The 286,834-nt window shown below is 42.4% G+C and overlaps 7 protein-coding genes, 2 long non-coding RNA genes and 31 other non-coding genes across 46 annotated transcripts in view; 34 read left to right on the top strand and 6 right to left on the bottom strand.

Moving 5' to 3' along the window:
- Window positions 1-17,600: 17,600 nt before the first annotated feature.
- On the bottom strand, window positions 17,601-18,556 carry LOC139068897 (uncharacterized). The gene is made up of 3 exons (XR_011520144.1): window positions 18,392-18,556; window positions 18,040-18,262; window positions 17,601-17,973 (listed from the first exon to the last, which is right to left on the bottom strand). It is a non-coding gene; the product is annotated as an uncharacterized lncRNA (long non-coding RNA).
- A 2,330-nt stretch (window positions 18,557-20,886) lies between these two features.
- fbxo18 (F-box DNA helicase 1) lies at window positions 20,887-53,874 on the bottom strand. 2 transcript variants are annotated; one of them, XM_015954808.3, is made up of 21 exons: window positions 53,713-53,874; window positions 53,007-53,165; window positions 50,893-51,479; window positions 45,934-46,070; window positions 45,695-45,842; window positions 45,007-45,188; window positions 44,848-44,922; window positions 44,157-44,248; window positions 40,332-40,500; window positions 39,999-40,212; window positions 39,824-39,911; window positions 39,652-39,747; window positions 39,440-39,576; window positions 36,805-36,901; window positions 35,961-36,127; window positions 35,729-35,810; window positions 34,542-34,736; window positions 33,551-33,676; window positions 33,183-33,289; window positions 21,955-22,083; window positions 20,887-21,866 (listed from the first exon to the last, which is right to left on the bottom strand). In XM_015954808.3, the coding sequence occupies exons 1-21, from the start codon at window positions 53,732-53,734 to the stop codon at window positions 21,702-21,704; spliced, it is 3,174 nt and encodes a 1,057-aa protein (XP_015810294.3). In that variant the 5' UTR covers window positions 53,735-53,874; the 3' UTR covers window positions 20,887-21,701. The 2 variants fall into 2 exon arrangements, with proteins under 2 accessions (XP_015810294.3, XP_054595464.2); XM_054739489.2 differs by having other exon boundaries at window positions 44,848-45,188.
- A 1,626-nt stretch (window positions 53,875-55,500) lies between these two features.
- On the bottom strand, window positions 55,501-58,927 carry nudt5 (nudix (nucleoside diphosphate linked moiety X)-type motif 5). The gene is made up of 10 exons (XM_015954800.3): window positions 58,856-58,927; window positions 58,489-58,562; window positions 58,293-58,360; window positions 58,153-58,205; window positions 57,976-58,083; window positions 57,794-57,889; window positions 57,530-57,631; window positions 56,447-56,455; window positions 56,306-56,359; window positions 55,501-56,229 (listed from the first exon to the last, which is right to left on the bottom strand). Exons 2-10 carry the CDS (start codon window positions 58,537-58,539, stop codon window positions 56,120-56,122), a joined length of 651 nt encoding a protein of 216 aa, XP_015810286.1. The 5' UTR covers window positions 58,540-58,562; window positions 58,856-58,927; the 3' UTR covers window positions 55,501-56,119.
- A 581-nt stretch (window positions 58,928-59,508) lies between these two features.
- cdc123 (cell division cycle 123 homolog (S. cerevisiae)) lies at window positions 59,509-70,186 on the top strand. Its single transcript, XM_054739486.2, has 13 exons — window positions 59,509-59,641; window positions 59,793-59,864; window positions 60,079-60,142; window positions 60,831-60,863; window positions 62,884-62,979; window positions 63,149-63,255; window positions 63,730-63,781; window positions 64,788-64,863; window positions 65,139-65,261; window positions 65,489-65,517; window positions 67,220-67,330; window positions 67,404-67,541; window positions 70,096-70,186. The coding sequence occupies exons 1-13, from the start codon at window positions 59,514-59,516 to the stop codon at window positions 70,150-70,152; spliced, it is 1,086 nt and encodes a 361-aa protein (XP_054595461.1). The 5' UTR covers window positions 59,509-59,513; the 3' UTR covers window positions 70,153-70,186.
- A 4,352-nt stretch (window positions 70,187-74,538) lies between these two features.
- Window positions 74,539-190,016, top strand: camk1da (calcium/calmodulin-dependent protein kinase 1Da). Its single transcript, XM_015954761.3, has 11 exons — window positions 74,539-74,886; window positions 138,898-139,029; window positions 154,695-154,769; window positions 163,293-163,431; window positions 163,520-163,646; window positions 165,164-165,239; window positions 173,193-173,305; window positions 177,473-177,551; window positions 177,643-177,730; window positions 178,068-178,305; window positions 179,010-190,016. The coding sequence occupies exons 1-11, from the start codon at window positions 74,789-74,791 to the stop codon at window positions 179,132-179,134; spliced, it is 1,290 nt and encodes a 429-aa protein (XP_015810247.1). The 5' UTR covers window positions 74,539-74,788; the 3' UTR covers window positions 179,135-190,016.
- On the bottom strand, window positions 143,243-157,594 carry LOC129162958 (uncharacterized). Of its 3 annotated transcripts, XR_011520146.1 has the most exons (5): window positions 155,821-157,594; window positions 154,756-154,875; window positions 150,010-150,065; window positions 143,909-146,491; window positions 143,243-143,287 (listed from the first exon to the last, which is right to left on the bottom strand). It is a non-coding gene; the product is annotated as an uncharacterized lncRNA (long non-coding RNA). The 3 variants fall into 3 exon arrangements; XR_008562969.2 differs by having other exon boundaries at window positions 143,243-146,491; XR_011520148.1 differs by lacking the exon at window positions 150,010-150,065 and having other exon boundaries at window positions 143,243-146,491.
- Window positions 190,017-192,496: 2,480 nt separating the features above from the next.
- Window positions 192,497-207,319, bottom strand: ccdc3a (coiled-coil domain containing 3a). 2 transcript variants are annotated; one of them, XM_015954782.3, is made up of 3 exons: window positions 206,313-207,319; window positions 205,999-206,176; window positions 192,497-193,035 (listed from the first exon to the last, which is right to left on the bottom strand). In XM_015954782.3, the coding sequence occupies exons 1-3, from the start codon at window positions 206,726-206,728 to the stop codon at window positions 192,751-192,753; spliced, it is 879 nt and encodes a 292-aa protein (XP_015810268.1). In that variant the 5' UTR covers window positions 206,729-207,319; the 3' UTR covers window positions 192,497-192,750. The 2 variants fall into 2 exon arrangements, with proteins under 2 accessions (XP_015810268.1, XP_015810261.1); XM_015954775.3 differs by having other exon boundaries at window positions 192,497-193,056; window positions 206,313-207,316.
- Window positions 207,320-209,065: 1,746 nt separating this feature from the next.
- Window positions 209,066-219,359, top strand: optn (optineurin). Its single transcript, XM_015954746.3, has 13 exons — window positions 209,066-209,193; window positions 212,268-212,392; window positions 212,532-212,740; window positions 212,814-212,957; window positions 213,044-213,228; window positions 213,329-213,413; window positions 213,513-213,628; window positions 213,730-213,879; window positions 216,471-216,555; window positions 216,660-216,818; window positions 216,921-217,063; window positions 217,200-217,282; window positions 218,557-219,359. Exons 2-13 carry the CDS (start codon window positions 212,272-212,274, stop codon window positions 218,667-218,669), a joined length of 1,593 nt encoding a protein of 530 aa, XP_015810232.1. The 5' UTR covers window positions 209,066-209,193; window positions 212,268-212,271; the 3' UTR covers window positions 218,670-219,359.
- Window positions 219,360-221,646: 2,287 nt separating this feature from the next.
- The window catches only part of atp7b (ATPase copper transporting beta), a 272,095-nt gene continuing 206,907 nt past the window's right edge, over window positions 221,647-286,834 (bottom strand). The window contains exons 6-20 of one of the 3 annotated variants that reach the window (XM_054739484.2): window positions 243,517-243,700; window positions 243,213-243,446; window positions 243,039-243,130; window positions 242,839-242,966; window positions 235,098-235,252; window positions 234,678-234,812; window positions 234,479-234,601; window positions 227,580-227,762; window positions 227,330-227,510; window positions 224,073-224,213; window positions 223,861-224,003; window positions 223,590-223,793; window positions 223,406-223,523; window positions 222,378-222,480; window positions 221,647-222,058 (exon numbers count right to left, since the gene is read on the bottom strand). In XM_054739484.2, coding sequence (XP_054595459.2) covers window positions 221,800-222,058; window positions 222,378-222,480; window positions 223,406-223,523; window positions 223,590-223,793; window positions 223,861-224,003; window positions 224,073-224,213; window positions 227,330-227,510; window positions 227,580-227,762; window positions 234,479-234,601; window positions 234,678-234,812; window positions 235,098-235,252; window positions 242,839-242,966; window positions 243,039-243,130; window positions 243,213-243,446; window positions 243,517-243,700 — 2,383 coding nt within the window. In that variant the 3' untranslated portion in view covers window positions 221,647-221,799. Of the gene's footprint in view, window positions 222,059-222,377; window positions 222,481-223,405; window positions 223,524-223,589; window positions 223,794-223,860; window positions 224,004-224,072; window positions 224,214-227,329; window positions 227,511-227,579; window positions 227,763-234,364; window positions 234,602-234,677; window positions 234,813-235,097; window positions 235,253-242,838; window positions 242,967-243,038; window positions 243,131-243,212; window positions 243,447-243,516; window positions 243,701-286,834 lie in introns of all 3 variants that reach the window. The other 2 variants (XM_054739483.2, XM_054739481.2) reach the window with 2 other exon arrangements.
- trnar-ucu (transfer RNA arginine (anticodon UCU)) lies at window positions 245,918-245,990 on the top strand. The gene has a single exon. It is a non-coding gene; the product is annotated as a tRNA-Arg (tRNA).
- Window positions 247,780-247,853, top strand: trnar-ccu (transfer RNA arginine (anticodon CCU)). The gene has a single exon. It is a non-coding gene; the product is annotated as a tRNA-Arg (tRNA).
- Window positions 247,995-248,067, top strand: trnar-ucu (transfer RNA arginine (anticodon UCU)). Its single transcript has one exon. It is a non-coding gene; the product is annotated as a tRNA-Arg (tRNA).
- Window positions 249,856-249,928, top strand: trnar-ccu (transfer RNA arginine (anticodon CCU)). The gene has a single exon. It is a non-coding gene; the product is annotated as a tRNA-Arg (tRNA).
- Window positions 250,070-250,142, top strand: trnar-ucu (transfer RNA arginine (anticodon UCU)). The gene has a single exon. It is a non-coding gene; the product is annotated as a tRNA-Arg (tRNA).
- Window positions 252,139-252,211, top strand: trnar-ucu (transfer RNA arginine (anticodon UCU)). The gene has a single exon. It is a non-coding gene; the product is annotated as a tRNA-Arg (tRNA).
- Window positions 256,073-256,145, top strand: trnar-ccu (transfer RNA arginine (anticodon CCU)). Its single transcript has one exon. It is a non-coding gene; the product is annotated as a tRNA-Arg (tRNA).
- Window positions 256,287-256,359, top strand: trnar-ucu (transfer RNA arginine (anticodon UCU)). The gene has a single exon. It is a non-coding gene; the product is annotated as a tRNA-Arg (tRNA).
- On the top strand, window positions 258,356-258,428 carry trnar-ucu (transfer RNA arginine (anticodon UCU)). Its single transcript has one exon. It is a non-coding gene; the product is annotated as a tRNA-Arg (tRNA).
- trnar-ccu (transfer RNA arginine (anticodon CCU)) lies at window positions 262,290-262,362 on the top strand. Its single transcript has one exon. It is a non-coding gene; the product is annotated as a tRNA-Arg (tRNA).
- trnar-ucu (transfer RNA arginine (anticodon UCU)) lies at window positions 262,504-262,576 on the top strand. The gene has a single exon. It is a non-coding gene; the product is annotated as a tRNA-Arg (tRNA).
- Window positions 264,573-264,645, top strand: trnar-ucu (transfer RNA arginine (anticodon UCU)). The gene has a single exon. It is a non-coding gene; the product is annotated as a tRNA-Arg (tRNA).
- On the top strand, window positions 266,435-266,507 carry trnar-ccu (transfer RNA arginine (anticodon CCU)). Its single transcript has one exon. It is a non-coding gene; the product is annotated as a tRNA-Arg (tRNA).
- Window positions 266,649-266,721, top strand: trnar-ucu (transfer RNA arginine (anticodon UCU)). Its single transcript has one exon. It is a non-coding gene; the product is annotated as a tRNA-Arg (tRNA).
- Window positions 268,504-268,576, top strand: trnar-ccu (transfer RNA arginine (anticodon CCU)). The gene has a single exon. It is a non-coding gene; the product is annotated as a tRNA-Arg (tRNA).
- On the top strand, window positions 268,717-268,790 carry trnar-ucu (transfer RNA arginine (anticodon UCU)). The gene has a single exon. It is a non-coding gene; the product is annotated as a tRNA-Arg (tRNA).
- trnar-ccu (transfer RNA arginine (anticodon CCU)) lies at window positions 270,575-270,647 on the top strand. The gene has a single exon. It is a non-coding gene; the product is annotated as a tRNA-Arg (tRNA).
- trnar-ucu (transfer RNA arginine (anticodon UCU)) lies at window positions 270,789-270,861 on the top strand. The gene has a single exon. It is a non-coding gene; the product is annotated as a tRNA-Arg (tRNA).
- Window positions 272,643-272,715, top strand: trnar-ucu (transfer RNA arginine (anticodon UCU)). The gene has a single exon. It is a non-coding gene; the product is annotated as a tRNA-Arg (tRNA).
- trnar-ucu (transfer RNA arginine (anticodon UCU)) lies at window positions 272,857-272,929 on the top strand. The gene has a single exon. It is a non-coding gene; the product is annotated as a tRNA-Arg (tRNA).
- trnar-ucu (transfer RNA arginine (anticodon UCU)) lies at window positions 274,934-275,006 on the top strand. Its single transcript has one exon. It is a non-coding gene; the product is annotated as a tRNA-Arg (tRNA).
- trnar-ccu (transfer RNA arginine (anticodon CCU)) lies at window positions 276,803-276,875 on the top strand. The gene has a single exon. It is a non-coding gene; the product is annotated as a tRNA-Arg (tRNA).
- On the top strand, window positions 277,017-277,089 carry trnar-ucu (transfer RNA arginine (anticodon UCU)). Its single transcript has one exon. It is a non-coding gene; the product is annotated as a tRNA-Arg (tRNA).
- trnar-ccu (transfer RNA arginine (anticodon CCU)) lies at window positions 278,878-278,950 on the top strand. Its single transcript has one exon. It is a non-coding gene; the product is annotated as a tRNA-Arg (tRNA).
- trnar-ucu (transfer RNA arginine (anticodon UCU)) lies at window positions 279,092-279,164 on the top strand. The gene has a single exon. It is a non-coding gene; the product is annotated as a tRNA-Arg (tRNA).
- trnar-ucu (transfer RNA arginine (anticodon UCU)) lies at window positions 281,167-281,238 on the top strand. The gene has a single exon. It is a non-coding gene; the product is annotated as a tRNA-Arg (tRNA).
- trnar-ccu (transfer RNA arginine (anticodon CCU)) lies at window positions 283,021-283,093 on the top strand. Its single transcript has one exon. It is a non-coding gene; the product is annotated as a tRNA-Arg (tRNA).
- trnar-ccu (transfer RNA arginine (anticodon CCU)) lies at window positions 283,235-283,307 on the top strand. The gene has a single exon. It is a non-coding gene; the product is annotated as a tRNA-Arg (tRNA).
- Window positions 283,449-283,521, top strand: trnar-ucu (transfer RNA arginine (anticodon UCU)). The gene has a single exon. It is a non-coding gene; the product is annotated as a tRNA-Arg (tRNA).
- Window positions 285,308-285,380, top strand: trnar-ccu (transfer RNA arginine (anticodon CCU)). Its single transcript has one exon. It is a non-coding gene; the product is annotated as a tRNA-Arg (tRNA).
- trnar-ucu (transfer RNA arginine (anticodon UCU)) lies at window positions 285,522-285,594 on the top strand. Its single transcript has one exon. It is a non-coding gene; the product is annotated as a tRNA-Arg (tRNA).

Raw genomic sequence — 286,834 nt, forward strand, 5'->3', positions numbered from 1 at the left:
ACCAAAGGTGACAGATCATTTGCTGCTGTGACCCCCAGACTCTGGAACTCTCTCCCTCTGAGCCTGAGATCAGTGGACTCAGTGGTCTCCTTTTAAAAGCAGCTGCAAACTCACCTGTTCAGGCTGGTTCTTGTGTGACCTTCATCACCCTCTCCTTGTTCTGCTCTCCCTACCTATTCCACCTTCCTCAGGATCCACTGATTTCCATCTTTCCTATTCACTCTCTCTCTTTCTTTACATTTTAAATCACAATAGTCAATTTTTTGCTCATTTTAAATATATTTTTAATCATTTTCTAATTCCCGGCCTGGGATCTTTCTGCATGGAGTTTGCATGTTCTCCCTGTGCATGCGTGGGTTCTCTCCGGGTACTCCGACTTCCTCCCGCAGTCCAAAAACATGACTGTTAGGTTGATTGGTCTGTCTAAATTATCCTTAGGTGTGTGTGTGTGTGTGCATGGTTGTTTGTCCTGTGTGTCTCTGTGTTGCCTTGCGTTGGACTGGCTCTCTGTCCAGGGTGTACCCCGCCTACTTGCCCGTTGACTGCTGGAAATAGGCACCAGCCCCCCCACCCCCCACCCCCCCCACCCCCCACCCCCCCCGCGCGACCCCGCATGGACAAAGCGGGTTCAGAAGATGGATGGATATTTTTACATTTTTTGTTTTTGTGAAGTGCCTCGTGATTTTTATCTTGAGAAGCACTATAGAAAAGATCTTAACTTCTTCTTCTTCTATAAATGCTCAATGCAAAGTACATTATGAGTTTTCTGCACATACATAAGCTGACTAGAATTTCACTGGTAGCCAAGAGGACTAAAATACTTAAAATCCCATTAGTCATCATCACACACCAGTGAAATTACATCTCTGCATTTGACCCATCCTCATGGGGAGCAGTGAGCTGCAGCAGTGGCTGCACTCTGGATCTATTTGGTGGTTTAACAACCCCCCCCCCCCCCCCCAATCCAACCCCTTAAAGCTGAGTGTCAAGTGGGCATTAGGTCCCGTGTTTAAATCATGACTAAATTTGAACCCTGATCTCCCTGTCCCAGGGTGGATACTCCTACGACAAGACCACTGAAAAGGTACTCAGATTGAACTTGAGGTGCTTGAAGGTGAAGTAGGGGCTTGGAAAACCTTTTTATTGCCTTTGAGAGGCACAACGTTGTTGCAGCGGTGAATACTGTGAATGTGAATCTGGAGACAGAGGCAAGGAGGAAGATGGCGATAGTCATTTAAATCGTGTCATCCAGAACAGCAGTATTATAGTCCTCGGGGGTGACTAACATGTTCCAGATTTAAGGGCTATTTTTATTTATCCAAAGGGGCTTTTAGCAGGCAGTGCTATATTTTGCTTATTGCATCAAACCAAGGCTAATACCTGCTGGAATGAGCCGCTAGCAGGAAAGCTGAGACTAGTCAAAATATTTAGTTTACAAACTAAATATTTAGTTTGTAAACTAAATAATAAACTTGTGTCAGTCCATAGACTCTCATTTAATTTTTTTGACAATAGGGGACCCACAGAGTAGAGTAGATGGGCGTGCCTTAGGCTTTTCATACACACCTCATCACATTTAATGCACCAATAAGTGTAACTGCTATATCATTTGAAGACTATGTATGAATGCAGTGTTATATAACTTATGCAATGTATTTTCATTGGTTCTCATTGTTATTCTCAGTTTAAAGATGGGAGTGGAGGGGTGTGTGTGTGTGTGTGTGTGTGTGTGTGTGTGTGTGTGTGTGTGTGTGTGTGTGTGTGTGTGTGTGTGTGTGTGTTAATGCATGCATGTGTGTGTGTGTGTATGCTTAAATGAACTATTTCTTGATCTTTTCTGCACGTGCTGCAAACAGGATAGCCGTCTTCTATAAACTCCCTCGGCATTCTTCAAATATCTAAAAGATGCCCGTACTTCCGACTTTGTCTTCTTTGAGGGATAATAAATGTCCTCCTGAGCGCTGCCGTCTCCTCCTTTGGCCATTATTTCAGCTTTAGCTTCAAGAAAGTTTTGGTTGTAAACAACAAAGCTCGCATGAGCCGCCGGCAGCTTCAGCAGATGATACGGTGGCTGGTAAGGGTCACCGCGCCTACACCGCAGCCACAGTAAACCCACCGAGATAATATAGTTTTTTAAAAAACAAGATGGTTATTATTTTTGTCAACCTTTTTTTTTACCGGGGTTTACCGCTACACTGGTTACCGTGACAACCCTACCTGATCGGTCTGCTTTGATCTATTTTGAAAACTCCGATCAAAACCGATAGGGGCGCTATCGGCCGATTGCGATCAAATGCCGATCCATCGGCGCATCCCTATACATTGTTCCAGCAAGTGTTTTGCTATAAATCACAAAATTTGATTTGCACAACTTTCAGATCCTATTTTGTGCGTAAATAAACTTTATAAATCAGGCCCCTAGCTTTTAATAATCCATGGGGGTACAGGAACTATATTTAGAGTACTTTGAACACATTCTACTAAATTTAAGTTAGACATTAAAATCAGGAAATATTAACTGAGTGAACAAAGGAGCTGAACTACCTGTTGATGATATAGAAATAAGATAATGAGTGATTTATTTTTATTTTTTTATCAAAAGGAAAAAAATATTGTGATGTTCTGCAGATGCTACTGCACATTGTGTTGTTTGCACATAGAAATGCATTCCAGTCCATTACACTAAAATGTGAAGTTTTAATTAGCCAACATTTTGGTAAATGTTTTTTACAATATATTTGTAAATTCTGGTTATTGAACTTGATAAATCTGATATTGTTCAATCTGATCGATCTAAATATGGATTGCTTATGTTGAAATATTGGTTTGCTTCATGTCTCAGAATCCTTGATTTATTTTCCAACCCTTGTTGAAGGAAAACACTCCCAGACAATGATGACACCACCACCATGTTTAACTAATGGAAATTGTGACAGTTTTTTTATCCTGAAGTCCCTTGTCCGGCAACTAATTCAGTCTAAAGTCAGCCCCTGCAGATCATCTGGGTGGTGACATCAAGGAAGTATGTAGATGGCTTCCAACTCTGATATTTATAGCTGGAAGTAGTCCATCCATCCATTTTCAGACACTTATCCGGAGTCAGGTCGTGGGGGCAGCAACCTAAGCTAAGAGGCTCAGACATCCCTCCCCCCAGCTACTTGGGCCAGCTCCTCTTGGGGAATACCAAAGTGTTCCCTGGCCAGCCATGAGATAGATTCTCCAGCGTGACGTGGGTCTTCCCTTGGGTTTCCTCCCAGTTGGATATACCTGGAAAACCTCACCAGGGAGGTGTCCAGGAGGCTTCCTAATCAGATCCCCGAGTCTCTCTCTCTATGCTGGGCTTGGTCAGTCTTCAGACTGCGCCGATTTCAGATTGCACAGAACAGCGCCGCCAGGTTTTGAGACTGGTGCCAGGAAATGGGATCACATCAGTCCTGTGCTGGCCTCCCTGCACTGGCTTCCTATCTTTTATCGGGCGCGTTTTAAACTTCTGGTTTTTGTCTTTAATTTCTTTCAGGGAGATGCCCCTCCTTACTTAGCGGCGCTCCTGAAGAGATATTTGTCTTCACACTCTCTGAACTCTTCTGATCAGGTCCTCATTGTCGTCCCTCACACTAATTGTCAAACTCGTGGGGACCGGGCTTTCTCGGTTCTAGCCCTATTAGTGAACCCAGCTGCCACCTGCAATTAGGCTGTCTACCTCTTTGTCGGTTTTCAAGAGTCGACTGAAAACTCATTTATTTCCTTTAGCGTTTACAGAACATGTTTGAAGTCAGCTTGCTTTTATGTTATTTTTAATTCTTGTTTTTAATTGCTGTTTTATTTCTTGTCAGTTTGCTTTTATTCATTGTTTTAGTCCTCTGTCTTATACTCTACACTTTATTTTCAGTGTTTTAACTTCTCTTTTCATGATTGTATGTCTTTCTATGATGTGTTCTAGCGCCTTGGGCGCAGGTGCTATATATAAATAAAGTTTTGATTGATTGATTGATTCATTGATTGATTGATTGATTGATTGATTCACCTTAAATGGCTCCTCTCGATGTGGAGGAGCAGCGAGTCTACTCCGAGCCCCTACTGGATGACTGAGCTTCCCACCCTATCTCTAAGAGAGAGACCAGCCACCCTGTGGAAAACTCATTTCGGCTGCTTGTATCCACGATCTCCTTCTTTCAATCACTACCCAGAGCTCGTGACCAGGTGAAGGTAGGAACATAGATCAACCAGTAAATCGAGAGCTTTACCTTCTGGCTCAGCTTTCTCTTCACCAAGACAGATCGGTACAACGCCCGCATCACTGCAGACGCAGCACCAATTCGCCTGTCGATCTCATGCTCCATTTTTCCCTCTGTGATATTTTATTTGAAATAATCGACAAATTTATTAAAAAAAAAGCAGGACAGCATTAGCTCAGGAGGTAGAGCGGGTTGTCCATTAATCCGAAGGTTGCTGGTTTGATCCCAGCTCCAACCAGAGAATCCTGCTGTTGTGATGCGCTTTGGGGGGTTGTGGAACTCTGCTGTACAATTACAGGCCATTTACCAAAACTTGGACATTGACGATAAACGTATACTGGAAGAAGGATTAACTGAAATAGAAATTGAATCAAAAATGCATTAAAACTACTGAAAAAGGAAACCTCACCAGGGATAGATGGTTAAACAATTGAATTCCTAAAACATTTTTGGGCAGATATGAAAAAGCTACAATATGATGCGATTTTGGAATATTAAAAAGTTTGCTTGTCCTCCACTATGTAAACAGCATTAATAACCTTATTAACAAAACCAAACAAAGATCCACTAAATGTCATGGTCATGCCCTAATGTCTGTGTGTTTTCCTGTCTCCCTGCAGCAGCAGCAATCTAAGCTGATTAATTCCACCTGTGCTGCTCCCTATTTAAGCACCTGGCTCCTGCCACTCAGTGCGACATCATCTGCTGTCTTGCCGCAGTCGGTTGAGCATTTAAACCTGTCTGCCCGCCTATTGCCCATCCCCTGCATGCCTGACCACAGAACCTGCCTATTGCCTTAATCCCTGTCTGGACCAGAGTAATCATCTTTATCGGCAGCCCTCACCACATAACGCTGCTGCTGTTTTCAGGAGGCCACGCTGCCTAGAACCGAATCCAGGGGGTCCAGATCGCTGTGTCAAGTCCTTAAATAAACATTTTAAACTTTCTCTGTTGTGTGGCTGTTGTTGGATCCGGCTCTGACCGTGATACTTACGCCAGATAAGTGGAGACCAATAACCGTATTAATGATTATAAACTACTGACTTCAGTGTAATTCAAAGCATAATTATGAATCTTATCAAAAAGTAAAGAGAAGATAAATTCATAATCACATTTAATTGATTTTAGATATGATTGATTACCAATTGTTCATACAACCAGATAGTCTTGTGTTGTTCAGACTTTTTTAAAGCTTTTGACACTATGGAACATGGTTTAATGTTTACAGTGCTGAAAACTCAGATTTGGAGAAGGGTTCTGTAAGATCATAAAAATGTTTTATGATATCCATAGTTACATCTTGCTCAACCCTGGAATGACACCAAAAATGTAGATTTCACGTGGTAATAGACAAGGTTGCCCTATTTCGTCAAATGTATTCATTTTATGAACAAAAATGCTAGCACATCTAATTATAAACCACCTTCAAATGAAAGGAATCACTGTATTTGATTATGAATTTAAAACAAGTAAATTTGCAGAGGACACAGTAATCTTATTAAAAGATTAACCATTAACTGAAAAAGTATTAGATATATCTGTCTTTCTAAAGCTTCAGGATTATGTTTGAACTCAAAGAAGTGCCCCCTCATCCATGTACTGAGACAAATAAAGGATCCATTCCTGCCAAAACTGAAGTAAAATACGAGAAATAAGAGAGAACTAAACATAAAAGGAAAAATAGATAGTGTGAAAAGATCTCTCAACCATTGGCTCACAAGAGATCTTTCTATTATTGGCAGAATCTTATTAAAATGATAGAAGTCTAATCAAAAATTAATATTTCCTTGTCAGTCTCAATCAACATAATCAAATTCTATATGGTTTCACATGCAAAATTTTATTTTCCAAAATGTTGGAGGATTAGAATTTGTGTTGGTACGTTAAAAAGTATTCTGATATAGAAAATTCAACCAAAATAAATAAATCACAGATAATGAAATTGCATTAACAAAGTCCTATTTTAGCTATCTTAAATGGCCAGTCGCACCCAGGTGAAAGAAATTTATTTCAAAATATTACCTATCCTGCTGCCGAAACTAGTTCAGGGGTCCCCAATCCTGGTCCTGGAGGGCTGGTATCCAGCAGGTTTTGTGGTTTTTCTAGTCCAACAGACTAGATTCAGTGGTTGAAACACCTGTGCAGCAGCTCATCAGGCTCTGCAGAAGCCTGTTAATTAGCTGCTGATTGAAATCAGGTGTGTTGAAACTAAAACTTGCAGGATACCGGCCCTCCAGGACCAGGATTGGGGACCCCTGCTCTAGATTCAACTATGAAGTGTACCAGGGTGTTTTCTGTATGACAGAATGTGAAACGATTGAACACCTTTTCTTCTCTTGGTCAATCACAATAACCTTGCGCCGCAACATGAATTCTTGCGAGATTTGGAGTTTTCCAAACTCAGGGGAAATGTGTAGAGTCGACACATAAAGATCTGGGGCCTCATTTATCAAGCTTGCTTACGCACAAAATGGGGTTGGAAAACTGCGTAAGCAACTTTCCATGCAAACTTTGTGATTTATGAAAGAAAACTTAGCGGAAAAATGTGCGCAACTTTAAGTTGACTAAGGACCTGGCTTACGCACATGTTGGACATGGAGAGCACCTGCAGTGCTGCTGCTGAGAAGGATAAAATTATGAAATCCTGCAGCATTATCACTTGTACTGCTTCGTTTTCACACAGAACAAGACCCCCCCCCCCCCCCCCCCCCCCCCCACACACACACACACACACACACACAGCCTGAAGAGCAGAATACGGAATGCAGAATATCAGCAGGCGGACAGATTGAGACAGAATGTCATGCGTCTGTGACAGTGTGTGTCCTGTCACTGTGACCTGATCGATCATGAGCCTTGGCTGCCTGGACAAGGGAGATCTCCATTAGGCTGACTGGTTAACATGCGTGACTTTCACCTGGGAGTTTGGGGATTGAATCCCAATTGGACCATTTTTTTTATATCCGCCACAGATCTCGCTGAAGAATTCACAACATTGACGGCTTCAGCAAAGCGGTGCCACTCCGTGGATTTTCTCTTATTTGTTTTGCAAAAGCCCTTCCTTTCATTTCTCCACCTCTCCCACAAGTACCTCACTTTCTGCTTCTGTGAAAATGCGCTTCCTTGATCTGCCTTGATCTACGGTCGCCATGTCATCGGCGGAGCGCTGCAACAGCCGGCTTATGTATATGCATGAGGTCCACAAGGTACTTTGCATTGACTATTTATGGCAGTAAGTGGGTGTGTTGAGGGCGGGATGTGACTAAAATGCAGCTGAGAAACATTCTTGTTAGTCTCCAATTTATGAAGCGGAGATTGCGTGCAGCTGTGTGTACTCCATGTTTGATAGATCACAAACCTACTTGGCGTAAGTAAAATTTTTTTACTGAGCTTAAGTACAGTTTTAGTAAGGATTCTATACAATGTGTGATAAATGAGACACCTCGCTGCTGCCAGGTTACAATCACAATGGGTTTTTGGGAGGATGTTTATCGATGGTTAAATATTGGGATTAACAATGTTTGGCTGAACAAATCTGAAGTGTTGATATACATGGATGGTCTACCAAAAAATATTGCTAAAATGATGTCATAGGGAAAAAAACGCAACACTTTTGTTTTTGCTCCCATTTATCATGAGCTGAACTCAATCATCTGCAAATTTGCCTACTTGCACAAAAGACCCATGACTTTCAAATACTGTTCTGAAATCTGTACATGTTTGTTAGTGAGCACTTTTTCTTTACCAAGATAAACCATCCCATCTAACAGGTGTGGCATATCAAGGAGCTGATTAGACAGTATATTAGAATAATGTACAGGTGTGCCTTAGACTGCCCACAATAAAAGGACACCCTTGCCATAGACATAAGAATAAATGGAAAAACAGCAAGCATTGACCAGTTTAAAAAGGAAAATAAACAATTTAAAACTTCTCTAAAAGTATTATCGGAAAATAACCAAACTATAATAACATTGGCATGAGTCTCTTGCTCTTTAAGTTACAGTCTAATGTATCAATCATGGTTGAAGATATATTATGCTGAGATATCAACCCTTGTAATGTTTATACTTTAATTGTTTTCATCTTAGTGTACTTTGTTTTATTGTCATGTTATAACTGTTGCAAAACACTTTTTCCTCAAATGTTCTGTTGTATTTGATATAATTCTCAGTTCTTTTTTAAATATATGCTGTAAACTGAAATGTATGTCAAAATGTAATTTGAAATCAAATTGAAAAAAAGAGAAAGCTAAAGTCTGCATGGAGGACCATCAAACTCTGAAGAATCACGCCAAGGTTGCTTTCTTTCTGCTTCACAGGTAACAACATTTATCGTAATGTTTTTGTAAGCTGGCAAAAGTCACTGCAACATGGTGTAAAACTACCCTGAAATGTATGTACTGCCCCCCAGCCCTAGAAAACTGCACACTGCTACTTTAAGATTAGTTTGTACAGCTAAAATCTCATTTTTCTTATTTTATTTTGTTACCTTCAAAAAGAGCAACTTTTATTTTGAAGGCTGCCAGGACAGGGAACAAGAAATAATAAACAGGATGTTTATTGAGTTGTTCAGAAGGAGATAGCTTGGCTGACTTGCATGTTAATCCAGATCAATCCAAAGCAATCGTTTAATCAAACCCTTCTGAAAACAGTGGCTGTTTTATTGTTTGTTCAGAAATGTACCTGTCCGTATTTGTGGATTTTGATCTAATTTTCATACTTTTTGAGACATTGTTCTAATTTTGGTAACGCTGTTTTCCTATGTTTGCTTACATACTGTAAATTTGTAAGAATATTTTTTTGTTTTTGTAGCTTTACTCTAATTCAACAGCATCTCTGTTGTGTACAATGAAATTAAAGGAGAAAGCACGCTGACTTTCCTGGCTCTTTAAAAGAAGTTTGGCTGGCTGTTTATCTATGTTAACACTTTGGAAATACAACACATAACGAGAACAGTACAGCCATGTTTAGCCAAACACGGCAGATCATCAGAAACAGCTCTGAGAGCAAGATGGTGGAGGGCTGATGGTTTGGGCTTCTTACTGAACTCCTCTGTAGACCAAAGTACTCCAGAGCCTAATGTGAGTCCATCTGTCTGACAGCTGATTGGATCAGACTGGCTGACTAAAATGGAACAACGATCCAAACAGCTGCAGAAACAAAGCCCTGACTTGGACATGAATAAAAGGCTGTGGTGAGCTGAAGCAGAAGCAGATGCTCACAACTCCACCAGAACCAAGTGAGAGACGGATAAAGCCTAACAGAGCTAGAGTTCTTCCAACTAAAGGAGGTTCTACAAGCTGTCAGATCAAAGCTTTTCACTTTTTTTTATTTTGTTTGATAAACAATGTCGTGATGGAACGTGTGTGTTTTAGTACTCTGCATGGTTTGAATTATTTTAGAAGCAGATCAGGTTTATTATGGCCTGATGTATGAAACTATAACTGAAAAAGCTTGATTTGATTTTGTTTTACTGCAGTACATGCTCACAACTATCATGTCCTTTAATAGTCCATCTTCATTTTAGACAGGAGCAGGTTTTAAGATGACAGACGTCCAGTTTGGAGCTGGACCTACAGACAAGCTTGATGGTTTCATGACAACTTCTCTCTGATGGCATCAATCCTGACAAGTATCAATGGTTTGATGCACTTATTGGTCTGACATGAACACACATGCTCTAAGAAAGCAGTTGAAGCTGGAAGTGTTCGTGCTGCAGTCCATCTTGTAGAAACGTGTTCCTGAAATATGAATCCCCTTGTTGTGCAACGCTGGTAAAAAGCTCCACATGTTTCTAATCTGGACCTGTTAAAACAAAATGATTAGTGTTACAAAGGTCAATGTGTGTGAGTAGGTTAAAACATGTCACTGTTTTTTTCTGCATTTACTAACTATTAGATACTAAAACATCTATATTACTTATTAGTTTGCAAAGCGCAATCAGTCTGAAAAGATAGAAATAAAAACAAATATTTACAGAAAAACACACTACAAAATAACAAATTAAACAGATAAAGCTATCAAGTCTACAAAAAACAAGAAGAACAAATCTTTTGTATTCAGTTTGAAAAGTGACTCAACAAAAACACACATGCAAACATTTCTATAATTAATAATGTATAAAATATTCAATCCACACACCAAGTCTCATTAGATTAGATTTGTGATGTTCGCGAACGAACCGATTCTTGTGAACGGCTCTTAAACATGAATGATGGGCCGAGTCGCGGCTGGGGAGGGGGCCGTTCTTTTTTCCTATGCGTGTTTCACACAGATGCGTACAAATGAGCTCCTCTCATCGACATAAATATACTCTCCTCTGCAAGACAGAAAGTTATAGGGGGTAGTGATGTGACGTTCACAAATGAATCAAATCTTTTGAACAGGTTTTCGAAGTGAACGAGGAGCCCCCCGCTTCACTCCGTTCAAAAGGGCCGGTCTTGTGAACAGCTCTTTGAGGTAAATGACCGACTAATGAACGGCTCCCATGAAAGAACCATAAATCCCATCACTACATTAGATGAACATCACCACGGTACATATTTGCAAATTAGAGATTTTCCTTGTAAAATGCTTGCTAATTTTCCAACAGTCCCCTCTCCTTGTTTGGATTCTATCTTAAAGGATAATACAATGAAAAAAAGTAGAATATCATTCATCTACTCCCATATCATGGCTGCTTTCAACCCCTCTATCTCTCATTCAGGAACAGTGGGAAAACAATTTGGAAGTCCGGCTATTGAATGAGGAATGGGATACAGCTCTCTCTAGAATTCATTCCTCCTCCATATGTTCCAGGCTTGGTCTGATACAATTTAAAGTATTACACAGGTTACATTTCTCAAAAGCTAAATTAACGGAAATATTTCCAAATATAGATCCGCTATGTGATAGGTGTAAACAAACGCCTGCTTCTTCTTATCATATGTTTTGGTCCTGCTGTACACTTATACCTTTCTGGTCATCTTTTTTTGACGTAATCTCCAATCCCTACAGTTCTAACATTTGCCCCTCTCCCTTGGTGGCAGTTTTTGGTTGTTTTCCTGGTAATGGAACTGCTCCCCCTGCACGTCTGCAGAGGGTTATCGCCTTCACCTCTCTCCTAGCCAGGCGCTTGATTCTCTTTAAATGGAAGGCTTCTACTCCTCCATCACATCATCACTGGATACGGGATGTTATGCAAAACATTAAGCTGGAAAAAATCAGATGTGCCCTTAATGGTTCCATCAGCAAGTTCCACGAAACTTGGGAGCCTCTAATAACTTTTGTGAACAACTTACCTGGCCTGGAATTAGAATCTTGAAAGACTACATATCTGCCCTATCAGAATTATCCTGTAAAAACTAACGTCGGGTGCACTTTTTCATTTTTTTATTTTTATTTTTAGGTTTGTGGAGGTCTTGTGTGAGTATCAGAGGTATGTCAAGTAATCATCTGTTTGGTTTTTATTTATTAATTTATTTATTCTTCTTTTGTATTTTTCATGTCTGTCTGTACTGTCATTATATGTGGGGATTGCTTTTTCTTTACGGCTATTTGTAAGAAAAGTTATGACTGGTATGTCTGATAATTGAACACTTACAAAGTGTTAAAAATACATACCACCGTACGTACAGGCCATGTACTTTTGCTATAGGGCTTTTCACATTGTATTGCAACATCACAGAAATTGAGTCGCTAGAGAGAGAGAAGTGTAATTACACACTTCAGGTGTCAGACACAGCTTGAGGATGAGGAGCAGTTTATTAACAGCTCTTGCAATCACAGACTTGGAGTTGAACTGGTGTCAGTCAGATCATTCTCATGCACCTCCTTTTCTATCGTGGTGACAAACAAATACCACCAAATATTGCAGCCAACAGAACTTGAAGGATAACTAAAGAACAGGTATTCAATGAAACACACATATATAACATCAAACTATAAGATAACACCGGAGAACTCTGCAACTAACACCAAATGGATGGTTGGATATCTACACAAACTTATTCAGACATTTGGGAAATGTTTTTCCACCCATCCTGTGAAAATATCCACACTAGATCCAGGAGCCTTATAAACACAGTCTTATTCTTCATCTTTTCCATGCAAATCTCCACAGTGATACATTCCAGCAGATCCTCTATTGCAAGTCAAACTCTTCACTACCTTAGACTCGAAGCTTTTCTCCACATATATTGCTACACCTCCTCGACTTTTATTTCTCTATTCTCAATCGACCCCTTTTTCTGCTTTCATCCATGTTTCAGAAATAGCTATGATGCTGAATCAGTGACTTGATGCAATTTGCTTGGTTCCTTATATAGGAAACATTATTTCTGATTGGCTTAATGAACTGACCTGAATTGGAATGTTTATTATGTGAAGTGCCTTGAGACGACTCTTGTGATTTGGTGCTATATAAATAAACTTGAATTGAATTGAATGGATTAACAAACTGCTTGATGTACTCTCTAATGCATTGGCAATATGTATATACTTCTACTGTTGAAATGAATAATAGAAAAATTGTCATGGCGGGCGGCAATCTTTTGACCCACGACATGCAGAATCACCACACAGGAACCGGTAAGTAAGTAAAACGACTTTATTATGTACTGAAGGGCAACGAGGGGAACAGACGACGGGCAGGCTGGCAGCAAGATTTCAGGATGGAACTCTGAGGAGGGAGACAAAATGAGTATATGGAGGAATGACGGAGAATGATATTGGGAGTGGAGCTTACCGATTGCAGTAGTGGTGAGAACCTCCGGAGGGACTGGTCAGGTCCGGGTGAGCAGGAAAGCTCCAGAAGGTGATGGGACTGTTGGTCCAGAGAGTAGGTAGGAGCAGCGGTTTGGTGGAGGCAGGTGAGCGGCTGAGAGCGAGCGGCCAGGGGAGGAGACGGCGTGATCTGGTGTGCAGGAGTCCAAGCTGGTTATGGAGGTGGTGGAGTGTGAAAGAGAAACCTGGAGCAGAGCAGGGGAGGATTATCAGGGTTTCTTCTGACGACAGAAATCAAGCAGAGCTTCAAATACAGGTTAGTGACTAGGAACTAGAAATTTCACAGGATCAAGACAGGTTAAGGCTAGAGCTACCCAAGATAGAGTAATCATCCGGCGAAGTGAAGTGCCACACTGCTCCTTAAATCCCCTGGGCCGTAATGACTGGATTGGCTGCAGCTGGAGACTCTCAGACTCTCAGACACGCCCACCTGAAAACAATGCTCAGAAAATACAGGTGAAATGCAGGAGGCTCACCACGGACCGTGACAGTACCCCCCCCTCAACGGGCGCCACCCGGCGGCCGAGCAGAGGAGGAGGAGGCGGAGAAGGAGGCAGCCCGAGAGGTCTCGAAGTCCCTGATGAGATCCGGATCCGTTATGAAGGATCGAGGAACCCAGGAACGATCCTCCGGACCATACCCCTCCCAGTCCACCAGGTACTGGAGGCCCCTGCCTCGGGGACGGACGTCGAGGAGACGGCAGACCGGGTAAACCAGGCCACCGCCGACGAGCCGGGCAGGTGGAGGAGGAGCCGGGGCAGGACACAAAGGACTGGACAGAACAGGTTTCAGCAGGGAGACATGGAACACAGGGTGGACACGCATGGACGGAGGCAGGGCCAGGCGGACAGCGGAGGGACTAATGACGTCAGTGATCGAATACGGACCAATGAACCGCGGAGCCAACTTCTTGCTGGTGTCCCTCAGCCGGATGTCCCTGGTGGAGAGCCAGACCTTCTGCCCAGGGACATACACAGGAGCAGGTCGCCTGTGGCGATCTGCCAGACGGCGGTTGCGGTCAGCTGTCCGTTGAAGGGCCGCCGTGGTCTGAGCCCAGGTGCGCCTGGCACGGCGAATGAACTGGGGGGCTGTGGTAGGAGGGTCCTGACTGGATGGGAACAGAGGGGGCTGGTAACCTAGAACGGTTTCGAATGGGGACAAACCTGTAGATGCAGAGGTGTGAGCGTTGTGTGCGTATTCCACCCAGGGCAGTTGGGAACTCCATCCCGAGGGGTTGGATGAACACACGCATCTTAACATAGCTTCGAGCTCCTGATTCATCCTCTCACATTGTCCGTTCGTCTGAGGATGGAACCCGGAGCTCAGGGCGACACGGGCCCCCAGGTGGTTTGCAAAGTCTTTCCATACACGGGACAGGAACTGAGGACCACGGTCAGATAAGATCTCTGCAGGAATACCATGGAGACGGAAGACATGTTTGATTAGTAGACTGGCAGTTTCGGCAGATGTTGGGAGAGACTTGAGAGGAACCAGGTGACAGGACTTAGAGAATCGATCGACGATAGTGAGAATGACTGAAAAACCATTAGAGCTGGGTAGACCAGTAACAAAATCCAAAGCTATATGAGACCAGGGGCGAGTGGGTACCGGAAGTGGGTTGAGAAGACCAGCTGGGGGTTGATTACTGCATTTGTTTCTGGCACAGATGGAACAGGCACTGATGTATTCACGGACGTCTTTGTACATTGAGGGCCACCAGAAGGTTCTACGGATTAAAGCCAGTGTACGGCCAACCCCAGGATGGATAGAGAATTTAGATGTGTGGGCCCAATGTATCAGATCACCACGAACCTGGGTAGGGACATATACCTTGTGTGGTGGACCGGTACCTGGATCGGGTTCAGTCTGCTGGGCATCCTGAACTTTCTTTGTGATGTCCCAATCTACAGCGCCCACTATGCAGGATGGTGGCAGAATAAGGGCTGATTCGGGGTCTTTGTCGGGTGAATACAGTCTGGACAGGGCGTCAGGTTTAGTGTTCTTGGAACCGGGTCTGAAAGAGATGAGAAAGTGGAAACGGGAGAAAAACAGGGACCAGCGGGACTGTCGAGGATTCAATCTTTTAGCCTCCTTTAAATATGCCAAGTTTTTATGGTCGGTCCAGATGATGATAGGGTGTTCCGCTCCCTCCAGCCAGTGTCGCCACTCCTCCAGGGCCAGTTTAATGGCCAACAGTTCCCGATCCCCGACATCGTAGTTCTTCTCAGCTGGGGAGAGGCGGCGAGAGAAGAAAGCGCATGGGTGGAGACGGTGATCTGAGGGGGAAACCTGTGACAGCACAGCACCAACACCAGAGTCAGAAGCGTCAACCTCCAGGGTGAACTGGGCAGAAGTGTCAGGACGGGTCAGAATAGGTGCTTGCGTGAATTTGTCTTTTAGGGCTTGGAAGGATTCTTCAGCAGAGGGGGACCAAATAAAGGGTTTATTAATGGATGTGAGCTGAGTGAGTGGGGCGGCAGTCTGGCTGTAGTTTTTAATGAAACGACGGTAAAAATTTGCAAAACCTAAGAAGCGTTGAAGCTGCTTGCGTGTGGTGGGAGTAGGCCAGGAGAGAACTGACTTGATCTTTTCTGGATCCGTCTTCAACCGCCCGCTCTCAAGGATGAAACCGAGGAACTTAACTGAGGGTACGTGGAACTCGCATTTCTCTGCCTTTACATAGAGCCGGTTCTCCAGTAGGCGTTGAAGTACACATCTGACATGTTGTCGGTGTTCAGCAGGGGATCTGGAGAAAATAAGAATGTCATCCAAATAGACTGTGACAAACTGGTTGAGGTAGTCGCCAAGAACAGAATTGACCAGGGATTGAAACACTGCGGGGGCATTTGTGAGACCAAAAGGCATGACTAAATACTCAAAATGACCAAGGGGAGTCTTGAACGCCGTTTTCCATTCATCGCCCTCTCTGATTCGGACGAGATGGTAAGCATTGCGTAGGTCGAGTTTTGTGAAAATGGTAGCATCTTGAACAGGTTCGAATGTGGATGACAGTAACGGAAGAGGATATTTGTTTTTTACTGTAATCTGGTTGAGCCCTCTGTAATCAATGCAAGGTCGAAGTGAACCATCCTTCTTAGTTACAAAAAAGAATCCTGCTCCTAGTGGTGAAGTGGATGGTCTGATGATACCAGATGCTAGGGATTCGTTAATGTAGGTGGACATGCTGAGCTGTTCGGGTTTGGATAGGTTATACAACCTGCTGGATGGAAGTGTTGCGCCCGGCAGGAGATCGATGGCACAGTCGTAAGGACGGTGAGGAGGTAGAGATGAGGCTCGGTCCTTACTGAACACAAGGGCGAGGTCATGATACTCCTTTGGTACTTCAGACAGGTCGGGAGGAACTGGGGAATCGGCTGTTGGTGCTGAACAGATAGGTGGAGCAGAACGAAGGCAGTCAGTTAGGCAGTGTGAGCTCCAAACAGTAACTCGGGATGTTTTCCAATTTATTTGTGGGTTGTGCTTAACCAGCCAATCATATCCTAAGACTACGGGGGAGTGAGGAGATGGAAAAACAAAAAACGAGATACTTTCCTGGTGGTTGCCTGACACCAGCAAGCTGACTGGCACAGTCTGGTGGGTTATGGTAGTGAGAGAGTTGCCATCCAGGGATGATGCTCGCAGAGGAGTCGGAAGGAGAATAGTGGGAATGTCCAGATCTTGAACGACTGATTGGTCCAGCATGTTACGTTCGCATCCAGAGTCTACTAAAGCCTTCAACACACGACTTCTTTGATTACACACCACAGTACAAGGAAGCAAACATCGGGAGTTTGAGCCACCATTACCACCCACCAGTAATCCCGGAACTACTGGTGGGCTTGCCCTTTTACCCGCAAGCCACAATTTGAGATTCTGTGCCCTGATTGACCACAGTAAAAACAAAGATTAGCGGAGAAACGACGTTGCCGCTCCTCCTGACTCAGCTGGGTTCTGCCGATCTGCATAGGCTCGTCTCCTGAGGAAGATGCGACTGGTGGCTGAGGGGTTCTGGTTTGAGTTAGCGGTGGAAATGACATTCTAGAGCCCTTAGAACTCTCCTTGAGACGCTTTTCAATCTTTATGGCCAAGGTAATAAGGGTTTCGAGGTCAGGAGGTTCCTGGCATAACGCCAACTGATCCTGGAGGCGATCATTTAACCCCTGGGTAAATGCTCCCAGTAACGAACCACTATCGAGGGAGGAAGTTGCTGCCAGCGTGCGAAATGCTATGGCGAAATCGGCTACTGTTTGATTTCCCTGGCGGAGATTCCACACCTTTTTGGCTACCTCAGCTGGGGTCTCTGAGTGATCGAACGTTTGCTTGAATTCAGCTAGGAAATGTGAAAGTGGACCACGCAGAAAACTAACGTCATGGCTCCTGGCTTCAGCCCGATCTAAAGCCTTACCCCGGAGTAAACCAATAATATAGGAAATCTTAACTGAATCTAACATGAAAGCTTCAGGAGATCTTTCAAAAGCCAACTGGCAATTAAACAGAAAACCACGGCATTTGCCGAACTCACCGGTATAGATGTCTGAAGGAGGCGAGTTGGGTATCCGGAAGTTTACAGTAGGGGGCGGAACCGGAAGTACGGACGGAGGAGAAACGGGAGGCTGAGCAGAAGGTTCCGAGGGAGTTAAGCGTGTAGTGAGATTACGTAACATTGTGTCCATCTGGAGTATTTGTCGGTGAGAGTCGGAGACTTGCTCCAGTAAACCATGGATGGCGTGTTCATGGTGTGTGAGAACCTCAGAAACAGCGAGCGGAGCACTAGTGGACGGGTTGGATTCTGCAATGGGATCATTGTTATGGCCGGATGATTCGGTCATGGCGGGCGGCAATCTTTTGACCCACGACATGCAGAATCACCACACAGGAACCGGTAAGTAAGTAAAACGACTTTATTATGTACTGAAGGGCAACGAGGGGAACAGACGACGGGCAGGCTGGCAGCAAGATTTCAGGATGGAACTCTGAGGAGGGAGACAAAATGAGTATATGGAGGAATGACGGAGACTGATATTGGGAGTGGAGCTTACTGATTGCAGTAGTGGTGAGAACCTCCGGAGGGACTGGTCAGGTCCGGGTGAGCAGGAAAGCTCCAGAAGGTGATGGGACTGTTGGTCCAGAGAGTAGGTAGGAGCAGCGGTTTGGTGGAGGCAGGTGAGCGGCTGAGAGCGAGCGGCCAGGGGAGGAGACGGCGTGATCTGGTGTGCAGGAGTCCAAGCTGGTTATGGAGGTGGTGGAGTGTGAAAGAGAAACCTGGAGCAGAGCAGGGGAGGATTATCAGGGTTTCTTCTGACGACAGAAATCAAGCAGAGCTTCAAATACAGGTTAGTGACTAGGAACTAGAAATTTCACAGGATCAAGACAGGTTAAGGCTAGAGCTACCCAAGATAGAGTAATCATCCGGCGAAGTGAAGTGCCACACTGCTCCTTAAATCCCCTGGGCCGTAATGACTGGATTGGCTGCAGCTGGAGACTCTCAGACTCTCAGACACGCCCACCTGAAAACAATGCTCAGAAAATACAGGTGAAATGCAGGAGGCTCACCACGGACCGTGACAAAAATGTGTCCAGATGAAAACCTTTCACGGACTTCCTGTATGATAATTTGAGCTGTTATTAATATTATTGCAAAAAATTTTTACAGGATCTCTCTCATGTTTTGTATCTTGAGTTTTATATTCTGTTTCCAGTTCAGTTTGAACTGTTTGCATTCTACTTCTAGCTGTTAATGCTGAGAGGTTTCTCCCTGTAATGCAAGTCATGGTGACTCTTCTGTGATTCAGCGACATTTGTCTAGCCCCTCCATGCTCCTGATGACTAGTACTTTAGCCTTTTGTGGTGTTCCATTTAATTTAATGAAGATTTTACAGTTGGATGTTCAAGTAGACATCTGTGCCTTTCAACTTTTTCCCTTGCTTCAACAGTTCTGCCTTGTATATTCGGTTCAACAACCGCAATATTTTAGTTTGGTGCAAACGCACCTTTGGTCTTTACTGCAGCTGAGTTTTGATATGCTTGTTGCTTTTTGGTATCTCCATCTTTCTTCACTTATTCTTATGCTGCTACTGGAGGTCCGAGTTCCCCCATGGGACAAAACAGCATCTGTCCTGATCCTCTGAGTTCTGCATGATAATCATGTAGCCTAACATAACCATTAGTAACCTCCCCATCTATGGCAACAACGCAAAGCAAAACATGCAAACTAGACTTCTAAATACAAGATTTATATTTGGGAATTTTAGGCTATGACCTTGTGTATGTCATCGACATTCATATTACCTTGAATAATGGGGACATCATGAAACAGGTGAGAAAGCCCCACCCACCCCCTCTGAGTTTCAGATATGTGTGATGAAGTCATTCCGTTTGAACAGGTCATAGAGAGTTGGCAGTTATGTAACTGAACGGGTATTTTGATATAATTCCTGCTTTGAACACAATCTGTTTACGTTTTATAACCTTTGGACATTCCTCAACACCACATCTGGATTTATTCTATAAACAAACTCTTTTGGCCCCCACATATTTTTTAGTACAGCCAGTAAAATGTTTGGCACGTTCCTTAAACTCAGCCTGACCCTCGTGAGGTAATGAGGCCGTGAGGGTTTGGGCGCTTAGGGCAGCTAAGAATGCCGTGGATTGAATTATGGACAAAACTGTAGGAGTTTTCATCTGGCTGGCCGGGGTGAACATTATACATTTGAATGAAAATAAAACAGCTTATTTTTGGGGAAAACTGATCAGAATGCAGCTGTGCTATTGGTCCTTTAAGTTCTTTAACTGTGCTGGGAACCTTGGGTGGTTTAAGATAACATATCGGTGCTGTAGTCTAGTCTGGATTTTATTATTTGAGGCTAAATAGCAAAAATCACACCATTTACCCTATGGTGTCCTTGAAAGGGTGATGAATGCTTTTATTACCTCTAGAATGGACTACTCCACTTCTCCTCTATGCTGCCTGCAGCTGCTCCAAAAGGCTGCTGTGTAGACAGGCCAGGCACCTTCCTGCTTGATAGCTTTTGAGAAGACCTTGTCGGTCACGAGGAAGGCTGTGGGACCGATCCAGGTCCAAACACTCTTCTCACAATGTGGACCACTGCTTGTCTGAATAAAACAGAATATGAATAAAACCACCTGGATTTGTTTCCTTATACAGCGAAGCAGATGTGATGTTGCTTTACACATTCAAAGCTTTTTTGGACGTGATGAACGTCGACCCAGGTGTGATGCAGTTGGGACAGTCCGAGATGGTGCATGGGAGAGGAGCACTGCCAGCCTCCAGGGTAACCGTTGGTCCGCATAAGTTTCTCTCCACAAAGGGGCGTGTGTCAGGTCCGTACATGTGCTCACCCACCTGGGCAGCTCCTCTTAGGCCATATATCGCCACTGCAGGAAAAGGGTTGTTCCTAAATGCATGCACTCGCATGTGGTACTCTATCACTTCTTTGGAGAAGTCGTCTTTATGCCGGAGGAACCATAAATAGCCTCTGTGGTCTTCTCTCACCAAAAAGCCATAGAACATTAACTGCTGTTACTGCAATAGGTTCTTTCCTGAATCTAAGCAAGACTCCAAGCAAGGTATTATTTAAGTCTGCACTCGGCAACAAGACACTGTTGAGAGAGATGCCACCCTTCTGTGCATTTGAGTCAAATATCACGTGTATCTGGCCCGGTTTTGGGGGGTGGTAGACACCAAAGATGGGTAGGTACCAACATTCCTCATCTTCCACCAGAGGTGGAGCAGTTACTGCATGTTCATTTTCAAAAAGATTTTTCATAAAAACTCTAAACTGATCTTTCATTTCTGGATTTTTGTTCAACGGGCGATGCAGAGAGTGGAGACAAGAAAGAGCTTGAGCTTTGTTGTTTGGTAGACATATCCTAGGTGTTTCCTTAGCTGAAACAACACAAAGGTTTTTTATTTCAATGTGAGAACAGAAACAGACAGTGGATGTATGCTTAATCATGTTGAAGGCTGTAGGCCCGGTGTGGGTCCATGTAATGCATCTGTTCTCTGTAGAAACTGGAACCAGAGTAGATCCTGCAGTTGGGTATATCAAAGCTTTACATGCAGTTACAAGGTCTGACTTCACAGGTTTGACATCAATGTGTTCCTTTTTTCCACTCGCTAAAGGTCTGTTAGCTACCCACAATAGTGGAAGTGGTTGAGTTCCTCACTGGATAAAAGCAGGAAATCATGCTCAGTGTAAATGAGTGTTCTGTGTCAGCTCTGCTGTTTCAACATCGTTAGAGTAAGTGGAGGCTGATGGTTAGCGGGTCTGTTTCGTGATGAACACATTCTAAACTTTGATTCACTAAACTAGCATCAACATTTATTACACACTTCAGTTGAAAAGTAAACAAAGTTGTAAAATTGTCAAAATAGCTACATTTCCTAAGGAAATCGCCGCTAAAACTCCCAGATTTAAGACAAACCAACAAAAGCGTTCCTTTTTCAAGTCCAGTAACACTGTGCAATTAGGAGTTAAAATAGCCAACATGTAACAGACTATACAAATAAAAGATTTTGTGCAAACATCTCTAATCTGTTATAAAAACAAAGTACAAAAACTCTTAGTCACTTTTCTGATGACCAACTATGATTCCTGGGCATTTACATCCTGGTGTTTAGGTCAATGTCACATGACTCTGTTTCCCAGACCACATCATCAGGGTGGTTTTTATTAGGGAGTTAGAAGAAAAGAGCCATGAAAAACGGATAGTGGATGGGCGGCTCCAGACGCTCTGGTCTGTCGGCCATTGAGAACACCTCGTCGGTCATGAGGAAGGCTGTGGGACCGATCCGGGTCCAAACACACTTCTCACACAGCGGGCCGCTGCTAGTCACCCGGTCGGTCTGCATGAAAATTAAAATGTGAATAAAACCACCAGGAGGATTTGGATTTGTTTCATTATAAAGCGAAGCAGACGTAATGTTGTCTTACGCATTTAAAGCTTTGTTTGGACATGGTGAACGCCGACCCGGGTGTGATGCAGTTGGGACAGTCGGAGATGGAGCATGGGAGAGGAGCACTGCCGGCCTCCATGGAAACCCGAGATGTGAGGAAGTATTCCTGCAGACACCAGGATGGAATGGAGCGATGTTAGAAGATAAACAACTGAACAGATATTTCACAAAGGCTGAATTCAGTTTTGCTCGAGGCTGAAAGTTGGAAGATTGTATGCAAATTGTCTTAAGATCCACTGGGTGAATTTTAGGAGATTAACTCATTAACACTTGTTTAATCAGTTCATTTGCAGTGATCTCTAGTAAGAACGAATGCCTTGTAAGTCGTACACCGGGGGAAAAATGTCCAGAAGCACCTGCTTCAGCACAGAGTATTCAGCTGGTGGAGAAAGTAGCTTCAGACAACAGGATTTTGAGTCTTTTCCCTGATTATCAGACATCTCACCTCTGATTGGCTAACAGCAATGAGACTCTACCATTGAGTTGGTTTACTTTGCAACATTGATGTTTTATCTCCACAAATAACAGAAACCTGGAGGAGTTCTGCTGTGTGGTGGAGTTGCTAATGCTGACAGCTTCTTCTAGGCTCAGACGTTCTCTGTTGTCTCCTGGACGCTAAACCAACAACAGCCTTTACTGTTTTGAGTCAAGATGTGCGAGTCCATGAATGTTGACAGTGTGACATAGATCTGTCTGGCTTTTCAAATCCTAGACTTTCACAGTTTATTTTCTGTTAGCATCGAATGCAGGAGATAGGTGTAGAAGACTATTTCCATGTTTAACCTAGGGCTAGACGATATAGAAAAAAGCAGATCGATATAAAAAAATTCATATTGATCAATATCAATAATTATTAAAAAATATTTTAAAAACTAGAAAGTATATTTTAAGTGTAGCGCTGGCCGTTTATGCTATTCCTTAATTAACTACTGTCATTAAAGAACAGACAAAAACTGTCTAAAATTCTATATTTAATGCCTTTTGTAATAGGAATGTACCATGTCAGGAAAAGATTAAAGTGTTAGTAGTTCAATTCATGATTTTTCTCAAATCAAGGAGCAGCTGCAGCACATTACTCACAATGTAAAAGGATATTTATGTAACGGAACGACTGTTTCTTTCCCTCCTCTGACACAAGACTAGTCTGCATGAGATACGGTTTCAAGGTCTAATGCATTCCTTCTAACCTGCTTATTTTCAGCTCAACAGAAGAATGAAGAATTAACTCTTTTCTTTTAATTAATCAAAGAACTCTATTTTAATAAAGCTAATCCATCAAAGTGTTAGTCAATGAATAAGATGTGACTGATTTGTGAAATCAAAATATTAATTACTTTATTATGATCCTATAGAATATAATAAGCACTGTGACTTTAAATGTTCCAACAGGACTCATTTCACGTAGCGTTAAAAAGACATAACACATTCCTTTCACTGATCCAATCAGAATCTTACAGATCTGACGGAGGCGTGGTTTTGATGGTGTTTGGTAATTTTTCATTCGACAATAAACCATAACAGCCGAAGTATAAAACTATGCCACGTCATCTCTAACGCCAGTTCAAAGCGTTCCAGAGAAAGTGACGAAGTGGCCAATCCTGATCTAAACTCTTCAACCGAAAGAACCAACGACAAGCTGAAAAATTCATTGTCATTCCAACTGCGGCAACAACTCCTTTCAGAATAAAAGCTGAACCATCAAGACCCAGGCTTGGGTCTCACCAGACGCCAACAAAATTGCTGTGACCCGGACGTATCCCAGGACGGATGGTCGGTTGCCATGGCTGCTCTACGGGCTCCGGCTCCATAAGGTCAAGCTGGACCTTTACACCTCCTGATCTAGACGGGGACTTCTGCTCAGGGTGTGTAGACTGGCAAATGGTGTCTCATGTGTTTATGAACCTCCTAACCAAAGCTTAACCCTTTGATGCATAATGGTCACTACAGTGGACAGGTACTCAAAATAGTTATTTATTTATTTTTACTATTAAGCACAGCTGTTGAAGACTTTATTGCATGTGAGCCTCTCCAGTTGGACTTCAGTAAGGCAAGCCAACATATTTCATGTTCAGAATGCACGCTGTCCGCTGAGATGGACATGTAATAAAGTATTTGTAAATTAACAAAATGTTACAAAGAATATTTGTTGAAATTTGTTTAATTCACACCTAAAGATGAATGAAAAAAATTGTTTGAAAAATCATGGTTGAAGATCTCATAATTCATGCATCTGAGGGTTAATGCGAAGACATCACCTTCAGTTCCCGTCAGAACTAATCGCTTCCTCGGATTTGCTGGTTCTGATTAACATCACACGTCATCCATTCACCGTCTCATCCACTTTAGTTACACCATACATTTAGTTTTAAAGTCAGTATAGTTTAATTTGTTAGTAATAAAATTCTTAACTTTTAAACTTGACTCTCTTCTGTTGTCTCTGAGTGAATACGAAGCGGTTATCTAATCCATGCATTAAAAAGTTCCACTCTTCTGGATTAAATAACCTCACAGATCCATAAGGTGGATTTCATATTTCTTATGGACTCCCACGCCTTATGGCTCATTAAATAACACGTAATCTAAAACATTACATTTATTATTTAAAAACATGACAGGAAATGATTTCATACCATCCTGCTTTCACCAGGGCTGCCAACTGTCACACATTGAGCGTGAGACACAATCTGACCCCCCTCTCACGGACAAAGCTGTTTATCGATAGATATACATCATTATTGAACCATTATCCAGCCCAAGTTCAGTCTGTAGACTGATTATCAGAAATAATATTTAAAACTATTTTTTCTGTGTTCCACACCATTAAATTTTCACTTTCTACACAAAAACTAAAAAAGAAATTCTGAGTGATCTTAATAATAATAATAATACATTTTATTTCAACAGCGCCTTTCTGAACACTCAAGGACACTTTACAGAGATAAAATACACAACAATAAAAGATAAAACAGCATAAAACAAACAGACAGATTGGAGCAAAGAGAGTAATTATTGGAATGCCAGACGGAACAGGTGAGTTTTGAGTCTGGTTTTAAAGAGAGTGAGGGAATCAATGTTGCGGAGGTCAGGAGGAAGTGAGTTCCAGAGCTGGGGAGCAGAGCGGCTGAAGGCCCTGCTCCCCATAGTGACCAGACGGAAAGGTGGGACTGAGAGGTGGATGGAGGAGGAGGACCTGAGGGAACGGGTGGAGGTTGAAGGATGAAGGAGGTCTGAGAGGTACGGTGGAGCTAGGTTATGGATGGCTTTGAATGTATATAGCAGAATTTTGAATTGGATTCTGGAAGTGACAGGGAGCCAGTGGAGCTGCTGAAGAACAGGTGTGATGTGGTGGAAGGAGGGAGTTCTGGAAATGATGCGGGCTGCCGAGTTCTGGAGAAGTTGGAGTTTATGGAGGGATTTGTGAGGAAGACCAAAGAGAAGAGCGTTGCAGTAGTCAATACGGGAAGTGATGAGGCTGTGGACAAGAATGGCGACCGAGTGAGTAGTGAGGGAGGGGCGTAGGCGGTTAATGTTACGTAGATGGAAGTAGGCAGACCGGGTAATATTGTTTATGTGGGACTGGAAGGATAGTGAGGAGTCGAGGATGACACCCAGACTCTTGACCTGAGGGGAGGGGGAAACTAAGGAGTTGTCGACGGGAAGTGTAAAGCTGTGGATTTTGGATAGAAAAGATTTAGTGCCGACAAGTAACATTTCTGTTTTATCACTGTTGAGTTTGAGAAAGTTTGATGTGAACCAGTCTTTGATTTCAGATAAACAATTGGTGAGGGAGGAAGGAGGAAGTGAAGAGGAGGGTTTGGAGGATACATAGAGCTGGGTGTCATCCGCGTAACAATGAAAATGGATGTCAAATTTACGGAAAATATTTCCCAGGGGAAGAAGGTAAGTGATGAAAAGGAGTGGACCGAGAACAGAGCCTTGGGGGACGCCAGTAGTGACAGGGAAGGGACGGGAAGTGAAGGATTTGAGTTGAATAAACTGAGTACGACCAGAGAGATATGAACGGAACCAATCAAGCGGGGTATGAGAAATGCCAAGGGAAGACAATCTATGGAGGAGGATGGTGTGAGAGATGGTATCAAAGGCTGAACTCAAGTCGAGGAGGATGAGAATGGAGAGCAGTCCAGTATCGGCAGCAGTGAGGAGGTCATTGGTGATTTTTATGAGTGCAGTTTCTGTACTGTGGCCAGGACGAAAGCCAGACTGGAAGGGTTCATAGAGGCTATTGAGCGTGAGATGAGCATGGAGTTGAGCAGAGATTATTTTTTCAAGGATTTTTGAAAGAAAGGGAAGATTTGAGATGGGACGAAGATTATTGAAATTATTGGGATCGGTGCCGGGTTTCTTTAATATTGGAGTAATAGATGCAGTTTTGAAAAGTGAGGGAACAATACCGGTAGAGAGGGAGGAGTGGATTATGGTGGTTATGAGAGGGAGAAGGGAGGTGAGACATGTTTTAACCAAAACTGTAGGGAGGGGGTCGAGAGAGCAGGTGGTGGGCTTGGATTTACAGATAATATCAGATATTTCGGATGAGGTGGGAAGAAGAAAGGAACAAAATGACTGGCCGGGTGAAAAAATCTCAGGGGGAGGGGAAGAACTTGGAATTAATTGCTGGTGTATGGAAGCAATTTTCTGAATAAAGAAGGTTAATAAAGAGTTACATGAGTCAGCAGAATACAGGTGGGGGGGTAGAGAGTCCGGGGGATGAAAAATATTGCGTATTATTGAGAACAGAGTCCTGGAGTTGCCTTCATTGGAGGAAACCAATCCAGAGTAGAAAGCAGATTTTGTATGTTTAATTGAGTCCAAGTATTGAAGCAGATGAGTTTTGTGCATTTCTTTGTGTATTGCAAGACCAGTTCGTTTATAGAGGCGTTCGAGTTGACGTCCTTTGGCTTTCATCTGTCGGAGTTCAGGGGTAAACCAGGGGGCAGAGTTAGTAAAGGAGACGGACAGAGTTTTGACTGGGGCAAGAGAATCCAAGATATTGTGGAGTGTGGAGTTATAATGAGAAACAAGATGGTCAGGAGAAGCAGAACTAGGGATGGATATAGTGTTAATAATAGATGACAGGGTGTCTGGGTTAATGTTTTTGATATTGCGGAATGAGATGTGACGGATAGGCTTAGTTCTTAAAGAGCAGAGGGGGATGTTGAATGACAGAAAAAAGTGATCAGATATATTTACATCATTAGCAGAACAGTTAGATGGGGTTAAACCAGAGCAGCAGATTAAATCAAGAGAGTGACCTTTAATGTGCGTGGGAAAATTAGAATATGTTTGAAAATCGAAGCTGTTGAGGCAGGAGGAGAAGTCTCTGGTGAGGGGGAGGTTCAAGTTGTCCATATGAATATTTATATCACCAAGCAGAATGACATTGGGGGAGAGGGTAGTGAGCTGGGTGAGTAATGAGGAGAAGTCATTTAAAAAGTCACTATTGGGCTTGGGTGGGCGGTAGATCAAGGCTATAACTGTAGGAGTGGGACCGGGTATTTGAAAAACAGAAGATTCCATGGAGCTGAAGGCAGGAGTGGAGACAGGCAGCACCTTCCACTTCTCGCGATAGAGCAGCGCGAGACCGCCCCCGCGACCGGAGCCACGTGGATAGGAAAGGTAAACAAAGCCGGGGGGAGCGGAAGCGTTAAGTTGGGAAAAGTCGTTAAGTTGCTGCCAGGTCTCCGTGAGCCCGATGAAGTCCAGTTTATGGTCGGTGATGAGGTCCTGAATGAGCTGACCCTTGTTTGTGAGAGAGCGGACATTCAGGAGGCCGAAGTTGACGGTATTGTTGTGGTTGAAGGTTGCTGTCTTCGCCAGGCTGGCTAGCGAGCGAAGGTCCGCAGTCCGGCCAGTGTTGAGGCGAGGATGACGAGTTGTGGACCAGTATGAGGTGATTGAGTGAGAGTTATCCAGCTGGAAGTTACGGCGAGACCCACGATGGATGTATCTCCGGCGGGGAGGAAGGACGATCTCCGGGTGGAGCTGTAATGCTACCGGCGGAGGCACAGAGAGATGCCCGCGTAGCAGGAGGAGATCAGCCGCCGTGTACTGGAACAGAGCTGCCCCAGGTTGGAGGAGAAGGGACAGGGCAGACCAGAGGAGGGTCAACCAGATAAATAACTTGCAGGTCCACATGATGAACAGCGGTGGTCAGCTAGCCGATAGCAGCGGGTCAACAGCCGGGAGGAGTGAGAGGTAGGTTTAGTCCGCTTGTACACCCAAACAATAAACTGACAACCAAACAGGATCCAATGGAGGCAGAAAAAATATAACACCCGCTTAGGACATCTACAATGTAGTGCTCCATAAAAAGTAAAACACGATAAAATCACGTTAAAATCACCGGTGAGCAGCGGCTGCAAAAACGCGCCAGCGTCCACTCCTCTTGTGTTAGACTGCAAATGATCTGAATGAAACAACAACGAAATCTTAGTTTAGAACTCTGACATAAAATCTACTAGATGTTTCATTTATAATAGTGTTATTGCCAATTTTAAAATCAGCAGACATTATTTGGCATATTAGTAATTAGGGATGTCCCAACAACAATATTTGCCCCAGATACTGGGTAAAGTAAAATGACTTGTGTCTATATCAAGTCTCTATTCCCATTTGCAAAAGTTTAAATCACATACTTGCAGAAAACAGACTGACCAATTACAGTTATTAAATTCATTCCTGTGGGGGATCATTTCTTTCTCTCGATAAAAGTGGTTCTTTCTTTTGGGCCAACACAAATACTGTGTTGTATTACAGAACAGCGGATCTAGAACCAAGTCAACAGTAGAGAAACCAGGAGCTGAGTCTGTGAAAAAGATCCTGATCAGGAGCTTGACTGGATCCCGGCGATAAAGAAATCAGTGTTAGCAGTAGATTGAACATTCTTAGATTGGAGAGAATAAAAAGTTAAACTAGACGCCTAATTTCTAAAGCGACGACTTTGTCTTTTACAGATTACATTCTCATGACTCCTGGTGGCTGTTGGGTGGTTTTACAATCGAACAGACAGACTTCAAAGCTGAGACTGACGATCCTTCAGAGGCAGATTAATCCTGCAGAGGAACAGATGTTCTGACTCTCACAGCCTCAGAGTGGCTGTAAACACAACCACTAGAGCAGTCCCACCTACAGGCTACTGAATGGGGATTCTGATCATTCCTGCAGCTGCACAGCCTCTCTGGACCCTGGAGACAGGGCCATCTGCTGACAGAAAACATGTGGAGACCTGAAGCTGCTTTGGAACATTTCTGACAGATAATCACACACAGCTCCCTAAATGTGTTTCTATTAAACCAAACAGTACAAGAAAAGGATTTCACAATTTCCTCCCAAAGATTAGCTCACAAACTCATGGTGACAATCTGAGGGTTTTGGGGTGAAGACTGGATGAATGATCAGTTTTTACTTCTCCTCAGAGTTTATTATCAGCTGATTTAAAGCACCTGTTTCTGCAGCTAGACATCCTCTAAGAGCAGCAACAGTTTAAATCAACAATGTTTTGTTTGAGTCAATAACTGCACACAAACATTGGAACCAAGCTGTGCTCAAATAGGAAGATTTTTCTCTTTCATTAATAATTGAAGTAAATGATCTTGTAATAATAAACCATTGCCTTCCTGCTGCACTAGAATGTATTAAAAAGGGCTGTATGTCTGTGAAGTTTTCTATGTACTAGAGGGGGGTGGTGGTGGTGGGGGGGGGGGGGGGGAGTCTCGTCATCATTTGACTCATCCACATGTGCGCTCTCTCTGTAATAAAACTTTAACAAAGACTTCACAGTGTTTCCTCTAGAAAGACTTCCGCACAGCTTCAAGGAGATTCTGGTCCACCATCAGGCGCCTCGGGAGGGGAAAGCAGTGCACTACCAACACTATTTATAGTGCTGACCTCTAGTCAAGACGTTGTGGATCAGTGGGCAGAATACTTCAAAGACCTCCTCAATCCCACGTCACGTCTTCCAGTGAGGAAATAGAGTCCGGGGACTTAGAGATGGGCTCTCTTATTTCTGGTGCTGAGGTCACTGAGGTGGTCAAAAAACTCCTCAGTGGCAAGGTCCCAGGGGTGGATGAGATCCATCCGGAGTTCCTTAAGGCTCTGGATGTTGTAGAGCTGGTTGACACGGCTTTGCAGTTTCGCATGGACATTGGGGGCAATCCCACTGGACTGGCAGACTGGGGTGGTTTCACCCTATTTAAAAAGGGGGACTGCAGGGTGTGTTCCAACTGCAGGGGGTTCACACTCCTGAGCCTTCCTGGTAAGGTCTATTCAGGGGTTCTGGAGAGGAGGGTCCGTCGGATTGTCGAACCTCAGATTCAGGAGGAGCAATGTGGTTTTCATCCTGGTCTAGGAAGAATGAACAAGCTCAATACCCTTAGGGGGATCTTGGAGGGTGCGTGGGAGTTTGCCAAACCAGTCTACATGTGTAGATTTGAAGAAGGCGTTCGACCACGTCCCCCGTGGGGTCCTGTGGGGGGTACTGCGGGAGAATGGGGTACTAGGCCCTTTGATAAGGGCTGTTAGGTCCCTGTATGACCGTTGTCAGAGCTTGGTCTGCATTGCCGGGCTCGTTTCGAGTGAGAGTTGGACTCCACCAAGGCTGCCCTTTGTCACAGATTCTGTTCATAACCTTTATGGACAGGATTTCTAGGCACAGCCAAGGTGTGGAGGGCATCCGTTTTGGTGGCCTGAGGATCAGGTCTCCGCTTTTGCAGATGATGTGGTCCTGTTGACTTCATCAGAATGTGATTTTCAGCTTTCGCTGGAGCGGTTCACAGAAGAGTTTGAAGCAGCTGGGATGAGAATCAGCTCCTCTAAATCTGAGACCATGGTCTTGATTCGGAAAAGGGTGGAATGTAGGGCTGCACAATATTAGGAAAACCTACGATATTCGATAACAGTGCTTAATATTGCGATATCGATATTACTCACGATAAATGAACAAATACTAAAGTATGCAGTGTTGATGTCGTCTGGCGTGTGACGTCTGCTCTGGGTTCAAAGCAAACAAAAACTAATGCATGAATTCCATTACAACATAACATTTTTATTGCAATAACATGCAGCTGCACCTGCTACTGTATTAGCAGCAAAACAACAAACTGCATGCATGCAGTTTCTAAGGGACTTTAAAACATCACTACCACCATAAAACTTTCTGATGCTCCAAATACAGAAAAACATCCCTTACCAGGGTTTTTAGAATAAATAAAAATATCAGAAAATAAGTTTAAATGTTAAATAATAGTTAACATCACTTAAATGCAACAGCAAATTCTCTCATTGCTACTGAGCATTCTCTCCACTTATGTGGTTATGATATAAGGCTGTTGCTGTAATTGGGAAGTGAACTGTGCTGGGCCAAACTAGGAGAAAATTAAGATTTTCTGAAGGAAAGAGAAAAACAATTGTCTACCTTTCAGAAGAGGAACTGGCAAAAAACTACATGGAAAATATGTGACAACGTTTGGTTTTAACCCCAAATTGAACAAGTTTACCTAGATCTTAAAAAGCAGCTCAGATGATGAAACTGCAACTATGATTCTGATAACAAGCTAACAAACTGAACTAGCTCCTCTTAAGATAAGCGGCTAGCAGAGCTTCTGACTGACAGTTTATGTGCAGCAGCAAATCAACTATCCTGATTAACAAGGTTATAAAAGCTCATCAATGAAAAATCACTTTGATGTGTAGGGGAACTTTTCCAGGCCCTCTTTAGCAGGGTGGGACTGGGAGGAGAGTGCTGTAGCCTTTTAGCTGGAAGCTAACCGGAGCCAGAAACCTCAGCACAAAGTGCGTTCGTTAATCTGAGCCAGCATGACGAACAAGGGAAGCGAGCGGCAGCGGAAAGCGGGTGCGGAGCGGAGATAGTGGAATTTTGGGGATACAGTCTGTGCTGGAGCGGGTGAACCAGGCGGCGGCACGGCGGCCCAAAGTAAGCGCAGCCCGGGAAGCTCCGCTCGGCAGCACCGTCTCCGACGCTCTGGTGTTGGCGAGTGGAGGAAGTGGTGGTGCCGAAAACAAGAGCGGTTATGTAGGCTGGCAAACATCTCAACCTTCGGATGGAGACAGCCGAGCAGCGCGGGGCAGCTCGTAGGGGGCGGGCGTATTACGTGAACGGACCCATCTGATTGGCCGCATATCAGAAGGGCTACATTTGATTGGTCAAATAATACTTCCGCGTAAAAAACAGAGCTGGTTTACAAAAAGTTGATGTATGACACGGATGGAAATGTTTGAACCAAACATTTATCGCCGTTTTTGACGTGCTTTGTGATGGGCCTATCGCACGTCCTGTTATCGCGATGACGATAATTTTTCGATATATTGTGCAGCCCTAGTGGAATGCCTTCTCCAGGTCAGGGATGAGGTCCTGCCCAAGTGGAGGAGTTTAAGTATCTCAGGGTCTTGTTCACGAGTGAGGGAAAGATGAAGCATAATATAGATGGGCGGATTGGTGCTGCATCTGCCCCTGCGACCCGACTCCGGATAAGTGGAAGAAAATGGATGGCTGGATCTTTTAATAATAAACCACAGCCTTCCAGCTGCACTAGAATGCATTAAAAAGGGCTGTAAACTTTTGAAGTTGTGTATATGTTAGAGGGGGGTGGAGGGGGGTCTCGTCATCATTTGACTCATCCACATGTGCGTTCTCTCTGTAATAAAACTTTAAAAAAGACTTCACGGTGTTTCCTCTAGAAAATGTTCCAGCTGTTGGGCGCGGGGTGCGCGTGCACGCAGAACACTTCGCTTTCGTGCGTCTCCCGTGGGTGCGGCAGAGTTGGAGCGAGGAATGTTTCACTTCAGTGCGCCTCCGATGTGAGTGTGTGAAGGGTGATCTACTGGCGTGGCCTATGTGGGGAAAACACTGCTTCAGCACCTGCTGTTAAATGAACGATGGAAAGGGGCGAGTATTCCATGACCATGTTTGCATTCAAAACCTAGCGTGTTTGCAGATTTGTTACAACAGCTTCAAAATCATTTTGACCATTTTAAGTAAAGTGGCACTGTGTAATTTCCTACAGGGGTGTGGTGCAGGAAGCACGCTGGTAAAACCAGATAGCACGACTAGATAAGAAGGGAGCTTTCAGTGTGGAAAAGCTGAAAGGTAATGAAGTAGACGTGGTGACTGAATAACATTTGGTGAATAAAAGATGTAAAAATTTCAGAAGAATTGTGATAATTTCCTACTTTGGCCACCGTGAGGATTCGCAGGATGTTCTTAGTCAGGACTAGGGAGGTTCTGGCCCGAGTCACCGCCACATACAGCAGGTTCCACTCGTCAGCAGGAATCCTAGCTGTTGGGGAAAAGCAGAAAATATCAGTCAGCTGTTTTAAACATGTGGCAACAAAAAGGAAATACATGTTTTCTTTATTTAAATCTGTCATGTTTGGTGGTTTAGGCAGATAAAGTCAGATAGATTCATAGATCTGAGTGGCCTGCTAAGTCAGAGTACATTGACTCTGTTACAGGATAACTCTGGGATACTCCTCCTGTTGTGAATTTTACTGAATTGATGGCTGGACAGATCATTTGTGGCCTACACACAGAAACTTACAGAATGAGAAGTCGGGAACTCGGCTGAGGTTGTGTCCAGACGTCGGGATATAGGCAAAGTCATCATTAATGATCACAGTGTCAAACTCCAAACCTTTGGCCTTGTGGACAGTCCCCATGGTAAAGTCTAGTGAGATAAAAAAAAAAATCTTAAGTAGAATAGAAAACACAGAATCCTACGGTCATTTTTAAAGAGGCCATATCATGGAAAATCCCCATTTTGGAGCTTTCTATTATGTGATTCTCTTATTTCCTCATAAAAAACAACAATCCTATTTTTGGCTGCATTCATGGATTTTCCTGCCTCAGCTGCAAGTTTTCGGATTTCCTGCAAATACAAGGATAGAAACCAAGTTCATCATCAGGCCCTGCTCCTCCTCCTGATGCTAGTCTCAGATCTGGAACCCGCCTCCCCTGGAAGTAGGTCACTAATGCCCACTTTCTCCTAGCAGCGAGCAAACAGCAGTTGATGTCAAGCTATAGCTGAGAATGTTTTAGTCTGTGACATGACTGCTTTAAACCTCCACCGATACCATAGTGGTGATTCTGACAAATTACTTCTGCATTGGGGACAAAATACCACTGCAAAAGACATGTGTCCTGTTCACAGGGACACACGTAATGGCCAGCACAGGATATGTATGTACTGGTCTCAGCAGTAAGTTTTTTTTTTTTTTTTTCGGTTACACTTGCCAGTATTTTGTTTTCAACCATTTACTGATAAACTATTAAAAATGACCTAATCTTTTTTTATTACTTTGCTTATTTAGCCAGTGTGAGTACATGTGAGGTGAGTAAATCAACTAAAATGCTGCTTGGAAATGTCCAAATTCAAAGATCTTTAGAGACAAAATATTTTGCAGGAAATAATCAATAAAATATTTAAAAAAATGAAATTGCTTCAGTTGGCCAAGTAAATTACTGCCAGCATGGGGAATGGAACACCGGCCCAGGTGTACACCACGTGTGAGTGGGTGTGTTTCTACACACACCTGCTTCATGTAAGCTGACTTCGGAGCAACCTTTCAGCCGGGCCACCAGTTCAGGGATGCGCTTTTGGTATTTCTCCACAATGATCACTTTCCCGTCCAGCTCCTTGTCATCGGTTTGTGTGACGTACTTCTTAAAGGCCAGGAAGGCGCAGTCTTCTCTCATGGAAAATGACCGAATGATTGCATCTTTGATCACTTGTGGAAAGAACAAAACCAACATCAACGTCAAATGTTCAAAGGTGCAGTATGTAAGAATATAGTGAGAATTTTACAGTGAGAAAATCCCAAAGTGTCTAATGTTTCAGTCATTTCGAAAGCAGCTTATACTGAAACATGTTTCATATCCAGCTGGCTGCTTGATTGTCAGTTTTTCTCCTTTCAAAGCAAAGGAAGGAGGGACGTAACTACCATTTATCATCAGTGAGTGTGGGGGTGCCGTGTCTCCTGAGAGCTAACACTGCAGCGCTGACAACTGTAATTTGACGAAGGACGGCAAAAAGCTCCAGAGTTGTTTAAAGTGGTTGCAGTAACCACATTTTACCACAGGATGTCATTTTTACTTCATTTATACATAATGCACCTTTAACTATAATGTTTATGGAGTCCAGGGCTGAATAGTGGCACAGCTGCTAGCATGGTTGCCTTGCAGCGAGAAGGTCGCTGGTTCGACTTCCACCTGGGAAGCCTTTTTGCACAGTCATGTTATCCTCATCCATGAGTGGGTTTTACTTGGGCACACCAGCATCCTCCCACAGACAAAAACATGTACTCCAGGCTGATTAGCGACCCTAAGTTGTCCCTAGGTGAGTGAGGGTGTCAAAGGTTGTGTCGTCTCTGTGAGGGACTGACAGCCTGTCCAGGTTGTCCCCTAACTTTCACCTGCCGACCTACGAAGACATTCACTTATGGATGGATGGTTTCAAGAATCCTGATTTCATTTGATTTAGAGGTAAAAATGGTAACGGAAAACAAAATGAAACTAGCGGTTTCCTCTTAGAACAAAACCAGTAATTTCTAAAACATAAATACCTGTTTTGTAACATTTATTAATTTGACAAGTAAAGATTCACAAATGTCTCTACTTTCTGACCAAGTGAAACAGATTTATGACAAAAACCTACAAACAGCTCAACTTTGATCAGTAAACAGATGAAAACCTGCTGATGAGTGACCTGAATGAATCTTACATCTTGATTTCTCGTTCTTGTTCTCCTGAGTCATCAGATGGTAGACGTCCATGATCTTGTCCAGCCCAGCGTTTTCCACTCCCTGCAGGAAAATACGGATGAGGTCTGTTGCTTTATTACAGCACACCAAATTAAACCTTAAGTCTCAACTTCCAGAGCATCTCCTCTGACCCCAAAGTGTACTCAGATGTGAAGTTCATCCATAACTTGTTTTGTGAGAGGATGAACTCACCCCGATGAAGTGGACGCGACAGTTCGGGTTAGCATCTGTGAGCTGCACTGCTCCTTTAAAGACGCCGGAGTTGCATCTGGACAGGATGCCGATCTTCCCTCTAGCTGAACTTACTCCCGTCCTCATGGCCTCCAGCGCCTTGTTAGCCATCTCATCACACACTCCGCCTACAGAACCAACAGTAAAATCAGCTGATGATACAAAGATTAAGAATTGAATTACCTTTGTATGAATGACAATTATCAATGCCAACAATAAATGGCATGTTTCTACTAATTATCCGTACAAAGAAACAGCAGGTTATGTAGGTTATTTGTCTGGATATTTGCAGTAAACATAAAATGTTGAATGTTCTATAAATCACTTATTTTACAAGTGGTCTCTTACTGTTTCTTATTAAAGACACATTCTGTGATAAATATATTATAAATAGCTTTTCATTAGTTGGACTGATTTATGTAGACTTGTAATTTAGACCTAAAGTAAACCACAAAATATCAATATAATACTACTAGGGATAAAATAATTAACTATTTTAGCTTGACCAACAATGAAATATCTGATTCAGTATTTTCTTCCTGGTCTGTGAACGCACCATTGTTAAGCAGCAATCAAACGTCCAGACAGAGACAGAAACTTGTTTTGAAACCTTTTTGAAGCTTCTTACCATGAATCATGAACACACATTTTCATCCCATCCAGAAATAATGGTAATTTAAAAGTTCGCTGATAATTAGAGTTCTTAAATCTACACCTTCAAACAAAACTGCAGTGGCTTGTGCGGGTCTGTGAGCTGAGAGGACTGCAGGATTTAAAACCATCAAGCTACTAGAAGACAACACACCCTCCTGCTTTCCTCCAACAAGAATCTTCTGAACCCCCTTGCACACTTTGAGGATGGTGGCGCCCACGTAGGCGATCTCTGCGCCGAACCGGAAGCTCTGGACAGAGAAATCAGGAAAACTCGGGTTCAGTTACCAACTGCTCCGCCAAGCAGCATTAATGCTGCAGAACTCAACAGGTTTTATAAAAATTACTCACACACATTTTGCCTGCATTTAAACAGCCTTTGGAACCAAATTATTTTCCGTTTGATTTAGAGCGATTTTAATAGCACACTATACAGCAGCTAAAATTAGATAGTGACATAAGGTCTTAATGCATTGTGGGATGTGGCCCTGGACAAACTAGCGTGTATGTTGCATGGCGCTTATGGGTCTGAGTCGCTGCACTTGTCTCAAAGTTGTATTTTCGTCTCCTAAAGATGTTCATACAGGAAGGAACAGATATAATATATATAATAAATATAAATATATAATAAAATAATTTTGTTTAATAAAACTACTAAGAGACTCGGGAAACTACCAAAACACTTCAGTGTGAGCGATATGCAGCACACACACCTCACACTGCAGTGCACACTGTAGTCTGTTTGCTTCAGCTGTGTTCTCTAGGAGTGTGAATCTCACAACTCACAATTCAATTTGATTCATATCGACTCATACTAAATACTCTGTGTGTGTGTGTGTGTGTGTGTGTGTGTGTGTGTGTGTGTGTGTGTGTGTGTGTGTGTGTGTGTGTGTGTGTAAAAAGGAAAAGAGAATACGATGTGTCAGTATATGTGAAACATCTTAAATAAACAGGTTTTATAACATGCAGTAGCATTCACATACACCAGTAACATTTATGGTAAATGGCCTGTATTTGATATAGCACCTTCTAGAGTCCTGGGACCCCCCAAGGCACTTTACAACACAATCATTCATTCACACATTCACACACTGGTGGGAATGAGCTAAATTGTAGCCACAGCTGCCCTGGGACTCACTGACAGAGGCGAGGCTGCCGTACACACGCGCCACAGGTCCCTCTGACCACCACCAGCAGGCAAGGTGGGTTAAGTGACTTGCCCAAGGACACAACGACAGCGACAGACTGAGCGGGGCTCGAACTTGCCACCTTCTGATTACGGGGCAAGCACTTAACTCCTGTGCGACTGTCTTCATCTTCGTCATTGAAGATGAAGACTAACAAGCGTCAGTAATGCACGGTGCAGTCTGCATGAAACTAAATTGAAACTAAACAGGATACCACTATTTAAACATTATAAAACACAGAGGAACTTACTTTAACACAGCACTCATAACATAACACACATGCAAACAGCATTACAGTGACATCTCTGCATTAGGGGGCCAGTGGTGCCGGGTCCCACCAGATGGCGCTGTGAGGCTCTATGCTTAAAATAATCAGTGCAACAGAATGGTTTGTTTTTGAGTAATATTGAATAAAAACCCATTCTGTCACCAAGAAATCTCCTAAAAACATTTGTGTGTTTATATCAAAGTTTTTGCCATGATACTGACAAGCTCGGTGGACTTATTCCTCTTGAAAAACCTGAGAAGGGGCCGTTGTTGTGCCATTTTAAATGAGGAAGATCTGAAATCACAGCGCACATACTCAACTCAGTCTGAATAGTAAGCCGTAGTAGGAGCCAGAGACTCCAGCCCCAAGCTCAGATCATCCAATCAATGGATGAGAATAACACACTGGAGCTTTCCGTTCGGTGGACAGCAGCAGCCATGCTGGTCATGCTGGTTAACTAACAAGAAGCAACAGAAATAATGAAGAGAACATTGCCACTTGAACAAAAGTTAGAGATTAATTAAATATTATGAAAGGGCAACGTTGCGGTTGGACCGGGGGTGGAGAAGGGAAGAGGGGAGCACCGGCTGACGGGAGGGTGCTCAGCTGGAAAGCCTCCATCAGTAGGGGATCCCTGGATTAAACTTTAGGGATAATTGGACTTTGATGAGTTAGTGAGAGGTTTCTCAAGATGAAAGATCAACGTTCAAGAGCTGAACAACAGTGGTGAATGACGCTTTATTTGTAATGTCGTGTTTGCTTGCTCTGTGAATGAAAAATGAGTCTTCATATCAGCTTGATTCAAGGCCCGAGATACCAGAGCATCCTAGTCTATCCCATAGGTTTCACACTGCCCCTTGCCTTCAGAAGTAGATAAGACAGGTGGAGATGTTGGTACCTTGATTTTGTCTGAACTCATTGTTAGAAACCTCTGGATGGGTTGAAAAAAATGCATCAGAGCCTGCAGACCTTCAATCTGCAGGACACACACTCTCTTGTGATGACTGTATTCCTAATGCCATATGGAATTGAAGTGCATTTTATTGAATCCAGGACAGATTCCTCATTGTTTCAATAAGTCACAAATAAAATTTTGCAACATAAAGAACAAAGCCAGACGGTGAGAAGCAGGAGCCTGGATGTCCAGCGAGGGAGAGCAGACAAAAACATTTCATTTTAGGAGTATCAATGCTTGGAAATACAATCATATGGCAAAAATATCTCTGGATGTCACACCCAAAGGCACGAAAGCACCCTATCAAAGGTACCGGAGGTGTCTTGTTAGTGTGTTGTGGATGTATAATAATCACAGTTCTGCGAACTTGAGCCTTTACCTGTGTGAGGTAGAAGATGTGGGTGTGGCTAGCAGTAGTTAGGGCATTGACGGCTCCTCTGAAGGTGTAGATCTGCTGGTGTGGATCTCCAACTAGGATCTTCCCACAGCGCTGGGACAGCAGCACATCCATGATGGCTGAGATGATAAAAGAAGCCCACAGTGATGTCACAGAACTCAGAGAATACAAACTAATAATGACCCCTACAGTACCAGGTGTGCAGTCCTGAGCCTCATCCAGGAAGATCACATCGTATTGGTCCGACAGGCGTCGCTTTGGTTTACTGAGCTGCCATAGCTTCATGTAGCCTTCGAAAAAAGAAGACTTCATTAGTAATCTGCCTCTAATTACCTTCATTTTTAGGCATTACACTTATTTCAGTACCATCGTGGGTCATGTAATAAGCCCGCTTCGATTTCTCATTGATGTCTGTCATTTTGCCCCAGATGGTTTGTGCATCTTGGGCAAACAACTGGAAGAAAACCAAAAAAAAAGGAAAAAGATGCAGCATGTGAACTCAGTTTATCTGTATTCTGTGGCTGATTGTGGGCCTGAATACCTGCTGGTTTTCAGAATCGATGACCGTCCGGCGGCCTTTGTGAGTGACGTAGTCAAAGGGGACGTGTCTGGTGCTAATGGTCGGGTCCGCTGAAGCCATGAAAGCACTGAGAGTTGTAGCGATCACTTTAGCTCTGACGAAGCCTCCGCGTCCCGCCGGCAGGGCAAAGTTGATGGAGAACGGATACAGGTTAGGAGTCATCTTTGGTTTGTATCTGACACAGGAGAGAACACACTCAATAGCTAACACAAGAAAACCAAACTATATCAAAAACAAGACAACCTGTTTATTGATTCACATTCAACTCATTTAAACCTTCATAGGTGTGCTTACCTCCAGCCAACGTCACGGTAAGCTAACGAGTGGACGGTCTTGCAGTCCACGTTGCTGGGGAAGCGACGTCGAGCCTCAGAGGCCACCGAGCTGTTGAACGCCACGTAGAGGAACCGGATGTGCGGCCGCAGCTCGGCGTATTTTATCAGAGTGGTCGTTTTCCCGGTTCCTGTGGGTATGACACTCAAGAAGGTTAGAGGGCTGTTCCACGAAGCGAGCTCAGAAAATCAAGGCTTTTTATAAAATGCCTCGCTTGAAACAGCACCCTGGTAATGTTTATGTATTCAGCAGATGCTTTTGTCCAAAGCAACATACAAGTGATAATAAAGCCAGCAGGTTGCCCTTGAGGCTAACAACAAAGCCTGTTAAGCGATGCTAGATAAAGAAGAATGGAAGGAAAGTACGTCGTTCTTCTCTCAGACGGAGCAAGAATTATTCATTCATGCCTATGAGGACAACAAAGAGATCAGAACTAAACTACAGACCTCCAGCTGCTTTAGATGCCGTGTAGATAGCGATATTTAATTAGAAATCTGAACACCAGATGTCCGCAGCTCTATTCTTCCACATATTTTATTTGAGTTTTCATCTTTTATGTGTCGTTTTTCATGTTCTGTTCCAGAGTCTGGATGTTTAGAGACCTGGAGGTGTTGTTTCTGCTGAGCAGCTGTGAGTTTCAGGAGTTTGTGGTGGTCACGTGACCCTTAAGTCTTGAATGCTGTACAGGGATTCCCAAAGTGTGGTGCGCGCACCCCCGGGGGTGCGCGAGCTACCGCTAGAGGGTGTGCGAGGTGAAAAGTGTAATGGCTGCCGAGCTCAGAGAAGTCTGTCTTATGTCACCATTAGTGTAGCCAGAAACTCATTTGTGGGTGGGCCTAAGAAAAAGTAAGTGGGCCCAATAAATGCAATTGAAAACAAGTATATTTTTGTGTGTGTGCGTCCTCCACATGTGCCCTAGCTTCATAATAACAATGCGCCGAGCTTCAGCACTCTGGCCTGCGCACGCCGATATGTTCCGTATTTGATCATTTTTAACGGTGTTGGAGTAATCTGAAGGTGGTGAGTCATTCTGGCAGATTGTAATTAACACCTGTCTCATGCAGGTGTTCTGACATTGTAAACCTCACACACAGAACATTGTGGATGTAACAAAATAAATCAAGAAATTATTCTTTTAACAGCGCACTGAAGATCTGAAGTTCAGAGCGAGTCTGTCAGTCAGACGCGTTCCAGCGGAACCACGGCTCACGGGTGCACATGTGAGCACATCTGGGCTGGGCAGAAGTCATTTTACAACATTGGTTTAAATAGCGCCAATAACAAGACGCGGTGACTGGAGCGGCTCATGGAGCTGTGCCGCGCGCGCACACACGCACGCGCACACACACACACACACAAACTCCGGCGCTGTGCCGTCAGACTGAAGACAGAAATGAGCGCTGCCTCCTCCGTGATAAAAGAAAAAAAACTTTTAAGAGGTTTTAAAACATTTTTCATTCCAGATCAAATTAAGATATTAGCTTCTATTGTGGGATGACGTATTAAAGTCGGGTCCGCTCCAGCCAGTGACTCCGAACCTGACCACAACTCATGTTACTGCAGCATTTGTTATTCCAGTCCGCGTGGCAGCGGATCGCAGATTCAGCCACCATAAAACAGCAATAAGTCGGTCTGAGGCAAAAGTGAACCTCATGGCTTTTCCATCTTTTCCCCTACAGACATTTGATTACGCACAAGTAGGTGACCAGCTCAGGTTTACGCAGAGCAGAAGGAAGGAGAGAGCTCTGGCCGCACAGGTTAAACGTTCCTACTTTAAGAAAACCGTTAAATTGCATTTTTTAATGTGCTACCTGGGCACTCTAAATGTTTATTTAAAATTAAATAAAAGGAAATTGTAATGGTATCGAATGTTTATTAATTACTATTTAAAAAATGAAAGTGTTGGGGAATTTTTTTAACCCTGTCTGTTTAGCTTGACATCTGATATATATATATATATGTATATATATATATGTATATATATACATATACATATATATATATATATATATATACATATACATATATATATATATATATATATATATATGTATATAGCCATGCCCTGATGTGGGGGCTGGGGGGTGCGTCGACATGGTCGGGACATAGAAGGGGGTGCGCGGCTAAATAAGTTTGGGAACCACTGCTGTACACCGTCACAAAATATACTTAATAATGCTGACATCAGGAGCAACATCAGTGGAATGAAACGGTTCTGCCTGCAAATGAAGGTTAAATACAAAAAAATGTTAACATGCAAATCCAGCTCAATTTTAAAAGTTTAAACTGCACATTTATCAATATTTAGCCATCAAGAACACAGCTGCAGCTGCTGCAACCGCTGTGGGCCAGCAGTGGCACTAATCCACCTCGTAGCTGCCAGCCACAGACAAGAAAAAGGGGAGGTAACATGCCTCGACAGATCATTATCACCAGGTTTGTCCTCCAAAATGTGTTACCATGGTGAATGGAACACAGGCTGGAATGGAATAGGCTTCAGGTTAGCCTCGTCTGTGGAACCGAATTGGGAAAATTACGGCTGGGATTGAGTGAGCCTGGCTTTTGGGATTAGCTTGCTTCGTGCAACTGACATCAGTTCAGAGGACTAAACAGGAGAAAGGTTTGTCCTGTGTGTTTTTCTGACCACAAAACATCCCCTGAACCTCTGCACAGAGTTTAATAAAACTATCTTATGTGTGTTCTTGCTGTGTCTTTGTAAATCCATGCTTTACATTACACGCTGGACCACGCATGGGACTGCATCGTTGGAGAGGGGAGAGCGGGCAGTAGAGGGCGACAACGTCCTCTGCTGCCCGCAGATAAACGGAGAAGGAAGTGACGCGCCACCATCAGCGTCAGCCTGAAGAAGCCGGCAGCTGTCGGCGAAACCGTAGCTACAAACAGGTAAACAAAACTGTTTCTGTGTTTAAAAAAGAACGAAAGCATGGATTAATAAAACTATCCGATAGGGTCAATTTTTAAAAATATCATGTGCCATTTGACACTTTACAGACAGATCTGGTGGTGTGTGGTGGATTACACACACACACACACACACACACACACACACACACACACACACACACACACACACACACACACACACACACACACACACACACACACACACAAAATAAATGAATAATAAACTAAAGAAAATAAAGCCTTTAGCATAAACTTTGTCAGCATTACAACCACTTTCACAAATCATCTCCATTTCATTCATTCCTTCCACACATTTGGGCGTTTCCAACCAGAGAGAGGCTGGAGGAGTCATGTGACTCTTCAAACATGCCAACAAGAAGTGGAGAAAGTGCTCCCTCTAGTGAGTGGAACACTAATAACCCAAAGCTAGTAACATTTCTGTTACATCTGATGGATTTCATCAGGATGACATGAATAATGTCTCCATGAAGCTCCTATGTGGCGTGTACCAGTTGTCCTGTTGTGTTGAAAGGCCGTAAACCAGAGGTATCTGATGAGACCCCCACCCCCTCTTACCTGTAGGGATGCACCGATGGATCGGCATTTGATCCCAATCGGCCGATAGCACCCCTATCGGTTTTGATCGGAGTTTTCAAAATAGATCAAAGCAGACCGATATTACAGACCGTTTTAGATTAGGTTACGTTTCCTTTATTCCCAGATTATGTAGTTTGTAGCACTCATTATAATGTTGTAGAAAATTTTTGGCCAATCCACGTGATCGGTATCGGTGATCGGTATCGGTGATCAGCATTCTTTGATATCGGTAGCAAAAAACCTGATCGGTGCATCCCCTCTTACCTGCAAACGCTATGATCTTGACCACGTGCTCGGGCTGGATGTCATGACTCAGGATTTGCTGCTGCTCTCGTGTGAGCTGAACCTGAGGACACCTGATGTGTAGAAACACAAACAGCCTGGTAAACATCAAACGGTCCCTCTGGTTGTCCCGCCTGCATCAAGTCAGGAAACTAACAGGAATCAGCAGAAATTCCTGTTCTTTGGGACAAAAACCGTTCAGGATTTCTGAGTGTTGTGAAAATAACCAATTTAAACCATACTAATTAACCAGTATCAATGCGTTGTGATGTAATAATGCACTTTTGTTGGTGCTGAGCTTTAGGGATGTCCCAAACACCAGAGACACATCCAGGGGACGTCCCGACTACGGCTGAAATGTTAGCAGACATAACTGATGATGTGGATTTGAAAAACGCATCATTGATGCAGATTTTTATTGTCCACAGATCATGATCCGTGTTGGCCAGACTGCACACAGCTCTGAGACAAGATCCTCCCGCCCCACGGCTGGGCCTACAGACTGATAGGGTGATAAAATAAACAACAAGCTCACCATGGACCGAGAGGCTTTGACCCGTTACACTGATCAGAAATCTATATTTGAGTTTAATTCTCTCAGCAGTCTGCACTGTGCAGAGCCGACTGTCGCCGCTGCAATGAGTCAGAATGAAATCTCCTCCAGAGAACTCACCCAGTCTGATCAGAACTGACAGAAAAGGGTCCATTTTCCAGCAGGTGAAGCACATAGTAGATGTTGTAATGCAACCTGGAGAGGATGTGAAAACCAAGAGAAATTACAGCTGAATGAAAATAAAATGAGGTCCAAACACGTGGGTGTGGTAGGTGGTACCGGTTGCTAATGTGAATCCCGTTCCTCTCCAAAGCCAGCAGCATCATGGCCATGTGGCTAAGGTACTCTGTGATGGATGTTTGTGACATGCAGCCAGAGAGCAGGGACACCAAGGCCTGGACGTCCCCCACGCACTCGCTGAGGATCAGTATCACAGCCATGGCTGCATATGGGTTGGGACCCTGGAAACACAGATTCACTCTAAGGAAGCTCTTCTGGTGCTTTTAAACATCACAACTAGGACTGGGTGATAAACCGAAAGTTTATCGTTACAGAAGTTTATGACGGTATCTTTTGGAAATAAAAAAAAATGAAAAGACGCGAGTAGGTTACTGATGGGTCTTGTTAAGATGCCGCGGCACAGACCGGTGGAGTCATGTGACTCCATCCCATCCAGTCTGTAAGAAAAATGAGAAATGGAGGATGATTCAAATACAGAAGAACTGGGCTTCTTGTAGGTCCTTGCTGAGTCACTTGCTACTTGCAGCTGCTTGCCGTTGGCGGCACGCCTCCACTGGCTGTGGAGCAATTATGCTGCCACAGCCCCATCTAGTGGACGTTTGTTTTTGCACATACATGTAATTATCATCCAATCATTATCGAGGTGAACTCCTCAATATGTCGTGATATTGATTTTAGGCCATATCGCCCAGCCCTAGTCACAGCACAACTTTCCTTTATCTCACACCTCAATGTCAAGGTGAAGAAACTTCTTGATGTCAGGAATACGTAATCTGATGGAGGCTTCAGCCTGCGGGAAGAGGCGGTGCTTCTTAACACACTCCAGAACATCCTCTGGTCTCACGCGCTCCCTGGCTTTATGCTGAGCCATTAAACTGAAACACACACACAGTAAAGTACCGTGTTAATGTAAGTACCCAACAATCAGACAAAGAGACAACACAACTCCATGCGATGGAGACTCACACCACGAGGTTCCGTAGGCTGTGCTCTGAAGGAGGAGGCCCTCTTATGTTACTGTTCCTCAGGGTGGCGTTGACCTCCAGCACCATCTCCTTCTCTCTCATCGTGTAGCGAAAGTATTGTTTCTTAAAAGGCACAAACTGGGAAAAGGACAGAAATTTAAATTAGGCTCAAACCCAAGCAGCTGATAGTGAAAAGAAGAAAACTTTCCAACTGTAGAGAGAGCTTTATTAAAAGCTAGTTTAAGATTAAGCTAGTTTACAAATCGTTGTCTTGATGCTTCCTCCTGAGGGTCTTTAAGGTCTTTGCTGTTCTGGTCTACATACGAGATGTTTTCATTAGATTCCTGAAGAACATTTGTGAAACTGTCTGGTAGGGATGTAAGAAAATATCGATATGGCAATATATCGTGATATTTTCTCCAACAATATTATATCGATATTCAAAAGCCGTGTATCGGAAATATCAATATGGCAATATATCGTGATATTTTTCCCTGCAATTATTACATTGATATTCAAAAGCTGTGTATCCAATTCTTGAAAGAATTTACATGCAAACTTTTGTGTATTTTCTTTTCGTTTTGTGCAATTCAATCGCCACCCGCTAGTTGGCAGCAGTGTGCAATGGGTTTTGTTTCCACCATTGAACTGTAAATCCCTCCATCATGGTTCAGATACCTCATGTTAAACATGTTAAGTATCAGTTTGGACTGTTTATTGAACATTCTTACAATAAATTCAGTAAAAAAAAAAATGCTTTTAACGTCTGACTGAATATATCGCGATATATCGTATCGTCTCCCCTGTATCGTGATATGTATCGTATCGCCAGAATTTCAAAAATACACATCCCTGCTGTCTGGCGATCAGATTTAGGGATGTACCAAGAGTGCAGGACACTTCCTTTAATTTCCTCTTTTGTTTCATTTAGTCTTTTTCTTTTTAGACAGAAGCAGCTTTTTACTCGATCCTAAAACCACCGATCTTCTCCATCTAAGATACCAACACTAATGTCTTTACGAGTGTGTCCAGTATCATGTAGCCCTTTTTAGAAGACACACCATGTGGGCAAATCAGCGTAATACTGCTGCCACGGTGTGTCTAATGAACGTGCCGTGGCAGCATGGCGTTGCAGGAAATTTGTGGCATTCGTGCTGCCACGCTTGGTAGTAATGTTGCTGCAAGGCCGGACTTGTGGATGCATATTACCCCTTGGCGCGACAGAGGGAGGTGTCATGATCACTGCCGAACTCCGGCCGGAAGCTAAATTGAAAATGAAAGTAAATACGACTATAAGGTTCACTTTTGTAAACAGAACCAGCTGAGGTGTTAAACGGGAGCGATGCAGCGCTCCTGGAGCCTTTCTCCATTAGATCTGAAGATCAGATCACCAGAGACTGCACGGGGAATGAGTGCGGCTTCAATCGCAATAAAAAAGCAAGTCATGATAGAAGAAGATAGAAGATAAATGGAAGTCCACGGCAGCGCAGAGACCGCCCCATACCCTCTTTATGCCGCCATTGTGTAATCTTTTATAAAAAAAAAACATGATTGCGCCAAATTACCGCCAAGGTCTGACCACTTATAAATCAACAAAGGCTCCCAGCGGCCGCCACAGCTTTGAGGCATATTGGCAGCATTGTTTTCTAAAAGATTAGAGGTCAACCGATAGACGCTGATATGTAGAGGTAACGGTCAAGCAATGGCTGATGTAGGGTTTGGTAAATTGAGTACTTTAAGAGCTCAATATATATTTTACCTCTACTTATGACCAATAAGCTGTAATACTGTATCTAAATATAGAATATCACCCTGACTGGTCTTTATTGGGCTTTAATCAGAAGATTCTAGGATTCTTTATTTATTAGGGGATTGTACACACTTCGTTTTGATTCAGAAAACAGGTTTATAAAAGTAAGAATTTACTTTACAAACAATTAAAACATGACAAGTTAACTAAGCATTTAGTGATGGATGGAACTAGATGTGATGTATGGACCCTATGTGTGAATGCGATGTTAGAACTTCCGTATCTAGGAGAGCTGAGTTCTGGATGTAAAAGAATTTGGTTTGCGTTAAGCTATGAGTTGATTATTATCAAAAACCACATCAGACGCTATCTCACTGTGTTCTACGTACCCAAGTGGAGACGCCCTTTTCGGATCCGAGATGTCAGGGGGGTCAGAGGCCCCCAGGTACAGAAGTCCGTAGATCAACTTGCAGTACGACCAGGTCAGTCCAGAGTCATCTCCAGGTAACAACAGTTGGGACTAGTTTGCGTCTCAGTAATAACTCTTAAGGAGTTGAACAAATCAACTCGTTCTGCAGGAACTATTTTGTTGTATCAGCTTTGCAGGTGCAAAAAGGTTTTGACGACGTGTCAAAATCTTTCACCAGAGCGATCTGGTTTTAATGTTCTCATGTTATGATTGTGTAGCCAACCAGAGGCTGACAAGTTTGGGGGATATTTCCAAGAATCTCAGAAACGCCTTCTTCGTTACCGGATGCTCTGATCTGGATAAAAGGCTGTGTGTCAGAGTTTAACTTAACCTTACTTTGTTCTTGCGTGAGTGCAATATGGTTATGACCTTGTCAAGTAAACATGCTGAAACATACATCATCGAGCACAGATTAATGAAACATCTCATTATTTTATAATTATTATAAGTAGCAATAAACAGACGTTTATTTAATGATTTTAAAATCTTCTTTTCTTCTTTCTTCTGTGAGCAAGGAGACTTAGATAAAGGGGTTGCTCTGTGAGGGACCTTGGAAAGAACAGGATGTCAATGTTAAGATTTTGTTATCTCTGTCAGAGCTGCAGGCTCTGAGCTCCAGCTGGTGTGAGGAAGGCAGGCTGATTTAAAGGGAGCACGTGCAGTCTCGTGTCTCCTTTTTGACTAGATGTTGAATGGTCAAACAGTACCTAAAAACTGACCATTGCTGGACGTTACACTGATCTCTGGATGTTTTGCACCTGGTAATAAAATAAAAGTTAATGAAACTAATCAATAAACTGACCAAGCAACAAATACACAAAACATGTAGAAATCCCAACTGACAATATTGTTTTAGGGCATTTACTAAACAGGAACATAAATAAGTGCTACAGCAGCACCAAGCTGCCCACAAATGTGCCTGACTCTAAATCAGCTCCACTAAAGAGGTGCATCAGCCAGATATATCACCTGAAGAGCTGAATGTTAGGTTAGTCTCTTGAGAAAAGGTCTGAGCACTCCTCTAAACCAATCCTATGCTCAGCTTCTGTTTGGATGATCTGATTTTAACGAAGACACTTTAAAGGCTCATGAAACATCTTTCAGAAGAAGGCATTTGAACCTGCCAGGATTGTTGAGCCCTGGAGGACTGAACCTTCACCAGAACTCAGACCTTTCTGATCTTATTGATCTTTTCATCTCTGTCGTTGTCATCGTCTTCCTCCGCTTATCCAGGTCCGGGTCGCGGGGGCAGCATCCCAACTAGGGAGCTCCAGACCGTCCTCTCCCCGGCCTTCTCCACCAGTGACTCTGGCAGGACCCCAAGGTGTTCCCGGACCAGATTGGAGATGTAACCTCTCCAACATGTTCTGGGTCGACCCTGGGGCCTCCTGCCGGCAGGACATGCCTGAAACACCTCCCCAGGGAGGCGTCCAGGAGGCATCCTGACCAGATGCCCAAACCACCTCAACTGGCTCCTTTCGATCCGGAGGAGCAGCGGTTCTACTCCGAGTCCCTCCCGAATGTCTGAGCTCCTCACCCTATCTCTAAGGCTGAGCTCAGCCACCCTACGGAAGAAACTCATTTTGGCCGCTTATATCCGCGATCTCGTTCTTTCGGTCATTACCCAAAGCTCATGACCATAGGTGAGGATTGGGACGTAGATCGACCGGTAAATCAAGAGCCTGGCTTTCTGGCTCAGCTCCCTCTTCACCACGACAGATCGGCTCAGCGTCCGCATCACTGCAGACGCTGAGCCAATCCGCCTGTTGATCTCCTGATCCCTCCTACCCTCACTCGTGAACAAGACCCCGAGATACTTAAACTCCTCCACTTGAGGTAGGACCTCTCTCCCGACCCAGAGTTGGCAAGCCACCCTTTTCCGGTCGAGAACCATGGTCTCAGATTTGGAGGTGCTGATCCTCATCCCAGCCGCTTCACACTCGGTCGCGAACCTACCCAGCAAGAGCTGAATGTCAGAGCTGGATGAAGCTAGGAGGACCACATCATCCGCAAAAAGCAGAGACGAGATTCTCCTGCCACCAAACTCGACACACTCCACACCACGGCTGCGCCTAGAAATTCTGTCCATAAAGGTAATGAACAGAACCGTTGACAAAGGGCAGCCCTGGCGGAGTCCAACCCTCACCGGGAACAGGTCCGACTTACTACCGGCTATGCGGACCAAACTCACGCTCCTCTGGTAAAGGGACTGAATGGCCCTTAACAGAAAGCCGCCCACCCCATACTCCTGGAGCATCCCCCACAGGGTGCCCCTGGGGACACGGTCATAAGCCTTCTCCAAATCCACAAAACACATGTGGATTGGTTGGGGGAAACTCCCATGCCCCCTCCATCACCCTTGCAAGGGTATAGAGCCGGTCCACAGTTCCACGGCCAGGACGAAAACCACATTGCTCCTCCTCAATCTGAGATTCAACTATCGATCGGACCCTCCTCTCCAGTACCTTGGAGTAGACCTTTCCAGGGAGGCTGAGGAGTGTGATCCCCCTATAGTTGGAACACACCCTCAGGTCACCTTTCTTAAAGATGGGGACCACCACCCCGGTCTGCCACTCCACAGGAACTGCCCCCGATGACCACGCAATGTTGCAGAGACGTGTCAACCATGACAGCCCTACAACATCCATAGCCTTGAGATACCCAGGACGAACCTCATCCGCCCCCGGGGCATCTCTGTTCACTCCTAACTAACCCACACTGTGTTGAGATTTTTGTCTCACCGTGGGATCCTGAACGATGTTCCTCCACCGGTGGCACACGAGGCTGACGTTCCGATAGAGGTCGGCAGCAGGAACCTGACACAGCACCTGCCTCAGCACCTCCTCTGGAAGGTCATCCATGCAGCCCTGTGGCTGGAGCAGGGCCTTGCTGCTCCCCAGGAGCCCAAAGTGAGCATCAGGAAGGGGCTCCACCTCTTCCTCTTGGTTACAGCATTCATCAAATTCCCCATCAGCTCCAAACATTTCAGCTGTCATCCCCTCCAGATAGTCCTCTGCCTTCCCATCACGCTCAGGTATCATCCTAGCACCTGACGCGCTGGCCTCTTCAAAGGGACAGTTCTCTGCAGCTAGCAGACAGTCGTCATCGACCTCATCTTCTGCCTTTGGCTCATACTCCAACGGGGTAGACAACAGGCTCTCATCATCATCATCTTGTTCTTCTTCCACCAACTTAGAGCCTTCTTTAGGAACTGTAGACGTGGAAGGCAGAGAGGACTTTTGAGGACTGGAACTGATTACTTTGGACACACAGTAGTAGTCGTTGATGGCTCTCTGCTTCCCAGAGGGGCTTTGGGAGGCAGGAGCAGCTGTTTCAAAGAGAAAAGGAGAAAAACAACACTGAGTTAGCTGAACAGAAGGCCCAACTCCTTGATTTTAACAAAACTAGGCTCAAACAAAAACTACGGAGATAATCAGTTTATTACAAGTGACACCAGAGGGCGGAGAAACTTGGATCACTGTTACACTACTGTTAAAGTTGCATACGCTGCACCCGGCGCTGCACTGGGCCAATCACACCCTGTGATTTGAGAACTTGTTTAGAGGCAAAGAACAGGTTTAGCAGGGCAGCGAGGAGCGTTCAACAACCGTGTGCTGCTAAGCTCTTAACAGCTCACAGCTAATGACCCTGCTTCTGTCTGCACCACTGTCTCAGAGACCATTGTCTCCAATCGATCACCAGCTACAAGAACAAAGCACCTCTCTGCTAGCTTGGTAAAGAATTCTATATAAGCGCTGGTCAAATTAGAATATCATGACAAAGTTGCTTTATTTCAGTAATTTCATTCAAAAATTGAAACTCGTATATTAGATTAATTCTTTACACACAGACTGATACAGTTCAAGTGTTTATTTATTTTAATGTTGATGATTATAACTGACAACTAATGAAAATCTCAAAATCTCAGAATATTAGATTATTAATTAAGACCAATGCAAAAAAAGGCTGTAAGCCGGCTCCTTTGGCCTGGATTACTGCAGCAATGCAGCGTGGTATGGAGTCGATCAGTCTGTGGCACTGCTCAGGTGTTATGAGAGCCCATGTTGCTCTGATGGTGGCTTTCAGCTCTTCTGAATTGTTGGGCCTGGCATGTTGCATCTTCCTCTTCACAATACTCCACAGATTTTCTATGTGGTTAAAGTCAGGTGAGTTTGCTGGCCAATCAACAACATGGTCCATCAACCAAGTACTGGTAGCTTTGGCACTGTGTGCAGGTGCCAAGTCCTGTTGGGAAAGTAAATATGCATCTCCATAAAGTTGGTCAGCAGCAGGAAGCATGAAGTGTTCAAAAACTTCCTGGTAGATAACTGCGTTGATCTTGGACCTCAGAAAACACAATGGACCAACACCAGCAGACGACATGGCACCTGACACCATCACTGACTGTAGAAACTTTACACTGATGTGCACAAGACAGTAGTGAGACCATCTATTGTGTCCGATTTAGAGACAGAGTCCGTGAAGAAAAGACAGGAGGCGGATTCTCTTCGGGAGGGACGAGGATGGGTGGGATCATGACTGAGTCAGTCAGAGGGACAGCTTACAATTAATGTTTTAAAGAAAAAACCAGAGAGGACAGACTGAGATGGTTTGGACATGTCCAGAGGAGAGACAATAATGATATACGTAGAAGGATGCTGAGGTTGGAGCCACCAGGCTGAGAGGAGATTTAGGGATGTTGTGAAAGAGGACATGAGGTTAGTTAAGAGTGAGGGTAGAGGACGCAGAAGATGGGACAAAATGGAGACAGATGATTGGCTGTGGAGAGGAAGGGACACGCTCAAAAAGAAAAAAGGTGTGTTTAGATGTCTGTAGCAGGTTTACAGTGGCTTACCAGAACACCGTCGTTTTCTGGGGGTCCTGGGGTGAAGCCTTTGGTTGTGGTCATGGTGTCTCAGCCCGTGGTTGGATGTGTGGGGTTGGGTAAGAGAGTCTGCATTTTGTGCCAGCTGTTTACAGTCCCCGGCACTTAGGTGCTTCCGCTTGGCCTTTCCTGGTGACACAAACAATCGTTACAACACAAAAACCTACAACAGGTGTTGTGGCAAAAACTGATCACACGCTGCTGGAGGCAGACCCGACCCTCCAGAGGGAAGATGGACGTTTTTACCACTGTTGGCAAAGGGGAAATTCCACAGTGTTAAGTAGTTATGAGCAAATTATACAAAACAAAATCGATTATAATGTGGGGAACATTTTTTTCATTCACAAAATTATATTTATATTCATCGCAACTGCATCACGTTGTATTTTAGCTATAAAGATACAGCTGTCCAGTTCTTATAAAAATATATATTCAAGTTATGTTAAACCCAGAAAACTTTAAACCAACTCAAGCGGGTTAAACACGACAACCTTCTGCTAAAGTCAGACAACTCTGTGTCTTTAGTGGTACAATTGTAGGATTTGATTTAAACTGCGAATAACGTATAACATGCTTTTGGCAGACAAGCACCTGGATCCGACCAATTTATCAGCCTGCTGCTTAACATAAACAAACGAATCAAGTAGGCTACAATGACATTTTTGTTCATGCTCACCTTTGGAAGCAACCTCCATCATTGTATCCAAAACATCCACCACGCGAGCTCCAGGATCGAGTCACGCAAATTTAAACCTCTGCTGAACCGAGTAAGTTTTCGAAAATAACTTTTAAAAGAAAAACACTGAACCCAAAACAACCCCTGCTAGCTTATTTATACTCATTTGTCCTGAAACGTACGTTTAGTGCAAAACAACAAAACACGAAAAGTTAAACAAGCCACCTCTGCTGAGCTAATTGTTTCTCTTCTTTAAGAAAACGTTACAGTTCACGTTTTCTTCTTCTTCAAACGCCCCTCTGCTTTGAGTTCGAAACCTAAAACATGTTGGGATGTTCCTGCCAGCTGATTGGTCGGTTGGTTCTTCTTTGGGTTTTCGAGGTTGGCTATTAGATGACGCCGCCACCTGCTGGTCATTTCTTAGAATGGTTGACATGTTATGTATAAAATGTTTATGGAGGAGTCATCTCATAGAGATTGCTTTGATACGGAAACCCATTTCTGCTACTTTTTATGCTGGTGTTTTTGTCATTTCTGTCTTTTTGGGATCCCACGATTACGTTTTTCTTTTTCTATTCACATTTTCTGAATGTAAATAATATTTTTTTTAATAATGTAATAATCCTTAACTTTGGTGTTTTTGTGAAGCGCCTCGTAATTTTTATCTTGAGATAAAATAGTACATGGTTTTTGATCAGGGGCGCTCCCAGAAAAATTTGGTAAGGGTGGCCAATAAAAATTTTGCGTGGCACACCAAATTGGCCCTTGTGTTAACTCTGGAACAGTTTAGCTCGTGTTTATTTATTTATTTATATTTTCAACAATATGTATAAAATGTTAAATGAATGATCAATGACCCGCACTTGTATAGCACCTCTCAGAGTAAGGACTCCAAAGCGCTTTACACTACAGTGTAGCATTCATCCATTCACACACACATTCACACACTGTTGATGATGAGCTACGACATAGCCACAGCTGCCCTGGGGCGCACTGACAGAGCTATCCAAAACACTTGACTCTAAATTGAGACACAAACATATAAAAAAAATTATTTATGGTTTTTCAAAATAGATTTTAGAATTCTGTTTTTAGTTTAATTCCTGTAGCTGTCTTCACAAAAACTATGGAACTATAAACTTTTTAAAATGGTGAGCAGTAGAAACAGATCATTTTTTTCAAAATTCAGATTATTTCGTTATAAATTGTATAAATTTTTTTTCGGGGGGGGGGGGGGGGTTACATTGATGTCTTGAATAAATGAGATACATTTATGGTTTGAGTGAACATTACTAGGATTTATTAACACTGGTCTTCCCAGAGGGGCCAGCAATTTTCTAGGGTGGCCATGCCCACCCATTGGGAGCACCACTGATTACAATTATTTTCAAAGTCATATTTATGATCCGTTTTCTTTAATGTTTTGAGCTTCTATTGATTCAAGCTGCTTTGGCGGGTAGCTCGCCCAAGGCAGCCTCTCCAGGAACCCTTTGCAGGTGTTGACATTAGCTGATTAGTATGACACTTTGAATCAAGAATATTGAACCTTTTCACAATATTCTAATTGTCTGAGATTGTGGATTTGGAGTTTTCATGAGGCTGCAAGCCATAATCATCCCAATTATTACAAATAAAGGCTTGAATTATCTGGCTTTGCATAGAATGAGTCTTATTTAATTAAGTATTTACATTTTATGTTGAATCACTGAAATAAAAGGATTATTTCACCACATTCTAATTTTTAGAGTTTCACCTGTAGTCAGTTAGTGCAAAATTTCCAGTCGAAGATTGTTATGACATTTCTTTATTAGTCAGTAATCTCTAAAATAAAAACACAATCACTGTCATCGGCACCATAGCTGTGAAACATTGGTCTCGCTCAGGGTAGCTGTTAGCTTCTCCAGCCAGTTTGTTTTCCAAACCTTCTGCAGAAAGAACCAAACCATCCTGTCAGCTAGCTCAGTACCAGCAAAAACCCCGCCAGCATCATGAATGCACGGTGTTCATTAACAGTTCATTCAGTTACAAAAGACTAGTCAAAAAACATTAAACAAAGTGTTAAGTTGTCAGGGGAAGTTTTCTTATCCCTCCCCAAAAAAGGAAACATAATTGAAGAAAGAAATGACTGAATCATCTCAACACTGGTCCCTCTGGGAATGTAAACCTGAAACATAACCTGTGAGTCGAATCGACAGAATGATTCGGGCTTCCTGCTGAGAGTAAAAAGATGGTTTATGACGTGTACCGTAGTCAGGAGGGCTGTAATATCAAACTGTTTTGTTTCTTCATCCAAGGCATTAAGACCTCTAGAGAACCAGGATGTCTTTTTTTTTAAAGCAATTCCTATTCAAACTGTGAAAATCCTCCAGCTGCACTTGACAACTTCCTCCTGCTCTGTTGATCTCCATCACTGCTTTAGGACAGGGAGCTCCCTCGGCTTGAAGAAGGCCTGAGCCATTCCCATGGCAAAGATGTAAACTTTAGCATCCACCACGATCTTTTCTTTTTGCAGCAGATCTGTGGAACCACACCAGCCCAGTTTGTCAAAAACATTTCTGCTGAACCGGCCGCCAAAACATTTCTGAAGCCTCACCGTCAATCTTCATCTGGAACTCATCGAGCGGTAAAAGAATGACTTCAACAAACTCTGGGATGGGAGGGAGAGAGGATAAAGTGAGTGGAACGGTTTTCATCATCAAAGATCAACTCTTCAAATAAAAGAGCTGGAACTCACCTCCGTCTCCTGTGGAAGAACACAAGAGAAGAACATTAACCTAAGATAACTACTAGATAAGCAGAATTTCTAAACTGATACACATCTTAATTATTTTCAGGGAAAACAAATAATCTTTTGTAAAATATTAGTTAAATGTGTGCAGTAAAATTTTAAAACCTGTCTATATTAAACAAAATGAGCTTGCCTCTCCTTGAGGGAATGTTTGATGAGGAATTCTGACAGGAATTATGAAACAAATTAAAGGAAGAAGTGTTTGGATTGAAGGGAAACTTTGCAGTTTCGGCTTGCCTTTAGCACCCCCTAGTGTCCAGATAGTAAAACCAAAAGAGAAACGTATCTCCTCGCTGTGCATTCTTCTTTTTAACACCTTAACCAGGTGTGCCAAACCCTGGTCCTCGAGCTCCACTATCCAGCATGTCTTAAGAGGTTTCCCTGTTTTGAATCAGATGTCATTAGCAGTGTCCTGCAGAGCCTGAGTAGCTGTTGAACAGGTGATTCAGCCACTGAATCAGCAGGGTAAGATATAAAACAAGCTGGATAAGAGATCTTGAGGACCAGGGTTGGGACACCTAGGTCTCCTCAGCCTTCATTAGTGTCTACAGGTGTGATTCATCACTAAATTAAACAAATCAGCTGTGTTTATGGTCTAAAATATACAGGAAACGTGCTGGAACCAGACTGCAGGGCAAGCGGGTCCACTTCCCTTTACTAAGTCCAACAGCGACTGGTCCAGATACTCTGGAGTTGCAAGTGCGGTTTTCTGGCCACAGGGGACAATGGGGTCTGAATGGCATTTCGTTAACCCTGCACAGGGTCATATTAGCACATTCTGGCTCAGGAAAAGGATTTATAGATATGAAAAGGTTGTCTAGTATCCCTTTAAAGTTGAATGGTTGGTTAAATTCTGAGGTTGTGTTCAGAAATGTTGTGCATCCACTGTTGTGACATTTTAACCTGTAAGTAAGGTGGAAAATGTCTAGATGTATCGACCATCAGCAATAAAAAAATAAATCTCTGGTTACTATTAGCACATGGCAATGTTGTGTCCATGGGCAAAAACCTGGAGCGTTGAGTTCCTACCCAGCTGTTGTGTGGGGTGAATATTCTCCACGTCGTCTCCGTTGATGTTAACCAACACGATCTGTGTGGTGCAGTTAGACAGGCCGGGGTCCAGGCAGGTCACTGTAATCACACCGTTTTTATCAAACTTCTACAAGCAATACACGTTCAAACTCTGTCACTTAAAAATAAACAGCACAAGCACATTAATGACCCCTGCATCTCTGCAACAATTACAGGAGATAAGATACAACCTAAACAGACAGTTAACGCAATCAGAAGTACCTGGAGTGACTCCTACTACCTCCCCTTTGTAGCCGGTTTCCTCCTTCAGCTCCCTCAGTGCAGCCACCTCTGCCGTTTCCCCTTCGTCGATCAGCCCTGAATACAAAAACGCAGACAGAAATGTTATCGTGAGGACATGTTCCTGAAGGTTCCTCTAGGCTAGGGTAAAATCACTCGAGGACCTGCAGGAAACTCCAGAGTGCAGCTTCCAAGGGGAGGACGGAACTGCTTCACCATCACCACGCAGTCTTTATGAAGCGTTCGTTTCAGCAGAGCGATGATTCCTACACCTGCAAAGAAAAGATACAATTACAAACTTAACAATATAAACACAATGAATATCAAACAGGAAGACTAACCATCTGCTTCTGTGTTGGTCTGTCTGGTTGTCCTCTTCACAGTCTCCCAGGTTCTAGTGAACAAAAAAGAAAATATTTACACTTAATAGAACGATCAGGTTTTTCCTGTAAAGAGACATAAATGAAGGACTGAACTGTACCTGGTGTTTCCAGCAGAATCAACATATGTGGTCTTTTCCAGCTTCACCCATTGTCCTGCTGCCAAGAGCTGGAAGGCAAAAATAAACAAAGACGTGGTCCTAAATGAGACAAAAACTGGTCTGGAATCATTAAACTGACCTTATGACAAAATGCAGCTAAGGTGTAACAAATAAGAGAAAAAATAAGAGCACAAACCTCTTCTTTGACTATGTGTGGTGTCACTTTGGGCTCATCGGAGTTGCTCATTTTCTCTGTCGGATGAACTAAAACTGAAAGAAAGTAATAATAAACCACCACCTCTGTGAAATAAGCTGAGAATGTAAACAAACTACGACGTAATTAAATATGATTACGCTTCAGTCATCATCACGAGCGGCTCAGTTAGCTACAACAACTAGAAAAACTATCAATTCCCCTTCCATTAAATGTCTGCTTTAGGCTCGACTTTTGTTCTTTTTTATTTAACAACAGCTACGAGTTTCTGCCACACAAGTCGGAGTTTTAGTATTTTGAACTTTAACTTAACTCAAAATTTGATTGAGAGAAACTAAAGTTTACTCACGTGAAATCCCTGCCGAGTGTTAGCAGCAAAGAGCAGACAATAACAAGACGCCTCACTCTGAGAAGACTTCAGAGAGTCTCAAACGTCACTGTAGTAATACTGTATACCACACGTAATAAAATATCACGAAATTTAATAAAAAAATATTATTTTATTTGTTCGTTTAATAAGGAAGCGTATAGTATGTTTTAAAAGAAAAACAATTTTCTTTAAAACACAATTTACTGCCAACCTAGCACTTTACACTGAAAATTTAGATAGTTTTAATAGTAAATCGCTTTTGTTTTATTGATTACTTTAATATTTTAATGAACCATAATTATATCGAATGTTAGTCTGATCCATTTGTATTTACACCACTTTTCTAATTAAAGCCGTCCGTAAAATAATAAAGGATATAGTGAATAAAAAGAGAAAACCGTCTTAGTAATAAACGATCTATGTAAGAAATTGATGGTTACGTCATTTTACCACTTTGTGTACAACTCCCAAATGCTTCCCCCAAAAAACAACAAATTATGCTTCGCTCTTTTAAAATACGTAGTTGTTTTCCTCAATTAACTTACCAAATAAAGTTGAAAATGAATATAATAGAGTGCATGTAAAATAGTGTTGGGATTAAAGTTGGAGACTTTTATGACAATTGAAAAAAGATCCGATGATCCGGGTGATATTTACTGATGGACACATTTCCGGCTCAGGTTATTGCAGCATGAAGAAGGAGCAAGTAGCTAACTGTCAGTTTTCTGTTTGGTATCCGATATTCAAAAAACACACAATAAAAAGGTAAAATTTGCCAGTTCTAGGAGGAATTAAAAACAAGATATTGGTTTCTTCTTGCTGGATGGCCTTGGCTTTTTCTTTCATTTCGTTTATTTTCTTTCGGTCGTGTTTCATCTAAAATGAATTTGTGTTGTCTAAACGTTTTATTTTACAGTCAGATTCTTCCATTGCCTCAAAATGTGATAGACTATTTACTGGACGATGGGACGCTGGTAGTCTCAGGAAGGTATGAATCCACACGGATAAACAGTGTGTTTCTGTGAGTTTAAGATATGCTTTTTTTAGGATCAACATGTTAACCCTTGTTATTTTTCAGGGATTGAGCTAATCAGAAATGTGATGACGATTCTTAAGACGGTTTTACGACTTGTGGTGGTTTTTAGTTCGTGCTTGAAGCCTGTTGTTAGTTTATAATCGTGATTTTTCTCTTTTCTCCTCAGTGATCACAGCACACAGCCGACACACACTAACAGCTACAACTCAGACGCAGAGGAAGACGTTCAGGTGTGTTTACCACTCAGAGTTAACTTATTTTTAGCTTTTGAAATGCATAAACATACATCTGGATATGTAGATTGAAAATTCACTCTTTGTAATCTTAAACTCTTTGGATGGGAAATTGGTTTTAGTTGCCTTCCTTTTTTCTTTCACAAGCAGATCTGATGGATAATAGTTTTTGATAAGCTGGTTCAGTCTCCAGCCTGGACCACGGTGTGGATTTAAGACATCCTCAGGTGTCAGACATCAGACAATAGAGAAAAAACATCAGGTTCCATCCAAAAACCCATCAGACGTCTGACTAAGTAGAAACAGACTAAAAGGTCTCAGGAAACGTCTGTCAGACTTAAAGACCCTTTTGTCTGACAGACTATTTTCTGAGAGGTTTTGGTCTTTTAATGGTGGATTTGTTTATTTGAAGTCGTAGGCTATCTTTTCAGTAACTTCATCTTCGTTAACAGAGCCTTGTGAACAGATGTTCTGATCCCTGCAGTGGAACTTTGCAGCTCTTGTGAAATCCATTTGTTCTTTTTGTTAATCCATGTCCTCCTTTCCCGGATTGTGAGCTCCTTTCCAGGTTTCTGTTTAATCTCGTGTTTTTGTTTCCTACAGTGATATTTATTATTATGCATCTTTACAAATCTTTATCTTTTGATTTTTCTTTATTCTGTTTTACCTCTCTGCTCCCCTCTAGTGGTCAGATGATGAAACAACCACAACAGTCACTGTGAGTAGATTTGATTGCTCGAATATTCTGTTTTGAGCAAGAGTCAGTAAACGCACCACTTCCATTTAGATTTTTATCTCTTTTCAGATTTCTGAATAAACGAATTAATAAAAATAAACTAAATAAGACCTAGATACGTTCTCATTGGCCTCCGAATCCATACAAACGGGATATATGAGCATTTAGGCTGCAGATGTTTGTGATGGGGTGTGAATTCTGATGTTTTTAGAATTCTACAATTTAAATCTACCTGTTTGGTAATTACATCTCATCATTTTAAGTTAAATCGGCGGCTGTTATGCTATTTTGTGTTTCTATTTCCTACTGTTCTCTTATAAAGCTGTGAAATGTATTTGCCTCCTTACAGATTTCTTGTTTTATTTTTATTTATTTATTGTCCCTTAAAGAGACAACGTGTAGTTGTAACCATTGATTTCTGGAAATATCCATCAAAATCTTGTTGAAAAATATTGGTGGCTTTGTAACATATAACCTTAAAAATCAGGTCTAAAATACCTGGGAGTGGGCCTTACCCCCAAATTCCACTATCTCTGCTCCACTCTCCGCTGCCGCTCGCTTCCGAACTCAAATTATACTATACCCGCTCTACAACGGCTCCGCTCCGGTACAGAGACCCGAGGTGCGCAAACAGGCATGCGAGATCTTGCGATACAGTCCAAGCAATAAACGCGGAAGTTAGATCCAAACACCCGTTGTGTGGGAGAAGCATCGAAATGAACTGTTTAATCTGCCCATCATTTGTGTTGAGATACCAGCAGTGTTTGGATCAACAAAGGGTGACTACTTTGATAGTGGAAACTGTATTTATGGCTTACTTTTGTGCATTTAAAGTTCAACCGCCATTGATAGTTGTTAAAAGTTGTTAAACCTGTGCATATGAAACAAAAAAACACCTTTTGTTTATTTATTATGGAATAACAGATTTATTTATTATGGAATAACAGAAGTTGTGCTTGCTCCCTTTCCTGTTGGGCGGTTGTGATTTCTGTCCATTGACTGCGGAGGTGCCCTGGCATCCGGCAAAATTAGAATCGACCCTATTTTTGCCGGATGGCGGAACGGCGGGTGGCGCACTGCGCCGCACGGCCACAGTAGTGGAACAGCTCTGATTGATTACAGCGGGACCGTTTTTGCTGCGGAGTTCGTGCCAGAGCGGAGGTAGTGGAATTTGGGGGCAACTCTCTGGGCGACGCCATATTAGACACCATGTTTCATTCTACGGGAGCCCATGAGGACAAAATGCATTTACTGATTTGTAACAAATGGTTACAAGCTTTTGTCATTGTTAAATGTTGTTGTTCACAATTATCTCTTCACTGATAAAAGGGAGTCTGATGTGCTCATTATTTAGCTAAAGTTTGCCCTCCCCAAGGCTTTTTGACCCTAATGGGCGTCCGTTGGTACGGTCTTACTTCAACACAAAAATACTACTTGCTTGCAATGATTTAAGTATTTACTGCCCCTCCCCCCCCCCCCCCCCACCAGGAAAAATACACACTGTCACTTTAAATGTTTCAGATCAGCAAATTAATTTCACAATCAGACAAAAATAACCTGAAAAAATATAAAACATAGTTTTATCAAGGATTTCTCACCAGCCTGCTCCTGTGTAAAAACTAATCGGCCCTCTATTTAAATCACGAATAAACCAGGATTATTCAGATTACCTGGAAATATGAGGACAGCTTTCTGGGATATTTTTATACCTGCTGATGGAAGTAACATGAACATCATTGTGGTTTTGGCAAATTGAACTATTGGGCCTTTTTTCAGTTCTCTCTCACTTTCTCACACACACAAACACACACACACAAACACACACACACACACACCCACACACACACACACACACACACAGACACACACACACACACACACACACACACACACACACACACACACACACACACACACAGAGCATTGATTCCACCTATGTGTGGCATCACGTACATCTGTTTTATTTAATGATATAATATTAATGTGGCGTTATGTCTGCTAGGCTCCTGAGTTCCCAGAATTCACCTCCAAGGTGCTGGAGGCCATAAACGCCCTGGGTGGGTGTGTGTTCCCCAAACTCAACTGGAGCGCTCCTCGGGTAAAACATGCTCTGTGGAAAAGCAAAAAAAGTGTTGGTTTTATTTGTTCATTCATGATTAAAACCCAAGTTTTAGATCACTTCCTGTGGCTAAAATCTGCTCCGTGAGGTGCTGCCGACAGTAAAAGGTTAAATTATAACCCAGAGGACGTGTGTGTTTGCCTCCCAGGATGCTAACTGGATCGCTCTGAACAGCTCGCTGGAATGTCGCAGCCTCAGTGAGATATTCCTGCTCTTTAAAAGTTCTGACTTCATCACTCATGACCTCACACAGCCGTAAGCGTGGTGCACACACACACACACACACACTCACACACACTGACACCTAGATTTGTTGTGCTTTTATACAAGATGTGGTGGAAGAGAAGGAGCAGGTGTTTGTTGATTAAAATCAGCAGTAAAACGCAAGTGAAAGCTGGAAAAACCGGCTAGCATAAAGATTTATGTAGCCCTCTCCACTGTGACGAACATTCTGCTCAGAGAGATTTACTGCTCTGTTAAGCCTCGTAAAAGTGTGTGTGTGTGTGTGTGTGTGTGTGTGTGTGTGTGTGTGTGTGTGTGTGTGTGTGTGTGTGTGTGTGTGTGTGTGTGTGTGTGTGTGTGTGTGTGTGTGTGTGTGTGTGTGTGTGTGTGTGTGTGTGTGTGTGTGTGTGTGTGTGTGTGTGTGTGTGTGTGTGTGTGTGTGTGTGTGTGTGTAAAGGGATACTGCAGGGAGACTTGTGCCACACAAACATGTTATTTCCTGTGCAGGTTCCTTCAGTGCAGCGACCAGGACTCCCCCGATCCAGTCATCAGTTATGAGGTCATTTATTTATCATTCATTCATAAACCTTGAAAAGGAAAGAGTGTTTTTGTTTTTTATCCTTTGTTCTTTAAAGATACAACAAGTAAAAAAAACAGTAAAATGACAAAACAGTCTGATGTCTCAAACTTGTTGAAGGGAAGGTTACATTTTTAATTTCAGTCATGCTTAGTAATGAAAATACAGAATTTCTATTTCATTTTCTAAGCTGGACCCTGGTCATTAGCCTCATGTCCCTCTGGGCTGCCGTACTGACCAGGTGTTGTTGTCCTAGAAAAACCAGGATGCTTTAGTATCCTGTAAAGTTCACTTCCATTGTAAAAGATTTTGCTACTGAGCAGCAACAAACTCTGCAGGATGTATTTTTACTCAGAAAACCTTACCTCCCAAGCCCAAATAGAGGCAGAAGATGACTTTTACCCGCCTGTATAAACAAACGAAGAGTCACATAAACAGTTTAGTTCCTCACCGCAGTCATTTCTAACAACTTTATACAATGGACTCATTCATTGTTCATTCTATATAATATCAACATTTTTGCATCAAGAGTGCCTTTTGTCACGTGGTAAAGACAGAGGCTGGGGATTATAGGTGGTGATTATTTGGAACGTTTGCTAGCATATCTAATAATGCTTTTAATTTAATTTAATGTATTTTAAAGAAACAGCCGTTGATCATGGATGACATAAACTAGCATTATTAATAGGAATAATCACATTTAGCTGCAGTCATACTGTTGTAGGACTTTTTTTTAACCAGTAAAACTTTCATGAATCCAAACACCTACTTATGACTTTGCTCTGGTTGAAAACATTCATGGACTCAGAAACATTCCTAGGTCCATTTTAAGTCTAGTTTTATAACAAGAACCAAAGTCTGGATCCAACTGAGAACTGAATAGAAATATTTCAGGTCTGAACAATTCTTTTTAGGGATTCATTAAAGTTCTATTCTATTCTATTCTTCAGTGTTATACTGAATTGTTTCTTTTGTCCTCCATCTTCAGTTGGTCTTAAGAAAGTGGAGCGAGCTGATTCCTGGAGGAGAGTTTCGTTGCTTCGTCAAAGAAAACAAGCTCATCGGTAAACACCCCCTCACACACACACACACACACCCTTTGGGGCTTTGTTCTCATGGGTTTTAAAAACCAAACACACCTCTCATTTGTTGGCTTTATGAGCCAACCAGCTGGGGAAAAGGAACTCACACACTGACGCATTTGAGCTGTGTCCTTTTTCAGCAGGATCATTTCTGATGCAATTATAGAATCCAATTTGAGCTCCACTCGTGTGTGTGTGTGCGTGTGTGTGCGTGTGTGTGTGTGTGTGTGTGTGTGTGTGTGTGTGTGTGATCCCAGCGATCTCCCAGAGAGACTACACACAGTATTACCAACACATCCTGACACAGGAGCAGAACATCTCTCACGCCATCCAGGATTTCTTCAGCCAGCACATCCAGTACCACTTCCTGGATGAAGACTGTGAGCTTCAAATTTATTCTCCGTCTGTGTTTCAGGGCAGGAAGTCCGTATTTATATTAAACATCTTTAAAAAAATTAAAACACGCTAATCAAACTGGAGCAAAGACGGGGAAAGATGAATGAAGTCATTCGTTTCACTGGGAGTTTCATGTTTCATGTATTTAATTTGTTTTGTGGTGAAGTTGTTGAATATTAAATAACCAGAAGTGTTTTTTTTCTGTTTTCAGTCGTGTTTGACGTCTACAGAGATAGCCAGGTAACCCACTCGCTCATTCGTCTCATAACCACAGCTAAACCGAGCTAACAAACACAGAACTGACTTTATCTACACTCTGGGAGTCCACCTGTGTGAAGCACTTTGTGATTCTATGTCTGTGATAAGTGCTCTATAAATAAAATTTACTTACTTACTTGTCAGTCATCAACCCTAACCACTGGACAGATTTAAGGAATTTGATCTAGAACTGGTTTACTTTTAAGTCAGTCCATTTTGTCTAATCGGTTGTAGTCGGCAGGAAAAAAATGTTAAGTTTTTGTATTTGAAACTCAACCTCAAACTGACAACAGATTGTCTAAAATGTTACAGCATGGTGCCAGATATTGTGTGACATCCTGCAATGAGATGTTGAAGTACTGGTGTGAGAGAGAGACCCAAATCTTGCAGTGTTACGAGAGTTTGTGTGAAATCTGACAATATGATGCGAGGGTTTGTGCAAAGTCTTGTGAGAGGATTTTTCGTGTGAAGTAGCATGAGAGGTAATGAAATGTCGCAGTTTGGTAAAAGATTGTGCAAATGGATGATAAGGTGCCTCAGCTTCTTTTGATTATGACCTCATTGTTTTCTTTTGGTCATGGAGGTCAGACTAAACCTTTTCCATACGATTTAGATTGTTTGAAACCTCGTCATTTAGCGGGAGAAATTGCGAGATAACATGATATCTTGCAGTTTGGTGAAGGATTATGGTGTGAGAGCTTAAATTTTCTCAAATCTTTCTAACATGTGAGATATTTCACAAACGTCCATGTCATGGTGGGTTATACAGATTCTTTAATCCACTTTCTGAGATTAAAGAGTGACATCATCAAGTTAAAAGCTAGAAGTGAGCCGGAGCAGAGTTGAGCTGAAGACGGCACAATTTGGACTCTTATTTCACGGCGCAACTCTACCACTGACTCTGTTTGCTTTGCAACGTGAATGTTTTATCTCTACAAATAACACAAGCCTAGAGGAGTTCTGCTGTGTGGTGAAGTGGCTAATGCTAATGATTAGCTTCTACTAGCTACCTTGTTTCCTGCACACTAAACCAACAACAGCCTTCCCCAATGTGAGCCAAGATGAGTCCATGACGTAGATCTGTCAGGATTCTCTAATCCTAACATTTCACCGTCTATTTTCTTCCAGAAGCTAATGTAGGAGATTATTTTCATGTTCAGACTGCATGAAAAACTCAGTGACGGATTATAATCAGAAATAATAGTTGTTGTTTTTTTCAATGAAGTTGACCTTAAATTGTTGTGGCAGACAAACAAAAAACATGTTTTTTATGGAAAAATATGGAAAAATCATTCAATGGCGATTCATTTTTCATTTGATTTATTTATTTATAAAGGTGTTTCAGACCACCTGTCAAGGCAGCCCAAAGTGCTCTTTGCTAAAACATTAAAGTAAAAACAAATATGAAAACAGCCTCAAACCCAATAAAGCACATCAAACGCGTTAGAACAGACCCACTAGCAAGACGACAGAGAGCAAAAGTGCAATTTTAGTTTAGAAATGTTCGAAAGCATCTGCCTGCATCAACAGCCTGCTGAAGAGGTTAAATTCACCTTTCTAGAAAACCAAGTGGGGGCTGCACAAAATCCCTCCGGTGGCCAGAAACGGCCCCTGGGCCACACTTTGTGCATGCCAGCTTTAGCCTGTTTGACCCATGTCTTCTTGTGTTTTGTGTGGTATTCAGGGCAGGGTGTGGCTCATTGACCTGAACCCGTTTGGAGAGGTGACCGACTCGCTGCTGTTCCGTTGGGACGAGCTGACGTCTGGTGGAGAAGCAGCGCAACAGCTACAGCAGGTTGGCGAACACGGATTCTTCCTACAGCTCTTTTTTTCTGGACTCTGGTGAAGACTAAGTCTCACCCATGCAGGACGGCCCGGCGTTCCGCTACACCATGAGCGAGGTGACGGTGCAGCCCAGTCCTTGTCTGAGCTACAGAATCCCACGAGACTTTGTTGACCTGTCCACCGGAGAGGACGCTTACAAACTCATCGACTTCCTGAAACTGGTAGGACTGGATTTGTGTGTCACGCTGACCCTGGTCTCACTCTTTATTCCTATTCTGGAATTCTGTTGGAGGATCTGAGGAAGTAACTTAGGGAGGGAGACTAAAATACAATAAAGGTAAAAACTGAGAAAACGTAAACTGAGACATAATTGAGGCTCTTTGTGACAGGAAACTTCACACAGCGCTTCCAGTTTCTGATGGTTTCTACTTTAGATCAGAATCAACAGTCTGGATATTAAATGATTTCATTAGAATCTGTGCCTTAAAGAGCAAGTCACCCCCAGATCAACTTTTTTGCTGATAAACTATAAACGAGTGTCTAATCGTGCTGTAGACACGTTTAGTCAATAATTTGGTTAAATTAATCTTAGTTAAAATGTAAAAATTCTGCCTAAAACTGTCAGTGTGGTGCCGTCTTCAGGTGAAAACTCTGCACTGCATTTGAATTTAAATCTGCCATTGCCATTGGCTAAGAAGGTACCCTATGATATCCACTGGTACATTATGATGTCACAATGTCATTGTGAGTCTGCGTATGTATTTGTTAGCGGCTCCGCCCTCTCGGTCTGCCAGACAACAGCATTTGTTGCATTTTTCAAACAGGAAGTGGGAGTGGAGTAAGACTTTAGTAGGGGGTGTAGGATTGGTAAATTTAGTGCTTTAGGAGCTTAATATATTACTTCTACTTATGACCAATAAGCTGTGATACTCAATATAAACATAGAATATCAACCTGCTTGGTCTTAGGGTGTTTTAATCAGAAGATTCTAGGGTTCTTTGTTTATTCAGGGATTGTAAACACTTTGTCTTGATTCAAGAAAGAGTCAGGTTTGTAAAAGTAAGAATTTATTTTCCGAGCAATTAAAACACGACAAGTTAACTAATATTTACTGTGATGATTGAATCTACATGGAGGAGATGTGATGTATGGTGCCTATATGTAAATATGATGTTATCAGAACTTCCGTATCTAGGAGAGCTGAGTTCTGGGTGTGAAAGAATTTGGTTTGCGTTACGCTATGAAGTTGATTATTATCAAAAAGCATCAGACGCAATCACACTGTGTTCTACCTCACCCTTTCTTGGAGACCCTCTTCGTGGATCCGGAGGTCATTGAGGTCGGATGACCTCTGGCACCCAGGTCCAGTAGATTGATCACAGCACCGACTTCTCCAGTCCAGAGATGTCGCCAGGCACACAGGTTGGATGAAACCGTTTGCGTCTAACGGACTCTTAAGGAGTCGGAACATTATCAGTTTTGTTCTGCAGGAACCGTTTGCTGTGTCAGCTTTGCAGCAACCTGGACGGCGTGTCAAAGATTGCTCCTTAATTAAAGAGACTTCACTACGGACGGCCGTTTCCGTAGCTTCCTCTAGAACTCGGTAGAACTTAGAACTGAGAACTCAACTCAACTGACTCACCGTAAAGTGAGTTCTGTTTTAATGTTCTCATGCTATGATTTGTTTGGCCAATCAGAGCGTGCCATGTTAAGGAATATTACCAAGACGACCTCAGAACACACGCCTTCTTGAGATAACGGATGCTCTGATCTGGGGTAAAGGAAATCTGTGTCACGTGTTTAACTTTAATTTATCTCTAACGAACCTTGTCTTATCCAACATTCATTTCATCATATATATGTCATTTCAAGTAATTCAAGCACAGATCAATCAAAGCATTTAATTTATATTATAATTATTATAAGTGACAATAAACAAACGTTTATTAAATGATTATTTACCTTATTAGTTGTGGAAGTTCATCTTTTGTCCTGTGAAGCAGGCGGATAGATAAGGCCAGCTTAAGGCCTTGAGGAAGGGCATGATGTTGGCACTTTGTTATCATGTGTTCAGAGCTGCAGAGAGGCTCTGAACTCCAGATGATGGAATGTCGAATCCGACAGATTAAAGGACACACTGCAGACTCTTGTCTCCACGTCGACCACATATTGAAGGGTCAGACTGTACTTAAAACTGATCATTACTGGACATTACAGGGGTGACTTGCTCTTTAATAAACCTTTTATTGTGTTTAAATAAAAACAGCGTGCTGATTGGTTCTGAAGATGATGGTGGAGTTTGGACTTTATGAGACAATCTGACTTATTTAAAATATTCCACGATCTGTCTGATTTTTCTACCTGGAGGTCATTAAGATCACCGTAAGCTCTTCACCCACACAGAGGCCATCACCTGCTTGTTAGCAGTCTCTGTTACCATGGTGATATAGCTCCACTCAAACACTTGTTTTTGATCCTGAAAACTCGGACCATCGACTGTCTTTATGGTCCTGCCTTCTGGACATTCTGGGTTTATGTCCAGTCCTTTATCTTTTCACCAGTTTGAATCTAAAAATCAGTCTAGAAAGGAAAAAGTCTGAAGCATCTCAAAACAAAGAAAGGATGAGATCATTCATTTAGATTAGATAAACACGAAGTTTCCGCACATTTCATACATTAGCTGTTTCCATTTGTTCCTTTTAGTTTTCCAGACCAAATTCTGGTAATTTATCCCTGCAGATTTGTCACTTTCTGCTCCTGTGCTCTTGTCTGCAGAAGAAAAACCAGCAGGAGGAATCTGAGGAGGAAGAGGAAGGGAATGCTCCACCGTGACATCAGCTTTTTAAATAAAGTCTGCATGAGGTTCTGTTTGTGTCTGTCTGCCTCTGAACAATAACCTTGTGTACCTTATTTTAACCAGCTGACCCGTGTTTTGGGTAAACTGAACTAGTTAAATTAGTAAATCTGTTAGCAAAAACTCTCCTTAAATCACTGGTTTAGTCTGGTTTCACTTTAGCCTCTTCAGTGCTGCAAGAAAAACACTGTTTTTATACTTTGGAATAAGTGGATCACCCTAAATGATGCTGATTAGTTAACACACACACACACACACACACACACACACACACACACACACACACACACCTTTAATGTCTCTCTGCTCCATCATCTGCTGTTTACCGCTGAGCCGTTTGGGCACACTCGCTGCTCCAGGCACTCTTATTCCGAGTCCCTTATTTTCCCATCATGCTTTGCTGTGGGCTCCAGCTCCCAACAGCCCTCCCCCTATTAAACCTCTTGTCACATATTGACCCACCATCAGTCTGGGGGGTGCAGTAAACTAGCTCATAAGAAATTGATTGTGCTTTTACGCAACAGTTCTCATTACGCTGGGAGCTAAATGAGCTGTTCGGGACAACTCTGTTTTTTTCTTTGTCAGGATTGATGGAGCAATCACACAGGAATGGAGCCAGAGCGGGCGTGCTGAGAGTTACAGTTCCCCTGGTGAACCACTGTGGATGAGAAACGGCGAACCGCACACAAATTTTGTAAATGTTTCACGTTAATCATCCGTTTGAAAATGAAATCTGTCTGTTGCTATAGTTCCAATCACGGGGGTGTTGCACTGTTTTAATTTTATATACATACATGGCAAAATAAAATAAAGTTCACTCCTGTTCCAAATTAACTTTTTGTACAAGACTGTTATTATGAGGTCTAAGAATAAATTAAATGAAAATTTGGACATGTATTTTACTGTTTTGTTGTTTCTGTTCCATAAGCAGAAGCAGCAGCTGAGCTTCAGTGAGCAAATAAAAACAGGTGTTGAAGCGTTTGTTGGTGTGGAGCATACAGGTGTGTGTTAGCACGAAAACATTTAAACTGATCTTTAAAGTGGGGTTCTGTGGAAATGTTAATGAAAAGTTATCTGCTGTAGGTCAGTCTTTGAGCAGCCTCAGTTTGGAGAAAAGGTTATTTCGTATTTTTTAAAATAGCATAAATTTCACATTTCTTGGTTAATCTGATTGAATTAAAATCTAGATAAACCATAGCAAAAGATTTTGATCTGCAACTAAGTTTAGCCACACTCCATTGTAGCCTTAGTAGGTCTTCCATTGCACAGTTTTAGGTCCAGCCAATCACTATGGCTGTAGGGAAACGTTAAAAGCTCATGAAGAAAAGAAACGCTCAATCTATGACTGCGTTATTGCTACTAAAGGTGGTTCTACGCCAGGTACCTTTGGCTTGAAGCAATCCACCTGGAACATATAAAACATCTTTCATTTTTATGTGAAGTACAAAGTGTTCATGGATGACTGTCTGACTTGTAAAATATTCTGTCAAAGAATGATGATGTAAGTCATATAAACACAAAAACATGCAAATAAAAAAATACATACCAAATAAGAGCCGTGTCTACTTAATGCAGGTAAAAGTTTGTCTGGAAATGTACTTTTTTTTAATAGTGAGTTATTTACTCTGATGATTGAGATGATCCATAGGCTGGTTTAAGCTGTTTTTCTTACGTAGTCATGACATACTTCTGAATATATTTAAAGATATTAGTATGAAATGCCCATGCTGTCTTCTGTTTTTCCCACTTCCTGCTGGCTAGGCACTTTTAATCTTGACAACTTTCTGATTTTGGATATGTAAATAAACTGACTTATCAGACAGCAAGTGGTGATTGCTCTGTCCTTTGGAAGATCCATACCACACCAGAACCTCCAGCGGATGAAAAACAACAAGGTCTTCTTGAGGAGCACCATCAGATGAACAGGAAACTGAAGATGGCGTTTATACTTATGATTGTATGATCCTCCTGACATTGATGAATCATGATGAAACCAACATCAAGATGCTAACCCAAGAGAATTTGATCATTTATCTGACAAATGTAATCTTGTTAGTGTCAAAATTCTGTGTGCTTTTAATTCGAAAGGGACTCCAGCCCTCAGTTTGTGAGCTCTCCCCCTGGTTTGCTGATTTAAAGCATTAGTTCCTCTCTTTAACCCTTGATTTGCCTTGACCTTCATCCTCTATTTACCCATCCTTGAAGCTTTCCTCTCCCCCTTCTGCTTTTGCAGCTGGGTAATCATCTTACATCAGGGGGAGATGAGAGTTGCTGACTCAGAGCGAAGGATTAGGATGAGCTGGAGAAAAAGACGGAGGGGAGGGGTTGGAGACAGGAGTTTTCCTTGGCTGCTGCTGAGGAAGAGCTGCAGTAGTTTGCAGCCGGAATACTCATGAGGAGTTGAGGCTGCAACACATTGCTTTCCCCACCTTCCCTTATCTGTTCACCCAAGATCACACACACACACACACACACACACACACACACACACACACACACACACACACACACACACACACACACACACACACACACACAGAAAAGTAACAGGACCAGAGATCCGGAGGGACTGTTTAACAGTGTGACCTCAGCTGACCTCACCCCCCAGCAGCTGTTGAACTGCAGGAAATCTCTGTCTGCCTGCAGTCTGAGGCTTTTGTGATCCAGGTGGAACCGTTTTAATCCAGGTGAACAGGCAGCTGCAGCTGGATCCCCTCTGATCCCAGCTGCAGCTGCTTCGAGCCACTCATACACCTCTGGGGTTTGCAAATATGGATGCATGACGGTTGTCAGCAAATTGGCGCATTGCGAATTTACTGCTCCTGTCTTCTGACTACACACTTTGTCACATAAACTGGCAAACAGGTTACATGTGCAGCCTCCCATCAGCTGCTTTCATAGTAAAGACAATGGGCAAGGCTACGATTACACCTGTGGTATTTAAAAACGAAGATAACCATCATCAAATGAAGTAAGTCTTGTGGGAAGGTTTGGCTGAAAGAGTCCATAATACAGCCTGGCATCCATCATTTAATTGAGATTAGTCAACTGCAGGTGGCATTAACTTTTTTGTCAAGTTAGGGACTCCAAAACATCTTAAACAGGAAACCATGGGAGTTCCCTTCAAAATAAAAGCTGATGTCGGAACTAGGACAGGAATCAGTAAATTTAAGGGAACTTACAATTTTAAAATGTTTAACAGAAAGGTTTTTAGAGCTTGGCCTTAAGTTAAAGTAATCAATCCTACAATAATGAAATAAGGAGCCATAGTAAAACCAGTGAAGATATGCTCTCAGTTTTGTTTTATCTCCATCCAAATTTGTAAAAGTGGGTTAGTAGACAGAAAAAATATTAGACCAAGCACCTTTGTCAAAGTACCACCATGTTGGTAGTTTGGAACCAGAACTAGTGCAATAAGGATGTGGGACTGAAAGTGATGCCCACCTGCACACAATCATCACAGAGCAACAAATAACTAATTAAAAATAAGTATGTTAGAAGAAGAATATTTAAACATACAACTGCAAGATAGGAATTATGTAGCTCAACCCAATTGCATATTGAGCTAATCAGAAAAATAATGTAATATTTAAAAACATTAAAATGGATATTTAGGGCTCTGCTTTTGTTCTTGATTTGTTAGCAGTGGGCTAATTGTATTTCACTGTTTCTTATATATAGGCTATATTTTCTGTTATTCTGCCATCACCCGATACTTTATTAGTTCATTCATCTTTTTGATAGGGATAGTGTACATTAATGAACTATATTGGTGTCTATAATCAATAGACACCAATATAAATCGGACTATAGTAGGAACGCTAATCTACACCTGTCCCAAGGCAGCTCTCATAAAAACATTATGGGACAAGGTTGTGACCCACAAAATGAACACATGATCCTGAGATTTAACACTCCCACTGTCTTCATGGGTGACCCCGCAAAGAAAGTTGACCATTGAGCAGGGTTGATGGTTTATCCCTTGAGGTCCACGTGGCTGGGTGAGGAGTGAGCACCACCTCACCCCAGCCACGTGGACCTCAAGGGATAAACCATCAATCCTGCTCAATGGTCAACTTTCCTTGCGGGGTCACCCATGAAGACAGTGGGAGGATTATACGTTAAATTATATGGAAACAGATGATTGCATTTGCATGTTTGGGTTGACTTTTGAAAGTTTAGTCCAGTTTTATTGTCTCAAGAGAGCTGTCCGTGGAATAAGGGTGATGCAAACTGCTTCAGGGGTTGTTTCTTTTTATATATAGAAGTTAAAAGTTATAAAAGTTTCGATAACATTGAAAACACGTGCTCTTATTTTGAAATTCCAACCGGAAAATGTTTTGCATCCCCGGGAAGCTGACAACTGCTCCTCACTGATGAAGGAGGAGGAGGAGTGAGGCAGCAGGGATACGGTAACCTGCAGGACTCACATGGTCCCTCCGCTGCGGAGCTCACAACCACTGGGACCCTCTCCACCTTTCACGCTTAACTACGTTCTAAAAAGAGTTATTTACCCTCCTGCGCTTTTGTTTTTACAGCTTTTTTCTCGTCCTAAACTGTTATCTTGCGTCCTCCCCGCCGCAGCCCAGAGTGTCGGGCCGGTAAAGCAGCGACATGGCTCGGGAGAACGGAGTCACCGGCAGCGGGGAGACGTGGAAAAAACAGGTCGACGACATCAAGAAGATTTTTGATTTTAAAGAACTCCTCGGAACGTGAGTAGGCCTACTAATTTCACGCGTCTTTCAATTCAATTCATTTCATTTCAAAGATACTTTAGTAATCCCAGAGGGAAATTAGAGTTTCAGTACACACAATTCTGAGGTCAGACATACATACATAGACACATGACAAGAATTGGTGACTGGTCATTCGCAACCCGAGTCGCGCTACCTTAACATTTCCTTTGATGTTTAAACAGTGCCCACACCTGGTGTGTGTTTATTGTTCTGAGTTAATGAACTGCTCACAGGGACGGTGTGTGTATATTAGTTTACACACGCAACGCGTCTCTGTGATGTAGTTAACGTGACTAAAATGTATATAAATGAGTTCATCTCTCTCTTTCTGTTAACATTTTTTTCTTAATTTGCTCTTTTGGCTTTCTTTAAACATGACACCTGATGTCGTTTTGAATAGTTTTATTATTTCAAGTCTTTATTTGTGACACACTTGAGTCAAAGTGCAACAAAATAAATTTTATCCATGTCCCCAGATGATCTCTTTAGAGCCATTTATTTTAATTTAATGCAATAATCATTTAGTACTTTATTTTGTGCTCAAATTTTGTTCCTTACGCTTGTACATTTTATTGACCTGCATCCAAACACTAATGTGTATGTGTGCCAGCCAATGGACATATATTCATAAAACTCATTGGAGATGCAACTCCAACTGCTTATGCTAAGTTAGCTCACCTCCAGGGCTGCAGTTGAGCACTGTTGCTTAGTACACAGAAGGCTGCTGGTTTGAATCCCAGCTATGTGCATGTATGAGTTTTCTCTGGGTACTCTGGTTTCCTCCCACAGACAAAAAGCATGCATGCAGATGGAGACTTATTGTCCCTATGTGACCTAGAGGGTTGGATGCTTAAGATCCTAAAACCGTAGGTGATAATAACTCTTGATGAAAACAGCAGAGGCTTATTCACAAGTTTAACAATTTTTATTTATAGATACAACACAGGAGATTTATTGAAGACAACCCAGGTCGGGATAAAAAGTAGACTAAAAACTCTAAAACACGGGAGGGAGGAGCGACGACAATGCTGGCCCTGGGACTACACACGCAACGTCATCTATTTCTATTTAAAAGCACAAAGCCGCTGTAGGGACCCGAGACAAGAGACAATAATATAAAGAAAAACACTCAGTGCTCCCTTTAACTAAAGCTCATACACACGTCACCCAGAAGTGAGTAAAACCCCCGACAAACCCCTACAGCGGATACGCTAAAAGAAACTAGCCTCCCAGAGACAGAACTGTGCTTAACGCTTAACCACCCGACTCAAACAAGTTTCCTTCCCCCTCTGGAGGAAAACGATTAATAACAGGATAAAACCGGTAAACGGTTTACTAAAAAAAACTAGAAAAGATTTAATAAAATGAACTGGGAAAACAGTAGCAGGCTAAGGTCTGTGAACAAAACACGCATTGTTAGTCCTATTCTAACGAACCATAAAAATGCTGTGAATGTTATAAACCAGTACCTCATCGGCCGACCGCTTGCCAATGAAAATTCCGGCTGTTCACCCCTCAGTCCTGCTCACCCTTCGTAAAGAGGAACCAATTAAAAATATAACCGTTAACTAAACTAAAGCAAGGCCAGGTCACTCACCACTTAGCCGCACGCACGTCTGGACCCAAAGCGAAGCATTCAGCGTTTGCAGCTAGATCCCAGCTGCCCTAATTATAGCAGCCCTCTGATTACACACCTGGATCCCCTGTCAGCGGCATGACAGGTATAACCAGAATAACTTCCGGGAACTAAGGTGACCCGGTTACAATCCACCCCTAGAAAATGTATCGGCGGCCCGTCGATATGAAAACAAACTAGCACCACGGTCAAAATATTGCTGCTTCAATACTGCCACTACTGGTGATCTAAGAGACAGCAGCCCCATCCGCCATCCCCCCGGCCCTCCTTGGGAGATGATGAGGATTTGAATGCTGGCCAGCTGTTTTTCTGGATGACTTTCGTGTAACCGCCTTACTTTCTCCGTGCTCTTGGGGGGTCGTTGCAGGGGCCAGTGGAGGTAGGTCGAGATGACCTATACTCGTAGCTCCATGGGACACCAAACCCTGTGAATTTCCCTCTAATTTTCTGGTTACTAAAAATACATACTCTGGTTCATCCTCTTCCTCCAGGGTAGGGCTCTCCTCTCTCACCCTGGACTGCTTAGGACAGAGCCCCTCAGGGACCGGCCTCAACAAAGAGCGATGGACAGTCTTATGGCGTTGTAGGTTGTCCAGGGGCGCCACCGTATACACTGATCCCCCTGGTGTCGGGGACTTCAGTACCACATGGATCATAGGGCTCCATTTGTCCTGGATCTTGGTCCTGCCCCTTTTACTGTGGTCCTCAACATAAACCAACTGCTGTACCTGCAGTTCGCTGGCCAGACCCTCTCCATCATGGCGCTCTTTACGACGATCCGCTGCCTTTTGTATACGATCCTGTGCCCCTTTTAGGGCAACCTGGAGTCTACGGCGGTGTTCTTGAACCCACTCCTCCACTCTGCCCATTTGAATCTCTGGGACCCTTCCAAGGAGAAAGTCAATAGGTAAGCAGGGTTCCTGACCAAACATTAAAAAGTGAGGGGACTCACCCGTAGACTGGTGAACAGTGGTATTATAAGAGTACAATACCTGTGGTAAATACTGGGGCCAACGGCTTTTCTTTTCAATAGGGAGAGTGCGTAGCAAATAATGTAACGTTCTGTTGAACCTTTCACATTGGCCATTTCCTTCTGGATGGTACGGTGTGGTGCGTGTCTTCTGAACCCCATACAGCTCACACAGCTGATGGATTAGTGCACTCTCAAAATTATGGCCTTGGTCCGAATGCAGTCTTGCTGGAACACCAAACTTGTAGAACCATTCCTGCACCAGTATTTGAGCCACCGTCGCCGCTCGCTGGTCCCTGGTTGCCACTGCCTGGGTAAACTTTGAAAAAACATCAGTCATCACAAGCACACTTTCTACACCATCCTGAGATGGGTCCAGCAGTGTAAAGTCTATCGCCAATACTTGGTTTGGTCTTGATGCCAGTACATGTCCCATAGGTGCCCGACTCTGAGGACGAGGGGCTTTTGCTAAGGTGCAGCGTTCACACTGGTGGCACCATTCCTTAATATCTCTCAGCATCAGCGGCCAGTAACATCGCTCTCTGATGAGTTCTGTAGTCCTCTCCACCCCCTGGTGGCCATGGTACTCATGCAGCTGCTTCATGACCTCCACCTTCAATGTCTCTGGAAGTAGCAGTTGATTAATATCCTCCCCACCTTCAGGCCGCTGCGCTTGTCGGTAGAGCAAACCATTTAGATGAACGACTTTACTCCACTGCCGACACAGCTCCAAAACCTGAGGCGAGAGACTCGCTCTTTCTGCCCGGTCTGGGCGTTTCTGGGTCTTCCAAAACCCCATAAATGTATTTAAGGTGGGATCAGCTTCTTGGAGAGCCTTGAGGTCATCATGGGAATAGGACGGAAAAACTGATACGGCTGCCTGGATGGCTTGTTGAGCCAGGTCAATACCTCTGGGCACTCTCAGCACCGGCACTGGAGTTCCTGGAAGGGGAATGTCAGCTTCCGTGGGGGCCCCAGGTTTCCTTGAAAGGGCATCTGCATTCACATTGGTTCGGCCAGATCTGTAACGAATAGTGAAGTTAAAATCTGCTAGCTGTGCTGCCCAGCGCTGTTCAGTTGCACCCAGCTTAGCTGTGTTCAGATGGCTGAGAGGATTATTGTCAGTCCACACAATGCATCGTTGACCCAGCAAATAGTCTCTGAACTTCTCGGTCATGGCCCATTTTAAAGCTAAAAACTCCAGCTTCATGGAACTGTAATTAGACATGTTCCTTTCTGTGGGTCTTAATCCATGGCTAGCAAAGGCAACAGGGCGTACCCTGCCTTCCTGCTCCTGGGAAAGGACTGCTCCCAGGCCACCATAACTGGCATCAATCTCAAGAATAAAAGGCAGGGAGGAATTTGCATATGTTAGATCAGGTGCACTGACCAGTCTGGCTTTTAGTTCCTCGAAACCCTGTTCACATGCTTGGGACCAATGATTACCCACTTGCTGTTGCCGTCGCTGGCCTCGTAACTGCTGTAGCTGGGCTACAAGTTGGTGAAGTGGAGCTGCCAATTTTGCAAACCCTTCTACGAACCGTCTGTAGTAGCTGGCAAATCCCAGGAACGATCGTAGCTCTGTAAGGCTGTTTGGACGAGGCCAGCTCTTTACAGCAGAGATCTTGTCTGGATCCGTGGACACCCCCTCGCTAGAGATGACATGGCCCAGGTACTTTACTTCCTGTTTGAAGAAGGCACACTTGTCGAGCTTCACCTTTAGCCCTTGTCTCAGGCGATCCAGCACCGCTTCCAAGCGCAGCAGATGCTCATCGACTGAAGAGGAAAAGATCACAACATCATCTAGATACAACAACAGAGACTGACAGTGCTGGGCCCCAAACATCCGTTCCATCAATCGTTGGAATGTGCTGGGTGCATTGCACAGACCAAAGGGCATACGGTTAAACTCATACAATCCAAAGGGAGTGCAAAAGGCAGTTTTCATTTTATCTGCTTCAGCCACTGGTACCTGATTGTAGCCACTTGCCAAGTCGAGGGTGGAAAACCACTTTGCTCCTGATAGAGCATCCAGATACTCCTCAATCCTGGGTAGAGGAAAAGCATCACGACGTGTTTTACTGTTCAGTTGTCTATAGTCAACACATAGACGAATACTCCCATCCTTTTTCTTCACCACGACAATGGGGGAGGCATAGGGGCTACTGCTCTCACGTATCACCTGACTCTCCAACAGCTGTCTGATGTGTGCTTTTACTGCCTCATACTCTGAAGGTGGGATTCTCCTAAATCTTTGACGCACTGGCACGTCATCCGACAGAGGGATCTCATGCTCCATCAGGTTTGTACAACCCAGGTCCCCTTCATATGCGGAGAACACCCTGTCATACTTTCTTAGGAGGGACCGGACCCTTTCCTGATCCCCACTGCTTATAGATGATAAGTCAACATTTACCATTTTGTCTGACTGTTGGGACACTGAGCTGACCTGGGAAGAGAGAGTAGCCTGGACTGATCCAACCCCCTCCCTCACCCCTTCTGGTAAACTGACAATGTGGGCTGGACCAGACATCCCTACTGGCGTACGAGGACGCAACCACACATCCCTTTCACTCACGTTCATAACTGGGATATATGTGCTGCCTCTAGCCACTGTTACCAAACTTTGTGACACCACTGCCCCCCCCCCCCGGGATGCCCCCTTTTGTTCCAAGTGGCTCTATGAACACGCCATATGGAGGGCCAAGCCTGGCTCGCGGGCACGTCGCTGGAACCAGCTTTACTGTGCCAGCCGGCACACATACTGGTTTGCGACCCCCTACTCGGACCAGACCCATCTTGGAGTCACTTTGTTGTACTGAAACCTCCTGACATTTTAGAAAAGCCACACGCCACACAGAAGCAGCCTGACTGAGTCCTGGTAGCTCAAATAGAGCAGCACCATGTTGCTTAAAAAGCTCATCATAACACTCCTTGATGACATTCATGCCCAATACCCCTGGCACTTTCAATTGGGAAGAATGGGGCGGGGGATCCTCAACCACCAGCACCCCTCTCCTAGGTACCACTTTACCTAAAACTTCTAGATCAGTTTCAAAATAACCAACATAAGGGATGCTCAGCCCATTGGCTGCATGAAGCTCCAACCAAGAACATGTCTGCAAGGCCCCTTGACAATGTTGGTTAAAAAAACTCTGTGTAACAGTGGTCACCATAGAACCAGTATCTAGAAGACACTGAAGTGGAACACCCCCCATTTGCACCAGAACTGTGGGACACTCTCCTACCAGTTTTGACACAGAACTTGTCACACTAGGAATCTTTGGACCAAATCCCCCTCCTTCTGCCCTGAGGCCCTGCAAAGCAGAAGGGGCTAGTTTCCCATCTGCTGGTGGGAGACCACCATCTCCTCTCTACCAGGCTGTGATGCAGTAGCCCTTTTTTGGCGACAGTTCCTGGCTATGTGACCAGGCTTCTGGCAACGTCGGCAGATAATCTGGGATGCTCGGTTTAGATGTTGGGACCCAGGAGGCCCTTGTAGCTGCAACAGACTTTGAGACAACAGGTTAATCTGTTCCTGCTGTTTTACCAGCATTTCCTTGATCTCTGACAGACCATCTGAGGCCCTTGGGACCGACTCTGAGGCAGATCTGTTACTTTGGGAGTTCTGCACAGCACAAAAAGATGTCAGGTGGTTATTTCTACTTCTTACATCAGCTGGCTGACCCTCTTGTTCCCACTGTATAGCCTCTTTCCTTACGTCCAGCAATGTAAGAGTAGGGTTTACCCGAACGAGCTTTTTTAACTCTCTACGTAAAGATGGCTCAAGCACATGTTCAGTAAATTGATCTCGTAAGAGCACAGCAGCATCAGACACAACACCAGGTGCATTTACAGTTATTTTCTCCATCAGACAGAAAAGAGCATGTGAAAACTCCTGTAATGATTCCCCCTCCTTTTGCTTTCTAGAAAAGAAATCTTCCTGCAGAGTCACGTAAGATTTTGAGCACCCATACAGTTCCTGTAAAATAGTCAAAATGCATTCAGGGTCTTCTCTTTCAGCCCGGGGCCTATATCTAATCTCCTCTTTTGCTTCCCCTTCAAGGTGATCATACACAAAGTAAGCCTGAACCAAAGGAGATAAATACCTTGCCCCCAGGCTTGCCCGGACCTCCTCTATCCAATCAGTCACTCCATTACCAACATTACCTCTAAAGACGGGACACTTTCGTTCCCTTGGAATGTAGAGAATCTGTTCTGTGGCTGATTCCCTTTCTGCATGACATGTGCCACCTGATGTAGAGGGTTGTGAGTCTTGTTTATCCTCATTTGTCTCTCGCAGAAGTTGATTCTCCTCCTGCAGCCGTCGCAGCTTGCTCCGTAGCTCCTGTAGCTCAGCATCCATTGTGCCTTGATCGACCTTCCGTGAGGCTTGTGGCTCCACCCTAAACCTGCTACTGTTCCAGTTAAAGAAGAGAAAAAAAACGGAGGGAAAGGAAGAAAGAAAAAAAAACTCCAGAAAACTACTCCTACACCTGATCTATTCAGTAAACCAGCTGTTTTAAAGTATCTCCACAGCACATCTACTTTTTTTTCAAAAAGTTGCCAACAACGCCATTTGTGACCTAGAGGGTTGGATGCTTAAGATCCTAAAACCGTAGGTGATAATAACTCTTGATGAAAACAGCAGAGGCTTATTCACAAGTTTAACAATTTTTATTTATAGATACAACACAGGAGATTTATTGAAGACAACCCAGGTCGGGATAAAAAGTAGACTAAAAACTCTAAAACACGGGAGGGAGGAGCGACGACAATGCTGGCCCTGGGACTACACACGCAACGCCATCTATTTCTATTTAAAAGCACAAAGCCGCTGTAGGGACCCGAGACAAGAGACAATAATATAAAGAAAAACACTCAGTGCTCCCTTTAACTAAAGCTCATACACACGTCACCCAGAAGTGAGTAAAACCCCCGACAAACCCCTACAGCGGATACGCTAAAAGAAACTAGCTTCCCAGAGACAGCACTGTGCTTAACGCTTAACCACCCGACTCAAACAAGTTTCCTTCCCCCTCTGGAGGAAAACGATTAATAACAGGATAAAACCGGTAAACGGTTTACTAAAAAAACTAGAAAAGATTTAATAAAATGAACTGGGAAAACAGTAGCAGGCTAAGGTCTGTGAACAAAACACGCATTGTTAGTCCTATTCTAACGAACCATAAAAATGCTGTGAATGTTATAAACCAGTACCTCATCGGCCGACCGCTTGCCAATGAAAATTCCGGCTGTTCACCCCTCAGTCCTGCTCACCCTTCGTAAAGAGGAACCAATTAAAAATATAACCGTTAACTAAACTAAAGCAAGGCCAGGTCACTCACCACTTAGCCGCACGCACGTCTGGACCCAAAGCGAAGCATTCAGCGTTTGCAGCTAGATCCCAGCTGCCCTAATTATAGCAGCCCTCTGATTACACACCTGGATCCCCTGTCAGCGGCATGACAGGTATAACCAGAATAACTTCCGGGAACTAAGGTGACCCGGTTACACCTAGATGTGAGCGTGTGACTGGTTGTTTGGTTCTTTGTCTCCCTGTGATGGACTCGGGACCTGTCCTGGTTGTCCCCACATATTACTTGATGAGTGCTTGAGTTAGACACCAGGGGTCTCATTTATCAAACATTGTGTAGAATCCTTACTAAAACCATACTTAAGCTCAGCAAATTTTTTTTACTTACGCCAAGTAGGTTTGTGATCTATCCAACATGGAGTACGCACAGCTGCATGCAATCTCCACTTCATAAATCGGGGACTAACAAAAATGTTTCTCAGCTGCATTTTAGTCACACCCCGCCCTCACCACGCCCACTTTCTGCCTTAAATGGTCAATGCAAAGTGCCTTGTGGATCTCATACATATACATAAGCCAGCTGTTGCAGTGCTCCACCATTAACCGCAGATACAGGAAGCACTATTTAACAAGCAGAAATTGAGGTACCTGTGGGTGAGGTGGAGAAATGAAAGGAAGTGCTTTTGCAAAACAAATAAGAGAAAATCCACAGAGTGGCACAGCGTTGCTGAAGCCGTCATTGTTGTGAATTCTTCAGAGAGATCTGTGGCGGATAAAAAAAATGGTCCAATCGGGATTCAATCCCCAGACTCCCAGGTGAAAGTCACGCGCGCTAACCAGTCATCCAGACGGAGATTTCCCTTGTCCAAGTAGCCAAGGCTCATGATCAATCGGGTCATAGTGACAGGACACACACTGTCACAGACGCATAACATCCTGTCTCAATCTGTCCCCCTGCTGATATTCTGCATTCCATATTCTGCTCTTCAGGCTGTGTGTGCGCGTGTGTGTGTGTGCATGTGGGGGGTCTTGTTCTGTGTGAAAACGAAGCAGTACAAGTGATAATGCTGCAGGATTTCATAATTTTATCCTTCTCAGCAGCAGCACTGCAGGTGCTCTCCATGTCCAACATGTGCGTAAAAATATGAGTAAACTTGACGTATGACATGAAGGTCTTGTGTTTTATTTGCACACTGATTATTTAATCCCAGTTGAAAAAATATAAATTTTATTACTATTGTGGTGACACACCTGAACAGGTGTTTATAGAGCAACATGTGTAACTTAATGAAACTTATTTAGAGTATTTTTCATAATTTTTACTCTTTGAAATAGAATTTTGGTTATTTTCAAAGGAAATCTCCTTTTATCACAAAAATCATGCAGCCTCTCTGACAGCATGTGTCTGCCTGCTTGGGTTTCCATTTGTTAGAACAGATTGGAGTAATTGCTTGCAAATTAGGAAAACTTCATCTGAACACTAAGTAGTTGTGCAGTAATGACAGAACACAGATTGATGAGTGGACCCTGTGTGGTTTCCTACACTAGCATACCTGAAACCTGCACACTGACTCCTGCACATTCAGGAATGACCAGGCTCGATGGTGCGAGTCGCCACATTGCTGTTGTACATTAACCAGGGCTGCTGACAGATCTTTTATCCTGATGCATCAGCAGAAAGGTATAAGCAGGAAGTTTGTGTTCAGAGTGTTTTTGCTGAACCTTTTTGCTGAACCTATAAACCATTTGTGTTTGCTTGTTTGTTTATTAAGATCCCCATTAGCCACTGTTAAAACAGTTGCTATTCTTCCTGGGGTCATGACATCACCAAAAAATACATTATTAATGCATCAACACTGAGCTCACAAGCAAACAAACCATTTCATATACAATATACATCTCCACTATAAGAGCACACCACATTCCACCCAATACAACAACAAAATATAATACATTTCCCAGTAACATAAAACAGAAATTCCTCAACACACACTGAACAACAAAACATAAAATAAATAAAACATAAAACTCATCTTTCTCAAACTCATGTAAAAAGGGTATAAATAAATATCCGCAACCTCTTACAAAAATTACTCCTTTGTAAATTGTGGTAAACCATTCCATTCCACCATTGCTCTATACAATATTGACTTATGAAGAAAATTGGTTCGACCAACTGGCAACACAAAGCAACCATCTGCTTGACGTGTAGCATGTTGGTGAACATCTCTAAAAAATGTCAACTGATTAAAAAAAAAGTCTGGTGTTTGTGTATTTATAACATTCCTAATACATTTTATAAGCAAATACTTTAGTCTACTCCGTACACACATCCATGCTAGTATAGTATGCATGTCCTCACAACTCCTTCTAAAAGAACAATTTAAGACTAATCTAGCAGCCTTATTTTGTGCGACCTGTAACTTATTTAAGTTTGCTTCTGTAGTAGCAGCCCAAATTACTGCACAATAGTCCGAGTGACACAAAACAATTGATTCAACTAATAATTTTCTACTTAAATATGGAATACATTTTTACCATTCCTACCATTGCCATGTTCTTTCCCATTTTAATCAAAATCTGCTTGACTTGACTATTCCAACTTAGTGTTTCATCAGTTGTTAAACCCAGTAACCTAACTTCTCTTAACTGCTCTATTGGCATTTCCCTTATACATAAATTCAATACAGGTTCTCTCATCAAATGAGGTGATCCCATCATCATACATTTAGTCTTCTCTACATTAACAACTAACTTATTTTCATTAATCCAACCTTCTACTAACCTCAATTCATTTATCAAAATTGAATTGAATTCCTCAATTCCTTTCCACCACATTTAAAGTCAAATCATCAGCATATAATACAATCGTGGCACGTTCCAACATAAATGGTAGGTCGTTTGTAAAAATTGAAAATAACAATGGTCCAAGACAACTTCCCTGCAGCACCCCACATAAGAGTCTTCCTTTCAGAATAATACCGTAAGAATACCGTAAACTCCCAGTTAGATAACTTTCCACCCATTTAATAGCTGATTTATGAAAACCATACAACCCTAATTTCTTCAGTAGTAGATTATGTTCTACTAGATCAAATGCCGCACTCATATCCAATAATACCATTCCCGTTATTTTTCTATTATCCATATTAGTCATCCAATCGTTGTCTGTGCTAATGCCATTGTTATTGAGTACTCCTTTTTATATGCAAGCTGAAATTTAGAATTCAACTCATTTTCCTCAAAATACAGTTATTTGATCAAAACCATTTTTTCAATTTCCCTAAAGTTGGTAAAATACTCGTTGGCCTACTATTTTTCTCAGATAAATGCTACTTATTATTTTTTGGAAGGGGAACAATTTTTGCCATTTTCCATTTCCATGGGCATTTACATTCTTCCAAACTCAAATTAATAATGTGACACACCAGAATTGCAATCTCATCCACCACTAATTGTAATAACTTTACATCCATTTCATCAATACCAGCAGGTCTCACCTTCATTTTCTGTATACACTTATTCACCATATCAACTGTCACTAATTTGAATGAAAAAGAACATGATTTAATACCCATTATTTTATCTTTAATAATTTTTTCCATCAAATCCTCTCTTAACCCTACTTTTATACCCTTTTGTATAGCAATGGGTACCGAATTCGGTACTTTTTAAGGTACCGACCGAATTCCATAGTACCGACTGAGCACCGATTCACGTCTTTTGAAACGGTGCCTCGTTTCGGCACCCGTCCATCATTACGAGAACTTGCCTAGACAGCTGCGCATGCGCAAGAGCGTTATGTCGGTCGCTACGAACCAGTTGTAAACAGAGCAGCATGGTAGAAAGAACGCACGCTAAAGCTTGGGTCCACTTCACTAAATGTGATGGGTAACTGGGTGATGATGAAACCAGCGACAACGATCTAATTGAGACATCCTCATCTTAATCTGCTCCGGTAGGTAAAATAAAATGTTTAAGATAACGTTAGCTTGATATGTTAGCTTCCATTTCGCTAATGGTGCGTTCGCTTTCTCCTTGGAACTCCGAATTTCCGACTGGAAGAACATGAATGCGCTTTAAAGTTTGGCTTCACTTTACTAAAGGCGACCGGTGATTGGGTGAAGATGAAACCAGTGACAATGATCTAAGTGTGAGGCATCATCGTTTTAATCTATTCCAGCAGTTAAATAAACTTTAAGATAACGTTAGCTTGATATGTTAGCTTCCATTGCCACCATTGTTATCAGCTAATGGTGCGTTCACTTTCTCCTTGGAAATTTTAGCTTCCCAGTAGGAAAAATCAAATGAAAAAGGACGGTAAAAGGAATGAAGATACGCAGTAAATTTAGTTCACAGTAAAGATGTTTGCTTCAGTTTAATTATCAGCTTATAAAACTACAAGGACCATGTTAATATAAACAGTTGAATGTTATTTATCGTGATATTTATCAAATATGGTTATATATTGAGAAAAATATATATTTAATTATAAAAGAGAATTAAAATATTAAACAGTCAAAAGTATCAAATTGGTACCGTTAAGTACCGGTATCGATTCCTAGGTACCGGGAATTAGTACCGAATCGATTCAAATGTCAAAGATACACATCCCTACTTTTGTAATTTTTGCGTAATTTTTGTGTGATATGTGTCAGTTGCTTTACGGACTGGCCAATCAGATCCCATCAGTCAGAGGAATGAGTCCAGTCATTGTTTATACACGGGATATTCAATTCTGGTTCCGGAGGGCCGGTATCCAGCATGTTTTAGTGGTTTCTCTGGTCAATCACACTTGATTCAGTGGTTGAATCACCTGTGCAGCAGCTCATCAGGCTCTGCAGAAGCCTGTTGATCACCTGCTGATTGAAATCAGGTGTGTTGAAACAGACCTAAAACTAAAACATGCTGGATACCGGCCATCCAGAATATCCCTGGTTTACACTAACATGAATTCTCTTAGAGGAGCTGAAGGGTTGTGTTTGATGTAGCTTTCAGCTTTTTTGAGTTGCACCTGTGTTGACTCCTCGATGAGGGAGGAGCCAGTTGAGATGGCTCGGGCATCTAATTAGGATGTCTCCCTGGGCACGTCCAACCAGAAGGAGACCTAAAGGAAGACCCAGGACATGCTGGAGGGACTATGTCTCTTGGGTGGCCAGGGAATGTTTTAGGATTCTCCTGGAGGTTGCTGGCCCAAGTGGCTGGGGAGAGGGAAGTCTGGGCCTTTCTGCTTAGGCTACTGCCCCCATGACCCAACCCCGGATAAGCGTCCGAAAATGGATGGACCTGTGCTGGCAGGATGTGATGTCATGCCATGTCACATCTGCCCCTCTCCTCATTTGGGTCCTAAAAGCATTGATTGTTTGACATGTTATCTTTTGGGTTAACCTCAAAGGGCTCCTGACTGCAGGAGGGTGTGCTGTGATACATGAGGTTCTCCTTGGTGTCTGATTACCCCCTAGTATGTATGCTTTGTGTGTCTCTGTCCCATACCGCTCAATAATTCAACACTAACAGGATGGTTGTCTTTGTGCAAGTGTGTGAGTCTATGTGCATGCTTACATGTATGTATGCTTCCACAGAGGGATGAAACTTTAGATAGCAAAAAAAGCATTAAAATCCATAAATTTAAAGCCAGAATGGAAAATCTGGAAAACAAATTAGCTTAAAAATTTTTTTCAAGCCTCCTAGCAACACTCTAACATAGTATAGGTATAAATATATTGAGGAGATAAAAATAAATAAATAGATAAAAAATTAAAGTGCTCTCTTGCATTTGTCTGAAAATCTCTTGGACCGAAATTAACAAACGGACCATGCGGTTGTCTCTCACCAAACCACCGCACTGCCCCACTCATTATGCACTCACATATTTAGCAACAGAACACCACTGATGTGAAATGTTCTCCGCTCAATATCTGAGAAGGAGAAACAGCCGGCTGCTTTCACTTCAACTTTAGTACTAATTACCAGAGTCCCAAAAAATGAAAAACACCATTTGAAGTCACGGACAACAAAAGACATTTGGACCTAGAAAACGGCAACTAGTGTTTTGCGCCACCTTGTTTCCTCTGCCAATGCGGGCTCTGGCAGGCATGGTCAAGGGATGATAGTTGATGGGAGGGGTGAGAGTTCCTTGACCGTGTTTGCATTTAAAAGCTATCTTATTTTGTAGGTGCTGAACAGGAAAAAAGTCTTCAACCGCTATCGCTTGGATTAGCTGCAAGTAAAAAAAAAAAAAGACGAGAAAACACTCAGAAAAAGCCTGACAGACCTACGTCTAACTGTAAGTTAGCATCCTACAGAGAACGACTCGCAAAGCTTTCATTTATTTACACTCCACAGCGTTTTGTTGCTGCAGAACCGTTTTTTAAGAATTATTAAAGTGACAATGTGGATTTTTGCTGGCGATAGGGGGCAGTAAACACCTAAATCATTGTAAGCAAGCGATATTTTTATGTTCGAGTAAGACCTTACCTACGGATGGTCGGAGGGACCGGTGGCGCCTGTGCTTGGCAGCCTCACCTCTGTCAGTGCGCCCCAGGGCAGCTGTGGCTACATCGTAGCTCATCACCATCAGCGTGTGAATGTGTGTGTGAATGGATGAATGATGCACTGTAGTGTAAAGCACTTTGGAGTCCTTACTCTGAGAGGCGCTATATAAGTGCGGGTCATTTATCATCAAATATTCCTGGGAACACAACCTGCAGCAAAAAGACAAGCACATCAGACTCATTACTGGCAAAGCGTAAAGAGCTAAATGTGTATAACAAAGTTTATGAATGGTAACAGTTTGTTACACATCTGTAAATGTATCTTGTCCTCACAGGCTCCTGTAGAGGGAAACGCGGTGTCTCAGGGTTTACCCCCAGCACTTCACAATTACAAAACAATCTAATATGGCGTTGCCCAGAGACTTAGGCCCACTCCCATGTATTTTAGACCTGACTTTTATGGTTGTATGTTGCAAAGATGCCAATATTTTTCAACTACTGGGCATCATTTAATTCATTTTCAACAACATTTCAATGAATATTTCCAGAGATTATCGGTAAAAACAACACATTTTCTTTTGTAAAACATTGTTAAACTCTTTCCAGATTTGTTTAGTCAAAACTTTATTCAGAAAAGTAATTTTAACAAAGAGTAAGATTTTCCCTCTGGTTTAAAACAGAATAGAGGTTTGAGTAAAGCAAAAGTAGTTTAGTGGGTTTTCTTGTCACTAAATGCTCTGTAAACGTCTGGAGGGGGAGCATGCTCCTTGACCTCAACATATTTTGACTGACATGATTTCACCTTTCTTTACGTTGCGTTCTTTACGAAGATAAATGACATCAGGGATTCTACAGACGAAGTCATTTATTACCCTTCTGTGTTTCTTAGACTCTGAAGTTCAGTTCTCCAGCCGAGGCCTTACCAAGGACTCCTGCTGAATGTTAGTGTTTGTGAGACACAGACAGAAAGTACAGTAGCAGCCATGATGCTGATGCATTGTGGGAACATCGCTGTGCCATCTAGGGCATGTTGCCCTTAATTGATGCTCCACTTCCCTGACTGTTCTTTGTTCGCCGTTTCTGGGACTTTGCGATCTGCGTCCCTCCCAAGTCTTTTTGTCTCTTGTCATCTCTTTATGTGAACAGGTTTGTCTTGCATCTTCATCAGTCCTTGTGTCTGAATCTCCTCTTTGTCTCTTCACAGTGAAGCGTTGCCGTGCTGGCGTTCATGATGCAGATTCTTTTATTCAAGTTATAAATAGGAGCTTTTAAAATAGAACAAATGATGATCATTAGCTGACAGAGCCAATTTCATCAGTGGACTGCCAGCCTACTCTTCTGTCAGTGTGTGTATGAGTTGTTTTTACATGGACCGGATCAGTGTGTGCTTTGAAGTACATATCTATTGCAATGATCCTTATTGTTGCCAGAGCTGTTTTATGTTCAGCTGTTCATCAGTCCTGTTTTCTTAAGTTAAGTTCTTGCTCTTCTTTGTCTGTTAAAACAAAAACCATTAAGTACTCCTAGTTACTATCTGGCCATTAATTGCAGAGGGGATGGTACCTAACCTGCATTCAGTCAAATGACCCTGCAGTAGCTGTGTGTGTTTATTAGCTGCAGACAATAAATTCTGGCTGGCTGCCAGAGGGGGAAAAAGACCAGAAAACACAAAGCATGTGAGTCAAGTTTTGGTTACAGATTGTAACGGCTTCTAGTTCTTTATTAAAAAAAAAGTCTGCATTTTTACGCAGACAGGATTACTACTTCATTAAAGGTCTTGTCAACAAGAAACCATTTATTACTCATCCTTTTTCAGAAAAAAAACCCTCAATCATTCAGAGTTGCGTATGCATGCTGAACATGGACCTAGATGGATAGGGTCAGAAAAGCCAGACTTCTATCTCTTAAGGAAAATTAGCATTCATGATTTGCCCACCTTAGCGCGTCTCAGCTTGTACAGGTGCTGGCCAGTAAATTAGAATATCATCAAAAGGTTGAAAATATTTCAGTAATTCCATTCAAAACGTGAAACTTGTACATTATATTCATGCAATGCACACAGACCAATGTATTTCCGATGTTTATTACGTTTAATTTTGATATTTATAGGTGACAACCAATGAAAACATCAAATCTGGTATCTCAGAAAATTAGAATATTCTAAAGGCCAATGAAAAAATGTTTGTTTCTCTAATGTTGGCCAACTGAAAAGAATGAACATGAAAAGAATGTGCATGTATAGCACTCAATACTTAGTCGGGGCTCCTTTTGCCTCAATAACTGCAGTAATGCGGCGTGGCATGGACTCGATCAGTCTGTGGCACTGCTCAGGTGTTATGAGAGCCCAGGCTGCTCTGATAGTCGTCTTCAGCTCCTCTGCATTGTTGGGTCTAGCGTATTGCATCCTCCGCTTCACAATACCCCATAGATTTTCTATGGGGTTAAGGTCAGGCGAGTTTGCTGGCCAATCAAGGACAGGGATACCATGGTCCTTGAACCAGGTGCTGGTGGTTTTGGCACTGTGTGCAGGTGCCAAGTCCTGTTGAAAGGTGAAGTCTGCATCCCCATAAAGTTGGTCAGCAGCAGGAAGCATGAAGTGCTCTAAAACTTCCTGGTAGACGGCTGCATTGACCCTGGACCTCAGGAAACAGAGTGGGCCAACACCAGCAGATGACATGGCACCCCACACCATCACTGACGGTGGAAACTTTACACTGGACCTCATGCAACGTGGATTCTGTGCTTCTCCGCTCTTCCTCCAGACTCTGGGTCCTTGATTTCCAAAAGAAATGCAGAACTTGCTTTCATCAGAAAACATAACTTTGGACCACTCAGCATCAGTCCAGTCCTTTTTGTCCTTGGCCCAGGCGAGACGCTTCTTGCGCTGTTTCTTGTTCAAGAGTGGCTTGACACACGGAATGCGACACCTGAATCCCATGTCTTTCATGAGTCTCCTCGTGGTGGTTCTTGAAGCGCTGACTCCAGCTGCAGTCCACTCTTTGTGGATCTCCCCCACATTTTTGAATGGGTTTGTCGTCACAATTCTCTGCAGGGTGCGGTTATCCCTAGAGCTTGTACACTTTTTTCTACCACATTTTTTCCGTCCCTTCGCCTGTCTGTTAATGTGCTTGGACACAGAGCTCTGCGAACAGCCAGCTTCTTTAGCAATCACCTTTTGTGTCTTGCCCTCCTTGTGCAAGGTGTCAATGATTGTCTTTTGGACAGCTGTTAAGTCAGAAGTCTTCCCCATGATTGTGGTGCCTTCAAAACAAGACTGAGGGACCTTTTAAAGGCCTTTGCAGGTGTTTTGAGTAAATCAGCTGATTAGAGTGGCAGCAGGTGTCTTCTATATTCAGCCTTTTCAGAATATTCTAATTTTTTGAGATACCAAATTTGGAGTTTTCATTAGTTGTCACTTATGAATATCAAATTTAAATGTAATGAACATTGGAAATACATTGGTCTGTGTGCATTGCATGAATATAATGTACATGTTTCACGTTTTGAATGGAATTACTGAAATATTTTCAACCTTTTGATGATATTCTAATTTACTGGCCAGCACCTGTAGAAGCTAACCATTAGCATTAGCAACTCCATAACACTGCAGAACTCCTTCAGGCCTTGCATATTTTACCCAAGAAAGAAGAGCGAATGAAGGCAGCAGAAGAGTTGTGTTGTTAGCCACAGCTCCAGGCTAGGTGCTGCCAAGGGGAGATTAACAAGGGGTAGAGTGGAGACAGCAGATGGGAAGGAAGGTGGACAAATGGCTTTTATAGCTCTGGGGAAGAAGCTCTTCAGCCTGGAGGTTGCAGTCCTGATGTTCCTGTACTGTTGTCTGGCAGCGGTACAAACAGTTTATGACCTGGGTGGGATGGATCAGCAGTAATGCTTGGCGTATATTGTCCAGATTCAGCAGAGGGTTCTCCATGATCCGATGGGTGGTTTTCACCACCTGGGCCATCTCATTCCTGTTGTGGATGGTGCAGCTCCCATGCCACACAGTCCTGTTAAGGGAGAGAATGCCCTCAATCATGGCTGTGCAGAAGTTCTGTAGCATTGGGAGTTACAGCCTTTGTTGGGATTTCTTCACCAGAAATGAGATGTGCTGCGACCAGGTTATGTTCGAGGTGACGTGGATACCCAGGAACCTGATGTCCACACACTCGACTGTTTCCCCCTGAATGAAGGTGGGTGTTCTGTTCGTCCTCCTTGTAGTGCACGATGATCTCTGTGGACTTGCTGGTGATGACCAGCAGGTTGTTGCTCCACTGAGCCGGGTGCTGGATCTCCTCTTTGTAGAATGTCTCGTCGTTGTTTGTTATGAGACTCACTACGATGGTGTCGTCCACGAACTTCAGCATCAGAAGGGAAAGAAGTGCTGTTGGTCATGTTTCTTTGAGATAAATCAAAATAGCCTCACATTGATTCTGGTCAGTCAGAGCTGAACAGAATCAGAATCTGGCACCAGCCCTCTAAACCAGAGTCACTGCAGCTCTAGTTCAACAGTATAACTTTAGGACATTTCACCACGGTATCCAATTACAACTGCAGTTTGATGTGTAGCTGCATGGATGAAAATGTGTATCTCGCTCCAGACTGATCCGTGCATTCAGAGTATTAATGATAATAAACTTCAGTCCATTAACGGCTCAACGTGCTATTTTAAGCCTCTTCGCAATCACATCCAGCTTATAACGGCCTGATCTGGGAGCCTGGTGTCCCCGAGTCGACAGGACACACACACAATCCTGTTTAACAGCTGTGTGTGTGTTTGTCTCCTGCCGCTCACATTTGCAAAAACACACATTTGAAAGGAGAAGAAAGATTGTGTGAACATTTGTCTCTTAGGAAATCAAATTATTCTGTTCACTAAATGTCAGCGAGGGAATGAGGGCATTTGATTCGGAGTTCACCCAATTTTTTCCCAGATGGATGTTATTGCTTTTGCTGTGGAAAGTTTGACAGCTGAAATAACTTTTCACTCTAAGCTTTTTTTTTTTCAAAAAAAAAAAAAGATAAGTGGGACATAAAATTCAGAATATACGGCACATTCACCTTTGACTGCAGCTCTGTATTGCCCTGACTTGCTTTCTGAAGTCAGCAAAAAGCAAATTAGTTAAAACGTGGGAAGACAAAGTTGAACAAAAATAACTCCCACCCCCTGCCCTGCATGGTTCCCGTGATGATCTGCACGAACTTTACAAACACAAAGCTAGTGCAGGTGGCTCAGGGAAACTCAACGGCGCTCCAGGTTGTTTATCCTGACGGGAGGATTTGGTTTCAGCGCTGTTGTGTAATCCTGAAGGTTCTTGACAACAACATCTGTTGTCTGAAAGGAAAATTGGGGATACAACCTGCTGGAGTGCAAACATTTGTTATGATGATTTTAGCTGTTGGTGGGGGACCACTTTTCAATGATCAAGGACGACGAGGGGTGCTGGAGGTCGGTTGAGCTAAATGTTTTCATGCAGGCAATTGGCTCCGTTCTCAACCAAATTAGGAGTCGACAGAGGAGATTCTGCTCTAATTTGTGTCAACATGAATTTGTGCAGACTCTGCTCCCCCCAAAAGGAGCTGCATTGGTTATAATGAAGTACTTTGGTCAGTTATTATTTAGGACGTTTGTTTTCTTCTACTAAAGTTCCAGTCCAAAGAATTGAGACACGTTTTGAATGTTCACGCGGAGAGGACTGCACACTTGGGTCCAAAATCGTGATTACAATTAATTTGATCAACAGGAAGGTCAGTTTATTAATATAATGGTGTCCTACATTATGTAGCATTGTTTTGATTTTTGTTCTGCTGCACAAACTAAATGTTTAGTTTACCTGCAGCTCCTCTCCCATCACATAACAGGTAGGAGAGGCTGCAGCAGCTTAAGTACACCTAAAGACGGTGGCTTTTAGTGTTTGTGTGGCGATCGTTTAGAAAGATGCTAAAATAGTTTGAGAGATGTGCAAAACTGGGTAAAATAATCATTTACTACTATGTGGTTTAAATAAACCCCCTCCCATCACATCAATCAGACCTGGGTGCTGTCTCGATTCTGAACATCACTGAACCCTGAAAAGCCTGTATATCAAGAAAAATCTGCAGATTTGGCTGGCATCAATATTTTATTGACTTAACCTATGCGTTTACTTTCTAACTAGGGGTAGGGCTGCAAAATTAAGTTTAAATGTATATTTACGTTCTTGAATAACATCTGCTTTTTGCAGATGATGTGGTCCTGTTGGCTTCATCAGAATGTGACCTCCGGCTCTGACTGGAACAGTTCGCAGCCAAGTGTGAAGCAGCTGGGATGAGAATGAACTCTTGTAAATCCGATACCATGGTCTTGATTCGGAAAAGGGTAGAATGCCTTCTCCAGGTCAGGGACGAGGTCCTGCCCCAAGTGGAGGAGTTTAAGTTTCTCGGGGTCTTGTTCACGAGTGAGGGAAAGATGGAACGTGATATCGATAGGCGGATTGGTGCTGCATCTGCAGTGATGCAGGCGTTGTACCGGTCTGTCGTGGTGAAGAGAGAGCTGAGTCAGAAGGTGAAGTTCTCGATTTAATGGTCGATCTATGTTTATGTTTATGTATTTAGCAGACGTTTTTGCCCAAAGCGACTTACAAGTGATAATCGGCATATTGCCCTTGAGGCTAACCACAACAATAACAACAACAACTTGACATCAGTCATGGAGAGTAGGGAACAAGGAGTGGACAGTAGAGAGGGGGGACGGGTGCAGGCAAGGTGCTAGTTAAGAAGATGCTCTCTGAAGAGCTGGGTCTTCAGGAGTTTCTTGAAAATTGAAAAGGAAGCCCCAGTTCTGGTAGTGCTTGGAAGGTCATTCCACATTTGTGGAACAATGCATGAGAAAAGTCTGGATTGTCCTGAGCGTGGTGTAGACACTGCTAGCCGATGATCCTGTGATGACCGGAGCGGCCGGGCCGAGAATCTTTACGTTCCTACCCTCACTTATAGTCACGAGCTTTGGGTAGTGACCGAAAAAACGAGGTCACAGGTAGAAGCGGCCGAAATGAGTTTCCTCTGCGGGGTGGCTGGGCTCTCCCTTAGGGTGAGAAGCTCGGTCATTCGGGAGGGGCTTGGAGTAGACCCGCTGTTCCTCCACGTCGAGAGGAGCCAGTTGAGGTGGTTCGGGCATCTGGTAAGGATGCCTCCTGGATGCCTCCCTGGTGAGGTTTTCCAGGCACGTCCAACCCGGAGAAGGCCTAAAAGAAGACTCAGGATACTGGAGAGACTATGTCTCTCAGCTGCCTTAGTATGTCTTAGGATTTCCCCAGAGGAGCTGGTCCAAGTGGCTGGGGAGAAGGAAGTCTGGGCCTCCCTGCTTAGTCTACTGCCCTTGCAACATGACCCCGGATAAGCGCCCAAAAATGGATGGGTGGATTGATGAAATAACATCTTGGTTCAATCTTATTTATAAAGCTCCTTCCACAACCTTATCGGAAGCCCAAGGTGATGAACACCAAATGTAAGATTATAAACAGTAAAAAAGAAACTAGATACAAGCTATCGGATATTACATCTGTATATTAAGAGCTCAAAAAACTAAACTAAAACTTATTTTTATATATCAGTTTTGAATATCTAATACTTGGTCAGTTAATGGATTTGTTTGGTTAACTTCAGTCTAATGTCTGATTCTTAACTGAGTCAACTTGAGAAACTTGGTGCATCAACTGATGCTATTAGTGAAACTTTAGCATGCAAATAAGGTGGAAAACGTTTAGATGGCTGTTATGAAAATCGGCCCAAAAATTGTACATATCTGCCATCGGCTGACTATGACCTTTATGTGTCAGCATCGGTATCGGCAATAGAAAAACCCACATTGGCCGACCTTTAATGCGAATACTTTCAGAAAAATAATTGTAGTGAATTTTAGTCAATGTGTTCTGTTAATTGTCGCTTACTTAGTGAGAGTTTAACAAGAATCAGAAATCGACCTCGGTTACCTAAAGCAGAATCACTGCATCTGTAGTTTGTCGTCCTAAAACAAATCTGGTGTCATTTTTTTTTAGCTATTTGAAAAATGTGAAGACAAAGGTTATAAAAAGTTTTCCTCAACTGGTGTTTTATCTAAACCCATTGTAACCAGCTGTTACCTTGAGAACAAACCTCTGCTTCTCCACACCAAGTGCTTTCATGGAACTATCAGGAACATTTAACATGTTTTTAATTTAATTTTATTTTTTTCAAAATCTTTCCACAGATTTAAAAGAAATTATGTAATGAGATGATGGTAGAGTGTTTCCATGCAGTGGAATTTATGGCTCGATAATCAATCTGATGGCAGCTGATCGTGTTCCTCCTGAGCAGGTCGAGCTAACGTGTTTGAGAATGGAAACAATCCATCATCTTCTCATCCTGTGATCAGGTTTAAAAGGGAACCATGAGTCAGATTGTTTCTGAAACAACAAACTGTGATCTGCTTAATCAAGATGAAGTATCTGTCAGCAAGTGTTGCTTACCCTGAAACAGGGTCCGAAATTAAATTTTTTACTCACCGGCCAAGTTGGCTGGTAGATGATGAAAATCTACCGGCCAAGCATATTTTTTACCGGCCAAAATTCTAAATGATTTAGATCCACCTAAAGCATGTTATTCTATATTATGTTGATTCCAAACAGAGTGACAAACTAATTAAAACATCAATTAATAACAAAAACAACTCTTTTGTCATTTTTACTATTTATTTATTTATTTTCTCGAGGTGGGTGCTTGGTGCCTGTTGTTTCTTTGGGTTCCACCGGGTTGCCCTCCCGCTCTCGTTTTCGCCGCTCTCGTTTTGGACGGCACAATCAGCGGGGAATAAATCTGGCCAACCTACAGTATATTGCAAGATTTGATGGAGCCGGACTTTCTCTTCCATCGGGAAAGCAGTCGACTCGCTTTGCACTGATCAATGCCAGATCGGTTGGAAATAAAACTTTTATTCTGAAGGAATTCTTCCTGAACAATAGCTTGTCTGTTCTATGCGCCACTGAATCATGGTTAACCCCTGGAGATTCAGCTGCTATTGTTGAAATGTTACCTCCTGGATGCTCCTTCATTAACATTCCAAGAGCACAGCGCCGGGGCGGAGGTCTATTGACTATATTCAAATCAGATCTTGTCTGCACACCGATTACCCATCAATCAACTCCATTGTCCTTTGAATTAAGTTTGTTTGAATTGGGACGTTCCCCTCCATTGTTATGTGCACTCATTTACCGTCCACCACCCTATAACAAGGATTTTCTTAATGAATTTGCAAACTTCCTGGCAGACGTCTCCTGCAGATATGGAAAAATACTCTTGCTGGGTGATTTTAATATTCATGTCTGCTGTCCTGACAAACCTTTGGTAAAGGATTTCATAGATCTTATTGACTCATTTAGCATGTCCCAACGTGTTAATGGACCCACTCATGGTCATACACACACACTAGACCTGATTTTTTGTCATGGGCTGCAAATTAGTGATCTTGGCATTCTACCTGCAACTTTTTCTGATCACTCACCAGTTGTGTTTAATATGAACTTAGACTCTGCCTCTCGTGTTGAGTGTTTCCGTCCCAGCTTCTCTCGAACAATCGGACCCAATACTGCTGCACATTTTGCTGCTATTCTTGCTTTGAATTCAGCTCCATTTCAATCTACTGATGAATTTACTGTTGTTGAGGGATTACTTCATGCGCTTGATTCATCCTGTCTGGCTGCTTTGGATATTGTCGCTCCATTAAAATCAAGGCGAAATACATCCCGACCTGACCCATGGCTGAACGAGCAAACTCGTTCCATGAGACAACATGCCAGAAGACTGGAACGTAAATGGATAAAAGACAGGCTTACTGTATCCTTTGAATCCATGAGAGAGGCGTGGTCTCAGTACCAAAGAGTAGTCAGAGGCGCAAGAAATCGATTTTTTGCAAGCATCGTAACGGCTAATTCTAATAATCAAGGTGTGTTATATAAAACTATGAATGCAGTGCTTTCACCAGTTACAAAACTATTTTCCTCTGCGTCTGCTGACTTGTGTAACCAAATCCTGCAGTTTTTCTTAAATAAGATTAGTGTAATCAGAGCTCAGATTCACCAAACCAACCATGTTCCTGATTCAGTCATTCCCCCTCATGTGCAACTTCAAAGCTTTCAGCCCATCTCTCTGCCCTATCTAGAAAAAACTGTTGCTGCCATGAAACCGTCTGGCTCCCCAGAAGATGTTATCCCACCTCGTCTCCTGAAAGAGGTTTTTCCTTTCATTAGCCATAATGTGCTAGACATCTTAAATAGTAGCTTGACATTGGCTGAAGTTCCTTCTGCCTTTAAACACGCCGTTCTTCAGCCAATCTTGAAAAAACCTGGTCTCGACCCCACTGATTACTCTAATCTCCGACCAATTTCCAAATTACCGTTTTTATCTAAGGTCCTTGAGAAAATAGTGTATGAACAGATGCTGACACATCTAAATGACAATCAGGTAATGGACATTTTTCAGTCTGGTTTCAGAAAACAGCACAGCACTGAAACTGCTCATGTTCGGGTGTTTAATGACATTTTTCTCGCTTTAGATTCAGGTTTCCATGTGGTTCTGCTACTTTTGGATCTATCAGCAGCATTTGACACGATCGATCATAACATCTTGATCACCAGACTTCAGACTTGGGCTGGCATTTCTGGTTCAGCCCTAGATTGGTTCAGGTCATACTTTTATAACAGGTCCGCTAGAGTCATGTTGGATGGCTGTTCATCCGAGTCACAACCACTCCGTTGGGGTGTCCCACAAGGTTCAATACTCGGCCCGTTACTATTTAACCTCTATATACTGCCCTTAGGAGCCATTTTCAGAAGGCACGCTGTCTCATACCATCTTTACGCTGATGACTGTCAGATCTACTTTTCATTCAAGCCAACTCAATCAATGCAAGTTCTGTCTGATTGTATCGATAATGTTAAGCTTTGGCTTGCTGATAACTTCCTCCATCTGAATGACTCCAAAACAGAAGTAATCGTTTTTAATCCTCACAGCATCCCGGCTACTCATCAACCTGACCTCAACTATCTCTCACCTAATGTCTCCACTGTAATTTCCAACCTTGGAGTTAAAATAGACCAGGCTCTGAAGATGGATGCTCAGGTCAATAACACAGTTAAATCATGTTTTTACCACCTCAGGCGTATCTCTAAACTTAAGCACATCCTGAGTGTCCGTCTTCTCAAATCAGTAGTCCACACTTTCATCACTTCACGGCTGGATTACTCCAACTCCTGCTTATACGGCATCAGTAAAGCAGCTCAATCTAGACTTCAGCTAGTCCAGAATTCAGCAGCTAGGTTCCTGACTGGAGTTGACAGAAGACAGCACATTACACCAATTCTAAAATCTCTCCACTGGTTGCCCGTTCATCTCAGGATCAATTTCAAAATCATGCTGCTCACTTATAAATCCCTGAACAGTCAAGCTCCTCCATATCTGTGTCAACTCGTCCATTACTACAATCCGCCTCGTGCTCTCAGGTCTGAGGATAAGCTCCTCCTAGCTCTTCCAAACGCACGTCTGAAAAGCCGTGGAGAAAGGGCTTTCTCTGTCTGTGCTCCCAAGCTGTGGAATGCATTACCACTACTAGTGAGGCAAGCACCAACAATTAGCATTTTTAAATCTCGCATGAAAACTCACTACTTCAACCTTGCATATAATACATAATCATGGACCACTTTCGACATCTGCATTCTTTCTACAATAGAATGCACAATAATTAACATCTGTATTACTGTGGTTCTTTCATATGTTTTTATCTGTTGTTTCACATTCCTTTGTGTTTTTAGTGTTTTACGACTGTTAGTTCGAGTATTTTCTTGTTTTCATTTTTTCTTATAAACTATGCTTTAAATGTCATTCTGAACATGTTAATTAACTGTAATCTTTTAATGTACAGCGCCTTGTCTGGTTGTAATGCCATGTTGAATGCGCTTTATAAATAAAATGGTATGGTATGGTATGGTATTTTTAGAGATGTTTTTATGAACTCTTTCATTGAAATCTAGTCAGACTCCTTGTTTTCTCTGTCCATGAAGTCTGGCCTCCTGCTTCTGACACCGTCTTTGTGCCAAAGCATTACAGCCTCATTTGGGTCATAGTCCTTGATCTCTGGAGAACACAGCTGCACCATGAGAATATCTGAAAGTGTGTCAGGGCTAGGGTTGTCACGGTAACCGGTGTAGCAGTAAACCCCGGTAAACAAGTTGACAATAATAATAACCGTCTTGTTTTTAAAAAATATAAATATATTATCTCGGTGGATTACCGTGGCTGCGGTGTAGGCGCGGTGACCCTTACCAGCCACCGTATCATCTGCTGAAGTTGCCGGCGGCACATGCGCACTTTGTTGTTTACGACCAAAACTTTCTTTAAGCTAAAGCTGAAATAATGGCCAGAGGAGACGGCAGCGCTCGGGACATTTATTATCCTTCAAAGAAGACAAAGTGGGAAGTATGGGCATTTTTTGGATATTTGAAGAATGCCGAGGGACAGTTGTCTGTGAAAGGCAGCAACGCTACGTGGCCATCATAATGTAGCCTGTCTCACGACTCCGCCGTCTCCAGTATGCCACTTTTCACAAAATCTTCTGGTTGCCACTGGTCCTGGTGGTTTTTCTTTCAGTTCGATGAGTTTTCTTTTGGAAGGCTGGCTGACCAGTTAAAAACCGCCACATTTCACAGCTAGTTTTAACACAAAGCTAACTGCTAACTTGATAAACTGATTGAATGGGATGGGTGGAAATGAGGTTGGATGCGGTGTTCACGTTTCGCGTACGTTTGTGTACGTTGCATGCAGGCGGGAGGAGTATCAGAAATCCATGGAAGATGACTGATAAACATAACTAATTTGGTGTAAACATTTACTCTCTATGTGGCAGATAGAGCTCAAAAATTTACTCGCCAAATGGAGCAATTTGCTCGCATTTGGCGAGTGGCGAGTGTTAATTTCGGACCCTGCCCTGAAATGCTTTCAGATCATACCGTTTGACGAATCGTGTCATTTTAGATCTGCCTCAGTATCATCCTCCTCATCCCTTTTTGAGCCAAACTCAACAAACTAAAGCTGTAATTAGTGTTAGCGTCATGCATTTTCAGGTTTCTTGAATCTTTCCGGCCAACAAAGCTGCTCTAGTTTATTTTAACTAAAAGCTGAATAATTCATCCACAAAATTATATCTCTGTCAAGGCAGGTGGACTGAAAGCAACCTTTAATGAAAGTCTACCAGCTGAGTTAAATAAAAACCACAGTGGTGCAGCGTGCCTGAGTAAAAGTCAGAAAGCAGCTTAGCATATTTTCCCTTAAGGCTCTCCTTCTAGTGACGGAGCCAGCCGGAATTTTAATAAAATAATCGAGTGGTGGAGGAGGGGGAGGACAAAGAGGAAGAGATAACGGCATGGAGACGAGGAAGTGTAATTGAACAGCAGAGAGGGGAGTAGAAGCCCGAGGAGAGGCTTCAGGGGCTAATGGCAATCATGCTAAAGGATAAATATGGTGGAAGCTACCCAGCCAGCCCTGTTCCTCCTCCATCTGCTTTCATTTGGACCGTGGAAAGCTTTTGTTCTGAAAACACACTGCTCTCTGTTGTTGTTGTTTAAAGCATTTAAGACTATTTTGAAATCCAAAGTGAGATCTCATTTTGCAAATTTCTGAGTAGAAACTGAGTCTTCACTTGAACAATTTTGACTGTTCAGTCATGAATGGATTGTAACCAGCAGCTTTGTGTTGGGAGGCTCAGCTCTTACCAAACAACGGGATGTGGGTCATCCTTCGGCCCACAATGAATCATCATCAGATTGTCTCTGCTGGAGTCGATCCACCTTTCATCTCTAAACTCTTTCTGGAAGAATGACTCCATGGCATGAACACGGGTCTGAGCGAAATTCTATGATCTGTGATCTGAAAAAGAGGATGAACTGATCTCCTGAAACTGACCCCATGATGAGGCTTCAGCCTCAAACTTGTGCTACCTTGAAAACATGCATGCATTCATTCCCCTGCCACTTAATTAGGCACACCTCCGATTCCCATCTCGATAAGCTACCAGCGATACGATACATCAGCGATACAGCGAAACCCTCTGCCGATACGATTCATCCCTGCTGACGATTTATTAATGATTTCACAAGGATTTTTGATTCGATACAATTCATGACTCCATTTGAAACGATTCAACACTTTAAATAAATTAATTATTTTTTTCCCTCTTTCCTTGTGAAGGATGTATTTATCCTTTATTGTTTTTGAGTAACCAATAAGTCCAACATGAATGCATTTCATCTGTGATATTTACAAATTATACATATTTTAGATTATACAATGTTAAGAAAGAACCATCGGTGTGATTTTCTACAAAATGCAAAAAAAATTTCAAATATGAGGTTCAGACAGTCACTCTGCTCAGAAATATAAATCAACAGAATCAGAAAATGAAGGACAGTTCTTGTGCCAGCCAATCTTGCCATCAGTGATGATGATGATGAAGAAGAGGAAAATGACATTGAGGCAGGTCCTCAAACATGTACAGTATTCTAAAATGTTCTAATAATTTATATTTGATCAGAAATTGTATCTATTCAATAACTTCCCAAAGTTTTATATAGTAATCTATTTTTATAAAGTATTTTATATACTGATATATAGTTTATATAGTGATATATTTTGTATTATTCTACAGTGATGTCATGTTTTAAAATTAAGATTATTCTAAAATATCTTATCTAAATTATTCAAAAATAATGTTTATTTAACTTGTTCATATGTTTTATTTGGGGATTACTTTTACCAGAACAGAGCCAGCATTCATATTTGATCACTTTGTTTTCTCTGATTTTCTGCATGAAATTAAATATTTTATAAAATTGAAACAATAGAAATACACTTTGGTTATATACCACAATAACACCCTGGGTTTTAACTACTTCAATGAGTATCCTATAAAGTGTTAAATGAACTTAATTGTTGTTGGTACTAGACAGGCTTTTGTGATTGATTGGGATTTTCACCCACAACCCATCTCTAGGATTTACTAAGAATGATTTCAAAAACATTTGAAGAGATCATCATGAGTCTACTTTGAGCCCTTGGCACCAGATAAGCATGGCAGTCTACCTCGGTGATGGAGTCCATCCCTTCCAAGTAATTCATTGTACTAGAAATGCATAAATCTAATTTTCATTTGGAAAACTATCCAATATGCCCATAATATATAGCAATTAAAACATATTAATTACGATCAATAAGATGTGGTGATTCCATATAAATATGAAATATCAATCTGTTTGATATTTGAATGTTTAATCAGAGGATTCTATGGTTCTTTGCTTCTTTAGGGACCATAAACACACTTCGTATTAATTCAGACAGTCAAGCATATAGTTTATAAAATGAATTTAAATCATTTTACTAAACTAATAATTTGTACATGACAAGATATGAATGAGATGTGATGTGGTAGATGTGAGGTGTTCTAAACTAGCGAGTTGTTTATTAAAAACAGCATCAGACGCAATCTGTCGTGCCAAGTCTACGCACCCTTGGCGTGGAGGTTCTCGTTTGATCCGGGGGGTCGTGTGGGTCACTGCCGGTGGAGTGAACCTCTGATATCAGGATCCCGTAGATGGTTCCGATAAGACCCTTCCAGTCTGAGATCCCTTGAGGTGAAGGCAGGAGGTTGGAATGCTTATTTGTGTCTAAGGTTGATATTTGCTTGGCTCTTAAAAGAGCCGGTTGTTTGGTATCAGCCGCAGCGTTGCAGAGAGGCTTTGACAGGAGGTCAAAGGAGAAGATGGTTTCAAAAATGTTTCTTTCCCAAATTGACTGGTTTGAGGGTCAGCGAGAAACAATGGGATAGTTTTGCAGATATTAGTGGACGTATATAATTAACTTAAATATCTTTTTAACTCAACATATATTAGGGTTGTCACGGTAACCGGTATAGCGGTAAACCCCGGTAAAAAAAGTTGACAATAAAAATAACCGTCCAGTTTTTAAAAAACTATATTATCTCGGTGGGTTTACCGTGTCCGCGGTTTCAGCGCGGTGACCCTTACCAGCCACCGTCGCTTCAGCTGAAGTTCCCGCGGCGCGCACACGCACTTTTTAGTTTGCAACGGCACCAAAACTTTGAAGCTGAAATAATGGCCGAAGGAGGAGACGGCAGCGCCCAGGACATCCATCAGTCCTCAAAGAAGACTAAATCGGAAGTATGGGCATATTTTGGATTTCTGAAAAATGCTGAGGGACAGTTAATAGAAGACGGCTATCCCGTTTGCAGAACGTGCAGGAAACAAGTGTCTGCAAAAGGCAGCAACACTTCGAATCTAATGGCACATCTGAGTGACCATCACCCACGTCTCTACAGCCAGTGCAAGGTAAGTTAACATGAGCATTTTAGCTTAAATGCATGACGCGAGGACTTTTGGTTGACGGAGAATGCAACGAGTCACTATATACTGCAGCCGCAGCGTCCTCTGCCAGCATTTAAACCGTGTCACGGACACCCTGTTGCTGGATGAAGCATCTTATTTGTTGATGATGAAGAGAAATATACAATTAGTTCCTTGTCATTGATTTGTTTACTTATTCAATGCCATTTATACTTGAACATTTGGATTTGATTACATAGTGTAGTAGTTATTTTAGTAATTTGTTTAAAGTGGCTATTTATTTTAAATACATATTTTTTAAGGTTGACTTGTACAGTGCTCAAGTCAAGGTGGACTGGAGTTTTAGATTTTCATTTTGATAATGAAGAAAACAAGTATATGAGAAAACAAGTGGTGTTTCTTTGATTTGTTTACATATTGTTTATGTTTCGAATGTTTGGATTTGTATCATTTAAACCTGCACTGACTACTGTAACATGTTCCAGAAAAAGAAGCTATTTGTTCCTTTACTTGTGAAAAGTTGCACTTTTGCTAAGGCTTTGTGTTATTTTAGGTTTAATAAACACTGTTAAACCTTTTCAGAACTATTTCAGTTTGTGTAGAACAGGACTATCAATGCTTTCTGAACATATGCAACACCGTTTAAAAAATACCGCGATAATACCGAAAACCGTGATAATTTTGGTCACAATAACCGTGAGGTTAAATTTTCATACCGTGACAACCCTAACATATATGAATAGCCGATATTCCTAATGGCAGTTTTACAAGGTACTTTGTTTTATTGAAGATATCAGCCGTTTTCATTTTTGGGTTAATAAAATGTAATTCCTGATGCTTGAAGTGTTCTGACTGGGAAGATTTGAATTATTGGTAAATAGTTTGAAGATCCTCTCTAGCGTGACTTGACAGCTGATGAGATGAATTTAATCAAATAAACTCCACATGATGGGTTTTTTCTTAACCATGTTCTACGTAACATCAGCTATCGGCAGCAACCGGTATCTTAATAAGCATTAGTTATACAATTAGCAGGGGAAAGGAGAGAATGGGAAAGGGGGGGTTAACACTTCCAAAATGAGAAGGAAGGATGAAGAGGTAGATTAGAATAAAGCCAGAGCTCAGTTTTCATTTATTTGTTCAGCTCTGTGAATTTAGTGCAGTGTTTTCCAAAAGTCTGGTGTGCTCTTACTGTTAACCATTGTGTCTAACCAACATCATCTTCAACCCAGTCTAGTTAAATGAGTTATGTTCAAAGGTAACTCGCCAAACTAGTGAGGGAGGAAAAATCTAATGGGAAGCCATATTTTCTTATCAAACATCCAGGTAAAATATGTCAACCATTTCCTATCTCGGTGCAGATTTAAAATCCTGTACTGCTAGCAAACATTCCGGGTGTCTGATTATATGGAAACTTAGCTTTATCTTGAAAGTAAATTTTATTTAGCATTCAGTGGATGAACTTGACTTTTAGTTATGCAGGTCCGGTCTTTAGTGAGGAGATTAACAAACGTTCGTGCCATTTAACACGCAACAAGACTTCGATGTTTCTGAGATAAACCAGAAAATCAGACACATTTTTACCAATAATTTACTTGTTCACTGAACAGTAATTTTAATCGTAACCTTTTTAGGGCCTTATCTTGAAGCAGTAAAATGGCTTAGATTAGCTAATGTGAAACAGCGTGTACCCAAATAATATTTGGCAGGCGTGCAGCACGGTTGCCACAGTAACAGGAAACTGTTTCCCATCAGATTGTACTGGATTGCTGCCGTTCATGGAAGCAACAACACTACAGCGGCTTCTCTGCTGGCCGACTTATGCTTCATTTTCTCAACAGGTTACACACACGCAAATGTTCTCCCTCTATCATTTGCACCTTGGAGGCCCTGTCTCTATTATGGCAGACCTACTTTTACCCTGTCCTATTACTGCACTCGGGTGTGTGTGTGTGTGTGTGTGTATTTTATCTGCCCCATCTTGGCTCAGTTACACAAGTCGTCCTTGAGCAGAACGCACTTCTACACCATCAAACTCAAAAGTTGTAGAATGTCTAAAACTCTGAGGAGAGAGGGAAACTGCTACCCAAGTTGAAATTGTGTGAGACAAATGATGTGTCACTTCTGTGAGCTGGCTGCTGTCCAGCAGTCATTAAAAGTTATCCAGATGTTTTGTCATTTAATTGTATATCAGTGTGACATTTTTATGAGTTGCCTGGTTTTTCCGTAGTGGGCTGGAATACATCACATCACATCTGGTTGTGTGCCCCAGGGCGTCTGTGGCTACATTGCAGATTATTAAACTCCAAAGTGATGGTGATAAAGTGCTATACAAGTGAAGACAATTTACCATTTTCCAAATAAAGAAAAAATTCTTTCTGGGGTGGCCCTAGACGGGGCATGGTTAACAGATGAGCCCAGATCTGTCATATAAGCATCTGACTGCTGGGCACCAGTCTGAGATTTGGATATTTTAGTCATTCCTGCTCCCTATCTGATCATTAAACTAAATTAATTATTTTAGTAAAAAAAATTCAGGTCTCAGTTTACTAAAAGATTGTGCCTAGTGATATTTTGCATTACAGATTTTTATCAACATCTAATTCACTGGGGGGGGGGGAGTACAGAGGACAGGAGAACGTGCAGCTAATTATTTAAGTAATTTGGTTCTGTACATGTCTCTTCAGCACAGCCGACAAAGGTTTAAGATGGGTCAGTCTTCCTGCATGCTCAGATCATTCCATTCCCTTACTTGAAAAATTGTTCCAAAATGAAAGTTGAACCCACATCTTTTTTTTAAACATATGTTTATTTAGCTTTTTTTCTTCCCCCTTTTGTCCCTTTACCCCCCTTCCATCAACAGTATCCAACACAAAAATATAATGTACATATGGCAGGTATTAAAATACTAATAATGATGATAATAATAATAATAATAATAATAATAATAATAATTAAAATGTTAATCCTAACAGATTCAAGGTAAGTGAATAATAATTTAAGATAACAAACAATGCAAGCAAATAAGAGAAAAATAAATAAATAAAAATAATTTTAGGTTACACAGTATATTCCCAACAACACGTCAGACATCGTTCATCATTGTCTAGTTATCGTATTCACCCCTCTCCCCCCTCCAAATCCCCACTCCTCAGTAGATCCAGAAATGTCTTCCAAATGTTATAAAGTTCAGAGGCCTTCTCTTTAACAATATAAGTCAGTTTCTCCAGAGCTAAACTCGATGTTACGTTGTTTAACCAGTGGTTAAAGGAGGGGCAACCAACATTCTTCAAACATAATGCAATACAGCGTTTGGCCTGTAACAAACAAAGATCGATCATTTTTATTTCCACACGCGAAAAAGTACAGTCATCTGGGTACAAGCCTAAAATACATAACTTAGGGCAAAGTGGTACAGGGGAAGTTGTGATCTGAGAAATATATTGTAACACTGAAATCCAAAATTTTTGAATCTCTTCACATTTCCACAGGCAATGGTATAATGTACCCTGATGTCTATTACACTTATAGCATCGATCAATTATATTAGGATCAAATTTATTCAGTTGTACAGGGGATATGTATGTTCTTATTATCCAATTAAATTGTATCACTCTCAAACGAGTGTTAATTGTTTGAGTGTGTGCTTTTAAACATATTTTACTCCATTCAATAGATGAAATATCTTCTTGTAAGTCACTAATCCACTCCCGTCTTCTACTATCAGAGTTGTCCTTATGGTTTTCGACTAACATGCTATAAAACTGGGACACCAATCTTTTATCAAAATAGTTTTTTGTAACATTAGTTTCTAGGATTGACAGTGGAGGTTGATGTACTGAGTTATTTAAGTGTGCCAGAATAAAACTTCTAAGTTGTAAGTACTTAAAAAGTGTTTCTGCGGAATATTAAACTTTGCCCTTAATTCCCTGAATGACATTAAAGAGTGTTCCTCGTATAGGTCCTGCAAATTCGCAACGCCCTTGTTAAGCCATTCTTTAAAGCCCAAGTCATTTTTAGCAGGAACAAAAAGTTCATTACCCCAAATTGGGGAGAAACAGGACAGCCTTGGAGAGTCATTCAGCATTTTCTGTACTTTATGCCAAATAACAACAGTATTTTTTACAAGTGGATTAGTAGTAGTTTTCTTTAAAGTTTTAAACGGTGCTGAGTATAGATAGCTATGTATTGACAAACCTTTTGAATTAATTAAATAATTAGGTTCTGTACCTTTCTCTTCAGCACAGCCGACAAAGGTTTAAGATGGTTCAGTCCTCCTGCATGCTCAGATCATTCCCTTCCCTTGCTTGAAAAATTGTTCCAAAATGAAAGTTGAACCCACATCTTTTTTATCTGTGAATTCAATGCCGTTCGGCGAGTCTCAAATAAAAATTTGGGCATCTTACTGCAAAAAAATATATCATTATTGTAAAAAAGAAACTCTACAACAACTATGTTGACATCCAGAATCGAACCCGGGTCTTCTGAAAGAAAGCCCGAAGTCTTACTAGGCGAGCTAAAGCGCCAGTGGGTCTTCTGAATCTGTAACATTTATATCCTTGATGACAGCTGAAACAACGTTCAAAGAAGCGTTCGGAGGGCTATGCCTGAGCGTGAACGCGCATGAAGCGGCCTGCTCTACCCGAGCAGCTCTATTTTTCTGTGATTTTACAGAAAAACGGGCAATCACAGTAAAAATGCCAGGGCTCATTCTACAGGACCTGGGCATTGCAGGAGAATGTATGAAGAAGAAATTTATTATTTCTATACATGTTTTGGCTGTCAAACTTCCATAATGCCCCTTTAAAGAACAAACTTGGGCGTGTTTTTTTTAACTAAGGGCTGAACAATTTCTAGAAAAGATTTAATTGCATCTGTTTTTCTAGCTGAAACTGAGATTTCAGTTCATGATTTTCTTCAAATCAAGGTTCATCTGCATCACATTATTCACAATATACAGCGATATTTACAAACATGACAGGAAATGACTTCAAACCACTACTCATTTCCTCACTTTTCTGTAGCGCTGTTTTTTTGTATGTGCTGTCCTCCTCTAGTTACTTTACAAAAGTAAAGTAAAGGCATAAGCAGTGTTGCTTTTGGAGACTTCTGATATGAAATACGCTACTTCCTACCCCCTCAGTGAGACTCTCAAGAGACCAGTACTTTGCGTTAGTGGCAGATACTGACAGCCTGTCGGCCACAGTCCTGTAACAGAGCTATGAAATCGGAAGAATAAAACAGGAAAATAAAGAAATGTGCAGCTCTGTCAGCTGAAGAAGTGGCCTCAGCTCCCATTACAAATTTAGCAAAGGACTTGTAAAAATGAAATTATTCTTTTGGGACAATTTCCCCTGCCTCTCCTTGCTGCAATGTTTTGTTTAAGTCACATGCAGTCTGTTTAAGTTTGAGAGGGGTGGGATTGGTGACAGAGCGTGCCTGGATCTGTATTTTTTGTTGGTTGGGAGTCTAGTGTTAAGCTATCTATAATGGAAAAATAAAAGAAACCTTTTCTATCAAAGTTTATATCAACCCATTTTTTTCTGTTGCACCACACATCCATCCATAGATGGTAAATGGTCCAAAGTTTCCGTACCACACACCTAGGAAATGTTCTAACCATGCGGACAGTCCTACTCGGAAAAACATGGTGGACTGGCAAAAGCACATAGTGGCGGAAGTTCGTAAGTACGGACATCTTTGTGATGCGGTCCATAAACATCACCGTGATTAAAAATATGAATAATTCCTGTCAATTGGGAATGACGAGGACACAGTGGAAAAATGTTGTAAACAACAGTGATTTATACTTCTAATACAGTGTTGAAAGCATTCCATAGAGCCCCATGTCGACCCCCACAATGGAGACGAGCCGAAGAGGAAGGAAGGAACCATAAACGCTGCAAGTTCCGATGAGCGTTCCATCCGCACCTTTCATTTCCACGCAGATTGTACACGCGTCAAGCATAAACCAAGCTTATGGGTATAGAGCTGGTTCGGTGTTCCACAGCCAGGACGAAAAACACATTGTTCATCCTGAATCTGAGGCTTGACAATCTGATGAAGCCTCCTGTCCAGAACCCTACCGGCACAGTAAACCGCTATTGCCATAAAGAAAAAACCAAAACTCCTTACTAGTGTTTTTACCCAAACTACAAAACTGTAAAATGCAGTTTCTGGTCAGCAGAGGGCTACAGAATACTGTCCCATGTGAAGTTGCTCAAGTTTATGGTTGAAGAACCACTGAAACCACATTTTTAAAATGTTAAAAACTCTTCAGTGTTGCTTTAAAAAGCAGTAATTTCTTTCATTTGGAAATTAAAGTGATTATTATAATTGATTAATGTAATTCCATGATGGGTATTGACTGAACAGGTCTGGAAAAGATGGAATATCTACCAAGCCTCTAAATCAGTAACCTATTGGTGGGGCTTGAGCTCTTGTTGACTCATGCAACTTGGAGGGGTAGGACATCCATATTCGCTGACGTCATCCCACCCTACTGTGCTAATAAAGCATTCTCTTCTAAGAATCTGTGCTGCTGCTGCTGGGTACATTTCACTGATCAGCCTTCTGCTTGTGTTTACACTGCCTTCTTGTTCTGTTTGTGTGTGTGTTTAATTTGTGCTTTTGTGACGTTAGTGGGTGATTAAATGCATTTGTAGTCCATCAAACTGAGCCAAAGAAAAGCTCTCCGGATAATTGTGATGCTGTAACACTGTCTTGTTAACACCTGCTCTTCTGCGTGCGTCTGTGCTCGGGTGTGATGAAGGTTTACTTGAGAAAATTTGTGTGAAACAGATGCAGCAAAGCAGCTGGGAAAATCTGATAATGCAGAAAGAAATGGGGAAGAGTCTGTGCCTGATTGGGAAAAACCAATAATGACAAAGTCAAAACGTGTCAGTAAATTTTCTGAATGGCTGGATGGATATTTTGAATAAACGTTAAAAACAAATTTAAACACCAGATCAAATCATTAGGTAGAAATCAATTTAATTGCACTTTAGTTTACATTCTCATTGTCCTTCAAGATAACTCTCATTAAATTCAAGCCAAAGATACTTTAATTATACCAGAGGGAAATTAACTGTTGCTGTAACTCACATTCTTCCAAGCAATAATAACAATAAAGCAATAGTAAAGTAAAATAAAATATTTTGTTAGATGTCCCAGAGTTGACATCTCATTTATACATTTAAAAGCTGTTTTATATGCGGAAACATTTTGACATACCTACAGAAGAGTTTTAACATGTTTTTTTCCTAACTTTGACCAAAATGTCCACATCCAGAAAGGTTTTTAATAAGGATTTAAGAAAATATCAATTTTCCAGCTATATTATATTGATATTCAAAAGCCGTACATAGAAAATATTGATATCTCAGTATATTGTGATGTTTTTTTTCCTGCAATATTAAATCAATATTCAAAAGCTGTGTATCTAATTTTTTAAATAATTTACATGCAAACATTTATGTATTTTCTATTCTTTGGGGGCAATTCAAACACCAACTGCTAGTTGGCAGTGGTGTGCAATAGGTTTTGTTTCCACGATAGAAATGTAAATCCCTCTATTATGGTTCAGATACCTCACGTTCAACACGTTAAGTATCAGTTTGGACTGTTTATAGAATTTTCCTGTAATAAATTCAGTCTAAAAAATCGTCTGACTGAACGTATCACAATATATCGTGAAATATTGTATTGTCTGTATGTTTATACGTATCGTATCACCATAATTGCACCAATCCACATCCCTAGTAACATGATTTGCATCAAAAGTAAGGGAATAAACTGTTTCCTATAAGGAATAACAGGGCTTAAAGTGGCAGTGTGAAGTTTCTTGCCTCTGGGGGGCAATACATATTACATTTCAGTGTAGATTTACACCATAATGTCCTGACTGTCGCTAGTTTAAAACACATTACAGCAAATGTTACCAGTGGAGCAGAAAGCATGCAACCTTGGTGGGACTGTTCCGGACTTTGACGGTCCTTCAGTTAATTCCAGTTAGAGAATGCAATGTCGATTGTAGTTTTCTGGCACTGTACTTTCCAGATCTGCTTGAGGTTCTGCGCCTGCTGATGACATTGCTATACTACGGCAATACCGCTTGGTCAAAACATATTGCATCTCTTTTTCGAATTCTCTTCTTTCACATAGGTTTTGGAAAGAGTTTAGCAGTTTTGGTATTAAATTTGTGTTGGCGTGGTAATGTAACTTCAGTAAGTTGTACATCTAGCCAATCATCTAGAGTAATGTCATCAAAAGGCACAGGATCCTGAGCCGGCCAGAAGGAAACATGGCATCCTTCAAAGGCCCTAGACCCACGCCCTATTTATTTTAGACCCATTTTTTTGTGGTTATATGGTACAAAGCCGCCAACATTTTTTTCAACAACTAAACGTCATTTTATTTATTTTCAACAACGTTTTGATGGATATTTTCAGACATTAAAGGTAAACATACACATTGTGTCTTTAAAGTTATTGATGCATACATATGGAAATATGTTTTTAAACAAAATGTTAAGAATATTACAGACCTATTAAACTAACACACCATCTTTAAATTCGTTCAGTTTATAATAAACAACTTATTCTACATGTATTTTGACCATCCTGCTACTGAAAGTCCATGCAGAGATTGCAAAGATTTGGGAAAACTAAACCTAAACATTACTCACGTTATTCTTGGTCCAAATTACAAGGAGCCACTTTTACAGGTCGCATGTTGCAGACCCCCCTGGACTAAAGCAACTATAGTTTGAATGTGTGTTTTTGTTACAAAGCGAACTGCAAAATAAACTGCTAAAAAAATCCACCAAAAAAACTAAGGGAACGGCTAAATTGTGTGAAATCAAACTGTCCACAGGAAACAACACTGACCACAATCAATTCAGCATGCTGTTGTGCAAATGGAATAAACAACAGGTGGAAATTATAGGCAATTAGGAAGACATACCAATAAAGGAGTGGTTCTGCAGGTGGTGACCACAGAGTCCACTTCTCAGTTCCTCTGCTTTCTGGCTGATGTTTTGGTCGCTTTGAATGCTGGCGGTACGTTCACTCTAGTGGTAGCATGAGAGGGAGGGAGTCTACAACCCACACAAGTGGCTCAGGTAGTGCAGCTCATCCAGCACATCAACGCGAGCTGTGGCAAGGTTAGCTGTGCCTGTCTGCATAGTGAATCTAATTGAGCACATCTTGAATATTATTTCTCGCTCCACCAACACCACGTTCACCACAGACTGTCCAGGAGTTGGCAGATGCTTTAGTCCAGGTCTGTGAGGAGATTCCTCAGGAGACCACCCGCCACCTCATCAGGAGCATGCCCAGGCATTGTAGGGAGGTCATACAGGCACGTGGAAGCCACACACACACAAATCTCATTTTGACTTGTTTTAACGGACATTACATCAAAGTTGGATCAGCCTGTAGTGTTTTTTTAACTTTAATTTTGAGTTTGACTCCAAATCCAGACCTCCAAGAGTTGATAAATTTGCTTTCCATTGATGATTTTTGTGATTTTGTTGACACATTCGTGTAAAGAAGAAAGTATTTAAAATGAAGTCATTCATATCTAGGATGTCTTATTTTGTGTTCCCTTTATATTTTTTGAGCAGTGTAAATTTTACTATAAGTTTTATCAAACATGGCAAGACAAAATGAAGGTTATATTCCAAAATGCAAAGTGTTGAGGTAAGCCTTGATGGCTGAATCTTGCACCCACATGATACCAGATAGAATGAAAGAGCAGCCCTCCCCCCATCTCCAGTCCGTCTATCAGAGCAGGTGACCACCAACATGCCCTGTACTGTGTCAGGTCACATCGTTTATCTCCAGCTCCTGTTGCCTTTCTTCCCCCTGCCTGTTCCTTCCATATGGCTCTTTCACAGCGTGTATAGACTCTGATGTAGAGCTGATGGTGTTTGCGTCAGCGATGTATCTTTTGCAGCAGTATTGCTCGTCTGTGCTTTCTGACATCCTGGTTTTATCTGAACGGCAAACCCAGAAGTAAGAGCCCAGAATTAAATTTTCTTACTTAACCCTGGCTTAATGTTCTGTTGCACATAAGCTACACTCGTTAATGCTAGAAAATGTTTTCATTTCTTGAAGAAAACAGATGACTTATTTCATCCACCTCATTGAATTACCTCAAACCTGCAATGCTTCCTTGCAAACAAGTACAAGTGGTTTCCATGGAGACTAATGTAAACATATGGAAAGTCTCCTGATGTCCCAGTAGTGGTTGCCATGGCAAATCCATACCTCGGCAGCCAAGGTGGCACATGCTGGTGCATTTTTGTTGTTTGTACAACTGAACACACAAAAGCAGACATGAGGCTTCAGCTGTGAATTATACTCACATCTTTAGATTCTCTTGGTTTTTCCCCCTCCAGAGGATCAAAATTCATCTGGGTTTGTGGCAGAAAGGATATGAAAAAGGTTGCCTGAAGCAGGAAAAGAAACCAAATCAGGTCAGTAAAGGTGCGTGATCTACAAAATTAAAACATGTAGTTTCATGTGATATCTAATGTGCTGCTCATGTCAGGAGTTTTCTTTTATTTGTAGTAACCACAACACAGCCTGGATGCAGGCACAGGCCTGAAACACTTTTTGCTGGGGAAACCCAACTCAACACAACACCAGTTGCTTCAAACACAATGACAAACTCCCTGGTCAGTCCTAATGCCATATTGGAGATTTTATTCATATGTGGATTTAAAATAACACATCTGAATTTTTCTCAACTATCTACATGTTTTTCACACTTTACAAGGAAAGAGACTTTAGCGGCAGCATTTCAAGCAGCCTTCTGTAATTTCTGTGTGTGTGAGACGGAGGGCAGATGATGCAGTAAAAGAAGGTTCTAGATTTTTCACTTAAAACAAATCGGCATTTACAGAAAATGCTCTCTATCCTCATGAATTATCACTGTAATTTTATTGTTTAGTTGCTGTAGCAGTCTGTTGTTGAGAGGTTAATATGTTTTGTCCACTGAGGTCTGTGTTGGGTCTCAACTGTCTCTAAATGTCATGAAAACTTGAAATGTTACATGTGTGGCATTTGAAGTGAATCCCTTCAAATCTCTGTAAACTTGCTCTCATTTGAGATTATAAAGGGTTAGAGTTAGCTGTGTATTTCCATCCCAGAAATCAGAGCATCTCACCTTAGAGCAGCCAATCAGAAGAGGGGTGGGTTTGGCCAGCAACAACTTGTTTTTTTAAAGTGACAGAGCCCTGAAACAGAAAATTCTGAGATACAATTAAAGGGACTTTACGGAGTTTTGAGTTTTTATGCTTGCGATTGCCCCCTCTGGCCAAAAGCGTAACGGCAGCTTCAATAGGAGGCTCGTGCACGAAGCTCGCATGCTGTACGTGCACACTCCTTAACGAAAATAACAGCTGAGACGAAGCTCTGTGAAGCTGCTGGGGGTCAGCTTCACAGAGCTCTGAGAGCTGACAGTCCCTTGTGTGTGTATGTGTGTGTGTGTGTGTGTGTGTGGGGGGGGGGGGGGGGGGGGGGCAAGAGGACAGGAGAAAGTGCAGCTAATTAATTAAATAACTTGGTTCTGTACCTTTTTCTCTTCATGATGGGTCAGTCTTCCTGCATGCTCAGATCATTCCCTTCCCTTGCTTGAAAAATTGTTCCAAAATGAAAGTTGAACCCACATCTTTTTTATCTGTGAATTCAATGCCGTTCGGCGAGTCTCAAATAAAAATTTGGGCATCTTACTGTAACAAAATATACCATTAATGTAAAAAAGAAGCTCTTAAAAAAATTGTTCTCACCCTGAATCGAACCTGGGTCTCTTGCACGAGAGTTCGACGTCTAACTAGATGAGCTAAACGACCACTGACGTGTTTGGTATCTGTAGTATTTATACCCTTGTTTACAGCTAAAACAACGTTCAAAGAACAGTTTGGAGCAAAAATGGCTATTTAGTTGCTAATTTGCAAGAAATATCTAGAAGAAAGTAGCTAAGGGTCCTCAGAAATGTAGCTAGTTTCATCGTTAGGAACAGCAACAAAGTCGCTGAGTTGGCACTACCTCACTCTCTGCTGCTAAAGCTACTGATGGCAAATGCTACGGGCTATGCCTGAGCGTGAACGCTCATGAAGCAGCCTGCTCGACCCGAGCAGCTCAGCTCATCTCTCTTTTTCTGTGATTTTACAGAAAAACAGGCAATCACAGTAAAAATGCCAGAGCTCATTCTACAGGACCAGGGCATTGCAGGAGAATGTATGAAGAAGAAATTTATTAGTTCTATACATGTTTTGGCTGTCAAACTTCCATAATGCCCCTTTAAACTGTCAACAGTAAAACTGCTGAAATTGCTTTGTGTGAGAGGGATTTGGTGGAAAGAACTTCATGAACATGTTTGTATCGACCATAAAACTGTTTATATGTTTAAAAAAGGGGTACATTATGTCCGTTTAAGTCTCTTCATTATTCTGCTGCTAATCTTGAACTTAAATTGACTAAAACTAAAAGTTTGATTATTGCATATCTGTGTTATGTACAGTGAGGAACATAAGTATTTGAACACCTTGCAATTTTGCAAGTTCTCCCACTTAGAAATCATGGAGGGGTCTGAAATTCACATTGTAGGTACATTCCCACTGTGAGAGACAGAATGTAAAAAAAAAAAATTCAGGAAATCACATTGTATGATTTGTAAAGAATTTATTTATTTTGCACTGCTGGACATAAGTATTTAAACACCTGGCAATCAGCAAGAATTCTGGCTCTCAAAGACCTGTTACTCTGCCTTTAAGAAGTCCACCTCTACTCCACTTAGTAATCTTAATTAATAGCACCTGTCTGATCTCTTTAAAGACGTCTATCCACCCCACAGTCAGTCAGACTCCAACTACTACCATGGGCAAGACCAAGGAGCTGTCAAAAGAAACAAGAGACAAAATCGTGGACCTCCACAAGACTGGAAAGGGCTACGGGGAAATTGCCAAGCAGCTTAGTGAAACTAGATCAACTGTTGGAGCAATTGTCAGAAAATGGAAGAGGCTAAAGACTACTGTCAGTCTCCCTCGGACTGGGGCTCCATGCAAGATCTCATCTCGTGGGGTATCACTGATGATAAGAAAGGTGTGGAATCAGCCCAGAACTACACGGGAGGAGCTGGTCCATAACTTGAAGAGAGCTGGGACCAAAGTTTCAAAGGTCACTTTTGGAAGAACACTATGCCGTCATGGTTTCAAATCATGCATTGCACGAAAGGTTCCCCTGCTCAAGTCATCACATGTCCAGGCCCGTCTGCAGTTTGCCAATGACCATCTGGATGATCCAGAGGAGGCATGGGAGAAAGTCATGTGGTCAGATGAGACCAAAGTAGAACTTTTTGGTCTAAACTTTACTTGCCGTGTATGGAGGAAAAAGGAAGAGTTGCATCCAAAGATCACCTTCTCTACTGTGAAGCATGGGGGTGGAAACATCGTGCTTTGGGGGTGCTTTTCTGCGAAGGGGACAGGACGACTGCACTGTATTAAGGAGAGGATGAATGGGGCCATGTATTGTGACATTTTGAGCAACAACCTCCTTTCCTCAGTCAGAGCATTGAAGAGTGGCTGGGTTTTCCAACATGACAATAACCTGAAGCACACAGCCAGGATGTTTATGTTTATGTATTTTATGTTAATATATTTAGCAGACGCTTTTGTCCAAAGCGACTTACAAGTGATAATCAGCATGTTGCCCTTGAGGCTAACAACAGCAATAACAACCACAACTTCATTTCAATTCAATTTAATTTATATAGCGCCAAATGACGACAAGTCATCTCAAGGCACTTCACATAATAAACATTCCAATTCAGGTCAGTTCATTAAGCCAATCAGAAAAAAATGTTTCCTATATAAGGAACCCAGCAAATTGCATCAAGTCACTGACTAGTGTCAGTGACTTTACAGCAATCCTCATACTAAGCAAGCATGCAGCGACAGTGGAGAGGAAAACTCCCTTTTAACAGGAAGAAACCTCCAGAGGATCCTGGCTCAGTATAAGCAGCCATCCTCCACGACTCACTGGGGATCGAGAAGACAGAGCAGGCGCGCACACACACACACACACACACACACACACACACACACACACACACACACACACACACACACACACACACACACACACCAAGCATTGTCTATGGTTACATTGTGATTCCTTAGTAAATATTCTATTTGGCGAGAGATGAACTTTATTGTATTTATCCTAGTGGATCTATTGTTAAACGGGTAAACTAGCAGTAGCACATCCAACGTCAAGGAAAGCAAAAAGTTATTATCAGGAGAGGGAGAATGTTTAAGTGGTTAGCAGCAGTGTGCTAGTCGATGGTCCCCTCCATGAGGCCACCACAGCTCAGCAGAACATCATTGTAGCTTCTTCTGGGGAGGAAAACACCTGAAGAAAAAATAAAGTTAACAGCTGAAATAGCAGGAAATAATACAGTTAAAGAGCAAATTGTAGAATAAAGCAGTAGAGTGTGAAAAGTGGTCAGTGTATCCTCCAGCAGTCTAAGCCTATAGCAGCATAACTACAGAGATAACTCTGGATAATCTATCCTATTTAGATGTGGGCATGTTGGAGGCAGGGCAAGGGAGAGCCGTCTTTACCGACTGTACACTCCACCTCCCTGTACTCCCCCACTTGTCCTGATCTAGGCTAACATCAGAATTTAACCATAGGCCCTATTGAATAGAAATGTTTTAAGCCTAGTCTTAAAAGTAGACAAAGTGTCTGCCTCACAGACTAAGGCTGGGAGCTCCAGACCTAAATTCAATTGAAAATTTTTGGAGGGAGTTGAAACTCTGTGTTGCTCAGCACCAGCCCCAGAACCTGACAGATCTAGAGAAGATCTGTGTGGGGGAGTGGGCCAAAATCCCTGTTGCACTATGTGCAAACCTGGTCAAGAACTACAGGAAATGTTTGATCTCTGTAATTGCAAACAAAGCATTCTGTACCAAATGTTAATACTGATTTTCTCAGGTGTTCAAATACTTATGTGCAGCAGTGCAAAACAAATAAATTCTTTACAAATCATATAATGTGATTTCCTGAATTTTTTTTTTACATTCTGTCCCTCACAGTGGGAATGCACCTACAATGTGAATTTCAGTCCCCTCCATGATTTCTAAGTGGGAGAACTTGCAAAATCGCAAGGTGTTCAAATACTTATTTTCCTCACTGTATGTGTTAATCCATTGAAGAGGTGTACTTAATACAATTGTGCTAAACAGTGGCTCAGGGGTTAAAAGCTTGCACTTTGATCATTGAGTTGACAGTTCGAATCCAGGCTCCACTTGTGTCAGTGTGTCCTTTGGCAAGACACTTCTCCTTGACACATTATTGCCTACTGAAGGTGGAGGGAGGAACCAATGGTGCTGTTAATCACCACCAGTTGTGAATGTGTGTGTGTGACTAGTTGATTATCCTATTTTACATTCATGCTGTAAATAAGGTGAATGACTGCAGTGCAGCACATTGTCCCTGACTTGGAAAAGAGGCTTGTGAGTGTAAATGGCCAGTTCCTGTGAATATGATTGTGAACAAACTGCAATTTTATTGTGACCCAACCTTTACTGAAACTTGAAAAGGTTGTCCATCTCCTGTCCATCTCACATTCAGCCCATCAGCTGCTGTTGTGTTCTTGGGCAAGACACTTAACCCGCCCTGCCTGCTGGTGAATGGACTGGTGGCCCCAGTGCTCGGCAGTCTCACTTCCGTCAGTGCACCCCAGGACAGCTGTGGCTACATTGTAGCTTATCATTACTAGTGTGTGAATGTGTGTGTGAATGGCTGAATGACTGATTTAGTTGTGAGGCAACTTGGAACCCCAAGAAGGCGCTATACAAATACAGGCCATTTACCATGCCATACCAGCCACCTATCTACAAAAATTCCAGACATGCTTTAAAAGTGAACAACATACATTTTCAAAATGGATTTCGTTGCCTCCAAGATGCAGCTTTACCTCAACGTTAGATACAGATCAGAGCACATTACCAAACAAACATTTGTTTGTCTACAGCTAGACTTGTTTTTTCCACATCTGTTTCTGCATCTTGGTGTAAACTGACTCACTTGGCAAGTCGCTGACTTTCATCCACCACTTACTTCATAAATCAATGTTTTTGGCACAGTTTCGGTGAGTAGTACTTAGGTTTTTTCAGTGTTTCATTTTTTTATATCTTGATGGCTCATTATGTTGTGCTACAGGCAGCGGAGTGGAGCTCACTCAACTGGGATAGATTATACACTGTCAGGACTTGCAGTGAAAACTCTCGTTGGTGTCATTTTCTGCAAATTGTTGTTCTAATTGCATAGAAGACTGTTAAAGGCTTTTATTTCAGTGCTCTCATCCTCTTGTCTTCATCTTCTGCTTTGGGAGTCACAGTTGGAATACGAACTATAATTGGTGCGTAATTGCTGCCGTGGCAACAGTGTTTTTAAAGCCTACGAGCTCTGCTACAAAATCATATAGTGAACAGGCGCGCACACATAAACACACACTGACAGAGTTGTCTTTTCATTTCACTCTGTTTTTGACACGGACTAGTTGGGGCTGCTACTGAAAACTGTGTGTGTGTGTGTGTGTGTTTTGTATTTTACCCAACGAGTTTTTCTGCTTCATTGCATTTACACTGCAGCCATAATGAATCCTCATCCATCACGCCTTACCTCCTGTTGCCATAGCGATTCAGATCAGCAGCTTTCCACCTGTTGGCTAAAACACCACTGCCGGTCATGAAATCCTTTTAGTCCAGTTCTGTTTATTGAAAACCAGTTGGGGGTTTTATTTCCCCCAGACTGTGAGATAGATGCCTTCAAGTTTTAAACCATTCTGAGAAAGTATCATTTATGACCTGTTAGGTCCTTAATGGGTAACTCCTCTTAGTCTGTCTGACCTTCTGCAGCCTTATGTCCCCCAATTTTGCTTTTAGATGACTCATGATCCAGGCTGGGCTACAGAGGTGATCGGACCCATCAGCTGTAGCTTCTGAGCGGCGGCTGACCTTGCAAGTCAGACAGGCTCCATCTCTTGGGGATTTTAAGTCTCTCCATAGAATGACTTTATACTCCTAGCTTTATTTAATACATTAGGATCGCTAAGTGTTTGTGCTTTTCATTAGTTTTTAGATTCCATTTGATGTTTTTAATTGTTCAAACTGTGTGTTTTACCTCTTAACTAATAACTCTCTTTCCGACTCATAGCACAGTCCTGCTTTTATTTTGGCTCTCCCAAGTTCACCCTCGTCTAATCTGCCCTGGGTTTCCCCCATTTTCATTTCCACCTTTCATCTTTCCCTCCATGCACATTCTTGGAAATTGCTTATGGTTGCTTTATCTTTACGGCTATGCACAGCCTCCAACCAGATTGCTTTGTATTCGCAACACATGGAATAATGGTGTGTGTGTTTTAGTGTGTATATGGGGTCTGCCCAGTAATGACGTTAGCTCTGAGCTGTATAATTGCCCTTGTCTGCGCTCCCGGTCATTATCAGACCTTCTGCCATGTGGACGTGTGTGCGTGTGTGTGTGCACGAGTCCATTCAGAGGCGACCACTTCTGCTTTGATTAAACTGCTAATTATTGATCGGGCGGGAACAGACCTGCAGAGCTGACATGGATGTGTCTGTGTGTGTGGGAGAGAGAGGGAGAGATGGAGAAAGCCAGCCACATGAATTAAGTGGATTGTTTTGCAACTGTCTTCATGGTAACACCATCTGTTTATTTTTTATTCCCGTTTCTTAGAGAATTATTTGTTTAGGGTATGCATTTGTTGGTTTTGTGACAGTTTAATTCTAAACACATTTTACCCGTCTACTGTTCATCCACACAGCTATCTTTTTGCAAGTCAGGTGTTCCCATGTAATATAAAAGCTGTAGATATAAGCAACAGAATGGCCATCCAAGTTATTAATATGCTAGTCCCATTCACTTTAAAGCTTAAAGATGTTGTAGAAGATCTTTTTCTGGAGCATTTTTACTATTGCTTGAACTGCTCTTCACATACTGATGGCAACCAATAAATTAAATGTGCTTTCGAAAAATGACGAGTCATGACTGAAGAAATGGAATTGGACATTTTGAATAGTGTTGTTACCAAACGTTGCTTACTTGAATGGCTTTTTCCAGGAACATTGACCCAACATTTACTCAAATCAGGAATCCAGTTTTTTTTCCTTTAATGGCACCATCTAGAGGCTGAAAATTGTATCACACCTTAAGCCCCAATAGGGAGCCTAAGTCGCTTCCGCATCATGGGACAAAAAGTCAAAAAGATTCGTAACACTGTAGATTTGAGGTTTGTACCTGTAGAATGAAATGTGTTTTGAGAGTTTTGATTTCAAACTTGTACCTTGTTTTTTTATTTTGGAAGTCTGCTAGGTAAAAACCGAAAGTTTCATGTTTCTGAAAGAATGTTTGATGTTACAAAATGAGTAGTAAATGTACAAAATAAAAGTTAGATTTTACAAAATAAAAAAATACATTTACAAAATGAAAATTTCCTGTTACAAAACAAGAAATACAAGTTCAAATTGAGAATTATAAGTTAGAAAACTAAAGTTACAAGTTACGAATCCAAAGTTAAGTGTCATGAAACATTTTCCAAGTTACAAAACTTGGTACAAGTTACACTGAATATTGTCCCAATCCTAGCTCCATAATTGCAGGGATTATGTAACACCGTATTGACTGAGAGACAACAGAAGAGAGAGTCAAGTTTTAAAAGTTTAAAGATTTCTTACTAAACGAATTAAAACTAGACTAACTTTAAACACTAAATGTATGGTGTAACTAAGGTGAAGTGAGACGGAGAATGGTGTAGTGTGGAATGTTGTTCAGAACCAGCAAATCCGGAGAAACGATTAGTTCTGGTGGGAGTAAAGGTGATGTCTTTGCGCTAAGCTTTGATTTGGAGATTCATAAACACATAAGACACCATTTTTGTCGCTCCACACGTACACTTAGAATGAGACCTCCGTACAGATCCAGACTGCCAGGTCCTCGAACCCCTCTTTCGGTGCCGGAGTCGATGAAACAGCATCAGCAGTACAACAATGAAACAGCATCAGCAGTACAACAAACTAGTCTTTGGATTGTCTCCAGGTAAAAAGCAACAGTTGGTTGACAGCGTCAGATGGACCCGGAGGGTCAGTGAGTTCAGCTTTTATTCTGAAAGGAACCGTTGCTTAGTTGGTAAAATGCAACATATTTTATCCAGTTTGTCGTCGTTTCTTTCGGCTGAAGAGGAAAGTTACAGATTGGCCACTCCGTCAACTTCTCTAGAACGCTTTGAACTGGCGTTAAAGATGACGTGGGCATAGTTTTATACTTCGGATGTTTTGGTTTATGGTTGAATGAAAAGATGACAGATTTACCAAGCACCACCAAAACCACGCCTCCATCAGATCTGGCAGATTCTGATTGGATCAGTAAAAGCAATGTGTCATGTCTTAACGTTACGTGTGATCAGCATGTCTAGTGCAGCTAGATTAAAGTCATATTACTTATTAAAAATGGAGTTCTTTTATTTATTAAAAAGGAAGAGTGTCCTTTGTCTTCATTCTTCTCTTGGGCTGGACAGGAAAACAGTTTAGGAGCAGATGCATGAGATCTTGAGGCAGTATCTCATTCAGATTAGTTCTTGCTGAGGAGAGGGGGGAAATGACTTTTAGATGGAAAACAGTCATTTCATTCCGTTACAATTTCATTTACTGATAAATAGTTTATAAATAAGGTAGAAATAGATAGAAATAAGTTCCTCACGCTGATAAACAATAACTAATCTCTCTGAGGACACGGTGCTAGTGCACTCTCCTACAGCACCTTGACATGACTACATACATATCATGCAAAATTTTGTGATCATCATTTTATTAGCATTTATTTGTTATAAAAGCCACTGTATACTTCTTGCTGTCAGTATTTGCAAGATATTGGTATTTGGGTCTGTACTGGTTAGACTTAAATGAGTTAAACCAAGGTCTATAGCCCTTGGGTCATAAACTATGAGTATACTGGTCTTTTTATACTCGGAATCAGGAGTTATTTTAGTGATCATCTTGTTTCTTTACTCTTGTCATGATTGTGCCCTGAGCAATTTTATGACCGAATAAAAACAAATAAAATCAACATTAATTGAAAAATCGTCTTAAATAATCAAGATCTCAATTTCAGTCACAATAATCATGATTATTATTTTTGCCATAATCGAGCAGCCTTAGCTTAAACACAATCTCAAGCATCACTACAGTCAGTGAGCTGTTTTTCAATGCATTTGAAGTTTCAGTCGTGTTGCTGCAGCTCAGAATTTTTATCTGCTCCCTTTCATCTTTGTCCATTATAGATTTATCAGGGTGCGATTGCTTATTCATTTTTTTGGCTTTCAGAAAGAAGCTCCTATCGACAAACACCTAATGTTTACCTATGCTCTGTTGCATAGTTGAAATCTTTAGCTTTTTCACAGTCCGCTGTGAAAGCTGGAAATAATTTGATGATTGAAAACCATTTTTGGATGAATGGCTTGTTCAGCTTGACATTGAAACGTTCCGATGGCTGTTGTCAGTCTTCATGTTAAATGTGTCACCGTCACCTTGTCAGCCTGTTCTAGTCGCTCCCGCCCCATCATCTTCTGCCTCCGTGCACACAATCGTTGCCGATAACATTTCTTCCTTGGCAGCTGAGCTTGACTGACGCAGTTACTCAGGTTCATACAAGAGGAAATGAAACCATTGTCGCTCAGGGTTTCAGAGTGGGGACTCGCCAGTCAAACACACAACCCAACTCTTAGAAATCAGCTGCCAGATGTAATATAAACTCCTTTCCTCCACTCAAGTAAACCCCACTGGTTCTTTATCATGTGTGTTTGTGCTGGAAGCAAATACATTCAGAATCCACATGATGTGAAGTAAACCCAACTGCTCTACTGATTGTGTATGCACATGTGAGGCCGCATGCAGCTTTTTTCCTCAGGTCCATTCTCACTCCATTCACATATTCTGCACTCACTTTTTCACCTTTTTTCCTTCTGTTTTTGTACTTGCAATATTCAAGTGTAATTTTCAAACAAGAGCAGCATGAATATTCAAGTGGTGATTCATTTTCATTGACATTGCCTTTTTTTAACCTGACACACAGTAGGGAGCCTAAAGCTTGGTTTACGCTTGACGCATTCACTTTCCGCTTGATGATGCGGCTCGCGGATGGAACGCGCTTCACAACTTGCAGCATTCATGGTTCTTGCGGCTTGTCTCTGCGGTGAGCCAATACTCTCCCAAAATGAACGGGGCAGCATGGAGCTCTACGGCATGCATCCAACACTACACCATAGTAGAAGTAGAAATTACTGTTTACAAGATGGCATTCCAGCATTTTTAACAGCGTCCTCGTCTTTTCCGACAGTGCGAGCTATTTCTCTCCAAGAATTATTAACAACATGTTGATCACGGTGATCTCTGAGAGCTGAATCATACAAATGTCTGTATTTACGAACCTCTGCCCATACTAGTTCTTGCCAGTCCGCCATGTTTTTCCTCGTCCAACCGTCCACGTGGTTAGAAAATTTCCTAGGTGCGCGGTGTGGAAAGTTTGGGCTGTGCGGAGGCGCGGTGGAGGGGCGTGGTTGTTAAAATGACACAACTTTTCCACGCGGAGCCATGCGGACCTCGCGGACACGTCAAGCATAAACCAACCTAAAGTCTCCTCCCTTTCCAGTCGGCTCATGGGTCCCTGGAGGAACGCAAAAATGAATGCAAGTCAACGGAGCTAAAAGAGCTATTTTCTAATCCGCTTTGTATTAGGCCCTGGATCGCACATATGAACTTCAATTTAAATGAAAATAATGTGTTTGACCATGCCTGCCACGTACTTTGAGATTTATCAGCTTGTATAAATTTGTATATGACGTCGCCACAGAATCTCCTCTGCCCTAGCGTAGCTGCTACTTACCACATGGCCAGATTTTATGGTGGTTCATTCCTCCAGAAGGAAGGATTTGACTGCTGAACTTACAGCCATTTTTCCTCTGCGCTTCTCCGTTTCTGGTTCTAGTATGTCCATTTGGTGATGCACATTTGTAGTGGGCATATTTTTCACACAGAACCTAAAATAACTTTTGCCTTTATGACAAAGGTGTGCTTTTCCATAAAGTTGTCCCAAGTCTAAAATGGCACCTGTGATTCCTTTATGTTACTATTTTCACTTGCAGTCAGTCTGATTATTTAGGTCACCAAGGAGAATTGGGATCACTACTGAGTGATTTTTGCTAATGCTAGTTCGATTCATTCACTTACTGTGCTTTATGCTAAGCCAAAGTGAAAGGAGTCCAGCAGAGTCAGGAGGCTGACTGGGCAGGTTAGAAATGGGGTTTTCCCACTTATCCAACTCTGGGAAGTATGACAACAAATAAAATGTTCAGTTTTGGTTGAAATATCCCTTTAAAACTTATTTTCTGATTTGTGAAACTTGGATAATGACTTCCGACACTGGCCCTAAAACACACCAGTCGTTTTGGGATTATCCAGAATTCACAGATAGCCAGGCCGCCACTGATGGCAGCTAATGGCCATAAAGTATGTTTTGTGGCTGTTTTGTGATCCTTACGCATCCAGTGGAAAGGAGGAATAAGAGTAAAAAGTGACAACCTATAAAAGACCCAAGTAGAAATAATTAATTAAAGAAATTAAATGCTCAATCACCCACACTTTATGACAAAATAACCATTGACTGGCTTGTCAACCACTTGGTGGAGCATAGTTTAATTCCGAACAATTACTGCATTTTTGATTTACAGTTTTGTAAAAAAAACATTACAGAAATCTGAAGCAAAAAAAATAAAAAGTTGAGCTCTGTATAACCACTGCAATAACCAGCAATAACCAACAGATAATTCTGTCCTTTCATCACACATAATTGCCTCCTCTAAAATGGTACACAAACAGGGAAAAACAAAAGACTCCAGATATGAAGCCCAAAAGTCAATACAGGTGGAAACGGTCCCTCTCAGGATGCAGCAGCTGTGATTTCACTGAGGGCGCCCATTCATAAATTGCTCTGTCTGAGGGTAATGAATGAATGGCTGCTAGCGTGTGTGTATGCGTGTTAGTGAGTGGCTGTGTGTGCATGAAACTGAATGAAACACCAATACAACCTGCGCTGCCCACATTCGTCTGGCTTTGATGTCATCAGAACCACAGTGGTCATTATCAGTCCAAGCAAGTGTCTGGTTGTGAGCGTGTGCTAGTCAATTTGAAGTAATCTTATCACCTTCCAAACGGTCGCCAGAGGCAAAGGACCGAGCGACCTCTTGTCACTGCGAGAAATCAGGTGAGACACTGAGAAAAAGGGCAAGAAAAGAAAACGAGACAAATTTCTGCAGAAAAACGACTGCAGCAAAGCCATCAACACTGTGCGTGCACGTGCATGTGCTGCTGTGTCAGCATGCTATGCCTCCAGGCTGATGGACGGCCTGTACAACGCGCTCCTCTCTGAACGGCTCCGGGGCTTTCTGCAAGGCAGCGCTCACATATTGATGCAATGGAGCTCATTGACAGCAGCCTCTTTCACCTTGAATGAAAAGCTTATGGTGCACCGGCAGCGTCGTTCACTCTCATGAAAACACACCAAGCCCCAGTGGTTGATGATAAAAAGAAGCAATCTGATGTGAAACTTATTTTACTAGCAGGCATAAATATAGTAAAATAAAATCACTTCCAAAGTGAACCACAGCCTTGTCCTGCAGCTTAGTGTCTGTCTCCATGAAGTTTGTGGCTGCTTTGGTTTTTGTCTGTTTCTATGGTTACTGAATTAAAATAGAATAGTTTTTATTGCCATTATATCTGAACATGCAACAAAATTAAGGGTTCTCAGACAACTTCAACAACAAGTAGGTGTTAAACATGGTGGACAAATGGGTAGAAAACAGGATAAAAGAAAACACAAAAAATCTGGCAAGTTAGTGAGGTAGAAAACCAGGATAAAAATATGATGAAAAACATTAAAAAGGCACAAAAACCCAGCAATCTTATCTAGTAAACACAGTACAAGTGTATATATATATATATATATATATATATATATATATATATATATATATATATATATATATATATATATATATATATATAATATAACACTGGGAGGCTCCACAGACACAAGTTGTCTAATAAAGCCAGCAAAGCACTTCCTGGGTCGTCGAAAAGACTCAAGGACTCCAGCCGTATTAACTACTCGGATCAAATCCCAGTAAACTAAATCAGAAATGAGTTTTTGTCCCATTTTCTGTCATCGGGTTGTTCTATAAATGGTTGCAATTTTACTGAAAGTTTGATTTGAATGACATAAAGAGTAGATAGAATAGATTGATGTTTTTATGAGAGGTTTGCATTTTATGTTTGTGTCAAGAATACAGATGAAGATGACTAAAATGCCACAATAAACATGGGTCAAGTGTAACCAACTGGTTTATTAGTTTTATGTTCGTTGCATATCTCAAGTCCTTAAAATGCCCTTAAAAATAATTTTATTATATTCAGCTGAGAATTCTCTTGACATGAGCTTTAAAGACCCACCTGACAGGTTTTCTAGTGTTGAAGTTAAGAGCCAACATAAATGGTTTCTGACTTCCAGCAGAGATGTCTTTTTTTTCTGCTATAGCTCAAACTACAATACACATGTAAACAAAAGTTGTTACAGTAAATGGTTTAGTTTGTGACCAGTCCATTGCTGTGATCAAAAACAGGTTTTAATCGGCAGCTCTGGAGCCCTGATCTCACAGCTGCAAACCCCATTGTGTTTTTAAGGATTTCACTTGTCTGAATGAGGGGAGGGGGGGGGAGGGGGGGTAGTTTAAATGTACCATCCTAGAGTTTTAGACAAACTGAGACAGAAAACTTTGTGACAGTTCCATTTTTATGATCAAAACCCTCAGCCAAACATTGTTAATTTGTATTTAGAATAGTCATTAATGCATTTATCACTTATTACAAGTTTGTCAGCATTTCTTTTGTAGTTTCTGTCTTTCTTCTGGACAAAGTTCTGTGTTATATGAATTATAGGCTTCTAACAATGCTAATGCTGTCAACACGTTTGGCAGAACTTAGCATTTTGGTCTGTGGGTTTAAACGTATAATTTGCAGTAATAAATTAGGCTTTGACTAATGATCTTGAGCTACCTGCAGTGACACAATGAACTAAAAGTTCAGAAAAACATAGAGGGGCAGGAGTTTGAGATAACAGATGCTAGCTTGGGGTATTAAATTCATTTACATTTAGCAGGATTTGTAGTCTGGATATGTGACTGCTCTGGGTTGCCAAAACGCTGAACAGAGGAGAAAACGGGATGGTGGAGGAAAGATAAAGGGGGGCACACATGTTTACGCTAATATGACAGAGAGTCTGGGAGCAGATAAACAAAGAAGCCAGCACTTGCTTCAGGCAGATAAACTCCCAATAGGCTCATCTGCATTCATCACCATGCTTGTCTTCTTCTCTCACACACGCGTGCACACACACACTTATTCGAGAACAAAACGATGATGCAGAATTTATTAGTCCAGTTATTTTTCTCAAATGATGCTTTGATTATTGGGTTTTATATGACGAAAAACAAGTTTTTAAAGCGGTTTTCAATTGCCGGCTTTGTTCCAGTTGAATAAATAAGAGAAGTACTATTGAGGGCGATCTTAGATGACCCAATACTTTACTAGTGTGGTGCAATTATTTAGAAAATTAAGATTATTCAGCTGTATGTCTTTCAAATCACATCTTTCAGCTAAATTTAAAGAAATGGAAGACAAGTGAACAAATCTCTGTGCTGCTTTTGGATGTGAAGTCAGTGTCCCAATATGAAGAACAATTGTTTTGGATTGACAGAGGCCAGATGGACTTGAAGTACAAACTAAGCATTAGAAGGGAGACAAAAATGAGTCTTGACTGTCATTTAGCATGGCATGGCAGGGTTTCCCCTGGGAATTTTTTCAGCTGTGGTTTTGGGGGGGGGGGGGGGGGGAATTATGACATGTCTCACCTTTATGTTAATATTGTTTTATTTGATGCACTCCACTTTGAACTGCACCAATCCAGCAACTGCTGCATTTTAACACCAATATTTGCACAAAAATAATTTCAAGATCATTACTGGGCTGGCCCTACTAAAAACACCCGTACTTCTACACCCCTACTTAGTAGACTTAATGAGGTATTTTTAAGCCAGTATAAAATGACTGAAACACAAATTTACATATTTGGCATTACTGACCAATATCTTTGATTTAATGTATTTGTTAAGAACATCAAGATACATTACAGTGAACATTATAATAAAGTAAATATTTCTAGTGCAGACAGGAGAAAACCCATAGAAGCACTGATTTGATCTCATTTTAGAGAAAAATGGAACAGATCAGATGCACCTAATAAATAAAATTACTAACAAACTCAGGAATCTGTTTCTTTGCTTCATTGTTCTGGTGCTGAAAATATCACTAATACGGATCAAAGGAGAAACACAGATGAATGCACCTTATTATTTGGAAATTAGTGGGTGTGGTTTACATCAATACATTATTTTAAATGTGAAATTGATATGGATCGATCAGAAGTTGTTTATTTATAAACTATTGTTTATTTGAAAACTATTTACAGAGCAGCCTCAGAATTGAGCTTGAATATTTTTGATCACAATAGTAAAGGAACTATTACAGACCAAGTTTTTCAGTATTTAAGTGCATGAATTAATGCATCTGAACTCATGCAGTAGGAACTAGGAAATATGAAATACTAGAACCATTTTATTTTAATTTGATTAAACAGATTTTTCCTAACGTTGTTGGCATTTTTCCCACACACATTTAAACAAAACAATGTTGATTGAGGTGTGTGTGTGAGAGAGAGAGATAGGGAGGGAGAGAGAGTTAAAATAAAAAATAAAAAAATACCCGACCGGAGCGGAGGCAGTGACCGACGCATGCACGAGCCGTTTTCAGCTCGGTCTTGTCAAATGCACCATGTGCGTTACGAAAAAAGTTACTTTAAATATTAAACCGAAAAAGAGGCGAGCTGAAGTAAACCTAGGGAGCACTGAAGAAACGTGAGCAACAGTGAAGCAAGCACAGAGAGATCCATTACTGTGTGTGTGTGTGTGTGTATGGGCTGGACTGAGCTCCCGGCTGCAGAGTTTTGTGTGTGTAGGGAGGGACGGGTGCTCTATGTAACTGACCAATCACAGAGCGTGAAGAGTCAGTTACCCAATGAGGATTTTCCTTAAACACGATTACAGATATTTACGAGTTTTACTCGTTTCATTCTTCTATTTGTCAAAAATGCTTTATCCGTACCGGATACTTGTCTGAAATGAGTATCCGGCTCATCCCTAGCTGTAACCACCCTGCCCTGCCTCCTCCTCCTTGCTGCCTGCCGGCTGTGATCTCAAGCAACAACAGAGTAGTTCCCGCTGCTTCTTCGGGAAACGGCGCAAAAAAAAAAAATCAATAAAACTTGGGATCTTGTAGGCGTGGTGCTGGGATTTCAGCCGTGGCGGGCCGCCATGGCTACGCCTATGTAAGGGAAACTCTGCATGGTGATGGTAGCAGACCAGCTGATCTACTGGGATTTCAATTCCATTTCCAGAGAGCAGTCCGAAAAACAAAAATAGCTGCAAATGTGTGAATTAAAATGTCATTTTATGAACATGCCATTTATGAACATGAACTTGATCAGAGATTAAAGGAGTTATTTTTGAGTTTAGAGTTTATCAGTGTTAACTTTGTTAATGAGATATTTCCATTAGTTTTTTTCATGACAAATTAATTTTTGCGCATTATCTGAAATGAACACTAAAATTATACTGCAACAGCAGCTCAAATAACCTCGGGTTCCTACCGAGCGCTGCAGAATAGCATCTCTGATTCGTTACATGAAGCAGGTGGACCCAGCTGCAGAACATGACACTGGGTGCTATAAAAGACTGGATAAACGTATCCTGGTCTGATAAATCTGGTTTTCAGCTGCAATGTTCTGATGGTTAGGTCAGAATTCGGTGTCGGCATGAAAGCATCCTGCCTTGTATCAAAGATTCGGGCTGCTGCTGGGAGTGTAACGGTGTGTGGGACTTTGGACCTCTTAATACCACCTGATCCTGATTTAAACCCCACAGCCTACCTGAGTATTGTTGCTGACCATGTCCATCCCTTTGACCGCATGGACCCATCTTCTGATGGCTACTTCCAGCAGGATAAAGCTCCATGTCACAAAGCTCAGATCATCTCTATCTGGTTTCTAGAACATGAGTTTGCAGGACTCCAGCGGCCTCCACATTCTCCAGAACTCTGTCCAGTTAGAACATTTAAAATGTGGTGAAACAGGAGACACTCATCATGCAGGCAACTTTGTGACAGCATCATGTCTATATGGACCAGGAGCCTCATTTATCAAGCTTGCTTACACACAAAACGGGGTTGGAAAACTGCGTAAGCAAATTTCCACGCAAACTTTGGGATTTATCAAAGAAAACTTAGCAGAAAAATGTGCGCAACTTTAAGTTGACTAAGAATCTTGCTTACGCACATGTTGGACACGGAGAGCACCTGCAGTGCTGCTGCTGAGAAGGATAAAATTATGAAATCCTGCAGCATTATCACTTGTACTGCTTCGTTTTCACACAGAACAAGACCCCCCCCACACGCACGCACACACACGTGCGTGCGCATACACACGTGCGCATACTCGCACACACACACACACACACACACACAGCCTGAAGCGCAGAATATTAGCAGGGGGACAGATTGAGACAGAATGTCATGCGTCTGTGACAGTGTGTTCTGTGACCCGATAAATCATGAGCCTTGGCTAGTTGAACAGGGGAGATCTCCATTTGGCTGACTGGTTAGCGCGCGTAACTTCCACCCAGGAGTCTAGAGATCGAATCCCGATTGGACCATTTTTTTTATATCCGCCACAGATCTCTCTGAAGAATTCACAACATTGACGGCTGCAGCAACGCTGTGCCACTCTGTGGATTTTCTCTTATAGATAGATAGATCACAAAGATGCTTGGCGTAAGTACATTTTTGTTGCTGAGTACGGTTTTAGTAAGGATTCTACACAATGTTTGATAAATGAGACCCCTGAACCTCTGAGGAATGTTTTGAACACCTTGTTGAGTGCAAGACACAAAAAATTAAGGTGGTTCCCTTTCAGTGGATTCACTCGGTACAACAAAGGTACTATGGGACATCACGCCCTTGTGTGGCCTGGCTGAAGACACATTTCAATTCAATTCAATTCAATTCAAGTTTATTTATATAGCGCCAAATCACGACAAGAGTCGTCTCAAGGCACTTCACATAATAAACATTCCAATTCACAGTTCATTAAGCCAATCAGAAATAATGTTTCCTATATAAGGAACCCAGCAAATTGCATCAAGTCACTGACTAGTGTCAGTGACTATACAGCAATCCTCATACTAAGCAAGCATGCAGCGACAGTGGAGAGGAAAACTCCCTTTTAACAGGAAGAAACCTCCAGAGAATCCTGGCTCAGTATAAGCAGCCATCCTCCATGACTCACTGGGGATCGAGAAGACAGAGTGGACACACACACACACACGCACACACACACACACACACACACACACACACACACACACACACACACACACACACACACACACGTACGTAATGTGTCTATAGTTATATTGTGATGTCTTAGTAAATATTGTATTTGGTGAAAGATAAACTTTATTGTATTTATTCTAGTGGATCTATAATTAAACGGATAAACTAGTATTAGCACATCAAAAGTCAATGAAAACAAAAAGTTATTATCAGGAGAGAGAGAATGTATTAGTGGTTAGCAGCAGTGTGCTAGTCGATGCCCCCCTCCATGAGGCCACCACAGCTCAGCAGAACGTCATCGCAGCTTCTTCTGGGGAGAAAAACACTCACAGAGAAAATAAAGTTAACAGCTGAAATTGCACAAAATAGTACAGTTAAAGAGCAGACTGTAGAAGAAAGTAGTAGAGTGTGAAAAGTGGTCAGTGTGTCCTCCAGCAGTCTAAGCCTATAGCAGCATAACTACAGAGTTAACTCTGGATAACCTATCCTATTTAGATGTAGGCATGTTGGAGGCAGGGCAAGGGAGAGCCGTCTTTACCGACTGTACACTCCACCTCCATTTAATCACGCCTGTAAGGCAAATGAAAGTGACGCTGCGTGGAGGCCCTTCCCTCCATTTATAAGCGACCGCGTCACTGTCATTCCTCAGTTCTTGCGCATCTTCACCTCGCTGAGTACACACCTGAAAACTAGCTGCGCTACTAAAAGATAGCATAACCGCTCGTTGACTGGACTCTACTGCCTTCTGGCTAGCGTTCCCACCCACCGAGCGCTATATGACTAGGGGTCAGAGCACACTCTACTAGAGGTGTGGCTGCGTCTTGGGCGCTGTTTAAAGGTGTTTCAGTTGATGACATTTGCTCAGCTGCAAGCTCGGCTACACCCCACACCTTTGTGAGATTTTACGACTTGAATGTTTTGGACGCTTCAGTGGCCCAAGCGGTTCTCTCTGCTGGATCTGACTTAGGTTGCAGTCTCAGGCCAGGTTTGTTTGCTGCTCATGGGGCGTTTCAATAAGTCCCATAGTACCTTTGTTGTAGGATTGGTAAATTTAGTGCTCTAAGAGCTTAATATATTACCTCTACTTATGACCAATAAGCTGTGCTACTCTATATAAATATACACTATCAACCTGCTTTGTCTTAGGATGTTTTAATCAGAAGATTCTAGGATTTTTTGTTTATTCAGAGATTGTAAACACTTCGTCTTGATTCAAGAAAGAGTCAGGTTTGTAAAAGTAAGAATTTATTTTCCAAACAATTAAAACATGACAAGTTAACTAATATTTACTGTGATGGATGAATCTAGATGGATGAGATGTGGTATATGCTGCCTATATGTAAATATGATGTTATCAGAACTTCCGTATCTAGGAGAGCTGAGTTCTGGGTGTGAAATAATTTGGTTTGCGTTACGCTATGAAGTTGATTATTATCAAAAAGCATCAGACGCAATCACACTGTGTTCTACCTCACCCTTTCTCGGAGACCCTCTTTGCGGATCCGGAGGTCATTGAGGTTGGATGACCTCTAGGCACCCAGGTCCAGTAGATTGGCCACAGCGCCGACTTCTCCAGTCCAGAGATGTCGCCAGGCACACAGGTTGGATGAAACCGTTTGCGTATAGACTCCTAAAGAGTCGGAACAAAATCAGCTTTGTTCTCCAGGAACCGTTTGCTGTGTCGGCTTTGCAGCAACCTTGACGGCATGTCAAAGATTGCTTCTGGGTTAAAGAGACTTCACTACAGACGGCCGTTTCCGTAGCTTCCTCTAGAACTTGGTAGAACTCAGAACTGAACATTGACCGCAAACTGACTCACCATAAAGTGAGTTCTGTTTTAATATTCTCATGTTATGGTTTGTTTAACGAATCAGTGCGTGCCATGTTAAGGAAAATTACCAAGAAAACCTCAGAACACACGCCTTCTTGAGATAACGGATGCTCTGATCTGGGGTAAAGGAAATCTGTGTGTCACGCGTTTAACTTAACTTTAATTTGTCCTTTTGTGTGTAAATGGTGATGGCCTTGTCATATCAAACACTACTGATCCATATATAAATCATTGTAATACTTAATTTCACAGATTAATCAAAACATTTCATTTAGTGTTCGTATAACATTTGTTCATCAACCAAATTATTCTTTAATGGATTAATTAACCTATAAGTTTTAAATGTTCACATTATATTCAAGAGTTCATTCTTTGATCAAGCAACCCACACAAGCGGAGAGTCTTCCCACAGAGGCATGAAGAGTCCTGTAGAATGATAAGGGAAGCTTGAGGCCTTGAGGAGGGAACGTGATTGTTGACAATACGTTTATCATGTGTTCAGAGCTGCAGAGAGGCTCTGAACTCCAGCTGTTGGGATGCAGAATCTGACAGATTAAAGGAAACACGTGCAGACTCGTGTCTCCATGTCGACTAGATATTGAAGGGTCAAACTGTACAGTAATCCCTCGCTACTCCACGGTTCAGTCATCGCGGATTCGCTGCTTCGCGGATTTTTTCTTTGGAGCATTTTTCAGGGGGAATTCGCAGATTTGCGGCATTTTTCACTGATTCGCGGTATTTTTCTATGCGAAATATCAAGAAATTCTTGTTTTTTTTCATCAATTTCATCATAAAATGCACTTTTTGTAATAAAACTAAAAAACCAAGAAAAAATTTTTTTTTTCTTGAGTTTTACCCACAAAAAGAGAATGTGATCATACGATAATTCAATAGGGAGCGTGGTTTCACAGGCGCGGAAGTGATAACGTCAGTGAAACGCCGGCTGATCTAGGAAACCCCCGAGCGTTCGAGCGTCAAAGAAGTGACACGGAAATGCCGGGCTTTCCAGAAGTAAGTAAGATAACCTACTATGGGCTGATAGTTCGTTGGATTGATCGGTAGGTTGGAAACTCTGATCATGAATCTAAAGAAACGATGACTGAGTGGTGAGCTGGAAAGGCGACTTCCGTTTATAGCCGCGGTTTGTGACGTAGGTGCGACGTGGAGGGAATCCCCGCGAGGGGCATGCTGGGAGTCCCTACTTCGCGGATTTTCACCTATCGCGGCCAGGTCTGGAACGCATCTACCGCGATAAACGTTGGGATTACTGTACATAACACTGACCATTACTGGACATTACATACCGAGTGAATCGACTGAAAGGTAACGTTAGGTTATACATACAACCACTGTTCTCTGAAGGAGAGGAACGAGGCACAACAAGGGCTGCCCCATTTCACAGCCCAGCTCGGTGAAGAGCAGCTATCGAACTGAGGAATGACAGTGATGTGGTCGCTTATAAGTGGAGAGCGGGGCCTCCACGCAGCGTCACTTTCATTTGCCTTACAGGCATGATTAAATGTGTCTTCAGCCAGGCCACACTAGGGCGTGATGTCCCATAGTACCTTCGTTGTACCTCGTTCCTGTCCTTCAGGGAACAGTGGTTGTATGTATAACCTAACGTTCTGAAGACTAAAAGGACTGAGTTTGTTTTTAGAGTAAATGTTTTTTCTGTTTCCTCAGAGGGGCATTTTCAGAGGTGGTCCTAGCCCAGGAGAAGCTGACCAGCCGGATGTTTGCAGTGAAATGTATCCCTAAGAAGGCTTTGAAGGGGAAGGAGAGCAGCATTGAGAACGAGATCGCTGTGCTGAGGAAGTGAGTGCAGTCACACAAACACACACAAACCTACTAATTCCTGGTTACCGAGGCAACTGAGTTTTCCCCTCTATTTTTCTAACCAAAATTCCCCCCTTCATCAGCCCCCGCCCCCAGGTCACGATCAACAGCCCACCTCCCATTCTCACAGTACACAGAAATACACAAACATCTGGAATGGAGGAAATCTATTGGTAAAAGTATTCTAGACGTGAATTTTCAGACATCTGATCAGAACTGGACGTGATTCATGTTCGTCTGACAGAATTCAACAGGTTATTTTGTGTGTTTTTAGCTGTAAAAGAACAACAGCTCAGCGTCCAGTCATAGCTGCATTTCCCACAGTCCAGCTGTGAGGCTATTGGCAGATTTAAACAATATGTTCGTTTTGGAGGGAGCCACCTGCTGTCGTGTCACGCTGGCACATTCTGGAGGCACGATAATGACCGTAGATGTCTATGTTTAGCAGCAGAATGAGCCATCCGCTGAACAAATGAATGTGATGAGATTTCAGCCTCTGAGGATGGAGCTGCATCAGTTGCGTCGATGCAAAAATACACATCGGACCAGTGGCGGATTTAGCAATTTGGGGGCCCAAGGCAAACACAGACATGAGGCCTCCTTACACTAAATTTTTGACAATCTTACCTTTCACTGGATTTGCGAAACTCCCCTCTTCTGACACGAGTTATTTTCACTTTTTATTAGTCCTCTTTTTTCTTGTCTTTCTCTCCCTTTGAGTGCCTTCAATATTTGCTCTGCTTTCTTCTTCCTGTCAGTGCTCCTGTGCTTTTGCCTTTCTTTTTTTTTCTTCTATTTTACATTTCTGTCTGTGTTTTCCTCGCTTTAAACATTTTCCATTGTCTTCCCTTTTCTGCTTCCTTTTAATGTTTACATAGAAAAACGACGTAACTTTTGGAAGTGAAGATAAAAGCTTTTTTAAAGCAAGCTGCTTCTTTCTCTTGTTGGAGCCACTAGGATAACTCCATTTCATGCTTAATGTTTTGCAGTGGCGGCTCCTGAGAAAAATCTCAGAGGGGGTTATACATGACGACAAAGTCTACCTTTTTTACCCCCAAAGTCTACCTGTTAAACTAAATTTTAATTTCCTCATATGGCTCTACAAACCTATTATCTAAGTCAGCCTATAGTTTTTCTAAGCAATGTGATTATTTTGGCCCTTCAGCAAGTGAATACTCAAATATTACAGTAAAGTAAGTAAATCAGAAATTATTACCTTAAAGGGGCATTATGGAAGTTTGACAGCCAAAACATGTTTAGAAATAATAAATTTCTTCTTCATACATTCTCCTGCAATGCCCTGGTCCTGTAGAATGAGCCCTGGCATTTTTACTATGATTGCCTGTTTTTCTGTAAAATCACAGAAAAAGAGAGCTGCTCAGGTCGAGCAGGCTGCTTCATACACCTTCACGCTCAGGCATAGCTCGTAGCATTTGCTATCAGTAGCTTTAGCAGCAGAGAGTGAGTTTTACTCAGCGACTTTGTCGCTGTTCCTAACGCCTAGTGATGAACCTAGCTACATTTCTGAGGACCCTTAGCTACTTTCTTCTATATATTTCCTGCAAATTAGCAACAAAATAGCCATTTTCGCTCTGAACCGTTCTTTGATTGTTGTTTCAGCTGTCATCAAGGATGTAAAAATTACAGATACAAAAGACGTCACTGGTCCTATAGCTCACCTAGTAAGACGGACTCTCGTGCAGAAGTCCTGGGTTCGATTCTGGACGTGAACATAGTTTATTTAGAGTTTCTTTTTTACATTAATGGTATATGTTTTTTACAGTAAGATGCCCAAATTTTTATTTGAGACTTGCCGAACGGCATTGAATTCACAGATAAAAAAGATGTGGGTTCAACTTTCATTTTGGAACAATTTTTCAAGCAAGGGAAGGGAATGATCTGAGCATGCAGGAGGACTGACCCATCTTAAACCTTTGTCGGCTGTGCTGAAGAGAAAGGTACAGAGCCAAATTATTTAATTAATTAGCTGCGTGTTCTTCTGTCCTCTGTCCGCCGGGCCACACACACACACACACACACACACACACACACACACACACACACACACACACATACGAGACTGTTTCAACTGTTATTTTCGTTCAATTCAATTCAAGTTTATTTATATAGCGCCAAATCACGAAAAGAGTCGTCTCAAGGCACTTCACATAATAAACATTCCAATTCACAGTTCATTAAGCCAATCAGAAATAATGTTTCCTATATAAGGAACCCAGCAAATTGCATCAAGTCACTGACTAGTGTCAGTGACTATACAGCAATCCTCATACTAAGCAAGCATGCAGCGACAGTGGAGAGGAAAACTCCCTTTTAACAGGAAGAAACCTCCAGAGAATCCTGGCTCAGTATAAGCAGCCATCCTCCACGACTCACTGGGGATCGAGAAGACAGAGCAGGCACACACACACACACACACACACACACACACACACACACACACACACACACACACACACACACACACACACACACACACACACACACACACACACACACACACACAAAGACAAGTAATGTGTCTAGTTATATTGTGATGTCTTAGTAAATATTGTATTTGGTGAAAGATAAACTTTATTGTATTTATCCTAGTGGATCTATAATTAAATGGATTAACTAGTAGTACATCAAAAGTCAATGAAAGCAAAAGTTATTATCAGGAGAGAGAGAATGTATTAGTGGTTAGCAGCAGTGTGCTAGTCGATGGCCCCCTCCATGAGGCCACCACAGCTCAGCAGAACGTTATTGTAGCTTCTTCTGGGGAGAAAAACACTTACAGAGAAAATAAAGTTAACAGCTGAAATTGCACAAAATAGTACAGTTAAAGAGCAGACTGTAGAATAAAGCAGTAGAGTGTGAAAAGTGGTCAGTGTATCCTTCAGCAGTCTAAGCCTATAGCAGCAACTACAGAGATAACTCTGGATAACCTAGCCTTTTAGATGGAGGCATGTTGGAGGCAGGGCAAGGGAGAGCCGTCTTTACCGACTGTACACTCCACCTCCCTCTACTCCCCCACTTGTCCAGATTTAGGCTAACATCAGATTTTAACTATAGGCCCTATCAAATAAAAATGTTTTAAGCCTAGTCTTAAAAGTAGACAAGGTGTCTGCCTCACGGACTAAAGCTGGGAGCTGGTTCCACAGGAGAGGAGCCTGCGCGCCTCGTGCACGAGCCTACTATTGAAGCTGCCGTTACGCTTTTGGCCTGAGGGGGCAATCGCGAGCATAAAAATTCAAAACTCCGTAAAGTCCCTTTAAGTGTAAAACAGCAACCAAATTCAAGGTAAAAAAATTTTATTAATGATGTGATGCAATAGTCATATTTAGATCAAATGTGAAAACTAATATACAATTTATCATGAATACAGGCCTGTAAGTATAAAATGTATGATCAACGAACAAGTTGAACACAACAGAATAGAGAAAGTATATTTAAAAAACAATCAGCTGATTTCAGCTATCTGTACATTTTTGTAAAAGAAAATAGGCTTCTGTGAATTGTTTCATCAATCTATTAAGTTTTCACAATCTGGTTTGTTGCATTTTGAGTAAAAGAAATAAAAGTTTCACAGCGAGTGGTTTATGCCATATGGAACCTGTTCATTTGTAATCAAACTTTGCTCGTCTGTCTTTCAAAGCAGCAAAGTGATCTATGACCTTCTCATTGAAGTCAGGCATGGACCAGACAAGCTCCCTCTCTATGGACAGCATGGCCAGCGCATTAAGGCGTTCCTGGCCCATTGAATTTCTCAGAAATGTCTTAATTCTTTTGAGAGTTGAGAAGCACCTCTCAGCCTCAGCTGTCGTCATTGGGGTTGTGATGAGGATGCTCATCAAAGCGATAGTCTCAGAAAACGTGTCCTGGAGGTTGTATCTCATGAGAAGCTGATACAACGCCAGCGCACCGCAGCAGCTCCTGAACTCAGGGTTCTCAGACAGAGATAGTTCTGTCTTCAGTTTGTTCTTGTTTGAGCATGGGGTATGCCTCCACTGTGGCATTCAGAACACCCGTGGGAAATGTGTGGCAGTGCTGCTCAAACATTTCTGCTTGTAGCAGTGTGGCACTGACCAGGTGGTTGGTGAAGGAGAACCTCTCTGGTGTGAGTCAGGATGGTGTCGCAGATCTTCTCCCACAGCCTCTGCTTCTCGTCCTCTCCCAAGGCCTTCTCCTTCTAGTGGTGGTTTCTGTGGCCTCCTGCTGCTGCTGTTGAGATGACTGCCTGAGGAAAGACCAATAATGCCTGTTAGTAAATCCAAATGTCAGAGCAAACAAAAAATTAGACAGAAGAACATGACAACACTAAGAAGTTTTATGCATCAAAAATAAAATTTCTCTGACTTGAGTGTGAAACAGCGACATGGAAAGTTAGCTTATAATAACTTTGAAGTGTTTTGTAAATGTCACATGGCTGTCTGACATGACAATCAAGTGACAGGTAAAATGCAGATTATTTTGTGCTTTGGTTATAATTCTGGTTAGTTTAAAGGGCTACTCCACCCCTAAGTAAAATTTTACCACCTCTCAAAAGTAGAAAGCTCAGTTTGTAAACAACTAGGGGTGCACCTGTCTATCGGCTAAAGGTCAGGTACAAAGGTCAGTCTGTGGTTTCCATTCACTTGCCTCACATTGTAAAAGGGAACTGGTGATCCAACTTCAATTAATTACGTTAATAGGTTGCAAGAAATTGAATTGACTTTGTCCAAGTGAAATTATTAATAGAACAAATTCATAGTATTTATTTAGGTTTGATCACTTACTACCTTTTTTGTGGTCCACACACACCACACCTTAATTTTAAACAATACGCATGTCAAATAACAAATAATAATAATAATTTTACCTTATTGCCTCAACACTGCTCATGAAGATCTGGACGGCGTGCTTGATAAAGACTGCATCGATGTCCTCCTTCTGCAGTTTCTTGTACAGGATGTCCACGTGAGGCCTAATTTTACTAAACAGCAGCAAAAAAAAAAAACTGGAAATCCTCGTCCTGCATCATCCTGAGAAACTCACATGCCTCTCTCATTGTGTTGCCATCAAAGAACCAGATGAGTTGGAGGGCACTAGTGAGATGGGTGAAGAGTAGACACGTTTTTTTGCAGCTCCTCGCGGCACAACTATTATCTTACTTAAATTGCCTTTTTGAACTACTAACGCTCTTTTATCACGAAAGAAGTGATCCTGTGTCACTTTCTACTTACACCGTTACTGAGAACCAGGAAGAAAACGTCCAGGAGCACACGTGGGGCCAAGAGAGCGGCCATGGCTAACGTTAGCTGCAGCAGCCCTAGAAAAAAGGGTTCGGCTTTGCTGGTGGACCATGGTTCGGAGGAAGAAGACGAGTTCCCTCTGATGTGGCAAAAGATGTCAAACAAGCTTCTGCAGTCCATCAATGAGAGATGTGTGTTGACACATCGGTGGTCTCATCAGCTTGGATGGCAACAAATCTAGCTGCCACAACGTCCTCACTAATGCGCTTCCTAACGACCGCCAGCATGCTGTCCAGCAGCTCTTTCTGAGCAGTTTTTGACGTGCCCTTGAAAACAGTCACTACTTTCAGGTGCTCCTCAAACACCTCATCCAATGATGCCAAGTCCACTAATCCCCGAAAAATGCCTGCATTCTTTAAGCCTTCGCTTTCATCTTTTCCCCGCAAGGCTTATTCGAACATGCCACAAAATCTGACGCAGTCTATGAGGCGATTAAGGAGATGTTGGTTCCTGCTCACCTCTTTGTTATGGCAGCGGACTGCCAGGTGGTAGCTGCTGTCTAGCTCTTCGGCGATATTAACTCATCCGAACGTAGAAAACTTTATCTCTTCACCTTCCCAGCCAGATGGTGCATGTCGGTGACTCCTGTGGTCATCACAAGCTGTGGGCCGCCGTGGCGCAATCTGGGTTGAACTTGCAGGCATGGGAAGCAGAACAGCGACCCTGTTGTCTCAGCCCGCGAGCCAGCTCGTCTGGTCATACCACCTTCTCGGAAATCCTCGATTGTGGGATTTCCCGCCTTTAACTGCTGCTTGTTTGATGTTGAGATTTGGTCTTGGTGGTCCTAACAGTTTTGTTGCCATTTTATCCGTGTTGGTACAACGAATAAATGGAAACTCTTTCAAAGAGACAACAGTGTTGCTCTGGTAGCTCGCCATGATGGAAATGGTTTGCCGCTCTGTGCGTGCCCTTAACGCTACCTGTAATTACCCAGTTACCTGGGTGTAACTCGTGAAGTAGGCATATAGGGAGACGTCCCGCCAGCCCCTAGAAGCTGCGTTGTTGCTCCGGGAAGTCGGGGGAAAGCATTTACATTATTGCCCCATAAGGGTGGAACTCCCAGCAGGGAGGACTCAAACTGGTTGGACAACACAGACAAGCAAACCACAATGGTGGACCTGAACAGCAATGATGAGAAGCACATGAAAAAAAAACAACCTCCTTTTTTCTTGGGAGGGCGTCACCCCAATCGCCCCTATGGACCAGCCGCCCCTGATGTTTTGACTACCGCTTCAAGTTTGTTACCAACGCTCCCGCCTCTCATCTTCTTTTTCTGCTTTCTCTTCTTATTATTATTTGTGGTCTTATGGCACTTGGCAAACAACAATTTGGTGCATTACTGCCACCAACTGGATTGGGGTAGAATGACTACCAATCACTTCCTGTTTGTGCATCGGCATCTTAAAGGAATAGTCCATTGTGGCATTAACAGAGGGGTGCCAGCACTCAGGGCTAGGGGGCCCCCCAACATATGAGGGCCCCAGGCGGCCGCCGACCTATGCCTAATGGTAAAACCGCTACTGCATCAGATGTGCAAATGCCTGTACGTTGATGTGTAAAACTATACCAACTGTCTGGTGTTTGGCACAAATCATACGTTACCTGCATGTGTCGGCCTTTTGTGTGTATTTTGTCTTTTTGAGATACTGTGAGACACACCCTTAAGGATGGCAGCTCATTCTTGTGTGCGTGTGTTTGTGTGTAGATTAGTATTAAATTGATTTATTGCACACTTTTACTCAGAATTACTTGAAAACCAAGATGGATGTAAAGAGGACTTCAGAGTTTATTGCACTAAACAACATTTCTGCATAGATGGATATTAATATCTAGTGAGAGACTAACTGCAACAAAACTTTATTCTAAACAGATGAAGAAAATAAATCTTTCTGTAAATCTGTTTGTGATGTCATAAGGATGCTTATCAGTCATAAAATTGTTATATCTGCACATACAAATGAGATTTTGGGAATTTGTTTTTAATAGACTCCTAAAGCAAAACCTTGTTCATGTGTTTGTTGGGATTAGCTACACCGCTCATACTTACACACTTTAGGATAGATTTTAGGCCATGTCGCCCATTCCTAGTACATTCTGTGGTGCAGCATCATCTGATGTTTTCCCAGATCTAACTCCAAGCACCAGAGCTCCTGTAAATAAAAGGCAACCAGAGATTTTAATCAGTCTAACCCTAAAAACCACACGATTACATAAATATATCTAAGTGGTCCACTTATGAAGACAATGGAGAAGTATGATGCAATTAAATAGAATGAGTTTGCTAATTTGGCTCTACTGTGCAACATTAGAGAAAATGAGAATTGCCACCAGTAATAAGGGAGAGATGCTGACATTCATTTCGATAAATGGAAGTCATTACTGCAAACAATTGAGAGCCTCGCTGTCGGTCTCTACTGTCCTGCGCTGAAAGAGACTCCAAGCTGGATTTTTGGAGCAAAATCAGCTGGATCACTTTGGTGCAAAATGGCAAGATGTTGCTTTTATTTGAGAATTCAAACCTCTTCCAGTATCTCTGTGGCAGCAGATGTTGGACAGATGTGTGAATTTGATCAGATTCTGTCTAATTTTGACAGTTTAACTCAGTTTTATCAAAACAACTAGGGCAGTCTAATGTTCAGTTCACATTTGCTTTCTAAATACAGTTTTATGCCAAAGTAATGTTTAAATTTCCTATTTGACAGAAGCAGATGTTTAAAATGTCACAGAAACCACCAAACATTCAGATTTAGACACTAGACAGTCATCAAGCTGCTCCTCTAAAAACAACTGCAGACCCTTTGCTAAAAAAAAGGTAAAAAACTTTTTTACATGCTCCAAACACAACTAAAACTACAATTAAATGAGTCACGAAAAGTCTCTTTTCATACAGCACCACTGTGTAGAAAGTGTGCAGTAAGTGAGAGATTCAAGGAATTGGTTTCATTGGCAAAGTGAAAAGGTATATAAAAGTCAGGCAATATGTAGATTAGGATACATCTGAAATAATCATCATAGGGAACAAGAAAAACAATCATAAGTATAGGAATATAGGTGACTGATGTAGCTCTATGTGGTTGAAATGGTTATCAGTTGTTCAGGCGTCTTACAGCAGAGGGGAAGAAGCTGTTTTTGTGGTATGAGGTTCTAGTTCGTAAGGACCTGATCCTCCTCCCTGAGGGTAGAGTATTGATGATCATGAGGCCTGCATCCAATTTGAATCCTCCTTTGTCTCTGAGCTCTCGCTTCCTGATTTTGACTCTTCTTTGACCCCTCTTTCAGTTGGACATTCTTTTTCTCTTTGCTTCATCACATAAAGGTCTTTGTATTTTCGGAGGCTCTGCCATGATGAACACAACACAACACAATAAATGCTAACCATCTCTAGCTCTTCTCTTCTGAGGTATACATGGATTGCCATAAAGCTTTATTGCTTCTTGCAAGATGGGTGACTTTGGAAGACTTTAGACAAGACAGCTTTATTTATATAGCACATTTCATACGCAGAGGAAACTTGATGTGCTTTACAGCAGCAAGAACAGACAAAGGAACAATGGAATCTCATATAAGACAATGAAGACTAAAACTAGAAAACTAACAGTATTGAGTAGAAAACTAAAAGTGGCTGGTAACTTTGAGTAAAGCTAGCCAGGAATTACTAAGTGTGTGAAAGTCAGTAACGATATATATCGATCAATAGACATGTGGTTCAATGGGGGCATCAACAAAAACTTTAATAAAACTTTCCTCTTTCCATTATAGCCTATTGGGTAGCTTCATACAGTCATTACTTACACGCAACCAATCAAAAACACAGTCAGTGGCAATGCTTTCATTCTTACAAATCTGGAAAAACAAACAGTGGTTTGCAACAGAGAATCGATAACAAAACAAGTCTGGTAATGCAACCAACTTGTTTTATCATAAAGTAAATGGCCAGGGCTGCACTCAAAAATTATTTTCGATATTTCAGTTTTTTCAATAATTATCGATCGCGATTAATATATATTTTTTTTTTAGCTAAGCTTTTTTTCCTATATCGTCCAGCCCTATGTGAGGGTGACCAAAACAAACAGTACTATGGTAAATGGCTTGTTTTTGTATAGCTCCTTCTTAGGGTTCTACAACACCCACACACACATTCACACTCGGGTGGGGATGAGCTATGATGTAGCCACAGCTGCCCTGTGTCGCACTGACAGAGGCGAAGCCTGCCAAACATTGTCGCCACTGTTCCCTCCGACCATCACCAGCAGGAAAGGTGGGTTCAGTGTCTTGACCAAGGACACAACAGCAGCATTCTCTGGTCGTAGCCTGGATTGAACCTGCAACCTTCCGATTGACAACCCGCTCAACCTCCTGAGCTACTGCTGTCCCTACTGCTTTACTAAAGCTAGAAACTAACAGAATTTCAATAAGGTATTGAGTCAAAAACTAAAAGTGGCTGGTGAATAATGGTGGTACCATGAGTATGTAAGAAAGCTAACCAGGAATGACTAAGTGAAAACATTGATTAAACTAAAAGTAGGGCTAGGCAATTAATCAAAAACTTATCTTTATCAAAATTTCTGACCAACTGATAAAATCCTTCCTATGTCAATGAATTTGGTATTAAAAAATGAAAAGATATATGTAGGTTGGTGACATCCATGTCCCTTTAAGAAGCTGTACCACCTTGAGTCACATGACAACATGACTCAACTTGATACGCGTTACATTCCCATCTAGTGGACAAACTTTTTTATTGTACATACACTATTCTGTCCATACACAAACGTGCGGCTGACAATGCTAGACAAATAGCGAATAGTGAGCCACTTCAGGGACGCACCTGAAAATGTCCGCATTGTGGATGGTTTAAATCACTCCCACACAAAGATGGCATTAGGTGATGTGCAAACTATGTGAGGTGATCTGTACGTTACACAGAAATACAACTCAGCAGAAACATGGTGATGTTGCCGGACATTAGCTTTTGTCAGACTCTGAACCAGGAAATGGCTGCAGGCAGTAAAGCAGAAGACAGAAAACTCTGGAGCAACCAGTGACTCTGCCCCAAAGCCAATCGGAGGCCACAAACGCAATGCTGGCCTGACTAAGCCTCACCAGAAAAAGTAGAAAGAAAATACCAAACCGTGCTATTGGAAAAGGTGGTCGGGCTGAGTTGCACTAATCCAAGTTACTCTGGATAGTGTCCTTTTAAAACTAGCTACAGAGGCTACAGGATTTAATAAAACCTTATCGTAAATAAGGTGCATTATATGAAATAATCATGTGCAATTTCAAGAAAATAAATATGATGGCTACATTAAGAAGTCTTAACTTTTTTTGTAAAGATATTTATGAATTGATTTATTACAAGAGAAATGCAGAAGCTGAAGATCCTTGTGCCACAAGACTCATGCTGTAAAAAAATCATGAATGAGAACAACAAACTGTAGCATCAAGCCTGAAAGGGAAGAGGTGCTTTTTGTGAATGCACTTTGACTCTGCACTTCCATTACACCCAGACTGTTGTCTGCCAGCCCTTCATTATCCCAGGCAGGGCTTAAATACACACATTATCCCTTTTAAACCTGCGCTCGCGTGCGTGCGTGTGTGTGTGTGTGTGTGTGTGTGTGTGTGTGTGTGTGTGAGAGTTTTGTCATAGCTTTTGTGGTTCATAGCTCACCTGCTGTCATAGAGATCATATGCGCTGTAATAAGTGTTAGATGCTCAGCTGGGCTCCTGCACACACACACACACACACACACACACACGCACACACACACACTTTAAACATCATGGCGCTGTAACCATGGAGAGAGTTAGAGGAGAAGCTGGAGAAATGAGCAGAAGGTGTGATGGGAGGAAAGACGCATGCTTTTGGTTGAATTACTAAGGGATAAAATTATTGGTTTATGCTGACAAAGAAGGGGAAGGATGAATTTAGAAATGAGTCATTTTCAGAGAATGACTGTTAACTTGTAACTGCAGTTTTTCTAAAGGGACAGTCTTTCCTTTAATCTGTTGAGGGAAGCTTCTCAGAAAACAGTTTAGCAGGAAAAGCAACAATCGCCTCATGTAGTAAATACCTTGAGCCTGTCAGACCTCTCAGGAAGTAATCTGTAACCCTTTAGTGTCCACATCAAATACAAAAGCGATGAAAAGGGAATTGCTTTTCTCTTCCATTTTTCTATCCATCTATGTACCAGTAAGGGTTATAATTAAATGTAATGTGTTTATCATAAAAGTTTGTATTGATTGAAACATTCCCATATTTAGATTTTTTTATGCCCACCCCTCAGTTAGATTTAGGACTAAAATGTGCTGCACCGGCTGGTTGACCCGCCACATTCATCAACAAAAATGGCTAGAATTCTTTAAACTAGCAAAATAATCAAAATTTTGATTGCTTACCAATTTTAAGAATTCTAGCAGAGCAATTTTGTTTGCCCCTTTGGCAGAATTTTTACTCAATACAAGAAAAAGTTATCTTATTTAAGAATGTTTACCTTATTTTAAGTAATGCAATAGGGCTGGGCGATATGGCCTAAAATCAATATCACGATATGTTGAGGATTTCGCCTCTAACGATAAATGGATGATAAATACAGGGATGTACAGAAACAAAAGTTGCCCACTAGATGGGGCTGTCACGTGTATTACATTGAGTCACGTTTTTACGTGACTCAAGGTGGTAAAGCTTCTTAAAGGGACATGAATGTTGCCAACTTAAACACATCTTTTCATTTTTTTATTATCAAATTTATTGACATGGGAAAAATTCTTGATAAGTCACAAATTTCGATAACGATACATTTTTGATTTATCACCCAGCCTTATAATGCAATATTTCTAGAGAAAATTTTATTTTATTTTTAGGCTAAAAATAAGATGGAATGTCTAAAAATCAAGCATTATTTTATACATAGAAATGATTTTTATAGCATATGTTTGAACATTCAGTTTTAGAGCCTCTGATGTAAAAAAAGTTGTCTCAATGAGCAGCTGGAGCTGCCAGGGGCCTCTACACCCCAAAGCACTCACAGGCAGCCCAGGCCGAGAGAGCAACCAGCACAGTCAGTACTGCTTCAGATTCAGACGCACGTCAATGGACATGGGTCCCATGTTATCAGCCGTGTTTCCGTTGGCGGAACTTCAGGGTAAATTCTAGAACAAAAAAATTGACCAGTAGATACGATGTCCCAGTCCTCTCAGCTGTTGTCTTCGTTCAAATTCAGCTCTTTCAGGACTTTGCAGAGATGAAGCAGCCTACAGGGAGGAGGTTGAGAGGTTGGCAGCCTGGGGCTCAGAACAACCTGGCCCTGAACACAGAGAAAACTAAGGAGATCATTATGGACTTCAGGAGGAACAGCTTGGACCTTGCCCCCCTTTACATCAATGGCGAGTGTGTGGGGAAGGTCCACACCTTCTGGTTCCTTGGTGTTCTTATCACTGATGTCTCCTGGACTGAAAACCTTGCAAGGGTCTTTAAGAAGGCTCAGCAGTAGCTACACTTCCTGAGCGTCCTCAGGAAACATAATCTGGACCCTAACCTTCTGCTGACCTTCTACCGCTCATCCATCAAGAGCCTGTTGACATACTGTATCACAGTATAGTACGGCAACTGCACCATGGCAGACAGGGAGAGAATTCAGAGAGTAGTAACAGCAGCTCAGAAGATCATTGGCCGCCTTCTCCTCTCCTCTTCTCTCCCTGGCAGACATCTACTCCTCCTGTTGTCTCAACCGAGCAAAAAACAAGAACAATTCCCACCCTGGTCATGACCTGTTGAAGATGCTGCCCTCAGGAAGGCGCTGCAGGTGCATCAGCACCAAAACAAATGAATTAAAGAACAGTTTCTTTCCCAAAGCCATCACCACTCGGAACTCTCATAAGCACTGACTCAGTTAAAAAAGGGCAATACCAGCCCTCTTCCATACATTCACTGTGATATTTACTGTCTGTCAACATTGCAAAACAACTGTACACCATGATCTATAACTAGCCCTAATACCACCTAACTTACCAAATATGTTAATCACCACTGTGCAATACTGATCATGTGTAAGAACTCTGAGTGTGAAATTTATCATGTGCAATAACCCTAACTGGGATTCAGATTTTTGTAAATAATATTTCAAATTATTCTCTCTTCACACAATTTTTGCATTCAGACCCAAGAACCGTGCAACCCCCCCCCCCCCCCCCCGCTCTGTTCTTTCTACATTTTTTTAATTTTAATGTTGTTTCTCTTTTCAACATATTTGATCTCTCTTGCTTGTTTTTGCACTGCAGAAGGTGTTGCGTGTTGCTCTCAATCTCATTGCACATGTGTTAGGGATGCGCATTTACCAAAATTTCCTTAACCGGCTATTGATGCCCCTTGACGGTTAACCAGAAACCAACCCCACACCACCTCCCCACCCCCGACACACGCAATTTCCCCGCTCTATAAATAACGCTTTTTCCGTCTACTCTTTTTAATATAATCTGTCACACAATTAAAGCTGCTTTCCGGAATTTTCCTCTTTTAGAAATTATGTATGATTTGTCAGAAATATTTCTTACAAACGGTAAACATAACACAGACCTCCAGCAGAGGAGAAATGCAGAAAAACTCAGCAGACCATGAGGGAAGGTGACTGACGCCCAGGGCTGTGTGCCAGAACTCTGGACCTCTTTGGGACTGAGTAAAAACATCCGGTAGGTACCGATATCAGAAAAAAAAGTATTAAAATGTCCCAATGTGCGACTGTGGGTCACATGACTGATCCCAAGTCACGTTATGAGTGAGAGAGGAGGCGCGTCTCCTTTCAAAAACACTCCTCTGCAGTTCGCAGATGAAAATGCTACTACTACTACTGCTATTACTGACATGAAGTGAAGCATTAATGAAGGCTATTTTTATACATTTATTTCAATGTGGTGCCTTTACTGTTTGCTTTGCTCTGTTTTTGCATAGAAATTTTTAAATAAAATAATATAAACAAAAAGAGCAAAACCTTAACGTAGTTTGTTATCCTCTCTTAAAATAAAAAATATATAGATTTCAAGAAAAGTGTCATTAAGCTGGTTAAAGTAAGAGTAGAAGTATCTCATGGTTCCCAGCCCTACTAACGCCGTAATATTTTAAACTTGTTTTACGTTACCTAACAAACCTTTCTATGAAAGCTCAGATCGCTCTGCTACTGTTCTTTACCGAATATTTAGGCAAAATATAATTAAAAAAAAAAGATGAATTAAAAAAACACAAGTTCAAGGAAACTTTTTTTGCTGGTAGGGCTGTGAAATGGGTATTCATTTTTTATGTAAGTGGTCTTGAAAAGGTCTTAAAAAGTCTTAAATTGAACTTGATGAAATCTGTAGGAACCCTTATTGTGTTCCAATAATTAAATAAATATTAATAATTAAATAACTAAGAATAAACTGCTCCAACGCTGCCTTGTTTGTAATTGCTTGTGTTTGAGCACGTTTGTTTGGTCATGTGACATTGGTCATGTGACATTGGTCATGTGACAAACTAATTTCTTCTGAGTTCTTCTGCTTTTGCCCAGTAAACATATTTGATATCGATGCTCTTGCGCCCTCCATTGGCACAAAATGTATTGCACCAAGCGCAGCAGAAGGACTTAAAACAGTTAACCGGGACAAACTAGTTTACCCGGTTACAACATTAACGACAATTAGCCGGTTATCTATGTACATCCCTAACGTGTATAATGACTATAAAGGCGTTTAATTTAATCTCACATTAGCGTATGGCGACTGCTTCAGCAGTGATGTCACTGATCAGCGCCAAAATGCATCCACAATAACATTAAAAGTTTTGTCAATTCAGAGAAGGACAGCGGCTGCATGATGTAAAATGTGGCATTCCAGAAGAAGCTCTTTTTTTTTTACAGCGCTCTGAGACAACAAAGCCCCATGAATCACATTGTTGTGGGGAATTTCTCATGTTCTGGTGTCAGGAGTTTAGTTATTTTGAAGCAATGCTATCTGTGCTTATTTTCATTTGCCTCTATTCTGCTTCACAAGCAACTCTTCTCATTTTATTAATGCTGGTTGTTTTGAATGACGTCTGCTGATGTAATTTCTTACTGTATTACAACCAATCAGCATGAGTTAAGCAAAAGTTCAGCTCAGCAACTCTGCTGGGTCATTCTGAGTGCCCACCCCAGATCAGGTACTTGGCTGTCCTGCTCAAGTGTAGACATGCGTGTGATGGGAAGTTCCTGTAAATTTACCCTGAAGTTCTGGTTGTGGAAACGCACAGATGAAAACAATGGTTCACACCCTGCCCAGGACCCTGATATAATACCAGCATGATAATAATCCAACATGAAATGGAAATGTTTTCTTTTTACTTTGCAGGATCAAGCATGAAAACATTGTGGCACTGGAGGACATCTATGAGAGTCCAGACCACCTGTACCTGGTGATGCAGCTGTGAGTTCATCTTCTCTCTCATTGGCTGTTGTTGAATGATGGGTGTGCTCTTCAGTGTTCCTTCAGATTTAACTTTGTTTTGTTCATTTGAAGAACACACACCTGTCTGTAAAGAAACAGTAATCAATAATAATAATAATGCATTGAACTTATATAGCGCTTTTCTAGACACCCAAAGACGCTTTCACACACTCACATTCACACACTGCTAGTGATGGTAAGCTACTTGTAGCCACAGCCGCCCTGGGGAGGTCTAACAGAGGCGAGGCTGCCATTTGGCGCCGTCGGCCCCTCTGACCACCACTAACACAGGCAAGTTGGGTGAAGTGTCTTGCCCAAGGACACAACAGCAGGATACCCCTGGTGGGAGCTGGAATCGAACCCCTGACCCACCGATCATGAGGCAACCCGCTCTACCACCTGAGCCACTGCTGCCCCCCCCCTAAGAAAACTTAGAAGTACAAAAGGGCTAACTTTCTGAAGTGAGCCTGAGGATCTAATCAGGTTGGATAAACTGGCTGTGCTGCTCCACCAGTTTAGATTTAGTTCTGATTTCAGTACTGCAAACTGACAGTCATTTAAATTAGCAAAATGTCTCGGTTTGAAAGTTTTTCTCAAACGTATAGGAAAGGCTCCACCAATGTGGCACACACTAACACAACACAGTCTGTGACAATAGTGCAGTCTGTGTGTTTGATGGTTAGCAAAGGGAAGGCAGATCACCTTTGGTTCACCTTTTGTTTTAGAGCTCCTTACATAAGACAAGTTGGTCAGGAAGTTTGGCGTTGGTGCTGGAAACAATCCAGCCAGCTTTAGGAGGAAATCATGGCTGTGGATTACTCAGCAGCTCCTTGTCACCAGATTATCTCGATACCCACAGCATGTTTGGATGCTTTGATTTCTACACCATATCCGGGCCGTTTTTAGTATGTTTTTAAAAGAGATTTATTATTAGAGACATTGCTAACATAACATTAAAGGTGTGGTTCACTCGTTTAATCAATACATTTGCAGTGGTCTCTGGTAGGAAAGAAAACCTTGCAACCCGTACTTGGTCTGGACGGTCCTGTTGAATTCCAACGTATCAAGGCAATCTCAGATGTTTTCTCCCTTCAAAGAAGCAGCGGTACTGGTTATGCAGGGCTTCCAGCTGCTGCTGGCTGAGTGTACGTGCTGCAGCAGGCCTCTTTCTCTCCTCTGTGTGACTGCAATGCTGCTGTCTGCAACCCCCCATTCTGGTGAAAGACTTGCAGGAGAATAATGTTCCTCTTCTGGATCATTCCGTGTGTAAATCCTACTAAGGATGTTTAGTAAACAAACGGTTGCTGGTTCCAGGTGGTGGGTGTCCTTAGTGATGCCATCTTCATCACTCTGAGAAACTTTCCCACCACCTTATTAGAAACACTGGCATCAAACACGTATAATCAAGTTTAAGTGTTCAGTTGTGGTAACATGCTGTACTTTGGCCAGACAAGATCAATCAAATATAACTAAAATATGCATAAATGGACTTTTAATCAGTGTCGTGACTTTCTCTTGGCACAGATAAAATCTCTTGTCCCAGACTAGTTAGTTAAAATGTCTGAACTAGTGTGCATAACTAGTACCTAGATGGTAAACGAGGGAACAAATTCACCTCTTCACAGAACTACTGCCTCATACTGTTACATCACTTGAAATCCTCATGTTGGCCAGACTCCAAAGCTCTTAATTCTGGCTAAGCTGTTTAGTGTTGATGATAAAACCAGTTCACTGTGTTTTCTGTTACTTAGGCTTCTGACGCCACCTGTTAATTGTTTCCTGTGGTTTGTAACATGACAGGAAAACAGCAATCCCTTAGTCTGACTTCACTGACCCTCGACTTTTAGCATAATTATGTTTTGTACACAAGTTAATCATATTAGCTTAAAATATAATTGAAATACTAACTGGGGAAAGGCTTATAATTAGACCGTCATTTAAACATTTAAAAATAATAATCTGGACTTCTGTATTACCTTTGAAAGCTAAAGACAGTTCTGATAAAGTACAACCAATCAGGAAGGACCCTACATCTGCTCACTCATCCTACTCTCACACCTTTCTTCCACTCCAGATCTGTTTTTCTGACTCTTGCACCATCTGCCCTCTACCTTTTTCACATGTTTTTATTTCCTCACCTCTCGTACCTTAATTCCATCGTGTCACCTCTGGGTTTTCTCCTGATCTCTTACCTTCTTTGATTTCCTTCCAGTTATCATCCGTTACTGGAACCCAGGTCTGTTTATATACAAGGTCAAAGGTAGCAGTGGGGTAAAGTTGTCTTTAGTGTGAACTGCAGGAGTGATGCAACAGGAAGTAGATTTCAACATTTTGGGTGGAAGGAAGTGAAAATGTTAGGAATGCGGAAGCTCTGTGGACGTGTTTGACTCTCAACAAAACTCATCCTCTTGACTAAATATCTTTCATGCTTTCATCACAAATGAATAACATTTGAAGTTAATGATTTATTTTCTAACTCTTGACATCTTTTTTTTTGTTGCATTTATTTTTTCAATATTTTGGGGCAGTACAGATGATGTGATGTACAGTAGTGGTAATGTAAAATCAAAAAATGGATTTGTTAATGGTAAAATGTTTTGTTTTTATTCTAACATCCTAATAATTATTTGAATCTGTTTAGTATGTTTTTTTTCTGTAGTTAAGTTAAATGTTTGCAACACTGAGATATAAAGACTAAAATGTGTTTTACCCAGCGCTTAACCTGCCAGTTACAGGAATGCATATCGCCTTCCACCGTATGACACAAGATTGGTCTGTTGGTTGCTGACGACTGTCGGCCACCAGAACACCAGTTCTTAGCTCAATACTGACTGAGTTGAAGCCACTTTTGTTTGCCACGGTGCGTTATCTGTGGCTGTCTTGATCAGAATTGACTTCAAAGGTTATTCAATAATCAGTGTGCATCCAATTATTATTTTCTGTGGGTTTTATTTAAGTCTGTTTAATGATTTTTGAGATATACTTACAAACTGGGTTGACTCCAGATGCATTCTGTTCTGTGGCAACTGTTTTGCTGTTCACTAATTAATCTGGATTGATTTACAAAATGATAAACAAAACAGGTCTTTCTCTGCAGCTTTACATTTTTAGTCTATTTTAACCTAAATATTAACAGTCTCTGGCTTTTTAAAATCCTGTCATGGAGGGTCGGTGCCCATCTAGCAGTCACGTGGATTAACTATGAACCGGCCACAAGTTTACCACCGGGCCAAAAAAGAATTATGACACAATGTACATTGTTGTCTGTCATTTCCAGAATGAAGCCACACTTCACACTGGAATGTAAGAAGCTGTCAAAGACTAAATAAAATGTAAGAGACTGTAATAAAATGACACTTTAATTTGAACACACATTTTATGTAGTAAAATCACATTAAGTCACGTTTGGCCTTACAGTTGAAGACTGGAAAAATGTTGCCTGGTCTGATGAGTCTCGATTTCTGTTGAGACATTCAATTTATCGTAAACAGAATGAGAACATGGATCCATCATGCCTTGTTACCACTGTGCAGGCTGCTGGTGGTGGTGTAATAGTGTGGGGGATGTTTTCTTGGCACACTTTAGGCCCCTTAGTGCCAATTGGGCATCATGTGAATGCCGCGGGCTACCTGAGCATTGTTTCTGACCATGTCCACCCCTTCATGTCCACCATCTACCCATCCTCTGATGGCTACTTCCTGCAGGATAGTGCACCATGCCATAAAGCTCCAATCATTTCAAATTGGTTTCTTGAACATGGCAATGGGTTCACTGTGCTACAATGACCCCCACAGTCACCAGAACTCAACCCGATAGAGCATCTTTGGGATGTGGTGGAACGGGAGCTTCGTGCCCTGGATGTGCATCCCACAAATCTCCAACAACTGCAAGATGCTATCCTATCAACATGGGCCAACATTTCTAAAGAATGCTTTCAGCACCTTGTTGAATCAATGCCACGTAGAATTAAGGCAGTTATGAAGACAAAGGGGGTCAAACACCGTATTAGTAATGTTTTCCTAATAATCCTTTAGGTGGGTGTAGATAGATTTACAGATAATCAGAGAAACTCTTCTTGAGTTTTTGGAGTTTTGAGTTTCTTTTTATCTCAGATTTTCCTATAATCTTTTCTTTTTATTCTGCTACACATATGATTTTTTTCTGTAATAGTCTCCCAAGCGGTTTCATCTTCAATGTACAGACACTTGTTAAGATATAAAAGAATCCAGCTCTTCTTCAGCTGGAGTCAGTGCTTCAAACTGCTTTCTTAATCATCACACAGCTTTAAAGTTTCATTACTACACAGTAGTTTAATTATAATTCTTTGTCTATCCATGCCAGTAAAAGCTGACAGCTGACCCCCACACCAGGCTCGTGTGATCACTGCACTGGTTCTGATCTCTGCACCATTAAGCAGCTTCATTTGTTATAATTATGCTCATTTGCCAAAATGTCAGTGTTTTTTCCTTTTCCGACGGGCTGAAATCTCTTTTAGGAACAAGGATTTTCAAATGTATTCCGTGTAATTGAAGCTCTGTAGATCAATGCGGTCTGACGGCCTTTGCTTTGCTGCCCTTCATCACAGCTTGTCTTACGTAACCTGGAGCACGGGGAGGCAATCGGCTCATGCTCCTGTGAAAATCGATGCAGCCAAGTCCGACTTGGCCCTATAAATGAGTGCTGTTTGTGTTGTGAATGGAAAACTAAAGATGAAACGCATTCAGAGTTTCATCTTTTCATTTTTTGATCCAGTGGAAGTTGTTTGACAGCACTTTGGCGTGCTGATACAGTTTGGCTGCTTTATTTTCTGTCCATTTGTTTTGAGACAGCTTATTAGGCAGTGAGTGGAGGAATAAAGATGCATAAGCAGTGTCAGCCTGAAAAACACTCATCTGTGCTTTGTCTTGTCAAACCTGTAAATGTTTGGCTAAGTCTCAGAAATGCATTTTAAAAGGAAGGTTCCATTTTTATTATTTAGTTCACACAAATTTATTCAAAGACTTGTCAAAACATGCTGGTTATTAAATCTGTTGCCTAATGGTTGTTTTAATTGGGTTCTGTTTGCAGAGATTCAAAGTTTAATAAAGGTCAAATAATCACACTACAGCTTATTTTGTATTGCTTTAATCTAATTTAGGTGTTTGTGGGAATAATTAAGATCTGATCAAAGGAAGAGAACTTCCTCCAAGGCAGATAATGACTGCAGCAGCAGATCTCTGGCACTGTGGTGTTATTACGACCCTTTATCTTTGCCAGGGTGGACAGCCTGTTACACACACACACACACACACAAACACACACACACACACGCACGCACGCATGCACGCACGCACGCACGCACGCATGCACGCGCGCACGCACGCACGCACGCACACACACACAGGCTTTACTGTCAGCCATGATGCACAACCATCTTCCATAGAGAGCGACCAGACTGCCTGCCCAATACCAGATCAGCTAAAAGGAGAGGAGATGGCAGCAGCATTTAGTCTGCAAGAACACTTTGAATCATGACAACAACATCTAAGGTTTCTGTGATGGTTTTACCACAGATTTACCAAGAGAATCTTCTGAGTTAAAGCCAGCACTCTAGGTTCGGATGGAAGATGGTCAACAAAAACACACACGCTGTTCTAGAAGAGCGATATTCCCACTAAATGAGAAAACTTAAACAGGTTTGTGACATCATGCAGGAGAAACGAAAGATCTTGACACCTAAAATTGCTTCACTTTAAGCTAAATCTTCAGGAACTTAATTTCTTCTGGGGAAAGTTCATTTGTTTGTGCTCCAAACAAACATGGAGACTAAAAGAGTGTTTGATGCTTTGAATTCCTTTTGCTTTCCATTTGATAAGAAAACACCGTGATTTTAGCATCGACAACCCAAATCCAGTTTCTCACTGAGTTGGACCTGTTGATGACCAATTGAAAATGAGGGTTTCCAAAGTGTTTCACTGGAATCCCTAGGTCACGGCAAGCATCTGGAGCTCTCCTCATCCTGGTTGAGAAAGAAACTGAGAGACGACTTTGAGAGGCGTTGGAAACAAAAAGCATTTTTATGTTTAATATGATTCTAACAGAAATCTGTATGTTTCTCATAATTTTGTGTCAAGCTCACAAACACCAGTCACAATCTAGAGATTGGTTAGAGTCTAACCCCAACTTCACACTGGAAGCATCAGTGGTGCGGAACGGTAGCAGAACATCAGTGCTTCAAATAGAATCCATTAGTCTATGGAGGTGGTTAAAACCAGCCGCGATGTGGCGCGTCCCAGAAGCGGCTTGCTGTGCTGCTACAAACAGGATTGGGTTCTATTTTTTCAGTGAGCTGCTTCTGAGACATGCCAGTTTCAGCAGTTAGCATAGAGCTAGACAGGAAATCACACATGGATTTAGTGTAAAACCAATTTGCAAAAGAAGACTATTGCAGCGATGCAATTTCATAGCTATACAGATCACGTCAATACAAGTGACCTAATGGTTTATTTACTTCCTGCATCGTTCCAGAAGTGCAGCGGTGTGTTTTCCATGGCTTTAATCCTAGCAGTGGAGAGAAACAACATCATATATGACATCAGTGGTATAAAACGTGGTCTCCTTCTCTTTGGTTTAATTGTGGACAGCATAAACAAACCGTGACCTTTGAAGTCTCCAGAGATTTAGCGATTTCGCTAGTCCATCAAAGAGCATGGCATTGAAGCCGCTCTGTGGCTGAGATTCTCCCGGTGTGTACTGGCATGCAGCGAAGCTCACGATGAAACCGTTCTGCTGCCATTCCACTGATGCGGTGTGAAGTAGGGCTTAGTTATGGTTCAATCAAAGAGATTCTCCTTTTCTCCAACCTGAGGCTGCTCGAGAAGACATCCGCAACAGTTATTTAATAATTGTTAATAATCTTTCCACAAACACTAACTTCAAAAGATGTGAGCAGTTAAAGGTTTAGCAAACACTTGGCTCTTGGTTTTTTTATTATTAGAGGCAAATGACAGAATGAAGGTGAAACCAGCGACTGTTGAAAAAAGAGAACTAAGTGATTGTGATTTGAAACGTAGATGTGATTTATGTCTTCCCTTCAATGTTTGTCACTAGGATTTTCCACGTACATCTTTGTGTGTACATTTGTATGAATTATTGCTTTAGTTAGTCTCATCCCGTGTGTGTGTGTGTGTGTGTGTGTGTGTGTGTGTGTGTGTGTGTGTGTGTGTGTGTGTGTGTGTGTGTGTGTGTTCCTGTCTTATTGCCATGGTCTCCTTACGCAAATGCTTATGCAACCATACATACTGGTGGCTGATCAGCCCTTTGGTGTGTGTGTGTGATCTAGCTCTTTCCTATCATTCCCAGACGAGGCTGCGTCTGAATACAAGCAAGTTGCTGCCCTCTTTGAACAGAGATGGAAAGGATTAGCAGTTAACTCTGATCCCTTTTTTTTTCCTCCAGAAACTTCATTAGTTAAACTTCAATAAACTCTAATCTAATCTGTTGCTGTGACGACACCCAGCAGATGCATGGGGCAACCATGTTTGCCCTTGTGGTTTCTTTATTCGTGTTTTATGAACACATTTGTGTTTGTGTTATTGTTTAAAACTTTAATCGAGTTGGCATCGTTTTAATAACAGCTCTTCTCAGATGCTGATTTGTGTCTATCTTTGTCACACTGTTCATGAAACAGAAGAAATGGGAACCAACTGTGTCTTCATGAAAGGCTGCCTGTTATTAACAAAATGTCTAAAGATGCAATTTAAAATCAACCTTTAGTTAAGATTTCTTTTAGGTTTAGGCACATTTCTTTTCATTCATTCAAATGTCTTGAAAGGCCTGAATTTTTCTGGCACAAAACAGTTTGAAGGACCTTCAAAAGGCTGATTGAACTATATTTGAAAGAGTTTGGAAATAAAAATCAGCAGCTTAAGAAAATCCCCTCAACTTTAATGTGATTATCATCCAGCAGGGGGCGCTATATGCCTGTCTACCAGGAGATGAGTCACTGCTCACCTGTATAAACTGAACACCTGAACAAGTTAATTCATGCGCTTCAGAGTCATAAAACATTAACTATTACAGGAATCTGCCAGAGGGGAGAATTTTTCACGTTAAATTCTGTTTTTAGTGGATCAAATGTTCTGATTCAGACTGTAGATTAGCTTTTCTTCCTGAAAGAGCTTAAATAATCATTTCATTACTGAAATGTGGAATTTGACTTCTTCACTACAGCCGCTGAAAATATTGGTGAATTCAGAGAAATGTAACTCTTTCATTATTAACTGTTATCATGTATTCTAGAGCAACGTGAGTTGGTGGGGTCATACTGCTCACAAACACTCCAATGATAAACTTTACAGCTCATAAATGACCAGACATCCTGACCCAGTAACCTCTCCACACACACACACACACACACACACACACACACACACACACACACACACACACACACACACACACACACACACACCACCTGGTCTGTGAGTCCCATACTGGAGAATGAGTGTGTTTTCTCTGAAGGGTTTCTGGCGGGGAGCTGTTTGACCGAATAGTGGAAAAAGGATTTTACACGGAAAAGGATGCAAGCACGTTGATCCGGCAGGTCCTGGATGCTGTCAACTACCTGCACAAGATGGGGATTGTGCATCGAGACTTGAAGGTAGGAGCCTCACATGGATATGCTGCTGTATGATTCCTCTACATAGGAATAAAGTACAACCTCCAATGTGTCTTTCTTTTTCTTGCAGCCTGAGAACTTGTTGTATTTTAATCCTCAAGACGAATCCAAGATCATGATCAGCGACTTTGGTCTGTCCAAGATGGAGGGCAGCGGCGATGTCATGTCCACAGCATGTGGCACGCCGGGATATGTGGGTAAGCTGGTCAGACTTTCCCCATCTCTGAAGACTGTCGGTAACCGATTGGTTAAGGGGCGGAGTCATTGGTTGCTCTTGAAATGCTAAAATTGCATTTTTGTGCAGATTATTTATTTACTCTTAATAGAGAATCCATCTGTATTCAGCCCTTAGTAGTTCACTCATTATCGCCTCATTCCACCTGACTCCCGTACAACCCTGACTCACTTTAGTGTTCTCTTTATAGGATCAAAGGTATGGAACGGTCTTCCCTTCTTATTTGCAGAACTTACAAAAAGTCTATTTAAAAAGGCTGTAAAATTGATGCTGTTGAAAATATTCAATTTCCAATATAAGCTAAGGTGTTAAATTAGAGTGAAGTTATTTTATTGTGACATGCTTGTTTCATGTTTAAAGTCACGTTAATCATCGCACACTGGTGAAATGATTTCTCTGCATTTGACCCATCCCCGTGGGGAGCAGTGAGCTGCAGACACGGCCATGCTCAGGAACTATTTGGTGGTTTAAAACCCCCCCCCCCCCCCATCAAACCCCTTAAAGCTGAGTGTCAAGCAGGGAGGAATTGGATCTCATTTTTAAAGTCTTAAGTTTGACCCGATCGGGATTTGATCCCATGATTTGTCTCGGGGTGGACACTACCACTAGACCACTGAGCCTGTTTCTGTTTTATTTGTTGCCACAACATACAGGTCTGGCATAAATACTGCATCACTTTGTGTCCTTTTCTGGGGATTTTTTAAATTGACAGACATTTCTAGAAACAATACCTTGTTTATGATTGTGATAATAGAAATTGCTTAGACTACTCAGAGGGGTGGTATGTGTGTGTGTGTGTGTGCACGATAAATTTACTGCATCTTTTTGCCCTCAACACATTTAGAAATGATCATATTTAAACTCGAATTTCCCTTCCCTGGGACAAATAAATAAAGTTTTCATTTCATTTCATAGTTATTTAAAACATTCAGTGGTTTGTGACTTCCCGGTGTTAAAATGCCCCACATCTGAATCAAGTGCAACAAAAGCATGCGGCTTCATGAGTCAGAATGCATCTCCTTCTCGTGTTTTAAGCTGGCTTGTTCTGAAGCAGCTGTGTTTGTGTTTGGTGTCTGTGACCGTGGTTCTGTCCTGAGTCCTTTGTAATCAGCTGTAGAGGCTCAATTCAGGAGAGGCTTTTATCAGAGTACCAATCATGTCTGAAGCTAACTGGGGTTGTCTAGTCATGTCTTCTGTTTCATTGGACTGAACTGCTCCGGAGTCATGAGAATCCGAAGCTCAAACAGCAAACTTCCCACCATTGTGAACCCTCCAGATACACATGGGGTGTCTACATAGTTTCTTTGCTTTCAGGCTCATTAAGTTGCAGCATTTTACATAAAAATCACACTCTGTCTTTTTATTGGAGCTCAAGCAGAAAACCACCATCCACATTTAGGTGTAGGAAGGTTTTATGAGCTGGCTGCTACAGGACTGAGGTGCTTACTAACCGGTTTTCTCTCTAATTGTCTCGTGTAGCTCCGGAGGTTCTCGCCCAGAAGCCATACAGCAAAGCTGTGGACTGCTGGTCCATTGGAGTGATCGCCTACATCCTGTAAGTACCAGCAATGAGGCTCCATGACACTCAGCATTGGCGGGATTTTCATAGTCTGACTGAGATTCACAGTATGCAGGGTGTTTCCTGCATTCAAATTTACGTGGCGGCCGCCTCCAGCTATTTTTGTGCTGCCCCAGCCTGATTTCACTCTGCCCCCAGCTATATGGATGTTATCTCAACTGCAGTTGCAGTGTTGCGCCACTAATGGGGCACTGTATCAGCAGCGGTGCACCGAAAAGTGCTAAAACTGCTGCAGAAAAAGATCAAAAATTGCTTTTCTCGCTAGATGGTACATATCTATGGTTGGTGCTATTGTAGGCTGACCATACGTCCTCTTTCCCCCGGACATGTCCACTTTTCACTCTCTGTTCGGGGCGCCGGGGGGGTGGGGGTGGGGGGGTGGGGGGGGGATCAAGTTTCTACCTGTATTACAATATTTATGGACTGTCGGCCTAGTGGGATTTTGTTGAGTGGAGTGGACGCAGAGCACTGATCGCTGGTGCGCCCGCTGCGTCCAGCACACGATACATTCTCAAGGTGGCGCAGCAAAACATTATTAACACATGATCGTTCGTATCTGTTTAAATCCTCTGTTACTCTGTCTTTTAATCGTTCCTGACACGCTCGCTCATCGTGTGCTGCGGTGATTTCACCTCACTGACGCAGCATCGAAACGCGCACTCCGCTTTGCGGTCAGGAGATCCCTTTGATCTGCGTAGTTCAAAAGTAACTGATGAGGTGAAAAAGTAAGAATCCAGGCAGCAGTTCTTCTGGAGAGTTTAGAGGAGATGCAGGAAGATGAGAGAGAGACAGGACAATAGTCACATAAAAACAAGAAAACAAAGCTTGAAAGTAAAATGTAGATAGATTTATCTCCACTACACATTTTTACCTGTATTAAACAACAAGTTATATACACGTCATATTTATACATCTGATTCAATTCAGATCACCTTCGAAACTCAGTCACACACCCAGGGCTGTTTCAAGGCATTTTGGGGGCCAAGGCAAAACAGAACACCCCCCTAACCCATACATAATAGACATGCCACCATTACATTGTTAGCAGCAGAAATTAAATATTACCATTTCCAATACAAATGCGTGTTAATGAAATGCATTATATTTTACTGGATATATTTATGTGTTATTTTGGCTAAGATGAGTGTTATTAATACAAACCTAAAATGTTACTGAAATGTAGGTCAAATATTTAAAAATATTTTTAACTATAAATATCAGATGGGGAAAAAGGAACTAAACACCAATCTAATGCATATTATAGAGCCTTTTATAATATTTTGCCTTTGAAAAAGTGAGGCAGTTGAATGCACAGAGTATGCATGTGCTGGCGCATGGTCAGGATGGTACCACCTCTGCCTCAATTTGAGCCAGGAAAAATCCTGGTATACCAGAGTTTCCCTGCCTTAACTCTTTAGTTATTTCGTTCTTAATTCATTCTTTGATCTGGTCTTTTGTGTAGCCTTTATCTTTAAATGTGTTTCCCAAAAACTCCGAACCACTGAGTCACTTGTTGGTAATTTCTAACAGATTCATTTTTGTAAACACATGCCTGTGGCTGACTGCATTGGTAATCTATTAGTTGCTGGACAACCCAGTTAAACCACCTCCTGATGCCTTTTATGTACTCTGATTGTCTGTAGAGAATTTCTAAAATCCAGTAAGATGTACAGAAATGTCGCCTTAATTGTTTAAATTTATTGTTTTGAGCTTGTCATTACCATAGTCTGATTTATAAGTAGACATGATTGTTGGAGCATGCAGACATTTTCAGGTTCATTCAGGGATGAAAAAGCTACAAATGTTCTGTTGAAGATCTAATGTAGCTGACTTGTACCACTCACTCACTCACTCTCTCTCTCTCTCTCTCTCTCTCTCTCTCTCTCGCTTGCTCGCTCGCTCACTCACTCACTCACTCACTCACTCACTCACTCACTCACATACATACACACACACAAGCAAAAACTTTTATTTATTTGGTCTTTAATTCAATTCAATTTTATTTATAAAGCGCCAAATCACGACAAGAGTTGTCTCAAGGCACTTCACATAATAAACATTCCAATACAGGTCAGTTCATTAAGCCAATCAGAAAAAATGTTTCCTATATAAGGAACCCAGCAAATTGCATCAAGTCACTGACTGGTGTCAGTGACTTTACAGCAATCCTCATACTAAGCAAGCATTTAGCAACAGTGGAGAGGAAAACTCCTTTTAACAGGAAGAAACCAGAAACCTCCAGAGGATCCTGGCTCAGTATAAGCAGCCATCCACCACAACTCACTGGGGATCGAGAGCACACGCACGCACGCACACACACACACCAAGCAATGTGTCTATGGTTACATCGTGATTTCTTAGTAAATATTCTATTTGTCGAGAGATAAACTTTATTGTATTTATCCTAGTGAATCAATTAAACGGGTAAACTAGTAGTAGCACATCCAACGTCAAGGAAAGCAACAAGTTATTATCAGGAGAGGGATAAGTGGTTAGCAGCAGTGTGCTAGACGATGCCCCCCTCCATGAGGCCACCTCAGCTCAGCAGAACATCATTGTAGCTTCTTATGGGGAGAAAAACACTTAGAGAAAAAATAAAGTTAACAGCTGAAATTGCAGAAAAAGAGCAGATTGTAGAAGAAAGCAGTAGAGTGTGAAAAGTGGTCAGTGTGTGTCCTCCAGCAGTCTAAGCCTATAGCAGCATAACTACAGAGATAACTCTGGATAACCTAGCCTTTTACATGGAGGCATGTTGGAGGCAGGGCAAGGGAGAGCCGTCTTTACCGACTGTACACTCCACCTCCCTCTACTCCCCCACTTGTCCTGATTTAGGCTAACATCAGATTTTAACCATAGGCCCTATCAAATAAAAATGTTTTAAGCCTATTCTTAAAAGTAGACAAAGTGTCTGCCTCACGGACTAAAGCTGGGAGCTGGTTCCACAGGAGAGGAGCCTGATAACTAAAAGATCTGCCTCCCATCCTAGTTTTAGATATTCTGGGATCCACCAGTAAACCTGCAGTCTGAGACTGAAGTGCTCGGTTAGGAACATATGGAACAATCAGATCACTGATGTATGATAGAGCTTGACTATTAAGAGCTTTATATGTGAGAAGAAGGATCTTAAAATCTATTCTGAATTTAACAGGTAGCCAACGTAGGGAAGCTAAGACAGGAGAGATATGATCTCTCTGTTTAATTCTCATCAGAACTCTAGCTGCAGCATTTTGGACAAGCTGAAGACTTTTAACTACATTCTGTGGACTTCCTGAGAGTAACGAATTACAGTAATCCAGTCTTGATGTAATAAATGCATGAACTAGTTTTTCAGCATCACTCCTGGAAAGGATGCTTCTAATCTTAGCAATATTCCGAAGGTGGAAAAAGGAAATCCTACGTGTTTAACGTGGGATTTGAATGACATGTCCTTGTCGAAGATAACACCAAGGTTCCTTAATTTGTTCTCGGAGATTAATTTAATGCCATTCAGGTCAGGTGATTGGCTAAGCAATTTCCTTTTCTGGATTTCTGGTCCAAATATGAGAACTTCCATCTTGTCTTGATTTAAAAGCAAGAAGTTTTGAGTCATCCAATTTTTTTTTTGTCTTCAAGACAAGCCTGTAATCTACCCAACCGATTAGGTTCATCAGGGTTAATGGATAAATATAACTGAGTATCGTCAGCATAACAGTGAAAGTTTATCCCATGCTGTCTAATGATTTTACCAATTGGGAGCATATATTTGATAAAAAGAATTCGTCCAAGCACTGAACCCTGTGGTACTCCGCAAGTAACCCTGGAGTATGAAGACGATTTGCCATGTACATTTACAAAATGAGATCTGTCAGACAGGTAGGATTTAAACCAGCCTAGTGCTGTTCCTTTGATCCCTACAACATGTTCAAGTCTTTCTTCAAGAACATTGTGATCAACTGTGTCAAAGGCAGCACTGAGATCTAACAAGACTAGAACAGACACAAGATTCTTATCTGAGGCCATGAGAATATCATTTGTAACTCTCACTAATGCAGTTTCAGTGCTGTGATACTCTCTAAAACCAGACTGAAATTCCTCAAACAGAGCATTAGTGTTTAAATGCTCACATACTTGGATGGCCACTATTTTCTCCAGGACTTTGGATAAAAATGGAAGGTTAGATATTGGTCTATAATTCATTGGGTCATTTGGATCCAGAGAAGGCTTCTTAAGTGAAGGTTTGATCACAGCAACCTTAAAATCCTGTGGTACGTATCCATTTACTAAGGATAGATTGATTATATCTAGAATGGGGGCAGTAATAAAAGGAAATGCATCTTTAAATAATTTGGTTGGGATTGGATCCAAAATGCAAGTTGAAGGTTTAGATCAGGGGTGGGCAATTATTATTTCCATGGGGCCACATGAGAAACATAAAATATTGTGGAGGGCCAGGCCAAAAGGCTGAAGTCAATTATGCATAATATTAATGGTATTTCTTTATAAAAAGCAGTAAATACCATCGTTTTTTCAAGCTGGTAAGAGTAGACTATATGTTATAAATGAGCAAAAAGGAAAAAGTGAGGTTGGCTTACAAAAAATGTGATTTATTCAAATTTCCCAAGGCAATGGTAAACAAAGTGTGCGCATTTGGTTTTTGTTAAACATTTGTGACTTATATTAGTTAACAGTTTCAGTCACATTCACTCCAAAACACATTTTGAGTTTCAAATATTGTTGGAAAGAGGTTCTTAGCATTCTACAGACACTCAGTATTGTCTGTAAAATAAAATCACTGAACTGTGATAAAAGAGGTTTAAAAAAAAGTGTCCCAGTTCACTGCTAGTTGCCTACATTTGTGATCCAAACACCTTATTTCGTGTTTTAAGCGATTTTTTTCTTATTCAGTGAGAGAAATCTAGTCTGCTGGGCTTTAACGAGTGCATCAAAGTCAGGTTGAATGTCTGAGGTGGAGATGCGAAGCACAGCTGACAAATGATCATCGGTGAGAGAGGATTTATACCTGGATTTTGTAAACTTCATCATTGAAAATGTTAGTCTACAAATGTAGGTAGAGCCGAAGAGAATCAACATCTTCTGAGCATGTCTCCTCAGGTTTGGGAAGTTCTCCTCCTTAAGAGAAGAGTAGAAATCCAGCAGAGATCCTGACTTAAAGTGCTCTGCCAGTACTGCATCAGACTGCAGGTCAATGAGTTCCAGCTGCACATCACTGGGTGCATTATCCACGTTGCAGGTAAAGGGAGAGGAAATCATGTGCATTTCATCCTCGATTGTTCTGAGATCTTCAAAACGCCTTGAAAACTCACCATGTAATGCTCCTAACATGGATGAGTACCTGCTGAGGTGATCAGCTGATGGTGTGACTTCGTTCAGGGTTTACATTTGAGTGAGTGTTGCTCTCCAGTTGACTTGAAAGAAACTGCAGCTTTCTCTTGAAGGCCTTCATGAGGCTGTGCATTTCATGAACAAAAAGGCCCTTGCCTTGCAGTCTGGTGTTCAGTTCATTCATCAGTGCAGTCACATCAACAGCAAATGCAAAATCTGCCATCCAATCCTCATCTGAGAGCTCTGGAATGTCTTTGCCTTTCCTCTCGCAAAACTCTTGAATCTCTGCTTTCAAGTCCCAAACCCTCTTCAGCACTTTCCCCAGGCTGAGCCTTCTGACAGCTGTGTGGTAGCCAATGTCACTATGCTCAGTCTCATGCTCCTCCAAAAGAGCGACAAACTGTGATTCATTGCCCGTGCCCTGATGAAGTTTATTATTTTGGTAACAACATCAGTAAAATGGTTGATTTTTAGCACTGACTTGCACAACACATGGTGGTGTATAATGCAATGCAAAAACACCAATTTTTGATCTGCATCGATTTCTGTCACTTTATCTTGCATGCGTTTCCAAAGTCCGACATTTTCCCTGTAAGATTTGGACAACCGTCTGTTGTGACACCTGACAGTCTCTCCCATTTCAATCCCAGAGTGTCCATGCACGCATTTACCTCTGTAAAAAGATCACTCCCTATCCGTGCCCTCTCAGCATCAGACAAGTTCTTGTATTTTTCCGAGTGTTTCTTGTCGTAATGCCGACTCAAATTGTAGTCCTTAAACACAGCAATCTCCTCCCCACAAACCAAACACACGGCTTTACCTCCGACTTCAGTAAAAAAATACTTAGCAGTCCAATTTTTGTTGAAAATCCTGCATTCGGCATCTTACTTTTTTTTTTTGCATGAGCGGACATTTCTGGGGGCTGCAATCACCATGTCAACCGCGGGCACTTGTTGCTATACGTATTGCGTCATTGTGTACGTAAAAAACAACTTCAAAATAAAAGCAATGCAGCCTTAGTCCATGCATGAGGTAAAATGAAAAAATGCATTTATTTTGTAATTTCCAATTAACCTTACGTGGGCCGGTCAAAGTCAACCAAAGGGCCGTATGTGGCCCGCGGGCCGTAAAATGCCCAGGTTTGGTTTAGATGAAGCTAATATTTTTAATAAGTGAAAGTTCAACTGGATCAAAACGGTTCAAACACAGATGAGGTTCTACAGTTACCTCTGATTTAAGGTTGCTATTTTTTAGGTACCTGAGTGTTTATTATAACATGATTATGACCCACCTTGGTGGGTGGAGAGATACTGAGAAACCCTTCCATAGAGGCCTGAGTTGTGACTGGACAGGTGAGATGGTAACAGCTAGGATTAACCATGGTGAAACTTTTAGGATTAGATTGTAATAACAACTACCGGTAATCTGTTCCTCCAAACTGAGTTTGATTAAAGGGCGGTTCATAAAGTCTCTATCAAAATCCACTTGAGCTGTCCTTGTAATAGCATCAGATCGTGTGTGTGTGTGTGTGTGTGTGTGTGTGTGTGTGTGTGTGTGTGTGTGTGTGTGTGTGTGTGTGTGTGTGTGTGTGTGTGTGTGTGTGTGTGTGTGTGTGTGTGTGTGTGTGTGTGTGTGTGTGTGTGTGTGTGAGAGAGTAAGCAACAGAAACACAACTCTTAGCTTAAAAAAAGCTAAAGTTTACAGAATATATTGTCAGTACTGCGTGTTCATGCCCCTGCACCCTGAAGAGTGCGTTCTAGCTGACTGGGGTTTAAGGGTCAAAGGTTCTTAGCAGGTTAATGGGAGGCAGAGCAGAGAGTTTGATGAGAGGATGGTAACCGATGTTGGTATGACATTAGATGAATTTATTTATTTTTTGTAGAAATCTATAATTGTTTAAATAAAAAGATTTTGTGTGTGCAAGTGTATGTGTGAGAAAGGGATATTTCATTTAACTTTTATAATAATGTGTGTGCTAGATGGGGTGGAGAGTTATAGTGGAGGGTTTGTCTTTAATCTAAAATAAAATAAACAATCACACCAGGTAGAATGTTATCTTCACCTCCTGCTTTTTGATGCGTATTAATAGAGAATGGCATTGAAACCTTTAAACCTGTCAGTGGTTTTGGTTGAAAGGAGCTCCACTTTTGGTTGATTCTGGGTTTGTTCCGAGTAAAATTGTGTAATATCTCAAGTTTACAGCCATACATCCCTATTACACCACAGTACACAATACAAGGGTCATTTTGAATTGTTTCTATTAATATTACAAGTAATTACCATTTACCCACCGCTTCAACAGCCTCTGTTCAGAGAAATGGCTTTTCCATCCAAAAAGGACCAATGAGCTAACAGCTAGTTGGAGTATATCTGCTAAATTTCCTAGCAAATACTATTACCTATTATTACATGTATACATATAATCAAAAATATCACCATGAAAGCAAAATTGCAGCTGGGGGTGTGTACGACATGCAGCCATGACTGGAAAATGTGTTGTTTTCTGTCACTAGAAGCTGATTAAGAAAGTTTCAACCTCTTTTTTTACTCTGCCTTCAGTGAGAAGATGTCATTATAACTAGTCTTTGTTGAACCTGCTTCCTACAGGCTGTGTGGTTATCCTCCATTCTACGATGAAAATGACTCAAAGCTGTTCGAGCAGATCCTTAAGGCCGACTACGAGTTTGACGCTCCGTACTGGGATGACATATCGGATTCAGGTGAGGATTTGTTTTCATCACTCTTCATTCATTTCACCCTACATCCTCATAACCAAAGGAATGAAAACGATTGCTTGTGTGTGAACGTATGCATGTGTAAGGCCATGTATCAACGTTGTTGTAGTTAGCAGTAGAACCACTAATAAATGTATATTTCTGCTGTCAACTTTGTATTTAGTGTTAAAGGTTCCATATCTAGCTATTTTACACCTAACCTAAAGGTAGGCACAGTTTGATTAAATATTACCATTGGCACTATTGAGATGTCATTTATCTTACAGACAAATTATTTTTGTAGCCTGAGTTTATACCTGAAAATAAAACTGTTTGTTTCAGTGAAACTCCGCCCACGCTCGCTCCGATAAAACATTCCTGCAACCAGTGTTAGGCATAATGGCATTTAAGTATAACGGTGTTATTTTTAGGTAAGGGAGGAATCTAATGGCCTTTCCCATCTTTGCAACGTCGTTATTGTTACCGGACAGTAACTGGTGCGTTACTCCTTTACTATGATGTGGTTTAATGAAGCATAGCAGTTGTCAGGCTTTCTGACAGCTGCACCAGTGATGTGTCGGTCGCGCACGAAACGGCTTTTGAGCTAACCGGAGCTGACGTGAGTGTATCGGCTGTACCGGCACCCGCCCCCCCCCACCCCGAGCTGGTGTTACAAACGGCAAAACAGAACACACAACGTTGAACGCACCAGGGCGTTGGCAGATCAGAGGGAGTGGCACTCGCAAAATCCCTGGGACAATTATTACATTACCATGATGGGACATGTAAATACTGGTGGAGACAAATCTGTAAGAGACGAGGAAAGAAGAATAAACAGCGCTTCAGAAACGTAAAGAGATAAGTGGAAGCAGTACAGGCAAGATGGTCCCAAATATGTGGCAAGCCAATTTTACATTTAATCAACTATCAGACTTCTCTGTAATTTCCTATTTCATATAGCAATTTAATTCATCCTAGTAATACTTGTATTTTTATTAGTCTAAATTGCAGCTGAAGATGTCAACAGCTCTGTTATTACTATAGAAATTATAATTAAGCATATCCATAATAACTGCACTTGTAAGAATTAAGTTTGAGATATCTCAGAGTCCTTAAAAACCTAACGTGATCTTATTAGCATTAATTAGGCAGACTGGATATGTATACCAGATATCTAGAATTCTACTCTTTCTAGTAGAAATTAACATTCCAGATATCCATGAGAATTTTCTTACTGAATGAACTCTTTAAATATCAGAAATGTTCTTTATAGATTGTAAGAATCATTTAGTTATAAAAAATCTTTCACTTTATAGTAGGGCTGGGACTTGATTAAAATTTTTAATCTAAATAATTAGAGGCTTTTTAATTAATTAATCTAAATTAATGGCATTTTAATCGTTCAGGAAAATGTGCTCTCAAAGCAAAACTTTTTATTAAAATTATGAGAGAGAGAATCAAACAATAGACATGCTTATTACTGTAAACTAAAGCTTTTAATTTAAAAAATGCCTTTTAATTATTCAAATGTCACTGTGTGATATGAAACAAAACCCTAATCAACTAAAATTTATAACTACAAATAGAAAGCACCTGCAAAGGGTTCCTGAGCCTTTAAATAGTCTCTCTGTCTAGTTGAATGACTGAAATAAATTTGACTTTGCACCAGATTCTAATTTTTCCAGTTTCACTTGTTTGTATAATTGGGAGTTTTTATTAGCTTTTCTACTTATAATGTAGTAAAAAAAACACACATATAAATAATAATCCTTCACAATGACAGTAGAACAAGCACAAATATGATCTAGGACATAAACGTACTAACTTTTAACACCAGAGCAGGTGTGGCATATTCTGAGAATGATCAGGAACATTAACTGGTTCCAGTTGGATGACTGGAGGTTGATGGGAAGATAAAAGATCATGGCGAGGAAATAATGATCTGACGAACAGGTGAGCGGGCCTTCCTTATATGGGAAGTCCTGATGTCACGTTAATAAGGGGATGCTGCAGACCCGCAGATTCACGCCTGCTGCAGCGAATCTGGTGTGATCTCCAGCCTGATCACAACGTTCTCGTTCCTCGCTGCCCCTGATGCACTTAAGCATCCGCCCCTTAGCTGATGACAGCTTCAACACACCTCGCTGCTTAGTAATGCATGTGATGTTTAGACAGTGACTCGTCTCAGAAACATATAATTCCCCGACAGAATTCTTTAGAAAAGTTTCAGAGTGTTTCTGTTTTAACTTAAATTTCTGTTTTCAATTTTAAGACACGTTGTTTGTGATTGTTTACAGAGTAGTGAGAACACGGAGCGTTATCCCAGCGGCAGCCAGGTGCCACTCGTTTGTCTGACTACTTTCATAAACTACTGTTAGGGCAAATAATTATTCTGTAAGGTGCTTTCAGCGCTGCACAGATGTTACGTGTTTCCTAAGTCCTGCATCAGTCCAAGCAAGGCAGCTTCTCTCTGTTTTTATTCCATTTTAGTAGCCATTAGCACTGTGCATTGTTGTGTGCGTCAGTGATATTCAGTCTACGAGGAAGTCGTGCAGTGACAAAGGTTCCACCGTGCTCGAAATGCAAGCTGCGATTAAATGCAGGATTTTTTTTAACGTGTTATTTTTTTCTAATTAATTAATCATAATTAACGCGTTAAAGTCCCGGCCCTACTTTATAGATATTATAGAGAGTAACTGCCTTATAGAACATAACATAAAAGTAACATCACAGTTAGTTTGCTAGTTAACTAATTACCAGTGCCGACACTCCCTAAATGAGCATCACACACAGTACGTAGGGCACCAAGTGGCCAGGGGGCACCAAGCAATCGGGCACCACAGAACATTTGTGCTAAGGGCACCCAAATAGCTAGCACTGGCCCTGGTAATTACTTTTGCAATGTGGTAACTGAGATACTAACTCAATAACTTTTTAAATTATTTGTAACTATAACTAATTACTTATTTAATGTAAGATGCCCAGCACTGCCTACAACAGCATCTTAGGCAAGTCACTTGCAGTAGCTCAGGAGGTTGAGCGGGTTGTCCAGTAATCGGAGATTTGCAGGTGCGATCCTGGCTTCAGACAGAGAATTCTGCTGTTGTGTCCTTGGGCGCCTGTGCTTGGCAGCCTCGCCTCTTTCAGTACGCCCCAGGGTAGCTGTGGCTACATTGTAGCTCAACACCGTCACAGTGTGAATTTTTGCGTCAATGGATGAATCATACACTTTAGTGTAAAGCGCTTTGGAGTCCTCTGAAGGCACTATACAAGTGTGGGCCATTTATCATTTACTAAGTCTGCTACATGACACCAGTCGCCTAACCCACATATCTTGTGTTGGCCAGAGGTTTCAGACCAGGCTATCTTCCGGGGAGAGGAGCATGGCCTGATGACGAGACTAGTTACAGACGAGTTTAAGAATTTTCAAATTAAAACTCAAAATTTGCAGCCAAAAAAGGAAAATACTAACCTGGCCAACCATGCTAATGCTTCGTTATGGAATGCAAAGGGCCTAGTAATGCTCCCATTCAAATAACCCCACCCCCTGAGAATTCGAATCGAGCCAATCAGCGCTTAGCAGCGTACGTCACACACCACACCAGTTCGTCATGAACAACAAAAAATGGCGTCTGAAGCAGAGTTCAGTGCGGTGCTTTCCACTGTTCTAAGTTACTTGAACATGTCTTAAAACCACAAGAAAAAGAAGCACTAAAAGCCTTTCTTCTAAAATAAGATGTTTGAACTGTCGTCAGACACCATCTTTGACCACAGCTAAAAAACTACAACGTTGCGAGATACAGTCGTCATTTCTGCCCTTTTTTTCTGATAGTTTATTTTATTTTATTTATTTTTTGGAGCTGGCTAATCCTACTCCTCATGGTGCATTCTGCCTCTGAGTATCCAGACCTGTCTGTGTACAACAGACAGAGGGCAAGTCTGGCAGGCCAAGCTAAGAAAATGCATGAATGCAGCCAAAAACTTTTATTTATTTATTGATTTATTTTTGGTCATGAGGAAATAATATCACACGGCAAAAAGCTCATAAAAGTTGATTTTCCATGATCTGGCCCCTTTAGATATGTAACTTACAGCAGACCTCTTAACCTCAGCTCGCCATAGCATGACCATTTCCAAGATTCTTGCTGCATTTGTTGACCTTTCTTTTCTCAGCCAAGGATTTTATCAGCTGTCTGATGGAAAAAGATCCGGCCAAGAGATTCACCTGTGACCAGGCTCTGAGACATCCCTGGTGAGAAACACACATAAAGGCATTAAACCAGTGCTGATGTTGATATGCTGTCAGAAGTGTAATCAGAAGAATTTTTGTGTGTAATTTTTAGGATTGCTGGCGATACAGCTCTCTGCAAGAACATACACGAGTCAGTCAGCCGGCAGATCCGGAAGAACTTTGCCAAGAGCAAATGGAGGGTAACTGCTGTTTATTTGTGCCTCTTTTCTCTGGTATTGGCTTGGCTGCAGCAGACTGAATCATTCTGTCACGCGTTTCTAAAATGTCTGTTTTTAGAAGGTTAATCACTCGGCTTTAAAAGCCCATCTGCCACTTGGTCAGGAATTATGTCTCAGTCATTTATTTTCTCTGAGGTCTTTGCGGGCAAATCCAAACAGTTTCACCTGAATTCACAAAAGTGTCACAAATTTAAACCGGTATTCTCATTAATTTAGATGTTTTTTTATTCATAAAATCAATTATATATTAATGGAAGAATAACGTTTATATCTTTTTTACTTCGTGTTCTCTCTGCAGCAAGCCTTCAACGCCACCGCTGTGGTGCGGCACATGAGGCGGCTGCAGCTTAGCAGCAGTATTGGCAGCAGCATGGATGCCTCTAACCCAAGGTCGACTCAGGCGCAGAGGATGGTCCAAAACCAGAGCCAGACGGGCCAAAACCACACAGCTCCAAGCCAAACCAGCAGCCAGGGGGCGCAAAGCCAGAGCAGCAAAAACCCTGTGGAAAACAACATTTCTGCTCCCCACAAAGAATGTGAGTCAGTGACACAAAAGGTGACGATACGAAGTGGGGGGTGGGGGGTTATACAAGTCCCAGTGTGGTTATTGTTTGATTTTCTGTACAGCACTTTGAGCTGCCTTTGGTATGAAAAGTGCTTTATGAATAAAATTTGATTGATTGATGTGATAGCACTGCAAAAAGCTTTAGTGCGCAGCCATACTCCATCGGGCCACATCACAAGCAATGGATCTGTCTGGCATTCATTCAGAATCTGGGCATTCCCAGTACATCCTGAAACTTGAGTTCTCCAGTTTTATTCTTGGTTGTTTTCCTTTTGTCCAACAAGAGCGTTGGCAGCGGCTCGGGCTATCATCGCTTTGTTTGTCTGCTTTGGGCATGTGAAAGCACTTTATAAATGAAGTTGATTTGATATCATCGTTCTGCGGTTAGCATTACCGAGATCAATGTTTATATATTGCTGACGCTAAAGTGGGTTGGGACATGCAGTTGTAAGGAGGGGTGTCTATGCTTATGACGTGCTAAACCAGCTTTTCTCAGAGCAAACCGTCTCCTACATTACTAATTTACAAAGGAAAGCAGGTCAGAGACAGCACCGACTGTTAGCTATGCTACATTAGACACCCCGGGCTTCCTAGGTAAGGTAAATGTGGCTTTAAATTCTAGGACCACTTTAACATTGTTAGCTTTTATAAATCCAGCTTGCTTTATATTCACAGGTGTCCCGGCACCCGTCACTCCCTGCAGTCTGGCTTCCACAGCATCGTCTCCTGCCGCTGGAACAGAACTGAACCGGCCCCACCCTTCAGCGGTGCCCGCCCCTATGATGACTGAGACCAAGTGACGCCAGGTCACGCGGGGCACCAGCTGGGAGGCCACGGCGCTATGAGAACCGCCCGAGAGGAGCATGAGGATGGTATTCCTCTTTACCCCTCCCCCTCTCTCACCCCTCTACTGGTACCCTGCCTTGCTCCAAGGAGAGCAGAGGACTTCACCCCACCGCCCCACTTCAGAGGACAGCGTGTAGGACGATCTGCCTGTGGTTCTGCTGCAAACGATGGCATCTTATTATTCAGCATCGGTCAACTTCCCTCCTGAATCCGGTCTTTCCTGCAACACTTTATTCAGAGTTTTCCCTCTTAGTTTTGACTGTTGACAACTAGTTTTTTTTTTATTGTTTTATTTGAAAAGCGGAATGTGTAGAAGACATCCCCGCTTTATTATAGCTACTGTAAATAAGCCATAGCCAAGAGAGCGGCGTCAGTTCATCGCAGTTGGCTTCTTGTTCCGCTATTAACATTTCTCCAAATTTGGGCCCATCTCCCATAATTCCTTTGGGTCACTTTGTCATCCTTCTGAGTGTTGATGACTATCAACTCTCCTCTGTGTAACGACTACACTTGTTTACACAAATTCTAACTAAATTAACCATAAATTTGCATCACTTTATTTTTACAGAACATCTTTATCACCTGTGTCTGTGTTCGTCCGTTCGTGCTTAAAGAAGTGCTTTAAAAGTACCATATGACTGTTGATGTGTGGAAACATGAGTCAGCGCTTTATCTTTTTTGCACAGAGGTTCAGATGTGTGGTCTAAGACTAACGAGCTGCCATGTGTTTATCAGAAAGAGAGCAGATTGTAAACCTATACAAACTATGGATGTCAGAGCATTGGAAAGCCTGTTAAATGTATACAAAAATATCTTTATTTTCTTACTTTTTAAAACTTTTGTAACAATCTCCCTTTAAGGGATGCTCCTACAGGTTACTATGAAACATTCAGCATGTGGATGAGGCCAGTATCTGGGCTGTAAATGGTGGTGACAAATTTCAAACGACATTCTCAAAAGAATCTCCAAGAAATCCTTAAATCGTAAGAGTTTCTTATGTTGTTGTTTGAATTAAAAGTTTGGGTGACAAATTTACTCTTACAATAGTCAGGTGTAATGGGCATCTTTAACCTTCCTAGACAGCTTTTATTTTGTTTGAGAGGCAAAAAGTGGAGAAAATGTTAAACAAAATGAATTTCACTCAAACCAAGACAGTTTGACTGAACAAATAAAATGGTTAGCATCACTTCAGCAGTTTCTCTACAGTTATGCGTTCTGTGATCCAGACAGATGTATAAAACCTCTCACAAGGGTGTCGTACTGATTCAGTGGGAAAGGGTTTCAACTGATAATTTTCACCATTTATAACGATTTTGTCTCCAACCAGCCATCAGCATGGAGATACTGGCTTAAGAACAGATGCGTGACTGTGTTTACTGGGAAGCGACTTCCAGACAACAACAGTAGTCTGGCTTCCTTCACACTGGATTAAGATCTTGTCATCTATGAGAAAGTGGCTGGATTGTAGCGATTTTGGAGATTGAGAATGCACCCGAGACGTCACTATGATCGACGTACAAGACGATATGTTTTTTTTTTCCTCCTACTTTTTTTACAATTCCACAACTAAATATGCCCCCATATTAGCATCGGGCATCTGTCTGATCAGATACCCAACAGAGTGGTGCCTGTAACAAGTTCCAGCCACATGGATCTATTTAAAATAGAAACAAGTACATTTGCTTATATTCTGTATTGGCAAGTACTCAAATATGATCTACCAGTCCAATGTTGAGGATCAATTGAAAATGTTATTGATTTTCATGGAAACATTTGAAATGAGTCTGATTAGAATTTAAAGCAAGAATACATGACACACGTGGACACGGTCAGAGGTGGAAATTGCAGCTACAATGGCAAATTTGCAAAACCAATTGGCTTAAAACATTGTTTTCATGCCTCATAAAAGTTCTAATATTTAGCTGTTAATATATTGTGGAGATTAAAAAACACGAAAAAAAAGATTAAAGTGGTTTTCTCGCATTTTTCTAAAAACCTCCACCATTAATGTTTCATACCAAAGTCAACCATCTGGTTGTTGGTCTCACCGAGCTGCCGCACTTCCCTGGGTCCTCCATTTATTAGGTACTTGCATATTTAGCAACAGAACACTCAATATCAGAAAAGGAGAAACAGCTGGCTGCTACCACTTTAACTAGTCCCAAAAAGGAAAACGCCATTTGAAGTCACGGACAACAAGACGTTAGGACCTAAAAAAACGACAACTGGTGTTTAGCACCATCTCGTTTCCTCTGGCAACACGGGTTTTCAGTTCCAGCAGAAGCATCTCAGAAGATTCCGAGGGTCAGGACGAGTATTCGGTGACCATGTTTGCGTTCAAAACCTAGCTTGTTCTGTAGATTTGTTACAAGCTATAACAAATCTATAGAACAAGCTAACCCTAGCTTATAAGTTATAATTTATAAATTAGCCTTTAGGTACGAGGCCAGATTCAGGTCCTGAGTCCTGCTTGACTTGTTTATCAAAGAAATCTTTCCATCATAATAAACTGTACTCAAGTTTTGTTGAAAGCTCCAAAACTGTCCCACTCTTGTCAAGTGTAACTTGGAGTAAACTGTGCCCTTAATACATTTCTGAAGACCTTGCCTAGACCCTACAAAAGATAATCATTGTCTAGTGAAGTTTTTGTCTAAATCCAGTGTGAAGGGGGCCTTAGTACAAATAAAATTCCTTTTGACTTCCCTATGTATACTACATACGAGTAGATGGTGGTCTATATAATGTGTGAAACCATTTCAGAGGTCAGTAAGACACTAATGCCTGCCATTCCTTCCCCTCACCCGTAATGAAGCCATGATCTCACCTTCTCGTTCTGTTAAGCTGCACCCAGTCCAGAAGTCCTCAGGGAAATCTGCAGCTGCACTGTGAGCTGGCAAGCACCAGTTTCCTGTTTCTACTTTTGTGTTTCCATCATGGTCCAAGCAAGAGGAGCCAAGTTCTTAATAGTTAAATAGTTTAAAATATTCATCATTTTTATTTATTTTGGTGTTTTTTACCGTTTTAAAAGTCAAATGGGTGATTTTAGTGTTTGAGCTTGAGCCTCTAAACATTGTTTTATTTATTGTGCACCTCCTTTAAGCATGAGCTGTGGTGGTGTTGGCCTTTTAGACATAACTCAGATCACTTCACTGCCTGGTGCTCGTTCACGCACAAAGCAGATTGTCGTGTCTTTATTATTCGATGCAAGCGTTCTAAACCCTTTATTGTGATTTTCAGCCAAAGATTCATGCGTGTAGATAATTTGGCTGATTTAAAAGTGGTCAGTGAGTTGGAAAATAACCTGCTTCAGATGTGAAGTTAAATCTAAGGGCTGAACACCAGCTGCAAACTCATCTGGAGAGAGGTTTTGACCTTTTATTCTCTCTGTCGCCGTTACATTTTTTATTATCCACATGGTCGTGCTGCTACAAAGAGACAAAAAAAAACTGCTAAAAAATGTCTGCGAATAATTCACCATGCTTGCTTTGACCTGTCTCGGCGACAGGTGGGTGCAGGAGCACATCTGGATGAAAGTCACATGACGGGAAACCAACTGTGTGTGAGAACTCGCCCTGACCTCCACTAGAAGTGACCACATCTGAAAAGCTCTCTTTAATTGCAGTTAGAATCACAAAAATCTGCATTTTTCTACAAAATAATCCTCACAAACAAATGCAGCTTTTTGGTTTTCTGCCTAAAGCTTTATCTGCTTCACCCTTTTATAGAAAGAAAAAGGTGAAATATTCTGAAGATTTATATAATTGTGAATGGATCCCATTACATTATTAGCCTCTCAGAAAGATCATGTATCTTTAATGCATCAGTATCAAATTCTTATTTCATCCTCTAAACAGCTTTAGCAGGAAATTCGCTTAAATAGTATTTTTTACTCTAGCTTCTGATACGCATTAACATTTACTTTGATATATGCGTTGTTGTTTTAGATCATTTTTTCTAGAATGACTTTTTATTGGTTTGATATTTTTCTGTGGGGTTAGCAAAAATCTACCAACTGAAATGTTTAAATTCAAGCTTATGCATTTCCATAAGACATGTTGCTTTAAGCATCAGTCACCCTTCACCTGACCCAAAAATGACATTAAAATGTGTCTGGGTCAGGGTTTGAAAAGGGTTTTTGGAACTTTAAATGTTTTGTTTAAACCCCAGCTGTAAGGGGAGTAACTTCTGTTTACAGAAACTACAATGCAAGCATCGTTCTAGAAAAAGTTTTGTTCTTTTCAGGTTTTGCTGCTGTAACACCCTGATTTAATCCTGCTAGTGGCGAAGCCCAAAGTTATTGGTCCCACTGTCCTTTAACGGTCAGGTCTCCTGTACCTACAGCCAAAAGTTCAGAGAATGACCCAAATGTTTCTGCACGAGTGTTTTTAGGTATGTTTTCAGATGTTGCTATGGTTACTGGGGTAAAACTATAAGAGCGTATATCTGTAGAGTTGATCCTTTACCCCCCAGATGTCTCCAGCTCAGCCTGACATCCCATCAGTCAGTTACTGGTCCAGTTCCTGACCTGGTTAATCTGGGCTTAGTTTGTCTGAATTTATAGATTTTTGTTTTCCCGCCTGCTTCTTTAGGACTGATCACGCATTGTCAACATGTATTAAGGTCTGGGGAGTTTCCTGGACCTAAGTTGCTTGTTTGTTCCTTGAGCCATTTAGTTCTGACTGTAGCATCATTGCTCAGTGCTCCAGGCTCTTGTTGGATGCTTGGGAGAAGTACCTCTTTGGTTGGCTTGTCCAAGCTGTGGCGCTGGTGGCTCTGAGGGATTCTGTTTGGCCCTCAGCTGCATTTCAAGAATGGTGGAATTCTGTCAACAATGGATGTTGAACATATTTATGTTCAGATTTGTAATAACACACAAAAAAGTTGAAATTATTGAAGGTCTAGTCCAGTGCCAGGTATTAAAGGTTGAATATGGAACAACTTAATAAAAAGCCACATTAAAAAGAAAAATACCTTCAGGGGGCATTTGGAGGTGTGCAGAATGAAGGTACAGTTTTACCTTTAAAAGCTATATTTTAATGAAAAAATAATCAAATTTTTATTTTGACAGGCATGACACTGGGTTTGTGTTCCAGCCAATCTACTAGCCAATAGAGGGCACCATTACAGGTTGTCAAGCAGCCCGCTCAGCACAGCAAGGCTGACACTGTGGAAAATGGTGGACTTGGCAAGTCAAGCTGCTGCTTCTGAGCCCAGAAGATGTTCTAATGTTGTAAAATAAACTAAATAGAAATTAGTCCTTACCCTGTGTGATTCATGGCATCCCCACGCCTGGAAACCTTGCTCTAATGTCACAACTACAACCTCCACACTAGATGTCACTTTGGTGTTCGTGTTCCATATTCAACCTTTAATCTTTACAAACACTCACTGGCTTGCATTAAAAGCAGACCTGTGAGTACCGTATACAGGTGCTGGCCAGTAAATTAGAATATCATCAAAAGGTTGAAAATATTTCAGTAATTCCATTCAAAACATGAAACTTGTACATTATATTCATGCAATGCACACAGACCAATGTATTTCCGATGTTTATTACGTTTAATTTTGATATTTATAGGTGACAACCAATGAAAACATCAAATCTGGTATCTCAGAAAATTAGAATATTCTAAAGGCCAATGAAAAAATGTTTGTTTCTCTAATGTTGGCCAACTGAAAAGAATGAACATGAAAAGAATGTGCATGTATAGCACTCAATACTTAGTCGGGGCTCCTTTTGCCTCAATAACTGCAGTAATGCGGCGTGGCATGGACTCGATCAGTCTGTGGCACTGCTCAGGTGTTATGAGAGCCCAGGTTGCTCTGATAGTCGTCTTCAGCTCCTCTGCATTGTTGGGTCTAGCGTATTGCATCCTCCGCTTCACAATACCCCATAGATTTTCTATGGGGTTAAGGTCAGGCGAGTTTGCTGGCCAATCAAGGACAGGGATACCATGGTCCTTGAACCAGGTGCTGGTGGTTTTGGCACTGTGTGCAGGTGCCAAGTCCTGTTGAAAGGTGAAGTCTGCATCCCCATAAAGTTGGTCAGCAGCAGGAAGCATGAAGTGCTCTAAAACTTCCTGGTAGACGGCTGCATTGACCCTGGACCTCAGGAAACAGAGTGGGCCAACACCGGCAGATGACATGGCACCCCACACCATCACTGACGGTGGAAACTTTACACTGGACCTCATGCAACGTGGATTCTGTGCTTCTCCGCTCTTCCTCCAGACTCTGGGTCCTTGATTTCCAAAGGAAATGCAGAACTTGCTTTCATCAGAAAACATAACTTTGGACCACTCAGCATCAGTCCAGTCCTTTTTGTCCTTGGCCCAGGCGAGACGCTTCTTGCGCTGTTTCATGTTCAAGAGTGGCTTGACACACGGAATGCGACACCTGAATCCCATGTCTTTCATGAGTCTCCTCGTGGTGGTTCTTGAAGCGCTGACTCCAGCTGCAGTCCACTCTTTGTGGATCTCCCCCACATTTTTGAATGGGTTTGTCGTCACAATTCTCTGCAGGGTGCGGTTATCCCTAGAGCTTGTACACTTTTTTCTACCACATTTTTTCCGTCCCTTCGCCTGTCTGTTAATGTGCTTGGACACAGAGCTCTGCGAACAGCCAGCTTCTTTAGCAATCACCTTTTGTGTCTTGCCCTCCTTGTGCAAGGTGTCAATGATTGTCTTTTGGACAGCTGTTAAGTCAGAAGTCTTCCCCATGATGTGGTGCCTTCAAAACAAGACTGAGGGACCTTTTAAAGGCCTTTGCAGATGTTTTGAGTAAATCAGCTGATTAGAGTGGCAGCAGGTGTCTTCTATATTCAGCCTTTTCAGAATATTCTAATTTTTTGAGATACCAAATTTGGAGTTTTCATTAGTTGTCACTTATGAATATCAAATTTAAATGTAATGAACATTGGAAATACATTGGTCTGTGTGCATTGCATGAATATAATGTACAAGTTTCACGTTTTGAATGGAATTACTGAAATATTTTCAACCTTTTGATGATATTCTAATTTACTGGCCAGCACCTGTAAATGTGACTAAACCCAGCTAACGGAGTTAGCCACGACTCTTAATTCAAAAAAGCTAGAAAACAATGAACCTAGGGAAATGTATCATCTTTTGAGGATAAAATAGTATCCTTCAGATCAGCAGTCTGATCCCAGAACCTTATGTCCTTGTGGCGGGCTTTCAAGACAAGTTGCTTCCTTTTCCTCCCTATAAATTAGGAAGAAAGCTTTGTGAAAATGAATATTTGTGCCATTCTCTAAAGTTTTGGTCGTATCTGTGTAGCAACTCCATGATTGGCTGGAATTCCCTGAAACAAGATAATAACATTTTCCATTACATGTGTTTTAAACAAGAATTTTTATGTGTATCACAGCAGCTGTAGAAAACACATGTTCTCTTTTTATATTAATGAAATGAGGGTTAGGGTTCAGACACACCTGTACCTGTACTTAGTTCAGACATGACGGATTTCTGAGGGGAAACTATGTAAGGGCTTTGTTCAGAGATCACCTTAATCTGGTTAATTGCTGTAACTGTGGTCTTGTTGATTGCTATGCATGTTGCTTTTTTTTATATTTTTGAATGTGTTGTCTGTGTCTTCTCTAAAGCAGGGCAAAGAAAAGAAATGTCAGCTTCTGATTAAACTGCAAATCGTTTTCCAGTCTACGCTGATTTCAAATGCTTATCTACAAAAATGTTGTATTTTCTGTTGGACAGAGTATGGTTGTAAAAAAGTATTTGTCTGGTCTGATGGTCTTAATGAAGCCAACAGTTATGGTGCTCTTCCTTTAACGTGATGCTCTCTCTGATCGAGGCTGTAGACTGTAGCTTTTGTTTGCAGATGGTTCAGATTGTGCTTTTATTTCTTTTTGTTGTTTTGTAAATGAGAAAGATGTGCTTTCTGAATGAATCTTTCCTTGATGCACATGCTTCTGTAAATAGTGACAATATGAAAGATCCTTTTATGAACGTAACTGTTCAGCTCTGCCTGATGAGAGTGGCGAGGGAAGTTGATTGTATTGTTTTTGGAATGTTTAATGTTAAAAAAAAGGACTAAAAGCTGAAGTTCTTGTTACTGCTGGTGTGAAAGCTTAAACTGTCCAGCAGCTTCAGTGTTCTACCTACTCTTCAATCCCCATCTGACTACCAGAAAAAGCTTCATTTACTGAACTCAGGCCTACGTTTTTGCCATTTTAACGGAAGAAACCCAAAGCTGTGATTGACTCAAACACGCGAGACATACACTCTTGTTTGCCCTTTCCTTTCAGCTCACTCTCCTTTTGAATGGAGATGCAGCAGAAGTTACAAGAAAAAAAATCAAAGGCAAGCATGTTGGAAGACGTGCTTCAGCTTCACACTAAGTGTTTGCGTTAAATGCTCCTTGTATGATGTTAATGTTGCTGTGTTATGTAGACACTTTGATGTGCAGGAGACCACAAATCGCTACGTTTACACGGTTCAGAGTTTCAGTCCTGTGAACAAGTCGAATTCTCACAGATTCAAGAATACTTTACCATCCTATTTGTCTTAAAGTAGCTTATTTTAGTGACTCTGTTGGTAACATCTTCTGTGAGTGGTGCAAAAAAGGGTTTCCCCCAAAAAAGTAGGTTACTTTTAAGGTTGTTTAATATGAAAAATAACTTTTTGGGTGAATTTGGTGGTGCTTTATATTCGCTTTTGGTGGTCAGTTTCCAAGACACTGCCAATAAAAGAATTTTTACTTGGTTCTAACAATGTCATTAGATTTAAGTTAATGTAACAAAGTTGGAAAGTTGTTTTGTTCACTACAGGGAAAAAAAAGTTTTTGGGGTGCATTTATAAATAGAAACATAAAATATTTAGTTTCATTGGCTTGTTACGCTGTTATGTTTAAATTACAAAGATAATGAATTAGTGTACTTTTAGTTTGGAGTAAATCAGAGACATTCTGAGCTGGATCTGTGTAAACACAACTGACCAGTGTGTGCGGAGAAAGATGTAACTCAAGAAACCAGAACAACCAATGTTGCATCATGGGAATATGGAGGTGTAAATATCAGCTACGTTGTTGCTGAAGAGATAATAATAAATTAGCAGCTTTATTTGACCTAATACAACAAAATCTAAATAGTTTAATATGTAAAAGAATACAACTGAAACATATTGAATCAAATCTAATTGTAGAAATCTAATGTGAATGTGGCAGTTTTAAACTAAAGGTTCAGCTAGATTGTTCACACAGCCAAGGAGCATTCTCCATGGGAAGGATCCCATCTAACCTCCTCACATTGTAAAATCTGATTAGTTACGCTTACTTGAAAAAGCATGCAAACCGATTGCACTGAAAATTACAAGTACACAGGACTAGGTAATTATGAGTTGGAACTACTAATGCATACTAAGTAAAATTAAGTTAATTACAAGTTACATTAAGACAAACTAGTACAGCATATTTAGAAATCTGTTTACTGAACTAGTTTTCCTTAGTTGAATATACTTTAGTAGTAAACTGTAAGGATGTTGTACTAGTTTGTCTTAGTAATAGTAGCCGATATTTAAGTTTATTTTACTTGGTATGCATTAGTACCTCCAACACATAATTACCTGTAGGTGGTAGGATTGTGCTTGCCTGTTTAATCATGGATCCTTCATTACTGTGAACTCAAGAATAATAAATGATCCATAGTAGTATGATCTCATCAAAGGGACTCTTGAGTGGACCTCTGACCCCACTTTTCTTCTCTCTGTTTTGGAGGCCACTTCCGTTTTAGTTGCAGCCTGAATTTTAGCTAAAAAATGAATATTTCTACCACTAAATTTAGATTTCATCCTTTAGGTGTAACTTTCTAAAAAATAGATTTGTCACCAAATTTTAAGTGTTTATATTTTGTGCAAAATGTTAAGGTTTAACTTTAAATCTTTAGATTTGACTTTCAAGTCCAAGACCCCATTTTATCAGAAGTTATGAGACTAAATGTATCAGTCAAAATGGCTTTTATTCAAAATATTTAGATAGAACTTAAAAACATGTGGAAGTTATTCTAAATGTCAATGTTGGAATTTATCTTTAAATATTTAGATATAACTGTTGCACTTTTCTATATAAATGTACTGAACAAGTGAATAAAATATTCAGCCATTTATAATTGTTATGGAAGCTAAACACAGCTGAATATAGACGTAATTTCCACTAAATGCGATAGACAAGTATTGGTTTGTGACTCCAAGTTTTGAAACAATAAATGACTTAAAGCAGTTAGAAACCAAGTGGACGGATTTAGAATTGACTTTGTGCAACCCTTGGATTATTTTTTTAGGTTGAATCATCTGTAACTTGTGTAGTAATTGAGGATGTGAACTCAGACTCGTTATCTCCTTGAATTGTCAGTGACTTTTATTAGAGCGGGCAGTCTTACCATCGTCTCTCGTGGACTGAAAGAATCGGAAGGTTTCATTTTTTAGGGTCATAAAATGTGCAAACCTGCCTTTAAGGGTTGTTCTAAGGACTGAAACTTAAATGTGCTGTTTGTCGGGAGCCTGTCTCTCTGTCTGTGGGTGTCCTCGTCCTGAGCCTGCTGAATTAGCCGGTTGTATTTACTCTCTGCATGTGATCATGACAAATTCATCCTGTGCTCCATCGTCGAGTTGACGACACCCTCAGAGCGGGCACTGCCTGTTGCTTTTACTGTGGTGTGTTGTTGATGACGACCTCCTGTTAATGGGACTTGTATATCAGATGCCTTTCGACAATCATGTGCACATATCAGTTACCATGATGACACAGGCCAGAGCGATTGATTGTTCTATTTGTTTTCCTGGAAATAAATTCTGAATGACCATATGATGATTTGCACCTTGTTCTGGGTGTTTTTGGGTGGATGTTGGTGGACGTTCAACACCAGACCTCTCTTACTGACACTCAGCTTAAATCTGCTTTACTGCAGATGTTTGGCAGACAGGCGATAGATGTTGTCTATGAAAACATGCAGGAAAAAAATTTAGGGTCAAAGTTAAAAACATGCTGTGGACAGATGTCGGAACCTTATTTAGAAATCTGACCTGGAGAGTTCTCTTCATACTCCTGTGTCCCCTGGATGATGGAAGAACCACAAAATTCATCTTGGCAAAGGAACAACCTCAGAAAAATTTCTAAACAAACGTGAGTTAAATCTTAAAGTGCAGACTTTAAAACAGGACACCTGGATGGGTAAAATCTAAAGGTTGTTTTAGCTGAAACACCTCCACACACTAAGGGTGATTTTAAGCATCAAATGAAAGTGTTACACTGAAATTTCTAGTCACTAAAATTATGAATTGATTTAAATGAAAAATAACTATTGAACTCAGGTACTGAAGTCAGAACCAGAGCAAATGATCTGAATTGGTGGTAGCTTCCATGCTCATGTTTCACGTTTATTCTATCAACAAATTGCTGCCCTAGTGGATGGTTCTTGTATTGGTTTTAAGCCCCACCCCTTCTATTTAAACTAACAGGATATTTACAGACTAAAAAGGTTATGAGAACTAAGATCGTTTTGGGGTGACTATTTTTGTGTCTGAAATTCTCAACTGACATTCCAGAATGAAGGAATTCTGTCCCTCTGGCCGGCTGTGGAAGCAGATGTACAATTTTTATGTTGGTTGAGGCCCAAAAATACAAATAAATAACATTTTATTGTAAAAATAAATGCAATGATTGTCTATTTGCTTACATGATTTTAGCCTGTAATTGAATTTCCTGGTAAATGGGTCCACAAACCCTCCCAGACTTGTACTAAAAAGTAGAGCTGTGTGCACCAATCACAGAATAAACACAACAAACCATACTAAAGGAGCAGTCACCCAGATCCTAATCTTGTTTCATACTAATGGACTCAAACTTTGTTTAAAGACCAAGAAACTAGAAAAGAATCTATCTAATCCATTACAAACTTGTCTTTTTTTTCCTTTAAACCTGTGAAATCCTTTTGTGTCTCTACCTAAAGATTTGCTGATTTTTTTCTAACTAGAAAATATAAATACTTTGTTCTTTACAGCAGACCATTTAGTCACCCTGGTGATCGTCTTGGCTTGATGGCAACAGGTACAGGTCATGAAGTAGCTATACTGTGATATTTAAAGGTCACCAAACCATAACAAGTCCTCCACCGTGCTTTGCTGTTTTAGTCTGTTAGTGAAGACCAAGGCCAACTTTCACCTTTCTAGCGTTTTAAACTGAGATCTTCTTGAGTCATGGGAGTTACAGAATGTTTTTGTCAAATTTTGAGAAATAAAATGTTACGGGCGAAAATCATGAACAGGGTTGAATCCAAAATTTAATCAGTTGTAGATGTACATATCCAGTGAAAACCTGCAGAAAAATTCACTATAATCTGTCCACTGATTCATGAGATATTTTTGTCCGACTCTTCAGAGTCACAGGTAAGAATATTAATGTCCACCTTTCATGTTACGGGTGATTAAAACGTGACTTCTGCTGAATCTTGAACTAGTTTGACTAAATGTTTCATTCATTTCTTGTGAGATTGTGTGTTCAAATGCACTCAAATAATCAAAAACCAAGATGTTCAACAACCATTTTTTTAGATTGTCGTTTCCTTTAAAACAAAAACATTTCCTATAGAAAACTGAAATATGTTTTGTGCCTTTGATGTTGGGTTGTTATCAGACGCATAAATCAGGTTTTGATGGTAGAACCTCCATGTGTCTGCCTCCCGTTGAGCTGTAATGATTTGTTTTTATTTCACTCTAAGATCTCGTGATGTGATGTTCATTCGCCTCCTTCCAGCATTTTCCTGTCTGGATATTTCAGTGACACCATGCTGTTCAGAGCACTGCTGCCCACATAAACACATTCCAGTCACTTGATAGACCAGATACACACACCCACACACACACACTCACTACATGTACACACATTCTCTCCTCTGACCCGGGCCTTTCTTTACTCTCTCTGTGTGATCCCGACAACACTCAGAGTGTGTGTGTGTGTGTGTGTGTGCGTGTGTGCGCATGTGTGTGCATGCGTGCGTGCTTGTTTTTCAGTACTCCAGTGACCCAGATGTTCATAATGGTCCTCAGCATATCCAGTGATGTTCATCCAAATCAAACATATATGGAAAAGAAACTTTCATGCGGATTCAGACTTAATAAAAATGTCACTTTCTAAAACTCCTCCAAATTCCAAGTTTATCCTGAATTAGAAAAAAAAAGATATCTGAGGTGTTTTTTTTTCTATCATCAGTTGTCAAATTGTGTGGATGTAAAATAAGACTAAAACTGAACACAACATGTTCTGACTCAACAGGATGCCTGCAACAGTAATGAACAAAGTGCAGAATTTTTATTTATTCATTCAAAAGGTAAAAAACAAACTCTGATGTGGTTAAATTTATCTCCAATTGACAGTAAGAGAATAATTTCTAATATTGTCCTAAACATGCCTCTTTTGGCAATTCAGATGTTTATTTACAAAAAATGATAAAGTTTGTTCCCCTGCTGCCTTTAGACCGTCCAGCAGCCTCTCCCTGTCCTCAGACAGTATTTAGTCCTGGCCTACAGGCCAATGATCCCAGTTAAAGCTGCATCTTCTGAGGTGATGTTACACCAGTGTGGCCCCCAAGCAGAGTCTCCTCCTGCATCACAGCATTGGGGTGATGTCCTGCCCTCCTCTCTGCAGCCATCAGTTTTTCCTGCAGCTCCAGGGTCTCCTGCTCCGCCTCATGTGCAGCCTTGCGGACTTTCCTCAGGGATCGCTTCACCTTGCGGACACGCTCCTTCAGCTGCCGGTTCCTCCTCTCAGTTGCAGCCAGACGCTCCTGCAGCCTGCGGCTACGCTCCTCCTCCTCAAACAGCGCCGCCTGCACCGAAGAACACAGCAGCTGTAGGACGGGAGGGAGAGTGGGCAGAGTCAAGCCAAACCGGGATTGTGTTTTACCCTAAACAAACCAAACATCTCTAAAAAGGGATGAAAATGAAATGAATAGAAGACATTGACCTTTGATATTTATCTACACACACTCCCTACTTACGGTTCAAGATCAGCCGAGAAAGATGTGTGTTGGACATGCATAGACACCCCTCACCCCACTCTGACGGGGGGGAGGTCACATACTTTAATGTTCCATGGTCAGAAGACATATTTGTATCTGATTTATGGACCAGAACTCAGCTGGGTTACCAGGCCTGATTGCTCCTGAAGAACAGCAGTGTTTCATTTCCCTGATTTTATCATCATCATCATCATCAACCTTTATTTATAAAGCACATTTAAATGGCAACAACACCAACCAAACTGCTGTACAAGACAATACATCACCAAAATAGATAAAACAAATAAAAACTATTAAAAATAAAATAAAATAAAAAACAGGAAAGCAAACGGGTTAAACAGTCTCAGCCGGGAAGGCCAGGGTACTTTAAAAGCAGGAAGGGAGGGGCAAGTCGGACCGTCAGGGGGAGTTCGTTCCAAAGTTTAGGCGCACAAACTGAAAAAGCCCGTTCGCCACGGGCCATATAGCGGGCAGGAGGGACAAGCAGAAGGTGCTGGTCAGAGGACCTCAGGGTTCGCGCCGGAACATAGGGACTCAAAAGATGTGCCAAAGAAGAGGTCATGAATAGATTTGTCAACCAACAGGAGAATTTTGAACTTAATACGAAACCGAACTGGAAACCAGTGTAAATTTTCCAAAACGGGGGTGATATGCTGCCGTCGGTCTATGCCCGTAAGAAACCTTGCAGCAGCATTCTGAACCAATTGGAGGCGTACCACTGAAGAGGAGGGAATACCATATAAAAGAGAATTGGCATAGTCCAGACGTGACGTTACAAAAGCATGAACAACTGACTGAAGATCTTTTTTGTTCAGGACAGATTTTAGTTTGGCCACCACTGTATTTTTGAATTTGTCAAACACAGAAACAAAAAATAAATCTAAGACATTTAACAGAAAATACTATCAGATCTGCACTTTTCTAAACTTTCATCAAGAATTATCACTTGAAAAGATTATAAATCAAACTTATTTTAATTTTTTCATGTGCCCATAGACACTCAGTACAAGCCTCAGAAACACAGACACAAGCAGCACCTGTCAAAACATCCGGCCGTTACCTGCTGCTAAAGCATCATCTGTATAAACAGTATTTACAGAACATCTCCACAAATGTCCCCAAATTCAATAACAATGTATCTAAACTAGTTTTAGACACAAACAAAATTCAAAGATGATTATATTTTTGGTAAATCTGACTCTATGGCTGTGTATTTTGAGTATTTCTGGTTATGTAAATATTTTACTCACAAGTTGTTTTTCTTTTCTAGAGTTTTCTCCTAGTTTATTCAAAGTGTTCATTTTTATTTCTCTTTGTATGTGTTTAAATAAACTCAGTAAGTGTCCCTTGAAATAGCCTCGTGTATTTCCTGTCTGCATGTTGATGTCAGAGAGAAAGAAAGTTTTCTTCTTTCTCGTAAGGCTTTTGTTCAGTTTTTGTGAGCAGGGTGGAAAAAGGAGTAGGAGATGAAGAGATAGAAGAACAGAGAGGTGACAGTAAGAGAAAAAAAAACACAAGACAAAGAAAACAGGACCCACAGGGAACCAGTTCTCCTCTGCTTCTGCTTTTTCACACAATTTTCACTGAGTTCCTCACAAGTATCGACATCCCACAGCAGAATTAAACAGGCAGCTGTGGAGACAGCCCTGTGAGCATATGTAAAATGTTGAGAAGCTTTTATGTTTAACATGAATCACAGTTACAAAGTTCACTCATTTTTCAACACATTTGCAGCAGTTTAGTATAAATGAATGCCCTGTGAGTTGATCTCTGTGCAAAGAAAAGCTCTGGCGCTACTGAAGAAGTTCTGCCATGTTGCTAATGCTAATGGTTAGCTTCTACTAACCAAGACATGCACTCTTCCTTCCTGGATGCAAAATCAACAACAGCTTTCCCTGTCATGCGCTAAGATGGGTGAGTCCATGAATGCTAATAGGAAGCCCATGTAGTACTTCCAGAAAGCGCATCAACAAATTGACGCCATCGAACCAGACGTGAAGAAGAGCAGATGAAAAATGGCTGTAAGTTGAGCGAGTGCTGAATCCTTGCCTGCTGGTGGTGGTCGGAGGGACCGATGGCGCCAGTGCTCGGCAGCCTCACCTCTGTCAGTGCTTCCCAGGGCAGCTGTTGCGACAATGTAGCTCATCCCCACCAGCATGTGAATGACTGATTGTTTTGTAAAGCACCTGTATCAAATACTGGCCATTTAGTAGTAGTTAGTAGTAGTTAGTAGTTAGTAGTAGTAGTAGTAGTAGTAGTAGTAGTAGTAGTAGTAGTAGTAGTAGTAGTAGTAGTAGTGGTAGAAGAAGATTTCTATAGCTCCTCTCAAGATAAAAATCTTGAGGCGCTTCACAAAAACAAAAAAATGTAAAAACATAAAAAAGAATTTAGAAAATGGTTAAAAATTTATTTAAAATGAGCAAAAAATAGACAATTGTGATTAAAAATGTAAAGAAAGAGAGAGAGTGAATAGGAAAGAGGGAAATGATTGGATCCTGAGGAAAGTGGAATAGGTGGGGAGAGCAGAACAAGGAGAGGGTGAAGAAGGTCATACAAAAGCCAGCTTGAACAAGTGAGACTTCAGCTGCTTTTTAAAGGAGACCACTGAGTCCACTGATCTCAGGCTCAGGAAGAGACAGGTCCAGAGTCTGGGGGCCACAGCAGCAGATGATCTGTCACCTTTGGTCTTTAGCCTGGTGCTGCACAACCAGTAGGCTTTGATCACTGGACCTCAGGGACCTGCTGGGGGTGTAGGGACTAAAGCCTGATTTATGCTTCTCCGTCTGCGTCAGTGCGGAGACACGCAACGCCATTATCCGTCCTTGCGTAGGGCACGCAGGTACGTATGGAGTCGAGCCCACTTTTTTAAACATCCGTCGAACGAGACGGATTATGCAAGCTTGTGATTGGTCAGGACGCCGCTGTTGTTTACAGCGCCGCCATTGCAAAGAGAGCCGAGGATAACTAGCAGCAGACACGGAGAAGCTTGAAGAATACCTCGCGAAAAAACTCTAAAAATATAAACGTTTCATCCTCCCGTGACTGGAGGAGTGAAAAGATGTGCAGCAAGTGTTTTATTTGTGGACGGGAATGACAGGAAACGTGGGTTTAGAGGTGGGGAGCGCATGAAGCGGTGGGAGAATGAGGGACAAATATGTCCGTGTTAAAAGTCTCTTATATACACAAAAAACACAATATAAACACACTATCTTGGACCGATACATGACAGGATACCACAGAACAGCGCTACACCCTCTGTGGTCCTGCCGGGCAATTGCTTTGCCACACTCTCCAGGAGACGGAGAAGTATGAGAGCAAAACGCTTCCGTCAATCCGTGCGTGTCTGTCCCTTGCGGAGCTGACGGAGAAGCATAAACCAGGCTTTAGAAGATCACCAATGTAAGATGGTGCTTGTCCATGTAAGGCCCTATAGACCAGAACCAGGATCTTGAAATGAACCCTGAAGTTGACTGGCAGCCAGTGAAGCTGGAGGAGAAGCGGGGTGATGTGGGTGTGTTTGGAGGACTTGGTCAGAAGCCGAGCACAGGCATTCTGAACCACCTGTAGTTTGTCACAAAGCATGTGACAAACGTGGTCGAAACACACATCATTACTTTTCATTTAAATTGAACATATGTGCGATCCGGGGCATAAGGCAAAGCGGATTAGAAAAAAGCTCTTTTAGCCCCGTTCACTTGCATTCATTTTTTTCATTCTTCCAGGGACCTATGAGTCAAGCAGAAAGGGAAGAAAGAGACTTGACTCCCTATTTCCAATGTGGCATGCAATTGACTGCTTTTTCTAATCAGAGTTTCCCTATATTGTCTATTGATGACTTATGTAGAAAATATGGGATAGAAGACTATTTTCACGATCAATCTGCATGTGCAACTCAGACTGGCCTATCAAATTTCAAGTGAACTTGGTCTTTAATTTGCACATAACAAAGTGGTAAAAGTGTTGAACACTCGTTTAATCAATATATTTGCAGTGGTGTCTAGAAGGAATGAGTGCCTTGTAAGTCGTACTTGAGGGGGGTTAGTGTCTGTATTAGCATGGAGGAGTCAGCTGGAGAAGAAAGGGCAGAACACGGCAGGATTTGGACTCTTATTTCCTGATATTTTGACATCTCACCTCTGATTGGATAACAGCAACAAGACCCTACCACTGACTCAGTTTGCTTTTCAACATTGATGTTTTATCTCCACAAATAACACAAGTCTGGAGAAGCTTCTGCCATGTGATGGAGTTGCTAATGCTAACGGTTAGCTTCTACTAGCCGAGACATTCTCTGCTGTTTCCTGGACGCTAAACCTTCCCTGTCGTGAGTCAAGATGTGCGAGTCCATGAATGTTGAATGACAGTTTGAAAACAGATCTGTCAGTGTTTTTCTGTCTATTTTCTATCAGAAGCTAATGCAGGAAATAGGTGTAGGAGACTATTTTCATGTTCAGCCTGCATGAAAAACTCAAATGTGAGTAATTATACTCAGAAACAATCTTTTAAAAAATGGTTTCTCATTATGCTACATCTTTCAACTTTGACACATAAAAACACCGGACATCGTTTAGTCCAAAATAAATCTGTATCCGGTTTGCTCTAAAGATCTTTTCAGTGTTAAAACAAGGCTTTGAGTGAAGGTCAATTGAAGGTTTGGCCGGAAACTATAAGTGACGAAGTCTGGTTTGGAACAGCATCTGTTTCCCACGGCACAGAAGGAAGCCCATCCCCAGCTTTAATTTTAGGGAGGTTTTTGTTTAATTATAGCTGAAGGATATCTTAAAACATCAAAGCACCATGGGCGTCACACCCGTGGGGGATGTGGGGGATTCAACACCCACACTTTTCTTATTGAGATCGTTCAACACCCACACTTTTCCAGCTGTTTTGCTCACCTCCACACCAGTCTGGTTTCTCGCACTCATTCTGTTTGCCTCATCTCCTTCTTCCCCTCCTCTCCTGTTTCTCACAAACAGGAGAGGGAGGGAGGGAAGAGCTCGACTGAATTCATAATTTTACATCTTGACATTAGCTGCATTAGCAGTCTGAGTTTGATAAAGTGAAGAACAACAATTTGCAGAGGTTTATAACAGGCGCGGCACCAGGTCTTCATTTTTGGATGGTTCACGGTATTTTGGATGGGCCTTAATAAGCAGTGACTTAAGTGAAGAAGCAGGCAGGTTGTGCTAGTGAATTTCGTTTAAAAATATGTCACAAATGTTTTCCCCCATCATTTTTATTTCTAAAATATGAAGTAAAAACTCACAATTTAATTTTCACTCATTTTTCATTCATATTTAGTCTACACCCGTGCGTTAAGTGGACTGGCACCATGCATTACCTGCACTTCTAATATTTACCTCAACGTAGGACTCTTTCATACATGCACACCGGTAGTTTTTACAGTTATTCATGGGGCAAAATCTTCGACATTTTTGAAAAAAATAAAAAATAAAAATTCCATCTTGCGGTAAAAGCAAAACATCCAGCCCACCTCTCCAAATGCGTAAAATGTGCATCAAAGCCGCGCGCAACGTCAGCTACATCAGCCCAGACAAGAGCAGAGCAACTAGAGAAAGAATAGAGGATAATTCTGTCTGGATGTGGATGGAGATTACATTTTACAGCAGCCTGATCATCATTTAAATACGTAAACCATCACCTGTCTTCTAGTCCACGCTGTCAGCATTATTTTAATTGGTCTGTGTGTGTGTGTGTGTGTGTGTGTGTGTGTGTGTGTGTGTGTGTGTGTGTGTGTGTGTGTGTGTGTGTGTGTGTGTGTGTGTGTGTCTGTTTTCCACTTCAAACACTGGTCTAACCAACCAGACCAGCGTGTCCAGTAACATATTAATGTTACAATTAAACAGTTTCACTTCATGTAGGCTAGGAACGTTCCACCTGCCGTAGCCCGACCGCTTCTGCTCCACATAAACTTTGTGCGTAATCAAATGTCTCTACAGGTGCTTGCTGAGCTGAAGAGGCTATTCTGCCTCAGACTGGATGCGTCATGCGTCTCCATATTAGAGACGGGAACAAGCGCTATTCAGCCAAAGTTTCATAATCAGCGAACATTTTTCCAGGTGGCACATCCCTCAGAGAGACGGGGTTTCCAGACCGCTTCAGTGGGAGGAAATCTTACCGCATCGCTGTGATTCTGCGCTGCGCCCCGAACCCCTCTACAGATCTTCAGCCCACTGTCCACCGTGTGCGCTGCAAGCTGCGCTGAACACAGTGTGCAGTATAATGCTCTGATGTTCTGATGGGAATCATTTCTTGATTTATTTAGTTACCTCCGCGATGTGCGTAACGATTAAAATGTCAGCTCATCTGTATGTGCGTCTGGGTAATTCTTTCAAAACAACCAACATCCTTGAGTTTATCCGTCAAAATAAACAGTCAAATGGAAATATCTGTAACCTGCTATTTAACTGTTTTGCCTTCTTGTGAAGATTGTTGCAAAGAGAAACAATTAAACTTGATTAACCCCAGAGCCGTGCGCACTGCATTGTACTGACTGTAAATGAGGGGGAAACGATTTAATCGGATCCTTTTCTTACCTTTTCAACATGGTTTATTGTAAAGTTTCATTCAGTACAAACTTTAGTTACACCAATCTAACGAGACAGAGCTTGGATTTGTATTCTGAACAGTTTAAACATGTTTAAAACGGAGACATGCGTGACGCGTCTAAAATTCACACCTGCTCCGCCATTATGGAAATTAAACTAACAAGATGAATAACATGAAATTATTTTAGGCACAGACAACATCCCCCACACTTTTGAAAAGCTTGCAACGCGCCTGCAAAGCACAAAGAGAGCGGTGAAATGGCGTAACAATAACGTGGGGAAATAAGCCCTAACATTTTAGTTTTTTGCAACAGGAACAGAATTACAAATAATCAAGTCCTTTCATCTTGTTCTCTCACCACAAATACCCAAAGTAAAACACCTGTTTCCTTGTCTTGTTTTTGCCTGAAGGTTCCAGCTTGTGCATGTGACCGAGGAGGGCATCCAACCCTTTCCATTTGACCTCTGACCTTTTGTAAAGATGAACAAGTCATCCCACCTCAGCATGTTAGTGACACTGCCTAACATAGTCAAGTAATCTTTAAAATTTCAATAAATCTATCTTTAAAATTTTTTGTCATGAGATCCACAAGGTGCATGACTGGTCAGTCAAGATCATCATAAAATATGAAGCAATACGGCTGCCAATGATGCTAACATCTGGATATTGTAACTCTGTGGAGTAAATAGACATTTAAGTACCTAATTTAAATGGTCTCAGAGTAAATAGGTATGGTCCATATGATGGTTTAGGATGGTTTAAGTGCCTCGTGATTTTTATCTTGAGATGCGCTATAAACCAGATTGTTTCTTTTTTAAAGATTTTTTCATCTTTAAGTAAAAAATGGGTTTTAAAAGTTCTAGAAGCAGATTTGTTGACAATTTAATTAAAGAAAATAATTTTCAGATATAACATCTTGAATAAATAAGAAAGAAATCCTCATAGCATTCTTCGGATCACTAGAAATTACAGCAACGGTTAGGGCAAGACCAAGGTACAGAGTGGGGCTTAACCTGACGAAAAGACCAGTCAGAAACTAGACCTGCACAGTTTTTCCAGCGGCCACCAATGGAAATAAGCATACTGTCTAAGGCAAGGGTGTCCAAACCCTTCAAGATGAAGTCCAAAATCTTCAAGGTAACAGGCCACAAAAATTGGATTGAAAAATGTAAAAATTACTTTTGGGTGAATTACTTTTTATATTCCACAAAATAGATCCAAGTTGGGCATGTTGGTATGAATCTGAACATCTTTTGCTAGAAAGCATTGATCTACATCAACAGTCAAACCAGAGAGACAAAATTCCTCTTCCAAGAAATTAAAGAGGGAGCCACACAAAATCACTTAAAGGGCCGTGTTTTAGACATTCCTGCTCTAAGGGGATAGACCAGCTAACTTCAACTAACTCTAATAAACTGTATAATGGGTTCATTTCAAAAGACTAATCAACCACGAACAAATGGGGCTTCTAAGTGTGAGTGTAAGTTGCTTCAGCTGACAGGTGGTCTTATGTGGTGTGTTTGGGTCCAACAGTTCATTGCAGCACTTGGACTAAAACCAAAGTACTAGCTTCTGGTTGCTAACTCAAGACCGTCATACAAAGAAAAAGATCAAAATCTGCATTGTTGGTTCTTATTTTAAAACACAGAAAAGGTTTCTTTTCACCTTGCTGAGAGTTTCGTTTGCGGCTGCAAACTTCCTCAGAGCTGACGCTGATGGTGGCGTCACTTCCTACTCCGTTTATCCGCGGGCAGCAGAGGACGTTGCCGCCCTCTGCTGCCCGCTCTCCCCTCTCCGACGATGCAGTCCCATGCGCGATCCAACGAGTAAACTCCATCGTCTCTGTTCATGGTCTCACATCCACGTCTCCTAATCTCTATAGCTTATTTGATCCATCTTTTGTATTTCTGTTGTTCGGTGTTTATGATCCGTGTGTTGTCCCAGTCCATTATATGGTTTTCTCTTAAGCAATGATCTGTTACGGCTGACTTCTTTATTGCACTTTCTGCTTCTTCTTTTGCTGCTCTTGTGTGTTTTCGACTTGCCTCTTTCTCGCACTCCTTTCTGTGTTCTATTGTTCGTGTGTTGAGTTGGCGTCCGGTTTCTCCTATGTATGTTTTATTGCAGAGTTTGCATGGAATTTTGTAAACGACTCCACATTTAAGTCCAGCTGGTATCTTGTCTTGTGGGTATACTAGTCTGTTTCTAACTGTTGTGTATGGTTTTGTTGGTGTGTTTATGTTGTGTTTTTTCATTGTTGCTCTTATGTTTTCCATTATGCCTCTGATGTATGGTAAGGTTATCACTGGTTTTGGTTCTTGTCTTTCTGGGTTTCTGGTTCTTTGCTTAGGTTGTTCTTTTCTTTCGGTTGTTGTTTGTTGTTTTCCTTTGTTTATTACCCATGTCGGGTATCCGCAGGTCTTTAAGGCATTTTGTATGTGTTTGGCCTCTTGTTTACGGTCTCTTTCTTCTGTTATCATCTTTGCTCGGTGATATAATGTTCTGATTACTGACATTTTGTGTATGGTGGGGTGTTCTGATGTCCATAATAAATATTGGTCTGTGTGTGTTGGTTTCCTGTATGTGTTTATGTTTAGGGTTCCGTCGGTCTGCCTGCTTATTTTCATGTCCATAAATGCTATACTGCCTTCTGTTTCTGACTCAGGGACAGGGGGCAGCGGCGGGCGACAACGTCCTCTGCTGCCCGCAGATAAATGGAGTAGGAAGTGACGCCACCACCAGCGTCAGCTCTAAGGAAGTTTGCAGCCGTGAACGAAACTGTCAGCATGGTAAAAAGAAACATTTTCTGTGTTTTAAAAAAGAACCAACAAAGCAGTTGGAAAAGCAACACAGCAAGAATATGCCAAAGATGTTTAAAGAAAAATACTGACAACAAGGAACAGAGGACTTCCACCGTTTGAAACGATTACATCAAAAACACCACCTTCGCTTCAATTTAAGATGCCGGGACGAAAACATCACACCAACAAGCCAACAGCTGAAAACACAGATCCAGACCAAGACAGCACAGAACATAATGGAAAGAACACCAAAATCACTACTCAAAGAAAGGATAAGAAATGTCACAACCAAACAGAAGCAAGTGGATAACGAACTGGAAAAAAGACACCTGGACTTAAAAAGGAATTACAGACTAGATGAGGAGAGAGCGGGCAGCAGAGGGCAACAACGTCCTCTGCTTTCAGCGGATAAACGGAGTAGCACCATCAGCATCAGCTCTGAGGAAGTTTGCAGCGGCGAACGAAACTGTCAGCAAGCAAGGTAAAAAGAAACCTTTTCTGTGTTTTAAAAAAGAACCAACAATGCAGTTGGAAAATCAACACAGCAAGAACATACTAAAGAAGATCAAAATCTGCTTTGTTCGAGGGAGCCTATTACTTCTATATGCACTGGATCACTTCTCAGCAAGACAAATGAGTGACTTAAGACCTGAGAGTGTTGCTTAAATGTGATCTCACACAATATTACAAGACCTCATACAATCTGTTAGTACTCCAATTCAATTTTTCATTTTAACTCAATATATTTAAAGTAATTTACTATATTCAATTCAATTCAATTCAAAATTAATCTTCAATATGAAGCTAAATTTGTGCTTGAATAAAATACTTTAATGACCTTTCAGGTTCATGGGAAAACAAAGCAACACCAAACCATAACAAGCCCACCACCGTGCTTCAATGTTGGTATAGTTTCTCTCCTAATGATAAATGGGGTGACGGTGGCACAGGAGTTAAGTGCTCGCCCCGTAATTGGAAGGTTGCAGGTTCGAGCCCCGCTCAGTCTGTCGCTGTCATTGTGTCCTTGGGCAAGACACTTAACCCACGTTGCCTGCTGGTGGTGGTCGGAGGGACCGGTGGCGCCAGTGCTCGGCAGCCTCGCCTCTGTCAGTGTGCCCCAGGGCAGCTGTGGCTACATTGTAGCTCGTCCCCACCAGTGTGTGAATGCATGTGTGAATGGGTGAATGACTGATTGTGTTGTAAAGCGCCTTGAGGGGTTCCAGGACTCTAGAAGGCGCTATATCAAACACAGGCCATTTACCATTTAAATGACCCATATTGGTATAAGAATTTGGTCTAGTTCACTAGGCTATTAGTGTCTCTCTGAGTCAGAGGACTCCAAAGTGCTTTAGCATGGCCTGCCAGACTCCTCCTCTGTTTAATTCTGCACAGAGAAAGGGTCTGGGAACTCTCCCATTCAAATAACCCCACCCCATGAGAATTGTAACCGAGCCAATCAGCGCTGAGCAGCGTACGTCACACACCATAACGCCAAGTTTCAACATGGCGACTGAAGCGGAGTTCGCTGCGGCTCTTTCCTCTGTTCTAAATGACTTGGACACGTCTTTAAAACAACCACAAGTTGAAGCGCTAAAAGCCTTTCTTCTAAAGAAAGATGTTTGCGCTGCCGCCAGATGCCATTTTTGACTACAGCTAATAAACTACAGCTAATAAACTACAGCGTCACGGACGTCACACACAACGACACTCAGTTTCTCATAAACAACGAAGACAACGGCGGAGTTTGCTGCGGCTCTTTCCTCTGTTCTAAATGAGTTGAATGTCTATAAAACCACACGTACAAGCGCTATAACCATTTCTTCTAAAAAAGTAAAAGGTGTTTGCGTCGTTGCCAGACGCCTTTTTTCACTACAGCTAAAAAACTACAGCATTGCGCGGTTCAGTCGACATTTCCGCCTTTGTACTGATTGGTTATTTTTGAGCTGCCTAGTCCCACCCCTCAAGTGCCTCTCTGCCTGTTACCAGACTCTTTCTCTGTACAGAATTAAACAGAGGAGGAGTCTGGCAGGCCAGGCTAAAAGTGCTTTGCACTACAGTGAAACATTCATCCAATCACACACTGATGGTGATGAGCTACATTGTAGCCACAGCTGCCCTGGGCCTCATGGACGGAGGCGGAGGTGCTGGGCGTGGGTGCCGCCGGTCCTTCTGACCACCACCAGCAGGCAAGGAGGGTGAGGTGTCTTGCTCAAGGACACAACCACTGACATTTCTGCAAAAGCTTGGGTTTGAACCTGCAACCCACTGATTACAAGGCAAACCCCTGATCCCTGTGCCACCCTCACCCCTAATAACACACAACTTCTTGAGGAAATGCCCACTAGCTGTCAAAAAAAGTCCCATTTAGTCGTCTCACACACACACACAGGTGTGTGGTGAAATTTATTCTCCGCATTTGACCCATCCCCTGGGGGAGCGGTGAGCTGCAGACAAGCCGCGCTCGGGAACTATTTGGTGGTTTAACCCCCCAATCCAACCCCTTAATGCTGAGTGTCAAGCAGGGAGGCCACCTTTGATACATGCATTTTAAACGATTTAAGCTTGTTTTAGGAAACAACAAAGATAAAGATGTTTTGTTGAAATCCTAAAAACGCAGCCGTCTTCTGGACATAGCAAGATTTGTGTGTTGTAAATGAGTCTGTCTTCAGGATGTGAAGACACACAGAGACAAATAAAACGGACACCACTTTAAAACCACTGGCTGTCTGCTGTCTGATCTTTGACCCAGAAAACATCTTTTGTGCCTGAGGACAAGCAAACAGATCAGCAGATCAGCTTTGATCCACAATCAGCTGGAATGTGATCCCACTGGTCCTGTACCAGAAATCTGCTGAGCGTGCAATCAATTCTTCTATGTGTGCATGTGTGTGAGTGTGTGTGTGGCTGAATTTGATTTTCTGCAAATTAACTAGCTTGTGTGTAACAACACCATTGCAGTCTCTTTCTGCTGATCATCATCACATTCCTGTTATAGAAACTCAGTTTGGGATTAGGGCACACACACACACACACACACACACACACACACACACACACACACACACACACACACACACACACACACACACACACACACACACACACACACACACACACACACACACACACACACACACACACAAAGGGAGGCCTAACTGATAAAATACTGTTAAGCCTCAGTACTTGATCTGTGTTTTGGTGCAACAAATGCTCCCTTTTGTCATCTCCATTGTATGGCATTATGTCAGGTTTGTTCACATCTACTGCAAGCAAATGCCAACAGAAATTTTACCTGATTTAACGCAAGGTGCATTAATGACCATATTCCTCTAACTTAAGGGGAAGCTTTTGACTCTTCAAGAGTCACTATGGTATCCAACTCAGATTTAAAGTGTCTCACCCTGCTGTCCTCCTGGATGTCCCACTCAGGGCTGAACGTGTGGAATGGTTGGTTCCCCAGAGTGCAATTGGAGAACTGGAAGAGGCTGGAGAAGAAGCGCTTGTTCTCTGTTGTGTCTGGGAAGATGGCATCTTGGAAGTTGACACCATGAGGAAGGATGTTGTAGTTCTCATCCATTCTGAAGAAGGGATGGAAAGGGCCAGTGTGAAAAGTCCACATAGTGATACAAACTTAATCTTTTTTAAACCCATTTCAGCTACTATCATGGCACCTGAAGATGTTAGATGGGAATACATTCCATCCTTGCTCCTCACCTGAGGAAAAAGAAGTAGGAGTAGTTCTCCATCACTGTGTGGGACTGACAGGACAGGTACCCCAGTCCGGTCAGGTTAAGCCTGGACCCAGATGGCACCTCCAGCATGCTGCCCCAGGCTTGGTCGCACAGCAGCTCCACCTCCGCTGAGTACAGCAGCCCATCCTCCGCGCTCTCATACCCATAACCGAAACCGAAGGGGAGCGAATTTTGCAGGTTGGCTGCTCGAAAATCCAGCTGTTCCCGGTGGATCGCCAGGACTCGAGCATACACGATGATCTCCGCCAGCTCCGCCCTGCAGCCCTCGCTCAGCGGACGCCACTCAGAGGGGAGCTGGCAGCCGTGCGTAAAAGTGTCCAAGGTTTCCAGGTGCGCAAAACCGCCGAGCGCTGCAAGGAGGAACGCTAAGAAAAGCATCCCGAAAAACCCCGGTATTTACCCCAGCACTAACAATGTTCCACAGACAAAATAAAAAAACGGAAACTAAATATTATAACCTTAATATTACAGAATTATTTTAGCGTTTCCAAATTCACCACACGTGGCCTGTGAGCGTTCACACGAGGTTCCAATTTGAACTGTTCCCTAAACAGACTTCAGGTTTTAAGAGAGTAAAATCAACTCAGGCTGTATAGCCAGAAACTCCGGCGGCTCCAACCTGTTGTCTTCATTTCTTTGTGTTTGGAGAATAACCCTGTGCTGCATTCATGGACTGATCTGCCGCTCGGCTATTGCAGTTTCGATGTGGGCTGGTCCATTTAGAAGCCAAATGTAAATCTTACGGTAACAAACAAAACATATTTAAAGTAACTAGAATCAAACATAAATAAGCGATAACAAGAATATTCAACATAAAACGAACATTTTATTGTTCAAACGCATTTGGGGGGCATAACATCACAATAAATAATAAGAAGGATTCAGAATTGGGTTTCTGTCATTAGATTTCAAATATGAAATTTGTTTGCTTATGTATCAGAAAGTTTAATTATGCAGGGCAGGCTATTGTTTTGATATAAGTCCTCAACAGTAAAATTTGCAAAAGACATACCACCAAGCAAATGAAAAGATGGGTTTCAAAGGATCTACGTGGCTACAGAAGTGTTTGATTTCCCTTCTCCACAACCTAACAGAGGATTTGCTGCCATGGAGTCCAGTTTTGACCACAACACTGCCATCTCGTGGTGATTGAAGGAAGTACTGTAAATTGGTACAAAATACATAAAACTTGACGTAGACCTCACCCAGGAAGAGGAACTAAAAGATATACAGCGGCTGTGTCTCAACAACTGCTTGCTCTATTTGCATAGACATTATATATTGATGTCTATGCAAACATGTTCCAGTACAACCTCTTCTGTTTTATACCCGCATATTATTCGGAGTAAAAAAATTTACGTAGTTTAATTTTAGATTTAAAATAAATAGATTTGGTGTTGTCTTTGGGATTAGAGGGATTTCTCGTGTTTTCTGTCCTCTGCTTGAGGGAATTCCCACTGTCAGCTGATGTGTGGCCCCGCCCTCCGTACGTCAGCCTTTTCACTGATCTTCAAAATATGCGGAAGAACTACGTTCCGTTCACGCGCAGCTTTCTTTCCATGTCAAATCTAATTCCTTCGACGTAACCTGTGAGGAAACGGAAACCTGTGAAAAAACCCCAAGTCAAGTTTGCAATAATTATTGTTGCTTAAACAGGAAGTAATATCAAAGGGCCTTTTTAATCAAAGTATTTTAGATAAAGCGGGAGCATTCTAGAACACACAAGGCTACTTGTTTTTTTGATAACGTTGTTAGCTGAAAAAATTTATTTCAATTGTTTAAATTACCTAGGCTATATGTTCTGACACTCCCATCACTGTGGTGGGCTCATGTCGCTTCCTGGCACCACCATCACCAGGTGGGAGCCCACCATCACCTCTGTCATAAAAAAGACCCAGCAGAGGATGTACTTCCTGAGGCAGCTAAAGAAATTCAGCCTATTAGTATCAGCACAGTTGATGAGGCAGTTCTACACTACAATCATCAGGTCCATCCTAACCTCTTCAATCACCATGTTCTGGGGCTACCATAAAGGGATATGAAGAGACTGTATGCGCTCTGCTGAGAAGGTCATTGGCTGCAAACTCCCCTCCATACAGGACCTGTACACCTCCAGGACATTGAGGTGTGCAGGTCAGATAACAGCTGCCCCGTCTCACTCTGGACACAGTCTCTTCGACCCACTCCCATCAGGCAGGAGGCTCCGATCCATTCGGACCAGAACCTCTCACCACAAAAACATTTTCTTTCCCTTTGCGGTTGGACTCAGGAATGATAATCGTGGACCTGTTCACTCCAGTTACTTTTATTTTAGCCACCTAGTGTTATGTTTGCACCTGAACTGATGTGCTCTGACCAGTACACTGATTTTTATATAGTAGCTGATTCTCTAATAATTGCCTCCCTATATCATTATCATGTCATTTGGTTTATTTCCTAATTCAAATTTTTGCTTATCGTTTATCTTTTCTTGCACCGTACCACAGCAATTTTCTTATGTTTTGATTCTTGTCCATATGACAACAAAACCCATCTGATTCTGATCTGATGTTCAGTCTAGTTGTCCAATAATCAAGGAGTTTTGTTTGATGCAATTCAATTAACTGTTTTTTGACTCAAAGTGACTCAAGGCATAAATATATGGTACCAAAAATTATTTTGACTGTTAAGAGTTTTATTTTGAACGCAGAAACCGGAAATGTCGCATTTTAGTAGGAACACTTTACGGTAACGCAAAATAAACCTAGGGGCAGAAGGTTGATTGACTCGGTGGCTTTTAAAAGTCGTTATATGAGCTTTTAGAGCCAACACGGACATTGTTTTAGTACCGCTTGTGACATCAGGTAAGTGGAAACTTTTAAACTTATTTTAGTGTTGTGTGTGACGCAGTTTGGCTCAGAGTAAGTGTTTTTTAAGTTACCGATAACTTTTCTGAGATTAGCCAGGAGTTACATACAGGTAAATTGGGCCTAAGGAAAGCGAAAGTGAACCAGTAGAATTAGAAAAAAAAAGTAAAATACATGGGCTCGAGTCTATGGTGAAATGCGTCTCCTTAGCTAGTTTAAAGATAAAAATGCGGGTGTGATCTGGGGGCTTATTGTAGATAAACAGTAAAATCTGCTGTTATAATCTTATAACCTGTTTATTGGTTTATTTATCTGAATCGGTTCAGTATGCTAATGTGTTGAGCTAACCAGGATCTGTAATGTCATTATCATGAGATCAGCTGAGCAGATTGGTGTACGAGTTGCAATGAGTTACTTAATCGTGTTAGTGTGATTTCAACTCAAGTAGTTTAAAAGCAACTGAACTGACAAAATCAGGATTCTACCCAGGTACTTGGGATTATCATCCATTTTGTGTATCGTTTTTTAATTGTGTAATGATTACATGTGGCTAGAATTAGGCTTGGAGTTGTTTATTCCATCAAGTTTCTGTTTGTCTTCACACATCAAGTAAATAAAAATGTAGGGAGTCCTTCTGGGTGTGTGTGGATCTGGTTACAGCTGAGCGTACACGTTTTTAACCATAGATATGTATATAAACATGTTTATATACATATCTTATGTTTTTAACAACCAGAGGAACGTAACGCGGAAGTAGACTTCAAAACAAAACGAGCGCCCCCCAGTGGCAGGTTCCAGTAACATTAACAATGTGAACAAATGGGACGTTTTCCTTGTTTAAACAAATAAATAAATAAATAAAAAAAATCAGTTGTGAGATCCATTGATTTACAAATAGTTTATATTAAATGCAAAATTGTTGATATAAGATACTAGAGATTAGTTGGCTTATATCAACTGGAAACACAACATACAGCATTGTTAATAAAGGTGGTATACATAGAAATACCTGCCTGCTGTTTTTGTCTGACACTTTTCCTCATTTTTAAATCATTTTCTTGAACAGTATGTGCCAAAATGACCCGTTTAAGGTTTAATGAAAGGCCACTCAGCTCCTATCGCCGTCAGCTCCTATCATCCCCTTGTGGCCAGAATGTTCCACTTGGTGGGTCTGTTGGGCATTACAATTTTTGAGCTGACATACCTGGCACTGCATTCTGGTTTCAGCACGTTTCCTGCATGTTTTCGGTCATGACCACTGCTGATTTGTTGTTTTTGGGATGAACCGCTCCTGTAAACACTAAGGAAGGCTGGGGAGACATTTCAGCTGTTAGATTTAGGTTAAAAAGACAAACACACACCGAGGAGATAGCTTTTGCTTTTCTCTTGGTTCTACTAAGTAGACACTAGGGGGTGCCTAGTCTCCCAGATTATCATGAAAGATTTTATTAACACGATCTGTTCACTTCAAAATAATTTTTAATCCAAAGTTTTGGGATAATTAAGTGGTTAAATAAATTGTTAAATCATCACTATGCAGTCACAACAATTAAAGACTAATTAAGAGATGTTCCTATTTATAGTTCAGAGCTGCAAGGTGAAATAATAAGTTTGTTTTATAAAACATTTTCTTAATAATTTTCCCTCCCTTCAGTTTCAGAGATAGTATCAGATACAAGAATGTGATCAACAAAACAAATACAGTCAGTTCAGAACCTTGTTTGTCTTTTAGAACTTTCTTTTTCATGGAAATAATGTTTTTGACTGTTTTCTTGACATTTCAACTTTCAGTGGCCCTTTCAGCTGCTGCAGGAAACGTGATTCAGAGGCTGCAGGCACAGCCAGCAGATGGCAGAGTTCAGCTGTCTAGGAGTGCACCAATCCATGGAGTTCATAATAATTTAGCCTTCTGTAGAAATGCACAGACAAATTTAATTAAAATGATAATTAATAATTGAATTAGGTAATAATCAAATTATATATTTGTCAAAGGAACCGTTTTCTATCACATAGACATTAAAGACATGTAGACACCAGCTAACCAAGCTTAGTTTTTACTCAACTGATCAGCCATGTGGATGAAACAGACACACAGTGTTGCCATAAAAGCAGAGAAGCATTGCTATGGGAAACCAGATGTCCAAACATTGAGTCGTGTCAATAAAAATGGGTTTTGTGTGGAACATCAATACTTGGGAGAAAAAAAAACGTGAGAAATCTGTGATGTTCCACAGAATGTTTGGAGAAAACAATGTAAAATTTAAATAATGGAGGCAAATATTCAACTATTAGTTATTCACTATCTGTGTGTTTTGCTCTTGTTCTGCCATCTTTATTTGCACTTTTGTCAGCACCGAAAACACATGTGAGCTCAGCCCAAGGATGTGGCAGAACTGAAATCTGACTACATGTTTTTAATGGTGACACTTTTTTTTTTGGTTATGTTGTGTTTGTGTAGCCTGGCCAGCCTAGCCAATGCTTCCTTATGGGGAAGCAAAGGGCCTGGTAACACTCCCATTCCAATAACTCCACTTTCTGAAAATTCTAACTGAGCCAATCAGCACTGAGCAGCGTACGTCACACACCGCAACGCTCAGTTTCTCGTACAGAAGTTCACAACCAAGATGGCGTCTGAAGCGGAGTTAGCTGCGGCTCTTTCCTCTGTTCTAAACGACTTAACACGTCTTTAAAACGACAACAAGAAGCGCTAAAAGCCTTTCTTCTAAAGAAAGATGTTTGCGCCGTCACGACATGCCATCTTTGACTACAGCTTAAAAATTAGTGTCGTGCAATGCAGTTGTTATTTCTGCCTTTTTTCTGATTGGTTATTTTTGAGCTGGCTAGTCCCGCCCCTCATGGAGCTTTCTGCTTCTGAGTCTCTTCCTCTGTGCAGAGGCTGAGTCTGGCAGGCCAGGCTAGTATTTGTGATGGTTTGGAGATGAATTTAGATACAAATTTAATTAACTGCAAAACTGCGATTGCCATCAGCGTGTTTTTTGCCATCTTTTAGGAGCTCACCTTAAGTGCGTTTGGAATTCTCAACTTTTACCAGTTTTACTTTTTGCTCTCAGCGTCATGACGTCTGGAGGCCCCACGATGAACGGTGGCATCTCTCGCTCTCCCGGTCAGTCCGGCACACTGGAGGAAACAATGCTGCAGATGAACAACCTCATTCAGGAGAACAGAGAACTAAAAGGTGGGAGGAGTGAGTGGTGCTTAAAGAAACTCTCGTCTGTGCAGAGATTTAATTAACTCCTGCTGACCAACCATACGGTTCTTTAAAGTAGCCAAAGATTCTGGGTCTGATTTTATTTATCTTATTCCGTGTCCCCCAGAGGCCCTTCGTCAGACCAACCTGACAATGAAAGAACGCTTTGAAGGTCTGACTGCATGGAGGGAGAAGCAGCGTCAGGAGCGGGACTTCCTAGAGAGTCGGCTTGGAGAAGCTCGGAGCTGCATGGAGACGCTGACTCAGGAAAAGCAGGAGCTGAGCAAAAAGCTGGAGGAGTCCAGAAGGACAGGAGGTGCCCCAGGTGGAAGTCAGGTGAGAGCTAAAGACTAACCAGCTCATGGAGGTTTAGGCTTCTGTCTGCAACTAAACCAACTCCTCCCATCAGAATCCAGAGTTGGAGGCCCTGCGTGCCCAGGTGGCCCGTTTGCAGGCTGAGAAGAACGACCTGGTGGCTCTGAACTCTGAGCTGCAGCTGAAAGCCGAGCAGGACTCCCAGGATGATTCATTCATCGAGATCATCACGGTGTCGGTGAGGAAGTCCACGAGCAGAAGACCAAACTCTGGGATTTGGAGGAAGTCTTGTTTGGGATGTGACAGGTTTCGGTCCCGTTTCAGGATGGAGGTGTGGAAGGTGTGAACGAGTCATGTGGTGCAGAGCTCAGCAGACGTCCTGATCTCAGCATGACGGCGTCCCGGATGGACAGCGAGGGAGTGACGGTCAGCCAGCTGCTCCAGTCTCTCAGAAATGAGACGCAGCAATGTGAGCGGCTGGAGGTGGAGCTGCAGGCCTCGGCTGCCAGGTGGTGGAGATGACAAGATTTTGCTCACTCATCTAAAAGAAAATGTATTTACCTTTTTATCAAATAACTGTCTAACCTGAGTTATCTCTTTATCCATTAGAGTCAAGGTGTTGGAGGAAATTAGGCAAGGAGTGGAGAAAATGACCCAAACGGAGAGCAAGGAGGAGTCTGAGAGGGAGGAGAAGGTGTCTTTTTTAAGATTTTCCAGCAGTTAGAGGTTGTCTCAACATTTCTGCCTTTAGGTTTTGTTTATGAACCTCGTGTGTTACTGTGGACCTTTTCAGGCAGCGTCTGAGGTGGAGAATCTGAAGTCTCAGGTGAGGATGCTCTTCAAGGATCTGCAGCAGGCTCTGTGCAAGCTGGATGAAGCTGAAGGCATGAAGAAGAACCTGCAGGACAGGTTGGGCCTGCTCTCAGATGCTGAAATAACTTCGGGGGATGCAGACCAAAAACAGACAAAGAGCTACAGCTGATCTGCTGTGCTGGTTGTGTTTTGTGTAGGTGTCGAGAGGTGGAGCAGGATGTAGCAACTCTGAAGGCTCAGCTGGTGGAGAAGCAGGCCGTGCAGTCGGAGAACGACCGTCTGAAACTGCAACTGGGCAGCGTTCAGGCTCAGAGTCAGCTGGAGCAGAGGAAGGCTGACGAGGAGAGGTCCGAGGACTCGCAGATCGACAAACTTGTGTCAAGAGTAGAAGTGTCATGGAGCTCTAGGCCAGGGTTACTCAAATGTAGTGGTCCGAGGACCACTCAACAAAATGACCTGGAGCCGGGTCACAAGCTTACTATAAAATGAAACAGCACTGCACACCTGTCCCTTCCCCTCCAGTTCATCTGGCCCGCAGGCCGCCTATTGAGTACCGCTGCTCTAGACCGTCAGAGAGGCATAAAATTAAGTGTTATTTTATAAAAAGTTGCAATTGTATAGAAAAGTTTTGAAAGGAGATGAACAGATGAAATGTGGTCATTTTGTTTTAATCTGGAATGTGTAAAGCAAACTGTTTTCCTATCCGGAGCCCCATGAGATGTCTAAGCTGCAGCTGTTACACATCTGCTTAGACTCTATCAAAACCTGGATGGCTGGGAGCTTTCTACAGCTGAATGAAGATAAGACTGAGATCCTCATCTGTGCCCCAGACAAGCTGGTTCCCAAAGTCAGAGACTCTCTTGGTCAGCTTGCTTCCTACACCAAACCTTCTGTCAGGAATCTTGGCGTGACCTTTGACCCAGCTCTCACCCGGGTTTCTCATATCAGTTCTCTTCGCTCTTCCTTCTTCCATCTCAGGAACATTGCTAAGCTGAGTCCCATTCTGTCCCGCTCTGAACCTTAGGCAGTTATCCACACCTTCATCTCCTCACGCTTAGGCCTAGTCCACACGTAGCCATTTTTTTTTTAAACGAATATCCGCCCCTCCAAAAACTTGCATCCACACCACCTCGTTTTTAAAAAAAACTGTCCACACGTACCCGGATAAATACATTAAGGACATGCCAGACCTGAAGGCGGCAGTACTTCCCCCATCTTAACCTCGTCCTTCGTCTGTGGTCTTCTGCAAGGAGCAGTAATTCCGCTTGCAAAAACAAACAAGCAAAAAGCGCTTGGACAATTGATAAAGCGAGCGCAGCTCTGAGGGCACCCATGCTGTCGGCTAGTGTAAACACAGGTCTTCACTTTGGCCGGAGTTTTTAAAAAGATCTGTTTTCGTGTGAAAAAACTCCGTTTTCGTGTGGATGACAGGCCAAAACGTAGAAAAATATCTACGTTTTGGCAGATCCCTGGCTACGTGTGGACAGGGCCTCAGACTACTGTAACTCTCTTTTCACGTGTCTGAGCAGAACCTCCCTGAACCTTCTACCGGTGGTTCAGAATGCCTGTGCTCGGCTTCTGACCAAGTCCTCCAAACACACCCACATCACCCCGCTTCTCCTCCAGCTTCACTGGCTGCCAGTCAACTTCAGGGTTCATTTCAAGATCCTTGTTCTGGTCTATAGGGCCTTACATGGACAAGCACCATCTTACATTGGTGATCTTCTCAGTCCCTACACCCCCAGCAGGTCCCTGAGGTCCAGGGATCAAAGCCTACTGGTTGTGCAACGCACCAGGCTAAAGACCAAAGGTGACAGATCATTTGCTGCTGTGGCCCCCAGACTCTGGAACTCTCTCCCCCTGAGCCTGAGATCAGTGGACTCAGTGGTCTCCTTTAAAAAGCAGCTGAACTGTTCAAAGTGGCTTTTGTATGACCTTCTTAAATAGTTGAGCTAACTATGCTAATAGTGAATTAGTAACAAATAGTCAGCTCTAAAATTAATCAGTCATTCACCCATGCACATATCTACTCACATGCTAGTGGTGATGAGCTACATTGTAGCCACCGCTGCCCTGGGTGCTTACTGACAGACGCTAGGCTGTTGTACTCTGGTGCCAGCGGCCTCTCCGACCACCACCAGCAGGCAAGGCATGAAAGGTATTCATCTACTTATCAACTTGACTCATGCTAGCTCATCATCTAGCCACTGAGCCGTAACTCGTCAAACTCACGGAATGGGAGGGGGAGTCACTCAGAATGGACTCATTTGCTTTGAAACACGGACTGCAGTACCCAGATTTGACCACACGATGCGGTTCTTACTTCATGCACCTTTAATGAAAAATTTGAGCAACTTTCTAAAAGAAAACTCACAATAAAGTTAAATTTCGTGAAAAAAAAACCTACCTACAAGCAGGGATGTGCATTATGACAGTCTCATATAGAAGTAATTTCTACCCAAATAACAGTAGTTTATTTTCTATAATTCTGCTTAAAGAGCAAGTCACCCCCAAATCAACTTTTTTTTGCTGATAAACTACATAAATGCGTGTCTAATCATGCTGCAGACACGTGTAGTCAATAATTTGGTACTTCAGTGCATCTTAGTTAAAATTTAAATATTCTGCCTAAAACTGTCAGTGTTGTGCCGTCGTCAGGTAAAAACTCTGCACTGCATTTGAATTTAAATCTGCCACTGCTATTGGCTAAGGGGTATGTTATGAGGTAAACTGGTCCTTATGATGTCACAATGTCATTGTGAACCTGTGTGTGTGTATTGGTTTGCGGCTCCGCCCTCTCGGTCTGCAAGGCAACAGCATTTGTTGCATTTTTCAAACATAAGGGAGTTGAGTAAGAATCTGGCAGGGGTTGACTTGCTTTTTAAGCGCGTTCATGTCAAAGACTTAGCTAAAGGGATCTCTTCTTCATTTGTTGCAGAAACAACCTGGCTCAGCTGAAGGACGCCTACACCAAGCTGTTTGAGGACTACAACGAACTCAAAGAGGAGAAGAAGAAAAGAGAGGTGGGTTTCTGAGGCAACATGAGGATGTTGGTTTATTTATACCAGCTGGGTTCCAGTAAGACTTAGGAAGTTGTCACGTTTGGTTCTCCTGTCCCGTTCTGCAGTCCCGGCTGGTGGAGAAGGAGTTGGCAGATGATCTGCAGGAGCGGCTGACGGCTGCAGAAGAAGCTCTGGCTGTTAAACAGAGCAAGATTGATGAGATGAAGCAGGAGATGTTCTCAAAGGAGAAGGATCTGGAGACCATCTCTGTCTTCCAGGCTCAGGTCAGACTGGAAGGAATTCTGAAAATAAATCTGAGCAAAAGCTGACAACCCCCGTGGTGACAGTTTCAGGAGTTTTAACGATCATGCTGCTGGTTTCTTCAGGCGGAGGTTTACTCCTCGGACTTCTACGCAGAGCGAGCAGCGAGGGAGAAGCTCCACGAGGAGAAGGAGCGTCTGGCTGCTCAGCTGGAGTTTGTGAAGAAGCAGAACAGCCAGCTGCAGGAGGAGATGGACTCACTGGGCCGGTATGGAACCACACAGAAGTTCTGCTGCCTCCAACTGGCCCCAAAAAACAGAACCTTCTGCTTTTGTTAGGTTTATTTGGGTTGTGCTGATTAAAGGTGAGACAGTATAACATCCAGCTGATCTGATCTTCTGCAGGCGGTCGCTTAACGAAATGCAGCGGAGACACGGAACAACAGGAGGAAGTCCTCATGGAGCTGGAGCTAGTCTGGTTGGAAGAGGTAGATTCTGTTTATCTGGTTTACATCCAACTCTGCATGCGGTTCCAGACAATAACTCAGTCCAAAGGCTTTTAGACTTTTTCATTAATGCTGTTGAAGCTATTTAGTTTATTATAGGCACAAGTTATAACCTAGTTTATTTTCTTTATTTTATGCTAAAGGTAATTTGTTTTGCATTATGCTTTTCATTTATTATTTTGGCTAATTATTGTTTATTGGTCAGGTGTGGGTGATTATTGGTATAAATAGGTCAAGGTGGGTGGAGCAGCCAGGGCTGCGAGGGAACATGGTTTTTTACCACACAGACAGAGAGGATGCAAAAATCTGTGCTCTTGCTGCTTGAGTGAATAAACCACCACCAGACGCAATTTTGGCATGGACATTGCTTTATTTGAAACCTTTTTACCCGTGCGTAACGCCTAACCCTTGACGTAGCCCAGTGGCCATTTGAAAGTATTTGATTATAAGTTTTATGGACAAATAGCCACTACAAATTCATTAATAAAATGTTTACAAAAAAGCTGGTTTCAGATCCAGATCCATACGGTGTATCATCAGAGGACAATAGAGACATTATGTCCTTATTTTATACATCTTTATTTTAATTCAGTTTGTTTTGACGTGTCAGCTCACAACATGTCATCTCAAAGTACCGTTCACTGCAACAAATCCAGCTTATACCAGGTCCAGGTACAGGCCTGATGCAGTAAATTAGTCAAACTGTCTTTAAATAAAGGAAACATTAAAGCTTTGAATGCAGTCTGAGCAGCATGGTGTGAGGGCGACAGTGGGAAGGAAAACTTCTTTTGAACAGGAAGAAACTCCAGCAGAACTGGACCAGCTGGACTGTGAGAGGACAGCAGAGACGGACCTCTAGAGGCAGAAGTCTCCAGCTCTCTCGCAGTCACCTTCTCGCATCTATTGGACAAACAGAAGCTTCCTGTAGCTTCTAATTAATGAGGCCACTTAATATGGCTGAAACAGTAAAACATTTTAAAAATCATAATACTAACTATAAGAAATTTTATTTCTATTTTATTTTATTTCTATTTGATCCTCACAGACTGTTGTCTGAAAATCCTGGGCTACATGAGGTCTATCATGGGGTGAACTTTTAAGTTTCTGAAATGCTTCTGTTGCTCAGGTTGACCAGTCCTTTATATAAATCAATGTGAATTTATCTACGTTGACTTTCACGCTTCAACCTGTGACACATTCAAAAATGTCTACAACAGCAGTTTGACCTAAACCAGAGCTGGGTTTGTTGCTCACAGGTGCCGATTGGCAGCACCAGGGGAACATTCCTGAGCACGCCTGTCCCAAGTGCAACGAGATCCTCCCGGACCTGGACTCCCTGCAGATCCACATCATGGATTGCATCAACTAGACCTTCATCACATCAGGCTTTCACGCTAGCATTTGCTGCATTAGCACCTTTTATGAGTCTTCCTCTGTCTGGCCCCTGAGACTCTACAGATCCCAAACCAGCTGGGTGATATTTACCTAAACACGACTGGAGAGCTTTGTTTTGAAGGATTTTCAGAGCTCTGGAGTTGACTTGCATGTTAAATGTCAGCTCTAGTTAATTGAACTATTACATTTAGCTCAGTTAAAACTAGGGGAAAATCTGAAAGAACACATCCTTGCTGCTGGATTTGAGTCCTTGAAGATAAAAATCTTCAGCTCATTCAGGTTCTGGAACATGAAAGCAGAAACGGTACGAAGCCTCTGAGAAAATTCCAGGTCGATTTCTACCATCAGACACAATAATTAACCAACCAAAGCGGACTTTCTACGAGTTAATTGTTATTTTACTTAGATTTAGGCTGTTTGTGTAGTTCCTCAATGTCTTCCTTTTCAAAATAAAAGATAAATCCTGTTGCATATTTTCTCAACAAGGAACTTAAGTTTCAGAATAACGAGTATGAAGGTTTCTATTTCATTTTAATTTTGCAGATGTTATTAGAACTTAATATATATCTTAATAGGTATTAACATATAGGAAGCTCTCTTCCCTGTACCCTGTAGATTATATCTGTTTGTAAATCTCTGGAAGGAAATAAAAATTTTAAACGTGTGCGTTGTAATGGAAGCTCAATGAATTTTACTTCAGTTTAATGCAACAAATTTAACTTGTTCTTTTCTTTTTGGGGTTTTATGCTTTGACAACAGTTTAGTACAGTTTTACTGTTTAAAATGTTGACATTTAGGACACTAAGTAAAAATTCTACAGTGACGGTCACAAAACGTTCTAACAAACTTCCTTCTCAGCCGGCTGGCAGGTTGTCAGAATTTTTTCTTTCAACAGAGCTAAAGAGGGACGTAGTAAGTATTTACAATCTGGGATCCCACAAGGTTGCTGCTGCACCAGCCAGCAAAACACAGCAGTGTTTTGGAAAGAACCTGAGCCAGTTACAGGAGCGACCCAGAAGTTATTTCTTCAACCCCTAAGAAGCCATGACATCTTTTTGTTTGACTAGACTGGGTAAAGAAGAGGCTAATGCTGAGCTAACAATGATAATGAGAAATGAGAAAAATAGCTCTACAGAATTCTCAAGCTATCGTGAAATTAATAGATTTTACAGTGAAATGCATTTATTTATTTATTAACTTACTGTCTATTACTTATCTTTGCTCGTCATCTAGAATCTTCTGGTGCTGCGCTGTAGCTGTCAACCACCATAAAACTCACAGAATGGGAGGCGAGGAGTCATTCTTTTTTGTAAAATTGGCTGCAGTACCCACATTTGACCACAGGATGTCAATCTTACACCATGTACCTTTATGTTTACTCAGTAAATCATTAATAATTATTTTAACTGATGTTGTGTTGGCCTGAAATTTAGTACCAGAGCTAAAATGTAAAAAAAAATTTAAACTAAGTTTTTTCTTGTGAATTATTAAATCACTAACATTCTGCACATTAACCTTAACTTTCAGCCATTATTGTATTTATGGTTCATGGAGGGTAGACTGTCTTTGGACTTCATCAGCATTACTTATTTTACAGTTCATACGGTCATTAGTTTGTGGTATAGTCATCCAACTTTTACAACAATAATGTAGACCACACAAGTTCTAAAAGATTATGCTCCTCTCGATAAAACATTTAGTATGACTATCATTTATCTTAACTCAAGAAGATCCAGTTGCAGGAGAACAGCACCAGATGGTCTCAGCTCTTCGACTGGATAACCCAAAACAAGGACTTCATTCATGTGTCCAACAGAAGCAGATAACAGCAAGCATTGCTCTTCTGAGCTTACCTTTGCAGAATGAAACCCTTTGTCCTCTCTGGGTTTCCGTTTGCAGGAAGACTTAATCTTTACCTCCTCTGAGGTTCCTGGATCAGAAGATTGTCTTTCAGGAAATTGACCTCTTTGGGGTTTTCAAATTCCTATCAGTGGTTTTTATTAAAGTTTTGCTCTATTGTGAAACTTTAGGGACTTTTTTATTTGAAATAAAACCAAGTCAGGATAACTGCTCTGTCTGAGTGTCTGAATTACAACACATGAACTAACAGAGGGGAGTTTCAATTGTTTTCTAAATAAATAAACATCACAATTATGGTGACACCTTGTTTTCCATTAGTCCATCCATACATTTACCAAAAAATAAAAGATTGAAATGGTGAAAAAAAGTGCTAATTCACTGTAAAGAAATGATCTGAAGCTGTAAAATACATTTATATTTTATAATTTCTATTGTTTGATTTGCTTTAATATTAAACAAGCAATTTCTGAAAATCTGGTGAGAATTAACACCTATTCACTCATTAATGTGTCAGTAATCTTAAAACATTAATCCTGCCTAATCTAGGCTGAAAACTGGAATTAGAAACATTAATGCTGGCTTCTTGAATAATTGTGTTAAAATTGTATGTTTGAATCAGAATTCAAGAAATATAAACCAAATAGAATTTTCTTGGCGTTTTAATCAGTAATGGCTTAATAACAAATGTCTATATGATGTATTAAAACCAGCCTATTAGGAGGTCTAACTAAGAGTCAAGGTTTCTATCAGTCTGTGAGTAAGCTCATTTTGTTGGGTTTATTTTATGATTGTGCTCCAATGATTTTTCCTGGAATGTCTTCAAATGAAAAGAAAAAAGCCAACTGTTCTCTCCCTCTTCTGCTTTTTTTTAAGTAGCTGAAGCTCTGTTTCGAAATCTCAAAGTTTAAATCCTACAAAATGTTTACAACGGAAACATTCTTCTGTAGTAGCTAACACACTGAGGGCCTTATCCATAGGAAAAACAGCAGCTTTATTTTGTATTGTCGATCTTTGAAAATTAAAATGTGATCAGCAGCTTTTACTTTCAGACAAACTGAAATGGTAAATGTTATTCATTTGACTAGGATACCTTCTGTCTTCTCCAAAATAAAATGTTTATTTAAACATACGAGCAGAATTAAACAATTTACAAAAATACATTTAAAAAAATTCTAAAACAAGGACATTATTGAATTTATAAACAACAAGAAGTAGGTAAAAAAAAAAAAAAACAATGTTCTCCTTTACAACACATTAAGGTCTGACGCAACGTGGTAGTCCTGCAGCGAGTAGTGATTCTGCTCCTGGCCAGGGTTAACGGACGATCCTGTGCCTGGTGGTGCCTCGGGGTTCTGACCCACCTGGTCCCGAGCCACCTTAAGGACAGCTGGGCTGTGCCGCTGGCTGCCCAGACCCTGATATGCACTGATTTGAGACGAACGAAGGCTCCTCATTTGGCCTCTTGCACGGGACTCATACAGCTCGACTGATGTCTTTTGATACCTGCAACAATCAGGTACATTTGTAAAGCACTTCCTTACAAACTGCACCAAAATTAGAGAAATACTAAGAAAACACACAAATCTTGCTGGATAACCATGGTAATATTATGTCGGTAAAGTGTTAGGGACACAAGAATGCCAAAGCATTCGGTGACAAAGAAAAGCAATCTACAGATTTTAAGTTGAGGTCATAGAGAGTCTGAAACTGAAAAACTGATGCAGCAGGCAAGTCTAATTGACTGAAACATCGCTGCAGCAATTCAGAACGGTTCTCAATAGTTTGTACTCTATCAAAACATTAAATCTAGACTAAGACTCACATCCTGAGCAGCAAAGAGGACAGAACCACGGACACAGACGAGGCGGCCATTGCAGCAGAACCCATCCAAGGCTGCAGGACAAGGCCTGCAGGCATGAAGACACCTGAAAGGGTCAAAAGAGAGGATAAATAAATCAATAACTTTTAATTTTCAGTTGTTTCCCTGCTTTAGGCTGCTCTCTTGGTCAGCTTGCTTCTCACACCAAACCCTCTGACAGGAATCTTGGCGTAACCTTTGACCCAGCTCTCACCCTGGATTCTCATGTCAGTTCTCTTGTTCGCTCTTCCTTCTTCCATCTCAGGAACGTTGCTAAGCTGAGTCCCATTCTGTCCCGCTCTGAACTTGAGACAGTTATCCACACCTTCATCTCCTCATGCTTAGACTACTGTAACTCTCTTTTCACGTGTCTGAGCAGAACCTCCCTGAAACGTCTACAGGTGGTTCAGAATGCCTGTGCTTGGCTTCTGACCAAGTCCTCCAAACACACCCACATCACCCCACTTCTCCTCCAGCTTCATTGGCTGCCAGTCAACTTCAGGGTTCATTTCAAGATCCTGGTTCTGGTCTATAGGGCCTTACATGGACAAGCACCATCATATATTGGTGATCTTCTTAGTCCCTACACCCCCAGCAGGTCCCTGAGGTCCAGTGATCAAAGCCTACTGGTTGTGCAGCGCAACAGGCTAAAGACCAAATGTGAACTCTCTCCCCCGGAGTCTGAGATCAGTGGACTCAGTGGTCTCCTTTAAAAAGCAGCTGAAAACTCACCTGTTCAGGCTGGCTCTGGCGTGACCTTTGTCACCACCCTCTCCTTATTCTGCTCTTTCTACCAACTCCGCCTTTCCCGGGATTCACTGATTTCCCTCTTTCCTATTCATTTTTTCTTTCCCTTTCAATCATAATTTGTTATATCTTTTTCTTATATTAACCATATTTTTTCATATTATTTTCTTAAAATCTTTTCTATATACATTTTTTTGTTCTTGTGAAGATCATTTTATTTCTTTGTTCTTTCTTTCATTTTTCACCTGCAGCTACTGGAATTCCCAGCAGGTTGTAGATCAAAGCAAATATAAAGTTGATCCTGATCCTGTGAACAGTTTTCTTTGACAGCTCGATGCTGGCCACCACATCCAGAAGGTCATTCTGCAGAGAGTGAAACAGTCAGGTCTGACACTTCAAAGACATCTCTACAGACTGTTAGACACCTACCCGGATCAGGACGATGTCAGCAGCTTCGATGGCCACGTCGGTGCCAGTTCCGATGGCGACGCCCACATCAGCGCAAGCCAGGGCGGGGGAATCATTGACGCCGTCTCCCACCATGGCCACTCGAAGGCCTCGCTCCTGCAGCTCCTGGACCTTTGCTACTTTATGAGATGGCAGAACTTCAGCAAACACCTTCCTGATCCCAACCTGAAGCCAAAAAAAACGTTTACTTCACATCATCACAATTCCCGCTGCCTTTGTGTGAAGGTTGTACCTGTGCAGCGATGGCTTTGGCTGTGCGTTTGTTGTCTCCGGTAATCATGACCACCTCGATACCCATGCTGTTGAGTGTGTGCACAGCTAGCGCCGATTCTGCTTTCACTGTGTCTGCAATGGCTAACATGGCACACAAAACACCTAGAGAGAACACACAGTAAGATCTAAACCAGGCATTAGAGCTACACAGCTGTTTGTTTATGAACTCACCATTAATGGCCACGAGGATGGCTGTTTGTCCTTTTATTTCATGGCTCGACATAGCGGCATCAACGTCTGCTTTGATGTGATGGCCGTTCCTCCTCATCCACTCCCTGTTTCCAATCAGGACGGAGTAAGATGTTCCCTCAGCTAGAAACAGGAAGGAATAATTTTGTCTGACATGTTTATTAAAAAGTGCACTTGGCAGTTTTGGTTTGTTTTTAGCCCCCCATAGTGTTTGTTTAGTAGAACCAAAAGCAAAATGTATCTCCTCACTGTGCGCTCGTCTTTTTAACACTTCAACAGCTGAAATGTCTCCTCCAACCTTCAGCCTTCGCTGGAAGCAGGCTGACGCACCAGGTATTTCACTCTGAAGTTGCAAGTGCGGTATTCTGTCCATAGAGGGCGGTGGGGATCTGAGTTTTATTTCATTAACCCTCTAAAGAACAGGTGTCAAACTCAGTCCCTCAGGCCAAATTTGGCCCATGGTCTATTTTTATTTGTCCCACAAGATTCAATATCAAATATAGACTAAACCCAACCCGCCGGCCGATTTTCTGATTGGCTGACTGTAGCCGTGAATATATATATATATATATATATATATATATATATATATATTGGCTGCATGGTGGCACAGTGGTTAGCACTGTTACCTCGCAGCACGAAGGTTGCAGGTTTGAAACTCGGCTGCAGTCTTTCTGCGTGGAGTTGCGTGTTCTCCCCATGCATGCGTGGGTTTCCTCCGGGTACTCCGGTTTCCCCCACAGATCACAACATGCCCTATAGGTTATAAATGTAAGTCACTTTGGATAAAAGCGTCTGCTAAACGAATAAACACAAACATAATAAACATATATATCTATCTATGTGCTTCATTTAAAATCGATTTGCTCGTGTGTAATTTGGTTATTCCAAATGAAAAGGTTCAACAGTATCTGTAGATAAAGAAAAATGTGCACATTTGCCTTCACTTAAAAAAAAATATATACATATACAGGTGCTGGCCAGTAAATTAGAATATCATCAAAAGGTTGAAAATATTTCAGTAATTCCATTCAAAACGTGAAACTTGTACATTATATTCATGCAATGCACACAGACCAATGTATTTCCGATGTTTATTACGTTTAATTTTTATATTTATAGGTGACAACCAATGAAAACATCAAATCTGGTATCTCAGAAAATTAGAATATTCTAAAGTAAATATTCTAAATGAAAAAATGTTTGTTTCTCTAATGTTGGCCAACTGAAAAGAATGAACATGAAAAGAATGTGCATGTATAGCACTCAATACTTAGTCGGGGCTCCTTTTGCCTCAATAACTGCAGTAATGCGGCGTGGCATGGACTCGATCAGTCTGTGGCACTGCTCAGGTGTTATGAGAGCCCAGGTTGCTCTGATAGTCGTCTTCAGCTCCTCTGCATTGTTGGGTCTAGCGTATTGCATCCTCCGCTTCACAATACCCTATAGATTTTCTATGGGGTTAAGGTCAGGCGAGTTTGCTGGCCAATCAAGGACAGGGATACCATGGTCCTTGAACCAGGTGCTGGTGGTTTTGGCACTGTGTGCAGGTGCCAAGTCCTGTTGAAAGGTGAAGTCTGCATCCCCATAAAGTTGGTCAGCAGCAGGAAGCATGAAGTGCTCTAAAACTTCCTGGTAGACGGCTGCATTGACCCTGGACCTCAGGAAACAGAGTGGGCCAACACCGGCAGATGACATGGCACCCCACACCATCACTGACGGTGGAAACTTTACACTGGACCTCATGCAACGTGGATTCTGTGCTTCTCCGCTCTTCCTCCAGACTCTGGGTCCTTGATTTCCAAAGGAAATGCAGAACTTGCTTTCATCAAAAAACATAACTTTGGACCACTCAGCATCAGTCCAGTCCTTTTTGTCCTTGGCCCAGGCGAGACGCTTCTTGCGCTGTTTCATGTTCAAGAGTGGCTTGACACACGGAATGCGACACCTGAATCCCATGTCTTTCATGAGTCTCCTCGTGGTGGTTCTTGAAGCGCTGACTCCAGCTGCAGTCCACTCTTTGTGGATCTCCCCCACATTTTTGAATGGGTTTGTCGTCACAATTCTCTGCAGGGTGCGGTTATCCCTAGAGCTTGTACACTTTTTTCTACCACATTTTTTCCGTCCCTTCGCCTGTCTGTTAATGTGCTTGGACACAGAGCTCTGCGAACAGCCAGCTTCTTTAGCAATCACCTTTTGTGTCTTGCCCTCCTTGTGCAAGGTGTCAATGATTGTCTTTTGGACAGCTGTTAAGTCAGAAGTCTTCCCCATGATTGTGGTGCCTTCAAAACAAGACTGAGGGACCTTTTAAAGGCCTTTGCAGGTGTTTTGAGTAAATCAGCTGATTAGAGTGGCAGCAGGTGTCTTCTATATTCAGCCTTTTCAGAATATTCTAATTTTTTGAGATACCAAATTTGGAGTTTTCATTAGTTGTCACTTATGAATATCAAATTTAAATGTAATGAACATTGGAAATACATTGGTCTGTGTGCATTGCATGAATATAATGTACAAGTTTCACGTTTTGAATGGAATTACTGAAATATTTTCAACCTTTTGATGATATTCTAATTTACTGGCCAGCACCTGTATATATATATATATATATATATATATATATATATATATATATATATATATATATATATATATATAGAGAGAGAGAGAGAGAGAGAGAGAGAGAGAGAGAGAGAGAGAGAGAGAGAGAGAGAGAGAGAGAGTTTGGCCTGTGACTTCTTCCCAGTTTGTATTTTGGCCCTGTGAGAATTTGAGTTTGACACCCCTGGTATAAAAGGTCATTTTAGTACATATTGGCTCAAGAACATTATTAAAAATATATAAAAGTTGCAAAGTATGGCAATAACAAGACACAAGAAACCAAAATGCCCCCAGTGCAAGTATAAGCCTCGCCCCTTAATGTAAACAAGTGGGACTAGGGATGAAATGGTATGTTGTATGATGATTACTGTGATGAGTTTTATATTATCACATTAGGTTGAAAAAATGATTGAAGAATGCTTTAAAATTAAAAAACGGTTCGGGTCTTTCGTTGCATTTCCCTTCCAAGCAGTCAACGCTTCCTGTAAACGTCGTCTTCAGAACTTCTTTGTTTCAGCCTCTTAACTCAGAATTACTTCAACATAAAACGGCTCCAAAACTCAAGGGATGATCCAGTGTTATGCTGACTCATAACAGCGTAATGTGTTCATTCATCCATCTTGAGCAGCAGGTAAACTCACCTGTAGGTGTTTGCTCTCCTGTAGCGAGCAGGCTGCTTTCATCTGTTGTTGCTCCTGCCAGAAAGAAATGTTCCTCACTCTGATGCAACAGATGCTCCACGTTTGACACCCAGCAGCTGATCCCACAGCCAGGAACAGCCTGGAAGTCCCGGCAGTATCCCAGAACATCAGAGTCCAGCTCCTGTTAAATGAACACTTGTTTTATCTGGAAACAGATGCTGCACAGACAACAGGAAGTCTAGACGCTTACATCTTTGCAGTATTTGGCGACCGCCATGCCCAACGGGTGCTCACTGCTGGCCTCTGCGGTGCCCACCAGTGCCAGGATCATTCTCAAGGGCATTCGGGCCATTTCCCATAAAACCAGCACACGGGTCACCTGTGGCGCGCCGTTTGTAATCGTGCCGGTTTTATCAAACATCACGACATTGATCTGAAACACCGACATACAGAAGTACAGTTTCTTTCACTTACTTTTGATTAATTAAAATATTTTTTTGATGTCTTTGTTCTAAAGTATTTCAGCTGACACGTCACAACGTAAAACATATTTAATATTGTTGGCAGTTCTAGGGGCAGGGCCTCAAGGGCTTTGGTATCTGCTGAAATCTGATTGGCCCCTGAAAGGCCACTGTCTTCTCACTCAGCAGTACTTTGAGCGATGATAAGATTATTACGTGGAAGCAATTACAAGCTCTAGTGGTGCTAACGAACCAAATGAACTAATACTTGGCCAAAATATAAATACTGTGCCTCCTTGATGGCCCCACAGTCAGAGATATCCTAGATCTACCACTGTTTAGTTTACAGAACTAGACAGATTTGATCATAAATTGAGATGCTGCTTTTTGACTGAAGGATTACGAGATAGAAAGAGCAACTTTTATAGGTATGGGTCGTTATCCTGGTCTAGGTAAGAAGATTAGTATCAGAAGCAGCAGGGGGGTGGTATGCAGCTTATCCACAGAGCAGGAAACTGCTGGAGTTTGTCTCATTTTAAAGGCTTTACAGAGCATGAGTAAGCTGTTTAATTTGCACGAGGCTTCAAACTGGAGCAAACAGAAGAGCACACATCACCCCTATTCTAACGTCTCTGCACTGGTTACCCAGTAACTTTAGAGTTCATTTTAGAATCCTGACTATAAGGTGACAAGGTGACACCTGGCAAGAGGTGGTGTAAACCGGGACACTGCACGATTAAAGGGAAACTGTGCAAAAATAACATTGAACTGCTAGCTGTTAGTATGAGGCCATATTATCTGCCAAGGGAGTTCTCACATGTTATTGTGATCGTGGTGTACGTGCCGCCTTCTGCAAACGTGGAGTCAGCCTCTGAAGCTCTGCTCATGATCTCCAGCAGGCTGCAGACACAGCATCCATAGGCCCTTTCTCTAATCGCTGGGGATTTCAACCATGTTCCCCCATCATCTGTTCTGCCCACATTTATGCAGAATGTTACCTTTCCCACCAGAGACAATAACATACTGGACTTGTTTTATGCCAACACCAAAGTGGCATATTCGGCTCAGGATGTGTTGAAGAGGAAGCAGATAGAGGAGGAAGAGTAGAGGCCCCAGCACAGAACCTTGTGGGAAACCATGGGTAAGAGAGGTGGTGGAGGACCTAAACTTGAAGACGGCCACAGAAAAGGAGTGCTCAGAGAGAGATAAGAGGAGAACCACTCCAGAGCAGATCCTGATAGGCCTTCCCAGTCTCTCAGCCTCTCCAGTAGCAGGTGATGGTCAACAGTGTCAAAGGCTGCAGTCAGGTCCAACAGGACCAGAACAGAACAGTCCCCTGCATCACTGTGAGTCAGAAGGTCATTAGAGACCCTAAGAAGAGCTGTTTCAGTAGAATGATCTCTACGAAAACCTGACTGGAAGCTATCATAGATGTTATGTTCATCAAGAGCAGCTGTGAGTTGTTTAGCCACAACCTTTTCCAAGATCTTGGAGATGAACGAAAGTTTAGAGATGGGTCTGAAGCTGCTATGGAGAGAGGGGTCGAGACTCGGTTTTTTAAGAAGCGGGTGGATTACAGCGTTCTTAAAGTAAGCAGGGACCTGACCAGAAACCAGAGAAGCATTAATCATAGAGAGCACGCTGGGAACGATGGACTGAAAAGCACTTTTAAACAAAGATGAGGGTAAGATGTTGAGGGGGCATGCAGAGGTCTTCATAGAGATAACTAGTTTGGTTAACTCAGGCAACGAAACATGAGCAAAGCTATCTAGGATGATGGGCCTGGTTGGAGTCGGGAGAGGCAGCGATAAGGCTGAAGGAGAGATGCTAGATCTAACCTTATTGACTTTGTCCACAAAGAAAGACAGAAAGTTCTCACAGTCTGTAACAGAGTGGATGGAGGCTGTAGGAGAGGAAGGAGAGACGATGCTGCTGATGGTGTTAAACAGCACCTTGGGGTTCCCTTTGCTCTGGGACACCAGGTTGGAGAAATAGGAAACCCTGGCATCTCTGACTGCAGAGTTAAAGGATGTCAGAAGATCCTTTAGGTGCAGCAGATGGACGTGGAGATGGGGTTTCTTCCACAAGCACTCAATTTTTCTGCATTGGCGCTTCAGGCTGCAATTAAACCAGGGAGTAGGGTTCACTGCAGGAACTGATCTGGTTCTGACAGGACAGATGTTGTCCAGAATGGAGAGGCAGTGCTCGTTAAACTGAGAAGTTAAGGAATCTGGGTCGTATCAGAAGAACAGGGTGGATCAAAAGCAGCAGAAACATTTCTAGCTGTGCTCTCTTTAAGAAAACGAGAACTAACCATACGGCGAGCAGGAGGTGGGGACGCAGAAACTGACAAGTTAAAGAGTACAGAGTACAGTACGTACAGTGCGGAGGTGGACTGATGAGTGTGAGGAGGCTCTCAGGGACTGCTTCAACACCAGTGTGGACAGAACTCTGTGATCTACATGGGGAGGACATCAACGCCATCACAGATTGCATCACGGACTACATAAACATCTGTTTTGGGAACACTGTTCCCTCCAGGACGGTTCGGTGCTTCGCGAGCACCAAACCATGGATCACCCCCAACATCAAAACTCTTAAAGGAGAAAAAGAGAGCCTTCAAATCTGGGGACAAGGAGGAGCTGAGAACCGTTCAGAAGGAGCTGAGGAGGAAGATTAGGGGGGGGAAGGCCAGCTACAAGAGGAAAATGGAGGAGCAGCTACAGGAACAAAACATCAGTGGGGTGTGGAGAAGCCTAAAATCCATCTCTGGCTTCAAAACACCCCACTCACAGGGGGAGGGGGACTTGAAGTGGGCCAACGACCTAAACCTGTATTTCAATAGGTTTGACCAAGCACCCACCCCTTCCCTCACACAGCTGCATTCAAATAACTTGACACCTGGACGACCCCCTACAGCTACAGCCCTTCACACCTCTGGCTCCTCCATTCAGACCTCCATTCAGACCATCATGCACCCCCCAGGACTCGGCCCCTCTCCAGTACAGAGCTCCACTGCCCACCCCTTTCCTTTACAGCAGGCCAGGTGAGGAGAGAGCAGATGAAGATCAAAGCAAAAAAGCTGCTGGTCCTGACAACATTAGCTCCAGGTTCCTTAAATCCTGCGCAGATGAACTGAGTGGAGTTATGGAGCATGTCTTCAACCTGAGCCTGAAGCGGAGGGTGGTACCAATCAATCAATCAATCAAAGCTTTATTTATAAAGCGCCTTCCGCAACCCTGTCAGGAAGCCCAAAGCGCTGAACATTGTACAGTTGTATGTAAATATATTGAATAAATCAACAATAAAAGAAATTCAAAATACAAAATACAAAATGGAAATTACAAGATAGATGAAACATTCTGGTAAAGGACAAATGTGTGGCTTGGATGGCAGACCAAGGCGGGAGCCTTGGCGGTCCGATCCCCGGACAAGAAAACTGGTTTTTGGGACATGGAACGTCATCTCGCTGGCAGGGAAGGAGCAGGAGCTTGTGGCAGAGGTTGAGCGGTACCGGCTAGATATAGTCGGACTCACCTCGACACATAGCATTGGCTCTGGAACCCAAGTCCTTGAGAGGGGTTGGACACTCTCCTTTGCTGGAGTTGCTCCAGGTGAGAGGCGGAGGGCTGGGGATGGGTTTTTGTTAGCCCCAAGACTCTCTGCCTGTGTGTTAGGGGTTTATCCCGGGGGACGAGAGGGTAGCTTCCCTGCGCCTTCGGGTCGGGGAATGGGTCCTGACTGTTGTTTGTGCTTACGGGCCAAATATCAGTTCAGATTACTCACCCTTTTTGGAGTCCCTGGGACGAGTGCTAGATAGTGCTCCATCAGGGGACTCCATTGTCCTGCTGGGGGACTTCAATGCTCACGTGGGCAATGACAGCATGACCTGGAGGGGTGTGATTGGGAGGAATGGCCCGCCTGATCTGAACTCGAGTGGTGTTTCGTTATTGGACTTCTGTGCAAACTGCGGTTTGGCCATAACGAACACCATGTTCGACCATAAGGATGCCCATCGGTACACTTGGTACCAGGGCAGCCTAGGTCACAGGTCGATGATAGACTTTGTAGTCGTATCATCTGACCTGCGGCCGTATGGTTTGGACACCCGAGTGAAGAGGGGAGCGGAGCTGTCAACTGATCACCACCTGGTGGTGAGTTGGATCAGATGCCGCGTAGACCTGGCAGACCCAAACGCATAGTGAGGGTCTGCTGGGAACGCCTGGCAGAAGAACCTGTTAAGACGGTCTTCAACTCCCACCTCCGGCAGAGCTTTGACCATGTCCCGAGAGCAGTGGGGGACATTGACTCCGAGTGGGCCTTGTTCCACTCTGCGATTGTTGAGGCAGCGGTTGCTAGCTGTGGTCGCAAGGTGGCCGGTGCCAGTCGTGGTGGCAACCCCCGTACCCGCTAGTGGACACCAGAGGTTCGGGGAGCCGTCAGGCTGAAGAAGGAGGCCTACAGGGCGTGGCTGGTCTGTGGGTCTCTGGAGGCAGCAGACAGGTACCGGATAGCCAAGCGGGGTGCAGCAGTGGCAGTTGCCAAGGCAAAATCTCGGGCGTGGGAGGAGTTTGGTGAGGCCATGGAGAAAGACTATCGATCGGCTCCAAAGAGGTTCTGGCAAACTATCCAGCGAGGAGAGGTAGGCAGCAACTCGCTCACACTGTTTACAGTGGGATGGGGAGCTGCTGACGTCAATTGGGGCTATAGTTGGACGGTGGAAGTAATACTTTGAGGAGCTCCTCAATCCCACCAACGTGCATTCCAAGGCAGAACCGGAGCCAGGAGACCTGGGGATGGACTGGCCAATCTCGGGGGCAGAAGTTGCTGAGGTAGTCAAACAACTACACAGCGGCGGAGCCCCGGGGGCAGATGAGGTTCGTCCTGGGTATCTCAAGGCTATGGATGTTGTAGGGCTGTCATGGTTGACACGTCTCTGCAACATTGCGTGGTCATCGGGGGCAGTTCCTGTGGAGTGGCAGACCGGGGCGGTGGTCCCCATCATTAAGAAGGGTGACCTGAGGGTGTGTTCCAACTGTAGGGGGATCACACTCCTCAGCCTCCCTGGAAAGGTCTACTCCAAGGTACTGGAGAGGAGGGTCCGATCGATAGTTGAATCTCAGATAGAGGAGGAGCAATGTGGTTTTCGTCCTGGCCGTGGAACTGTGGACCAGCTCTATACCCTTGCAGGGGTGATGGAGGGGGCATGGGAGTTTGCCCAACCAATCCACATGTGTTTTGTGGATTTGGAGAAGGCTTATGACCGTGTCCCCTGGGGCACTCTGTGGGGGACGCTCCAGGAGTATGGGGTGGGTGGCTTTCTGTTAAGGGCCGTTCAGTCCCTTTACCAGAGGAGCGTGAGTTTGGTCCGCATAGCCGGTAGTAAGTCGGACCTGTTCCCGGTGAGGGTTGGACTCCGCCAGGGCTGCCCTTTGTCAACAGTTCTGTTCATTACCTTTATGGACAGAATTTCTAGGCGCAGCCGTGGTGTGGAGTGTGTCGAGTTTGGTGGCAGGAGAATCTCTTCTCTGCTTTTTGCGGATGATGTGGTCCTCCTAGCTTCATCCAGCTCTGACCTTCAGCTCTTGCTGGGTAGGTTCGTGGCCTAGTGTGAAGCGGCTGGGATGAGGATCAGCACCTCCAAATCTGAGACCATGATTCTCAACTGGAAAATGGTGGCTTGCCAACTCCGGGTCGGAGGAGAGGTCCTACCTCAAGTGGAGGAGTTTAAGTATCTCTGGGTCTTGTTCATGAGTGAGGGTAGGAGGGATTGGGAGATCGACAGGCGGATTGGTTCAGCATCTGCAGTGATGCGGACGCTGAGTCGATCTGCCGTGGTGAAGAGGGAGCTGAGCCAGAAAGCCAGGCTCTCGATTTACTGGTCAATCTACGTCCCAATCCTCACCTATGGTCAAGAGCTTTGGGTAATGACCGAAAGAACGAGATCGCGGATACAAGCGGCCGAAATGAGTTTCCTCCGTAGGGTGGCCGGGCTCAGCCTTAGAGATAGGGTGAGGAGCTCGGACATTCGGGAGGGACTCGGAGTAGAACCGCTGCTCCTCCGGATCGAAAGGAGTCAGTTGAGGTGGTTTGGGCATCTGGTCAGGATGCCTCCTGGATGCCTCCCCGGGGAGGTGTTTCGGGCATGTCCTGTCGGCAGAAGGCCCCCGGGTCGACCCAGGACACGTTGGAGAGGTTACATCTCCAATCTGGTCCGGGAACGCCTTGGGGTCCTGCCAGAGGAGCTGTTGGAGAAGGCCGGGGAGAGGACAGTCTGGAGCTCCCTAGATGGGATGCTATCCCCGCAACCCGGACCCGGATAAGCGGAGGAAGACGACGACGATGACGATTTTGACCTATTTCTGTTTTGAGAACATTATGATTTTATGACTTTATGTTTTATTTTGTTTTGATCTATGTGAAGCACTTTGTGATTCTATGTCTGTGATAAGTGCTATATAAATAAAATTTACTTACTTACTTACACTTTCTTTCTGGAAACAGTTAAAACAACAACTGCATTTTCATCAAGAAAAGGTGAAAACATAAAAAGGTCATAATTTCTTAACATTACTATTATATTGATTAGATGTAAAGGATGATGTGGTGTTTTTGCCTTGTGTGCCATCTCCAGAGGCTCCCCTCCTTTAATGAGAATCCCGTTCTGAGCTCCCACCCCCGTGCCCACCATCACAGCTGTTGGGGTCGCCAGCCCCAGAGAGCAGGGGCAGGCGATGGACAGAACGGTAATGGACGCCTGGAAGGCAAAGCGTACGATGACCTCAGCCTTGGAGATGTTCTGGTTGTAACCCTGCAAAGAGGCAAACAGGGAGAGATTTTGTTTGCGTTTTCTTCACATTTAGATGTTTGGAAGGGCGTGGACATACTGGGAAGTTCTTCTTCACGACATCAAAGTCAACAAACCCGACAGCCAGCCAGGCCACTAGCGTCAGCAGAGAAACAAAAACGATGAAGGGGACAAAGTAACCACTGAGTCTGTCTGCAAACTGCTGGATAGGAGCCTAAGAGGAAACAAAACAAAACATTAAAGGAATACAATGAAGAACAATGATCTATAGCCTGCAGGAAACATGCTGCAAGCAGATTCCACATGGTACGGCCTGGCAGTACACATTTGTAAATGAGGTATTCTGGCCACAGAAGTTGGTAGAGATCTGAGTAACATTTCATTAATTTTAGCACATACTGGCTCAAGAAAGTGATTTAAAATTATGAAAAATTAGCTAAGTATCCCTTTAATAAAAATCTGGATGTTTGAACAAAAACTATTTATAAGCAGAAATGACCTTTGATGTTTGTGCTTCTTCCACCAGCTTAACAATCTGAGACAAAGTTGTTTCAGCACCAACGTGAGTGGCCTCCACCAGCAGAGCTCCGTGGGCGTTAATGGACCCAGCAATCACCAGACTGCCCACCTTCTTACTCACCGGCATCGGTTCACCTGAAGGGAAGAAAAAACAACAAAAAAATTGACAGTTTTTGACAGTTGCCTGTGGAGGTGGGGAGTGGTTTAAGTTTCGCCTAACTGCCAATGTTTATTAGGAATTTTTCTGGAGTTGTTTGTGAAATTTTCCTATGGTCTGCAATCCTATCAAACATAACACACTACTGTTGATCAAGCCTTACACTTTGATGTGTTTTTGTATGAGTTTTAACAAAGCTGCAGGAGGAAAAGTGGACAGAAAAAGGTGACAGATGAAAAAAAATTTGGGTGAATGAATGTTGATACAGAAGCTTTTAGGATATGCTGCTGAACATGAAAATAGTCTTCTACCGCTATTTCATGCATTAGCCGCTGATAGAAAATAGAAGGTTAAATGCTCGGATTTGAAACGCCAGTAAAATCTACGTCACACTGTAATTTAACATTCATGAACTCAACCATTTTGGCTCACAGTGGGGAAGGCTGTTGATTTTAGTGTCCAGGAGAGAACAGGGCATGTCTCAAATAGCAGAATCAATCAATCAAATTTTATTTCTATAGCGCCTTCCAATGCCTTTACGAAAGACCAAGGCCCTGAATGTGACATAAAAATAATAAAATAGCAGAGAACAATAAAACACATAAAAGCAGCATGTAAAAATGACTAAAAAGATACAACAGAGACAATAAAAGTCTAAAAATCATATTATATAAAAGCCAAACGATAAACATGAGTCTTCAAGCGACTCTTGAAGACCTGCAGTGATGGTTACTGTTTAATAACACGTGGAAGCTTGTTCCAGAGTGTAGGAGCCAGAACAGAAAAGGCCCGTTCACCAAAGCATCCAAATCAGGAGCATGCCCCCCCCCCGGCTAGTAGGGAGGAAAAGAATAAGTTTTATGTCTAGCCCTAAATCCAGACTGAAACATATCAAACATATCAAAATCATCTAAAAACAAGACCAGTTGTTGGTAGACAACCTTTTCCAATAATTTAAAAATAAAAGGCTGTTTGGAACTAGGCCTGTAATTTGCCCAGACCTGTATGTCAGAGCCTGACTTCTTCAGTATTGGCTGGACCACTGCTGCTTTCATAGATGTTGGAACTTCACACGAGGACATTTACAATGGTTAATATAAACTGGCCCAGCGAGGAAAAAGCCTCCTTATAGAGACAAAGGGGCAAAACATCATAAGGGAAGCCAGTGGGCTTTTGCTGGGACACTAGCCTACCCAACTCAACTACTAGAAAGATCTTATCAAAACAGGCCAAGGAAGTGGAAGGTGTGGCCAGATTCAGGAGAGGAACCTGACATTGATGATCTAATCTAATGTTGATATTTTATCAACAAAAAAACTTGTGAAAGTCACTACAGTCACCATCAATGGAGGAAGTTGAGTCAGGTTCAAGGCTCAGCGCCTTGGGCTTCCCGACAGGGTCGCAGAAGGCGTTTTATAAATAAAGCTTTGATTGATTGATTGATTGATTGATTGGAGGTTCTTTATATTCCAACAAAGAGTTTAGGGTACTGAAGAGGAATTTTGGATTGTGTGAGTTTGTTGAAATAATGTTAGATACCCTAACCTTCACGGCATCCTGATGTAAGGGACGTTCTGAAAATTAAACAGGAAACCTGCAGACCATCCCTTTTCCAGTCTTTCTGCAGACCTACATTCCTACCTGCACGCCCGAGTGATATCAAAGAGCCAAGGCTCCATTCTTAGTCTAGGTTTCCTGACCTTAAAGGGGGGACAACTATATCCAAAAATTTCCTGCACATTAAATCAAAATGACGAGAGAACTCTTCAGTGTTGAGAGACTATCTTCCTCTAAAGTTAAAAGCTCAAAAAACTCAGCAACCTTTTCTGCATTTACAACACTGCAGCTTCTGGACTGACTATCTGTCACAGAAAGAGGGCAAGGCAACATAAAATCACATAAAACAGGTGAGTGGTCCGAAAACATGGGAGAAACAATCTCAACATTGACAGCAGGGAGACCAGACGAAAAAACTAATCTAACATAACACCCATGATATGGGTGGGACTCATGAACCATTGCATTAGATTAAAAGAACCCAGCTGATTCAAAAAGTCTCTAGCCATTGGATTATCAGGGCAACATATGTACATTAAAATCACCAAGAAATAAGACATGGCTATATTTCAACAAGCTGTCCACCACTAAATCTGAAATGTCCTTCAAAAATTCAGTCACACTTCGGTGGGTGATTAATCACCCCCAGGAGTAGCTGAGGAAAAGAGCCAAGTTCAAACAGACACATTTAAAAGGAGGTAGGGCTCATTGATCGGTCTGCATTTAAAACAGGATTTATGAACAACAACCAGGCCACCACCTCAACCTGATGGTCTTGGAACATTACAGTTTTTCTCAATTGCTAAAACACTAAAATCCATTGACTGAAGAAAGTTCTCAGTTGCTTGAACTCATTAAGCTAACTGTTGAGCCTGTTGTCAAAACCTTAAACAATCTCACACGGTTTAGCAAAACTCTAAACACATTCTCATTCTTAAAACACGTTCTGCACTCTAACGTACATCATGTCATCCATAAAGGTAAGCACAGGTGGCACACATTTACCCATAACAAGAGCACAAATGTCATTGATTGACCACAATCAGTCAAAATAGATTTCACTTGTTTCAAATGGTGTGACGACCATTATAAGCAAGTTCAGAGAGCAAACAGGTTGTTGAAGGTGGGAATGAGAAAGTGTGACAATGGATAGAAGAATTCATGTGAGAGGATGAGGACAGGTGCGTATGCGAGGTGGGGGATGAGGAGGAGGGCAAGAAAGAGAAAGAGGAGGATGAGGATGAAGAGGAAGAGCAAGATAAAGAGTGGAAATATCCAATGAAATTTGAGCAACAAGATCATGCTGTTGTCCATGGGCTGACAATGAGGGAAGCAGGACTTAGAGTGCAACCCAATTTGAGCCTCAGGAGGGAAAATATTGCATGTGATGCAGATGAAGTGCTGTGGCCTGACCCAGCCCAGACAAGAAGAGGCCCATTGATAACATGTTTAGTCCTTTGATGTTTTTCATTTTATATATTTTTTTCACTGTCATTGAACACTGTAGCACAATGGACTGCAGGCTGTATATGGTACAATAAACAAATTGTATGGCCCTGAACATTGTGCCTCCTACTTTTTGGTGTATTGTTTACTGACTGCTTGATGGTGTATGTAATTTTGAGCAATGTGTTTATGATTTGAGAACAGTGTTTGATTTTGAGCACAGCTAAAACTGTTTTGAGGTGAAAGTTTGATTTTGCAAAATGAATGAGAGGTTTTGTAAATCGGGCTTGAAGTTGAGATTTTGTGTTTAATGTTTTGAGAAAAGAGAGCAAGGTTTCAGGAATTGTGCTTTAGCAATTGAGAAAAACTGTAAAACAGTTACAGCCCACAGGAATCAGTTCCACCAGCACACTGGAACCACCCAAAGGAATCCAGCTCTCACAGATGCAGTTAACAACCAATCTCTGCTTTATAAATCACAAACTACCTAGAAATGTGCTCAGGTGTTTCTGGATGACATCCCGCCCTCAACACGCCCACTTTCTGCCATAAATGGTCAATGCAAAGTGCCTTGTGGATCTCATGCATATACATAAACCGGCTCGTTGCAGCACTCCATCATTAACCACAGATCAAGGAAGCGCAATTTCACCGACGTAGAAATTGAGGTACTTGTGGGTGAGGTGGAAAAATAAGAGAAAATCCACGGAGTGGCACAGAGTTGCTGAAGCCATCAGTGCTGTGAGTTCTTCAGAGAGATCTGTGGCGGATATTTAAAAAAAATGGTCCGATCTGAAGGTGGAGGCCAAAAAAAAAGATGTTTTGCCACCGCCAGAGTGTGTCTGCCACTGGCGGAGGCCCTGGCGCCTCTGTTCTCCCACCACTCGCCGTTAGGATCTCAGCAGTACTCGGACCGACAAGAGTGCGTGGCATTGTGCCAGAGAAGGAGGGAGACACTGACCATGCAGAGGAGACTGGAAACGTTTAAGTCTTTTATCAATGAAGATCAAATGTGTCCGTCATTAACATGTAAAACAAAACCAAATCTTGTTGTTTCCTCCCAGTGACTCTGGATGAAGCGTCCAACCTGGGTAAGCCCATGCAACCTCTCGGACAGCCATCTTGGTAAGGTCCGCCTTGTGACATCTCTGGGTCATTACAGAAACTGTTCTGTCCTGAATCTTCATTCAAAACACTGCAATATCTCCTGTAACAAAGCTCATTTTCATCCATCCAGTTAAGCAGGGGATTTTTATTCAGCTTCCATTAATTTTATAATAAATTAAAAGACCCGTTACATCAGTACAATGGCTTCAGACCAAAATAACCATTTGACTTCTCTCATTTTCCAGATGAAAAATGAAATCCAAATGCAACTCCAAATGCATATTTCACAAATGCAGATGCAATTTTTCCAGTGGAAAAATGAAATGCAGACCCAACTGCATATGCAGCTTTCTGAAATGAAAAACATGCAGATGAAGCTTTTCAATCTGCAACAGGAAGTCACAAAAGTCCAAGCTATTGGAGATGCCGCCCATGTGGGAGGGGCTCTAGCCCTGTGCTCTGCTGATTTGCCTCCAGATAAGATGGAAGCGCTGCAACCGGATGCACTGATTGGCTCTGAACTACAGGAAACACACAAAATGTCCCATATCACTCCATCTACACTGATGATAAGTGCAACCTCCACCAACAGTGGCCCGGCGCCCCCTGTTGTCAAGCCTGACAAACTACTTTTGGGACCTCTCCTGCCTCAGGGGAGGGGTGGTAAGCCCACAGTATCTGTCACATTGCAACAGGGGCATCCCTGCAACGCGCTTTTAGATACGGGTTCAGATTTTACAATCATGAGCAAGTCTCTTTTCGACCGCGTCTGCCTAGATGTGGGTGGAGGCGTATGCCCTCCAGAACTAATTCCCTGTGCATTAACTATCCGTGTTTTCTCTGATTCTACAGTGCTCTTGTCTTCTAAGACTCTGCTCCAATTCACGATTGGTCCTATGAGCTTAACACACCCCGTGTACATCCGTGAGAGTGGAACCATGCCTTTGCTCATTGGCGTCGATTTTTTGAAGCGTTTTGAAGCTTTTATCGATCTTGGAGAATGGGAACTGAGGGCAGGTGTTAGAAAACCTCTGCCGTTCACTCCGCCTTCTTTCCCCGACTCACACTGCCTTGCGGTAGGTGACCCTGAGCATGGGGAAACCGCATGCTCACTGCCGAGCTCAAAGCCATCAGAGATTCTCTCTGATGTTTTCTCTCAGATTGAACAGGTCGTGGACCAAGCAGATGCTCCTACCACTGTAGTCGAGCGAGACAAACAACTTGTGTTAAAATATTCTGATTGCAATAATCTTTCTCGTTCTACCATGTGGGCAGGTAAACACCTTTCCAGCTACATCGGTGGCCAGAAACTCAGCTTTGAAACTCGAAACGTGGCTGTGCTTCCTCCACAGAAAACAGTTTAGAAGCAAATGCATGAGACCTTGAGGCAATATCTCATGCAGATTAGTTCCTGCTGAGGAGAGGGGGCGAAATGACTTTTAGGTGGAAAACAGTCTTTTCATTCTGTTACACTGTCCTGCAGGCACAGAGGGACACGATTAGTGCGGTGAACGAAGTGCGAGATGAACTGCACAGAATATGTGATGCCCTGACTGAAATTTCAGGAACACTTAAAGAATTGGCAAGAAAATAAAATATGAAAATCATGCCTTCTGTGTTGGTCCTCTATGATGTGTGGCAGGGTGGGGGGACAAAGTCCTGGGTGGGATACGATCCCTAGGCTCCTGGATGAGAGTCACGCATGCTAACCAGTCAGCCAAAGGGACATCCCTGTTCTGTGTGTGCAGGAAGCGGTACAAGTAATAATGCTTCTGAAATTCATAATTATATCCCTCTCAGAAGCAGCACTGGCAGACTTCTGATTTCTGGGTGTCCACATGGAGCAGGAATTAACCTGGAGCAGCAACACCATAACCATCATAAAGAAGGCACAGCAGAGATTGTACTTCCTGAGAGTACTCAAAAATAACAATCTTGCTCAGGACCTGCTAGTGTCCTTCTATCGTTGCTCCATAGAAAGCATCCTGACTAACTGTCTGTGTGTGGTTCACCAGCTGCACAGTAGCAGACAGAAAGGTGCTCCAGAGGATTGCTCATATGGCCCAGAAAATCTTTGGTTGCCCTCTCCCCAACTTGGAAGAGCTGTACTGTGTTTACTGCCTTAGGCGGGCTAACAGCATTCTCAGGGTTTCATCCCATCCAGGTCACTTGCTCTTTGAAACACTGCACTCAGGCAGACGTTTCAGGTCACTAAAAGCATGGGCAAATAGACTAAAAAACAGTTTCTACGCAAAAGCAATAACGGCATTAAATACAATAAGGTCATGATTCTCTTTTATCCCTCTCCTACTGCACAATATTGAATCGTGTAAGACAAAAGGAACGTGAATGTTGTGTACATGTGGCATGTGTTTTAGTAAATTTATTTTAGCTATGTTGTACTTTTAATATTTTTATTATATTTTTTTATGCTCCTTAAGAGAGATTAATTTCAATTTTCATTGTACTTGTGCAGTGACAAAAAAGGCATTCATTCATTCATTCATGAAACTCAGTTCATGATGGATAAAAAAAAGTCATTCAGAATTAAAGTCTAATTCAGTATAGGCCTTGACTTCACCAGGCCAAACCAGGTAATGGTCGGATCCACGTTTTGAGTGCCACACGCAGGTTCTGTAGACTCTTTCGTAGGCTTTGACACAGTTCCGACACCATTTACCGGATGTAAATTCCCCAAGTTAACTCCTCTCCAACAAAGCTTCAGCACCAAGTAAGCACGCCACAAAGTTTAAGACAGACAGGGCAGACAGCAAGCTGCACGTGCCATCTTGATCACTTCAGAAGCTAACTGCCAGCATTTTATACTGGCCTAGTGGTAGAGTGTCCGCCCTGAGACTGGGAGATCAGGGTTCGATTCCTGGTCGGGTCATTCCAAAGACTTTGAAAAAATGGGACCCAATGCCTCCCTGCTTGACACTCAGCATTAAGGGGTTGGACTGGGGGGTTAAACCACCATATGGTTCCCGAGCGCGGCTGTGTCTGCAGCTCACCGCTCCCCCAGGGGATGGGTCAAATGCGGAGAACAAATTTCGCACACACATCAGTGTGTGTGACAACTAATGGGACTTTAACTTTAACTTAGCCACTCCACAACATGGCAGAACTCCTCCAGGTTTGTGTTATTTGTGTAGATAAAACATCAACATTACAAAGCAAACAGAGTCATTGAAAGAGTCAAGCTGATGTTAGCCAATCAGAGCAAGATGTCCAAATATCAGGAAATAAGACTCTAAATCCTGCCATGTTCAGCTCACCTCTGATCTGGCTCACTCCTAGTTCCTGAAACAGGAGCGTGAGAACTTTTCTCCACACAGAGTTTGATTCACAAGACATGCATTGATACTAGAGACTGGTTCCAATGTGTTGAAAAAACAAACAAGTGAACATGGTCTTTAGAAAACAACAATTTACACATATTTAGTCCTTCACCTACCTGTAATTAGGGACTCGTCAGCCATAGAGCTTCCCTCAATAACTTTTCCATCGACTGGAAACTTCCCTCCTGGGCCGACCTTGACAATGTCACCTCGCTGGACCAGCTCAACCACCACCTGCTCTTCACTGAGACACAAACATAATCAGAGTTAGTTATGATGGAGCATCGATGTTCTGTAGAGTTCATCAGTGTTTTACCTAATGATGAAGTGGTCAGGTCCCAACGTGACCACAGTGGCATCAATGGCCTGTAAAGACATTAATTTGGCCAATGCTTCAGAGGTTTTACTCTGGAAATGTAGAAGCAAAACAAACCAGTCTTAATGAAACACTTGAACTCATGTACCACCAAACCACTGATAAGATTTCTACCTTCGCAACATGTTCCAGCCATCGTCCTAGAGCAATAAAAACAAAAAGCATTGGAGGGGTGTCAAAAAAGGTGACAGGACTCTGGCTGGCTCTTTCGACCATAGCAACGATGAGAACCGTGCAGGAGTAGATGTAGGCAATGGAGGTGGCCAGCACGATCAGCACATCCATGTTGGCTATGTGGTGTTTTAATGAGCGATATGCCTGAATGTAAAAGTACCGGCCCCCAAAGATCTGAGAGAAGGAACACAGAATGAATTAATCCTGTCAGGTCTGAGAGGCGGACATGTTGTTTCTATCTTACCTGCACAGGTGTGCAGAGCAGGAAAAAAGCCAGGTTAAGGAGGGAGAGACCAGGCAAGACATTCTGCTCCTCTGGCATGGAGCCCCCATGTTCCTTGTGCTGGCTGTCCATCACCATCATGTAGATCATGAGGCCCATGACAGGAAGGCCGAAAACAAGGCTGAGCAGGAAAGAGTTCTTCCACCTGAAAATGCAGCAGGTATCAAGAATGTTTCGTTCATTCATTCATTCATTCATTCAATCATTCATCTTTATTTCAAGGCATTAAAAAAAGAAATATGTAGATATACATAAGCGACGATGCACAACAAAACTGAACCAAAACAAAAGAAACAATTTTTAGCCCTTGCTTGAAAAGGAGTGGGAGGAAGTAAAACTTATTTAATCCTACCCCATATTACATTCACATTCACATATACATATACATATATGTATATACATATATATATATATATATATATATATATATATATATATATATATATATATATATATATATATATATACAGTGCGGCAAAAAAGTATTTAGTCAGCCACCGATTGTGCATGTTCTCCCACTTTTGGGGCTGTTTTGGGGCTGTCGCCGAGCAACACGGACTTTCAACTCCCTCCACAGATTTTCTGTGGGGTTGAGGTCTGGAGACTGGCTAGGCCACTCCAGGACTTTCAAATGCTTCTTACGGAGCCACTCTTTTGTTGCCCGGGCGGTGTGTTTGGGATCATTGTCGTGTTGGAAGACCCAGCCACGTTTCATCTTCAAAGCTCTCACTGATGAAAGGAGGTTTTGGCTCAGAATCTCACGATACATGGCTCCATTCATTCTGTCCTTAACACGGATCAGTCGTCCTGTCCCCTTAGCAGAAAAACAGCCCCAAAGCATGATGTTCCCACCCCCATGCTTCACAGTAGGTATGGTGTTCTTGGGATGCGACCCAGTATTCTTCTTCCTCCAAACACGATGAGTTGAGTTTATACCAAAAAGTTCTACTTTGGTTTCATCTGACCACATGACATTCTCCCAATCCTCTGCTGTATCATCCATGTGCTCTCTGGAAAACTTCAGACAGGCCTGGACATGCACTGGCTTCAGCAGCGGAACACGTCTGGCACTGCAGGATTTGATTCACTGCCGTTGTAGTGTGTTACTGATGGTGACCTTTGTTACTGAGGTCCCAGCTCTTTGCAGGTCATTCACCAGGTCCCCCCGTGTGGTTCTGGGATTCTTGCTCACCGTTCTCATGATCATTTTGACCCCACGGGATGAGATCTTGCGTGGAGCCCCAGATCGAGAGAGATTATCAGTGGTCTTGTATGTCTTCCATTTTCTGATAATTGCTCCCACAGTTGATTTTTTCACACCAAGCTGCTTGCCTATTGTAGATTCACTCTTCCCAGTCTGGTGCAGGTCTACAATTCTTTTCCTGGTGTCCTTCGAAAGCTCTTTGGTCTTGGCCATAGTGGAATTTGGAGTCTGACTGTTTGAGGCTGTGGAGAGGTGTCTTTTATACAGATAATGTGTTCAAACAGGTGCCATTAATACACGTAACGAGTGGAGGACAAAAAAGTGTCTTAAAGAAGAAGTTACAGGTCTGTGAGAGCCAGAGATTTTCCTTGTTTGAAGTGACCAACTACTTATTTTCCACCCTGATTTACAAATAAATTCTTTACTAATCCTGCCATGTGAATTCATGGATTTTTTTTCACATTCTGTCTCTCACAGTTGAAGTGTACCTATGATGAAAATTACTGACCTCTGTCATCATTTTAAGTAGGAGAACTTGCACAATCGGTGGCTGACTAAATACTTTTTTGCCCCACTGTATATATATATATATATGCAGATGACACAAAATTAAAGTCATTCTATATATAAATGTATATGTGTTTTTTCAGTATATATAACTGGTTTTCCCAACCTTCATCTCCTCATGCTTAGACTACTGCAACTCGCTTTTCACTTGTCTTAGCAAAACCTTCCTGATCAGTTTACAGGTGGTTCAGAATGCCTGTGCTCGGCTTCTGACCAAATGGTCAAAAGACACCCACATCAGATATTGGCAGGTATTATGGTTTTAGTGATGTTTTCTGGATGCAGTTGTTGCATTAATGGGCAGCAGTGGCTCAGTAGGTAGGGTGGGTTGATGACCTTTGGGCATATAAAGATCGTGTATGATTTAAAATTATGTAGCCCCAGTGGCCTAATGGATAAGGCACTGGCCTCCTAAGCCAGGGATTGTGGGTTGAAGTCCCATCTGGGATAGCTTAAACCTGTTATAGTGATGTTTTATGCCTCACGTTGTTTCATGAAGCAAACGTTTTGCGTACTTTTTATCACGTCACCTCATTGATAGATATGATGACTTTTGGCCATATCGAAATCCTTCATGGACACAAGTATGTAGCCTAAGTGGCCTAATGGATAAGGCACTGGCCTTCTAAGCCAGGGATTGTGGGTTCGAGTCCCACCTGGGGTGCTATAATGCTCTACAAAACCACTCTCAAAAACATCTATAAGATCTCTAGAGTTTTCTGACTTCCTTCAACACTGCAAGGACACGCAAGATGGTTATCAATTGTTCAAATGCGGTGCCCCAGAGCAAGTAGTTACACTAAGTGTGTTTTGACGCCATCAGCAGTATTTTCTCCTGCTTCACCTACTGCCTACATCCACTCTGATGGAGATGGTGAAAACATCCAGTCTTTCTTTGTGGACAAAGTCATTAAGGTGAGATCTTCCATCTGTCCTTCAGCGCTATCTCAGCCTCTTCCGACTCCTACCCTTCCCCTCATCCTAAGCATCTTTGTCCCTGTTTCTTCACCTGAGCCATCCAAACTAGTTTAGATTATGAAGACTTCTGCACGCCCCCTCGACATCTTACCCTCTTCTTTGTTTAAAAACACTTTTCTGTCTAGCTGTCCCAGTGTGGTCTCTCTGGTTTCTGGTCAGGTCCCTGCTTATTTCAAGAAAGCTGTAATCCAACCGCTTCTTATAAAAACAAGTCCTGCTCCAGCTCTCAAAAGCAACTTCAGAGCAATCTCTAAGCTTCCGTTCATCTCCAAGATCTCGGAAAAGGCTGTGGCAAAACACCTCACACCTGCTCTTGATGAACGCAACATCTACAGTAGTTTCCAGTAAGGTTTTATTTTATATCCCATTCTACTGAAACAGCTCTTCTTAGTTCTCTAATGACCTTCTGACATACAGACATGCAGGGGACTGTTCTAGTCTGGTTCTGCTGGACCTAACTGCAGTCTTTGACACTGTTGACTATCATCTGCTAATGGATAAGCTGAGAGACAGGGAAGGCCTGTCAGAAACTGTTCGAGAGTGGTTCTCTTATCTGTCTGAGCGTTCCTTCTCTGTAGCCATCGCCAAGTTTTGGTCCTCCACAACCTCTCTCACCAAAAGATGTCTCACAGGGTTGTGTTCTGAGGCCTGTGATTTTCATGCTCTATCTGTTGTCTCTTAAACGCATCCTGAGGTTTTTTTTAAAGGAATATTCTACCGTCTTTATGCAGATGACATCTGACTGTACATCTCCTTTAAGCCCCATGAGATGTCTAAGCTGCAGCTGTTACTACACACCTGCTCAGACTCTATTAGAACGTGGATGGCTGGGAACTTTCTACAGCAGAATGACGATAAGACGAAGATCCTCATCTGTGCCGCAGACAAGCTGGTTCCCGAAGTCACAGCCTCTCTAGATCAAATTGCTTCTCGCACCAAACCCTTTGTTAAGAATCCCATTGTGACGTTTGACCCAGCTCTCACCCAGGATTCTCATGTCAGGTTTCTTGTTGGCTCTTCTTTCTTTCATCTCAGGAGCATTAAACGCCGGTTTAATTAACCAACATTTTTAGTGTACAGCACCTTGTTTGGTTGTAATGCCTTGTGAATGCGCTTTATAAATAAAATGGGATTGGATTGGATTGGAGCATTGCTAAACTTAGTCCATTTCTATCATGCTCTGAACTTGAGATGGTTTTCCCAACCTTCATCTCCTCATGCTTAGGCTACTGCAACTCGCTTTTCACTTGTCTTAGCAAAACCTTCCTGATCAGTTTACAGGTGGTTCAGAATGCCTGTGCTCGGCTTCTGACCAAATGGTCAAAAGACACCCACATCAGATATTGGCAGGTATTATGGTTTTAGTGATGTTTTCTGGATGCAGTTGTTGCATTAACGGGCAGCAGTGGCTCAGTATGTAGGGTGGGTTGATGACCTTTGGCCAAATAAAGATCGTGTATGATTTCCAATTATGTACCCCCAGTGGCCTAATGGATAAGGCACTGGCCTCCTAAGCCAGGGATTGTGGGTTCAAGTCCCATCTGGGGTGGCATATACCTGTTATAGTGATGTTTTCTGCCTCACGTTGTTTCATGAAGCAAACGTTTTGCGTACTTTTTATCACGTCACCTCATTGATAGATATGATGACTTTTGGCCATATCAAAATCCTTCATGGACAAAAGTTTGTAGCCCCAGTGGCCTAATGGATAAGGCACTGGCCTTCTAAGCCAGGGATTGTGGGTTCGAGTCCCACCTGGGGTGGTATAATGCTCAACAAAACCACTCTCAAACACATCTATAAAATCTCTAGAGTCTTCTGACTTCCTTCAACACTACAGGGACACGCAAGATGGTTATCAATTGTTCAGCCCTTGTTCCCCAGAGCAAGTAGTTCACTAAGTGTGTTTTGACGCCATCAGCAGTATTTTCTCCTGCTTCACCTACTGCCTACATCCACTCTGATGGAGATGGTGAAAACATCCAGTCTTTCTTTGTGGACAAAGTCATTAAGGTGAGATCTTCCATCTGTCCTTCAGCGCTATCTCAGCCTCTTCCGACTCCTACCCTTCCCCTCATCCTAAACATCTTTATCCCTGTTTCTTCACCTGAGCCATCCAAACTAGTTTACATTATGAAGACTTCTGCACGCCCCCTCGACATCTTACCCTCTTCTTTTTTAAAAAACACTTTTCTGTCTATCTGTCCCAGTGTGGTCTCTCTGGTTTCTGGTCAGGTCCCTGCTTATTTCAAGAAAGCTGTAATCCAACCGCTTCTTATAAAAACGAGTCCTGCTCCATCTCTCAAAAGCAGCTTCAGAGAAATCTCTAAGCTTCCGTTCATCTCCACGATCTCGGAAAAGGCTGTGGCTAAACACCTCACAGCTGCTCTTGATGAACGCAACATCTACAGTAGTTTCCAGTAAGGTTTTATTTTATATCCCATTCTACTGAAACAGCTCTTCTTAGTTCTCTAATGACCTTCTGACATACAGACATGCAGGGGACTGTTCTAGTCTGGTTCTGCTGGACCTAACTGCAGTCTTTGACACTGTTGATTATCATCTGCTACTGGATAAGCTGAGAGACTGGGAAGGCCTGTCAGAAACTATTCGAGAGTGGTTCTCTTATCTGTCTGAGCGTTCCTTCTCTGTAGCCATCACCAAGTTTTGGTCCTCCACAACCTCTCTCACCAAAAGATGTCTCACAGGGTTGTGTTCTGAGGCCTGTGATTTTCATGCTCTATCTGTTGTCTCTTAAACGCATCCTGAGGTTTTTTTTAAAGGAATATTCTACCGTCTTTATGCAGATGACATCCGACGGTACATCTCCTTTAAGCCCCATGAGATGTCTAAGCTGCAGCTGTTACTACACACCTGCTCAGACTCTATTAGAACCTGGATGGCTGGGAACTTTCTACAGCAGAATGACGATAAGACGAAGATCCTCATCTGTGCCGCAGACAAGCTGGTTCCCGAAGTAACAGCCTCTCTAGATAAAATTGCTTCTCACACCAAACCCTTTGTTAAGAATCCCATTGTGACGTTTGACCCAGCTCTCACCCAGGATTCTCATGTCAGGTTTCTTGTTGGCTCTTCTTTCTTTCATCTCAGGAGCATTAAACGCCGGTTTAATTAACCAACATTTTTAGTGTACAGCGCCTTGTTTGGTTGTAATGCCTTGTGAATGCGCTTTATAAATAAAATGGGATTGGATTGGATTGGAGCATTGCTAAACTTAGTCCATTTCTATTATGCTCTGAACTGGAGATGGCTTTCCCAACCGTCATCTCCTCATGCTTAGACTACTGCAACTCGCTTTTCACTTGTCTTAGCAAAACCTTCCTGATCAGTTTACAGGTGGTTCAGAATGCCTGTGCTCGTCTTCTGACCAAATGGTCAAAAGACACCCACATCAGATATTGGCAGGTATTATGGTTTTAGTGATGTTTTCTGGATGCAGTTGTTGCATTAACGGGCAGCAGTGGCTCAGGAGGTAGGGTGGGTTGATGACTTTTGGCCAAATAAAGATCGTGTATGATTTCAAATTATGTACCCCAGTGGCCTAATGGATAAGGCACTGGCCTCCTAAGCCAGGAATTGTGGGTTCAAGTCCCATCTGGGGTGGCATATACCTGTTATAGTGATGTTTTCTGCCTCACGTTGTTTCATGAAGCAAACGTTTTGCGTACTTTTTATCACGTCACCTCATTGATAGATATGATGACTTTTGGCCATATCGAAATCCTTCATGGAGAAAAGTTTGTAGCCCCAGTGGCCTAATGGATAAGGCACTGGCCTTCTAAGCCAGGGATTGTGGGTTCGAGTCCCACCTGGGGTGCTATAATGCTCAACAAAACCACTCTCAAACACATCTATAACATCTCTAGAGTCTTCTGACTTCATTCAACACTGCAGGGACACGCAAGATGGTTATCAGTTGTTCAAATGCAGTGCCCCAGAGCAAGTAGTTACACTAAGTGTGTTTTGATGCCATCAGCAGTATTTTCTCCTGCTTCACCTACTGCCTACATCCACTCTGATGGAGATGGTGAAAACATCCAGTCTTTCTTTGTGGACAAAGTCATTAAGGTGAGATCTTCCATCTGTCCTTCAGCGCTATCTCAGCCTCTTCCGACTCCTACCCTTCCCCTCATCCTAAGCATATTTGTCCCTGTTTCTTCACCTGAGCCATCCAAACTAGTTTACATTATGAAGACTTCTGCACGCCCCCTCGACATCTTACCCTCTTCTTTGTTTAAAAACACTTTTCTGTCTATCTGTCCCAGTGTGGTCTCTCTGGTTTCTGGTCAGGTCCCTGCTTATTTCAAGAAAGCTGTAATCCAACCGCTTCTTATAAAAACGAGTCCTGCTCCAGCTCTCAAAAGCAACTTCAGAGCAATCTCTAAGCTTCCGTTCATCTCCAAGATCTCGGAAAAGGCTGTGGCTAAACACCTCACAGCTGCTCTTGATGAACGCAACATCTACAGCAGTTTCCAGTAAGGTTTTATTTTATATCCCATTCTACTGAAACAGCTCTTCTTAGTTCTCTAATGACCTTCTGACTTACAGACATGCAGGGGACTGTTTAGTCTGGTTCTGCTGGACCTAACTGCGGTTTTTGACACTGTTGACTATCATCTGCTACTGGATAAGCTGAGAGACTGGGAAGGCCTGTCAGAAACTGTTCGAGAGTGGTTCTCTTATCTGTCTGAGCGTTCCTTCTCTGTAGCCATCGCCAAGTTTTGGTCCTCCACAACCTCTCTCACCAAAAGATGTCTCACAGGGTTGTGTTCTGAGGCCTGTGATTTTCAGGCTCAATCTGTTGTCTCTTAAACACATCCTGAGGTTTTTATTAAAGGAATATTCTACGTCTTTATGCAGATGACATCCGACGGTACATCTCCTTTAAGCCCCATGAGATGTCTAAGCTGCAGCTGTTACTACACACCTGCTCAGACTCTATTAGAACCTGGATGGCTGGGAACTTTCTACAGCAGAATGACGATAAGACGAAGATCCTCATCTGTGCCGCAGACAAGCTGGTTCCCGAAGTCACAGCCTCTCTAGATCAAATTGCTTCTCGCACCAAACCCTTTGTTAAGAATCCCATTGTGACGTTTGACCCAGCTCTCACCCAGGATTCTCATGTCAGGTTTCTTGTTGGCTCTTCTTTCTTTCATCTCAGGAGCATTAAACGCCGGTTTAATTAACCAACATTTTTAGTGTACAGCGCCTTGTTTGGTTGTAATGCCTTGTGAATGCGCTTTATAAATAAAATGGGATTGGATTGAAGCATTGCTAAACTTAGTCCATTTCTATCATGCTCTGAACTTGAGATGGTTTTCCCAACCTTCATCTCCTCATGCTTAGGCTACTGCAACTCGCTTTTCACTTGTCTTAGCAAAACCTTCCTGATCAGTTTACAGGTGGTTCAGAATGCCTGTGCTCGTCTTCTGACCAAATGGTCAAAAGACACCCACATCAGATATTGGCAGGTATTATGGTTTTAGTGATGTTGTCTGGATGCAGTTGTTGCATTAACGGGCAGCAGTGGCTCAGTAGGTAGGGTAGGTTGATGACCTTTGGGCACATAAAGATCGTGTATGATTTAAAATTACGAGCCCCAGTGGCCTAATGGATAAGGCACTGGCCTCCTAAGACCGGGATTGTGGGTTCAAGTCCCATCTGTAGTGGCATATACCTGTTATAGTGATGTTTTCTGCCTCACGTTGTTTCATGAAGCAAACGTTTTGCGTACTTTTTATCACGTCACCTCATTGATAGATATGATGACTTTTGGCCATATAGAAATCCTTTATTGACACAAGTTTGTAGCCCCAGTGGCCTAATGGATAAGGCACTGGCCTTCTAAGCCAGGGATTGTGGGTTCGAGTCCCACCTGGGGTGGTATAATGCTCAACAAAACCACTCTCAAACACATCTATAAAATCACTAGAGTCTTCTGACTTCCTTCAACACTACAGGGACACGCAAGATGGTTATCAATTGTTCAGTCGTTGTTCCCCAGAGCAAGTAGTTCACTAAGTGTGTTTTGACGCCATCAGCAGTATTTTCTCCTTCTTCACCTACTGCCTACATCCACTCTGATGGAGATGGTGAAAATATCCAGTCTTTCTTTGTGGACAAAGTCATTAAGGTGAGATCTTCCATCTGTCCTTCAGCGCTATCTCAGCCTCTTCCAACTCCTACCCTTCCCCTCATCCTAAGCATCTTTGTCCCTGTTTCTTCACCTGAGCCATCCAAACTAGTTTACATTATGAAGACTTCTGCACGCCCCCTCGACATCTTACCCTCTTCTTTTTTAAAAAACACTTTTCTGTCTATCTGTCCCAGTGTGGTCTCTCTGGTTTCTGGTCAGGTCCCTGCTTATTTCAAGAAAGCTGTAATCCAACCGCTTCTTATAAAAACGAGTCCTGCTCCATCTCTCAAAAGCAGCTTCAGAGAAATCTCTAAGCTTCCGTTCATCTCCACGATCTCGGAAAAGGCTGTGGCTAAACACCTCACAGCTGCTCTTGATGAACGCAACATCTACAGTAGTTTCCAGTAAGGTTTTATTTTATATCCCATTCTACTGAAACAGCTCTTCTTAGTTCTCTAATGACCTTCTGACATACAGACATGCAGGGGACTGTTCTAGTCTGGTTCTGCTGGACCTAACTGCAGTCTTTGACACTGTTGATTATCATCTGCTACTGGATAAGCTGAGAGACTGGGAAGGCCTGTCAGAAACTGTTCGAGAGTGGTTCTCTTATCTGTCTGAGCGTTCCTTCTCTGTAGCCATCACCAAGTTTTGGTCCTCCACAACCTCTCTCACCAAAAGATGTCTCACAGGGTTGTGTTCTGAGGCCTGTGATTTTCATGCTCTATCTTTTGTCTCTTAAATGCATCCTGAGGTTTTTTTTTAAAGGAATATTCTACCGTCTTTATGCAGATGACATCCGATGGTACATCTCCTTTAAGCCCCATGAGATGTCTAAGCTGCAGCTGTTACTACACACCTGCTCAGACTCTATTAGAACCTGGATGGCTGGGAACTTTCTACAGCAGAATGACGATAAGACGAAGATCCTCATCTGTGCCGCAGACAAGCTGGTTCCCGAAGTCACAGCCTCTCTAGATCAAATTGCTTCTCGCACCAAACCCTTTGTTAAGAATCCCATTGTGACGTTTGACCCAGCTCTCACCCAGGATTCTCATGTCAGGTTTCTTGTTGGCTCTTCTTTCTTTCATCTCAGGAGCATTAAACGCCGGTTTAATTAACCAACATTTTTAGTGTACAGCGCCTTGTTTGGTTGTAATGCCTTGTGAATGCGCTTTATAAATAAAATGGGATTGGATTGAAGCATTGCTAAACTTAGTCCATTTCTATCATGCTCTGAACTTGAGATGGTTTTCCCAACCTTCATCTCCTCATGCTTAGGCTACTGCAACTCGCTTTTCACTTGTCTTAGCAAAACCTTCCTGATCAGTTTACAGGTGGTTCAGAATGCCTGTGCTCGGCTTCTGACCAAATGGTCAAAAGACACCCACATCAGATATTGGCAGGTATTATGGTTTTAGTGATGTTGTCTGGATGCAGTTGTTGCATTAACGGGCAGCAGTGGCTCAGTAGGTAGGGTAGGTTGATGACCTTTGGGCACATAAAGATTGTGTATGATTTAAAATTACAAGCCCCACTGGCCTAATGGATAAGGCACTGGCCTCCTAAGCCAGGTATTGTGGGTTCAATTCCCATCTGGGGTGGCATATACCTGTTATAGTGATATTTTCTGCCTCACGTTGTTTCATGAAGCAAACGTTTTGCGTACTTTTTATCACGTCACCTCATTGACAGATATGATGACTTTTGGCCATATCGAAATCCTTTATTGACACAAGTTTGTACCCCCAGTGGCCTAATGGATAAGGCACTGGCCTTCTAAGCCAGGGATTGTAGGTTTGAGTCCCACCTGGGGTGGTATAATGCTCAACAAAACCACTCTCAAACACATCTATAAAATCTCTAGAGTCTTCTGACTTCCTTCAACACTACAGGGACACGCAAGATGGTTATCAATTGTTCAGCCGTTGTTCCCCAGAGCAAGTAGTTCACTAAGTGTGTTTTGACGCCATCAGCAGTATTTTCTCCTGCTTCACCTACTGCCTACATCCACTCTGATGGAGATGGTGAAAACATCCAGTCTTTCTTTGTGGACAAAGTCATTAAGGTGAGATCTTCCATCTGTCCTTCAGCGCTATCTCAGCCTCTTCCGACTCCTACCCTTCCCCTCATCCTAAACATCTTTATCCCTGTTTCTTCACCTGAGCCATCCAAACTAGTTTACATTATGAAGACTTCTGCACGCCCCCTCGACATCTTACCCTCTTCTTTTTTTAAAAACACTTTTCTGTCTATCTGTCCCAGTGTGGTCTCTCTGGTTTCTGGTCAGGTCCCTGCTTATTTCAAGAAAGCTGTAATCCAACCGCTTCTTATAAAAACGAGTCCTGCTCCATCTCTCAAAAGCAGCTTCAGAGAAATCTCTAAGCTTACGTTCATCTCCACGATCTCGGAAAAGGCTGTGGCTAAACACCTCACAGCTGCTCTTGATGAACGCAACATCTACAGTAGTTTCCAGTAAGGTTTTATTTTATATCCCATTCAACTGAAACAGCTCTTCTTAGTTCTCTAATGACCTTCTGACATACAGACATGCAGGGGACTGTTCTAGTCTGGTTCTGCTGGACCTAACTGCAGTCTTTGACACTGTTGATTATCATCTGCTACTGGATAAGCTGAGAGACTGGGAAGGCCTGTCAGAAACTGTTCGAGAGTGGTTCTCTTATCTGTCTGAGCGTTCCTTCTCTGTAGCCATCACCAAGTTTTGGTCCTCCACAACCTCTCTCACCAAAAGATGTCTCACAGGGTTGTGTTCTGAGGCCTGTGATTTTCATGCTCTATCTGTTGTCTCTTAAACGCATCCTGAGGTTTTTTTTTAAAGGAATATTCTACCGTCTTTATGCAGATGACATCCGACGGTACATCTCCTTTAAGCCCCATGAGATGTCTAAGCTGCAGCTGTTACTACACACCTGCTCAGACTCTATTAGAACCTGGATGGCTGGGAACTTTCTACAGCAGAATGACGATAAGACGAAGATCCTCATCTGTGCCGCAGACAAGCTGGTTCCCGAAGTAACAGCCTCTCTAGATAAAATTGCTTCTCGCACCAAACCCTTTGTTAAGAATCCCATTGTGACGTTTGACCCAGCTCTCACCCAGTATTCTCATGTCAGGTTTCTTGTTGGCTCTTCTTTCTTTCATCTCAGGAGCATTAAACGCCGGTTTAATTAACCAACATTTTTAGTGTACAGCGCCTTGTTTGGTTGTAATGCCTTGTGAATGCGCTTTATAAATAAAATGGGATTGGATTGGATTGGAGCATTGCTAAACTTAGTCCATTTCTATTATGCTCTGAACTGGAGATGGCTTTCCCAACCGTCATCTCCTCATGCTTAGACTACTGCAACTCGCCTTTCACTTGTCTTAGCAAAACCTTCCTGATCAGTTTACAGGTGGTTCAGAATGCCTGTGCTCGTCTTCTGACCAAATGGTCAAAAGACACCCACATCAGATATTGGCAGGTATTATGGTTTTAGTGATGTTTTCTGGATGCAGTTGTTGCATTAACGGGCAGCAGTGGCTCAGTATGTAGGGTGGGTTGATGACTTTTGGCCAAATAAAGATCGTGTATGATTTCAAATTATGTAGCCCCAGTCGCCTAATGGATAAGGCACTGGCCTCCTAAGCCAGGGATTGTGGGTTCAAGTCCCATCTGGGGTGGCTTATACCTGTTATAGTGATGTTTTCTGCCTCACGTTGTTTCATGAAGCAAACGTTTTGCGTACTTTTTATCACGTCACCTCATTGATAGATATGATGACTTTTGGCCATATCGAAATCCTTCATGGACAAAAGTTTGTAGCCCCAGTGGCCTAATGGATAAGGCACTGGCCTTCTAAGCCAGGGATTGTGGGTTCGAGTCCCACCTGGGGTGCTATAATGCTCAACAAAACCACTCTCAAACACATCTATAAAATCTCTAGAGTCTTCTGACTTCCTTCAACACTACAGGGACACGCAAGATGGTTATCAGTTGTTCAAATGCAGTGCCCCAGAGCAAGTAGTTACACTAAGTGTGTTTTGATGCCATCAGCAGTATTTTCTCCTGCTTCACCTACTGCCTACATCCACTCTGATGGAGATGGTGAAAACATCCAGTCTTTCTTTGTGGACAAAGTCATTAAGGTGAGATCTTCCATCTGTCCTTCAGCGCTATCTCAGCCTCTTCCGACTCCTACCCTTCCCCTCATCCTAAGCATATTTGTCCCTGTTTCTTCACCTGAGCCATCCAAACTAGTTTACATTATGAAGACTTCTGCACGCCCCCTCGACATCTTACCCTCTTCTTTGTTTAAAAACACTTTTCTGTCTATCTGTCCCAGTGTGGTCTCTCTGGTTTCTGGTCAGGTCCCTGCTTATTTCAAGAAAGCTGTAATCCAACCGCTTCTTATAAAAACGAGTCCTGCTCCAGCTCTCAAAAGCAACTTCAGAGCAATCTCTAAGCTTCCGTTCATCTCCAAGATCTCGGAAAAGGCTGTGGCTAAACACCTCACAGCTGCTCTTGATGAACGCAACATCTACAGCAGTTTCCAGTAAGGTTTTATTTTATATCCCATTCTACTGAAACAGCTCTTCTTAGTTCTCTAATGACCTTCTGACTTACAGACATGCAGGGGACTGTTTAGTCTGGTTCTGCTGGACCTAACTGCGGTTTTTGACACTGTTGACTATCATCTGCTACTGGATAAGCTGAGAGACTGGGAAGGCCTGTCAGAAACTGTTCGAGAGTGGTTCTCTTATCTGTCTGAGCGTTCCTTCTCTGTAGCCATCGCCAAGTTTTGGTCCTCCAGAACCTCTCTCACCAAAAGATGTCTCACAGGGTTGTGTTCTGAGGCCTGTGATTTTCAGGCTCAATCTGTTGTCTCTTAAACACATCCTGAGGTTTTTATTAAAGGAATATTCTACGTCTTTATGCAGATGACATCCGACGGTACATCTCCTTTAAGCCCCATGAGATGTCTAAGCTGCAGCTGTTACAACACACCTGCTCAGACTCTATTAGAACCTGGATGGCTGGGAACTTTCTACAGCAGAATGACGATAAGACGAAGATCCTCATCTGTGCCGCAGACAAGCTGGTTCCCGAAGTCACAGCCTCTCTAGATCAAATTGCTTCTCGCACCAAACCCTTTGTTAAGAATCCCATTGTGACGTTTGACCCAGCTCTCACCCAGGATTCTCATGTCAGGTTTCTTGTTGGCTCTTCTTTCTTTCATCTCAGGAGCATTAAACGCCGGTTTAATTAACCAACATTTTTAGTGTACAGCACCTTGTTTGGTTGTAATGCCTTGTGAATGCGCTTTATAAATAAAATGGGATTGGATTGAAGCATTGCTAAACTTAGTCCATTTCTATCATGCTCTGAACTTGAGATGGTTTTCCCAACCTTCATCTCCTCATGCTTAGGCTACTGCAACTCGCTTTTCACTTGTCTTAGCAAAACCTTCCTGATCAGTTTACAGGTGGTTCAGAATGCCTGTGCTCGGCTTCTGACCAAATGGTCAAAAGACACCCACATCAGATATTGGCAGGTATTATGGTTTTAGTGATGTTGTCTGGATGCAGTTGTTGCATTAACGGGCAGCAGTGGCTCAGTAGGTAGGGTAGGTTGATGACCTTTGGGAACATAAAGATCGTGTATGATTTAAAATTACGATCCCCAGTGGCCTAATGGATAAGGCACTGGCCTCCTAAGCCAGGGATTGTGGGTTCAAGTCCCATCTGGGTTGGCATATACCTGTTATAGTGATGTTTTCTGCCTCACGTTGTTTCATGAAGCAAACGTTTTGCGTACTTTTTATCACGTCACCTCATTGATAGATATGATGACTTTTGGCCATATCGAAATCCTTTATTGACACAAGTTTGTAGCCCCAGTGGCCTAATGGATAAGGCACTGGCCTTCTAAGCCAGGGATTGTGGGTTCGAGTCCCACCTGGGGTGGTATAATGCTCAACAAAACCACTCTCAAACACATCTATAAAATCTCTAGAGTCTTCTGACTTCCTTCAACACTACAGGGACACGCAAGATGGTTATCAATTGTTCAGCCCTTGTTCCCCAGAGCAAGTAGTTCACTAAGTGTGTTTTGACGCCATCAGCAGTATTTTCTCCTGCTTCACCTACTGCCTACATCCACTCTGATGGAGATGGTGAAAACATCCAGTCTTTCTTTGTGGACAAAGTCATTAAGGTGAGATCTTCCATCTGTCCTTCAGCGCTATCTCAGCCTCTTCCGACTCCTACCCTTCCCCTCATCCTAAACATCTTTATCCCTGTTTCTTCACCTGAGCCATCCAAACTAGTTTACATTATGAAGACTTCTGCACGCCCCCTCGACATCTTACCCTCTTCTTTTTTAAAAAACACTTTTCTGTCTATCTGTCCCAGTGTGGTCTCTCTGGTTTCTGGTCAGGTCCCTGCTTATTTCAAGAAAGCTGTAATCCAACCGCTTCTTATAAAAACGAGTCCTGCTCCATCTCTCAAAAGCAGCTTCAGAGAAATCTCTAAGCTTCCGTTCATCTCCACGATCTCGGAAAAGGCTGTGGCTAAACACCTCACAGCTGCTCTTGATGAACGCAACATCTACAGTAGTTTCCAGTAAGGTTTTATTTTATATCCCATTCTACTGAAACAGCTCTTCTTAGTTCTCTAATGACCTTCTGACATACAGACATGCAGGGGACTGTTCTAGTCTGGTTCTGCTGGACCTAACTGCAGTCTTTGACACTGTTGATTATCATCTGCTACTGGATAAGCTGAGAGACTGGGAAGGCCTGTCAGAAACTGTTCGAGAGTGGTTCTCTTATCTGTCTGAGCGTTCCTTCTCTGTAGCCATCACCAAGTTTTGGTCCTCCACAACCTCTCTCACCAAAAGATGTCTCACAGGGTTGTGTTCTGAGGCCTGTGATTTTCATGCTCTATCTGTTGTCTCTTAAATGCATCCTGAGTTTTTTTTTTAAAGGAATATTCTACCGTCTTTATGCAGATGACATCCGATGGTACATCTCCTTTAAGCCCCATGAGATGTCTAAGCTGCAGCTGTTACTACACACCTGCTCAGACTCTATTAGAACCTGGATGGCTGGGAACTTTCTACAGCAGAATGACGATAAGACGAAGATCCTCATCTGTGCCGCAGACAAGCTGGTTCCCGAAGTCACAGCCTCTCTAGATCAAATTGCTTCTCGCACCAAACCCTTTGTTAAGAATCCCATTGTGACGTTTGACCCAGCTCTCACCCAGGATTCTCATGTCAGGTTTCTTGTTGGCTCTTCTTTCTTTCATCTCAGGAGCATTAAACGCCGGTTTAATTAACCAACATTTTTAGTGTACAGCGCCTTGTTTGGTTGTAATGCCTTGTGAATGCGCTTTATAAATAAAATGGGATTGGATTGAAGCATTGCTAAACTTAGTCCATTTCTATCATGCTCTGAACTTGAGATGGTTTTCCCAACCTTCATCTCCTCATGCTTAGGCTACTGCAACTCGCTTTTCACTTGTCTTAGCAAAACCTTCCTGATCAGTTTACAGGTGGTTCAGAATGCCTGTGCTCGGCTTCTGACCAAATGGTCAAAAGACACCCACATCAGATATTGGCAGGTATTATGGTTTTAGTGATGTTGTCTGGATGCAGTTGTTGCATTAACGGGCAGCAGTGGCTCAGTAGGTAGGGTAGGTTGATGACCTTTGGGCACATAAAGATTGTGTATGATTTAAAATTACAAGCCCCACTGGCCTAATGGATAAGGCACTGGCCTCCTAAGCCAGGTATTGTGGGTTCAATTCCCATCTGGGGTGGCATATACCTGTTATAGTGATATTTTCTGCCTCACGTTGTTTCATGAAGCAAACGTTTTGCGTACTTTTTATCACGTCACCTCATTGACAGATATGATGACTTTTGGCCATATCGAAATCCTTTATTGACACAAGTTTGTACCCCCAGTGGCCTAATGGATAAGGCACTGGCCTTCTAAGCCAGGGATTGTAGGTTTGAGTCCCACCTGGGGTGGTATAATGCTCAACAAAACCACTCTCAAACACATCTATAAAATCTCTAGAGTCTTCTGACTTCCTTCAACACTACAGGGACACGCAAGATGGTTATCAATTGTTCAGCCGTTGTTCCCCAGAGCAAGTAGTTCACTAAGTGTGTTTTGACGCCATCAGCAGTATTTTCTCCTGCTTCACCTACTGCCTACATCCACTCTGATGGAGATGGTGAAAACATCCAGTCTTTCTTTGTGGACAAAGTCATTAAGGTGAGATCTTCCATCTGTCCTTCAGCGCTATCTCAGCCTCTTCCGACTCCTACCCTTCCCCTCATCCTAAACATCTTTATCCCTGTTTCTTCACCTGAGCCATCCAAACTAGTTTACATTATGAAGACTTCTGCACGCCCCCTCGACATCTTACCCTCTTCTTTTTTTAAAAACACTTTTCTGTCTATCTGTCCCAGTGTGGTCTCTCTGGTTTCTGGTCAGGTCCCTGCTTATTTCAAGAAAGCTGTAATCCAACCGCTTCTTATAAAAACGAGTCCTGCTCCATCTCTCAAAAGCAGCTTCAGAGAAATCTCTAAGCTTACGTTCATCTCCACGATCTCGGAAAAGGCTGTGGCTAAACACCTCACAGCTGCTCTTGATGAACGCAACATCTACAGTAGTTTCCAGTAAGGTTTTATTTTATATCCCATTCTACTGAAACAGCTCTTCTTAGTTCTCTAATGACCTTCTGACATACAGACATGCAGGGGACTGTTCTAGTCTGGTTCTGCTGGACCTAACTGCAGTCTTTGACACTGTTGATTATCATCTGCTACTGGATAAGCTGAGAGACTGGGAAGGCCTGTCAGAAACTGTTCGAGAGTGGTTCTCTTATCTGTCTGAGCGTTCCTTCTCTGTAGCCATCACCAAGTTTTGGTCCTCCACAACCTCTCTCACCAAAAGATGTCTCACAGGGTTGTGTTCTGAGGCCTGTGATTTTCATGCTCTATCTGTTGTCTCTTAAACGCATCCTGAGGTTTTTTTTTAAAGGAATATTCTACCGTCTTTATGCAGATGACATCCGACGGTACATCTCCTTTAAGCCCCATGAGATGTCTAAGCTGCAGCTGTTACTACACACCTGCTCAGACTCTATTAGAACCTGGATGGCTGGGAACTTTCTACAGCAGAATGACGATAAGACGAAGATCCTCATCTGTGCCGCAGACAAGCTGGTTCCCGAAGTAACAGCCTCTCTAGATAAAATTGCTTCTCGCACCAAACCCTTTGTTAAGAATCCCATTGTGACGTTTGACCCAGCTCTCACCCAGTATTCTCATGTCAGGTTTCTTGTTGGCTCTTCTTTCTTTCATCTCAGGAGCATTAAACGCCGGTTTAATTAACCAACATTTTTAGTGTACAGCGCCTTGTTTGGTTGTAATGCCTTGTGAATGCGCTTTATAAATAAAATGGGATTGGATTGGATTGGAGCATTGCTAAACTTAGTCCATTTCTATTATGCTCTGAACTGGAGATGGCTTTCCCAACCGTCATCTCCTCATGCTTAGACTACTGCAACTCGCCTTTCACTTGTCTTAGCAAAACCTTCCTGATCAGTTTACAGGTGGTTCAGAATGCCTGTGCTCGTCTTCTGACCAAATGGTCAAAAGACACCCACATCAGATATTGGCAGGTATTATGGTTTTAGTGATGTTTTCTGGATGCAGTTGTTGCATTAACGGGCAGCAGTGGCTCAGTATGTAGGGTGGGTTGATGACTTTTGGCCAAATAAAGATCGTGTATGATTTCAAATTATGTAGCCCCAGTCGCCTAATGGATAAGGCACTGGCCTCCTAAGCCAGGGATTGTGGGTTCAATTCCCATCTGGGGTGGCTTATACCTGTTATAGTGATGTTTTCTGCCTCACGTTGTTTCATGAAGCAAACGTTTTGCGTACTTTTTATCACGTCACCTCATTGATAGATATGATGACTTTTGGCCATATCGAAATCCTTCATGGACAAAAGTTTGTAGCCCCAGTGGCCTAATGGATAAGGCACTGGCCTTCTAAGCCAGGGATTGTGGGTTCGAGTCCCACCTGGGGTGCTATAATGCTCAACAAAACCACTCTCAAACACATCTATAAAATCTCTAGAGTCTTCTGACTTCCTTCAACACTGCAGGGACACGCAAGATGGTTATCAGTTGTTCAAATGCAGTGCCCCAGAGCAAGTAGTTACACTAAGTGTGTTTTGATGCCATCAGCAGTATTTTCTCCTGCTTCACCTACTGCCTACATCCACTCTGATGGAGATGGTGAAAACATCCAGTCTTTCTTTGTGGACAAAGTCATTAAGGTGAGATCTTCCATCTGTCCTTCAGCGCTATCTCAGCCTCTTCCGACTCCTACCCTTCCCCTCATCCTAAGCATATTTGTCCCTGTTTCTTCTCCTGAGCCATCCAAACTAGTTTACATTATGAAGACTTCTGCACGCCCCCTCGACATCTTACCCTCTTCTTTGTTTAAAAACACTTTTCTGTCTATCTGTCCCAGTGTGGTCTCTCTGGTTTCTGGTCAGGTCCCTGCTTATTTCAAGAAAGCTGTAATCCAACCGCTTCTTATAAAAACAAGTCCTGCTCCAGCTCTCAAAAGCAACTTCAGAGCAATCTCTAAGCTTCCGTTCATCTCCAAGATCTCGGAAAAGGCTGTGGCTAAACACCTCACAGCTGCTCTTGATGAACGCAACATCTACAGCAGTTTCCAGTAAGGTTTTATTTTATATCCCATTCTACTGAAACAGCTCTTCTTAGTTCTCTAATGACCTTCTGACTTACAGACATGCAGGGGACTGTTTAGTCTGGTTCTGCTGGACCTAACTGCGGTTTTTGACACTGTTGACTATCATCTGCTACTGGATAAGCTGAGAGACTGGGAAGGCCTGTCAGAAACTGTTCGAGAGTGGTTCTCTTATCTGTCTGAGCGTTCCTTCTCTGTAGCCATCGCCAAGTTTTGGTCCTCCAGAACCTCTCTCACCAAAAGATGTCTCACAGGGTTGTGTTCTGAGGTCTGTGATTTTCAGGCTCAATCTGTTGTCTCTTAAACACATCCTGAGGTTTTTATTAAAGGAATATTCTACGTCTTTATGCAGATGACATCCGACGGTACATCTCCTTTAAGCCCCATGAGATGTCTAAGCTGCAGCTGTTACTACACACCTGCTCAGACTCTATTAGAACCTGGATGGCTGGGAACTTTCTACAGCAGAATGACGATAAGACGAAGATCCTCATCTGTGCCGCAGACAAGCTGGTTCCCGAAGTCACAGCCTCTCTAGATCAAATTGCTTCTCGCACCAAACCCTTTGTTAAGAATCCCATTGTGACGTTTGACCCAGCTCTCACCCAGGATTCTCATGTCAGGTTTCTTGTTGGCTCTTCTTTCTTTCATCTCAGGAGCATTAAACGCCGGTTTAATTAACCAACATTTTTAGTGTACAGCACCTTGTTTGGTTGTAATGCCTTGTGAATGCGCTTTATAAATAAAATGGGATTGGATTGAAGCATTGCTAAACTTAGTCCATTTCTATCATGCTCTGAACTTGAGATGGTTTTCCCAACCTTCATCTCCTCATGCTTAGGCTACTGCAACTCGCTTTTCACTTGTCTTAGCAAAACCTTCCTGATCAGTTTACAGGTGGTTCAGAATGCCTGTGCTCGGCTTCTGACCAAATGGTCAAAAGACACCCACATCAGATATTGGCAGGTATTATGGTTTTAGTGATGTTGTCTGGATGCAGTTGTTGCATTAACGGGCAGCAGTGGCTCAGTAGGTAGGGTAGGTTGATGACCTTTGGGAACATAAAGATCGTGTATGATTTAAAATTACGATCCCCAGTGGCCTAATGGATAAGGCACTGGCCTCCTAAGCCAGGGATTGTGGGTTCAAGTCCCATCTGGGTTGGCATATACCTGTTATAGTGATGTTTTCTGCCTCACGTTGTTTCATGAAGCAAACGTTTTGCGTACTTTTTATCACGTCACCTCATTGATAGATATGATGACTTTTGGCCATATCGAAATCCTTTATTGACACAAGTTTGTAGCCCCAGTGGCCTAATGGATAAGGCACTGGCCTTCTAAGCCAGGGATTGTGGGTTCGAGTCCCACCTGGGGTGGTATAATGCTCAACAAAACCACTCTCAAACACATCTATAAAATCTCTAGAGTCTTCTGACTTCCTTCAACACTACAGGGACACGCAAGATGGTTATCAATTGTTCAGCCCTTGTTCCCCAGAGCAAGTAGTTCACTAAGTGTGTTTTGACGCCATCAGCAGTATTTTCTCCTGCTTCACCTACTGCCTACATCCACTCTGATGGAGATGGTGAAAACATCCAGTCTTTCTTTGTGGACAAAGTCATTAAGGTGAGATCTTCCATCTGTCCTTCAGCGCTATCTCAGCCTCTTCCGACTCCTACCCTTCCCCTCATCCTAAACATCTTTATCCCTGTTTTTTCACCTGAGCCATCCAAACTAGTTTACATTATGAAGACTTCTGCACGCCCCCTCGACATCTTACCCTCTTCTTTGTTTAAAAACACTTTTCTGTCTATCTGTCCCAGTGTGGTCTCTCTGGTTTCTGGTCAGGTCCCTGCTTATTTCAAGAAAGCTGTAATCCAACCGCTTCTTATAAAAACAAGTCCTGCTCCATCTCTCAAAAGCAGCTTGAGAGAAATCTCTAAGCTTCCGTTCATCTCCACGATCTCGGAAAAGGCTGTGGCTAAACACCTCACAGCTGCTCTTGATGAACGCAACATCTACAGTAGTTTCCAGTAAGGTTTTATTTTATATCCCATTCTACTGAAACAGCTCTTCTTAGTTCTCTAATGACCTTCTGACATACAGACATGCAGGGGACTGTTCTAGTCTGGTTCTGCTGGACCTAACTGCAGTCTTTGACACTGTTGATTATCATCTGCTACTGGATAAGCTGAGAGACTGGGAAGGCCTGTCAGAAACTGTTCGAGAGTGGTTCTCTTATCTGTCTGAGCGTTCCTTCTCTGTAGCCATCACCAAGTTTTGGTCCTCCACAACCTCTCTCACCAAAAGATGTCTCACAGGGTTATGTTCTGAGGCCTGTGATTTTCATGCTCTATCTGTTGTCTCTTAAATGCATCCTGAGGTTTTTTTTAAAGGAATATTCTACCGTCTTTATGCAGATGACATCCGATGGTACATCTCCTTTAAGCCCCATGAGATGTCTAAGCTGCAGCTGTTACTACACACCTGCTCAGACTCTATTAGAACCTGGATGGCTGGGAACTTTCTACAGCAGAATGACGATAAGACGAAGATCCTCATCTGTGCCGCAGACAAGCTGGTTCCCGAAGTAACAGCCTCTCTAGATAAAATTGCTTCTCGCACCAAACCCTTTGTTAAGAATCCCATTGTGACGTTTGACCCAGCTCTCACCCAGGATTCTCATGTCAGGTTTCTTGTTGGCTCTTCTTTCTTTCATCTCAGGAGCATTAAACGCCGGTTTAATTAACCAACATTTTTAGTGTACAGCGCCTTGTTTGGTTGTAATGCCTTGTGAATGCGCTTTATAAATAAAATGGGATTGGATTGGATTGGAGCATTGCTAAACTTAGTCCATTTCTATCATGCTCTGAACTGGAGATGGTTTTCCCAACCGTCATCTCCTCATGCTTAGACTACTGCAACTCGCTTTTCACTTGTCTTAGCAAAACCTTCCTGATCAGTTTACAGGTGGTTCAGAATGCCTGTGCTCGTCTTCTGACCAAATGGTCAAAAGACACCCACATCAGATATTGGCAGGTATTATGGTTTTAGTGATGTTTTCTGGATGCAGTTGTTGCATTAACGGGCAGCAGTGGCTCAGTAGGTAGGGTGGGTTGATGACTTTTGGCCAAATAAAGATCGTGTATGATTTCAAATTATGTAGCCCCAGTGGCCTAATGGATAAGGCACTGGCCTCCTAAGCCAGGAATTGTGGGTTCAAGTCCCATCTGGGGTGGCATATACCTGTTATAGTGATGTTTTCTGCCTCACGTTGTTTCATGAAGCAAACGTTTTGCGTACTTTTTATCACGTCACCTCATTGATAGATATGATGACTTTTGGCCATATCGAAATCCTTCATGGACAAAAGTTTGTAGCCCCAGTGGCCTAATGGATAAGGCACTGGCCTTCTAAGCCAGGGATTGTGGGTTCGAGTCCCACCTGGGGTGCTATAATGCTCAACAAAACCACTCTCAAACACATCTATAACATCTCTAGAGTCTTCTGACTTCATTCAACACTGCAGGGACACGCAAGATGGTTATCAGTTGTTCAAATGCAGTGCCCCAGAGCAAGTAGTTACACTAAGTGTGTTTTGATGCCATCAGCAGTATTTTCTCCTGCTTCACCTACTGCCTACATCCACTCTGATGGAGATGGTGAAAACATCCAGTCTTTCTTTGTGGACAAAGTCATTAAGGTGAGATCTTCCATCTGTCCTTCAGCGCTATCTCAGCCTCTTCCGACTCCTACCCTTCCCCTCATCCTAAGCATATTTGTCCCTGTTTCTTCACCTGAGCCATCCAAACTAGTTTACATTATGAAGACTTCTGCACGCCCCCTCGACATCTTACCCTCTTCTTTGTTTAAAAACACTTTTCTGTCTATCTGTCCCAGTGTGGTCTCTCTGGTTTCTGGTCAGGTCCCTGCTTATTTCAAGAAAGCTGTAATCCAACCGCTTCTTATAAAAACGAGTCCTGCTCCAGCTCTCAAAAGCAACTTCAGAGCAATCTCTAAGCTTCCGTTCATCTCCAAGATCTCGGAAAAGGCTGTGGCTAAACACCTCACAGCTGCTCTTGATGAACGCAACATCTACAGCAGTTTCCAGTAAGGTTTTATTTTATATCCCATTCTACTGAAACAGCTCTTCTTAGTTCTCTAATGACCTTCTGACATACAGACATGCAGGGGACTGTTTAGTCTGGTTCTGCTGGACCTAACTGCGGTTTTTGACACTGTTGACTATCATCTGCTACTGGATAAGCTGAGAGACTGGGAAGGCCTGTCAGAAACTGTTCGAGAGTGGTTCTCTTATCTGTCTGAGCGTTCCTTCTCTGTAGCCATCGCCAAGTTTTGGTCCTCCACAACCTCTCTCACCAAAAGATGTCTCACAGGGTTGTGTTCTGAGGCCTGTGATTTTCAGGCTCAATCTGTTGTCTCTTAAACACATCCTGAGGTTTTTATTAAAGGAATATTCTACGTCTTTATGCAGATGACATCCGACGGTACATCTCCTTTAAGCCCCATGAGATGTCTAAGCTGCAGCTGTTACTACACACCTGCTCAGACTCTATTAGAACCTGGATGGCTGGGAACTTTCTACAGCAGAATGACGATAAGACGAAGATCCTCATCTGTGCCGCAGACAAGCTGGTTCCCGAAGTCACAGCCTCTCTAGATCAAATTGCTTCTCGCACCAAACCCTTTGTTAAGAATCCCATTGTGACGTTTGACCCAGCTCTCACCCAGGATTCTCATGTCAGGTTTCTTGTTGGCTCTTCTTTCTTTCATCTCAGGAGCATTAAACGCCGGTTTAATTAACCAACATTTTTAGTGTACAGCGCCTTGTTTGGTTGTAATGCCTTGTGAATGCGCTTTATAAATAAAATGGGATTGGATTGAAGCATTGCTAAACTTAGTCCATTTCTATCATGCTCTGAACTTGAGATGGTTTTCCCAACCTTCATCTCCTCATGCTTAGGCTACTGCAACTCGCTTTTCACTTGTCTTAGCAAAACCTTCCTGATCAGTTTACAGGTGGTTCAGAATGCCTGTGCTCGTCTTCTGACCAAATGGTCAAAAGACACCCACATCAGATATTGGCAGGTATTATGGTTTTAGTGATGTTGTCTGGATGCAGTTGTTGCATTAACGGGCAGCAGTGGCTCAGTAGGTAGGGTAGGTTGATGACCTTTGGGCACATAAAGATCGTGTATGATTTAAAATTATGAGCCCCAGTGGCCTAATGGATAAGGCACTGGCCTCCTAAGCCAGGGATTGTGGGTTCAAGTCCCATCTGGGGTGGCATATACCTGTTATAGTGATGTTTTCTGCCTCACGTTGTTTCATGAAGCAAACGTTTTGCGTACTTTTTATCACGTCACCTCATTGATAGATATGATGACTTTTGGCCATATAGAAATCCTTTATTGACACAAGTTTGTAGCCCCAGTGGCCTAATGGATAAGGCACTGGCCTTCTAAGCCAGGGATTGTGGGTTCGAGTCCCACCTGGGCTGGTATAATGCTCAACAAAACCACTCTCAAACACATCTATAAAATCACTAGAGTCTTCTGACTTCCTTCAACACTACAGCGACACGCAAGATGGTTATCAATTGTTCAGTCGTTGTTCCCCAGAGCAAGTAGTTCACTAAGTGTGTTTTGACGCCATCAGCAGTATTTTCTCCTGCTTCACCTACTGCCTACATCCACTCTGATGGAGATGGTGAAAACATCCAGTCTTTCTTTGTGGACAAAGTCATTAAGGTGAGATCTTCCATCTGTCCTTCAGCGCTATCTCAGCCTCTTCCGACTCCTACCCTTCCCCTCATCCTAAGCATCTTTGTCCCTGTTTCTTCACCTGAGCCATCCAAACTAGTTTACATTATGAAGACTTCTGCACGCCCCCTCGACATCTTACCCTCTTCTTTTTTTAAAAACACTTTTCTGTCTATCTGTCCCAGTGTGGTCTCTCTGGTTTCTGGTCAGGTCCCTGCTTATTTCAAGAAAGCTGTAATCCAACCGCTTCTTATAAAAACGAGTCCTGCTCCATCTCTCAAAAGCAGCTTCAGAGAAATCTCTAAGCTTCCGTTCATCTCCACGATCTCGGAAAAGGCTGTGGCTAAACACCTCACAGCTGCTCTTGATGAACGCAACATCTACAGTAGTTTCCAGTAAGGTTTTATTTTATATCCCATTCTACTGAAACAGCTCTTCTTAGTTCTCTAATGACCTTCTGACATACAGACATGCAGGGGACTGTTCTAGTCTGGTTCTGCTGGACCTAACTGCAGTCTTTGACACTGTTGATTATCATCTGCTACTGGATAAGCTGAGAGACTGGGAAGGCCTGTCAGAAACTGTTCGAGAGTGGTTCTCTTATCTGTCTGAGCGTTCCTTCTCTGTAGCCATCACCAAGTTTTGGTCCTCCACAACCTCTCTCACCAAAAGATGTCTCACAGGGTTGTGTTCTGAGGCCTGTGATTTTCATGCTCTATCTGTTGTCTCTTAAATGCATCCTGAGGTTTTTTTTAAAGGAATATTCTACCGTCTTTATGCAGATGACATCCGATGGTACATCTCCTTTAAGCCCCATGAGATGTCTAAGCTGCAGCCGTTACTACACACCTGCTCAGACTCTATTAGAACCTGGATGGCTGGGAACTTTCTACAGCAGAATGACGATAAGACGAAGATCCTCATCTGTGCCGCAGACAAGCTGGTTCCCGAAGTAACAGCCTCTCTAGATAAAATTGCTTCTCGCACCAAACCCTTTGTTAAGAATCCCATTGTGACGTTTGACCCAGCTCTCACCCAGGATTCTCATGTCAGGTTTCTTGTTGGTTCTTCTTTCTTTCATCTCAGGAGCATTAAACGCCGGTTTAATTAACCAACATTTTTAGTGTACAGCGCCTTGTTTGGTTGTAATGCCTTGTGAATGCGCTTTATGAATAAAATGGGATTGGATTGGAGCATTGCTAAACTTAGTCCATTTCTATCATGCTCTGAACTGGAGATGGTTTTCCCAACCGTCATCTCCTCATGCTTAGACTACTGCAACTCGCTTTTCACTTGTCTTAGCAAAACCTTCCTGATCAGTTTACAGGTGGTTCAGAATGCCTGTGCTCGTCTTCTGACCAAATGGTCAAAAGACACCCACATCAGATATTGGCAGGTATTATGGTTTTAGTGATGTTTTCTGGATGCAGTTGTTGCATTAACGGGCAGCAGTGGCTCAGTAGGTAGGGTGGGTTGATGACTTTTGGCCAAATAAAGATCGTGTATGATTTCAAATTATGTAGCCCCAGTGGCCTAATGGATAAGGCACTGGCCTCCTAAGCCAGGGATTGTGGGTTCAAGTCCCATCTGGGGTGGCATATACCTGTTATAGTGATGTTTTCTGCCTCACGTTGTTTCATGAAGCAAACGTTTTGCGTACTTTTTATCACGTCACCTCATTGATAGATATGATGACTTTTGGCCATATCGAAATCCTTTATTGACACAAGTTTGTAGCCCCAGTGGCCTAATGGATAAGGCACTGGCCTTCTAAGCCAGGTATTGTGGGTTCGAGTCCCACCTGGGGTGGTATAATGCTCAACAAAACCACTCTCAAACACATCTATAAAATCTCTAGAGTCTTCTGACTTCCTTCAACACTACAGGGACACGCAAGATGGTTATCAATTGTTCAATCGTTGTTCCCCAGAGCAAGTAGTTCACTAAGTGTGTTTTGACGCCATCAGCAGTATTTTCTCCTTCTTCACCTACTGCCTACATCCACTCTGATGGAGATGGTGAAAACATCCAGTCTTTCTTTGTGGACAAAGTCATTAAGGTGAGATCTTCCATCTGTCCTTCAGCGCTATCTCAGCCTCTTCCGACTCCTACCCTTCCCCTCATCCTAAGCATCTTTGTCCCTGTTTCTTCACCTGAGCCATCCAAACTAGTTTACATTATGAAGACTTCTGCACGCCCCCTCGACATCTTACCCTCTTCTTTGTTTAAAAACACTTTTCTGTCTATCTGTCCCAGTGTGGTCTCTCTGGTTTCTGGTCAGGTCCCTGCTTATTTCAAGAAAGCTGTAATCCAACCGCTTCTTATAAAAACGAGTCCTGCTCCAGCTCTCAAAAGCAACTTCAGAGCAATCTCTAAGCTTCCGTTCATCTCCAAGATCTCGGAAAAGGCTGTGGCTAAACACCTCACAGCTGCTCTTGATGAACGCAACATCTATAGCAGTTTCCAGTAAGGTTTTATTTTATATCCCATTCTACTGAAACAGCTCTTCTTAGTTCTCTAATGACCTTCTGACTTACAGACATGCAGGGGACTGTTTAGTCTGGTTCTGCTGGACCTAACTGCAGTTTTTGACACTTTTGACTATCATCTGCTACTGGATAAGCTGAGAGACTGGGAAGGCCTGTCAGAAACTGTTCGAGAGTGGTTCTCTTATCTGTCTGAGCGTTCCTTCTCTGTAGCCATCGCCAAGTTTTGGTCCTCCAGAACCTCTCTCACCAAAAGATGTCTCACAGGGTTGTGTTCTGAGGCCTGTGATTTTCAGGCTCAATCTGTTGTCTCTTAAACACATCCTGAGGTTTTTTTTAAAGGAATATTCTACGTCTTTATGCAGATGACATCCGACGGTACATCTCCTTTAAGCCCCATGAGATGTCCAAGCTGCAGCTGTTACTACACACCTGCTCAGACTCTATTAGAACCTGGATGGCTGGGAACTTTCTACAGCAGAATGACGATAAGACGAAGATCCTCATCTGTGCCGCAGACAAGCTGGTTCCCGAAGTCACAGCCTCTCTAGATCAAATTGCTTCTCGCACCAAACCCTTTGTTAAGAATCCCATTGTGACGTTTGACCCAGCTCTCACCCAGGATTCTCATGTCAGGTTTCTTGTTGGCTCTTCTTTCTTTCATCTCAGGAGCATTAAACGCCGGTTTAATTAACCAACATTTTTAGTGTACAGCGCCTTGTTTGGTTGTAATGCCTTGTGAATGCGCTTTATAAATAAAATGGGATTGGATTGAAGCATTGCTAAACTTAGTCCATTTCTATCATGCTCTGAACTTGAGATGGTTTTCCCAACCTTCATCTCCTCATGCTTAGGCTACTGCAACTCGCTTTTCACTTGTCTTAGCAAAACCTTCCTGATCAGTTTACAGGTGGTTCAGAATGCCTGTGCTCGTCTTCTGACCAAATGGTCAAAAGACACCCACATCAGATATTGGCAGGTATTATGGTTTTAGTGATGTTGTCTGGATGCAGTTGTTGCATTAACGGGCAGCAGTGGCTCAGTAGGTAGGGTAGGTTGATGACCTTTGGGCACATAAAGATCGTGTATGATTTCAAATTACTAGCCCCAGTGGCCTAATGGATAAGGCACTGGCCTTCTAAACCAGGGATTGTGGGTTCAAGTCCCATCTGGGGTGGCATATACCTGTTATAGTGATGTTTTCTGCCTCACGTTGTTTCATGAAGCAAACGTTTTGCGTACTTTTTATCACGTCACCTCATTGATAGATATGATGACTTTTGGCCATATCGAAATCCTTTATTGACACAAGTTTGTAGCCCCAGTGGCCTAATGGATAAGGCACTGGCCTTCTAAGCCAGGGATTGTGGGTTCGAGTCCCACCTGGGGTGGTATAATGCTCAACAAAACCACTCTCAAACACATCTATAAAATCTCTAGAGTCTACTGACTTCCTTCAACACTACAGGGACACGCAAGATGGTTATCAATTGTTCAATCGTTGTTCCCCAGAGCAAGTAGTTCACTAAGTGTGTTTTGACGCCATCAGCAGTATTTTCTCCTTCTTCACCTACTGCCTACATCCACTCTGATGGAGATGGTGAAAACATCCAGTCTTTCTTTGTGGACAAAGTCATTAAGGTGAGATCTTCCATCTGTCCTTCAGCGCTATCTCAGCCTCTTCCGACTCCTACCCTTCCCCTCATCCTAAGCATCTTTGTCCCTGTTTCTTCACCTGAGCCATCCAAACTAGTTTACATTATGAAGACTTCTGCACGCCCCCTCGACATCTTACCCTCTTCTTTTTTTAAAAACACTTTTCTGTCTATCTGTCCCAGTGTGGTCTCTCTGGTTTCTGGTCAGGTCCCTGCTTATTTCAAGAAAGCTGTAATCCAACCGCTTCTTATAAAAACGAGTCCTGCTCCATCTCTCAAAAGCAGCTTCAGAGAAATCTCTAAGCTTCCGTTCATCTCCACGATCTCGGAAAAGGCTGTGGCTAAACACCTCACAGCTGCTCTTGATGAACGCAACATCTACAGTAGTTTCCAGTAAGGTTTTATTTTATATCCCATTCTACTGAAACAGCTCTTCTTAGTTCTCTAATGACCTTCTGACATACAGACATGCAGGGGACTGTTCTAGTCTGGTTCTGCTGGACCTAACTGCAGTCTTTGACACTGTTGATTATCATCTGCTACTGGATAAGCTGAGAGACTGGGAAGGCCTGTCAGAAACTGTTCGAGAGTGGTTCTCTTATCTGTCTGAGCGTTCCTTCTCTGTAGCCATCACCAAGTTTTGGTCCTCCACAACCTCTCTCACCAAAAGATGTCTCACAGGGTTGTGTTCTGAGGCCTGTGATTTTCATGCTCTATCTGTTGTCTCTTAAATGCATCCTGAGGTTTTTTTTTAAAGGAATATTCTACCGTCTTTATGCAGATGACATCCGATGGTACATCTCCTTTAAGCCCCATGAGATGTCTAAGCTGCAGCTGTTACTACACACCTGCTCAGACTCTATTAGAACCTGGATGGCTGGGAACTTTCTACAGCAGAATGACGATAAGACAAAGATCCTCATCTGTGCCGCAGACAAGCTGGTTCCCGAAGTAACAGCCTCTCTAGATAAAATTGCTTCTCGCACCAAACCCTTTGTTAAGAATCCCATTGTGACGTTTGACCCAGCTCTCACCCAGGATTCTCATGTCAGGTTTCTTGTTGGCTCTTCTTTCTTTCATCTCAGGATCATTAAACGCCGGTTTAATTAACCAACATTTTTAGTGTACAGCGCCTTGTTTGGTTGTAATGCCTTGTGAATGCGCTTTATAAATAAAATGGGATTGGATTGGATTGGAGCATTGCTAACCTTAGTCCATTTCTATCATGCTCTGAACTGGAGATGGTTTTCCCAACCGTCATCTCCTCATGCTTAGACTACTGCAACTCGCTTTTCACTTGTCTTAGCAAAACCTTCCTGATCAGTTTACAGGTGGTTCAGAATGCCTGTGCTCGTCTTCTGACCAAATGGTCAAAAGACACCCACATCAGATATTGGCAGGTATTATGGTTTTAGTGATGTTTTCTGGATGCAGTTGTTGCATTAACGGGCAGCAGTGGCTCAGTAGGTAGGGTGGGTTGATGACTTTTGGCCAAATAAAGATCGTGTATGATTTCCAATTATGTAGCCCCAGTGGCCTAATGGATAAGACACTGGCCTCCTAAGCCAGGAATTGTGGGTTCAAGTCCCATCTGGGGTGGCATATACCTGTTATAGTGATGTTTTCTGCCTCACGTTGTTTCATGAAGCAAACGTTTTGCGTACTTTTTATCACGTCACCTCATTGATAGATATGATGACTTTTGGCCATATCGAAATCCTTCATGGACAAAAGTTTGTAGCCCCAGTGGCCTAATGGATAAGGCACTGGCCTTCTAAGCCAGGGATTGTGGGTTCGAGTCCCACCTGGGGTGCTATAATGCTCAACAAAACCACTCTCAAACACATCTATAAAATCTCTAGAGTCTTCTGACTTCCTTCAACACTGCAGGGACACGCAAGATGGTTATCAGTTGTTCAAATGCAGTGCCCCAGAGCAAGTAGTTACACTAAGTGTGTTTTGATGCCATCAGCAGTATTTTCTCCTGCTTCACCTACTGCCTACATCCACTCTGATGGAGATGGTGAAAACATCCAGTCTTTCTTTGTGGACAAAGTCATTAAGGTGAGATCTTTCATCTGTCCTTCAGTGCTATCTCAGCCTCATGACTCACGACTCCTACCCATCCCCTCATCCTAAGCATCTTTGTCCCTGTTTCTTCACCTGAGCCATCCAAACTAGCTTACATTATGAAGACTTCTGCACGCCCCCTCGACATCTTACCCTCTTCTTTGTTTAAAAACACTTTTCTGTCTATCTGTCCCAGTGTGGTCTCTCTGGTTTCTGGTGAGGTCCCTGCTTATTTCAAGAAAGCTGTAATCCAACCGCTTCTTATAAAAACGAGTCCTGCTCCAGCTCTCAAAAGCAACTTCAGAGCAATCTCTAAGCTTCCGTTCATCTCCAAGATCTCGGAAAAGGCTGTGGCTAAACACCTCACAGCTGCTCTTGATGAACGCAACATCTACAGTAGTTTCCAGTAAGGTTTTATTTTATATCCCATTCTACTGAAACAGCTCTTCTTAGTTCTCTAATGACCTTCTGACATACAGACATGCAGGGGACTGTTCTAGTCTGGTTCTGCTGGACCTAACTGCAGTCTTTGACACTGTTGATTATCATCTGCTACTGGATAAGCTGAGAGACTGGGAAGGCCTGTCAGAAACTGTTCGAGAGTGGTTCTCTTATCTGTCTGAGCGTTCCTTCTCTGTAGCCATCACCAAGTTTTGGTCCTCCACAACCTCTCTCACCAAAAGATGTCTCACAGGGTTGTGTTCTGAGGCCTGTGATTTTCATGCTCTATCTGTTGTCTCTTAAATGCATCCTGAGGTTTTTTTTTAAAGGAATATTCTACCGTCTTTATGCAGATGACATCCGATGGTACATCTCCTTTAAGCCCCATGAGATGTCTAAGCTGCAGCTGTTACTACACACCTGCTCAGACTCTATTAGAACCTGGATGGCTGGGAACTTTCTACAGCAGAATGACGATAAGACAAAGATCCTCATCTGTGCCGCAGACAAGCTGGTTCCCGAAGTAACAGCCTCTCTAGATAAAATTGCTTCTCGCACCAAACCCTTTGTTAAGAATCCCATTGTGACGTTTGACCCAGCTCTCACCCAGGATTCTCATGTCAGGTTTCTTGTTGGCTCTTCTTTCTTTCATCTCAGGAGCATTAAACGCCGGTTTAATTAACCAACATTTTTAGTGTACAGCGCCTTGTTTGGTTGTAATGCCTTGTGAATGCGCTTTATAAATAAAATGGGATTGGATTGGATTGGAGCATTGCTAAACTTAGTCCATTTCTATCATGCTCTGAACTGGAGATGGTTTTCCCAACCGTCATCTCCTCATGCTTAGACTACTGCAACTCGCTTTTCACTTGTCTTAGCAAAACCTTCCTGATCAGTTTACAGGTGGTTCAGAATGCCTGTGCTCGTCTTCTGACCAAATGGTCAAAAGACACCCACATCAGATATTGGCAGGTATTATGGTTTTAGTGATGTTTTCTGGATGCAGTTGTTGCATTAACGGGCAGCAGTGGCTCAGTAGGTAGGGTGGGTTGATGACTTTTGGCCAAATAAAGATCGTGTATGATTTCCAATTATGTAGCCCCAGTGGCCTAATGGATAAGGCACTGGCCTCCTAAGCCAGGAATTGTGGGTTCAAGTCCCATCTGGGGTGGCATATACCTGTTATAGTGATGTTTTCTGCCTCACGTTGTTTCATGAAGCAAACGTTTTGCGTACTTTTTATCACGTCACCTCATTGATAGATATGATGACTTTTAGCCATATCGAAATCCTTCATGGACAAAAGTTTGTAGCCCCAGTGGCCTAATGGATAAGGCACTGGCCTTCTAAGCCAGGGATTGTGGGTTCGAGTCCCACCTGGGGTGCTATAATGCTCAACAAAACCACTCTCAAACACATCTATAAAATCTCTAGAGTCTTCTGACTTCCTTCAACACTGCAGGGACACGCAAGATGGTTATCAGTTGTTCAAATGCAGTGCCCCAGAGCAAGTAGTTACACTAAGTGTGTTTTGATGCCATCAGCAGTATTTTCTCCTGCTTCACCTACTGCCTACATCCACTCTGATGGAGATGGTGAAAACATCCAGTCTTTCTTTGTGGACAAAGTCATTAAGGTGAGATCTTTCATCTGTCCTTCAGTGCTATCTCAGCCTCATGACTCACGACTCCTACCCATCCCCTCATCCTAAGCATCTTTGTCCCTGTTTCTTCACCTGAGCCATCCAAACTAGCTTACATTATGAAGACTTCTGCACGCCCCCTCGACATCTTACCCTCTTCTTTGTTTAAAAACACTTTTCTGTCTATCTGTCCCAGTGTGGTCTCTCTGGTTTCTGGTGAGGTCCCTGCTTATTTCAAGAAAGCTGTAATCCAACCGCTTCTTATAAAAACGAGTCCTGCTCCAGCTCTCAAAAGCAACTTCAGAGCAATCTCTAAGCTTCCGTTCATCTCCAAGATCTCGGAAAAGGCTGTGGCTAAACACCTCACAGCTGCTCTTGATGAACGCAACATCTACAGTAGTTTCCAGTAAGGTTTTATTTTATATCCCATTCTACTGAAACAGCTCTTCTTAGTTCTCTAATGACCTTCTGACTTACAGACATGCAGGGGACTGTTTAGTCTGGTTCTGCTGGACCTAACTGCAGTTTTTGACACTGTTGACTATCATCTGCTACTGGATAAGCTGAGAGACTGGGAAGGCCTGTCAGAAACTGTTCGAGAGTGGTTCTCTTATCTGTCTGAGCGTTCCTTCTCTGTAGCCATCGCCAAGTTTTGGTCCTCCAGAACCTCTCTCACCAAAAGATGTCTCACAGGGTTGTGTTCTGAGGCCTGTGATTTTCAGGCTCTATCTGTTGTCTCTTAAACACATCCTGAGGTTTTTTTTAAAGGAATATTCTACCGTCTTTATGCAGATGACATCCGACGGTACATCTCCTTTAAGCCCCATGAGATGTCTAAGCTGCAGCTGTTACTACACACCTGCTCAGACTCTATTAGAAGCTGGATGGCTGGGAACTTTCTACAGCAGAATGACAATAAGACGAAAATCCTCATCTGTGCCGCAGACAAGCTGGTTCCCGAAGTCACAGCCTCTCTAGATCAAATTGCTTCTCGCACCAAACCCTTTGTTAAGAATCCCATTGTGACGTTTGACCCAGCTCTCACCCAGGATTCTCATGTCAGGTTTCTTGTTGGCTCTTCTTTCTTTCATCTCAGGAGCATTAAACGCCGGTTTAATTAACCAACATTTTTAGTGTACAGCACCTTGTTTGGTTGTAATGCCTTGTGAATGCGCTTTATAAATAAAATGGGATTGGATTGAAGCATTGCTAAACTTAGTCCATTTCTATCATGCTCTGAACTTGAGATGGTTTTCCCAACCTTCATCTCCTCATGCTTAGGCTACTGCAACTCGCTTTTCACTTGTCTTAGCAAAACCTTCCTGATCAGTTTACAGGTGGTTCAGAATGCCTGTGCTCGGCTTCTGACCAAATGGTCAAAAGACACCCACATCAGATATTGGCAGGTATTATGGTTTTAGTGATGTTGTCTGGATGCAGTTGTTGCATTAACGGGCAGCAGTGGCTCAGTAGGTAGGGTAGGTTGATGACCTTTGGGAACATAAAGATCGTGTATGATTTAAAATTACGAGCCCCAGTGGCCTAATGGATAAGGCACTGGCCTCCTAAGCCAGGGATTGTGGGTTCAAGTCCCATCTGGGGTGGCATATACCTGTTATAGTGATGTTTTCTGCCTCACGTTGTTTCATGAAGCAAACGTTTTGCGTACTTTTTATCACGTCACCTCATTGATAGATATGATGACTTTTGGCCATATCGAAATCCTTTATTGACACAAGTTTGTAGCCCCAGTGGCCTAATGGATAAGGCACTGGCCTTCTAAGCCAGGGATTGTGGGTTCGAGTCCCACCTGGGGTGGTATAATGCTCAACAAAACCACTCTCAAACAGATCTATAAAATCTCTAGAGTCTTCTGACTTCCTTCAACACTACAGGGACACGCAAGATGGTTATCAATTGTTCAATCGTTGTGCCCCAGAGCAAGTAGTTCACTAAGTGTGTTTTGACGCCATCAGCAGTATTTTCTCCTGCTTCACCTACTGCCTACATCCACTCTGATGGAGATGGTGAAAACATCCAGTCTTTCTTTGTGGACAAAGTCATTAATGTGAGATCTTCCATCTGTCCTTCAGCGCTATCTCAGCCTCTTCCGACTCCTACCCTTCCCCTCATCCTAAGCAACTTTGTCCCTGTTTCTTCACCTGAGCCATCCAAACTAGTTTACATTATGAAGACTTCTGCATGCCCCCTCGACATCTTACCCTCTTCTTTTTTTAAAAACACTTTTCTGTCTATCTGTCCCAGTGTGGTCTCTCTGGTTTCTGGTCAGGTCCCTGCTTATTTCAAGAAAGCTGTAATCCAACCGCTTCTTATAAAAACGAGTCCTGCTCCAGCTCTCAAAAGCAGCTTCAGAGAAATCTCTAAGCTTCCGTTCATCTCCACGATCTCGGAAAAGGCTGTGGCTAAACACCTCACAGCTAGTCTTGATGAACGCAACATCTACAGTAGTTTCCAGTAAGGTTTTATTTTATATCCCATTCTACTGAAACAGCTCTTCTTAGTTCTCTAATGACCTTCTGACATACAGACATGCAGGGGACTGTTCTAGTCTGGTTCTGCTGGATCTAACTGCAGTCTTTGACACTGTTGATTATCATCTGCTACTGGATAAGCTGAGAGACTGGGAAGGCCTGTCAGAAACTGTTCGAGAGTGGTTCTCTTATCTGTCTGAGCGTTCCTTCTCTGTAGCCATCACCAAGTTTTGGTCCTCCACAACCTCTCTCACCAAAAGATGTCTCACAGGGTTGTGTTCTGAGGCCTGTGATTTTCATGCTCTATCTGTTGTCTCTTAAACGCATCCTGAGGTTTTTTTTAAAGGAATATTCTACCGTCTTTATGCAGATGACATCCGACGGTACATCTCCTTTAAGCCCCATGAGATGTCTAAGCTGCAGCTGTTACTACACACCTGCTCAGACTCTATTAGAACCTGGATGGCTGGGAACTTTCTACAGCAGAATGACGATAAGACGAAGATCCTCATCTGTGCCGCAGACAAGCTGGTTCTCGAAGTCACAGCCTCTCTAGATCAAATTGCTTCTCGCACCAAACCCTTTGTTAAGAATCCCATTGTGACGTTTGACCCAGCTCTCACCCAGGATTCTCATGTCAGGTTTCTTGTTGGCTCTTCTTTCTTTCATCTCAGGAGCATTAAACGCCGGTTTAATTAACCAACATTTTTAGTGTACAGCGCCTTGTTTGGTTGTAATGCCTTGTGAATGCGCTTTATAAATAAAATGGGATTGGATTGGATTGGAGCATTGCTAAACTTAGTCCATTTCTATCATGCTCTGAACTTGAGATGGTTTTCCCAACCGTCATCTCCTCATGCTTAGACTACTGCAACTCGCTTTTCACTTGTCTTAGCAAAACCTTCCTGATCAGTTTACAGGTGGTTCAGAATGCCTGTGCTCGTCTTCTGACCAAATGGTCAAAAGACACCCACATCAGATATTGGCAGGTATTATGGTTTTAGTGATGTTTTCTGGATGCAGTTGTTGCATTAACGGGCAGCAGTGGCTCAGTAGGTAGGGTGGGTTGATGACCTTTGGCCACATAAAGATCGTATATGATTTCAAATTATGTAGCCCCAGTGGCCTAATGGATAAGGCACTGTCCTCCTAAGCCAGGGATTGTGGGTTTAAGTCCCATCTGTGGTGGCATATACCTGTTATAGTGATGTTTTCTGCCTCACATTGTTTCATGAAGCAAACGTTTTGCGTACTTTTTATCACGTCACCTCATTGATAGATATGATGACTTTTGGCCATATCGAAATCCTTCATGGACAAATGTTTGTAGCCCAGTGGCCTAATGATAAGGCACTGGCCTTCTAAGCCAGGGATTGTGGGTTCGAGTCCCACCTGGGGTGCTATAATGCTCAACAAAACCACTCTCAAAAACATCTATAAAATCTCTAGAGTCTTCTGACTTCCTTCAACACTGCAGGGACACGCAAGATGGTTATCAGTTGTTCAAATGCAGTGCCCCAGATCAAGTAGTTACACTAAGTGTGTTTTGACGCCATCAGCAGTATTTTCTCCTGATTCACCTACTGCCTACATCCACTCTGATGGAGATGGTGAAAACATCCAGTCTTTCTTTGTGGACAAAGTCATTAAGGTGAGATCTTCCATCTGCCCTTCAGCGCTATCTCAGCCTCTTCCAACTCCTACCCATCCCCTCATCCTAAACATCTTTGTCCCTGTTTCTTCACCTGAGCCATCCAAACTAGTTTACATTATGAAGACTTCTGCACGCCCCCTCGACATCTCACCCTCTTCTTTGTTTAAAAACACTTTTCTGTCTATCTGTCCCAGTGTGGTCTCTCTGGTTTCTGGTCAGGTCCCTGCTTATTTCAAGAAAGCTGTAATCCAACCGCTTCTTATAAAAACGAGCCCTGCTCCAGCTCTCAAAAGCAACTTCAGAGCAATCTCTAAGCTTCCGTTCATCTCCAAGATCTCGGAAAAGGCTGTGGCTAAACACCTCACAGCTGCTCTTGATGAACGCAACATCTACAGTAGTTTCCAGTAAGGTTTTATTTTATATCCCATTCTACTGAAACAGCTCTTCTTAGTTCTCTAATGACCTTCTGACTTACAGACATGCAGGGGACTGTTTAGTCTGGTTCTGCTGGACCTAACTGCAGTTTTTGACACTGTTGACCATCATCTGCTACTGGATAAGCTGAGAGACTGGGAAGGCCTGTCAGAAACTGTTCGAGAGTGGTTCTCTTATCTGTCTGAGCGTTCCTTCTCTGTAGCCATCGCCAAGTTTTGGTCCTCCAGAACCTCTCTCACCAAAAGATGTCTCACAGGGTTGTGTTCTGAGGCCTGTGATTTTCAGGCTCTATCTGTTGTCTCTTAAACACATCCTGAGGTTTTTTTTAAAGGAATATTCTACCGTCTTTATGCAGATGACATCCGACGGTACATCTCCTTTAAGCCCCATGAGATGTCTAAGCTGCAGCTGTTACTACACACCTGCTCAGACTCTATTAGAACCTGGATGGCTGGGAACTTTCTACAGCAGAATGACGATAAGACGAAGATCCTCATCTGTGCCGCAGACAAGCTGGTTCCCGAAGTCACAGCCTCTCTAGATCAAATTGCTTCTCGCACCAAACCCTTTGTTAAGAATCCCATTGTGACGTTTGACCCAGCTCTCACCCAGGATTCTCATGTCAGGTTTCTTGTTGGCTCTTCTTTCTTTCATCTCAGGAGCATTAAACGCCGGTTTAATTAACCAACATTTTTAGTGTACAGCGCCTTGTTTGGTTGTAATGCCTTGTGAATGCGCTTTATAAATAAAATGGGATTGGATTGAAGCATTGCTAAACTTAGTCCATTTCTATCATGCTCTGAACTTGAGATGGTTTTCCCAACCTTCATCTCCTCATGCTTAGGCTACTGCAACTCGCTTTTCACTTGTCTTAGCAAAACCTTCCTGATCAGTTTACAGGTGGTTCAGAATGCCTGTACTCTTCTTCTGACCAAATGGTCAAAGACACCCACATCAGATATTGGCAGGTATTATGGTTTTAGTGATGTTGTCTGGATGCAGTTGTTGCATTGACGGGCAGCAGTGGCTCAGTAGGTAGGGTAGGTTCATGACCTTTGGGCACATAAAGATCGTGTATGATTTAAAATTACGAGCCCCAGTGGCCTAATGTATAAGGCACTGGCCTCCTAAGCCAGGGATTGTGGGTTCAAGTCCCATCTGGGGTGGCATATACCTGTTATAGTGATGTTTTCTGCCTCATGTTGTTTCATGAAGCAAACATTTTGCGTACTTTTTATCACGTCACCTCATTGATAGATATGATGACTTTTGGCCATATCAAAATCCTTTATTGACACAAGTTTGTAGCCCCAGTGGCCTAATGGATAAGGCACTGGCCTCCTAAGCCAGGGATTGTGGGTTCAAGTCCCATCTGGGGTGGCATATACCTGTTATAGTGATGTTTTCTGCCTCACGTTGTTTCATGAAGCAAACGTTTTGCGTACTTTTTATCACGTCACCTCATTGATAGATATGATTACTTTTGGCCATATCGAAATCCTTTATTGACACAAGTTTGTAGCCCCAGTGGCCTAATGGATAAGGCACTGGCCTTCTAAGCCAGGGATTGTGGATTCGAGTCCCACCTGGGGTGGTATAATGCTCAACAAAAACACTCAAACACATCTATAAAATCTCTAGAGTCTTCTGACTTCCTTCAACACTACAGGTACACGCAAGATGGTTATCAATTGTTCAATCGTTGTGCCCCAGAGCAAGTAGTTCACTAAATGTGTTTTGACGCCATCAGCAGTATTTTCTCCTGCTTCACCTACTGCCTACATCCACTCTGATGGAGATGGTGAAAACATCCAGTCTTTCTTTGTGGACAAAGTCATTAAGGTGAGATCTTCCATCTGTCCTTCAGTGCTATCTCAGCCTCTTCCGACTCCTACCCTTCCCCTCCTCCTAAGCATCTTTGTCCCTGTTTCTTCACCTGAGCCATCCAAACTAGTTTACATTATGAAGACTTCTGCACGCCCCCTCGACATCTTACCCTCTTCTTTTTTTAAAAACACTTTTCTGTCTATCTGTCCCAGTGTGGTCTCTCTGGTTTCTGGTCAGGTCCCTGCTTATTTCAAGAAAGCTGTAATCCAACCGCTTCTTATAAAAACGAGTCCTGCTCCATCTCTCAAAAGCAGCTTCAGAGAAATCTCTAAGCTTCCGTTCATCTCCACGATCTCGGAAAAGGCTGTGGCTAAACACCTCACAGCTGCTCTTGATGAACGCAACATCTACAGTAGTTTCCAGTAAGGTTTTATTTTATATCCCATTCTACTGAAACAGCTCTTCTTAGTTCTCTAATGACCTTCTGACATACAGACATGCAGGGGACTGTTCTAGTCTGGTTCTGCTGGACCTAACTGCAGTCTTTGACACTGTTGATTATCATCTGCTACTGGATAAGCTGAGAGACTGGGAAGGCCTGTCAGAAACTGTTCGAGAGTGGTTCTCTTATCTGTTTGAGCGTTCCTTCTCTGTAGCCATCACCAAGTTTTGATCCTCCACAACCTCTCTCACCAAAAGATGTCTCACAGGGTTGTGTTCTGAGGCCTGTGATTTTCAGGCTCTATCTGTTGTCTCTTAAACACATCCTGAGGTTTTTTTTAAAGGAATATTCTACCGTCTTTATGCAGATGACATCCGACGGTATATCTCCTTTAAGCCCCATGAGATGTCTAAGCTGCAGCTGTTACTACACACCTGCTCAGACTCTATTAGAACCTGGATGGCTGGGAACTTTCTACAGCAGAATGACGATAAGACGAAGATCCTCATCTGTGCCGCAGACAAGCTGGTTCCCGAAGTCACAGCCTCTCTAGATCAAATTGCTTCTCGCACCAAACCCTTTGTTAAGAATCCCATTGTGACGTTTGACCCAGCTCTCACCCAGGATTCTCATGTCAGGTTTCTTGTTGGCTCTTCTTTCTTTCATCTCAGGAGCATTAAACGCCGGTTTAATTAACCAACATTTTTAGTGTACAGCGCCTTGTTTGGTTGTAATGCCTTGTGAATGCGCTTTATAAATAAAATGGGATTGGATTGGATTGAAGCATTGCTAAACTTAGTCCATTTCTATCATGCTCTGAACTTGAGATGGTTTTCCCAACCTTCATCTCCTCATGCTTAGGCTACTGCAACTCGCTTTTCACTTGTCTTAGCAAAACCTTCCTGATCAGTTTACAGGTGGTTCAGAATGCCTGTGCTCGTCTTCTGACCAAATGGTCAAAAGACACCCACATCAGATATTGGCAGGTATTATGGTTTTAGTGATGTTTTCTAGGTGCAGTTGTTGCATTAACGGGCAGCAGTGGCTCAGTAGGTTGGGTAGGTTTATGACCTTTGGGCACATAAAGATCGTGTATGATTTAAAATTAAGAGCCCCAGTGGCCTAATGGATAAGGCACTGGCCTCCTAAGCCAGGGATTGTGGGTTCAAGTCCCATCTGGGGTGGCATATATCTGTTATAGTGATGTTTTCTGCCTCACGTTGTTTCATGAAGCAAACGTTTTGCGTACTTTTTATCACGTCACCTCATTGATAGATATAATTACTTTTGGCCATATCGAAATCCTTTATTGACACTAGTTTGTAGCCCCAGTGGCCTAATGGATAAGGCACTGGCCTTCTAAGCCAGGGATTGTGGGTTCGAGTCCCACCTGGGGTGGTATAATGCTCAACAAAACCACTCTCAAACACATCTATAAAATCTCTAGAGTCTTCTGACTTCCTTCAACACTACAGGGACACGCAAGATGGTTATCAATTGTTCAATCGTTGTGCCCCAGAGCAAGTAGTTCACTAAGTGTGTTTTGACGCCATCAGCAGTATTTTCTCCTGCTTCACCTACTGCCTACATCCACTCTGATGGAGATGGTGAAAACATCCAGTCTTTCTTTGTGGACAAAGTCATTAAGGTGAGATCTTCCATCTGTCCTTCAGCGCTATCTCAGCCTCTTCCGACTACTACCCTTCCCCTCATCCTAAGCATCTTTGTCCCTGTTTCTTCACCTGAGCCATCCAAACTAGTTTACATTATGAAGACTTCTGCACGCCCCCTCGACATCTTACCCTCTTCTTTTTTTAAAAACACTTTTCTGTCTATCTGTCCCAGTGTGGTCTCTCTGGTTTCTGGTCAGGTCCCTGCTTATTTCAAGAAAGCTGTAATCCAACCGCTTCTTATAAAAACGAGTCCTGCTCCATCTCTCAAAAGCAGCTTCAGAGAAATCTCTAAGCTTCCGTTCATCTCCACGATCTCGGAAAAGGCTGTGGCTAAACACCTCACAGCTGCTCTTGATGAACGCAACATCTACAGTAGTTTCCAGTAAGGTTTTATTTTATATCCCATTCTACTGAAACAGCTCTTCTTAGTTCTCTAATGACCTTCTGACATACAGACATGCAGGGGACTGTTCTAGTCTGGTTCTGCTGGACCTAACTGCAGTCTTTGACACTGTTGATTATCATCTGCTACTGGATAAGCTGAGAGACTGGGAAGGCCTGTCAGAAACTGTTCGAGAGTGGTTCTCTTATCTGTTTGAGCGTTCCTTCTCTGTAGCCATCACCAAGTTTTGATCCTCCACAACCTCTCTCACCAAAAGATGTCTCACAGGGTTGTGTTCTGAGGCCTGTGATTTTCATGCTCTATCTGTTGTCTCTTAAACGCATCCTGAGGTTTTTTTTAAAGGAATATTCTACCGTCTTTATGCAGATGACATCCGACGGTACATCTCCTTTAAGCCCCATGAGATGTCTAAGCTGCAGCTGTTACTACACACCTGCTCAGACTCTATTAGAACCTGGATGGCTGGGAACTTTCTACAGCAGAATGACGATAAGACGAAGATCCTCATCTGTGCCGCAGACAAGCTGGTTCCCGAAGTCACAGCCTCTCTAGATAAAATTGC

The sequence above is a fragment of the Nothobranchius furzeri genome, chromosome 1 (genome assembly GCF_043380555.1).
Source record: "Nothobranchius furzeri strain GRZ-AD chromosome 1, NfurGRZ-RIMD1, whole genome shotgun sequence".
NCBI classification, from domain to species: Eukaryota; Metazoa; Chordata; class Actinopteri; order Cyprinodontiformes; family Nothobranchiidae; genus Nothobranchius; species Nothobranchius furzeri.

What these genes read in the sequence shown, in the direction of transcription:
- ccdc3a (XM_015954775.3), bottom strand. Translation starts at nt 206,728, where the DNA reads ATGCTTTTCTTAGCGTTCCTCCTTGCAGCGCTCGGCGGTTTTGCGCAC. An exon ending in TCCTACTTCTTTTTCCTCAG is followed by an intron (nt 206,177 to 206,312) that starts GTGAGGAGCAAG and finishes TCCCTTCTTCAG; the next exon opens with AATGGATGAGAACTACAACA. An exon ending in ACATCCAGGAGGACAGCAGG is followed by an intron (nt 193,057 to 205,998) that starts GTGAGACACTTT and finishes CCCGTCCTACAG; the next exon opens with CTGCTGTGTTCTTCGGTGCA.
- optn (XM_015954746.3), top strand. Translation starts at nt 212,272, where the DNA reads ATGACGTCTGGAGGCCCCACGATGAACGGTGGCATCTCTCGCTCTCCC. An exon ending in GGAGAACAGAGAACTAAAAG is followed by an intron (nt 212,393 to 212,531) that starts GTGGGAGGAGTG and finishes CGTGTCCCCCAG; the next exon opens with AGGCCCTTCGTCAGACCAAC. An exon ending in AGCTAGTCTGGTTGGAAGAG is followed by an intron (nt 217,283 to 218,556) that starts GTAGATTCTGTT and finishes TGTTGCTCACAG; the next exon opens with GTGCCGATTGGCAGCACCAG.
- cdc123 (XM_054739486.2), top strand. Translation starts at nt 59,514, where the DNA reads ATGATCCGGGTGATATTTACTGATGGACACATTTCCGGCTCAGGTTAT. An exon ending in ACGCTGGTAGTCTCAGGAAG is followed by an intron (nt 59,865 to 60,078) that starts GTATGAATCCAC and finishes TTTTCTCCTCAG; the next exon opens with TGATCACAGCACACAGCCGA. An exon ending in CCACTTCCTGGATGAAGACT is followed by an intron (nt 65,262 to 65,488) that starts GTGAGCTTCAAA and finishes TTCTGTTTTCAG; the next exon opens with TCGTGTTTGACGTCTACAGA.
- fbxo18 (XM_054739489.2), bottom strand. Translation starts at nt 53,734, where the DNA reads ATGATGGAGGTTGCTTCCAAAG. An exon ending in ACATCGTTCAGGATCCCACG is followed by an intron (nt 46,071 to 50,892) that starts GTGAGACAAAAA and finishes TCCTTTTCCCAG; the next exon opens with TTTGTGCCTTTTAAGAAACA. An exon ending in AGCCTACGGAACCTCGTGGT is followed by an intron (nt 45,843 to 45,933) that starts GTGAGTCTCCAT and finishes TGTGTGTTTCAG; the next exon opens with TTTAATGGCTCAGCATAAAG.
- nudt5 (XM_015954800.3), bottom strand. Translation starts at nt 58,539, where the DNA reads ATGAGCAACTCCGATGAGCCCAAAGTGACACCACACATAGTCAAAGAA. An exon ending in GATTCTGCTGGAAACACCAG is followed by an intron (nt 58,206 to 58,292) that starts GTACAGTTCAGT and finishes TTTGTTCACTAG; the next exon opens with AACCTGGGAGACTGTGAAGA. An exon ending in GTTCCAGATGAAGATTGACG is followed by an intron (nt 56,230 to 56,305) that starts GTGAGGCTTCAG and finishes GTGGTTCCACAG; the next exon opens with ATCTGCTGCAAAAAGAAAAG.
- camk1da (XM_015954761.3), top strand. Translation starts at nt 74,789, where the DNA reads ATGGCTCGGGAGAACGGAGTCACCGGCAGCGGGGAGACGTGGAAAAAA. An exon ending in TTTAAAGAACTCCTCGGAAC is followed by an intron (nt 74,887 to 138,897) that starts GTGAGTAGGCCT and finishes CTGTTTCCTCAG; the next exon opens with AGGGGCATTTTCAGAGGTGG. An exon ending in GGAGTGATCGCCTACATCCT is followed by an intron (nt 165,240 to 173,192) that starts GTAAGTACCAGC and finishes TGCTTCCTACAG; the next exon opens with GCTGTGTGGTTATCCTCCAT.